Genomic DNA, 288358 nt, shown 5'->3' with positions numbered 1-288358 from the left:
TCAGTAGGACTCAAAGCATTTCAAAATAAGCACTGCCCCCACTGTATGCAAATCTCTCTCATGAATATTCATTGTCAATATCCTGACAAACCTAACTGCCTTGGGTAACTCCAGGACCAGGTTATCCTAACTACCATAAGAGGCAGGGCCTCCGAGAGACTGGGCCAGGCCTGGGGCAAGGCTGCCCCCGGGGCCCCACCCCTGAGGTCATCGTTGCCACCGCCCCCCTCCGTCCACCACCGGGCCGGGCCCCCCTGAATTAAAATCATAGCACCTCACCTCGACCTTGTTCCGTGTGAAAGAAGCGCAGCAGCAGCAATCTGCAGATCGCCTCCCTTCAGGCCTTTCCTCCCTGTGTCCTGCGCGCGCGCAAGTTATGTCAGACAAGGGCGGGACACAGGGAGGGAAGGCCCAAAGGGAGGCGATCTGCAGACTGCCTCTGCTGCGCTTCTTTCACATGGAGCAAGGTCGAGGTGAGGCGCTATGATTTGAATTCAGGGGGGCCCAGCCCGATGGTGGACGGAGGGGGGCAGGTGGAGGGGACTGTGGCGCTGGGCCCCCTTGGAGGCCCGGGCCCGGGGAATTTTGTCCCCCCTGCCCCCCCTCTCAGCGGCTCTGATAAGAGGCAGACATGGTAGTATAATTAACATTATAATTTTATTTGTATTTGGGTAATAACTGAGAAAATGCTATTAAAAATTATATTACAAAGCATGAAGTTGACTTGGTTAACTTCTCTTGTATATCAACCAGTATTAAATAATAGTAATAAACAATATTAAATGCTTTTTTATAATACACCACTCATAGGCGTAGACTGGGGGGGGGCGAAGGGGGGGCAATGCCCCCCCAAACGACGCGAGGCGCCGCCGCGCCATTAGTTAAAAAAAAAAACACATGCAGGCACGCGCTCCTCTCCATCCGCTTGGCTTCCCTGCCCTCTCTATCTGCGTCCCGCCTTCCTCTGACGTCATTTCCTTTCGGGCGGGACGCAGACAGAGAGGGCAGGGAAGCCAAGCGGACGGAGAGGAGCGTGTCCGTCTACCCCTCTCTCTTCCTCCCTCCCTCCGGCGCAGGCAGCAGTCTTTTCCAGCATTCCTGGCAGCGGTAGCGTTGTACATTCTGCCTTTGGCTCTGCCCCGAAGCCTTCTCTTCAAGTTCCTGTTCCCGCATAGGTGGGAACAGGAACTTGAAGAGAAGGCTTCCGGGGCAGACCGAAGGCAGCGTGTACATCGCTACCGCTGCCAGGAACGCTGGAAAAGACTGCTGCCTGCGCAGGAGGGAGGGAGGAAGAGAGGGGGTAAACGGAGTCACCATCTTGGACCTCGCGGGGGGGTGGGGAGCAGAGGGAAGATGGATGGGATGGAGGGATGGTGAGCAGAGGGAAGGAACAGAAGATGGATGGGACTGGGAGGGGTGGGGAGCAGAGGGAAGGAGCAAGAGATGGATGGGACTGCGAGGGGTAGGGAGCAGAGGGATGGACCAGGAGATGGATGGGATTGGGAGAGGTCAGGCACAGCAGAGGGAAGGAGCAGAAGATGGATGGGACGGAGGGATGGTGAGCAGAGGGAAGGAACAGAAGATGGATGGGACTGGGAGGGTGGGGAGCAGAGGGAAGCCTACTGGAAAGAAGACACTGCATAAAACAGAAGACACTGGGATCAAAGCGAATAGAAAAACTAAATGATCAGACAACAAAGGTAAATAAAAGTATTTTATTCATAATTTATTAATTGAAATGTGTCAGCTTTTTGAAATGTGCATCTGTGATATTTTGCCTGTAAATTTCATTTCCTTCCTCCATATTAGCATATTCATTTGCATATGTATATATGCAAATTATATGCTAATATGCTCCGCCCATTCTTTGCCCCCCCCCCCCCCAAATGAAACAGTCAAACTACGCCTATGATACCACTGCATGCTTCAAAACAGAAGAAGTAAGTTCCCACAAACCACCTTTCTCTTTTGATCTAGGCGCAGGAAAAAATAAAGCTTTCAAATGCTCCCTGGTTTCAACCTAATACATGTTAAATGTGGGATATGAATGTCATAAATAAATAGATAGAAACTCTGAATGTTGAGCACCTGATTCTCATAACATGATGCCTGTTTTAGTGGCCCATTACCAGGAGAAAAAAAAAATCTCTACAGGAATATAACACGTGTTAGGGTGTCCTTGTGACCAGCCCCTCCAACTGACCACTGATTAAGATTTATAACAAATTACTACTCTACCTATGAAAAGTTATTCCGTTATTATACTTCCTTTGTGTACATCTGTATGCTGCACAAGCTGCCATGTTTGAAAATATAAGTGAGATTAAATAAAAATGCTACCAACAATAAAAGAACGACAAGGTGGATACAGCAGCTCATAGGTTTGCTTGCTTTGTTTTGAGTGAACGGGGATGAGAGCTGCGCTGGGAAGGGGAAACTTAGACTATCCTAATTGGTTTCAGCGTTCTGACGTCACTTCATCTCCTGTCTATTAAACCTCCTTGGGTGGAACCAAGCCCTGATGCTGATTCCTCACAGAAAATGACAGCCAAGAGCAGCAGAGAGCATATTTTGCACTTTTCCCACTTTTTCCTGGCAGTGGGGAGGCAGGGAGCCACAACACAGGTCTGCCCATCAGCCGCCAAGTCACTGCACAGCCGTTAGCCAGCACTGTCTCACCCATCGCCGCCTACATGCTGCTCCATCCAAATAAAACTGGCGCTTTTGTGCTTGCAATAAAAATGACTACCTCTACTGCTTTCATACATGCAGCTTGTCTACATGTATGAGAACCGTCTGTAGCATGCACAGAGGAGCCACCCATAGTGATTGGCTGTTCTGCGAATGCTCAGCTCGCTAATTGACTTCCCCCTTATTGCATGCAAATGAGCTGGGCCACAAAAACAAAGAGCAGCTCATGTGCGTGTGATTCTCTTTGGGAATCCCTCTGTATTTCCAAATTAGTAATTTTCACCAATTTGGAAATAGAGATGGATTCTTAACGGGACCTTTGTGCATCTGGGCTTGAGTCCTTCAATAGAAAAGGCTACAACCCCAAAATAATCTCCAAGAATGTTGCCTCTGCTCTTAAACTACCCAGGGAAAACCTATTGCAGTACAAGGAAAAGAAAGCCAGAGAGAATCCTCCCTCATAGTGACATACAACCCAGAGCTAGAAAAATTGAGAAGAATCATAAAAGATCTACAGCCTCTATTCCAGGAGGATGAACTACTTAAAGAGATATTCCCAGCCCCAGCAGTGCTGGCCTTCTGACAGCCACTCAACTTAAAACACAAACTAGTGAAAAGCAAGCTCCTGATAGAAACTCAAAAAGAAGACAGTGGCAAACATCCTTGCAATATATCTAGCTGCAAACTGTGCCAACACATTTTACAGGATACCACAATCATTCAGAAAGGAAAAACATTCAGCATACAGAAATGTGGCATATATTATTCAATGTAAAAAGTGTGAAGAAGGGTGCTATATTGGAGAAACAAGCCAGATGATGAAGATGAGATTTAATCTGCATAGACATCATATGAAAAATGCCAATGCCAACCCAGGATGTCACCTCAGTGGGATAGAACTTTATAAAACCAGAACACTGCATCAATGATTTTATGGTGATAATAGTAAAAGGAAACTTTAAGACAATCCAGGAACGTAAGACCTTTGAAGTCAAAATGATTAAATATTTTGACACCTACCAGACAGGACTTAACAAAGATCTGGGTTTTCTAGCTCATTATAAATCATAAAATTCTATTGCTTTCTTACCCTCTTATCTGCCATCCATCTCTCCCTGTTTCTCATTCATTCAGTTCCCCCTGTTTCTTACCTAACCCATCCCACCTTCTTCTTACAAGACTATCATTGAAATGCCTTTCCTGCTTATAATCGAATGAGAAAAACGCCCAAGTTCCGACCTAAATCGGGAGATGGACGTTTATCTCACAAAAACGAATAAAGCGGTATAATCGAAAGCCGATTTTTGGACGTTTTCAACTGCAATCCGTCGCGGATGCGGACAAAGTTGATGGGGGCGTGTCAGAGGTGTGGCGAAGGCGGAACTGGGGCGTGGTTATCTGCCGAACAGAGATGGGCGCATTTCACCGATAATGGGAAAAAAGTATGCGTTTTTAGCTAGAATTTAGGACACTTTTCCTGGACCCTGTTTTTTCACGAATAAGGCCCCAAAAAGTGCCCTAAATGACCAGATGACCACTGGAGGGAATCGGGGATGACCTCCCCTGACTCCCCCAGTGGTCACTAACCCCCTCCCACCACAAAAAATGAAGTTTCTCAACTTTTTATTTTCACCCTAAAATGTCATACCCAGCTCCCTGACAGCAGTATGCAGGTCACTGTAGCAGTTGTTAGGGGGTGCAGTGGACTTCAGGCAGGTGGACCCAGGCCCATCCCCCCTACCTGTTACAATTGTGCTGCTTAATGCTTATTAGTCGTCCAACCCCCCCAAACCCACTGTACCCACATGTAGGTGCCCCCCTTCACCCCTTAGGGCTATAATAATGGTGTAGACTTGTGGGCAGTGGGTTTTGAGGGGGATTTGGGGGGCTCAACACACAAGGGAAGGGTGCTATGCACCTGGGAGCTCTTGTACCTTTTTGTTTGGTTTTGTAAAAGTGCCCCCTAGGGTGCCCGGTTGATGTCCTGGCATGTGAGGGGGACCAGTGCACTACGAATCCTGGCCCCTCCCACGAACAAATGCCTTGGATTTATTCGTTTTTGAGCTGGGCGCTTTCATTTTCCATTATCGCTGAAAAACAAAAATGCCCAGCTCACACATTGTTGAATAAAACATGGGCGTCTATTTTTTCCCAAAATACGGTTCGGTCCGCCCCTTCACGGACCCGTTCTTGGAGATAACGCCCATGGAGATAGGCGTTTTCGTTCAATTATGCCCCTCTTTGTGTTTCACTTATATATACTGATGTTTGCCAACATTTGCTTATTTTGAAGGAGAAAGGTTACCTTCAAAAGCTAATCAAAAATGTATTGTTAGTCCAATAAAAAAGATATCATCTTATTTTCTTTTCTATGTTTTGTTTTATTTCTACTATAATTATGAGGAAACTGGGGGTCTGTGCCCAGATTGTGGCTGGACAGATTCAGCTTCAGAAGTTGGAGAACAAGGCCAGTGCTGGGCAGATTTCTACGGTCTGTGCCCTGATCAAGACTGAATAGATTTGGATGGGTTGGAGTGGAGCTTTTCAGGGGCTTCAATGACAAAACGTCTGAAGTTTTAAAACAAGGACCATGCCGGACAGACTTCTACGGTCTATGCCCTAAAAATGGCAAGGACAAATCAAGATCAGGTATGTATATAAAGTATGACATTATACCTTATGTAATGAGTTTATCTTGTTGGGCAGACTGGATGGCCGGTATAGGTCTTTACCTGACGTCTTCTACTATGTTACTAAGTTCCTGGGGTTTTTCTAGAACAATAATTACATCCTCTACAAAAATACTCCTGAAACCCTTGTAATAAAAAATTATACTAAGCCCTTGATTGCTTGGTAGACATCCACCCCAGATCCATCCAATCCAGGAACTTTCTGAGGATCTGACAGTATGACAGAGAAAACCTTATCTAGTATGATATCCATATCCAAGCTAAACGTCTCTTCCAGAGATAGTTCTACATTCTGTGGCTCATCAAAGGTGATCCTTGTGCTATATAAGTTTAAATAGCAATTCTTGAATTGCTTCAACAATTCTTTATTATTGTGCAAGTCATTCCCCTGTTTATCTCTAATCACATTAACTCTCCCCTTCTTTTTATCCATCCGGTAATTATTTTAGCAACCACCTACTCTTATTATTCTTTACATAATAACATGCCTTCAACATGAAGATAATAGTGCCTGCCTGTCGGCTGCTAGTATTATTCTTTTGTTCTGAAGCCTTAACAGCAGAACATTGTCACGCCTACATGCATGTTGCTTTTCTAACTGTTGTATCTCAATATTTAATCTATCTAGTTCCATTTTTTTGCCTTGTAACCTATAATTTCTCCTCTCAGTATTGCTTTCATTGAATTTCACTTCACCATTATAGAATTTTCAGAATCCCTAGTATTAGTAAAGTATTCTTTTATATCTATTTCAAATAACATCTCTAAATGCCTTCTCTTCTAGTAAGCTAAGGATTCAATCTCCAAGTTGCACTTTTAGCCTTAAGGGCTCTCCATTCTAAGGACCATCAAGTATCTATGAGCAGACCCAAATATATTGTGATTCTTAACAGAGAAGAAGACATTAAGGAAAAGCAGTTTTGAAATAATCAATTCTTAAATAATTTTGTGGTAAAGAGGTGAAAGAGTATATTCCTGTCCACAAAAATTGAGTACCAAAGATCTACTGTATCAGTCCCTCTAACAAAGGCACATTCATGCTTTTAACACATAACCATAGACCTAGTTCAATCATAGTTGTAGTTTACCTGCTTTGTTTTGGGGACAAAGGCTAAGGAGCTCAGATTAGTGGTGGTGGTGGTAGTGGGGTGAGCTTTCTCCACTTCCACACACAAACACACATATACTTGTTCCCACCTCCTCCTTCCAGGCCTGCCTCTACCAGCCTCAAACCTTCTAACCAGTTTAGTTGTAGCTGCAGTAGGGTGATATAATAAAATACTTTCAAAACTTTGTGTTTCATTTTAAAAAATCTTTTCCTTAGATCTATTTTTATTTCTCTTGCCTTCCTTTATTAATTCCATTTTCCTCTTTCCATGTTTTCTCTCTTCCTTTTTTCTTCTTACCCATTTTATTTTCTCAGCATTTCCTTTAGATTATCCCTTTCTATTGTCAACTTTCTTTTGCTTATGTTATAGATTCCATTTCTTTTATTTTCACTTTTTCCTTTTATTTCCAGTTATCCCTATATTATCCTCTCCCCTCCTACTCTCAAACCCTTCACTCTTTGCCTCTTTACGCACATTTTTTCTTCCCACCTCTCCATAATTCCTTTATCCTTTGCCTATTTACCTTATCTCTTCCTCCACTCCTCCCTTTTTGCTTCTTTCCCGAACACCACACTTTCCTCCTCTCCTTCTCTCCATTTCTTTCCCTTCCCACTCATCTGTCCTCCTCACCCTTTCCTCAAACCTGATAATGGAGGCACCCCAGCTAGTCAGGTTTTTGGGATATCCACAATGAATATTCATGAGAGAGATTTGCTTGCAGTGGAGGCAGTGCATGCAAATATCTCTCATGAATGTTCATTGTGGATATCCCAAAACATTGACTGGCAGGGGTGCCTCCAGGATCAGTTTTGGGAATCACTGACCTATGAGATCCTGTTTATTGATGTAAAGATATGTTAAGTTTGAAAGGAAAGGATCATATCTGGGAACGTTAATCTGTATAAAGGGTTGTAGAAACATCTGCTGCTAAGAAAGCAATACTATCTTAATATAAGTGTCTTCTGTCACGAGAATTTAAAAAAAACTGATTGTTTTTTTGTAATGGTGGCTGGTGGACAGTGAGCAACAGTTCGTTCCCTCCCTCATTTCTTTCCATGTCATCTCATAGTTTGGGGATTCGGTGCAACACATATGGGGGGTTGTAGACACGCTCTAAGGAGAGTAGCTGCATCCTCAGCCGTTGATATGGAACAGAGGTGGTATAGGGGTGCTCTGTTTGTGGTACTTACATTGGACCTGGAGGTGCTCCCACATGCACCGGATCAGCTTGGGGTTCCTCCTCTAGATGCGGCAGTACCAGCGCCGGAGCGGCTCCAGATCCTGGTGGACGTCAAACCGCCTGCAAAACACAAATTGGTAGAGATGGGGTTCAGGTGACATTATTCTTTTTTAAAGAAAAGTTGTGCAATGATCCTCACATAGACTGTGACAGATGGCAACAGGGAGATGGGGAGGGGGCTGAAGGGGTGGTGCTGTGTGAGCTGAGGTGGTCATGGGGACAGAGAGTGGCATGGTGACCTTTCCGTGCAGCATGTGCAGTATTGTAGAGGGGTGGGGTGGACAGTAGGGTAAAGCTGGTGTTCCTTTGGGCATCTGTATATATTCTAGGGAGCTACTGCCAATGTTCCAATCACTATGTAGACGTGGGCCAGGATAAGGGGGGGGGGGAAGGGGTGCAGGTCTGTGTCTAAGTCTATCAATTTTTGATATACCACTTTCTATTGAAGCACAAATCAAGGCAATTTATATATACAACTATTCAGGTACTTGCACTGTCCCAGATGGGCTCACAATCTAAGTATATTGTACCTGGGACAATGGAAGGCTAACAGGCTTATTTTCGAAAGAGAAGGACGCCCATCTTTCGACACAAATCAGAAGATGGGCGTCCTTCTCACAGGGTCGCCCAAATCGTCATAATCGAAAGCCGATTTTGGGCGTCCCCAACTGCTTTCCGTCGTGGGGATGACCAAAATTCACAGGGGCGTGTTGGAGGCGTAGCAAAGGCGGGACTTGAGCGTGCCTAACACATGGGCATCCTCGACCCATAATGGAAAAAAAGGGCGTCCCTGACGAGCATTTGGACGACTTTACCTTGTCCCGTCTTTCTTATGACCAAGGCACGAAAAGGTGCCCGAACTGACCAGATGACCACTGGAGGGAATTGGGGATGACCTCCCCTTACTCACGCAGTGATCACTAACCCCCTCCCACCCTCAAAAAAAATCTTCAAAAATATTTCATGCCAGCCTCCATGCCAGCCTCAAATGTCATACTCAGGTCCATCGCAGCAGTATGCAGGTCCATGGAACAGTTTTAGTGGGTGCAGTGCACTTCAGACAGGCAGACCCAGGCCATACCCCCCTACCTGTTACACTTGTAGTGGTAAATGGGAGCCCTCCAAAACCCACCACAAACCCACTGTACCCACATCTAGGTGCCCCCCTTCACCCATAAGGGCTATGGTAGTGGTGTACTGTGGTGGGTAGTGGGTTTTGGGGGGCTCAGCACACAAGGTAAGGGAGTTATGTACCTGGGAGCAATTTATGAAGTCCACTGCAGTGCCCCCTAGGGTGCCCGGTTGGTGTCCTGGCATGTCAGGGGGACCAGTGCACTACGAATGCTGGCTCCTCCCATGACCAAAGGGCTTGCATTTGAGCGTTTCTGAGATGGGCGTCCTTGGTTTCCATTATCGCCGAAAATCAGAAACGACCAAGTCTAGGGATGACTATCTCTAAGGACGACCAAATGTCAAGATTTGGGTGTTCCCGACCGTATTATCGACAGGAAAGATGGACGCCCATCTTATTTCGATAATACAGGTTCCCCCACCCCTTTGCTGGGACATTTTGCGAGGACGTCCTGAGCAAAACTTGGGCGTCCCTTTCGATTATGCGCCTCTAAGTGACTTGCCCAGGGCCACATGGAGCTGCAGACAGAATTGAACCTGGTTCCCCACCTGACACAGTCTGTGTTTTGCTCCTAAGTGCATCATTAAGCATTCGGAGATCTTATCATTCTATAACAGGTCACAGGTGAGAGGAAACTCTACTCCAAGTCCAACATGCCGCATGGCGGATCCACCATGGACACCTGCACATGTGCAAGGGTTTTGCCAGAAGTTCAGCCAAAAATGTTTTGTCCCTTGTGCATGTGCAAGCGTCCATGATAAGAGGTCCAACCCTTGATGACGCATTTAGGAGCGAAACACAGACTGTGTTGGGTTTGGAGGTGGTATGTAACAAGCTCCTGCATTTGGTGACCGGGAATTATAACAGTATATTCTTTGATTTATGGTGCATTATGCATGCACCTTGAAATTGTGAAGAACATGAGATTTATCCACTGAAACATGAGATTTATCTACTGGACATTCTGAAGTTATGATGTTTGATGGAGTTATGAAAAATGTGCAATGAAGATTTGACGAGTGGACTGAGTTGATCTGGTATCAGGCTCAGGATGTTATAAAAATCTGATGCTGGCAGTGTTGAAATAGTTCTATGGTGTATGGTAGGCTGAGCATCATAATAGAATGTTATTAGTGTGGTATGAATGAAATATGAAAGAGTGTGAGTGGGTAATGTTTTAGTGAAGAAGTGCGCTATAACAATATTTTTTCATAAATTATTAAATTTTAAGAGATTGTATATAATAAAGGTATTGAAAGTGAAACATAGTTGTGAATATATTGTATATGACTATTCATTAGGGATATCTTGCAAATTTGACCTGTTGGTAGCCCTTGTGAACTGGAAGGGAAGACCAGTGTAATAGACTGTCTATGGATCTTCTTCCTGCAAGTCAGGAATATCTTTCTTTTTAAGCTCTGCCAAATATCTCCTAAATATTATTTTCTACAGGGGCGGACTGACCATTTGGGCAACTGGGCAGTGCCTGAGGGCCCAGAGGCTCTAGGGGGCTCAGAGACTCTGTCCGGATGCCTGCCATACACTACAGCCCTCCCTGGTCCTATCTTTAAAGACGTGCCACTGGTGCACTGGTGATCTAGTGGCCTCTGTGGGGGAGGGGGGGAACATGTTCTTTCCTGCCCATTGTGCTGTTGCTATTCTCTCTGCCCAGTACCACCGTACTTTAAAAATGTTGGCTGAGACTCCCAAGACCCGTGAGACTACCGCGGGAAGTCTCGAATGCCATTTTGAAAGCATGGCAGTGCTGACAGGTGGGGGAATAGCGGCAGCGCAGTGGGCAGGAAAGAGCATGCTCCATCTCTCCCCCCCTGCGGAGACCACTAGACCACAAGGGCCCTTCAGGTAGGACCAGGGCAGTGGGTGTATCGGCAGGGGGGGGCAGTGTGGTGGTAGGGGGTGTGTCAGGCAGCAACTAGGTGGGGGGCCCAGATCACCTTCAGTCTACCCCTGATTTTCTATAGCAGTTGCTATTCAGGAAAATCTGAATATGCATGCATATTTTTTCTCTGGATTCCAGCAGGGATGAATAAACCTTGAGTTATCAATGGAATATGTATGCCTTAAATTGGGTAACTATTTGCTGATGTGGGAATGTTTTCCTACATAGCCATCTATACATCAGAATGAAACTTACTACAAAAGCCTCACCTCTAGAATTAAATTCTTCATAATATCTCTGTAGACCAGAGTTGCTCATTACCATTTTTCATTTAAATCTCAAGTTCTCAGTGTGACACCAAGAGACAAAAAATACTGCTTTAATTATCTTTCATTTTTTCAGTGCTATTGCCTTCTACTTCAAGCATTTACCCTTTCACCCATTAAAATAACTATCGAATAGAAGCATTTCTTTTTGAAATATATTGAAGATCGGCTAAGTGGAGTGTGACAAATGAATCCTATAATTTGAAAAGCTACTAGCTACCAGATATTCAACAATGACTTTCAAGAGTTATATTGGCCATTAAAGCAACATTTACTGCACATACAGTTAAGCTACCTGACTCTCATCCATAAAAAGCCTTATTTTTCAGCTTTTGCAAGTAGCAGCCTAGCATGCGTCTCTTTTGGTAGAAAATAGGTTATGTCTCCTGATTTAAAATATGTGCAAATTCCTAACAGTAGTACAGAAAGGTAATTAAAGCACTGGCATTTTTTAGTAAAAAAAAAAAAATCAAATAATACTATTACAGTTCACAGGTCCATATACCCTACAGAGGCATAAAACATTTACCATCACAGCAAAATAGCATCAGTGGGATTTAGACATTGTGAGGAGCATGAGGCTTTGCACAGAGATGAAAAGGTTTTGGTCATTTGCAGTGTGGGACATGGACTTATCTTGGAGTTTGCTGGGGAGGGGAAGGGTCTACCTTTTGGATCAGGCCCCCTTCAAAACCTGAGATGAAAATACTATGGATAGTAGGGATCTCCAGGCCTTGCCAGCTGAAGATACCTCAGTTCTACCACAACCATAAAAGAAATAGGTCCTCCCCACTTTACTACACATACTGATCTATTGCCTCCCAAAATACCTCTAACTGTGTGCATATTGAAATCTCCAGTCACATGTCCCATTGATGATCTTGTGAGATTATCAATGGAACCTGCTGCCTGCAAGTTTTCAACATACATATGGTTAGAGGAATACTAGTTAGGATTGGAGTAGCATGTAGAGTAGATGATCTGCTTTTTATCACTTACACCCTAGTAGGTTACTGTGGCAAATGACAGGGTGAATGGGAAGCAAGGCATATACTTGGGGGGAGAAGGAGAAAGGCAGGGACAGGTGCTGGTGGAACATGAGGGGAAGAGAAGAGAGCACATGTTGTTGAGGGAGAGAGGAACAGAGGGAGAGATGGAAAGGGAGAGGAACAGGGGGCCAGATTCTGGAGGCAGTAAAGAATGAGGTAAGAAAATGGATGCTGGGAAAATATTGGTGGCAGGGGGAGAGGCAGGTATAGAGAAAGAGGGAGATACAGAAAGAATGGATGTTGGCAAAGAAGGCAGACAGGTGGATGAATGCTTGAACAGGGGATAAGGAAGAAGGAGGATGGGTATGTGAAGACGAGGTGAAAGTCAGGAACTTCAGTGCTAGGTATATGGAAATAGGAGAGCTTACAGAGCTAATTAGGGAATTTATGACCATGTGGGAGAAGAGCACAGACTCAGGATTTGATTTTGGAGAGGACTGGGTACATAAGGCTTGGGTGGAGGAAAATTAGAGATTGAGGTTGAGCAGGGACTTGGAGATTAGGAGAATAGTGAAGATAAAGACATTAGGTCTGGACAGTAAGAATAGGGGACGTTAGATGGTTGTGACTTAGGGTGAAGAAAGTAGGGAAACGGTTGAAAGTCAGACGAAAAGGACAGGAGGCTGTGGTGGGGTGCAACAGAGGAGGGGAAGAGGTCTTTGATAATGGTGAAAGAGAGTAGAAATGGAAGCAGTATAAGGACACATGGAAGGCTGGGTAGGAGATAATAGAAGAAATGGCCTAGCAACAGGGAAGGAGATGAGTGACAGAGGAGGAGCCAGGGATGGGAGGCAGAGGAACGTAGATGAGAGCTAGAGAAGGAGTAAATACAGAGGATGGACATGAAGACTGAAGAATGGTGAAAGAAGGAATAGACTTGGAAAGGAATGAAATAGAGCGAGCAATGAGAAGACTGGACAGGTGAGAGTGGGAGACAGAAAGCAGGCTAGGTAAAAGAAAAGTGAAAGAGGAGGATTGAAGGCTGAAGGGTGAGAGATGATTAGGAGCAATAAAGCTGAATATATATAGAGAGGCATAATCCATTTGATCTATGCGGAGTTTGAACTTCCAGATGCCTTTGCCATGTGCTTGGTTTTATCCCAAAAGAAATGTTTTAGTACATCGATTTCGAGCTTGTGGATTTTTATAGTGTCTGAAATTAGATGTGAGAAGAACTATCTTAAATTTCAGAACCTATTGAAGACTTAACTGTTTACCAAATATCTTAGCTATCATTGAAGTTGTAGCTTACAATATAAGTACATAAGTACATAAGTACATAAGTAGTGCCATACTGGGAAAGACCAAAGGTCCATCTAGCCCAGCATCCTGTCACCGACAGTGGCCAATCCAGGTCAAGGGCACCTGGCATGCTCCCCAAACGTAAAAACATTCCAGACAAGTTATACCTAAAAATGCGGAATTTTTCCAAGTCCATTTAATAGTCTATGGACTTGTTCTTTAGGAATCTATCTAACCCCTTTTTAAACTCCGTCAAGCTAACCGCCCGTACCACGTTCTCCGGCAACGAATTCCAGAGTCTAATTACACGTTGGGTGAAGAAAAATTTTCTCCGATTCGTTTTAAATTTACCACACTGTAGCTTCAACTCATGCCCTCTAGTCCTAGTATTTTTGGATAGCGTGAACAGTCGCTTCACATCCACCCGATCCATTCCACTCATTATTTTATACACTTCTATCATATCTCCCCTCAGCCGTCTCTTCTCCAAGCTGAAAAGCCCTAGCCTTCTCAGCCTCTCTTCATAGGAAAGTCGTCCCATCCCCACTATCATTTTCGTCGCCCTTCGCTGTACCTTTTCCAATTCTACTATATCTTTTTTGAGATACGGAGACCAGTACTGAACACAATACTCCAGGTGCGGTCGCACCATGGAGCGATACAACGGCATTATAACATCCGCACACCTGGACTCCATACCCTTCCTAATAACACCCAACATTCTATTCGCTTTCCTAGCCGCAGCAGCACACTGAGCAGAAGGTTTCAGCGTATCATCGACGACGACACCCAGATCCCTTTCTTGATCCTTAACTCCTAACGCGGAACCTTGCAAGACGTAGCTATAATTCGGGTTCCTCTTACCCACATGCATCACTTTGTACTTGTCAACATTGAACTTCATCTGCCACTTGCACGCCCATTCTCCCAGTCTCGCAAGGTCCTCCTGTAATCGTTCACATTCCTCCTGCGACTTGACGACCCTGAATAATTTTGTGTCATCGGCGAATTTAATTACCTCACTAGTTATTCCCATCTCTAGGTCATTTATAAATACATTAAAAAGCAACGGACCCAGCACAGACCCCTGCGGGACCCCACTAACTACCCTCCTCCACTGAGAATACTGGCCACGCAATCCTACTCTCTGCTTCCTATCTTTCAACCAGTTCTTAATCCATAATAATACCCTACCTTTTACTAAGGCGCATAGGCGCCTACGCATGTACAACATGCGTCAAATTAGAACTACTGCCTGGTTACCACGTGCCCTGGGCGGTAATTCTAATTTTTATACTCTCCAATACGCATGGCAGAAAATATTTTTTTTCTACCTCGTGGCGCTAACTGGCCGGTAATCGGCAGTGTACGCGCGCTGACTATTACTGCCCGGCTAATGCGTGAGACCTCACTACTAAGTGAATGGGTGGCAGTAAGGTCTCAGACTCAAAATGGATGCATGCCAATTTTTATTTTGCCTCATGTCTTTTTTCTGCAAAAAAAAGGGCCGTTTTTGCTGGCATGCTGAAAAATGGCTGCTTTATAGAAAATCTGACGTCAGACGCTGTCAAGGCAAATTGCCAATAGGAAAGCTCTAAAAAAAGTGGCTCCACTCAACACGGTGATTCAAACCCGTCGGGTGCAGGGAACGTAATCTAAATATCCATTTCTGCTCACATTGTAACAAGAATTTCTAATGGTCACCACCTCTTTTGGTGTGATAAATAGATTGTAAAACCACGCAACGCAAATCTTCAAAAGGATGTTGATACGTATTGCAATGCATCGCTAACGGAAACCCAATGCGATTAGTGCGAATAGAGCTCTTATGCTCGCTAAGTCTTGCTGTTAACATTCTCATCGGTTGCCCCACATATATCTTATTGCAGGGACATCGCAAAGCATACACTACACCACTCGATCTACAATTGGTGTATTGTTTTAGTGTGTAGATCTTATCATCCACTGGATTCATAAAAACTTGGGTCTCTTCCATAATCGAAGGCCCTGAAGCAGCTTTGCGAAATGCTGGCCATCGTCGGCCCCGCACCAGCACCGAAGAGAGAAGTTTTCAGCGAACTCAGAGATTTACGCTGTCCATGAAGCACCCGCTATTAAGATAAGTGTGGTGTTCACTTTAACATGGATAGTACCATGAGTAAAGCATAATTGATAAGTTAAATTTTGAAGATAAAGTAAATTTAATAAAATTTTAAACATTTTTACGCAATAGCGGTTTTTTGTGCCTATGATGAAAGTAGGGTCTTTTGACCCCATGTAGCTTCGACAGATCAAGACCTGGAAGCTTTTTGAGGCTTTTTTCCGCTATTTCTACATTTAAGTCATTTTGTGACAGCAGTTCTTTTTGGTTTTTGTTCATTGATGAAGTCGATCTGCAACCGGACATAGATTTAGAGATTATGCTGAAAAATGGACCTGCCTACGTCCAATACACACGCCTATACCAGCACCGGCCATTTTTTGGCACATCTTAGTAAAAGGATCCCTGTGTTATGATGACTGTCCAAACTAAGAGATGTAGAGTGGCATTTTAGAAAAGACATTCAAACCAGAATATGAACATCCAGGTCTGTACATCAACATGTTTGTCCATTTCTCACGTATTTTAGAACAGAATCTGCCAACATATAGCTTGCTTTAAAATACATGAGAAATTGCCATCCATGTGCTGTTGATGTCCAGCATGAACATCCATTTTACACATGTCCAAATTATGAACAAGGAAAAACAAGGTACATGGATGTCTTTTGGAAGCATGGGAACATGCATATTATAAAAAAAGACCACATAGATATTCATGTAGAATTGATGGTAGCTTAGTGGTTACAGCAGTTAGCTGAGCCAGGGGGTCCAGGTTCAAATCCCATCTCTTCTGTTTGTATTTTTAAAAATTATTATTGTGAGTCCTTCCTGGACAGAAAAATACCTACTGCATTAGCCTTCAGGCTTGCAGGTTTCCTGTACATTCAGGTACAGTAGGTACTTTTTTTTTTTATCCTTGGAAGGCTCACAATTTAATAATAACAATAATAAAAACAAAACAAGAGTTGAAGTGGGATTTGAACCTGAGTCCCTTGATTATCAGGCTGCTTCTCACTTCTGCAAGAAGGTCTAGTTCCTACAGCTTAGTAGCTCTTGACAGTTTCACATTCAGGGAAGGAAAGAGGACAGCAAGCACTGGGTGATTAGAGAGGTGGCTTGTTTTAATCTTTCCAGTGGATAGCTGCCTAATCAAAGCAACTTTCTATAAACTGGACATGCCAAGAATCGGGCCTAAATAACAGTGTCCATCCTTTTGGATTTAGATGTCCCTTCCTGTAGGGGTCTTTTCCTTCTGTCTCAAATTTGCTGGTTAGATCTGAAGCATCTTTTCCTGAACCAAATATGGATTCTGCATCCAGAGGACTGAATACACCATTTACCAGCTTTTTAGAAAGGAAAACTACTTCTTGGTATAGCTGTGCTAGTGACTTCATCAAGGACATGTGCACATGCACTAGCCTTCCAGTTATCTCCTGGGAAGGTGCGTAAGAGCATGCCTTACAGAGACAAAGTCTCTGGTACATCTGTGAACCATGGAGGGGTGTTTGCTACCATCAAACTTGTGACTGTTAACATTCTTTCTGGAATCACAAGCCCTCATTGTCATGACTGTGAATGCTGCTGGATAGAGATACATGGTGTGATTGATCCATATGTGTCACTTGATGCAAAGCAAAGTCAGTGCTGGACCATGAGAAGTTGGAGAAGAGAAGAGGATGGCCTGGTGAATGGATTTCTCTCAGAGGAGATATAGAGATTGATTTACCTCAAACACCTGTTAACTGTTCTGAGCACTGCACAAAATACAGTTTAGAAGCAGCTCTGTGGTTTTCTATGAACTGAGTAACCAGCTGCACAGAGCAGGGACCATGGACTTTTCCTGGTCTACAAGGGCTGACAAATGCACTCTGCTAGAGCCAGAAGAATTCTGATTCTGTATATCACCTGAACTCTGGGACCTACAGGGCCACAAGGGTAAGAGAAGCAGGAATTTTCTTCTTATTGCTCAGGTGTTAGTTAGATTTGGTTTGCCTGTAACTGATTGGTTGCCTCAGGACTGGTGGTTAGTAGCCTAATACTGCTGCTGTTGGTCTTTTGGTAATCTTTTCTCAGGATCTATCTATCTATCTATCTATCTATCTATCTATAGAGAGATATTTATATCTATTGGTATAATAATCAATATATTTTGGGTAGTGTACAGAGTTTTGTAATTTGCTATGCATTTTGCCATATTGTTATTTATATATATATATATATATATATAATAAATAATTTATTTCCACTTTGGCATTATTCCTTTCATTGGGAATCAACTTGACAAGAACCTAAGGGCCAATTAGGTACTCTCATATCCTTAGCAAACGAGAAAAGAATAATTGCTATTTAGTAATTCTCTGCCCACCTAAGTACCTCTACATAATGGAGTTCTAGTCTCATGCTTGTGGGTGTTCTATCCTTTGAAAGGAATTTATTGCACTGCTTCTGTTTATATATGGAACCTTGTTTATGGTGTCTGTCTCCTTTGCAGGGATTTCTGCTGTTCTGTTACTGTGTACAGTGTTTACCTTAATGGGTAGCTCATCTTAGTGTTTTGCATTCTGTCTCCTTGGAAAGGTTTGCTTCTTGCAGTGCACATTAGTGGGCACATCCTAATTGACAAGATTTTACGGTGTGCTACTGTGTACATACTGGTATAACAGTTTGCTAGAATTTTGCTGTGTGCTTTATTTGCAGTTTGTCCTCTCCTCCACATTTGTTGTCAGATATGCAGCATTCTGCTTTTGACCAGCTAGTTTGCTTGGTTTTAGGTCTGTTTAAACCTGAGGATTCTCTCTCTAAATTGTGTTCATCTGAGCCAGCTGCTGGCTCTGCTTCACATAGGGATTTGAGATACATTGTGTAGTTTACCTTGAGATGTGTACTGTTAGCTTCCTTCAGCTTGGCAGTGGGAGTGCCTGTGAGTCTTCATTCAGGGCTACTTTGTGTTCCAGCGCTATCTTCTGCAAAGCCTACCAGCTTTGCTGTCCTGGGGTGTAAATCACAGCTTATCCTTGCATTGTCTCTGTAGTCACCAGTGACTGCACAGCTCCTTTCTTTTTTATTGGAGTGGCAGGCTCATTCCGCTTGACAAGTGTGGCTCTGAAATCCCTGGGTCACACCCTTTCCTTGGATCTCCAAACTTTTGGGGAACTGCAGGGGATCTTTACCACTCTGTGTGTTTTTCTCCCACTGTCAGGGACCTTTTTCTCTCTGCCTCATTGCCTGCTTTGGGCTCTGAGCTTACAGTTGTGTCCTGTGCACGTCTGACTGTGTGTGTGTGTGTGTCAGGGGCGTAGCCAGACTTCGGCGGGAGGGGGGTCCAGAGCCCAAGGTGAGGGAGCACATTTTAGCCCCCCCATGCGCCACTGACCCCCCTGCCATTTTTACCCCCCCCCGCCGCCACCACCACCACCAACAACAACTTTGACCCCCCCTCCCGCCGCCAACCCTCCCCCGCCGTCGCCTACCTTTGCTGGTGGGGGACCCCAACCCCCGCCAGCTGAGGTCCTCTTCTTCTGGTGCAAGGCTTCTTTCTGTTTCTGTGAGTCTGACGTCCTGCACGTACACGCCACTGGTGTGTGTGTGTGTGTGTGTGGGGGGGGGGGGGGGGGGGGGTTGACACTCTACTTCTGCATTCTGCTTGTGGTCCTCATTCTCAATCTGCCTGCCCTGATTTTTCTGCTCAGGCTAAGTCAGTCTCTTCTAGGGGGCTGTCTATTCAGCAGTCTCCCTGTCCCAGTCCTACATTCTGAGATTTCTAGTTTCAACTGACTTTTGGTTGCTTCATTGGAGGGGGGAGATGGTATATGGACACAAAGGTTTTGCCTTAACCTGACCGGATAGGACTACTACATCATACCTCAAACCACACCCTTCAAAGTCCAGTTTTGCATTTCCTGATCTTTGCTGTAAATCTGATGATGAGCTGAGTTCCCGCAAGCCACCACAAGAGAGTAGCTCCTGCCTTGTTCACAAAGGAACCAAAACAACATAGTTTGGAAACACTTCTTATGCAAACAGTGAACAGCAGACTGGACTGTCAGCAGAGCATGATATTATGTATGACGCTCAGGATTTCCCACTTGGCCACTACAGACCTTTTTGTGTGCCAGGTTACCAGACCCTGTAAAAATGTCTTATCAGGAAAGCAGACAGCCTTTTGCCAGTCTTCTTAGGCAAGAAAAGGATATATTTGATGTGTGTTCAAGGTCTTAGGAAAACCAACAGACTATCTCTGCTATTTAATCCTTATTGACTCTTGAGCCTGATGTCTCTGTTTCTCCTTTACAGGTCTCTTCAGGAACTACTCAGACAGAAGGGGAAGGCGTGAGCCAGTCTGACCTGAAGGGCGACAACAGGAGAAAATGGGCTGCAGAAAAGGTCCAGTCTCTTATTCCTAGTACTCAGCAGCAGCCACCCTCTTTACAGAAGGGGGGAGGGAAATTCCAGAAGTCAGAGGATAAATCTTCTGGGCCCAAACCTGCTGCAGAGCCCAGGTCTTCCAGTCTTCTTCAGTGGAGGACAAGGAATGACTAACTGCTGTCCCTTTTTCTTCACAGACTGTTGTCTCTACTGTGCAAGTGAATGCTCCATCTGCTGCCATTCAGGAGATTATTGCTGCATTCTCAGGTAACCTATCTACAGACCAGGAGTGTCTTCCTTCATGGGACACCGTCAGGGAACATAAGTACTTTTTGGGTAAACTTATACCTATGGGCCCTAGATATGCATTGCCTTTGTTGGTCCAACATGTGTTCTCATGTCAGAGTCTGTTTGATACAGCCTCAGAGGTGACTTTTGTTACTCAGAACATTTGTCTGAAGTTTGAGACTTTCCAGGGAAGACCAGGATGACCTGTGTATTATGCTCTGTGATATGTCATGTGTGTTTTTTGCTGATAAGATCATTGAAACAGCAGATCAGGTTTGGCTTTCTTTACAGCTTGAGACAATATTGGTCACACCCCCTGTCATTATCTCTACAAATGCAAGTGAGGATTTTTTCAGTGGAAATGATCATTTAAAGAGGCTGCAGCCTATTTTGGATTATGTCCAGGAAGTGGTCTGGTCACAAGTTAACTGCCTAATTCCTTATGGGAGAGTTAAGTGCTTGAGCAGAGCCGAATGTACTGGCTCCATAGAGTTTAAGGATATTTCCATTCAAATACATTTTCAGCATTCAGCAAACCCACACCTTTTGGAGCTCCGATTGGAGACAGCTCTCGAAGGGGGGGGGGGGGGCAGGAGCATAGTGAAGTAATCAGAGTAAAGAATGATTTGATGGCCTAGAGATGACTACTTCTTTGCACTAGTTGGTCATCAATCGGCAGCCTGAAGTTTCTGCTTCTGCGGGAGAACCTCTTGAATTTCTGGTAGGAGAGTCCTTACCTGTTGTAGGGGTGAATTTGTCTATCATTAACAGACTGCCTTCCTCTTGGGACTCCTTCGGGGGGGGGGGGGGGGGGGGAAGACACCTAACTGTGTTTGTTTTGATTTGAAAGTGCCACTTGATGATGACTTCATGAGTTTTTCCTGTGTAATTCCATTGCAACTTCTTCTCTTCAGGAGAACATTGAAGATCAAGTGGCGCTTCTATTCAACCAGCCTTTCTCCAACTTTGCTGCCATGGTGAATGATCAGTTGGAACAGGCTGATGCTTGTATTACTGATGAAGAACAGATTACACAGTTGACTGAGTTGTTATACCAGTACAAGGATATCTTTGCTGGAGATTCCTATGATTGTAGGTTTACTGACCTGCATGTTACCAATAAGTACCAACTGTACCATCATTACCATCCTGACGAAGAATGTGTTACCTTCTGACAATGATTGGGTTATGAAGTTACAGTTTGTCCTCATGGCCATTTGTGCTACTCCTCAATTGTTCCACAGGAGTGTTTTATTTTTCAAATAACGATCAGTAAGTAGATGTTGTTACTTATTCATTTGTTGTACAAAATAAATGATATGAATTTATTCAGTGCTACTACCACCCATGAATTTGTCACTCATTTATGCCAACCTTTGCGGAGTGCATTTGCCTTTTCCCAAAAGAACTTGGAAAGTAGTGCTAGAGGTAGAAGAGCCTACTATGATAAAGGGACTACCTCATAGGAATACCCAAATCAATGACAAGGTATTCGTCTTCAAAGTTTGATAGGCTAAAGAAAAGAAATTTTTGCACAGTTGGCATGGTCCATTCCCTATTGTGGAAAAGGTTTCACCTGTGGCTTACCAAATTCACCTCCTATAAAATTCTTAAGCTAAAGATTCCCTTAAATGGGTCCATATCCATCAGCTGAGACTATGCCATCCCAGTCACTTTGTCCCTGATATCCGACTTGTTGACATGCCCCAAACTAATCATGAAGCAGTATAGTTTCTTCTTTGTTTGTTTTTCAGCTACAGAAATGAATGTTGAAGATTCTGTTCCTGGTTTTCATGCTGATTGGAGCTGTTGCCTAAGTGAATGAACCTGTTCCCATAACTGGTGTCATTCTTCAAGATCAGTGGTGTGCTGGAGCCGGCTCGCACCGGCTCACAAGAGCCGGTTGTTAAATTTTTTTACTGACTTGCGAGCCGGTTGTTCTTGAGGGTGAGCCAGCTCTCCTTCCGCCCTCCCTCCCTCCCAGCTACAGAGTCTGGTCCCTCCCCTCCCTTGTCCAGCGAATTCTTCGGGGCAGGCAGTCTTGCCTCCCCCGCTGCCGGATCACTCTTTAAAAATGGCCACCGAGACTTCCAGCAGCGGCCTCGCGAGACTTCTGCTGAAGTCTTGGAGGCCACCCTTGTAAGTCTTAGCCAAAAAGGAGGGATAGAAAGAACAAGAGAAAGAGAAAGTGCAATAAAGGAGGGAAAGAATGAACAAGGGAATGAGAGAGCCAAATAGGAGGGATAGAAACAATGATGGGAATGAAAAAGTGCCAAAAAGGAGATATATAAAGAACAATGGAATGAGAAAGCAGCAAAAAGGAGGGAAAGAATGAGTTAACAAGAAAGTGCAAAAAGAAGGAATAGAAAGAATGAGAGAATGAGAAAGTGCCAAAAAGGAGGGATAGATACAACAAGGGAAAGAGAGGCAAAAAGTAAGTATAGAAAGAATGATGGAATGAGAAACAGCAATAAAGTTATGGATATAAAGAATGAGGGAACAAGAAAGAGCCAAAAAGGAGGAATAGAAAGAATGAGGGAAAAAGAAAGAGCCAAAAATGAGGGATAGAAAGAACAAGGGAATGAGAAAGTGCCAAAAAGGAGGAACAGAAATAATGAGGGTATGAGAGAGCAAAAAAGGAGGAATAGAATGAGGGAATAAGAAAGAGCCAAAAAGGAGAATGGAAAAAATGTGTGCATGAGAAAGTGCCAAAAAAGAGGGATAGAAAGAATGATGGAATGAAAAAAGTGCCAAAAAGGAGGGAAAAGGATGATCGAATGAGACAAAAAAGGAGGGATGGAAAGAACAAGGGAATGAGAATGTGCCAGAAAGGAGGGCTATAAAGAATGAGGGAATGAGAGCCATAAAGGAGGGTAAGAATGAGGAAACAAGAAAGAGCCAAAAAGGAGGGATAGAAAGAATGAGAAAGTGCCAAGAAGGAATGATAGAAAATACAACAGAATGAGAAAAAGGCAAAAAGTAAGTAAAGAGAGAATGAGGGGGATCCAAGATGGCCGCTGTCTCCATCTGACACTCACGCCAGCTCTCTGTGACCTCTGGAACTAGACCGCGATGTCGAAAAGAAGGGGCCGATGCGCTCCCGCTGCCTCTCAGTGGCAAACCTTTCCTTCTGGTACCGGCATACTTGACTCTTATTTTCAAAGGGCTGGGATTCCTGCAACACCTGAGGGCAGCTTGCTGGAGCACTTTGGGGCGGATGGAGACCCTGGGATGCTCCCTGGCTACAGCTATTGCTCAGCCCGACATGAGAGAACCTCCCCCACAACCATGAGGCAGAAGCTCCCCGTTGTCGGCGTCTCAAACCCTGCTAACCGAGGGTGGGGCAGGGGAAGAGAGACGAGAGGCACTTCATCAACCCGAGGGAGCTCGGAGGAACCTGGAGTTATTAGCTTCACCAGGAGACATAGTGGGGGAGGTAGTAGCTGAAAGTATGGAGAAAGATTCTTCTACTAACAAGGAACCCAAGGTACTGATAACTTTATTTCCTTTATCCATATCTAAACCTACTGGTCACCCTTGATAGTTTATGGAGTTTCATTGTGGACTTGGGTAAAGCATTGTGCCCTCATATTTGAGAAGAAAGACTGAATCTCTTGAGAAATTTTCTAGACGTAATAATCTCCAATTCCTTAATTTTCCTAAACAATTTACAGTCTCCCCCGAAATATGTTGAAAAATTATATTAAAGAAATATTAGGAGTGGCTGAAGAAAGTATCCTGCCTTTCTCACAAGTATATTATTTACCTATTAAATCAATAGTCAATCAGCAAGATCATAATAATCAAGAGTTGGATGTTTCTGCTTTACTGGTGTCTTCAGATACTGATTTAGTTATGGCTTTAACTTTGATTGCCACTGTACTGTATGAAAATGAGGCGTCTCCTCCCACTCTCCAGCAGGCCTCACTAGCCCTTGGTCCTGAGTAGAACTCCAGCAGGTCTCTTCCCAGCCTCCTGAACACTCCAACTTCAAGATCCTGGGCCCTTTTTTCACTCAGGGTGAGCTTGCAGGAAATATGTAGGTTAGATGCAAATCACTCAAGTTCAACACAGCATATTCACCAAGCAGCTCTTTATTCCAGCCCCCTAGGGCACACTTCTTCCAGCTTAAAACACTTCCCTTCTTCCAGCTTTAAAACATTACCACAAGCTTACAACTCTTTCACAGATCTTTCCACTGAGCCTCACATCCATAGACACCTGGGCTCAGTGCTAACAGCCTTCTGTCCTCCAGCCCCTGGCTGCTAGTTCCTTGGTCTTCTTACACAGTTCTATATACAACGGATTAACACAACAGTCTCTCTAGAGCCCAGTCAGTACCTTCAGGGAATCCTCTTTCCTCAGCTGCCAGCTCTCCAGTTCCTTTCTCTTCTCCTTCTCCTTTCCAAACTCAGGCAGGTATAAAATGGGTGACTAGCCTCTACACCCCTTTAGGCTCTTCCCCCTAATTCCAGGCAGGACCCAGCCCATAACAACCTTCACCTGTTTCCAACCCAGGACTCTCCCAGGTCCTAGCGACCTCCATCTGGACCTTCCCCCTACTGGCTCCCTCTAGTGACTCATCCTAAGCATAAGCATTTCCCCCCATTCCTATGGGAACAGCACCACCTAGTGGCCTACCCAGGATAGGACAGCCCCTTATTCTTCACAACTGTTGACACCTGATAAGAATTGGTTGTTGAAAATGTTCTTTAAAAATGAAGATAAGACTTTCCTGCGATTGAAAATTAAAATCTTTTCAGACGTTTCCAAGGACACCCAAAAGAGACTTCAACAATTCTTGTTAATGAAACCAGGTGCTCTTCAGTTAGGAGCTACTTTTTTTTTTTGCGATATCCATGCAAATGTGTCATCAGATACCAATTGGTAAAATATGTCTTCTATGAGCCTTCCCATCTTATAGCTTTTTTGTCAACTTCCTGCTCCAGGGGCAGCGAGAGGAGGGAGGAGTGGCAGAGCCGACAGCGCATGCTTGAAGGCTGCTGCAGCCCTGCGCTTGCTTTTTTTTTTTGCGGCCGCTGCTGCCCAACAGGAGAAGCAGCAGTGGCCAGGAAATTAATACTGAGTGGAAGGGGGAGCCAAGCGGGAGGAAGGAGTTGTTTTACCGCTGCGACGTCTCAGCGGGAGACTTTCCCGCTTTGGTGGGAGTGCGGGAGATGACCCGCTAAAGCGGGAGTCTCCAGCTGAATGCGGGAGACTTGGCAGGTCTGGTACTGTGTATAAGGGACTAAGGGGCCATTTTACTAAGCAGCACTGTAAAGTGGCCAGCACTATCTCCAGCACGGGTCCCACATGATGAGGCCACTTTTAGCTTGGTAGTAAAATGGCCATGTTTTCCATTATTCCTATTAATGGCCACATACTAATTCCCCCATTAGTGTGTGACATTACTGCATGAGCACTTACTGACACCTATTTTCTAGGGGGTAAGGGCTCCTATGCTAACCATGTGCTAATTGGTTAGCATGTGAAAATGTAGCTGTACTAAACAGTTACAGCAGAATTTGCCCAATCCCTACCCCCAGTCCCGCCCCCAGTGCTAAAAATTACATTTTATTGTTTATCAAGTAGAAAATGTGCACTGATCCGAAAACCACTGTGGGACTCCTGAGCATGTCCCACGGAAGTGTTTTTTAACCTGCGGTAAGCATGTGCTAGTGCTTACCGCAGCTTAGTAAAAGGGCCTCTAAATATAATAAGCATTTTTAAACTACAAAAGTACTGAAGAGAACAAAATACATTTTATCATGTTGCAAAAGCATTTTCAAAATGTAGGTGTTTTTTTTTCCCCAAAGGGGTTTTTTATATGAAAGGAAATTTGAATTGAAATTGTTATTGATTTTATGAATTACAGTGTTTAACTGTCCAAATAATATGCCATAATAATTTATTGCCACTTCTAATGCATTTCCTACTAAAGTATAGATAAGCATATTGCATATGAATGTACCTTATGGGTGGCATTTCTCCAAAATTAATTAGTTATCTTCCAGGCAGTTTTGAAGTGAGAACTTCAGAGTATGGCGGTGAACTTTTCGGAAAATCTAATTGAACAAAATTCATTACTAGGGAATAGATCGTCTTTTTTTCATTTTCAGAGTTATATATCTTATGTTTCTATTAAATCCCAAGCTTCATTTCCAAGTAATCATCCTGTATTAGCAATTAAGGTAGATCACTGCTCTATTTAAAAAGCATTCGACTTTAGAGGAATGTATTTTAGAAGTACATGAACCTATATAAAATTTGTTCAGTATTTCAGCAGTAAAAATAGTAAATCATGAATCAGTACTATCATAATTGAACTAGTTATTTATACCAGTATAAGGGTGATTCCGTAACAGTAACTGAGTATATATGCACCTAAAAGTTAAGCATGAGAACTTACACCAACCACAGAGCTCACCCCTAAGTGCTGCTGTTACACATTTTACTTGCATTATAAAAGTAAAGCATTTACCGCTGGATTCTATATAGTGCACCTAGAGATCCGCACCAAAATCCAGGCATATTCTATAACAATGCACGTAACTTAATTGACTTAACAAGCTAATCGGCATTGATAACAGCACTTAAGTACATAAGTATTGCCATACTGGGAAAGACCAAAGGTCCATCAAGCCCAGCTGTTTCCAACAGCAGCCAATCCAGATCACAAATACCTGGCAAGATCCCAAAAAAGTACAAAACATTTTATACTGCTTATCCCAGAAATAGTGGATTTTCCGCAAGTCCATTTAATAACGGTCTATGAACTTTTCCTTTAGGAAGCCGTCCAAACCTTTTTTAAACTCCGCTAAGCTAACCGTCTTTACCACATTCTCTGGCAATGATTAGAATTTGCACACACAACTTGCTAAGCATATTCTGTAATGCAGTGTGCCTAATTTCTAATGAACGCAGTGATAATGGGCAGGGAAATGGGCGTTTTGTGTGCATTCTGAAGTTTACATGCACTGTTATAGAATATGGTCCTCTGCACCTTAATCTATGTGCTGAGATTTATACCATGTTTTCATTGGTGTACATGGAGCCGTGTAGTTTTAGGTGCTAATAAATCAACTAAGCATATTGTATATACCGCACTTAAATCTAGGCACTGCTTATAGAATTAACTTAAGCGGAAATGTTTTCCATACGGATTTTTTTAGGTGCCATATGTAGAATTTGGCCCTTAATTTTGAGCTCCACCCATATTCTGCCCAAGCTCCACCCACATATACATCCCCACCTCTTGCAAATATGCACTATGTATGTTAAGTGAGTATTTGCAGAATACAGTTTAGGCAGACTTTTGGTACTTATGCATGTAGGCACAGACATAAGCACATAAATGTCTTGGGGCAATTCAGTAAAGGATACTTAGTAGGATGTCACAAAATTAGCACCAAAAATTGTGGTGCCAAGTGATATTCGTTAAGAGTACTTACTTGGGTAAGTGCCATTATACATTATGGGAATAAGATGACACTTACCCGTCAACATGTAGCCAGAATCTTGCACCATGGCAAATAGCTGGCATAAGTGTTCATGGCTATGTGGCACTGTATTTGTACATAACTTAAAGTATTCTGTACATCTCACATATATCCGGTAGAGCTGCCCTTGCTTTACCCAGTTGAACCACCCACTTTCACATACATGCTAACGTAAATGCGCACATATTTTATAGAATCATGGCTATTTATTTAGAATCCACTACACAAAAAACAAAAGGGAAGGAGCATCACAAAATATGAACCATTTCAAAATATATAAAGGATTCTTCTAAAACAGTAAACATATTATTTAACTATTTAATGCAGCCCTGTTGTTTCAGTGCCAGAACATTGAATTAAAAAGGGGGCCTGTGCTGGCGTCTCATGTGTTGTGGACGTATGCTGAGGCCCCCTTTTACCTCAGTAGGTAAAAGGCTGTCTTTGTTTTTTTTAAAAAGAAATGGCAGTGCAGCAAGTGAACCACTCATCGCATGGCCATTTCAGGGGAGGAACTTGCCACCACCCATTGAGGTGAAAGTAAGGGCTCCCACGCTAACCCAGTGGTAATCGGGTAGTTCGCAGTGCTGCTCAATTACCTTCAGATAACCCCTTGCAGAAATATAGTTTTGAATATTTCCGCTAGTGCCGGAAATGCTGCATGCTGGGTGTGGAACTACCGCCAGTGCCTGTGTTGGGCTGGCGGTGGATACAGATTGGCGTTTGGTAAACCTGCTGGGGAGCTTACTGCCGCTTAGTAAAAAGGCCCCTTAGTGAGAAATTTAGTAGGGGTGTCTACAAGCAAAAAAACATGAATCTAATATTCAGAAAATGCTGAGCTCCTAAATGAAGCTCATAAATGTGTGCCTTATTTTCAACCAAAAGTAGGAACATACGTTTTCAGCTGGAAATTCATCTTTACTTAGGAGTTTAAAAGTTTTGCTCATAAATTTAAGCCTGTCATTTGTTTGCCTGGATTTAAGAGCCTAATTTATGAGCCTAGTGCTGATAATCAGTGCTAAGCTCCTACCTTCTTTTACCCATCATAAATCCGTCCTTGTTGCCACCCACTTTTGCTCCTAAATTATAAATTATAATTATTTTAATTATAAAGTTTTTCTGAGAATTCCAGGAATCTCTGTTGAACCTGCTCATCTTTGAAAGTATAGCACCCCTTCTTTCCTGTGATTTTCATAATACTATAGTTTGTTTTCTGTTTTTTTTTAAGTTTCCTGGCATTGTCTCCCCAGTTTATCACCCAGTTCATATTATTGCTGCTGAACCGATCTGAATTGATACTCTATTAGCTCCAGTTCTAATATTTGTAGTTCCCTTGCAATTCTAGCCTTAAATCCTTTTGCCTAGGGGCCCTTTTTTCAAAGTGGCAGTAAGCCCAATGCAGGCTTACCTCACACTGTCCCAGAAGTACCACTGGTCCAGCGTGGCTGCTGGCAGTAGCTCAGGCTTGAGCGCTCACCATTTCCAGTGCACAGGGAAAAAGGTTTTGTAGCACGGCACTAACCCGGCGGTAATCGTCCGTTGCCACACACTGCCTGGTTACTGCCAGGTTAACTCGGGAGCCCTTACCACCGCCTCAACGGGTGGTGGTAGGTGCTCCCTGCTGCATGGCCACATAGTAAGTGTTACCTTACTGCATGGCCATTTTTCTAAGGGGCATTTTACCCGCTGTGGTAAAAAGGGCCCTGGTGCATGGGGAAAATGGCTCCCAGCGCTACTAAAGGGCCCATTTAGGTGCAGCTTAGTAAAAGGACTCCCTAGTTTGTTGCAACCATTGCTGTAACCCTTTTAATTCTATAAAGAAGTGACTCCTTTAATTTAATTCAATTTTTTTATATTACACTCAATCAGCCAGTTCATAGCAGATTACAGAGAAAAAAGAAGTATCAGTATACAGAGAATTAATACATACAAAATAACATAGAACCAGTAAATCAGAACAATCAAAGAAAGCAAAAAAATAAAAAAGAAAAGAAAAATGAAGCAGCTGTTATAAATCATAACATTCCATAGAATGAGGAGTTAATGATTCGGTAGGCTTAACCAGATATTTGTTAAACAACTATGTCTTTAAACTGAGCCAAAAAGTCATATAATTCTTAATGTTGCTCTCCACTTAATAACCACCCCACATACTACAACCTTGAGACCTTCACAAAGTATAGGATCCCCTTCCCCTACCCCTTCTCCAGTGTTATTTAATTGTAAATATTCATCTATGACCCTTTTGGTTTCATCTCTTACTTTGTTGTCCTTAAGCAGTCAGTCATTTAAACTCCAAAAGCTATGCCCCATTCTTTCCCAGTTCAAAAAGCCCTCACACCAACATATGACCAGACCAGGTGACTGGGTCAGTATTTTTATCTTGGAGTATTTGTAACCAATGCCTGTCTCCTAAACTGATGTCAATCCTAGAATAACTATCATGTACTAGTGAATAGATCCTTGTGGGACACCACACGAAATTGGTTTAGGTGAGAATTCAGCTGAAGAGGTAATGACTCTGAATGGACATCACTTTTAATAGACGACTTCCTAAAGGAAAAGTCCATAGACCATTATTAAATGGACTTGGGGAAAATCTACTATTTCTGGGATAAGCAGTATAAAATGTTTTGTACTTTTTTGGGATCTTGCCAGATATTTGTGACCTGGATTGGCCACTGTTGGAAACAGGATGCTGAGCTTGATGGACTTTTGGTCTGTCCCAGTATGGCAACACTTATGTACTTAGGAAAGAATGGAACCAACGCAGAACAGTGGATGTTAGGCCTAAGGATGAAAGGTGGGACAAAAGAAAGGAGTGATAAATGAGGTCAAATGTGGCAAATAGGTCAAGAGAGACCACAAGAGCAATTTAACCCTTGTCCAGTTGTGAATGGACATCACTTTTAATAGACTTTCCATGGCTGCTGTTACAGCTCTGAGCGTCTCGAAGTATTTCCAAGTCATTATCGCTCATGTGCATTATTTGTACCTATTCTACTAGTTTTTATGGAGGAACGAGGAGTATTTGCTGAATATAAAGTTTAGCCTGAGCTGAGATTCAGCCCTAGGATGCCATCCTGGGTGTGATGTCACTTCCACATATTTTGTGTTTGTACTTAGGATTATCTGATGTTTCCTTGCTCTGCATCAACAGATCACTTCTGTAGGGTGCTATATTTAAGCTTCATATTCCCTGTAAATATGTGGAAATTTTGAGAACAGAACCTATTATTTTATGATCCAGCTCAACTGAGTATAGTTTTGGACACATAAGAGCTTCATGATTGGCCTATTATTAAGGTCTTAGGGTATTAGCTGGGGGTAAGGATTTTCCTACTCTCTTTCTTTTGTCTTCTTCTTCTTTGGCATAAATCTCAATGCCTATATTAGGCACAGAACAGGTGTATTCTATAATAATGCACATAGATTTTAGAAGCACCCATTCTATGCATATAACTATGCCCTCTTTTCAACTGTGCGACTGGAATTTATGTGCACCATGTTACAGAATATGCTTAGTGAGTTGTGTGTATAAATTGTAATTAATGCCAGTTAGTGCTAATAATTGCTTGTTAATATCCAATTGACAGCACTGATTAGCTAGCTAACCAATTAAGTTAGACACATTGTTATAGAATATGCTTTGATTTCAGCACAGAAATTAAGATGCAATATACAGAATTTGGGGGAAAGTGTACATTTCAATCAGAATCTATTCATGCCAGAGTGGATATACATAAATACCAAATAAAAGAAGAACTACTACTACTACTTATCATTTCTGTAGCGCTACTAGACGTACGCAGCGCTGTACACTTGAACATGAAGTGACAGAGCTTACAATCTAATTAGGACAGACAAACAGGACAAACAAGAGATAAGGGAATATTAAAGTGAGGATGATAACATAACAAGAAGAGAGAAAGACTCCTTCAGAACATCAAATATTACTTCCAAGGCTTTCAAGGACTCACCAGCCATATTAAACCACTGTAACTTTTCTTATAGACAAAAGTCAAATTATGCCCTCACCCTGCCACCAACACCAAAAGATTTAAAAAATTGTACACAATATTATGACTTTGTGTCAAAAGCAAAAGAGAGATTGTGTGCATTATAACCACAGAATCCTTGCTATGGTCTACACTTTGATGCAATTCACTAGTCAAATCCAACAGCAATGTTTCAGTCCCAAAATGAGGATGAAACCCTGATTGCTATAGATGGAAAAGAGTTTTTCTCCATATTTCCATAACTGCAAAACCATCATTCATTCTATCAATGTACCCAGATATCATAAGTTATTTATTGGTTAATAATTCAATAGTATCTAAGGATCTAGATGATCTTTTTTTAGGACTGGTCTGAAGATGGTCCTTTTCAATGGGAAAATTCTTGAGCTTATAGAAGCATTAGTAATCATTTTTGTGGATTGTGGAATACCATGAACAGAATCTCGAAGAGGCAATGCAGGGCAGGCATGTAGAATAATAGTTCCAGTGACTGCTCCTTTCTCAGAATCATATCATCATCATCATCACATTGTAAGATTTTAAATATGTGGCTGTTTCAGCAATATTTTCATTAAGAATCTGTATTACTCTGATTCTTTTTTTAAATGATATGTTGGCTAGGTTAGATTGAAATTGTTAATATTAATATTGAAATTTTTAGTATTAATTGATAGTCTTTGTAAACCTCTGTAAGACATTGTACAAAGTGGTATATAAGGTTGATGAATCCAATCCAATCTTAAATCTAAATTGGGTAGCAGAGAAAAACAAATAAGTTAGATATTAAATATACCCTGCAACATGTCACCTGGAAATGCAGCAAAGCATGCATTTTGCAGTCATACTATTTTGGACATTTTTACATTTTAAAATGAGCACAAAGACAAGTGACATGCTGCTGAGTTCATATGACAAGCAGCAGGTATCGTGCATGGGCTATGTATGTAAAACATCAGATCCTGTCAAGTTTGTAATGCATGCCATAGCAACTGTCTATTCCAACTTTACCAGTGCCAAAGGGCTAAAAGGAGATCTATCACAAGGGTACTGATTCATATGTCGAATCTCACCTCTACTCTGTGCCAGCTGGCAACACAGCAAGAACTGCTTTTGGCATGTACAACACAGCTTGTTTTACCGTGTTGAGTAAACTGCATGTCACAGGACACTTATAATGTTTCCCTTTTTGTTTTCAATTTACAAACTTGGAAAAGGCATGTGATAGAGTGAAGACAATGACCTGACAGCAAAGAACCACAAGAATGAAAATGTCCTTATTCAAATGATCCATTTAATTGAGATACTGCCATTTCATGTAATAACAGGACTCGTATACTAGAAAAAGATTTTCATGTGTTTCCCTTACTAGCTTTTCAGCTGTAAAAGCAGTGGTTATATACAATGAGGTGAAAGAAATACAAACCTGTTAGAGACTTACGGACACACTCAATGAAATCAAAGAAAATCTATTGGTTCACTGGATTTGTTCAACCAATCTCTTTTAAAGACACACTGGTTGCAAAAGTAGAATATCCATAGAAATCCAAGCAAACTCCAGAGCAGTCTTTTGTGGGTCATAGGATTTGCCTTGGCTTTTGATGGATCAGTATCGGATAGAAGAGATCCACAAACACATTTTTTCAAAGGGACCTTACGGAAATCTACACATTTTGGTGTGGGCAAATCAGTTCATAATCCATCTAGTTTTAGGTTAGCTTCAAAGGTGTCATATGTCCCTAGCCAAGTACTCTTCTACAAAATTCCCGGGATTTTTTGAGCTATACATATTTGACGTATTTCATCAGATATGTGATAAATCAATAAATCTGCCGATGAGGTGCCCCGTTAGTGGCTTTAAAATTTAGCAGCCCCAATATCTAAAAAAACAGTAGCCAGTATAAGTACCCCAAGCCAGTTCTTTCTGTGTATTTTCTATGGCATGATCCCCCTATTCTATATAATTGGATATTCAATTTAGCACGCAATGATGCACATGCAATTTATAGAATGAGGCCAGTTGAACATGCAACTTAATTTAATAATTGGAGTTAACAGACAATTAGAGGATTAAATTGGTATTAATTGGCAGCTGTGCATGCAACTGACTTTAGTCGCTATTTTAGAAGCTACACTGCAATATCTATAGTGTGCAACTTGGGCATATGGGTCAGGGGCAATCTTATGAGTTACACACAGGTTATAGAATACTAGGGGTTATCCCCCAAATTCTATATAGTGTGACCTCAGTTTTGCACACAAATCTGATTGTATTCTGTATTGTGCGCACAACTTAATTGGCTTAACAAGCCAATCACCGCTGATAATTGCCACTTAAGCAATTATTGACACTAATTGGCTTTAATTAGAAATTACACACACAACTTCCTAGGAGTATCCTATAAAGCGATATGCAAAAATTCTAACATGCAGATCTGAAAAGGGCGTGTGGCCATGGGAGGGGTATGCATGGGTGTTCCTTGAATTCATGCACAGTGTTAAAGAATATGCCTGTTGTGTGCCTAACTTAGGTGCCGGCATTTACACCAGGTAAATGGCCATGACTAAATATAGCCACTCGAAATAGGCATTGGGCGTATTCTATAAACTATGCCTAGGGCTACAGTTAAGCACAAGCACTTACACTAACCTTTGACATGGCATAAGTGCTTGCACCTAAAGTTAAATCATTCACACTATACTCAACTTCACAAAAAGCATATCCTTGTTATATCACGGCGGTCTAAATGATGAAAGCGCTTTAATAGGATCCTCAGATCAGCGTACCTGCCTCTATAATGGCTAATGGTTTTTATGAGCCAAGCATATTTCAAGAGGCAGTGCCGCAATCCTCATCAATCCAAATTTTCGATTTTTACTTATTTCTTCATTATAATAGTCACTTATATTATTTATCTTAATTTTTCTACATGTATTTTTATCTTTAAACTTCAAGTTAGTACTTAGCTTTTCAGCCACAGTTGACGATACATGGTGGAGACTTGTATGCCATTTTAAACATTCCTTAGAATGACAGTACAACCGGCAGTTAGGACACCTCCCTCTACTACCCTCCCGAACTGCGCATATGTCGGATAGACACAGATGACAGCGTGATTTGAACGTGTGGTTGCAGCTAAAAGGCATTTCACAGTGTTTACAGAAATGTTTCTTACCATAGAGCTGTTTGATATCTAAGATACCATAAAAGTGATCATGATGGAGTAACAGATACACTGTCTTATGGAACAGCTGACAATCGCTTGTTTTAAAAAGATACCAGCTGTGCCTGTCTATATGATGTAGGACTATTATGTTTACCCCAGATGTTGTTCAAAAACAACTACGTCACTCAACATAACTTTTTTGTTTTCTGCCTATCCTAGCTTGGCATGTAGATTTTTGGTCTCATGTAACAATTTCTACATCTTTTAGCTTCACAGTGGTGGTGAGTGCCTTGAGACTCCCTGCAAAGCACAAGTTATTACCTACGTTGTTTAGATCTACTAAATCTCTTCTTTTTTTGCCCAATAATGTGGCTATCGAGAATACTTTGTAAAGATATGTTACAACCCCGACCACCACCACCTTTATTTCTGATAACCGTCACAATGAGATACATGTTCTCAATGATGTGTATTTCTCTGAAATTCTGCAGAAAGTTAGTGACCTGTTCTAAGAAATGCTCCACCTCGGTCCCACCCGGTCTGTGGAATTATATAAACCACCAGGCATAAATCTTAATTGTAATTAATCATTGGGTGATGCTCTACTGTTTATGATATCTAAAGCTTGTTGGATACCCTGTAGTATGGCGTTTTGAACATCGCTGAATGATCTTGTAGTGTCTATATTAACAACATAAAAATGGTCTGAGTAGCTTGTGCCATTAAACCTGGGTGAGGGCCTAGTCCACCTATTCACAAACTCTATATATCTCACCGGTTCAGGGTCTGCTGTGACATTTTCAGACACATTGTCTATAATAGAACCACTCACAGTTTCAGAATCGTTACCGGTCACCTATCCAATGCGCAACCTTGACAGTCTTTTGCCACAGCCTTGGACCAGTAGTGATGTATATAATGCAGTAAACTGCTATTTGTATGAGCAAATTGAAGACGTTTTTCCAGTAAAGAGGGTGGATCCTAGGTTGCTTAATAAGACCTATATGGTACCACCATCTCAATCCTTTCAGTATCCTCAGGTCTGGAGGCCCATTTGCAAAGTCTCTGTATGCCTTGCACATTTTCAGGGGCATCCTGTCAGCTGCACAAGCAACACACACATGATGTTAACTGGCAATGGCTCTGCAGCATCTCTATACCTTTCGTTGTTCACCTACAACAGAATATGGACAGTCTGTTAAAGGTTGAAGAACAACCATTCACAAGGTATACCCCACCCAGATCATATTTTTGAAAGAAAAAAGAAAAGAAAACTACATGCATGAAACGGGAGGAGACAACTCCTCCATCTGATTTAGAAGATCCAGGAGCTCAGTATCTTCAGCCACATTGTACATTTCTGTGTCATTGATGGCATCTCCGAATGTGTCTTCTGCCAAGTTGTCTCATTGCCTTGGGTGATGAAGTGTGAGCCCTTGTACCACCCCACCAAGGGAGTGGCAATCATTCAGCCTATTAGGAGCTTCACCTATACCAGTCATGGTTCCCCGAGGGTTGAGCCATAGGGTTCAGATGACTGGCAGGACTTGAAGAGCTTGGAATGGGAAACCCCATCAGGGGGAGAGTCCTGCCCCAGGGGCGACAACAGGTCTGACCCAGATGGGGGGCTGGTGACGAATAGGCATTGTCAGGTCCAATCCGAGGTCAAGTCCAGTCCGGGTCTTGGCTGGCAGCAAACAAGTAGAGTCCGGTCTGGGTCTTAGGCAGGCAGCAATCAGGCAGGGTCAGGTCTGGTCCGGGTCTAGCAGGCAGGCAGAAAATCAACAGGAGAAGAACAAACACAGAGGCACCAACACACGGGCATAGACTCTAGCTGAAGTGCTGAAGGAAGGAAGAGGCCGGTAGAGATAGGCATGCACGTCTGATGTCAGTGCTCCGACTGGTTGATGACAGCCTGACATTTCTTGTTTCCCGCATTTCCGTCCGTTGCTATTCCCCGCCACTAGGTGCTGTATCGCTGCCTGGAGGAGGCTCTGGTACTGTGCAGACACTGTATTTTAGTTCGGCTGGTATCTGTTCGAGGATGCTGTTCTACTAACCAGGAATGACTCCTACATGGCACGAGTTGCAGTGCTGCGGTAAGTCACAAAACAAATCCATTACATTTTCTTTCAGGGTTATGCTCTGTTCGCAATCTAGGTCTTCTATTAGTGAGATGTTGACATCTTTAGAATCAAGCAGCTTTTGTCCACATGACAGTTAACAGAAATTAGGGAAGCTAACAAATTTGGCAACAATAGTATGTGATTTCAATTACCCGACTAAAACACCGGAGAATGAACTACACTAAAAACTGAAAATCATAAGAATTGAGCTGTTCAAAGGATTGTATAGTAAAGATAACTATCAAAACGTTTGTGCAATTATCACAAATGTTGCCACTAAATAAACAGTGGAGAAAAGAAAACCCTCAAAGCTAACATGACTGCCAACTTTATAACAGTCCTCCATTATGCTCTGGAACATTTATTATCATCATTGGTCAGAAAAAAACTCCACTGGAGAAAAGGATATTGCACATTATCACGATATAAGTTAAGCAGGTATTTGCAAAATAATGCTTAGGCACCATACTAACTTTTACACATGTAAGTACACATATACAGTGTGGGGCCAATATTCAGACTGCGGGAGGTAGCTGGGCTGCCTTCTGCGGACAGCACTGAGCCTGGATAATCAATGCTGGGCCATTTCCAGTAACTGACATTGAATATCCAGTTTAGTTTTGGCCAGTATGACCTTAACCGGCCAAGCTGATATTCAGTCTGGCCTACCAAGTTCAAACCAGCCAAAGATATGCCAGGTTTTCATGTGACCAAGCATGGCCGTCAAACTCACACTGAAAATTGGGTGATATAACTGACTATCTGCTAGCCACCAACCGTGAATTTTCAGCTGTTCATGGCTGGCCACGTCCTGCTGAAAATTTGTGGATAGCTGGTTATGTGGCATTTAACCGGCCAGGTGCCAATCCTTGCCAGTTAAATGCTTTTGAACATTGGGTGGGTATGCACATAAATGTTATTTTTCTAAATATTTACATGCATAAAATAAATGTAAAAGTAGGTGCTTTGGTTATAGAATTGTCATTCACATGCAGAAATCCCTGGTGGGGGGGGGGGGGGGGGGGGGGAGTATAGCCAGGGAAAGAGCAAAGACTGCACCTTTCAGTTAACATAAGGTCATTACTGTGTGTTAACTGTTATTGCAGGAGATAATGTATTACAATTATGTATATATCCAGACATGTAGCTAATCAGCCATACCATTATTCACAAGACTAGTGATTGTTGCTCTGCATTAATTGGTGGAAATGCTCTTAACTGTTAAAACAATGGGTTTTCACCTAGCATACACTACTATGTATACTCAGAGTCTTTTGACGTACTTGAGTACATATAATTTGTTAGCCTAGACAAAATTATCCTGGAAAGCAGTTTGGTATTTGGGAGTTAAGAGGGGCAACAGTTTTGTTCTCTATATAGAGTGGAAAGAAGAAGATCCCAAGATACAGCAAATGAGCACAAAATGTTCAAATAAGACAGTGGAGGATGACTAGTATCTAAGTACAAAGACACTGATTGAAGAGGAGGTAACCCGATGGGCTAATTGGTAGCATCAAGATAGTGGATCACTTGGGTGATGTCTTAACAATATAAGGAAGAAACTTTAATGTCAGAGAATGGAAAAGAATACAGTAAATGTTTCATGTCAGGAATAAGTATATAAGTATTGCCACACTGGGACAGACCAAAGGTCCGTCAAGCCCAGCATCCTGTTTCCAACGGTGGCCAATCCAGGTCACAAATACCTTTCAAGGTCCCAAAAAAGTTCAATACATTTTATGCTGCTTATCCTAGAAATAAGCAGTGTGTTTTCCCCAAGTCCATTTTAATAATGGTCTATGGACTTTTCCTTTAGGAAGCAGTCCAAACCTTTTTAAAACCCTGCTAAGCTAACTGCCTTTACCACATTCTCTGGCAACGAATTTCAGAGTTTAATTACACGTTGAGTTCTCTTACCGCAAGGCCATGTGTGCCTGGGGTCTTTTTACCTGCTGCGGTAAAAAGAGCCCTGGCAAGCAGGAAAAACAGTTCCCGCCGCCAGCGCAGTGCCCTTTTTCCCACAGCTTGGTAAAAGGGCCCCTAAGTGAATTGTGCATGTTGTTTATAGAATAGTGCTGAACACTCACCTAGCACTTAACATACACAAGCATTGAAGCACACAATTGCTCCCCTGATTCTATAAATTCAGTGGCGTAGGAAGGGGGGGGGGCGGGGGGGGCGGTCCGCCCTGGGTGCATGCTGCTGGGGGGGGGGGGGGGTGTCGGCTCCGCTGGTTCCCTGCTCCCTCTGTCCCGGAACAGGTTACTTCCTGTTCCGGGGCAGAGAGAGCAGGGAACCAGCGGAGCCGACGCAGCTCCCAGCGACGTGCACTCGGGGCGGACTAGCCCTCCCGCCCCCTTTCCTACGCGCGCGACTGGTAAGAATGCACTCTGGGGGGGGGTGCGCAGCGGTGAACTGCCCTGGGTGGCAGCCGCCCTCGCTATGGCACTGTATAAATGACAACTAAAGTTGCATGTGCAAATTGGCACACATAGCCGATTTGCGTGTGCAACTTAATTGCTTAACAAGCCAATCAGCACCAATAATTGGCTGCTAACAATCAATTATTCCAATATTCAATAGAATATATCTCCTACTTCACAAACTTGATGGTATATATCAATCACAATAAAGAAAATGGCTTGTGTATATAATACTATAAACTAATTTTTTTGCGGACCTCAGTGTGGGGATCAAACAGCTATTAAACTTGTTAAACTATCGAGAGCAATTTTGGATTTACACATTACAGATGGTTAGCCCAAAAGGGATGAATGCAGAATTAGAATGGACTACCTTAATTTAATTCCAGGTCACTGATTGGTGGGTTTCAGTATCAGCTGTTCATTAAAGTCCATGAACAAACATGCAGCCGCCATCTTGAAGACAGTGAAAACTTAGTTGGCATGTATGGCTAGGCATTAAACTTGGTAAGTTAGAAACCTTTTGAGTTATATTTGTTCTAAATTATCCTGTGGATTCTAATCAAAAATTTGTTTGTACATAGAGGGTGTTTCCTTGATACAACCGCTAGTCGGCGAAACATGATTCATGTCGGATTGAAGAGACCATCCATAGCTGACACTGCTACAAAGCTAAGTTGAGTAGCATGAAGCAATAATAATTGCCATTTTTTGAACAGTGAAGATTCAAAAGAAGGAAGATCCTTCCAATATGATCAATATGAAAAATGGTTTCAATGTAAAATTATATAAAAATTACTAATAAGAACCAGTGATGACATTGGGTGGTTAGATGTGGCATCAAAGTTTAATAGTTTGATCCCCATACTGAGGTCCACAAAAAAAAATTAGTTTACTGTATTATATTTATTTTGAACAATCAGTTATTGGCATTAATTGACCTTAATTAAGATTTACACAAATATCATATTCTATAATGTTCCATGCATACATTTTAATGTGTGTACATTTTGGGGGGCATTTCGGAAGCATTCCAGGGATGTTCCAAAATTTTGTGTGTGTAAATATAGAATTCAGCCAAACTGTGCCTAATTTAGGTGGCAGCATTTACACCTGCTTATAGCAGGCTTAATTGCCAGCGCCTAAAGTAAGATGCAGTTTATGCTGTAAATGCTATTCTATAAAAGATACATACCTTTTATAGAATAGCGCTCAGTGTGTAAAATATTTGGTGCTGATTTTTAGATGCCACTTATAGAATTTACCCCTTGCTGTTTAATGTTAATCACCAATTTTTAGAATGAGGAGGTATATACTTAGCATGATGACCTAGCCAACCATGCAACTACATTTAGATGACACTGTTCAACCGTTAGCTTATCATACTGCTTAAATTAAAAAAAAAATCAATTTATGTAATTATATGCAGTTAAGAGGTTCTATAATTATGAGCCAGCTGTTCAACTGATGTTCTGTCAAATAATTTTAAGAAAGAATTAAAGGGCCTAATGCCTGTGAGATCTCCCCCCCACCCATAATCATTGTAGGAATCATAATCATTACTGAAAAGAGCTCTAAAGAATAAATGTAACTTCATTTGTTACATTAGCTGTTTTATCAGTCCTCTTTGTAATCAATACCACTTTAGAAATTAAACTGGTGAACTGAATGAATGTGCTTTAATAGACACTCAAATCGGAATTAGAGCTGATAGCCAGTTGAACAATGTTATTTCTAGAGCAATTTGATTAAAGAGAGTAATTATTTTGTTGTCCCAGCCAAAGAAAGTGTAAACAGTCATAAGGAGTTATGACTATAGCAATTAAATACTACATTTTGTTCTACATAAATCTGCCAGTGGCCATAAAGGGGGTACTCTTATTTATAGTTTGTGTACAAGAGTTGGAAAAACATGTTTTTAGTTAAGTGTATAATCAAATAGAACGAACGAATGAATAAATAATTTCAGTCAAATTTAAAACCAAAGAAGAAACATTGCTCACTTTCAAGAAATGCTGGGAGGCAATCGAGGCAGAGTCTCCATTCTCTTCAATCTCCTGTTCAAAGAGCAGTGGGAGGAGGAGGTTTCCTTCATTCCATAGGACTTAAAGTTGTTTTAATGGCCTAGGAATCCACTGCCCCTCCAGTCTGTTGTGTTCCTCCCAGTGTCCGCCATCAAACTCAGGAGACGGAGAACATAGCTACCCATCGGGCCACGCAAGAGTAGCTCCTAATATAATACAAGAGTGTCCTTTTCTTTAACCATGTTGATATAGGACTCAAGACTCAAAGGAAACAACCCCAAAAGATAAGGAATTTCCAAAGTACTTTACTCTGGAAGGGTTCATAATCTAAGGGGCCCTTGTACTAAAACTTAGAGTGCGCTAATGGATATTAGTGTATGCTAAGTCCCATGTGGCCTATGGGTATAAAATAGGATGTGTAGTATTTAGTGCATGCTAATTTCATTAGCACACACTAAGGTTTAGTAAAAGGGCCCCTAAGATTGTACCTGAGGAAATTTCCACAACACCTTACTCTGGAACAACTTATTCCTGGAGAGTTCACAATCTTAAGGCAGTGTTTTTTCAACCGCCATTCTGCAGCACATTGGTGTGCCATGGCTGCTCCCCAAGTGCAGAGTCTGGGAATCCCCTCCAGGTCATAGACATTGCTAAAGGGTGGCATATACTGCTCAAATAAGAATCCATGTGATTTGCCTCACTATGTTCCTCCTCCCACCCTTCAGGTCCCTAGTTTCTCTGCTGCAATTCTATTTATTTTGCTGTTGCCGGTAGCTATTAGAACAGACCTTCCTCAAGCCATTGGTCCTTGCTTCTGATGCAACTTACTTTTGCCATGCTGGAGGGTCATGGCTGAGGGAAAGACTCGGGATGGCCAGAGGAAGGCCTGTTCTAATAGCTGCCAGCAACTGCAAAGTTTGTAGAATCAGAGCAGAGAGAAGAGAGAGAGAGGGCCGAAGGCTGGGAGGAGGAAGGTAGGGAAAGATATTAGACCTGTGGGAGAGAAAAGCAATGCTGCACATACAGAGAAAGGAAGAGGGGAGACATGGTACACATAAAGGGAAGGGAAGAGGGGAAGCAGGCAGCACATGAAGTGGGTGATAGGGGAGACAGGCTGCACAAGAAGGGAAGAGAGAGGGAAAACAAAATAGATTTGAAAAAGAAGCAGAGAAACTGAAGAAAGCTGAATGTGAAAGATCAGTACCAAACAGACATATGGTAGGAGGTGAGAAAAGGAGCAAATGGAAAGGAGGCCCTGGAAACAGAGTTAAGAGTACAGACAGAGAAAAGTGGAACCCAAGATCAGGAACAAGATGATTACAGAGATACCAAGGGTGGCCCATTCCAATGCGGAAGATTTACCACCACAATGCTTGACACTGAAGACCAATGAGTGAGATTTTTCTGACGGGCCACAGCCATGTCTAAAATTAGTTTGGGCAGACGCACATTCTAAAAACTGACTTTTTCCAATCAATAAATAGAAAATAAATTCATCTGGTCAGTTTGGGCACCTTTTTGCGCCTTGGTCATAAGAAAAACAGGACCAGGTAAAGTCGTCCAAGTGCTCGTCAGGGACGCCCTTTTTTTTTCCATTATGGGTCGAGGACATCCATGTGTTAGGCATGCCCAAGTTCCGCCTTCGCTATGCCTCCGATACGCTCCCTTGAACTTTGGCCATCCCTGCGACGGAAAGCAGTTGGGGACGTCCAAAATTGACTTTTGATTATACCAATTTGGATGACCCTGTGAGAAGGACGCCCATCTTCCGATTTGTGTCGAAAGATGGGCATCCTTCTCTTTCGAAAATGAGCCTGATAGTGTTATATATGGGATCCTTCTCCCCAACTGGGTGTACATATTTCAGATTCTCCCACCTTTTATTAAAGTATAGTGATGAAAGGTGGCTGCAAAAGACTTTGTCCGCCTATTTGTGGCAGGGGTGATGCTTCCTCAAAATAAAGGGAAAGGGGGGAAAGGGAAATTGGACTTGATATACTGCCTTTCTGAGGTTTTTGCAACTTCATTCAAAGTGGTTTACATATATTCATGTACTTATTTTGTACCAGGGGCAATGGAGGGTTAAGTGACTTGCCCAGAGTCACAAGGAGCTGCAGTGGGAATTGAACTCAGTTCCCCAGGATGAAAATCCACTGCACTAAACACTAGGCTACTCCTCCCTAGCTGTATGTGTCACCTTTCTGATTGGTTTCAGTCCTCACACTTTTTCTCTCATACCTGCACAGAGATACAGTTGCTTGGTCCTCAGCATTTTGCATACTGGTTACAGGCCCCGGCTGGTGGAGTAAGGCTTTTAGAAGTTTTGCTCCTATTTTTTGACCTCTATGTCAGGCCTGGCACTGGCTATGCAAATTCCATGGGCTTAATTGTGAGGTTTCCCCCCTACTACCATTACGAGGGAATGCTGCTTTCCCAGTGAGTGGAACCTCCCCAGACTTCCAACGCTGGTCTGCACTGGGTATCTATTACCTATACCATGCCCTATCAGAAGATGGTCGATGTATACACAGAAGAAGCAAATCCTCGCAGAGTAGAAAAAGAATGGCACAACAACGAAGATGACTCAAAAATATGCAGACGATGTTTCAGATGGTCAAAATGTTTATTGTAAAGCAAGCGAGATGCGACACAGCTGTGTTTTGGTCAACAAGGCCTGCATCAGGAGTCTCTTAAATTGCACTGAAACATCTACTTGGAGTGATGTAAACAAACAAAGTGCTCAGTGTGCCAAAACAGGTGAAGCTCACACGAGCTTCTGGACTATGACAAACAAGCTTCTTTGATGACGAAGGTTTGCGAATGCTTTAATTCAATGCTGGGTTTGGATGTGCAGCTGTCTATTCCTCTAAAGTTCTATCATACTCACTTATGGGACACCATGTGGGATTATGATTATTCAGCTATTACTCAACAATGGTCCGGGGAACTGCGGGTGGAATTACGGGTAGAGCAGCTGCAATCATTTCGATTAAAGTTTATCGATTGACAGAGAATGCTGTATGGTGGGAAGTACAATTTAAATATATACTTAGGCTGCATGTGTCCCCACACAGAGCCTCTTGTGCCATTCCCTGAGACGACGATAAATGCCCAAAGAGTTTCTGTATGGGAGCGCACTTGGGACATGTGTTCTGGTCATGTCCCTTGGTGTACACTTTATGGAGAGATCTCAGTGCTCATGTGTCCCGCTTTTGGAAGACCTCTTGGGACCCTTCTGCGAGTCAGCTTTTTTGATATTTTCAGAATCCACGGGAACACGCCAGTTGGTCTGAAAGCCTTTTTTGAAGCATTCCGTGCTAATGGCAAAAAGATTGATTTTACAGTTGTGGCCGAGTACAGAAAGGCCATCTTTAGCTCATTGGAGATTGATCATGATTCAGCTTTGCTCTTTGGAAAGAAAAGGAATTCCAGATTTGGCCTCGACGAAAGGGGACCTTTTTTGCAAGTCCTCGGCACCTTTCTAGGACATGCTTACTCCAATTGCATGTAGTAGAATATTGAATGCTTGAAGTGTATTGGGGTTTGGGGGATAGGAGAGAAGGGGGATATTGGCTAGTTTTATTGAAGGAAGCAGGACACAGATACAACTGTACTTACGTCTTTCATATATGTTTGGTGCTTATCACTGATTGCTTGAGTTCCAAGTTTGTTTGATGAATGGTGTCAATAAAATAAGATTTTTGAAAAAAAAAATCTGGAATGTTTAGTAAAAACTAGAGCTACACTGCATACACAAAAAATGAATATAAATTTGTTCAGTGTCTATAGAGGCGTATTTTCAAAGCATTTATAGTAACAAAATTACGGGCTAGTGAATTTTATAATAAAACAACAACTTTGGCATGAAATAACAACTGGGAAGCTAAAATACTGCAATACCTATTCATTCTCTGTTACAACCATGTGCAAAATCTGTGGACACTTTATCCTCATGGTCCTTGTATATAATTACTTTCCCATTAAAAATTACCCTAAGTTCAAAGTACTTGCTCAGAACTGCACCCGCTTTTTCTGCAAATTGTATGGCAAATATCACATGCATAGCTTTTTTAATATGCAATATTTGCATGCTACTTTCTGATCTCACCTAAAACATATCCCAGCATATTTTTAGCCCTGTGGAGGGCAATTTTGAGGCAAATAATTTACCCCGGTATAAATGGCTTTGAAAATTTGTCTTTTCAGTGACGATGTTTTTAGAGCTATATTTTTCAACTCATCAAAGAAATAAATTGTTCACAGTGCATGATTAAGTTTAGATATGTATGACAGCTGTGATCTCTGAACTGATATATGATACTATTCACTGTTCCAGATAATGCAAGACAGTGCAGCTGTACCAGAAACTGTTGAAAAAGCAAGACTTGTTTAAAAGGCTTTGGCAGGAAAGAAACATGGCTTTAGGGTCAGTGAGGGGGGGAAGGAATTTTGAATTTCGCTCACACCTTTTTCGGACTTACAATCTAATTTTGGAACTGAGGCAATAAAGGGTAAGTGACTTGTTTTAAGCTCACTATGAGTGGCAGTGGGATCTTTAATCATTAGGCTATGAGATTTCCTAATGATAGATCTCTGGCAGACAACTTTTTGTTTAAAATTCTCTGCTTAGTGTAGGTTAGCAAGATCAAATTCATTTCAAGGTTGGGTTACACTGGAAAATTATTTTAAATGGACTGACTGGAAGAGGAGAAGGAGGGGAAAGATTTGTATAATTATCTATGTATTTGCATATTAAATTATATAAAATGTCAATAAAAATAGTCCTTTTCTACTAACATTTTTGTGTCTCCAGTTAATTAGATTGGGGTGAAGGGGAGGGGAGGGGCCAATATTCAGAGTGATTCAGGGCTGGAGACAGGGGCGTAGCCAGACTTAGGTGGGAGGGGGGGTCCAGAGCCCGAGGTGAGGGGGCACATTTTAGCCCCCCCCCTGCCATTGCCGACCCCGCCGCCGCCGCCACCACCACCAGCAACTTTGACCCCTCTACCGACGACCACCTCGACCCCCCTCCCGCCGCCAACCCTCCCCCACCGTCGCCTACCTTTGCTGGCAGGGGACCCCAACCCCTGCCAGCCAAGGTCCTCTTCTTCCTTTGTTATTTTTCTGAGTCTGACGTCCTGCACGTTGTATGTGCAGGACGTCAGACTCAGAAACAGAACAGAAACAGAATGAAGCCTTGCAATCTGCAAGGCTTCGTTCTGTTTCTGTGAGTCTGACATCAGACTCAGAAACAGAACGAAGGAAGAAGAGGACCTCGGCTGGCGGGGGTTGGGGTCCCCCGCCAGCAAAGGTAGGCGACGGTGACGGTGGGTTGGCGGCAGGTGGGGGGTTGAGAGGGTCATCAGCAGGGGGGTCCAGGGCCAAATCTACGGGGGACCAGGCCCCCATGGCCCCACGTAGCTACGCCCCTGGCTGGAGAGAATCTGGACCACTTAAACTACCTGTCATCACCCAACTGCTGATTTTTCAGCAACACTAAACTGAACAGTATCATTGAATATTGCCTATGACCAGCCCCACCAAAAAAATGGGGTGGACCAATGGATGGTATTGGGGAGAAGCTGGGGTTTATGTGGGCCCGGCTGTATATTGGGCTGGACCTGCATTAGCTTTTTTTTTTTTAATTTGAGCCTCTCTAATGCATCCTTCTCTCCCTTCCCCCTTCTCCCAGCCCACAGCCACAAGCCACTCACCCCTCTCCCCACGAAATGCTCCCCTGCCCCAACTCCTCAGTAGATCCGGTAGGCCCCACTGGTGGTCCAGTGGTGGTCGTTGGGGACAAGAACAGAGCCCCCTCACGCCTGCCTCTTGTGGCACCTTTGCAAAATAGCTAGCACAACCTCACACAGCAGCTCCCGGTATTTCATGTAACACAGCGAGCTGCCGTGAGAGGTCAAGGCATCCAATTTTGGAAGGTGCCGCAAGAAGCAGGAGCGAGAGGGCTGTGCTCTTTTCTCCCAACGACCACCAGTGGACCAGCAGAGATCAAGGTAGACCCTGGGGGGTGGCCTACCTGAACAACTGAAGGGTTGGCGATGGGAGGCATTTAGGGAGTGGCCACTGGCTGGGGAGGTGTTAGGGGCACAGAAGGAGAGGGGGATGCATTACATTTTTTTAAAAAAGCTTATTTGTGTCCTAGTCTGATATTCAACTGGATCCGCATAACTCTTACGCGGGCCTTGGTTGAATAATGGCTGGGCCCACCTAAGCTCCACTGCCTAGCTCGCCCACATAAGCATTTAAAAAAATGCTGACCATGGTCAGCTGAACATGGGGGGGGGGGGGGGGGGTAGTGTCCAGTGTCACCTCAGAAGCAAAGTAGTGGTCCTATCTTTCTGTGCCCTTTTTTTCTGAAGCAGTACTGGATTGTGCTAGAGCTGTTGTCAGTGCTGCTGCCACTGTCCTTCTTTTGACATAGGGGCATAATCGAACGGGGCCGGCCATCTATAAGGGCGGCCCCGTCAAGCGGCGTACCCGACTGTATTATCGAAACAAGATGGCCGGCCATCTTTCGTTTTGATAATACGGTCGGGGCTGGCCAAATTTCAACATTTGGGCTGCCCTTAGAGATCGCCGGTGTTAGAGATGGACACCATTGGTTTTTGCCGATAATGGAAACTAATGCCGGCCATCTCAAACCCGGCCAAATCCAAGCCATTTGGTTGTAGGAGGAGCCAGCATTTGTAGTGCACTGGTCCCCCTCACATGCCAGGACACCAACCGGGCACCCTAGGGGGCACTGCAGTAGACTTCACAAATTGATCCCAGGTGCATAGCTCCCTTACCTTGGGTGCTGAGCCCCCCCAAAACCCACTACCCAAAACTGTACAACACAACCATAGCCCTTAAAGGGTAACGGGGGGCACCTACATGTGGGTACAGTGGGTTTCGGGTGGGTTTTGGAGGGCTCCCATTTACCACCACAAGTGTAACAGGTGGGGGGGGGGGGGGTGGACCTGGGTCCACCTGCCTGAAGTACATTGCAGTGCCCACTAAAAACAGCAATTTCACAAAAACATGTTTTCACCTATTGAAAATCCACTTTTTATGTCCATATCTAGCTACACCTAACTTGTTTACTTAAATGTCCAAATCAGTATTTTCAAAACCTATTTTTAGACGTTTTTCTCTGAACTCTGTCAGAAGTGTGTCCAAATCTCAAGGGGGCGTTTCAGGGGCGGGTTCAGGGCAGGACTTGGGCGTTCCTAAGACTTAGACATTTTTTAGCCATAATGGAACAAAGCAAAACTGTCCAGGACTAAAACTAAGAGGTTTTCAGCTACATCTGTTTTTTTTTAATCATTTATTTATAATTTTTTCATTTTACAAGCATCACTTGCAAAACAGTAAAACAGAGATGATTGTACATTAAAACAATATTAGAAGAAAACAATCTCAACAAGATAAATGGATTTTATACAATCTTTCTCTTTCTTAGACCACAAAATAAATAGGGAGAGTGAAACAAGCCAAGGAGATCAATTTAAGCAACAGCAAACAAAGAAAACGTGGTATTAACCCGATTATCCCCAGTTATTATTTATCTAAATCATTATTCCACATTGATCATCTGGTTGGTTTCTTCAAGACCATAACGGTGCATAGTCCATCAATTTCATTGGTAAGATACTTATTGTCCAATATTAGTGAAAGTAATACACCTAATTTCATTTTTTTCCCTTTTAAAACCAGAAATTGTTTAACAATACAAACCCTTGAATCTCCAATCCAATTTCCGCTGATTAAAGTAATCCCAGTTTCACAGGCTCCACTCCTTTTGAATTAATATATTAAGAGGAATCATTTCAGAGGAAAAAAAAACATTAGGAGTCATACCCGGAATTCTGGGAAAACAACAATCTCGATATTAATCATCTGCAACAATATTCATTTTGTTCAAAATTTTTCTGGTCTTTTATCATTTTCAAATCTTAACCGTTTCCTACTTCAGTAGAACTTCATTTGCTGTATATTCTCAAAGGATTTGATTAGATTATCCATGTGGCTCATTAACAAGACTATATCTGAAGCAAAGTCATTCTCTACCACCGGCAGGTCCTGGAGTACCCTCCAGATGACATTCAATGCAACCTCCACGGGAGCCAAAAACTCCAAGCTGATAACTCTTAAGGGTTTAGGAGTAGCACCGCCGACACGGGTTCAGCTGTAAATGACTTCCGTTTCAGCATACACTCCTGACTCACTCCTCCACTCCTTTGGGCATGGTGGTTAAATGATTTTTGAGCGATGAAGTTGTTTCCAGGTCCAAGAGCATCGACGCTCCTTCGTCGGCGCTAATCAAAGGGCTCATCAACCCAGTCATCTATGGGCAGCTCGTCACACAGCGGTCCCACACTTGCTGCACAGGGGACAAAACGCTGGTCATCGGCGGCTGACCCCCCATTGTCCCCTTCCTCTGTTAAGGCAACTGCAATGCAGAGAGGAAATTTCAAGTGAACAAAAACTGAACTTCAGAGGACAGCTGGGCCATTGAGTGTACGAGCTTCAGGTCACCATCTTTCCCCTCTCCCTAATTTGGGACAGTCTTTGTCTGGTTTCTCCTCAGAGGCCTGTCTGATATGGGTAACCCTTCAGCATAGCCCTCTGAGTCATTGAAACACGGAAGCCCCTCCACCACTTACAAGGTGGTGTCCCTTCGGAGGGGGCTACATCTGTTTTTATAACGAATAAGGCACAAAAGGTGCCCTAATTAACCAGATGACCACTGGAGGGAATCAGGGATGACCTCCCCTTATTCCCCCCAGTGGTCACTAACCCACTCTCACCCCCCAAAAATGTGATGAAAAACATTACTTGCCAGCCTCAGATGTTATACTCAGGTCCATTAGAACAGCAAACAGGTCCCTGAAGTAGTCTAGTGTTGAGTGCAGTGCACTATAAACAGGTGAACCCAGGCCCCTACTTCCCCCTACCTGTTACAGTTGTAGAGGAAACTGTGAGCCCTCCAAAACTCACCAGAAACCCACTGTACCCACATATAGGTGCTCCCTTCACCCATAAGGGCTATGGTAGTAGTGTACAGTTGGGGGTAGTGGGTTTTGGGGGGCTCAGCAGACAAGATAAGGGAGCGATGGTGTGGATGTGTACCTGGGAGCATTTTATGAAGTCCACTGCAGTGCCCCCTAGGGTGCCCTATTGCTTTCCTGGGATGTCAGGGGGACCAGTCTACTAAAAATGCTGGCTCCTCCTACATCCCAATGGCTTGATTTTGTGGGTTTTGCACTTGGACGTTTTTTGTTTGAAAATGGACCAAAAAACAAAACATCCAAATCACAAAACCTTGTATTTTTGAAAACAAAAGATAGACGTTTTTCTTTTTTGAAAATGACCTTCTTTCCTGTTCAGATTTTGGATGTTTTTTACAAAACATCCAAAGTCGGACTTAGATATCATATCGAAAATGCCCCTCTCAGTCACATTTTGGGCAGCTGTGAAAGCAGTCCTTAGAGGGCACATCTTAGCATACACTGCTAAAGAAACAGAGGGACAAAAAACTATTGGCAATCTAAAAAGAAGTAGATATCGCGCCAAACACCAGAATTACAGAAAAGGATGGGCGAACTGAAAACTCAAATAAATGAGCTATTACATTATAGAGCAGAGTGTAGTATATACCTACAAAAATATAACTTTTACAAGTGGGAAAATAAGATGAGAAAATTACAGGCTCGCCTGGTCCACCCTCATAAAACCAAACATGCCATCAAACATATAAAAGACAAGTGACCGACTCACCCGCAAATGCGCAGTAGAGACATCCCTCTCTGTCCCGCCCTCGCGTCAAGACATGATGATGTCAGAGGGTGGAACAGAGAGGGAAACGGCCGCTGCCGGCCTGCCGCTGCCGCTGGAGAGCCTGGAGACGAAGGAAAGGAACATCGCCGGCGCACCTGTTATGGTATAAGCCAATCATCAGAATTAAATGTGTAGCATGATGTTGTGTTGGATCAGATACATATATATACACAAATATATTTGTGCAGCTTTTAAATATATATATTTGACACTGCAGCAGAGAGAATAGTTTCATTTCAAGCCCCTCTCTCTCCATCCCTTTTTCTGGGAACTTCTGATAGCAGGGATAGTTAATTACAAACACTTAACAAAGACAAAAGAGATATATAACTCTTTCTGCCCTCCCACCTAAAAAGACTGAACAAAAGCTTGACTAAGGTGGGTACCTGGACGCTCATCAGGACATCTCTGAAAACCAAAGACCCAAGAGACAGAAAGTCTGGAGAAGCCATTGAAGACAAAGAACTCAGAGGAAAAGCATAAACAGGACATTTGCTTGTCAAAGGTATACCTGCCCTTCCCATCAGCTTTCAGACATGTGCAGAAAGGAAGGACTTATAATGTGGTCATGTGAACAGACTACATTAACCATAATGCCTTGCAAAATATCCAGGACATGCACACACCATGCTTCTCTGCTAACATTATAAAAGGCCTGGAAACAGCCCAGCTCGCTCTCTTGGAACCTGCCTCCTCTTGGAACCTGCTGCTCTCTTTGGGGTCTGCTGATGCCTTGCTCCTCAACATGTGCTCATCAATCAGCTGGACCACAGCATGCTTGTAACAAGGACTTGTAAGTTAACCTACCTGCTACTTTGTTCTATTTTATGCACAAATTCTGTGTTCTAAGATCCTTTTAAAAACCTACCTCTCGTGTGCAATTGTATATTAAATCAACCTTTTTGAAGCTAAAAATACGGTCTCTTTGTGTTCTGAGTGTATGGTATCTTTTATATATACTTAATTTATTTAATTTATTGCAATTATCACCTTTGGTGATTGGTGGAGAAATTAATATCCTAAAACTTATAAATACAGCACCTGCTCTTAAATTATAAACAGTAGCGAGTGCTCTAGAGCTCTTCCCCAAGATAAATCATTTCTTGTAACACACCAACCTCCACCCTCCCCCCATCCTCGACGTTGTCGCCACCGCCACTCCCTCCCCCCTCCGTATCAGGCCCCCTGCACTGACATGACAGCGCCTCTCACCTCCGTGTGGAAGTGCTGCAGGCAGCAGCAGAGCGATCTGCTGCTGCCTGCAGCGCTTTCACACGGAGGTGAGAGGCGCTTTCATGTCAGTGCAGGGAGCCCGGCACGGAGGGGGGAGGGAGTGGCGGCGAGGAAGGTAGCTGGACATGGGGGGAGGGCAGGGGGGAGAGAGGAGGGTTGCTGGACATGGGGAGAGAGCAGGGCAGAGAGGAGGGTTGCTGGACATGGAGGTGAGAATTACAAATCTCGCCCGTTTTAACAGGCTTAACGGCTAGTACCCTATATAAAAGATAAGGAGGGCAAAACTCATGCTAGTCATGATGATATTGTAGCTTGGTTTGTTAAATTTCATACCAACCTTTTGTTATTTATGTAACCACACCATGGACAACAAATAGGTGTCAAGGATGTTTACTTGAAAGGATGATAATTAATGACTGTCAGTGTGAATGGGGACATATGAATGGATGATTGAATGAGATTACTAGTGGTTTATATTTTATATTTACAAAACGGTGTTAAATCTCAAGAACTTGATCTTACAAATGAAAAGAAGTCACATCACTCTTATTACCAAAATTTTGTTACTTGAATGTTGCTGGTTTTAATACATTAATGTATATTAATGTATATGCCTTTTTGTTTCTATTTGACACTGATATAATAAACATGATATTATCATTTATTGTTTCTTTCATTAAATTAAATCAGAGGGATATAACAAAATAAAAATAGTTAGAAAAGGAAAACCAGAATCATAGGATAGATCAACATACACCCAAGAGTTTCATACATTAAACACTCTGTGATGGACAGCTATAGGCATGTCTCCTATACAAGAAGCTCTGTGGAAGCAGGTAACCTTAAACTGCCAGGCTGAAAAAGTAGGTTTTAGGTCTGATCTTAAATTGTCAAAAAGAGGTTTCTGATCTAAGAGAATTTGTCAATGAGTTCCATAAAAAATGGGTAGTGAAATAGAAGGTGTCCAATAAGCTTTGGATGGATTTGGCAGAATCATCTTATGATCATTAAGTGAATGGAGGGCAAGTGTAGGCACATATGGAATTGTTAATGAAGCCAAGTAATTGGGGGTACCAGTATGATATGCTTTAAATGCTAAGGACAAAATTTTGAATTTCACATGGTATTGTACGGGCAACCAATGAAGAGTGGGGATACATGCTCTCGTTGATGGGTGTGGCATGGAGGCATATTTTCAAAGCAGTTAGGCTTACATAGAAACCTATGGAATTTTGTTAGTCTAATTTCTTTGAAAATAAACCCCGTGGAGGGACATAATCGAAACGGGGCTCCCAAGTTTTCATGAGGGCGTCCTCGCAGGATGGCCCCGTAAAGGGGAGGGGCAATCCGTATTATCGAAACAAGATGGGCGTCCATCTTTCGTTTCGATAATACGGTCGGGAACGCCCAAATCATGAAATTTAGGTCGACCTTAGAGATGGTCGTCCTTAGGTCATTTTTGAGATGGTTGTCCCCGGTTTTCGGCGATAATAGAAACCGAGGATGCCCATCTCAAAAGCGACCAAATCCAGGCCATTTGGTTGTGGGAGGAGCCAGCATATGTAGTGCACTGGTCCCCCCTCACATGCCAGGACACCAACCGGGCACTCTAAGGGGCACTGCAGTGGACTTCAAAAAAAAGGTCCCAGGTGCATAGCTCCCTTACTTTGGTTGCTGAGCCCCCAAACCTCAAAACCTACAACTGTACACCACTACCATAGCCCTTAGGGATGAAGGGGGGCACCTACATGTGGGTAAAGTGGGTTTGTGGTAGGTTTTGGAGGGATCACATTTACCACCACAAGTGTAACAGGTGGGGGGGGGGATGGGCCTGGGTCCGCCTGCCTGAAGTACACTGCACCAACTACAACTGCTCCAGGTACCTGCATACTGCTGCGATGGACCTGAGTATGGAATTTGAGGCTGGCATAAAAGTATTTTTAAACTTTTTTTTTTTATGGTGGGAGGGGGTTAGTGGCCACTGGGGGAGTAAGGAGAGGTGATCCCTGATTCCCTCCGGTGGTCATCTGGTCAGTTTGAGCAGCTTTTTGATGCTTGATCGTGAAAACAAATGGACCAAGTAAAGTCGCCCAAGTGTTCGTCAGGGACGGCCTTCTTTTTTCCATTATCGGCCGAGGACATCCATCTCCTAAGCTCGCCCCAGTCCCGCCTTCGTTACACTGCCGGCACGCCCCCGTGAACTTTAGTCATCCCCACGATGGAAAGCAGTTGAGGGCGCCTAAAATCGGCTTTCGATTATGCCGATTTGCACAACATTGCGTGAAGGACGCCCATCTCCTGATTTGTGTCGGAAGATGGGCGCCCTTCTCTTTCGAAAATTCACCTGATAGTAACCTTGCCACACTGTACTGTAACATTTGCAATCGCTTAAATTCAGCTTCCGTAACTCCAGAATAGACTATATTGTAGTAGTATTGAGTGAGCCTATAAAGACATGAAATAAAGTGTGAAGGGAGTTGAAATTAAGGTAGATACGGATTGATCTCAGTTTCCGAAGAACCAGGAAACCGGATCTAATCACTGATGAATTTGTAGGAAGTAAAGTCTAGCCAGACACCTAGATACTTACATTTGTTGACATGGAAAACAGAAACATCTACAAGTACAAGAGAAATGGTAGGTGGAGTAGTATGACCTGTTAGCCAGCATGCTGCTGTTTTTTTCTGGATTAAAATCAGCTGATGATCTTTCAGCCAGTTGGCAACTGGTTGCAGGCAATTTTGTAAAGGACGTATATCGGGATTGTTGGAGGTTTTACAATGGTTAAGAAAAATATCATCTGCATAATAGTAATGACTGATTCCAGAGGTCTCTACCAGTGTAGCAAAAGGACTGAGAAAAAGGTTAAAAAGAATAGAGGACAAAATTGAACCTTGTGGAACTCCACAAGAAAGTAGGTAAGAATCACAAGAACATTCAGAAGTGACTGCAGAGAATAATCTATCCTGAAGAAAAGAAGAAAAAAACATTTATGAACTGTGCCTGAAATACCTATATCTGAGAGACGAGATAACAGGAGAGAATGGTCGATTACATCAAAAGCAGCTGAAAGGTCCAAAGAAACAGCTAATGTAATATATCTGCCATCAAGTTTATTGTAAACTTCACTCAATAATTCTGTCAAGATAGTTTCTGTGCTATTGAAAAAAAAAAGAATGTGCACTGCTTCAGTAGCTTTTGGCCTTGTAGGCAGTATATAAGAGAAATGTTTTTGTTTTGTTTTTTAATGTGAATGTGTGGAGTGAATACATCATTCTTTCACTACTATCCTGTCTGTGTAAGGGTTCTTATTGGTTTTGGTTTTCTCAGCTTCTCAATCTCAACACAGCCCACAAGGCACTAACTGCCATGACATGCTTTCCCTCACTGGTCATGTCCCCTTAATGCTCTAATATAGAAGGCATTGTGTACAGTACAGACATACTTCACATCTGTTGCTCAATGCCAAAACCATATAGAATTAAGATATTCATTACTGTTTGGTTCAGAAAACTACAGAGGATAATTGATGTATTTTATATATTAGAAAAGTCATTTTGCATTTGGCATGCACAGATAACAATGGAATTCAGTACACTTCATTTCAAACTTCTTTCTGGCCTTGGAATTTCAGTGGACAGCTTGTCACCTTGGAAAAACAAGATAAAGGAAGTAAGGAGAGCGTGCTAGTTGAAATGCTGGTGCAGCACTTCATCAAGGCATATCGCACAATAGCAGTTATATATAGCCTGGGACCAGACAGTCATTGTTTTCAGTTTAGCGAAATAAGACAGTGTTCTAAAAATGGAATTCTAGTTGACCTTTCTGTTGCCAGGAGTCCAAGCTTATATATAAGCTGTAGCCAGGGGCACTTTTCCTCTCTGGGAAGTACTTAGCATTGACATGAGAGTACCTGCTGCTTAGTCACAATGCTTGCAAAGTCCAAACCCTACGAATCTATGCAGCACAATGAGTTGAAGTCTTTTTACACTTTGTCACAGATTGTGCTCTCTGCTGGTCAGTTCCATTCACCTCCTGTCCTCAGGCATTCTAAAATCCCATACTATGAAGTGGAGATTCTAGATGCTAAAACCAAAAAGCAGATCTGTGTGGTAGACAAGGTAAGTTTGCTTTAAATATCTGATCTTATATAGGTTTGTTGATAAATGGCAAGATGGCGATAATAACATTAATTTTTAACAATGCAATTAAAATATATTATCTTTCATTTGTTTGTTGTAATATAACATCAGTATTACAGTGGTGTTTTATAGATTTTTATTTTCTTGATGTTGAGTTGTTTTTGTTTGACATAACTACTCAGAATGCATGCACACCCCAAAAGCACAATAACCCCCCTGTTTACGAAGCTGCGTGGCAATGCCAACCCAGCCCATTCAAAGTGAATGGACTACGTTGCCATTAGTACACCTGCAGCCGCTAGCACGGCTTTGTTAATTGGGGGGGGGGGGGTATAAAACTATAGTTTGTCCTGAAATTTGTCTGAGGTTTACAAAAATCTACATGCAAAATCTGAAATTGGCCTTTACTTAATCTCTGTACAATACTAAGTGTTTTTGTTATCGTGAAATGACTATACCATAACAAACTATGTAAGTCACATTGAGCCTGCAAATAGGTGGGAAAATGTGGGATACAAATGCAATAAATAAATAAAATAAATATCATTTTGCAGAACTGAATAAAGAGGTGTTTAAAAACATATTTAGCAATTCATGCAAAATATAGAAACAATAATTTCAGATATTATTTGTTGTATTAATCTTGCACAGAGAAAGGTTATTAAGTGTATAATAAGTGTATTACTTATTTGAGGGCACTAGTTACGTGTCATGCAAATATTCCTTTTTTTATTTGTTTTTATTTTTGTAGTGGCTTTTGCGAGACACAGTGACTTTATTTGGCCTCTATCTTTCAAATAGTCCGATGCGTGCATAAAGGTATGCACACATCAGGGGTAATCTGGGAAATTACAGACCAGTAAGGCTGACGTCAGTGATGGGCAAAATGAAACTATTAGAACAAACTTACCGAACATATAAACAAACATGGTTTACTAGGACATAGTCAACATGGATTCAGCCAATTTGCTACATTTTATGAAGGCATGAATAAACATGTACATAAAGGTATACCTAGATTTTCAGAAAGATTTTGACAAAGTCCCATATGAAAGACTCCAAAAAGCCACATGATAGGATATAATTTTCTGTTGTGAATTGGGGACTGGTTAAAAATAGAAAAAGAGAGAGTACAGTTAAATAGCCAGTTTTCTCAATGGGGGAAAGTGAATAGTGGAATGACATGGGAATCTGTACTGGGACTAGTGCTTTTTAACATATTTATAAATGATCTGGAATTGGGAATAATGAGTGAGTAGTTAAATTTACAGATGGTTCTAAACTATTCCAAGTTATTAAATCGCATGCAGACTATAAGAAATTGCAGGAGAACATTAGGGGATTGGAAGAATAGGTATCCAAATGTCAGATGAAATGTAATGAGAAGTGCAAAGTGATGCGCATTGGGAAGAATAATCAAAGTCATAGCTACAGGATGCTAGATTCCACATTATATAGCAATCAGCACCCAAGAAAAAGATCTAGCTGTCTTCATGAACAGTACATTGAAATCTTGTGTTCAGTGTGTGGTGGCAGCAAAAAAAAAAAAAAGCAAACAATGTTAGGAATTATTAGAAAAGGAATCCTATATAATAAAACGCACCTTCAACATTCTGAAGCTGACTGCATGGCTAAGGCATTCCTGCTCTCTGTATCCATCTCCTGAATTGACATCATGTACTTCCGGGTTCGTCACAAGCAGAAGTGACCAACCACACGAGGTTTCTCGGCTTCAGAATGTTGGAGGTGCATTCTATTAAATAGGATTGGTCAGGTCCTTGAAGCACAGCCAGAGCTCAGCGTCCTGCACAGTAACGCTCAGACACCAGAGAGAGGGGGGGGGGGGGCTGACACCAGAGAGAGGAAGGGAGGGGGGCCTGACACCAGAGAGGGGGGGAGGTATCTCTGTCACACACACACACTCTCTCTCTCTCTCACAGTCAATGTCTTTCTCTCTCTCACTCTCACACACTCTATGTCTCACACTGTATCACATTCACTCTCTATGTGTCACACAGTCACTCACACACTCTCTTGGTCTCATACATTCAGTCTCACAGAGAGTCTGGGTCTCACACACACTCTCTCTCTCTCGCACACATTGTATTTGTGTGAAACACACACTCTCTCACACTGTGTCTCACATACTACTACTACTTATCATTTCTATAGCGCTACTAGACGTACGCAGCGCTGTACACTTGAACATGAAGAGACAGTCCCTGCTCGACAGAGCTTACAATCTAATTAGGACAGACAAACAGGACAAACAAGATATAAGGGAATATTAAATTGAGGATGATAAAATAAGGGTTCTGAACAAGTGAACAAGGATTAGGAGTTAAAAGCACTTGCACACACTCTCTCTCTCGCACACACTGTATCTGTGTGAAACACACACTCTCTCACACTGTGTCTCACATACGTACTTGCACACACTCTCATTCTCACACACACACACTCTCTCTCACACAGACACACTCGCACCCAGACTCACTCTCTCACAAACACACACTCGCACATTCACTCTCTCTCTCACACACAGTCACTCTCACATACACTCTCTCAAACATACACACTCTAAGGAAAACCTTGCTAGCGCCCGTTTCATTTGTGTCAGAAACGGGCCTTTTTTACTAGTAGAAAATAAAACTAAGATATTATAATGTCTCTATATCATTCTATGGTACAACCTCACCTTGAATATTGTGTGCAATTCTAGTTGCCATATCTCAAAAACAATATAGCAGAATTAAAAAAGGTACAAGAAGGGTGAGTAAAGTGGTTAAGGGGATGGAACTCCTCTCATATGAGGAGAAAATGTAAGAGGTTAGAGCTCTTCAGGCTGAAGAAGAGATGGCTGAGGGGGGAATAGGATTGAGGTCTACAAAATCTTGAGTGGAGTAGAATGGGTAAATGTGAATCAATTGTTTACACTTTCAAAAAGTACAAAGACTAGGGGACACTCCATAATGTTACACGGTAATACTTTTAAACAATAGGCGAACTATTTTTTTCACTCAACAAATAACTAAGCTCTGGAACTCATTGTTAGAGGAGATGATAAAAGTAGTTAGTGTACCTAGGTTTAAAAAAAATGTTTAGACAGGTTCATGGAAGAAAAATCCATAATTAGCTATTACGGTAGCCCTGGGGAAAGCCATTACTTATCCCTGGAATTGGTAGCATGGAATCTTGCTACTCTTTGGGATTCTGCCAAGTACTTGTGACCTGGATTGGCTGCTGTTGGAAGCAGGATACTGGGCTAGATGAACCTTATATAACCAAGTATGGCAATTTTTATGTTCCTATACCAATCAGTCCTCCTAGTGAGTACATGAAGTAAAGTGTCACAGATCCAAAATTTTCTTCCATTTGCACTGAATCAGTAATTTTGTATTCAACTATCTCATTTTCCTGCATATTATTTTATCCACTCTTATTTTTTACAGGACTTTAAGATTTCTGGTATATTTAAATCAGCAGATGTTTATGATCTTTGACAGTTCATAGTGTCTGGCCTTAGTAAAAGTGTTATGAGAGTGCTTTATTCATTGTTTTGTAAATGGTTATCCAATGATTCATAACATTTGCTGGTCATAGAATTTAATGCTTCATTTTTTAAAACTGGTCATTACAGCTGTGCTAATACAGTTTGGGCCTAAATCAAACTTTTCATGTAGCTGCCTAAGAATTATGCAAACCAAATAGTCCAAGTTGTTTTTGCAACACATGAAGAAATGTTTTATAGCTGACACTATGGCATACATGATTTAGACCGATAAGCACGGGAAAATTCTATTTAAAAGTCGCTTGCAAAATAAATGTTTGGCAGGGAAGCATGAAGATTTAGAGGCTAGACATCTGTGTTTGTAGAAACAGATTCTGTGTGAAGTGATATTTACAGCATCAGAACAATCAAGACATTTATAATACAATGTCACATATTATTACAGTAGAATAAGGCTTTCCCCGGATTCTATATAGTGCACCTAGTTATGCACAATTCCGTGCTTAAATCTATGTGCATTCTATAACTATGCATATAGATTAATTGTTTAATAAGCTGTTAAGCGTTAACAGCTCTTAATAAGCAATAGTGAGCACTAATTGGCAAAAATTAGAATTTACGCACATACATTTCTAAGTGTATTCTGTAAAATACTGTGCCTAAAATCTAATGCGTTCAGGCAAAAATGGACGTGCTTAGGGGCATGGAAACATGCATTGTTATAAAATATGGGCCAGTGCATGTAAATCTACGTGCAGAGATTTACACCAGCTTTTCGTTGGCATAAATGGATGCACATAGGTTTAGTCGCATGAACTACACCTAAGTGTGTTCTAAATACCGCATGTAGATTTATGTGCAGTATTTAGAATATGCTTAGGCGTGATTGTCTAACACTTTAATTTTAGGTGCCGTATATAGAAGTGGGCCCATTGTGCACTGAAACTCAGGATTGAGTTGAGTCTTGAAATCAATTGTTAATAGATTTTAAAGATCCCTATGGACTGTATGGTTTTTAGTTGACTTAACTTTGTATAATTTTAATAAATATCCCTTGGTTGGCATTTCATTGGTCGGTCCCCTTTTTGTTCTGTTTACTCTCTTTGTTTGGTTTGGCAAAGGGGTCACTTTGGGTTTTTATTTTGTCTTTTTGAGGGACTCTGAACTATTCACATTGTGCAGGGGCACCCAATAGGGCTGTCCTATGTCACCGTTCAATCTGGGTTTGAAACCCTTACTTGCTGTGGTCTGACAAAACTCACATATTAAAAATATAACTATAGTGAGTCTGGAATTTAAACTTTCAGTGCATATCAATGCCATTTTATTAAATCTTTCTGACTCTCAAAATTCTTTGACTGAACTAATTAATGTGATTTCTACGTTTTCAACTTTGTCCAGTTATAAAGTAAATTGGGACAAAACAGGATTAATGCCAATGAATGATGTTAGTACCCCCCTTCACCATTCCTAAGTTCCTTTAAAATAGGTTTCCTCCTCAATTAAATATCTGGGGGCTTATTTTGATATTGATTTGCTCTCTTCCTCCAAGATTAACATTGATAAAGTAAGTACTAAATTTCAAAAGGCAGTGACTTGGCCACCACTAAATTTATCTTGGTGGGAGAGACTGGGTTCTCTAAAAATAATGATTGTTCCTATAATTACCTTTGATCTAAGTATGTTTGCTCTTTTATTTCCTACATTGCTCTACACTTTTCTAGAACATGTTATTAATTCAATTCAAATTCATTCATGTATATCGCTAATATTCCTTTCCAGGAGTCAGTGCGGTATACGTTCTAGGTGAGACAAAAGCAAATAGTGTTAGTGGTACGAGAAACATTAGAGACCATTGATGTAATGCATGAGACAAAAAACATTAAGGACTGTGTCCTTTGGACTGATAAACCTTTCAAAAATTTTCCTCGCTGAACTGAAAGCCACTAAAGAACATGGAGGAGTTAAACTTTCCTGACCTGTTGATATATCATAAACCCTTTTTACTGTGTTAAGGTGTGGAATGGTTCAATCCAGTTGAAACCTCCTCTCCCCCATGAAGTCTGCAATTGGAAATAACTCTTAAACTACCCATTCCGCTCTCTACAAAAAAACAAGACCCCTTACATAATTTCAAAATACGTTGGAAATGTTTTAAACATTTAGTATGACCTTTGAAATACATTAGCATATTGAGGTTTTTTCCTTAGTTAATTCAAAATTTGTGTTCAGTGTCCTCCTACAACCTTGACACAATCATGCTTTGACATCAGTTTCTGAATGACATCATTTTGAAAATAGGGATCATCCAGTTTTAACAGCATCTTGCAGTAACACCTGTCAATAATAGCAATCATGTTTAATAATTGTACATATGTTTTTGGGTTATTTGGAAAAATGTTGGGGGTCCCATTTTTTCTAGACATCATCCAGGTATGTGTCTTCCCAGATCGGATTCTACCAATCCTATTCTTCAAACTATTCATAAAATTCTCAAAGCATTAGAATGTAATCTTGAGGTCCCTTGGAAAACTACTTCTTGTTATTCTCTTTGAGATAATCCTTGAATATTTATTGATTAAAAGGTGATTTTATGACCTTTTTAGGAAGGCTCAAGAATGTTAGCGTCCTTCTTATTACTCACTCTTGGATGATTTTTGCTGAAGTGCAATCGAAATTCTGTGTCTCAATTCTTTAGGTGGCTCCACCTTATGCCTGCTTTGTGTAAGCCAAGATTATCGCTGAAAACCATGAAAACCACTCTTGACCTAATATCTTACTGCAAACAGTTTGTTACTTTGGGGCATTCAGCTTTATACTTTTACAAATGCCTGAAAAGTTGGATAGCAAATAAATATCTGGGTCTGTGGAAAGTCTGGGAAGATACTCTAATTATGTGTTCCAAGATAATAAGTGGGATCTATTTTGGCGTATTGCTTTCATATCTTCTAGGTCATCTTCCTTAACCTAATCCATGCTCTTCTTGGCACATAGGTCATATTGAACACTTTGAGGTCCCTCCATATTAACCCTTCCAATTCTAATTCCTGCAGGTCTTGTAAGGGAGGGGGGGGGGGGGCTTGGTTCCTTTAAACACTTATTATTTGATTGTATATTTGTGTGTTCTTATTGGGACTCAATTTGGTGAACTATATGCTCTATTTTTGATATTCTCTGTGAGCTTTCTTATGTCTCTTATATTAAGATCATTATATTGCTATTCTATGCTTACTGTGCAAGATTGTTCCTTATTAGATACTTTACTCTCAATTGCTCTTAGAATTGTGCTAACCTTTCCAGAAAAAATTATCACAGGTTGCTTGCAATAAATAGTAGAACTTAGTCTGTTTAACTTATCATTTTGAAGTTTATTTAGCCAAAAAGGCTAATCTCTTGGATAGATCTTGAAGTGTTTTGTGGTGCTTAACTACTCCCAGATATTTTTCTGTTGTAGCATATAAATATTGTACTTTGCATATTCTGAACTGCAATAACTTTTCATTTGTTTAATTTATGCATATTGTATGTCTTGATTTGCATATCTTTTGTTTCTCATGCTGCTGTTGCTCTGGTTCTATTTGTTTTGTTGTTATATAAAATAATTTATTAAATAAACACAGACTTTAAAAATGCTATTTGGTATTATGACCATGCAATAACTGCAAATTATTAGAGAGGACCACATTCCCTTAAGAAAATGTAAAACCTAGACCTGCAAATCATTCACTGTTAGTTTTAGTAAGACAATTACTGGACTAGGTATAGAAAGTAGAATTGTGGGTTTGATGATATTTCATCATCTGACACTTCACTACCTGACAGTTCATGAAGGAGACACTCGATCACTTGACACTTCATCACCAAACCAGTTCATCACTATTGATATTTCATTACGTGACACTTCATTATATATTCAAGTCAAATATATTCCAATTATTTGCATGGAAAACCTGTGGCAAATGAGGGGGATGCATTCCAGCACACATCCATGCCTATTCTTTTGTGCCTAAATATGAGCGTTGCTAAAACTTATTACACACAAAGTTTTCACGAGGCTTATATTTAGGCACAGAAGAACAGCATTTTTATCACATGCAAAAAGCTTAAATATACTAAAATTATATGTGCAGAAAACTTGTGCAGCAAATTGAGCAAAGATATTTATATTTAAAATAGTATGTATCACATAACGCACAATGAATATGGGTGGAAAACATGCGCACAGAGGTGAAGAAAGATGAAAACTATAACAGTTCAACAGTCGTATATAGTTACATAGCACGTATCACAGTTTATTAGGGGAGGATAGGAATGGGTTGTGGGGAAGAAGCGTGGTAGCATCTTAGAGACCTGTGCAGCTAAAAGAGGAAAGAGAATCAGGGGCATGGCTTCAGTTGGTGTTTAGTGAAAAGAACATATGCCAGTGTATACTGGATCTTATGATTTTCTTTGGGCATGTGCACAAAGAAGGCGTAATTTCTGCCCCTCCCCCCAATTTGCTATGAGTTTTCCCCACATACATGATTTGAATGCTTTTAACTTAAATGATGAAGTGGCAGATTAAGGTTATGAAAATGCTGTTCTTTTGTACCTAAATATGAGCTTTACAAAAATTTTATTTGTAAGAGGTTTTAAGAAAGCTCATAATTAGGCACTATTCTATAAGTCTAAAGTTAGGTGCAGTTTATAGAATAGTGCTTAAGTACTGGAGGTCTCGTGTAAATTTAGACATGTCCATTTGCACCAACAAAAACGTGGTGCAAATGCCCCCATCTAAATTTACACGCTAAACCTCCTTATTCTATAATTGTGCATGCAACCCATAACCACACCCATGATCTGCCCTGAACTGCCCATGACCCTCTCATGTCTGTACCCCCTGTTTTTGGGATGGATCACATGTCTATATTTATGCACATCTTAACTGATTCTAATTAGCACCAATAATTGCTTGTTATAAAGGCAATTATCACTAATTAGCTCATTATTCAAGTAAATTGCATATGCAAATTGAGCATGTGCCCAAATTTACTTGTGCAAATTTTGGTGACTTTTATAGAATTAGGGGGTAAATGTTGAACATCCAATTTATACCTATAGGCCACATGGCACGCGCTAAGCTGTAGTAAAAGTAAAAGAGAGAGAGAGAGAGAGAGAGAGAGAGAGAGAGAGAGAGAGAGAGAGAGGAGAAATGGAGAAATGAAAGGTAGCATCCTCAGCAACCTGAAAAACTGGAAGCAGATTTGCAAGCATACACCAGCAACAGAATACCCCACTACAGATCCAGAAACCACAACACATGATTATGTCTATCTTCTCAAGGTCCTGGACTACTGCCCAGTATAGCTCAATAAAGAACTTTGGAAGAAGTCCAGAGTACTAAACAGAAAGTGGTGGCTGCCAACAGTTTGGGTATTTCCTGCCATAATGTGATTCACTGCAAGAAAAGCTACAGGCACCACAAGTTACTACTCTGGGATACGGAGCTCAATGCCATGGAAGAAAGACCAAAGGTCATCCTGGGACTGGAATAGTTCAAAAGGAAGAGAGAATTTATTTGCATAAAAGAGGAGACAGAATGAACATCAACATTCTCATGTAGCAAAGTACATACAGACCTTCAAATTGAATATCAATAAATATAGCAAACGTTTGATTCAGTAGATCATGAGTTATTGCTGTTGAAATTAAGTGAACTGGGGTTAGTGGGTTTTGTTTTGAATTGGTTTGGCAAACTTTTGGGTAATCGTACTGATAAGGTTTGGAAAAGTGGGGTTCTTTCTGAAGATTGGAGTTTGACATGTGGGGTGCCTCAGGGCTCTCCCCTATCCCCATGTTGTACAATCTTTTCATGAGCTCTTTAGGTTTAGTTACCTTTACCAACAGTATACATCTGTTATGCTGATGATATTTTGATGTTGGTACCAGTTTGTCCTTCTCTAGATGATACTTTTACTTGTGTTTCTGATTGTATTGATAAAATTCAGCACTGGGATTTAAGAAATATGCTCAAACTTAAGTACTTTGGTTTACCAACTCTTTACTAACAATTCCAGACTTAATACCATTTTCCGAGGAGAAAAGCTTAAAGGTGGAGAGAGAATCAAGAGTTTTTGGAATGATACTCGATTCTGTTCTACCTGTGATTCTCAGATTAAAAGTTTATGGAAACACACTTTTTGTTGCCTTAGACAACTGCATTTACTTTGTTCCTGCTTTTTAGAATCACAATTTGCTTTATTAGTCCAGATGTCGGTGTTGTCTCTTTTTTGGGTTTTTTTATTTTATTTTATTTATTGAATTTACAGTTTATTACAAGTACAAAACTTGAAATCGATAAAGATGATTATAGATCAATGTTCAAAGGAAAATAGAATATTACAAATTTGTTTAGAGTATTAAACTATTCACTCATCTTGAGTCCACAATCTAGGAGGCATTACTCAATGTTCAAAGGTAAATTAAAACATCAATATATGAATTAATCTTAAAAAAAAAAAAAAAAAAGAAAAAGGCGGCTGAGAGGAAGTTGTTATAGTCCTTGGCTGTATCACAGGAAGTTCAGCCAGCTTAGCTTCCAGAAAAGAGTTTAACTGTTTTGATTCAAAGAAAACATATTTAATGGAATTTAACTTAAGAACACATTTGCAGGGAAAGTTCAACCAAAATAAAGCAACTAATTGCTGTGCTTTTGGTCGCAGCTTAAGAAACTCTTGTCTTTTCTTGTGTGTTGTCTTACAGACATCCGGGTACATCCGTATTTTACAATCCAGGAAATCTTGATTTTTATGAAGAAAATATTGTTTAAGTATCCAGTCTCTGTCAGGCTGTAGTATAAAAATTACTTTAAGTGTTGCTGTTGTCAATCTCACTTTATCATCCTACAAAATTTGTGTTAAATTCATGTCTAAAGTTTCTGCAGGAACATGTCCTGAAACATCTAATCTCTCACCATGTTGCAATTCTTTCTTTACAAAAGATGGTATATAAAAGATTTTAGATACTGGGGGATGAGATTGTTCAGGAATTTGCAAGACCTCTGTTAGATATTTTTTAAAAGTTAAGAGAGGTGAGTTTGAAATTTGCTTTGGAAAGTTTATTAACCTAATGGTATTTGAACGTTGAAAATTTTCCAGAATTTCAATTTTATTTTGCAGGAATAGGTTTTCTTTTATAAGATTAACTTGAATCTGTTGGCAATATTTTATTGTCTCACAATTAGTTTCAATTTTTTACCCATGGTTTCTAATTTTTTATCCATTATTGGTATTTTTCCAGACACAGAGTTAAATTGTGAATTTAAAGATATAAACTTTTGAGAAAAGGAAGCTTCAAGACCAATCAAGGCTTCCCATATATTGTCCAAAATTATTTTTTCCGGTTTATGGGGCAAAAAAGACTTAGTTCTATAATGGAAGTCACCGCCGGCTGATTTTCTGTAGATAGAAGATCTCCCCCAAGGGCATTTTCTCCTTGTCCTGCTCCCGCCGTTTGCACCTCAGGGAAAGTCGGCATCTCTGGCCTCGAGTCCGCAACCGCGTCCGGATACCCCGTCGATTCCTGTACAACCAGGATTTCCTGAGACGCTCTCGGGGTCAGCGCTGGCATAGGAGGCCCGCTGGGGAGTGAGAGAGGTGAGAGAGCAGGGCCGGACCCATGTGAGGGAAGGTGGGAGAGAAAAGGGGAGAGAACGGACTGGGGGTGGGGTAGAAAAGGCTTAACTTGTAGATCAGGTGAGGTCAGAGGATGGGTATTTTGGTGCCCTTAATTGCTGGTGCTCTGGGCCAGAGCCTCACTTGGTTCAATGGTTAAGCTAGCCCTGTTTAGAATAATGGCTGTTCTGCAAATGCCTGTTTAACCTACTGCCCACAAGTCTACACCATTACTATAGCCCTAAGGGGTGAAGGGGGCACCTACATGTGGTACAGTGGGTTTGGGGGGGTTGGACGACTAATAAGCATTAAGCAGCACAATTGTAACAGGTAGGGGGATGGGCCTGGGTCCACCTGTCTGACGTCCACTGCACCCCCTAACAAACTGCTCCAGGGACCTGCATACTGCTGCCTGGAGGAGGGTATGACATTGAGGGTGAAAATAAAAAGTTGTGAAACATCATTTTTTTGTGGTGGGAGGGGGTTAGTGACCACTGGGGGAGTCAGGGGAGGTCATCCCCGATTCCCTCTGGGGGTAATCTGGTCATTTAGGGCACTTTTTGGGGCCTTATTCGTGAAAAAACAGGGTCCAGGAAAAGTGCCCTAAATTCTAGCTACAAACGCATCCATTATCGGCGAAGGGCGCCCATCTCTGTTCGGGTGATAACCACTGCCCCAGTTCCACCTTCGACACGCCTTCGACACGCCCCATAGTGTGTATTTACAAGGGGGAATATACAGGGGTGGTGCAAGGGAGAGACATAGGCAGGGATCCCACTTGCACACATAACTTACAGAGGGGCTGATGCAGAAATCATTACTGTAGGTTTAGCATGGTTTTATTGACCAAGCAATGAATTACTGCACACAGCATTAAAATACATGTGGTCATTATCAATTCTACAGCCATGCAATTAAAATAAATGTTTTTAATGCAGGTTGTACATGTGAAATGTTTTACCAGGTCCAGGGCAGCATAGAAGTGTTGGTTGAGAGGAACTGATGTCTGTCTCACCCCCTCTCTCCCTCCAAGCTGACCCAGATTGTTTTTTGCAGCAGTCTTTCATAGTCTAGTCCATGCCTCTGATCTGACTCAACTCGACCTAATCCAACCCCCTTTCCCCGATATTTTAAAACATGTTGCCTTGGTAGTCTAGTGGCCCTCTTCTTCCCTGCCTCCACTTCCACCTAGATTCACTTCCAAAAATCCCCCCCACCTCACCCAACCCAACTTAAAGAAAATTCTCCCCGATGTCTAGTGGACCCCCTTCCCCACCCTGAAAAACCTTGCCCAGGCCCTTCCAGCACCCACACCTTAAATGAGGCAGGAATGATGACCACCTTCAAAAATGATGAGGTCCAGTCCCGCGTGGTGAACCATGGGGTCTGCTATATAGGCATTGCACTAGTATTCTATAAAAGAACCTAGCACCCAGAATTGCCTCCTATCACACTTTCTTGGGGCACCTAAAACAAGGCGTCTCATTGTAGAATAACCCCTAGTGCACAAATGAGATCACTGTTACTATACTGTCATGACACTTAGCACCTGCTAATCCATGCATTTACTAAATAGTTTGTTATGGGGCAGGAATAGGTATGGATTTGGCACTGCAGTTAGCACAGTTAGGATGTGGTAATTGAATACAAGCTAGTTGTCAGTACACTTACCATGTGGTAAAGTAATTTTCTGTTTAATAACTGTTTGGGAACATACTGGGAATACCCCCCTCCCCCCAAAAAAAGATAGTACACATCTTTGCACATCAATGATAATTTTTTGCATTTAACAAGTGGTGAGGATAAAACTTTCCTAGACTTTAGTACATAGAGGGGTATAATTGAATTAAAACGTCTATCTCCATGGGCGTTTATCTCCGAGAACGGGTCCGTGAAGGGGCGGACCGAACCGTATTTTCGAAAAAAATAGACGTCCATGTTTTATTCGACAATTTGTGAGCTGGGCGTTTTTGTTTTTCAGTGATAATGGAAAATGAAAGCGCCCAGCTCAAAAATGAATAAATCCAAGGCATTTGTTCGTGGGAGGGGCCAGGATTCGTAGTGCACTGGTCCCCCTCACATGCCAGGACACCAACCGGGCACCCTAGGGGGCACTTTTACAAAAAAAAAAAAAAAGATAAAAGAGCTCCCAGGTGCATAGCACCCTTCCCTTGTGTGTTGAGCCCCCCAAATCCCCCTCAAAACCCACTGCCCACAAGTCTACACCATTACTATAGCCCTAAGGGGTGAAGGGGGGCACCTACATGTGGGTACAGTGGGTTTGGGGGGGTTGGACGACTAAGCATTAAGCATCACAATTGTAACTGGTAGGGTGGGATGGGCTTGGGTCCACCTGCCTGAAGTCCACTGCACCCCCTAACAACTGCTCCAGGGACCTGCATACTGCTGCCAGGGAGGTGGGTATGACATTTGAGGGTGAAAATAAAAAGTTGTGAAACATCATTTTTTGTGGTGGGAGGGGGTTAGTGACCACTGGGGGAGTCAGGGGAGGTTATCCCCGATTCCCTGCGGTGGTAATCTGGTCATTTAGGGCACTTTTTGGGGCCTTATTCGTGAAAAAACAGGGTCCAGGAAAAGTGCCCTAAATTCTAGCTACAAACGCATACTTTTTTCCATTATTGGCGAAAGGCGCCCATCTCTCCTCGGCCGATAACCACGCCCCAGTTCCACCTTCGCCACGCCTCCGACACGCCCCCGTCAACTTTGTACGCTTCCGCGATGGAGTGCAGTTGAAAACGTCCAAAATCGGCTTTCCATTATACCGATTTATTCGTTTTTGTGAGATAAACGTCTATCTCCCGATTTGGGTCGAAATCTAGGCGTTTTTCTCTTTCAATTATAAGGTGGATAGGCTCCTAAAATTCTCATGAGCATCATGAAATGCATTGAAAAAACGAATTTCTTCAGACAGAGCACTACTTTACTTCGGAACATAGCTCCAGAAATTAACTTAATAGGAGTTTATTTTAAAAAGTGTTTTTATGAGGGAACAAGATGGCGGTCAGAGAGGAAGTGGATCTCTGAGCTCCCGATCTCTGCTAAAGTCGGTGGTGAAGTGAACTTTCTACCCAATAACATCATGGGGAAAAGAAAGGGGAAAGCGGCGAAACCAACCTCCTCTGGTCCCGTTAATTCCACTCCCCGCCAGCAGACGCTTGAGAACTACGGAATTCGGAGACTGGAGTTGCAGGCGCCCACGATGGTCAGTCTTGATGTTTCTTCGTCGAACTACAGCATGGAAGGTGTCTCGCTGAGTTCGCCTTCATTCACTGCCCCTCCTCGACCCGGAACTTCTTTTGCAGTCGGAGAACAGCTAGAAGAGTGGACCGAAGTGCCTAGCTCCCAAGCTGTGTCAGGAGGTCCCGCTGCAAGTGTGCCTCTAGAAGCGACTTCCATCGTGAAGGATGGGGGAAACCCCATCTCTCCTAAGGCTTCGAGGGACGTATCCGGAGAAGTTCGGGGAGTAGTTAAACCAGCAGTGATAACCTTAGAGAATCTCTGGGACGTCATGCAGAGCATGAACAAGAACCTGATCCAGGTAATTGATATTTTAAGAGAAGATTTATCATCAGTTAAATCTATGCAAGTCCTGACAGCTTCTCAAGCTCAAAAAAATAAGGAGAATATTGAAACTTTGGACGGGGAATTGAAATCTCTACAAATTCTTACGAGTTTAATAATTAAAGATAAAGAGATTCTGGTAAAAAGAGTTGAGTATCTTGATAATCAGACCAGGAAGAACAACCTGAGATTTCTCAATTTTCCCAAAGCACCTTTAATACCACCTATAGATATGCTTAAGAAATATTTTGAAGAAATCTTGAAAATTCCTAAAGAAAGTTTCCCTCCTGTCGTTAAGACTCAATATATATTTGGGAAATCTTCTAAACCAGAACGTTTACCTGAATTGAATGTAACAGCTTTTCTAGAAGACTCTCTTGAGACAATTACACAAAGATTGACTTTATTAGTTACTTTTGCTTTTGAAGTTGACAGGAATAATATATTCCGCTTATATTTCAAGAATATGCAAGCCAATTTTTTGGGGGGTAAAATTCAGATTTACCCGGATCTTAATAGAGATACGCATTGGAGAAGGCGAGAGTTTTTGGCTCTTAAACCGAGGACCCTCGCCTTAGGAGGGACTTACATCTTGAAGTATCCATGTAGATGCCTGGTAATATTTAGTAATGTTACTTATGTTTTTCTTGACCCCCCCAAAAATGGCTGAATTTATAATTGCTAAGGAAAAGGGAATTGTTCAGCCCTGAATGGCCCCAATGGCATGCTGGTTGTACCATCTAGTGGATGTCTAATGCTCATCTCTCTGAGTGATTGTAAGAAGGAAATGTATATTTTTTCCTTGTTTTTCCTTAAGGTTTTGTTTTCTTATATCTTGCTCCTCCAAATTATGGTGGTCAATATGTATATGTTTTTGTTTCCTGTTTATTAATCCTAATAATGGAGAGATTTATCTCTGTTTGTAATAATATCTCTAATCCTGCATTTATATTAGTATGAATGTAATTTGTTGAAAAGCATAAATAAAATTTTTAAAAAAAGTGTTTTTATACATGTAAGGGAGGTAATTCTGTACAGGTTGCCTAAAGTTCAGTGCTATTCTATAAGCCATGCCTAAAGTTAGGCACTGTTTATAGAATAGTGCTTAAGTTCCAGGAGCCACGTTTAAATTTAGGTGTGTCCAAATGCACCAACAAAAATGTGGTGCCTAAATTTAGGTGCAAAGCCCCCTTATTCTATAATTCTGCTTGTAATCAAAAACCACACCCTGAACTGTCCACGACCCTTCCATTTTCGCGTCCTGTTTTTCAGGACACATGTATATTTTAGGCATGGATCACGCACCTAAAATTACATGGGTATATCTTAATTGATTCCAATTAGCACAAAAAAATAGCTTGTTAAAAAAACAGTTGGTGGTGCTGACTAGCTAATTGTTCAATTAAGATGCACGCCCAATTTGAGCTCGAGTCTAAATTTGCACATGCATCTCAAAGCACCCTATATACAATTAGGGGGTAAGTGTGAATTCTATCATGGCAATTAAGTGCTTAATTGTCATTATAAAATTCTTGCAAATCTCTCTCATGAATATTCATTGAAGGTATCTTGAAAATCTGACTGGCTGGGGTACCTCCAGGACCAGATTTGGGAACCACTGTTGTAGCCTATAGGTGGGACTACAAACAGCATTAGTTTCTGTATTTGATATTTTTCCGTGAACTGAGACAAAGTAGTACTATTTTTGTGTGTTTTGTTTGTTATTGTAATTTTAAATTTTTTGTTTATGATTGAAAGTTATGTTTGTATTTTGTGAACCATTTAGGTTTAGGTGATTTACAAGTTTTTAATAAATACATTACTCCACATTCACATATTTGTTGGTATAATGCCTTGGCATTTCAATGCATCTTTCAGATGATGTAAAATTGACAATAATTATAATCATTTTCCACCGGATAGTTGTACTTTAGAGATGGAGCAGTTTTCAGTCCAAAAAAGTTATTTATTTAGTTGCAAAACTTTCTATACTGCTCTAGCTGATGGGCAGAACAGAAAGGTGTACAGGCTTAGAATAGAAAATGAGAAAAGCAAAGCAGTCAAACTAAGGGGTCCTTTTACAAAGCCGCAGTAAAAAGTGGCCTGCAGTAGTGTGGGTGCATCTTTTCAGGATGCGCTGGGCCATTTTTTACCGCAGCTGGGGAAAAGGCTATTTTTTAATGGGCTGTAAAATGGGTCTGCTATGTCTACACTTGTTTGTATGTAATTAATTGTGTATCTACTCTTGAATGACGCTTGACATGATGTAATATTGTAAGCCACATTGAGCCTGCAAATAGGTGGAAAAATGTGGGATACAAATGCAATAAATAAATAAATAAATAAATAAATATTAAAACTAGCGTGCACCTATTTATGGCCTGAGCCCTTACTGCCACCAATTGACCTAGCAGTAAGGGCTCACGCACTACCCACGTGTTAACCATGCAGAGCGCACCAATGTAGGCACACTGTCATAGTAGAAAATAGAAAATGATTTTCTACTGCGGGATTGGGCATGCCTGGTGGTAGTACCCTGGTGGTAGTACCGATTGGGTGAGCGCTATCAGCACGTTAGCCCTCACGCACCTTTGTAAAAGGACCCCTAAGAGACAGGTAAAGCAAAGGAAAATGTATTTAAAATGTATTTAAGTGAGATATATTCCACAAGTCAGGCCCCGGTACCCCTTCAGCTGAAATATTTTGTTGTGTTTTGTTTTTGTGCAGTATAACTAAAATGTTGAAAGCCACATTTCTCCAGATCTTCAGTCATTTATGCAGCTTGGGGATATTGGAATAAAGAGGACTATATGTTGCTATTTTTATCTCATGTATAATAGCTGGCACACTATCTGAAGCTCTGCCGTGATTTACTATGCTCCAGAGACTCTGAAAATGTCAAGCAGACACAGTTTGATAGGCAGATAAATAGATACTGGCTCAAGTGAATTAAATCATCCTTATCTTTGTAATGAAGAGAGACCCGCTGAGTGATGAGTCAGTAGTGTTAATGCTTAATTACAGTATCAGGGTCATGTTCTCTTTGTATGTCTCCTGTAAGCATGCACCAGGTTGTGAATAGCTTATTGGAGGGGGGGGGGGGGGGAGGGCTACCACAGCCTTGATGTTTTCCCTGGCAGGCCCTAAGTGGGGTGAGGTTGCTACTATACCCCTAGTTATCCCATGGAGGGTTAGGTGGCTTGCCAAGGGCCACAAGGGGCTGATATTGGACTTCACCTGGGCCTGCAGGTTCCTAGCCCACTGTTTTAACCTTTAAGTCACTCATCCACCCCTTCAGAGTCAAGAAAGGGAATACATTTTTCCAGTATATTTTCCCTGTGTATCTATTGCCAGAATATTAACCTCTGCCTTCATTTTTAGGTGTTTGTTTAGAAATTTAAAAAGAACACGCAATGAGGAGATCATGCTTAACACAGCACAATGTGTCCAGCAACTCTGTAGCCCCTCCTCTTCTACCCCTCCACTTTTCCTAGTGGTTAGTGCAGCGGACTTTGATCCTGGGGAACTGGGTTTCCACTGCAGCTCCATGTGACTCTGGGCAAGTCACTTAACCCTCCATTGCCCCATGTATGAATAAGTACCTGTATATACTATGTAAACCGCTTTGAATGTAGTTGCAAAAACCACAGAAAGGCAGTATATCAAGCCCCATTCCCTTTTCCCTTTCCCTCTCTCTGCCCCCTTGCAGGTCTGATATTCCCCTCTTGGGGCCCTTGAAATCCACAGCCGGTAGAGGCAGAGAAGTAAAGAGACTGCTTCTGGCCATTGTCGTCAGTGCCCTACCACAGTGGCTGCACCCCACCCATAGGAAATGACATCAGAAAGGCAGGACATGGCAGTGGAAAGACCTTGGAAGTGCCAGCCAGAGGAAGTCTGTTTACCTAGCTGCCTCTGCCAGCTGTGGATTTTGAGGGCTTCTGGGGGAGAGGGAGGGGAATACTGCTAGGGAGGCAGAGAGAGGGGGAGAAATGCTAGGACCTGTGGGAGGGTGGAGAAGAGGAGGGGTTAGAAAGGTGCTGGACAAATGGAAATGGAAGAGGGGGCAGAGGAAGAGAAGGATAGTGGACCTGCTAGTGAAGGGGAGAGAGAGGGAAAGATGAAAGGACCTGTGTGGTGGTAGATGGAAGGAGGTGAGGCAGAAGGAAGAGAGTGAGACCTGGAAGAGAAGGGGGTGAGGAGAGAGAGAGAGAGAGAGAGAGAGAGAGAGAGAGAGAGAGAGAGAGAGAGTAGGGGTGGGATGGGGGTGGCGAGCTATTGGACCCTGGGGTATGTGATGGGAAAACAAAGAGTCTGGACCCTGAGGGGGAATACTGACATAACCAGTCATGTGCTATCCAGCATTGAAAAAAATGGATATTCAATGTCAGTTGCCGGAAATGGCCTGGCATTGAATATTCTGGTTTAATGCCAGTAGCAGATGGTCAAAGTTCTGGTGCCACTGGCTGAATATTGGGCAGATTATGAATGTGAAATATAAGGGGGTAATTCCTTTTACAAAGCTTCAGTAGAAAATGTCCTTAGCATGCCCTTACACGGGTCTTATGCGCTAAGGCCACTTTTACCACTGCCAGAAAATGGCCAATTTTCCATTTTCTAAACTAACAACCATGTGCTAATGTTTCCATTAGCACACAACCATTACCAAAAATTAGCACATGAATGTTTACGGACACCTATTTTGTAAGTAGTAAGGTCTCTCGTGCTAATCCAGTGCAAATCAGTTAGCACATGGCAGTGTAGAAATGCCCCCTCTCCTCCGCCAGACACGTCCCTCTCAGAAAAATTTTAAAATATTTTTTAGAGCATGGTTTGCACATGCACATTAGGCCTCAGCGTGCCCCATGGTAAGTCCTTGAAAGCTGCAGTAAGCACATGCTAGTGCTTACCGCAGCTTAGTAAGTGAAGCCCTAATATAGGCTCCAACATTTACATGCCAAATACATGCATAAATGAATATAATATCAGCATATACACACATTTTTGTGTATATATGCATGTAAGTGCCAAAAATCTGCCTAAGGACTATTCTGTACATATGCATGTATGTTACCTAGTGTGTATTTGACAGATAGGAATACACGTGCAGCATCTGGGCAGAACGTGGGTGAGACTCACACTAACATTGACAGTTGTACACTTCCAGTCAGTCATCAATACAACCAGAACTGATTAAGAGCAAAACACAACAAAAACTGTCTTTTTTTGGCAAATGATTTGGCCACAGTTATATCAAACACAAATAACACATTGACATAAATTTAATTATTAGACAATAATGAACTTCAATTGCAATAAAATACTGGCACCCCGAATGGTGGCTTCTCCTTACCTCTCTACCCTCATATCCCCTTACGTTCCTACCTGTAACCTCCGCTCTCAAGACAAATCCCTCCTCTCAGTACCCTTCTCCACCACCGCCAACTCCAGGCTCCGCCCTTTCTGCCTCGCCTCACCCCATGCTTGGAATAAACTCCCTGAGCCCATACGCCAGGCCCCCTCCCTGCCCATCTTCAAATCCTTGCTCAAAGCCCACCTCTTCAATGTCACCTTCGGCACCTAACCACTACACCTCTATTCAGGAAATCTTGACTACCCCAACTTGACATTTCATCCTTTAGATTATAAGCTCCTTCGAGCAGGGACTGTCCTTCTTTGTTAAACTGTACAGCGCTGCGTAACCCTAGTAGCGCTCTAGAAATGTTAAGTAGTAGTAGTAATAACACAAAGCCATTCGGTGTTGAAACTAGCTCCCTTTTTTCAACTTTTCCTCCTCCCATACTGACCACGTGACTCACCATGCCTACTCGTGGCTCACACATGACCTGTTTGTGTCCTACATGCCTACAAGTGACCATTTTCCTTTAATCAGTTCTCCTCAAAACTTATTACATAGCCTCATTTGGTACCCCTTTTCCCCTACCTAACCAGGCCCCAACACCCCAAGCCACGACCAACTCCCGTGTCTCTCCCCATCCCACATAACACCATCAATTAAAAAGCCCTCCCCATGAAATACAAGACACAGGACAAATGACATATAAGACACATCACCAAACAGAATAACTTTGCTAAGGGTCATGCACAGAACTATTGTTATAGAATTCATCTTTAGTGCTCTTTCTTGAATCTACCCCACAGTGACATGGACTACAAAATAACACACCACTTTGGCATTTGGTTTAAAATCAGGACTGTCCAAGAAGTCTTCCTTTGGGTAATTTGGCAGCTCTGGGTCTGGTTATTAGTTATCTTTATAAGCAGATAGGGTATCCTCAAGACTCAAGGCTTTATGCATACAAAGGATACCAGCAATTATAAAAAAAATAAACAAACAAGCAAAAAAAAAAAAACCCTAGGCATTCATTAGATAATAAAGAAAGAAACAATGAATTTTACCAGCTTCTAGGTCATTGGCTTATGTCTATATTCATCTATTCATAACCCCTAGCTTTTGGCTATTGTCATTGATGAGAACAGGCACAGGCTGCTCCTTGTGATGCACTTAGGGAGTAGAAATCCAAGAGAGGCGTATGTGTTAGGCGGTGAGAGTCTGCTAGGTACGGATGGGGAGAGGGATCTTGGGGTGATAGTATCTGAGGATCTGAAGGCGATGAAACAGTGTGACAAGGCAGTGGCCGTAGCTAGAAGGTTACTAGGCTGTATAGAGAGAGAGGTGTGACCAGCAGAAGAAAAGAGGTGTTGATGCCCCTGTACAAGTCGTTGGTGAGGCCCCACCTGGAGTATTGTGTTCAATTTTGGAGGCCAGACTTATACGGTCTGTGCACTGAAGAGGACAGTACAAATAAAAAAAGTAGCACATATGAATTTATCTTCTTGGGCAGACTGGATGGACCGTGCAGGTCTTTTTCTGCCGTCATCTACTATGTTACTATGTTAGTATGTTGTGACTCTGGGCAAGTCACTTAACCCTCCATTGCCTGCCGCATACAGCCTGCCATGAGTGGGAAAGCACGGGATACAAATGTAACAAAAAAAACAAAAACAGCTATTCTATTCTAATTCTATTATGAATCTATGTATAATAACATGCTGATATACAAACTGAGACATTTCAATAACATTATTTCATACAATGGCACTTATTCTTTCTCCACAATGACGTTTGCTTTTTCTCTCTCCTCTCTCAAAAATTGAGAGGACTGTAGAGATTATCAGCATGATATATATGAGAAGCTTTTGAAAATTTTAAAATCATTTGTTAGGAAAAAGAAACAAGATACAAAGATAAATTAACTGAAATACCATCTTGAAGGGTTTCAGAACTATAGAATTATTTGTTCTCTGTAGGCCAAACTATTGTACAATCTCTACACTGCAACCCATATCAAATTGCTATTTACATTACCTCTATTCAATCAGTAATTGCTGATCAAATTTGGGATGAGTTTCAGCCAATGACTGTGAAAGAGGTTTATTCTCTTTTGATGATGTGTTCAAGATCACAATGTTGTTTGGATAAGTGTTCTATTTCATTGTTTTCTACCATCTCTCATGCTGCTCTGTTGTGTCTTGCTTCCAGAATTAAGGATTTGATATTATCTGATTCTTTACCTTTAGATATGGGTTGTATAGTTCTTTTCCCTTTACCCAAAGGTTCTAATTTAGATTTGCCTCTACCTCATAGTTTTCAGAAATGTATAAGCCCCGTGGGATTCCTATAACATGAGCTACTGAAGCTTGTTTCTCTAATACCATACAGAAGGTGGATCAGTCAATAACCAATGATTGAGAATTCATTTCTTCCCTAGGATACATGACTTTTCCATAAACAATTTTTCACCAGATGTTCCCACTCCCATAGCAGCCACAGAACCAAATAATGCCACCTCAAAGGTGACCCCAGGATGCCAGCCCAGAACAGATTGGAGAAAAGTGAAGAGCGCAACACAAAAAGATTATCCCAGTTCCCGTTCCCACTTCACTACCACTCCTTGGAAACCCAAGTCCAGAGAATGTCTAGATAACTCCTTATGAAACCAGGAAATTGAGACCTGGCCTAATGTGTCCCCCTCCAAAAACTCCTTTAATTGAGCCCTGAATTGTAAAGTCAAACCCTGTTTTGGCAGAGAGGACAAATGGTGCGACATTTGAATGTATTTAAAAATATCTGCTGGACCAAAGTCATATCTTTGCTGTAAATCCATCAAAGTAAGACATGTCCCAAGGTTTCCAATAAAATGATACCCCACTGCTCCCATCGCCTAAAGACCACATTATCCATACCAGGCGGGAAATCCATGCTACCTCCTAGGGGCAATAGAACACTACATGATGACTCCTAGTTCCACGACAGGAGCACTTCTCTCTACATTGCTTAAAGAGGCCGAAATAAAGTGCTCTTGCAAACCTGAGGCAGCAGCTTTGCCAACCAGGCATGGAGGAGGTAATTTAAATGCCAAGGATGAAAATGGGCTCTCTCCAACGTGATATCTGTAAATATAGAGATAATGAGGATCCAGTCCCGTAAATGACATAGAAGACAAGCCTAGTTATACTGTCTTAAATTTGGGACTCCTAGACCCCCCCCCCCCCCGACCCCAGAAACCCAGGAGATAGTTCCATTGAACTTTAGGCTTTGTCCTTCCCCAGAAAAACTTCACTAAAAGTCTTTGTAAAGCCCTAAGATCCCGAAGTAATATATGAAGTGGTAAAATTGGATAACATATAACCACTGAGAAAAGATCATTATGTGTATACAAATTAATTCTACCCAATAAAGATAAAGGTAAGTTACCCCACTTATCTAAGTGCACTTTTGTGTTCTGAAGCAGTTTGTCCCATTTAGTTTGTACAAGGAAGCAGTATCTGTGTTTAACTATATATCCAAATATCGAAATGACCCACATGTCCACTACAAAGGAAAAGAATGCTCCTCATGCTCTTCACAAGGAATTGGAACTCACTAAAACCTCTGATTTAGTCAAATTTAGCTGAAATGTGGAGAAATAGATCCACCATGAGAACAGGAAGAGAGAAACAAGGTTCCATAATAAGGACTCACAGATCATCAGCAAATGCCGCTGTTTAGAAACGTATCCTACCAAATCCAAGCAGTATTATATGCAAATCTCTTACTGGGAACTTTAGTATATCACACTTCAATTTCATCAATCCCAGTTCTTATTCTTCCAACACAATTTCTTCACACATCACTATTTTCAATAACTCTTCAAAACCATTACATTCTTGCCTCAGTAGTGCAAAATTGCCCAAACATAATTTTATGGCATAATTTTGTGTTGGAAGAATAAGAACTGGGATTGATGAAATTGAAGGGCTGTTTGGAAACGGGCATCTCCAATCTGGACACAGCGGACTTCTGGGTTACCCTGGAGTTCTCTAAGCAATGGATTGAGCATCAGAACAAAAAGTAGGGGAAAGAGGGCATCCCTGACGTATGCCCCTTCCAATTTGAAAAGAATCAGATAGAATAACATTGGCGCACACCCCTGCCAAAAGAGTAGCATATAACGTTTTGATAGTACGAGTAAAGAACACCTCAATACCATAAGCCTTCAGAATGCCATAGAGAAATCCCCACTCCACCCTGTTAAAAGCCTTTTTAGCGTCAAAGCTGATCAGCAGAGCAGGGGTCTCTCCAGTGCACACCACCTCCAAGGCCACCATGATTCGTCTCATATTCTATGAGATCATATGACCACAGGTAAATCCCACCTGTGGTTCTGCTGTCATCAAGGGGAGTACCCTTGCCAACCAATTGGCCATGATTTTTACCAAGACTTTGGTTTCATAGTTTAATAAAGAAATGGGATGATACAACTCTGGTCTGTTCTGGGGCTTACCAGGCTTCAATAATACTATAATCTGCATCATGTTAATGTGACTAGGCAGCTGACCTTGAATGATCATGGTGTTAAAGATCAACATCAAGACTGAGCTTATTTCTGGCTTTAAAAGTTTGTAGAATTCACTGCGAAACCCATCTGGTCCTAGTGCCTTCCACAATGGGCTCTGCTGGATCGCCCACTCTACCTATTCCACTTGGAGTGGTACATTCAACATAGTCATATCTAACACTGAAACCTGAGGCAAATCCATGCTGTATAAATAGACCTCACAATCTAGTGCAGAGTTTGAAGGAGAACAAAGGGAATTTAGGAAGAAAATGTCTTTAAAATATTATTAATGATTTGATCACTGTGTACCAAATGCCCCCTAGAGTCCCTCAATGTGGTCCTTTACTCCTTCTGACCAATTTGGCCATTAAGCTTCATTGGTAAGTTATTTGTTGGGAAATTGCTTGTAAACTTGGGAAAGGTAGATTTAGAGTTAAATAGATTATCTCAGTGTCTTTATTTTTAAGTTACTCTACTTATTTAGCAAAGGCAGTTTAAGGAATTTAAGGTTTTCTTTGATGCATTTAAAGTCTCTATTACAGTTTCAAGGCTAGCAGTTAAGGGACTATTCTAAAGTTTACCATAGCATCAGTGCAGAGCAGAACTGATAGCCATAGGAAACCCCAGCCTACAACATTAATAGCCTCTAGAAGGCACAGCAGAGCCTAGTTTATACTTCAATCCCACCCACCCCTAGCTCAATTCTTCATTTATAGTCAGTTATCTAATTAGGATAACAAGGGAGGCGTCCTCTTACAAAGTTTTAATTACATTTCATTATTTTCTAAGAAGAAAACACTAAATAAATCACACAATATATCATATAAGTTATATTAGACTAATATCCTTAGTACCTTAGCAAGTTTTAAATTATTGAAAAACTCAAAAATACTAAGATGGAGACAGCAGTCCAGCAGCCAGAGGGATGCTATCCAGTCTTTTCATTGACTGTCACATATATGATTATCTCCCAGTTGGTGAGAGGTTATATGTGTGTGCCCAATGCAAAGAGCTCCTAGCTCTCAGAGAACAGGTCCGTTCTGTTGAGGCTAGAGTAGCAGAGTTGGAGGAGCTGAGGGAGACAGAGAGGTACATAGAGGAGACCTACAGGGATGTTGTAGAGAAGTCCCACCTCCAGTCTGGTAGCCACTGTGCTACCTTGGAGGAGGGAGGTCTCCTAGAAGGAGACCACCACTCTGGTGAAGTAGGAAGTACGCCTGTAGCCAGGACCTGCCCACCAGGGGATGTACTATCCTCTCGCACTGAGGATATGTCTCCAAGTGCTGACCGGGAAGGAAAGGTTAGGACAGCTGTTGTAGTTGGTGATTCGATCATTAGGCATATAGATAGTTGGGTGGCTGGTGGACATGAGGATCGCCAGGTGACTTGCCTGCCTATTGCGAAGGGGTGGACGTCACGCGTCACTTAGATAGGATTTTAGATAGTGCAGGGGAGGAGCTGGCTGTCTTGGTACATGTGGGTACCCTTTTTTGGGCCCCTGGTGATGTGCCCATTCTACCCAAAATGGGTCTGCAGAATCTGTGAGAGATAATGCCGCAGGGAGCCAGGTTTCTAGAAATTTGCATAAGTCACGCTCAAGTATGGATTCCAGTAAGCCAATTAGCTTGTTTATGCTGGACTGGTTTTCCATATCGCCCAGTTTATCCTCCAGCTCACTGATGGACACTGGCCTCCAAGGCCCCCACATGTTGTTGCAAGGCTTGTATCTCCGCTGATATGGTGGTGAATTGTTGCTCCATACTATCCAGCATATCCAGGATTAGTTGCAGCTGTCTGCAGCCTGCACCTCCGTGGTAATCTCTGTTGTCTATTGAGAACTGAGTGTTGGAGAGGGTGGCATGCTTTTATCTGCTCTCCTTGATTCCTCAGCATGGCTCTTCTTCTTCTCACGCTTTGCTGTTTTGGTTGCCATCTGCTTACAGGGGAAGCCGTTTTGCACAGTATACGTGTGACCCTCAGGCTCTGCCCAACAATAAATGTAAAAAGAGTAGGGGAGCAAAGTCGCTACTGAGTGATGAGTTTACGGGGTCTTGAGAGCAGCAAACCACTGCTGCCTCATTGCTCCATGGCCCAACCGGAAGTCCTACTACTACTTATCATGCTTCTAGTCATACGCAGTGCTGTACACTAAACATTTAAGATAAAAACAGTGACAGAACTCAAAAAGGTATGGTATAGAGGCAACACTGGAGGCAAGCAGACTCAACAAGCCTCCTCACAGTACCATGCAGTGCTGTACAGCACAATACAAAAGGAAAGGAAGAGCAAGAATCCATTAGTGCTGCAGCCTGCAGGACCTGTCATCTTCGGGCTTTTGCACTGCCGCATCCCCCCCCCCCCCCAACTCTCACACAATGTAGCGGTCGGCACTCTAACGATTGTGGCAGGCCTGCCTCTGGGACTTGGCCTTCCCCCCCATGATGCGTCCCGCCTCCTCTGATGCAGCTTCCTGCATTCATGAGGGTGGAACGCATCATAGGAAGAAGACTTAGTCCTTGAGAATGGTTTGCTGCAATCATTAGAGTGCAGACTGCTACCAGTAGCACTGCACGTTGCAGTAGGAAGACAGTCCCCAAAGAAGCAATCCCATACTTGCCTTGGAGGGGGAAGGGAAGAGTGGAACTAGGGAGAGACTGGAACTGGGAGGACCGGGGAGACTTGGGGGGGGACAAGAGAGGAGACAGGGAAAGATGCTGGATAAAATGGACACTGACCTTGGAGGGGGAGGGAGAGGGAGAGAGAGAAATGCAAGCTCTGCTCTGATGGACTGGTGTGGGGAAGAGATAGGAAAAAAGGCTGGCCTTGGGGAGAAGACACTGGCCCTAGAGTAGGGGAGAGGGACAGTTGGGATGAGGTGCTGAACTTAGGAGGGAGAGTGGAATCAGGTGGACCAGAGGGGAAGGGGGGGAGAGAGAGAAACAACTGGACTGGGGGAGGGGAAAAGATGCTGGATGGAAAAGAGGTGGAGAGACACTGGATGTAAGAGGGTGAAATACTGGACTGTGAAGGGGTGGTGGGAATTGAGAGGGAAAGATACTGGCCCCAGAGTAGGGGATGCAGGAGAAAGAGTAGAGTCACAGAGATATAGAAGAGATGCTGGGCATGGAGGGAGCATAGGAACAGGGACACAGAAGGACAATGCTGGTCAGAGATGGGATAGGGACACAGGGGCAATGCTGGAAGTGGGGGGGGGGAGGGGAAATAAAGACACAGGAGCAAATTTCTGATCACAGGGTGAGGGTTAGGGACATGGGGCAAATGCAAGACAAGTCAGTATTTCCCCTCTATGTGCCTACCTTGAACATAGGAGAGGATAGGGACACTAAGAGGGCAGATTCTAAACAAAGAGGGAGGGATAGGGACACAGACAGAAGATACTGGGCAGGACAGATAGGAATGCAGAGGGAAGGTGAATGGTTGACATGGAGAGAAAGGAAATGTCAAGTGGACAGAAGACCCTGCAAAGACAGGAAAAAACAGAGAAAAGAAAGAAAGAGACACTGGGACTAAAGCAAATAGAAGAAAATTAAATGCTCAGACAAGAAAAGTAGAAAAAAGTATTTTATTTAGAATTTATTAATTGGAATATGTTAGCTTTTGGAAATATAGATAAAACAAAAAGAACAAAGTCCTCACAAAGTAGTCAATATAAAAACAGGGAGGATGACTTACCTGCTTATAATCGAAAGAGAAAAACGCCTATATTGCGACCCAAATCGGGAGATGGGCGTCTTTCTCCCGTGGGCGCCCAAATCGGTATAATCGAAAGTCGATTTTGGGCGTTTCCAACTGCAATCCATCGCGAAAACAGGTAAAGTTGACTGGAGCGTGTTGGAGGCGTGGTGAAGGCAGAACTGGGGCGTGGTTATCGGCCGAGGAGAAATGGGCTTCTTTAGCTGATAATCGAAAAAAAAAGGTGTTTTTACCGTGATTTTGGGTCACTTTTTTGGACCTTTTTTTTCACTAACAAGTCCCAAAAAAGTGCCCCAACTGACCAGATGACCACTGGAGGGAATCGGGGATGACCTCCCTGGACTCCCCCAGTGGTCACTAACCCCCTCCCACAAAAAAAAAAACAGTTTAAAAACTTTTTTTCCAGCCTTTATGCCAGCCTCAAATGCCGTACCCACCTCCATGACAGCAGAATGTGTTCTATCCTCTGACAGCCTTTCCCTGGTTCTGATGTGGCTCTCGGGTGAGTGTGACACCTTTTCTGTTATGCGCACTGCAGAGTCACATCAGCAATGCATTGTGGTGGGTGTAGGGTATTGGGCTCCGTGATTCCACTAGCTTGTGCCACATGCTCACGATGTTGGTAGTTGGTAGGCTCTACTCCCATGGTGCTTTTCCCCCTGCTTACTGGGTCAGAGTGTGCCCTGTTTTGTTTCCGGTAGTCCATGAGGTAGTGGCCATTTTTGTAAGCCAGTTTTAGATCCCTTTCATGTGTTAGCCACGTTAGAGAACTTAGTTCTTACCTTGAATGTGGCTGAAAGAGGGCATTGTACAGCATTCTGCCAGCTCTGACCTACTGCTAATCTCAGTACCAGCGATACTCGTTGCCAGTGGGGCACAACCTCTGATCTGCAGTTAACTGTGAGTAAGCGTGCTTATTCCAATAAAGGACGTTTTCGGAGAGATTAGTCTTCAGGTGTCAACTGGTGTGCCAATGTTATATAGCAGCAACAAGTCCTAGAGGCCTGCGTGTATGCAGGCCCCTGGAGCACTTTTAGTGGGTACCGCAGTGCACTTCAGCCAGGTGGACCTAGGCCCATCCCCCCCTACCTGTAACACTTGTGCTGGTAAATGGGAGCCCTCCAAAACCCACTGTACCCACATGTAGGTGCCCCCTTCACCCCTAAGAGCTATGGTAGTGTTGTACATTTGTGGGTAGTGGGTTTTGGGGGAGGGGGGTTGGGGGCTCAGCACCCATGGTAAGGGAGCTATGCATGTGGGAGCGTTGTCTGAAGTCCACCGCACTGACCTCTAGGGTGCCCAGTTGGTGTCCTGGCATGTCAGGGGGGCGAGTGTACTACGAATCGTGGCCCCTCCCACGACCAAATGGCTCGGATTAGAACGTTTTTGAGCTGGGCGTTTTTAGTTTCCATTATCGCTAAAAAAAACAAACGCCCAGCTGAAAAACGTCCATTTTTTTGAAAATACGGTCTGTCCCGCCTCTTCACGTACCCGTTTTCGGACATAGACGCCCATGGAGATAGGCGTTCGCGTTCGATTATGCCCCTCCACGTGTAATCCAAGGATGAGTTAACAAAAACCTCTACTTGAAAAAAATGTGCTTTATTAATGTCCACTACACGTTTTTTGCACTCATCCTTGGGCTAATCTGACTCCTTCTATGTCATCCTTGCTGTTTTGTTATTAGCTTTTGGAAATGTGCATTCTAATCTTTTGGATTTCAGTTTCTATATCTGTAGCATTGCTGTATACAGAGTGTGATTTCATGAAGTTTCGAGTTCAGTGTTTTTTGCTGATATATCTCTGTTATTGATCTGTGATCCCTTGTTTCATCTTGTTGAGGGTCTATCTGTGTTTTGCGTATGTCACCAAGGAGCGGTTCTGTTTGTTCTGTTTCCTCATTGGGTGATGCATTTTGGTGGTATATTATGGCCTGCCCAGTGTAATATTTACAGTGCTGCCTTTTCATGCATAAGGTTGTTGTTCTTTGAGTCCTGGGAGTTACAGCTGTTATGGTACAGTAAAGTTCTGAGTGTGTATTTTGCACAATTTTGTGCATAGTGTTTTGCAGTGGAGGGAATGTATGTTGGCCTTACTGAGGTGACATCAACACTAATTTAATTTTAGTTTGTCATAGCAGGATCTGATGTTGAATTGTTTCATAGATGCGTATGTGGTTTAGTGTTGGTAAGTGCTTGAAATAACTGAGTTTAAAATATATGTAATTTATAATTTATAAATCCATTTTTACATGCCCATGAAGGCATTACTTGCCAATAAGTAGTAGCCCTTCCTTAGGACTCAGTCAAATTGTATATACCAAATGCACTGCGAGAACCCTCATTCACTAGCCTTCAGTCTCACTGATTTGGGATGGACCACCCTTAGCATCTCTGCACTCTGGTCCAGCATCTTCCTTTGCTCCCCTTTTAATTACTCTTTTTTTTCCTGTGTGTTGTCAGACAATTATGGATTTAGGCCTGCCCCTGACCCCACCCACTTTAGTCCCTCCCAAACAGCTGGGCCACCGACCGCCTATGAGTGGAGGAAGGAATTGGGGAAAACATAAATGACATTCATACCTCAAAAATGATATAGAGGGTAGCCTGCATGTTATGGCAGGTATAACTCAAGCTATTAACTAGGTATGATAAGGTGGGAAGGTTGGCTACCATTAAGACAGGTTATTTTAATGCAAGTTATGCTATTTTAGCATAGGGCGCACTTTATGCAACGAAACCCTGTGCTAGAATAGCATGATTTGTGTTAAAATAACTTATTTTTATGGTAGCCAACCTTAATAACTTCACCTTAAATGAACAGGCAAGTCTTTTATTTGTCATTATTTACTATGGGGCCCTTTTACTAAGCCTTGTAGGTGCATATGCACATTCTACATGTGTAAATTTTGAACTACTGCCCGGCTACCGCGTGGCCTGGCCAGTAATTTCATTTTCTATGTGTGCCCACCAGGGGCATCGCTGCTATGGGGCCATAGGGGCCAGGGCCCCTGTAGATTTGGCCCTGGACCCCCCTACCGTCGACCCGCCTGCCCGCTCGCCTGCCCGCTCGCTCGCTGTTGCCTACCTGGGCTGGCAGGGACCCCATCCCCCACCAGCCAAAGTCTTCTTTCTTCCTTTCATGTTTCTGAGTCTGACGTCCTGCAGTCCAGCCCAGGTAGGCGATGGTGACGACGAGCGAGTGGGCGGGGGGGGGGTCGGCGGCGGCGGAGGGGTGTCAGCGATGATGATGGCGGCAGCAGCGGCAGTGGGGGGTGGCGGCGGCACCGGGGGGGGGGGGGGCTAAAATGTGTCCCCTCACCTCGGCTCTGGCCCCCCTACCGCTGAAGATCAGATACACCGCTGGTGCCCACTATGCACCCTTGAAATTTTCTGGTGCGCAGCGCTAACCTGGCAGTAATCAGCATTGCACGCGCTCTGATGATTACCACCCAGTTAACGCGTGAGACTTTACCGCTAGGTCAATGGGTGGCAATAAGGTCTCAGGCTCAAAATGTATGCGCACCAATTTTTATTTTGCCGCACATCCATTTTCAGCTAAAAAAACCAGAGGCCTTTTTTGCAGATGCACTGAAAAATGGACCTGCGTGCGTTCAATACACGTGTCTATACCAGCGCAGGCCACTTTTGGCGCACCTTAGTAAAAGGACCCTTATGATACTATGTAAAAACAGTGTCTTGTCATTTCATGAGTCTGCACCTGGAAGGCTGATATTGCACTGAACCTGTAAGATTGATAGAAAGGGAGGGGGGTCTGTTATGTCTTAGGAAAAGTTAATATTGTATATATATCATGAAATATACTTCACTTTTTCCTTTATGTTTTCCTTTCATCCATTCTTCACCTTAAATTTCAGAAGGCAAAAAAAACTGAACTGATATGAACAAAGAAATTATATTGAACCTTTTGGATTCAATCATTTTTACAAGATATGTGGTATCCTAGCTATCCACTCAATGAAGGGGGAAAAAACCCCTTCCAATCTGAAAACACCTTTGCAAATGCAAATTTAAATGAGTCAGGATTGCATAACTTACCACAGTGTGCCATCTTGAGAAAGCACTGCATTCCCTTCACCTCATTTCTGATAAGACTGCAAAGATTTCATTTGGCACTTTATCTCACACTTTACATTCAGTCATTAGCTTCCCCAGACTGATTTGCTCTCCCAAGACAGCATTTGTCATTCCATGGAGATGAGAGAGTGCATTGTTTAGACAAGATATTATTAATGTGGAATCATTGCAGGCATAGTTGGAACACTTTTCTTGCTGATATGTCCTACAGTACTGTTACTGGTATCAAAGTAATTTATATACAGGTAAGAAAGAAAAACAAATCTATGAATCTATATTATATTGCAAGAACATGAACTGAATCAGAATAGATATTCATAAGAGAGGTTTTTAAATACTGTCCTTAATTATACAAGTCTCCATGTAATACTTATAGATGCCTTGCACTGCTGTGAAATAGTGAAAAGTGTTTTTAAGAGTGTATGAATTTCACTACTTCTACTGAATTGGGTTCACCTACTTTCAGTATTTAGATACATTTCTGTGGTGAGGGCGTCACATAATAATTCATAGAAGACAAACCAGAGGGAACCACAACACAAAGGAACACCAGAGAAAGAAAAGTGCATAAGGCCACAGGTGAAACAAACATGCAGACGATGAAGTCACAGAAAAAAATCCTTTATTAGAAGATCTGACACAGCCTGTATTTCAGGGAAAACCTGCATCAGGATCTGTCCTATAAACATTATATGTATAACAATTAGAGATAAACCTCTAAAGTTTAAATTATATATATATATATATATATATATATATATATATATATATATATATATATATATATATATATATATATATATATATTACTATATCTATATCTATGTATCTATCGCTATATATATATATATATATATGTAAAATATAATACCATACCAGTCGATGATCAAACACTAGCCCCCCCCCCCCGTTTAGTAAGTTGCATGTGATGTCAACGCAACCCCTTGAAAGTAAATGGGCTGTGCCAGTATTAGCGCACAGCAGTCGCTAGCGCAGCTTAGTAAACAGGGGTGGTAGGTATCTTGCAAGTGATCCTCAATGCTAAACGTGCAAGAAAACATTGCAAAGATAAGAGACAGAAAAAGAAAATCACACAATAAAACAATAATATGAATTAGAATAAAACAATGTATCTTAAAAACATACATAATTCAAATAAATCTCAGTAAAAGAAGTTCCATACATTTAAGGAAGGTATATAATAATAATCATACGCATGCCTACATACTAGATTCCTGAATAAAAAATGCTGTCATGAAAAAACTGCTGTGGAATAGTGAAAAGTGTTTGTGAGATGTATGAATTTCACTATTCCTACTGAATGTTCTGTAAATCATTTACGGCGAAGCCCTGGGATACATGACAAACCTCATAGACCTACAAACCAGAAACGCTACAAGATCAGCACGATCATACCTTAATCTCCACTACCCAAACAGCAAAGGACTGAAATACAAATCAACTTATGCATCCAGCGTCTCTTATTTAAGCACACAACTATGGAACGCACTACCAAAAGAAATAAAAACTACGCTCGACCACCTACATTTCTGAAAAGTACTAAAAACAAACCTGTTTAGAAAGACATACCCCACTGACCCACAATAAAAATCTGGGCACCTGCGACATAATGAAACCAAAGACCGTAATGGACATATCCTAACTCTTCCTCTTCCTTTCTAAGATCCACCAATCTATTTACCATACATGAACGTTATTCTACCACAATATCACCTTGTATTTGTTCATACCGGAACTGGCAAACGCCGTTATGGTAATATGTAAGCCACATTGAGCCTTCAAATAGGTGGGAAAATGTGGGTACAAATGTAACAAATAAATTAGGTTCACTTACATTCAGTATTTAGATGCATTTCTGTGTTGAAGGCGTCATATAATAATTCATGCCAGGTTGAGCAATTCCACTAGCATTGTTACTAATTATTAACAGAAATACTCAGATTTATCTAAGGAAAAATAAATAATAATTTTAAAAAAAGTATGAAAGGAGGAGATATGTTGCAAAGAGTTTCTTGTCTGTACAAGTGAAATTTCTGCATGGGTGTGTGTGTGTGTAGGGTGGGGGGGGGGGGGGGGGGGGGGGGGGGGAGGGAGTTGAAGCCCTCCAAAAAATGCCCCAGCTCATTTTTATGGGATAGCTGAAGCATACGTATACTGATTCACAATAATTTATAATTCAAGAATTGCAACTTTCTAAACAGCCCTTCCTTCTCATCCTCTCCCAATCACTGATACTCAGGGGCATTTCTACAATGACAGCTCCATTTAAGCATCCTGAAGATATGTGGTAGGAGTTTATCTTATAATGGCATCTGAGCACCCAAGTTCCATTACAGAATACTAGTGTAACTCAGTATCAGCCCACCTAACATTTAGGTACCTGCAATTTGACCAGCCATAAATCTGGCATAACTGCAGGTGCCTAAATGCAGCAGAAATATGTGTACCTCTCAGTATTCTGGAAGTTACATATGCAACTGGGAGGCTCACCCATTTCCTGCCATGCTCCGCCCATATGTACGTCCTCTTGCATGTACATGCTATAAGTTAGACACACCATTACAGAATGCTGCTTAGGACCCCTGCTGCTCCTTAACCCCGGATTCTATATAGCAGGACCGAAATTATGGATGCAAATCTGGTCATATTCTGGATTTGTGCCTGCAATTTAATTAACAAGCCAATCAGTGCTGATAATTGCCACTTAACAAGCAATTATTGATACTAATTGGCATTAATTAGAATTTATGTGCACAACTTGCTAGACGTGTTCTGTAAAGTGGTGCGTGTAAATTCTAATGCATGCTGCCAAAAAGGGGGCATGGAATGTGTAGACTGTGGGCATTCCAAAAATCTATGTGCACTGTTATAAAATACACCTACTTCACACCTAACTTAGTTGCCGGTATTTACAGCAAGTGTTACTTGGCGTAAATGGATGCACCTAGAGTTGGGCACAGGCATGGCCGCTAGGCATATTCTATAAACCGTGTCTAAATATAGGCGCTGTTTACAGAATATGCCTAGGCAGAAATATTTTTGGTGCCGACTTTTCAGGCGCCATATATAGATTTTAGTCCTACATGGGTAAGTGCACATTTACATGTGAAAGTGTTAGTATTCCAGACATTTACACATGCAGGACTAGGTTCTATAAATGTCACATTGCGTGTATTACCAAGACTAATGAATATCACTTCACCTCAAAATGGTAGGGGGAAGAGAAAAGTAACACCACCCCAGATTTAAACAGGCTGAGCAGCCAATCACCAGCCAGCATGAAAAACGTCACTCTTACAAACACACACCATATTAAAAGTAGGCATTGCACTCAATGCTTTTATTTAAGCCCTTTGGATTCACTGTATCCAGGCTATAAATCCAACGTTCTTTATGCCATAGCAGTGTTTTGGCATCACCTTCTCTCTTGTTCAAAATCAGCTGATCAATTACCATGCACTTCATTTGCTCAAAATGATGGCTGAATTGCTGACAATGCTTGACCATCAGAGCCTCCAATTTCAATTGAGATATACAGTGGCGATGTTCTATAACACGCGTCTTGAATTTGCATGTAGTGTGTTCAATGTATATCAGGTCACAAGGACATCGAAAAATGTAAATAGCATTCACTGAGTCACATGATGTATTATGACATAAGACAATTTGTGTACCATTCTGCAGTGTTAAATCAGAACCTTCTATGGTTATAGAACAGTATACTACTTACAATGTCAATACAATACGTAATAGAACATTTTAATTGACAGTGTAGGGTATAAGCAAAGATGGAACATACAGATAGGTAAGAGAGTAAGAGGAGTTAGAGAGTAAGGTGACTAATTTACAGATGGTTAAATGTTATGTCAGCTAGGATAGGATTGGATAAACATGTACTACAATATGTGTATGTTAGAATGTAATGTTAGAATACCACACATGCCTCATATACATATCAACATACCCTCTCCATTTGTATATATACCCCCTATTCACGTGACACATACTTTCCAAAGGGTTCAAATTTGCAAATGTTCTGGCAAAAACAGGGCAGCATTGCAAAATATGTACCATTCTAAAATGTTGCAATTTTGGAGGTTTTTTTTTTTTTTTTTTGGGGGGGGGGGGGGAGGGGTGGAATATTTTTGTGCATTGCCTGTTTTTCAAAAAACCATAATCAAATCCACTTTAGAGCATAGGCGTCGCTACAGGGTTGCAAGTGCCACGCAAAACATTGCCACCCCAACTTAAATCAGTACTTCCTCCATTCCTCTCAGCACTTCTCCTTTCTCTCTTTTCCCCTCCTACCTCTCACTCAGGCTTTTGCTGTTTTCTTGGTTGGGTGGTATCATTTTTACAAGCAAAGACTTATGGGACAATGTTCCTGCATGTGCCGCCACTAACTCAGTTACTTCTGCCTCTCTGATACAGGAAGTTTACATGTGGGTACAGTGGGTTTTGGAGGGCCTCCATTACCAGCACAAGTATTATAGGTAGGGGGGATGGGTCTGGGTCCGTCTGCCTTAAGTGCACTGCGGTACCCACTAAACATGCTCCAGGGACCTGCATACACGCAGGCCTCTAGGACTTGTTGCTGCTGTATAACCTTGGCACACCAGTTGACACCTGAAGACTAATCTCTTTGAAAAAGTCCTTTATTTGAATAAGCACGTTTACTCACAGTTAACTACAGATCAGAGGTTGTGCTCCACTGGCAAAGAGTCTCCCTGGTACTGAGATTAGCAGTAGGTCAGAGCTGGCACAATGGTGTACAATGCCCTCTTTCAGCCACGTTCTCTAACGTGGGTAACACATGAAAGGGATCTAAAACTGGCTTACAAAAATGGCCATTACCTCATGGACTACCGGAAACAAAACAGGGCACACTCTGACCCAGTTAGCAGGGGGGAAAAGCACCATGGAAGTAGAGCCCAGTATCCTACACCCACCACAATGCATTGCTAATGTGACTCTGCAGGGCACCTAACAGAAAAGGTGTCACACTCACCCGAGAACCACATCGCAACCAGGGAAAGGCTGTCGGAAGATACAACGCATTCTGCTGTCATGGAGGTGGGTACGGCATTTGAGGCTGGCATACAGGCTGGCAAAAAATGTTTTTAGTTTTATTTTTTTAGTATGGGAGGGGGTTGGTGACCACTGGGGGAGTATGAGGAGGTCATCCCCCATTCCCTCCAGTGGTCATCTGGTCATTTGGTGCACCTTTTTGAGGCTTGGTCGTGAAAATAAAAGGACCAAGTAAACCCGGCGATATACTGCTTATCACCGTTTTTTTTTTCATTATCGTCAAAAGCCGACCATCTGGTAGCCACGCCCATGCCCGCCCATGTCCCGCCTTCGCTTCGTCGCCGACATGCCCCTTTGAACTTTGGCCGGCGATGTGACGGGAAAGCGGCTATGTTGCCAAAAAAGCGGCTTTTGATTATACCGATTTGGCCGCTTTTCCCGAGATCGCTGGCCATCTCCCGATTTATGTCGGAAAATGGCCGGCGATCACTTTCGAAAATGAGCTGGATGGTGACCTACCAAAAACATTGATAGGCAATTCATGTTAAGGTTGCCAGTAACCACAGGATTTCTGTTACAGTGCTGCTGAAAATCATGGTTAACATGGCCAACAGGAAAATGCTGGACTGGGGGGGCTAGGGTAGACTGGGAGCCAAATGCATATAATCCAGAATATTGTAATATTTTTCTGTTTAATATGTTGTACTGTTTTGGTGCATTGTTTTCATTTTTTTTTGACACATAATTCCCTGGAGTGTATTCAATGTGCCTATTATCATCAATAGTAGAGGTATTAGCAAGGGAGGCAGCTGGTGCAGCTGGAGCACAGGGACACAGTGGAGGGATTCTTCCCTGCTGTGTTCAAAAGTGACCCATTTACTGCCAATATAGGTTCACCCCTCCCATTCCGCCCCATCCCACCTCTTCCTAGCCCCACTCACTTCACCCTAGACCTACCTAGTCCCGGCCCTTTTTAGCTTTCTCAAACGTCTGAGTCGCCAGCCACCTATGTTGTAGCTATTGCCAGCAAGAATTACATCAGGCCTTCCTCTGACCAGCCCCGTGGTCCTTCCCTCAGACACAACTTCCTTTTGCTGCATGGGTGGGGCGCATCAGAGGGAAAGGATCGGGGTGACTAGAGGAAAGCCTGATACAATTGCTGCTGGCAACAAATATGTTAGTAAACTCATAGCTGACAGGAAAGAAACTGGATCCCAGGAGTGAGGAAGAAGCAGGTAGGGAAAATAAATCTGCAGGAAAGCATGGAGATGGGAAGGATGCAAGACTGCATAAAGAGAGGCATATGCAGTAGAAGAAAGGAAGTGTTAATGCCTTTGTCCAAGTCATTGGGGAGGCCGGTTTGTAGTATTGTGTTCAGTTTTGGAAGCTGCTTCTCACTAAAATGAGGAAAGAAGAGATGGGGGGGGGGGGGGGGATATGATACAGATGCTTTATACTTAAATGATATTAATATTTAAAGTAATCAGAAACGGGAAAGCAGTAGAACTAGAGGTCATGTGTTGAGATTACAGGGTGGGAGACTTAGGAGCAATGTCAGGGAATACTGTTTTCATTGAAAGGATGGTGGATACCTGGAATGCCCTCCTATGGGAGTTTGGGAAGACAAAATTGGTGATGGAATTCAAGAATGTTTGGAATTAACACAGAGAGAGGATCACTATATCGAAAAAGAATGGAATCCAATTGAAGCAAAACTTAAATAACCTCGTAACTGGAGTGAGCTTTGATGGCAGCTTCAGAGGTTTGGAAGTAAGACCAATGCTGGGGCAAACTTTTATAGTCTGAGTCCCATAAATTGCAAAAACAGATCAGGATTGAGGCTAGAATGGACTTTATGGGAACTCCAGTAGTTGTGAAGTAGGACCAGTGCCAGGCAGACGTCTACAATTTGTGCCCCAAAATTGGCAGGGAGAGATAGCGATTAAGAATACCAGTGTTCAATCATGAAGAAGTGGAAACCCAGAGTGTCAGATTCAACCCTGGCCTCCTTTTTTGGACAGACTGGATGGACCGTGCAGGTCTTTATCTGCCAACATTTACTATGTTACTATAGATGAGCTGAAAGATAAAGTGAATATGCAAGAAAGCCAACAAACAGTATAGATTATCATATACCATACTTCCAATTTAAAATAGATGGTTTTTGAAACATTTTGTGCTGTAATACTTCTTAATATCTTCTCTTACTGAAACTGTATTGTTATAATTTTCGAGCACTTGTGGGGAAGCTAGTTGAATAATGTCAAAATAATGGTTTCAGATAAAATATTTAATAGTTGTAGGATATTATGGCTTCTCATACAGAACGTACTTCCAAAATTACATAATTTGTAGCTGTAAAAAAATATGCAGTATGAAATGAACTCTAGCATACACATTAAAACCCTTGGGGGTACGATAAATAGTGCGCTAGGCAGAAGGTCTTAATGGGGCCCAAAAATATTAACATGTGCATGCTAAAAATTGCCTGTCCATGCACACAAATAAATGAATGTAATATACAAATAAGGAGTTATTGAAGTAACACTAAACATGGTGGTATGCTCAACCTATATATTATTTAGCAAACATTTGTCAAATGAATGTGTCTTAATTCTTGCGAGGATCTAGTGCTAACTTGCAAATATGACCCTCTCTCATCTGAAAGCCTAAATACATTTAAAGGCTTATTTCTGAGGTTGTGGGGGGGGGGGGGGGGGGGGGAGGGAGGGAGGGGGTGGCATGGCAAAAAAAGTCCATCTCCATCCCTGGCTGGTCACATACAAATGAGATCCCCCTGTCTTTTGTTTTTTTCCATGGAGTAGTGACTTTAGCTGATAGCTTTCTATGCATTCCACCCCCCAACACATGCGTACACGTACGCGCGCGCACACACACACACACACACACACACACACACACACACATATCAGGGTTGGATGACACAAAAGGAAGATGGAAAATGCAATAAAGACACAAGGAGATGACAGAGAAGGTATACACATACACACTTTTCAAATAAATCTACAATCATTTGTACAACAGAAGCTTATTTACAAGAAAGAAGTTAAGAGAGACAATGCCACCCTCCATAGGGCTCTGCATTTACAAATGTATCTACAGTAGAAAAAAAACAAAAAGGCACCTTCACAAGTCTTTAGCCATAATGCACAGAAATATTTATTTATATGTCTTCTAAGTTCGACACGCTGTGAAAGCATAGACAGGGACTGAATAGTATCTGCTTGTCATACTACTATCATGTCTTATCATTATCATGTTGCCAAATATTTTCTGTAACACTAAATGCTTATTTTTCTATTATATTTCCACTATGCATGATGTATTGTAAGCCATATTGAGCCTGCAAAGAGGTGGGAAAATGTGGGATACAAATGCAATAAAATAAATAAATAGGTCAGGGAAAAACTCCCTCACAGAAGGCAATCAGAAGAAACTAGAAGTTACCATACAGTACCTTCCCACCAAAGAATGTGTCTTTTGTTCTAAAGCATAGGGGATGTTAAAGAGGTTGAAATAACTTTGCTGAATGAGGCTTATTGTTGTTGTTGTTGCTTCCACGGTTTCCACTCATGGTTCATAGGACGCTGCTGATGTTTGCCTGATCTACAGTGTTGATCAGTTCTATCAGTGCACTGTTTGAATCTGCAATGACCACATCTGGCATTCAGACTCTTGATGATGTATTTATTTATTTTATTTTTATTGCATTTGTATCCCACATTTTCCCACCTATTTGCAGGCTCAATGTGATGTCATCATGATTTAGTTCACCTCCACAATGATGCCTAATCTGTGGTTCAGAGCACACTATGTTTATGTATTTATCTGGACATAAGAACATAAGAATAGACACACTGGGTCAGACCAATGCTCCATCTAGCCCAGTATCCTGCTTCCAACAGTGGCCAATCCAGGTCACAAGTACCTTGCAGAAACCAAATTAGTAGCAACATTCATGCTACCAATCCCTGGGAAAGCAGTGGCTTCCCCCATGTCTATCTCAATAACAGACTATGGACTTTTCCTCCAGGAACTTGTCCAATCCTTTTTTAAGCCCAGATACAATAACCACTGTTACCACATCCTCTAACAATGAGTTCCAGAGCTTAACTAAACTTTGAGTGAAAAAATATTTCCTCCTATTTAAGTATTTCCACTGTTTAGGAGGCCTCACATATGCATTATGCTATTGATGCTTCAGCATCACAGGATGATCATACAAACATGATGTTTGGTTGGCATTATCCTCCATACAGGTCTCGAATATTGTATGTAGGAATCACAAGAGCAGATCTGGCAGGGCTTCAGTCAACAGCTTGTCATTCCAAACTATCCAAGGTGGATTGCATGTGACAGTCTGAATCATACATGCACGCTATACTCCCAAACATTAACTGCTACCTCAGACTCGTTTCCTGTTGTGGCATATCATTCACTCTGAGGGCACCTAAGCAGGGAAGGAACATAGCAGGGCTGGTACAAAGATAGGTGCCCTAGTCAAACCTTCATGCTTGCAACATTTCCAATTAATTTTAGATCCCTTGCCCCCTCCCAACAATTAAGATCACCCCAACACCACCTCTCCCAGAATAATCTGTGTAAATGGGCTGACAACTGATCACAATGCTCACCCTCCCTACTAGTAAAAAAGTGCTTCCTGTTATGCCTTTGATATTGTCTAGCTATTGGAACCTATTATTTTGCTTTGACTTCAGATTCTCTTTGATGCCCCCCAGAAGCTGCTACTTTTAGATGACTGCCTAGTCTTGTGTAATGGTTGGGCTGACTCATTGTGATTATTTTTTTATAGGCAACAAATGCACCAGAGTGCCTTAACATCGCTTCCCCGAAAGCTGTCATACAAAATTACATCTACTGTGAGGCAGGAGTAATTTTCATATGTATGTGCAATACAAATGCATATATTCTACAATAAACCTGTAAATGACTAACTCCACTGTTCACAAGTCACAATATCAGTATATAAAACCTTTTTTTTTTTCAGGAAGGAAAAACCTCAGAATATTATCGGCACAAACTTGTTGTCATCATCTTCTATAATCAGCAAACACCTTCCATTGAATCTCTACAATAAATAGCAATTTAATTCATGCAATAAATAATATTTAAATCTTCAGTGCTCATATTACCCTGGCTTTCCCTCCTTGATGACCAGCATTTCACAGTCAATTTCTTCTGCTGCATCAGGGAGCTCTTTAGACCTTACACATTTTCCTTTCTTCCCTTCATGTAATAGTGGAGTTAGACATTTAGGGCTCTATTTATAAAGGTGCACAAGTGTTTTTAGCTCACCTTAACTGTATATCCAATCTACTTTATAATTTACTTTTAACATTTATGAACTTTATTGTAACATTACTTTGCATTTCTCACTCCGGAAATGGTGATCACCATTACGGAATAATGTAAGCCACACTGAGCCAGCAAAAAGGTGGGTTAATGTGGGATACAAAAGTAACAAATAAATGAATAAATAAATAGCAATATTATGGGCATCTACATGGTTAGCACACGTCTTTGTAAACAGGGCCCTTATTGGTTTATTATTTGTGACTTTAATAACGGATACAGTTTATTCAATGAAAAACAAACAAACCTTATATACCAAGTATAACTAGGTGGTTTCCATAAAAAGCACTCATTATCAATAAAACAATACTACAAAAAAATAAAACATAATGACATATCCAGCATTAAGTAACATGTCCATGTACAGTTATAAGAACGCAGTCACAAATAATTGTATTTTCAAAGTTTTCTGAACTACATAAAATTAGAGCAATGACGAAACTGGTCAGGTAGCTCATTCCATAAAGATACACTCATAAGTACTGATCCTGCCTTCACTTCACCTGTACATACTATGGGGCCCTTTTACTAAGCTGTGTTAAAAAGTGGCCTGTGCCCTTTTTGGCATGTGGGTTTTCAACATGCTGAGGACACTTTTAGAGCTTCAATAACATGCCACAATTTCTATTTTTCCCTTAACGATCATGTGCTAATTTCCCAATTAGCACATGGCCATTAGTGCATGAGCCCTTACCACTACATATTTACTAGGCGATAAGGGCGCCCATTCTAACTCTGCGCTAATTGGACAGTGCACAGCAATTTACTTGCTCTATTCGATTAGTTCAGGGCATGCTGACTCTTTGCCTCCAAACACGTCCATGTGCTAAACAATTTTATATTTTTTAGCGCAGGATTGGCACATGCTGATCCCAGAACTACCATGGGACGTCTGAGCATGCCATGCAGTATTGCCTTTTTAGCACGCAGCTTACCACTGCTTTGTAAAAGGACCCCTAAGTTTTCTGAGTCTGTTCTTTTATATAACGACACGTTGTAAGCCACATTGAGCCTGCAAAGAGGTGGGAAAATGTGGGATACAAATGCAATAAATAAAATAAATAAATTATATGTGTACATGCTGGTGCAATTTTATAAATTCCTACTGTTCTACATGCTCAGGTTGTTGAGCTCTTTGTCGATGATTTTGGAGTGCTCTTGACAAAGGTCCTAGGCATAAGAGAGATATCGAAGGAATCATATGGTATACCTGAAGTACATAACTCTTATTTATTATCATCTGAAAAATGAGGCTTCACTACTACAAGCACTTTATTCTTCCCCTCTCCTGCCTCACATTCTGTTAGTGACTCACTGAATCTCTCACCTTTCCCAAAACTAAGTCCACACTGTAACATCTTAATGGTTTATTACAGGGCTGCTGGTTTCTAGGGCAACCCTAGTAAAGTACATCTTTAGATATCCAACTTAGTTAAGTTTAGTTTACAAAAGGTAGCTTACAAAGCTATGATCAACAAAAATAATGCAAAAAAAAAAAAAACCTCACCAGATGTTTTCCTATGGATTCTGGTGGTTGTATCCAGGGATTTGTAGGTCAGTGATCAGAACTGTGTCCCTAACATTTCCACAATATGTTGCTTCAGTGGTATGATGCAAATGCTATGCCCATGCCTAGGGTTACCATTTGTCCTCTTTTCTAGGGCACTTGTTTATCTTTCAGTCCCTTCACCCCAAATTCAGCAATCATCTGCCTTTCTATCCTGTTGCTATCTCTACCTACTTTCTCCCTTTAGCTGTTTCTCACTCGCACAAAACTCACTGACCTCCTCCCAATCACACTTCACCCTCCCCCACCCCCAAACTCCTTATAGGCCCTTTTACCCCCAATCTGCTGCCTGGCTGTCTCAGTCAATGTTATTAACCCCCCAGCCTACCCTGGAGGGTGTCCGTATGTCAGCAGATACCATTCTTAAAAGACATGAAAAAAGAAAATCCCCCGAAATGTACACACACTTGGACCTAAATTGTTTTTTTTGGCCAATCGGATTGTGATATGGTAGCTCATAGTTTTCAGAATAGCTCCACAAGGCTTCCAGTCATAGGTCCAGTTTTTTAAAAAATATAATAATATTACTAATAAACCCCTAATAATCAATATTATTTATGAAACTAAGTGCTCTGTTTTTTGAAGCAGGCAGCTCCCATATTTATGTGCCTATTCTAAGTTGGACATCCTTTCCAAAATGCCCTTCCATGTGTCTGACATACAGAATACAACTAATCAAAATGGTCCCTATATTCTGCAGATATTTCTCTAGGTCAGGGGAAGTCAGCCTCGGTCCTCGAGTGTCGCAACCCAGTTGGGGTTTCAGGATTCTCTCAATGAATGTGCATGATATTTATTTGCACACAATGGAGGCAGTGAATGCAACTAGATCTCATGCATATTCATTGGGTGAATCTTTTTTTTGTTACATTTGTACCCTGCGCTTTCCCACTCATAGCAGGTTCAATGCGACTTACATATTATATACAGGTACTTATTTGTACCTGGGGCAATGGAGGGTTAAGTGATTTGCCCAGAGTCACAAGGAGCTGCCTGTGCCTGCAGTGGGAATCGAACCTAGTTCCCCAGGACCAAAGTCCACCACACTAACCACTAGGCCACTCCTCCATTCATTGGGTGAATCTTGAAAACCCAACTGGGTTACAGCCCTCGAGGAATGAGGTTGCCCACCCCTGCCCTAGGTGATTAATAAGGCTATTGCCATTCAAAAAGTGAAGTCTATATAACAAATACACGTTAGCACTTTCTGATCTTTCATAGTAAAATATATCTTGTTGGATTTGGTACATAAAACACTAGTTAGTGGTCAACAGGCATTAGACATTGAAGAACAGAACAGCTGGTTAAATCTCTCTGTGCAAAATGTGTGCTTCTTGCCAAGTGCAATCCCTGCCCGATGAGGTCAAGAATAACATTGTGGTCAGACCTAGCAGATGGGGATTGGAATGTAGCAGAGAAGGCAATAGAATTAGTCCTTAATCATGTGTTGTTGGGTTTTTTTTTTACCATTGAAAGGGAATTCAAATTTCTACAGTGAGGTCTTCATCTGTCCTCACTTGATAAAGTCTTCACTGGCTCATAGTTTTATTTCTCTGGCAACTATTCACTTCAGAATTTAAAACCTTGCTCTGGTTTAGAAACCTCTCAGCTGACACGCTACAGAGAAGATTCGCTCAGCTGAATGAAAGCTTTAATAAAAAGTGTCCCCCTGAGTAAGATGCAAGTTAAAATTCTAATAGTTTCTATGTGTTTGTTCCGGGTAAACAATGCAGCCTTAGTACAGTTTCATAAGTATCTGAAATGTGCAGTAGTAGTGAAAATATTTTTTCCACTGGATTCTACAAATGGTGCTTTAAATTGCACATGCAAATTTGAGCATTCGCCCAATATGTGTCCACAATTTAATTGAATAATGAGCCAAATAGTGTCAATAATTGGACCCTAGCAATATAGGTGCTAATTGACATTCATTAAGATCTATGTGGGTAAATTTACCTGCTGCTCCAAAAAGGGAGCACAGCCATTGGAGGGTCATGGGCGAATCAGGGGTGTTCCTGCAATTTATGCGCATTTGTATAGAATAAAGGGGATTCACACCTAATTTAGATATGAGGATTTACACCAGGGTTCAGTTGGTGTAAATGTGGTCATGCCTAAAAGTAGCCATGAATCGTGGCGCTATTCTGTAAATGGTGCCCAATTGGGGCACATTTATAGAATAGTGCTTAGCGCTATTCTTTTTAGCACCGTAGGCTAGATTCTACATATGGCGTCTGAAAAATCCACATAGTAAAAAAAGACGCCTAGGTGTAGTTTCTAAAGTGCACCTACATTTTATAGAATAGGCTTAAATTTCCACGTGGTATGTAGCATAATGCCAAGTGCCTTTCCATGCGACCAAATTTGGTCATGATCTTTTAGGCAAAGTTTTATGTGGCATAAATCCTGACACCTAAATTAAGCGCAGAGCAGGTGTGTTCTGTAATCGCATAGATTTTAGAAATGCTCATGCCCCACCCATGGCCATGCCCCCCTTTACAACTATGCGACTTAGAATTTAGGCACACCATGTTACAGAATACACTTACCAGCTCATTTTCAAAAGAGAAGGGCGCCCATCTTCCGACACAAATCGGGAGATGGGCATCCTTCTCTCAGGGGCGCCAGAATCGGTATAATCGAAAGCCGATTTTGGGCGTCCCCAACTGCTTTCCATTGCCGGGACAGCCGAAGTTCCCGGGGGCATGTCGGAAGGGTAGTGAAGGCGGGACAGGGGTGTGCCAGGGCATGGTTAAGAGATGGGCACCCTCGGCTGATCATGGGAAAAAAGAAGGGTGTCCGTGACGAGAATTTGGTCCGCTTTATTTGGTCCCTTTTTTTTCAGGTCCAACTCCCAAACAAGTGCCCAAACTGACCAGATGACCACCGGAGGGAATCGGGGATTACCTCCCCTGACTCCCCCAGTGGTCACTAACCTCCTCCCACCCTCAAAAAACACTTTAATAACTTTTTTGGCCAGCCGCTAAGCCAGCCTCAAATGTCATACTCAGGTCCATCGCAGCAGTATGCAGGTCCCTGGAGCAGTTTTTAGTGGGTGCAGTGGACTTCAGGCAGGCGGACCTAGGCCCATCTCCCCCACCTGTTGCACTTGTGGTGGAAAATGTGTGCCCTTCAAAACCCACCCGAAACCCACTGTACCCACATGTAGGTGCCCCCCTTCACCCCTTAGGGCTATGGTAGTGGTGTACAGTTGTTGGGAGTGGGTTTGGGGTGGCTTTGTGGGGCTTAGCACCCAAGGTAAGGGAGGTATGCACCTGGGATAAATTTCCAAAGTCCACTGTAGTGCCTCCTAGGGTGTCCAGTTGGTGCCCTGGCATGTGAGGGGGACCAGTGCACTATGAATCTTGGCCCCTCCCATGACCAAATGCCTTGGATATGTTCGTTTTTGAGATGGGCGCCAGAAAACCGATGATGCCCATCTCTAATGTTGACCCAAATGTTGAGATTTGGGCGCCCCCAACTGTATTATCGAAACAAAAGATGGACGCCCATCTCATTTCGAAAATATGGTTGGCCCCACCCCTTTGTGGCGGCGTGCTCGGAGATGGGCGCCCTTAGAGATGGGTGTCTCAGTTCAATTATGCCCCTCTTAGTGAGTTGTGTGTGTAAATCTTAATTAATACCAATTAGTGCTAACTGCTTGTGAAAATCCAATTAACAGCAATTAGCTAGTTAAACAATTAAGGTATGCATATTGTTATAGAATAGCTCTGATTTCCATGTGAAAATTAAGGCATGGTATATAGAATTTGGGGGCATATACAGAATGTAGCTCTATACAGAATATTGGTCCTTAAAGTTTATATTTAGTATCGTAAAGAAATGTGTAACTTAAATAACATAAAAAGAATTATTGGTGACTGTGTAGTTAACAGTGGGCAGTAACGCATTTTTGATATCTTAAAAGTCACTGTTACTGAAGAAAAATATTTTATTTCTTATAAGAAGAAGCACACATAATTGTCAAGAAATGTATGTTGGTTAAGTATTAAGAAACAGCGCTGCATAATGAAATATTATGGAAGATCCAGATCCAGAATTTAGAAGGATTCTTATCTTTATTATGTCTTAATAGACTCTGAGGGGCATAATTGAACAAAAACGTCTATCTCCATGGGCGTTTATCTCCGAGAACGGGTCCGTGAAGGGGCGGACCGAACCGTATTTTTGGAAAAAATAGACGTCCATGTGTTATTCGACAATTTGTGAGCTGGGCGTTTTTGTTTTTCAGTGATAATGGAAAATGAAAGCGCCCAGCTCAAAAACGAATAAATCCAAGGCATTTGTTCATGGGAGGGGCCAGGAGTCGTAGTGCACTGGTCCCCCTCACATGCCAGGACACCAACCGGGCACCCTAGGGGGCACTTTTACAAAAACAAAAAAAAAGGTACAAGAGCTCCCAGGTGCATAGCACCCTTCCCTTGTGTGTTGAGCCCCCCAAATCCCCCTCAAAACCCACCGCCCACAAGTCTACACCATTACTATAGCCCTAAGGGGTGAAGGGGGGCACCTACATGTGGGTACAGTGGGTTTGGGGGGCGGTTCAGAGGGCTCCCATTTACCAGCACAAGTGTAACAGGTGGGGGGGGGGGGGGGGATGGGCCTGGGTCCACTTGCCTGAAGTCCACTGCACCCCCTAATAACTGCTCCAGTGACCTGCATACTGTTGCCAGGGAGGTGGGTATGACATTTGAGGGTGAAAATAAAAAGTTGTGAAACATCATTTTTTGTGGTGGGAGGGGGTTTGTGACCACTGGGGGAGTCAGGGGAGGTCACCCCCGATTCCCTCCAGTGGTCATCTGGTCATTTAGGGCACCTTTTGGGGCCTTATTCATGGAAAAACAGGGTCCAGGAAAAGTGCCCTAAATTCTCGCTAAAAACGCATATTTTTTTCCCATTATCGGCGAAAGGCGCCCATCTCTGATCAGCCAATAACCACGCCCCAGTTCCACCTTCACCACACCTTCGACATGCCCCCATCAACTTTGTCCGCATCCGCGACGGAGTGCAGTTGAAAACGTCCAAAATCGGCTTTCGATTATACCGCTTTATTCGTTTTTGTGAGATACAAGTCTATCTCCCGATTTGGGTCGCAATATAGGCGTTTTTCTTTTTCAATTATAAGCTGGTCTGTGTACTAAAGGATACCAAATTTTACATACAGTAACAAAAACAGAGCAAAGCAAAACAAAAACTTCTCATTAACTGTTGGGAACTCTCCAAAATTTGGGGGGAGGGCTGCCATGCAGGTAATGCAGAGAAAATGTCATGGGTTAACTGAATGGCAGACCATGTGTAATGCAGTTTGGCACAACTCTTTAGGTGATAATGCAACAGATTAATGCAGAGCAGGTACTAACAGTTAAAATGACCTCCACATTAACTAATGTGCACCATCCCCCACCCTTCCCACGAACTCCATACCCTAAATAGCATTTTCCCTGTTAATTGGGTGCTAGTAATCAATTATTGGCAATAATTGACATTAAATGAAATTTACATGCACATTTTTAGTCACAAAGATCTGTGCATAATTTTTACATGTGGCTCCGAAAAGCTGGCTTGGCCATGGGAGGGTCATGGACAGATCAGGGGCATACCTAGAATTTATTTGCACTCTTATACAATAAGGGTGATCCACACCTAATTTAGATATAAAGATTTACACTAGGGTTTACTTGGTGTAAATCCTCACATCTAAAGTTAGATGTTAACCCCTCTCCCCAAATTCTATATATGGCACCTTAAGTTATGTGTGCTAATTTGGCTCCATGGCCAAATTGCATGCAACTTAATTGAGTAACAAGCCAATTAGAACCAATAGTTGGCACTTAATCCCCAATTATCTACATTAATTAGCAGTAATTAGAACTTATGCAAACAACTTGTAGCATGAAATTTTGCTACTATTTGGGTTTCTGCCAGGTACTAGTGACCTAGATTGGCCACTGTTGGAAACAGAAGACTGGGCTAGATGGACCATTGGTCTGACCTAGAATGGATTCTCTTATGTTCTTAACTTTTAAGGCGTATTCTATAAAGTGCTGTGTGACAATTCTAATATGTGCAGTGGAAAAGGAGGAGTGGAATGGGTGTAAAATGGATGTTTCTAAAAAGTATATACAACTGTTATAGAATACACCCTATCTGTGCCTAACTTAGGTGCAGGTATTTAGGCCTAGTTTTAGGTGGCCTAAATTGCTGCACCTAAATTTTAGGCACAAGAACGGCCGCTAAGCGTATTCTATAAACTACACCTAACTTTAGGCACAGTTTATAGAATCATGTTAAGCGTGTGGTTTTTTGGTTTCAATTTTTGAGGCACCATATATAGAATTTGGCCCTAAGCATGTTCTATAAACAGTGCCTAGCTTTCAGTGCCATTTATAGAATAGAGTTTACCATGTCATTTTTTTGGCATAGATTTTTTTGGTGCTGTTTATAGAATTTGGTCCCTAATGTATATGCAAGCTGTACAGTGGAGTATTTGCCAAATGCCAAGTCTTCTTACAGTTCTAGGTGCAAGGATGCTAGAAATGTTTTGTTGTTGTTGTTCTTAAAACTGAAACTTGTATTCTCTAGCTAAGTACCAAAACTGTTTCTGTGCTTGTGTTGGAGAGACTGGGAATACATTTATAACTAAACTGGAATAAAGTTGAAGCAAGCCCCTCAATGACCCAAATCATTTGTGATGTTGAACACATTTGTAACGTTCTTTCTGTCTTCTCTGTGTTTATATGTTGGAGCAGCTGTTGGATAATAATAAGAAGGATTAGACATATTGAATGGACAGTCCAAAAAGTTTTGTTTTGTTTCCCATGTAGTTTCTGACATTGTTCTTTTAGTGTCATTTCAGTTTTCAGTCTTGCAGGGCCAATGTTGTTACGACTGTGCAGTGCTGTAGAGAAATGTGCACTCTTCAGAAAGTGTGCACTGTCCACTCATGCACACTTTCCTTGCATGCGGGGATAGTGCACATTTGTGACAGAAGTTTGTGGAACTTTGCCAGTGCCACAGTGATTGCTCAAGTGCCCTGCCTGCTGCGTCCAGTACCAAGTGCCCAGCTTGCTGCCAATGGTGCCTACTCAATGCTCAAGCTATTGCTGCTGGTGCCCTCCAAGTGCCTTGTGTGCCACCAGTACTCACCCAGTGAAAAGAGTGGGGATCGTATATCAACTAACTGTTCTCCTGTTGGGCACTTTGCATTTTGGAGCCGACAGACAGAGCAGCCGCTTAAACACCACATTCTCCACAAATTGCAGGGGCTGGTTATCCAAAGCAATAATTTCATCTATGTACCGTATAACCATTTTGGATGCAGTCTGTCTCTTAGTATAAGGCAGGGCAGCAGGACACCATCTTATTCGCCCCATTGTATCCTGCCTCCGTATCTGAGGAAGGGACTGTACTGTAACTGCTGCAAGGGACTGGGAAGTGGATTAATAACAGACACTGCTACTAGACCCTCCCCTTGTTTGGTCTTCCTTTCCTGCTCCTATTGCTTCAATCCTCTGACTTAAGGACTTCCAGCCTCCCCTGAAAGCAACAAAGAAAAAGCCTTATGTTTCATTTCTAAGTGTACTTCATAGAAGTGTTGTCAAGATGGCCAGTTATTTTTTTTCCCCAGGTTGCATGCACATGAAGGGTGCCTCCAAACATCTGATTTTTAACTTGAACCCCCTAATCCCTGAATACTTCACTGATCCTATGATGTCGCTGGGGAACTGGTAGTTATTGTGTAAGAAGATACTGGCATACTAGTAGCAGCTCAAGTAATGCTATGGCTAGCATTTCCATTTAAACTAATAGGAATCTCCTCCTCATCAGACACTGGGCCACTAATCTCGTCAGTAACTACAGAATTCACCAGAATTTTCCATTTCTACTTCTTCCATATCATCATCTGATTAAAATATTTTATATAATGCAGACTGAATATCAAAGAAAAGAGAGCATTGCACTGGCTTTGCCTGCTGCTCTTTCTCTATTCTTCTACTACTGCCAGGCTCCAACTCCAACCTTAGTGGTCACAGCAGTGGACCTCCAATGGGCAGGAGCGAGTGGACATTGCTTCTGCCAGTATGACCCCCCTCTAGACCACTAGGGACGTTCAAGCTAGGCCCAGGGGCCTATGGGGATGGTGGTGTGTGTGGGAACTTGGTTCAGGGCTGCTTCTGCCTTTGGGGGTTGGAAGGGAGGGGGATTGGGATGGGGGAGAGGGAACCAGAGCACCAGTATCTTTTTATGTGGATCCAGGCCAATATTTAGCCAGGCAGCCAGTGCAATTTCAAGTAGCCCAGGATATTCAATGCCAGTACCTGGACATGGCCCAACAAAGAATATCTGGACTAGTTCTGCCTGTTGCAGTCAATGTTAAAAAACAAACAAACAAAAAACACTGAATGCCACAGGCTGAATATTGATTGATGTATCGATATGTAACAGAAAATCAATGGCGTTCCTTGGGAATACAAATGAGACAGCAGTATTATGAATCAATTGAAAATACAAGTACATTTATTTAGCAGACCCATTAAAATAATAAAATGATGAAGTACTATGGAGCCTTTTTATTAAGCTGTGCTAAAATGCGGCCGGCGCTGTGGCCACTTTTAATGCAGCAGTAAAAATGGTCACGTTTGTTTTCTTTTAATGGTCACAGGCTAATTTCCTCATTAGCACATGACCATCACTGCCAGGAGCTCTTACCGCCATCTCTTAAGAGGCAGTAAGGGCTCCTGTGCTAATCGGGTAGTGTGAAGTAATGTGCCTGCGCTACCCGATTAGCGCAGGCACACCTACTCTCCGCCCCAGACACGTCTCCTGTGGGAAAAAATAAAAAAATATTTTTTACTGTGGGAGCTGTGCACGCTAATGGCCAAACTACCATGGGACACCTTAGCGCATTGAACAGTAGGGCCCTTTTACTATGCAGTAGGTCTGTGTTAGACCTAACACACCTTAGTAAAAGGGCCCCAATATGAAGCCAAGATATTTAAAAAAGAAAAGAAAAAAGGGGAAAGGGAAATGATATATTGCCTTTCTGAGGTTTTTGCAACTACATTCAAAGCGGTTTATATATATTCAGGTACTTATTTTATACCAGGGGCAATGGAGGGTTAAGTGACTTGCCCAGAGTCACAAGGAGCTGCAGTGAGAATTGAACTCAGTTCCCCAGGATCAAAGTCCACTGCACTAACCACTAGGCTACTCCTCCACTAGCAATATTCCGTCTAGAAGCCTGCCCTTGGAGAACAGCAATACAGCCGCGCAGGCTTCTGTTTCTGTGAGTCTGACGTCCTGCACGTATGTGCAGGATGTCAGATTCACAGAAACAGAAGCCTGCGCAGCCGCATTGCTGATCTGCAAGGGCAGGCTTCAACATGGAATGTTGCTTCTGGAATAGCAACATTCCATGTAGAATCTCAAATAGTAGCAACAGAATCTCAATAGTAGCAACATTCCATGTAGAATCTCAAAATAGGGAAAGGGAAATGGGACTTGATATACCGCCGTTCTGAGGTTTTTGCAACTACATTCAAAGCAGTTTACATAATATTCAGGTACTTATTTTGTACCAGGGGCAATGGAGGGTTAAGTGACTTGTCCAGAGTCACAAGGAGCTGCAGTGGGAATTGAACTCAGGTCCCCAGGATCAAAGTCCATTGCACTAACCACTAGGTTACTCCTCAACTCTATATCATCATCAATTTGCAAGCAGGGCCGGTCAAACCCAATAAGCGGGGTAAGCACTGCAGGGGGGCACCTGCCTTCAAGGGCGCCACTGCAGTGCCATACCGCAATGCCCTTGGGGGTTTAAATCTTTAATTTACCTCCGTCCCAGCAGCCACGTCATTTCAAAGCCCGTCTCTAGCCTTCCCTCCCTTCGTGAGTTCGTTCCCGCAGAGTCCTGCCTTCTGACGTAATTTCCTCGAGGGTGGGACTCTGAGGGAACGAACTCATGAAGGGAGGGAATGCTAGAGACGGGCAGGGCTTTGAAATGAAGCGGCCGCTGGGACGGAGGTAAATTAAAAAAGACTTAAACCATGCAGGGTGGCAAGAAGAAAACGGGGGATGTTGGGGGAGAAGAGGGCGGGCAGGTGGCCATAAATGGGGGTGGGGGGTGGGGGCGAAGGAGAATCGCTGGACAGGGGCAGGGTGGGAGAAGAGAGAAAGGAGATGCTGGGGGGGGGCGCCAACTCATAGTCTGCAGGGGGGCACCAAAGACCCTAGGATCCGCCCTGTTTGCAAGTTCATTCATTGTGGAATGACTTGCCTACTTCCAACTGCATTTAGTGGAGGTATTCCTAGGAACGTGTTTTGGGTCAGATCAGAAAATAGCACATGTAGACTGAATTGTCAAGTCTACTTGCCCTATTTACCTTAGAAAATCTAATTTCATAAAAGGAAACTGTAAATGTCTTTGGTTATTTTGTGCTCTTGGCCAGTTTTAAAATGAAAGTATGCATATGCTCCCTAATTCTATTTGTTATTTACATGGTTGCTACTGTATCCACTTGTAGGGCCCTGTTTACTAATCCGCGCTATATCCGCGCTAGTGTTTTTAGCACGCGCTAACACTAGAAACACCCATAGGAATATATAGGTGTCTTAGCGTTAGCACACACTAATTTTTAGCATGTGCTAAAAACGCTAGTGCACCTTAGTAAACAGGGACTGTAGTTTGTTATATAAGTTTCAATAACAAAGATTTATCCATGAACTTACATGCACAATTTGACATTCAACCCACAAAATTGAATGTGCATGTTATGCAATAGTGCCATTATCCCCCTGATTCTATAAACGTTGCCAAAAATTGTGTGGCCAGATTTAAGCAGACATTTGATTTGCACACACAGTTTAATAGAATAACAAGAAAATTAGTGCCAATAATTGTTTTTTTAACAAACAATTATTGGTACTAATTAGATTTAATTGGGATATATGCATGTACATTTGGGCACGGGATCCATACCTAAACTTTACATGCAGTCTGAAAAAGGGGGCACGAAATGGGAGGGCCATGAGCATTTCAGGGTGGATCGGGGGCTTGGTTTTGAGTTACATGCATAATTATACAATATCGGTACTCCACACACACAGTCAGGTGTAGGCCTTTTCACCATATTTTCGTTGGTGCAAATGGTGGTGCCTAAATTTACACGTGACCTCTCTGCATGTGTTATTCTATAAACCGCGTTGAACTTTAGGAGAAGCTTATAGAACACAGCTTAAGCGGGGGGGGGGGGGGGGGGGGGGGGGGTTGTGCTGATTTTTTAGGTGCCATCTATAAAATCCCTATGTGTGTAACTTAATTGGCTTTAACAAGCAATAATAAGCTAAACTTGGAGTTAATTGCTGCTAACTTGCAGTTGTGTGTTTAATTGCCCTTAGTTGGAGTTCTACAACTTGAGCGCACAAAATCCATAGCTTGCAACTGCAAGGAGGTGTGTGGATCTGGGAGGAGACTAGGTAGGTCAGGGCATGCTTAGCATTGTATAACCTGAGAGCAGTTAGGCATGAGCATTTGTATCAGCCATTGAACTAGCGTAAGTGCTTACACTTAAACTCAGGTGTATAACTGTGGATTTATTCCTATATTTTATATCAGCAGTTAGGTGCATAATTGCTGATATACTGCCCGATATTCAGCGCTATTTAACTGGCCAGAATGTCGGGAGGCGGAGTTAGCTCTGTAGAACACAGGAACAGGAAGGGAGGGGGACCGGGGCAGCTAGCATTTTGCTTTTTCGGGGGGGAGGGGAGCGGCGGAAAGTGGGGAGCAGCGGGGGGGGGGGGGCAAGGCCGTCCATACAGGACGCTCCTGATGAGCGCCCTTGCCCCCTCCCGATCCTTTTTTATTTTTTTTATTTGATGTGTTTGCTGACGTCCTTTGGACCAATCACAGCGCTTTTAGCTCTGCTAATGCGCTGGGATTGGCTCAAAGTTTGTTTATTTTTTCACTTAATGATTTTTCCTGGCACAGAGCTGTCCTAACGAGAGGTCCAGACCTCTCGTTAGTTTTCCTGCCTTTTTCCTGCGTAAAGGCAATCGGAAAAGGTTAGTGCATGTCGTTTCAATGGGGTTTTCACACTAATTGCTCATCTCCATTCCGTTTTCGTTAGCTGCTGGCTTCCTCGGTAAAAGCCCTTTGATGCATGCAACGGATCAAATTTTCCTCGTTGGAGGGTCATTAAAGGCTCATTTAGCTTTAGTGCATCTGCCTCTTAGCCAGTTAGCTGTCTGATTATCACTGCTAATCGGCTAAGTAGTGTCTTCACACAAACTCCACCCCTCCTAACCTAACCACAGATCCCTCTAAGCTGAGTGGGAGTCCTTCAATTACATTGCTACCAGTGGGGGTGTTGCTTCAATATTGTGTTTTCAATCGCTAGGGACAGGCAGGTTCTCTAGTCCTGCAGAGCTTGCCTGTCCCCTCACTGTTGAAAATGTGATAGTGAAACAGCACCCCCTACTGGCAGGATGTAGGTGGAGGACTCCTGCTCAGTTTAGAGTAAACAGTGAAGCTACCTAATTAGGGAATGGTCAGTTAGAGCTAATATCCAGTGGCTCTACCCAGTTGTGCTGCTGAATATCAGCAGCTGGCCAGCTCAGCAGAGTTTAACCAGAAAGAAGTCCTCTTGCTCAGTTAAAACCCTTTATTATTATTATTATTTATTGCACTTGTATCCCACATTTTCCCACCTGTTTTCAGGCTCAGTGTGGCTTACAAAGTCCTGTCATGGCATGACCATTTCAGGGTACAGAGATACAATTGGTGTTACAAAGATATTGGTAATAACAAGGCCAACAAGTCGGTCTAGTCAAGCAATTGTAGAAAGAAGATGATCATAGTAAGGAAGGAGTGGTGATGTGTTGTTGTTAGTTATGGATTCTCATGGTAGGCTTTGGTGAAGAGATAAGTTTTCAACGATTTGCGGAAGTTTATTATTTCCTTAATCGTTTTCAAGTGATTTGGGAGAGCGTTCCACAACTGCGTGCTCGTGTAGGAAAAGCTGGACGCATGTGTTAGTTTGTATTTTAATCTTTTGCAGCTGGGGAAATGTAGATTAAGGAAAATGTGGGCAGATCTTTTGGCATTTCTGGGTGGGAGGTCCACTAGGTCAAGCATATAAGACGGGGCGTCTCCGTGAATGATTTTATGACCAATCGTGCAGATTTTGAATGTGATTCGCTATCCAAGTTCATAGAAACAACTTTCAACATATTTTTCCCTCTAAATATGACCGATCACAAACATTAAAAAGTTAATCATCTTTTCTTGTTCTTTCAGGTTCACCCATCATCTACTCTCCTTGACATAAAACACAAGTTTCATAAAGCTTGTAAGTATTTAGCACTGCAAACCTTTTGCATTTGCTTATTTGATGTCATTGTACTTTAAAAACTTTAATCTTCTTTTTCATATAATATTTAGCAGAATAGATTTTGACCTTTACCCTTGCATGTCTAGCTTACATTAAAAACAACACGAGTTCAAGTGTAGCAGACATTCTGGAGGCAATGTTCAAAGAGCTAGCATTGCTATAAATTATGCGGGTGATTTTAGCTTGTGTATGTTAGCCACATTCTCCATGAAAACCATTTGAAAACTTACACAGAGGATGCACATTAAAACCACCTGCCTACTTTGAAGTCAATTTCTTTTTGGGTGGGTGAAAAAAATGGAGAGATTAGAATATTTAATTTGGAAAATGTCATCTATGAGAGTTTTTTTCTTCCCCTGATATAAACATGCTCAACTGAGGGGTGTAGTTATCAACATGGGCTACTGTTAACCCACACATCATTTTACCATTAACTTGTGCGATTTTAGCACAGGTCCCATGTTATGCAATGAGACTTAGTTATTAATAAATGGGGTTAACAGTAAAATAACATGTCTTAACAGTAGCCATTGTTGATAGCTTCCCCTCCCCCAAATGGGACCTTTGCTAAGCATGAGTTAGTGATAAGATAACACCTCTTAATTATAGCCTTCATTGATAACTATACCCCTAAATGCAACTAAAAATATAGATATAGCTAATCTCATGCCTCCTCTTTACCTATTCTGAGATGTGCATTTTTTAGACAGGTCAATTTAACCAAATAGGGCTAGATTCTATATATCATACCTAAAAAATCCACGTGAAAAAAAATGCCTAGCAATATTTTATAAAGTACACCTAGATTTATGTATACTTTATAAAATATGCCTAAATTTTGGTGTGGCTTACAGAATACACTGAGCGGCCGTCCACACGACTAAATTTAATCATGGGCATTTACACCAAGTAAAACTTGGTGTAAATGCCCGTGATTAAATTAGGCATGGACCGGGTGTATTCTATAACAACATGCATAGATTTTAGAAATGCCCATTTCACTCCTAATATCATGTCCCTTTTTCAACTGTGCAATTTAGAATTTATGCGAATCATGTTACAGAATATATTTAGACAGTTGAGTGTGAAAATTAGTGTCAATAATTGCTTATTTAGCAATTCTTGGCACTGATTGTCTTGTTAACTAATTAAGTTATGCACGCAAATCCAGAATATGACTGAATTTGAACGCACAACTTAAGTCGTGCTATATAGAAACCAGGGGAATAAAGGGTTTTTAAAGTTTCCCTTCCTATTTTTTAAATATTTCTCAGTGTTACAATATTAACCGCAAGTACAGCACTTGCAGGCCAAAATTTAGGCATAGGCAACAATAGACAACTATTCCCAGAGCAAATTTTGGTATGTACTCGAGCATGCTGCCATTGCTTGCCTTGTTTCTGGCCTAGTGCAGCTGTACCGTAGATTCCCTGCAACAGCTAGCCATGTGTCTCTGTTAAGTACCACTCTAGTGCAGGGCTTTTCAATATTTGGGTGCTGACAGGCCCTATGTTGCCTATCTCTTGCATGGGTTTTATGATGATAGAAAGCTCATTGGAAGGGAACATAGGAACTGTTAGTATGTGAGTACTACTTAACAGTGACACATTGCTGGATGCTGAGGGGATCTACTGGATAGAGGTAAGAGGGCAGCATAAAAGAAGGGAGGATCTAATCAAGGGCAATGGAGAGCCCTCCTCTGGTGATTTTGGGAGGGGACCTGCCCTTTGCTTATAGGCACCCACAACCTTACACCAGTCCTGAGCATGTTACTGAAAAAGAGAGAATCAAAGAAACAATCAAACATTTCTAACCAGTTTATAATGAGTGATCCCTGTGCATACATGATAATGCCATGGGCCACTTATAGTTCATTTGCAGTTGGATAACTATTTTTTTTTGTTACATTTGTACCCCGCGCTTTCCCACTCATGGCAGGCTCAATGTGGCTTACATGGGGCAATGGAGAGTTAAGTGACTTGCCCAAAGACTTGCCTGTGCCTGAAGTGGGAATCAAACTCAGTTCCTCAGGACCAAAGTCCACCACCCTAACCACTAGGCCACTCCTTCACTCCAAATGAGGGTCTTGACACTGCCAGAGTCTACCAGCTCCTGACAGGGGTTCCTATTCATTTCAACTTTCATTACACAGTTCCTGCTCTCGGGTTGAGAGTTGCAAGTGTGGAGTGACCATGTTCACATCCACGGCCTCTTGTCTAGCTCTTGGCAATCTCTGGCTTTGTGGTCTCTCTTCTCATATCTGAAACAAGTGAGCAATAGTGGCGTACTTAGGGTGGGGAATGCAAGGGGAACAGTTGTTCCCACAAATGGATTTTTAAAAATAGTGCCTATGCACATGCGCCTTCCCCCTTGAATGTGGTGCCATGCTTGCTACAGCCAGTGTAGCAGGATCATCATGGTGCTGTCACCCTAACTTGGCTGCCAAGGTGAGCTGCCAGCCCAATTCCCACTCCCATAGCATATCATTGTAACTGTGTGAAACAAACCACTGGTAGTTCAGCCCTCAGACATTGCCTGGTGCAACCCCTCTGTTTTGGTGCTGTGTGCTGGCTGTCTGTGGATATTCCTGGCCTCAAAGTTGGGGGGAGGAGGCAGGGTGCATGGTGGTCAAAGTCAGCCTTCTTCCTGCCTTCTGCTAGGCCATGCAGCATGGAAACCGGTATCACAAAATGCCTAGCTACCTACCTGGGGTTACCCCGTGGCCACTCAGTGGGTCTATCCCCAGCACAGCTCAGATCTGCCTGCACCCGCTGCTTGTGGTCTACACTAGCACCCTCCTCCCACCGACTGGGTCACAACTGCCTCTGGGTGAATCTCAAGCTCTCCAATTATCCCCAGTGATTTCTAGGTTACTGGAGTCACACTCCCAGTGGTCCCACAGTTCCCAGAAAGCACTCACAGGCCCAACACACAAACCACTAGGAGTTTTTATCAGTCCAGACAGAGAGGCAATAAACTAAATTGTTTGTCTTAAAATTGAACAGTGAATAAAAAAAATGCACAATCAGCAAACAATAACAGGTAACTGAAATATGGATCAATTATAACACTAACTAAACATTTGTTACTTCCTAAAAAATTACCTGGGAAGATCAGGACATATATTTCACCGAGCCTCAGCAAAGAGATCTGTCTCTCTTTTCTGCTGGGCTAAGACTGAAGCAACAGCCAGCAGCTGCTGAGTAATTTCAAACTCCAGGCCAATCAGAGCCCAGTCAACAAATTTTAAAAGTATACTGTTCACAGTACTGTTGATTCACTTCTTCACTAAGTGAAACTAAAAGATGGCATGCACTTTTCTATAACAGCTTTAACATAAAACATGCATCACCTGCTGGCCAAACTAGAGAAATGCACTTCAAGAGTTAATAAAGGCAATTTTACAGGTTTAAAACACACTGTTCTGTCATAGGGGGCACACACACGGTGCTAAAAAAATTTGAGTGCATCTTTATAGAATAGTGCTTAGCACAGTTCATTGTTAGCCCCCAATTATTAGCGCTAATAGGCTCATTACTCAATTAAATTGCACGGTTAAATTGGGCACACACTCAAATTTGAGCGAGCAATTTTCATCACCATTTATTAAATTTCCTCCTAATGTATAAGTCCCTATGACAATTAATTTACCCCTAGAATCAGAAACCGTAAATGTATAGGGTTCAAGTGAGATATCAGTGATGAAGCATTATTGGTTGTTTTAGCAGTGGTGAGTCTAGAAACTGAGAAATTATTGCTTGAAGATTTTAATCTGTATGGTGATGAGGTACTCGATACTTGCACAAAGTTTTTTGTGAAAAACAGGATACAATTGGACTTTGAGCAGCTGGTGAAATCCATATATCCCCCTTCCCTCCCATATATCAGACTACTATCTATATTTAATTTTCTGGCTGGAAGATTTAAGAGGAAGTCTGATGATCATTGATTTGATTGTATTCCCAATTCCATGCTCAAAACATTATGGGATTTGGTAGCAAAGGCAGGGTGTTATCATCAATAGCTGAGAATGACATAGAAGCTATATAGGTACACACTGAAATTTAATAGCTTTTTTTCTTGTTTTATAAAAGCACATAACCATTCTGTCAGGGGACTAAAGAGTAATAAGATAGAATTTGGAGTTTTAGTTAAAATTGTTCCAGTAGAAGTTATTATAGTAAAGGATGGTAAGAACCCAGTTCCATGGTTCAGTGATTCTCTTAGGAAATTGAAAAAGGAAAAACATAGTTTAGAAAAGAGCTGGGTAAAACCTCCTCTAAGATCTGGCAGGATTTTGTATAAAAGAGCTGCACTGATGAATGATAAGTCAATATGATTGGTACAGCAAATATTTTCATTTGGAGAGGATTTTATTAGCAAAGAGCTGAAGTAAAAGATGTTTCAAATGGTTGAGAAGCTAACCTAGACCCTTGGTAATTTACACCTTTTAGAAATATTACAATGACCACAAAATTCCTCACATTGGCCTTCAGTAATAAAATCCTAATTTGAAAGAAGCACTGAATAGGGAAAATGTTAAGGATAAGGTGTGGTGGCTTGACCCACAGTGGTAGTACCACAAAAATACTACTAGAGGTGTAGTATCTGGGGGATCAGTCATGCTCCCCCACTAGAACACTAAAAAGCCCCCAGCTGGGGGGAAGGATTAGGAAAATGGTGATGCTGGTATTAGGGGCACTCCAGGGAGTGGATATTTCCTGATACCTGCACTGATCACGGTGAGTGAGTGTATCACCAATAACACAGATGTACTCATACACCCTCTTTACAGGAGGCATAAGGTTTAAATTCAATAAATGGCACCCAAAGTTAGGCGCCAGGATGATATGTGTCAAGCTAGTTTTAAGGGCGCTTTGCACAGAGCATCCTTTATAGAATACTATATATATACTATAGTTTAGCGCGTATTTTGCACCTAACGTTAGGTGCAAACACGCCTGTCAAAGGCTGGTGTAAATGCTGATGCACAAATGAGGGTAGTTAGGTGTGCAGATGCAGGCATTCTATAATATCTTACCTAAGTTCCGGAAATGCCCTGACTCATCTATGTATCTCCCAAGGCCACGCCCCCTTTGGATTTGCATGCTATAAAATTTAGACAAATGTCCAAAGAACCAGAGAGTCGTAAAATGGAGTAAGATATAGATAGAAGAGAAGATCAACCCGACACTCTCAATCTTAGAAAGTAAATTTTTAAACAAATGAAATTTTTTTGTGTGGATGGAGAGTTCTCAGAGTATAAACTCACCCAAACGAGACTACACCGAAGCGATTTATGTCTCTAAGGGTGGACAAGCTTCTCAATCGTAGAACTTCTTCGTGGTTTATATTTTTTGTGTAAACAAAACCACATACATGTGCTCTCATCACCAAAAAGTGAATAACTTAATTTGAAAATACTAAAAATTATCCAAAAATGTCTGAGTTAATCAATTCTGTCTATAACTCCATTTATCCTAGTACATATATTTCAAAAATTTGAGGCCACTTTTAAGCCTTCAATGCTTGTAATAGCAATAGGGCACTTATTGTTTTGTAGCAAACTGTTCCCCTATGCATGTTATAGAATTGGGCATAGGGCATATCCACACATAACTCCTAACCACTGTCAATTAAGTGCTTGTTAACTCCAATAATTGATAGCAGAATAATTGATGCTTGGATCTGGGATCTGTGCCCAAATTTGGGTGACCTATACATAATCCAGGGGTAATTACATTTGTATTATTTACACTGTTGACAGTGCAGAGTACTATGCACTAACTGCAAGACATTGCCCAGTGCCATAACCTGCCTATCTATTATTGTCCCCTTCCAATGCAAGTAGTTTCCATACAAATAAGCATGTGGTGTTGCTACTATGTGAAAACAAAAACCAATAAAGAGTGGAGAAACAGGATCCGCTACGTGGATAAAAATAGAAGAACAGCAAAAAAGTGGCGAGATCAACATGACACTTCCAAGACACCGAGGGTACAAGTAATAAAATGTTTAATTAGATGAAAATTAAAAAGACTCGACATGGGGCTGTGCTTCGGCGAAAAACGCCTTCTTTAGGAGTCTGTTTGTTGTGTAAACCAATGAATGGAACACCATAAATGAGGTAGTCAAATCAAGCCTTTAAAAAGGCTAATGACAGATGAATGCGCTTAAAAAAACAATCATTCAAAACTGGAGCTGAAAACAGCTGCCTCCACGCTGCTAGTTTAGCGACACTGCAGCTGTTTTCAGTCTTTTTTAATTTTCATCTAATTAAACATTTCATTACTTGTACCCACGGTGTCTTGGGAGTGTCGTGTTGATCTCGCTACTTTTTTGCTGTTGCTACTATGTGAAAAATGTTATTGTGGCCATGCACTAATAACCGTGGTAATTGCCAACAACACTTTAGTAAACAGGTATCCCGCCTCCTGATGTAACACACAGAGGCAGCCTGTGCTAAATCATTGCCACAGCCACTCCACCTGAGCAACAACAGCGGCACTACAGCCTAGCTGACACCAACCGGTGCCTACTTTACAAAAGTCTGCTCCCCCTGACATCAAAACATGGCTACACCTCTGGGTTCCCCCCTGGTTAAGTTGGAGCCCATCTTTCTGGAATAGGCTCCCCCTTCCCCAGAAAGTTGCCCAATTGCTAACAAATCTGACACTTTCCTCCCTGCACCATCTCCTCATCCATGCATTAAGACTCTGGAGCTGTGCCTGTCTCTTGGGTCCTGCAGTAAATACCTTGGATCCTTTCCCCTAATCATTTGGAATGACATAAAGAATATTCATAAAGAAATTTAAAAAATCTAAAATAAAATATGTAGATGTAATGTAAAACTGTTAGAAGTTATACTAATAGATACAATGTCACCTCTACCACTTTTTACTATCCTACCCCCATCCCCCTAAAAAAAATCTTCCATCACCAAATAAAGTCTAGATAATGCATCAATAACACTTTCACCACCATGATTAGACAGGATACAAACAGGAAGAACTTGATAAAAAGGAAAATAAATGAGGAAAGTGAGTTGGATAGGCAGATTAAATAAATGAATTAATTATGAAAGCAATCAAATCATGCGCATAAACCTTAATATGACTTTCTAATAACTGCCCTCTTCAGACTTCCTGCATTATATGTGTGCTTTAGCAATGCATGCATTGTTAGAATTCCTGGAGGAGTATTAGGTCAGTGAGGAAAAGAGCACAGCCATAGATTATTTTCAAAAGCGTAGTTGCTGGTTAACCCTCCTCAGTTATAGGCATTAAACAGCAGGTAGGAAAAAAGAGAAAGAAGATGGGTAGGGTTCTTGTTGCTGCCACTAGGGGCCCTTTTACTAAGCCACGTAGGTGCCTATGCGTGCCGAACACGCGCCAAATTGGAGTTACCACCCTGTTATTGCGTGGCCCTTATGGTAATTTCAATTTTGGTACGCGTCTGCTAAGTGCATCCGAAAATGTTTTTTATTTTCAGATGCACGGCAGCTACACGCGTCAAGTGGCATTTGATGCGCGTAGACCATTACCGCCCGGTTACCGCATGAGACCTTACCACTACGTCAATGGCTTGCGGTAAGGTCTCAGACCCAAAATGGATGCTTGGCAATTTTCATTTTGCCGCATGTCCATTTTTGGCAAAAATAAAAAAAGGCATATTTTGTAGGTACACTGAAAAATAATTCTGTGCGTGCCCAAAACACAGGTCTACACTACCGCAGGCCATTTTTCAGCGCACCTTAGTAAAAGGACCCCTTATTGTTTTAGAGTCAAATGTATGTACTAAATCACTGACCTACTTTGCAACAGCACAGGCAATCTGAAAATTATCCTGAAATTCTTCAAAGACATGGTGTTAACATCAGTTGTGTTCCTGAGTTTAACATCCACCAACTAATAAAAGCACTTCTCACATGTAAAATGTGGGTAAATGTACATTTGCTTTTCAAAAATGAATGTTATTTTTAAGTTGTGATTTTTTAAAAACCAAATGGTCTCTTCTATACTCTGTTTTTTTTCACATTTAATAGAAACAAACTGTTATTGGTATATTGAGAAATTGTGGGGTCCTTTTACTAAGGCACGCTGAAAAATGGCCTGCGCTAGTGTAGACACATGTATTGGATGCTTGCAGGTTCATTTTTCAGTGCACCTGCAAAAAAGGCCTTTTTTGGGGGTCCAAAAATGGACGTGCGGCAAAATGAAAATTGGCGCATGTCCATTTTGGGCCTGAGACCTTACCATCACCCATTGACTTTACTGTGAGGTCTCACGTATTAACTGGGTGGTAATCATCAGCGTGTGTACAGTGAAGATTACCGCCTGGTTAGTGCCGCATGCCGGAAAATTTCGGGCACTTGTAGTGGGCATGCATTAAAAAATTAAATTACTGCCTGGGCCATGCAGCAGTTCTGAATTGGTGCACGTTGAGTGCGCATAGGCGCCTACGTGGCTTAGAAAAGGACACCTCCGAAATTAAGGTATTTAACCTCCCATATATTTCTATACCTCATATATACCTCAATTTATTGATTGCAGTAACATTATATATGATAGAGCAATTTTATAGCAGGGTACCTGGTTTAAGAGGGCAAGTAGAGGTCCACTTGGGAGTTATTTTATAAAGGCAAATGGACACCTACGTGTCTTTATGTAATATTTCATAAGCAGCAGAGATTGTGCCTACATTGCATGCAGATTATTCAAGTACATGTGTAGATTAGTATATTATCCTGCTTATAATCGAATGAGAAAAACGCCCAAGTTCCGACCTAAATCGGGAGATGGACGTTTATCTCACAAAAACGAATAAAGCGGTATAATCGAAAGCCGATTTTTGGACGTTTTCAACTGCAATCCGTCGCGGATGCGGACAAAGTTGATGGGGGCGTGTCAGAGGTGTGGCGAAGGCGGAACTGGGGCGTGGTTATCTGCCGAACAGAGATGGGCGCATTTCACCGATAATGGGAAAAAAGTATGCGTTTTTAGCTAGAATTTAGGACACTTTTCCTGGACCCTGTTTTTTCACGAATAAGGCCCCAAAAAGTGCCCTAAATGACCAGATGACCACTGGAGGGAATCGGGGATGACCTCCCCTGACTCCCCCAGTGGTCACTAACCCTCTCCCAGCACAAAAAATGATGTTTCACAACTTTTTATTTTCACCCTCAAATGTCATACCCAGCTCCCTGACAGCAGTATGCAGGTCACTGGAGGAGTTGTTAGGGGGTGCAGTGGACTTCAGGCAGGTGGACCCAGGCCCATCCCCCCTACCTGTTACAATTGTGCTGCTTAATGCTTATTAGTCGTCCAACCCCCCCAAACCCACTGTACCCACATGTAGGTGCCCCCCTTCACCCCTTAGGGCTATAGTAATGGTGTAGACTTGTGGGCAGTGGGTTTTGAGGGGGATTTGGGGGGCTCAACACACAAGGGAAGGGTGCTATGCACCTGGGAGCTCTTTTACCTTTTTTTTGGTTTTGTAAAAGTGCCCCCTAGGGTGCCCGGTTGGTGTCCTGGCATGTGAGGGGGACCAGTGCACTACGAATCCTGGCCCCTCCCACGAACAAATGCCTTGGATTTATTCGTTTTTGAGCTGGGCGCTTTCATTTTCCATTATCGCTGAAAAACAAAAACGCCCAGCTCACACATTGTTGAATAAAACATGGGCGTCTATTTTTTTCGAAAATACGGTTCGGTCCGCCCCTTCACGGACCCGTTCTTGGAGATAAACGCCCATGGAGATAGGCATTTTCGTTCAATTATACCCCTCCATGTAATCTACATAATGTTCTTATGAACTCTGCCTGTGGTCTGGTAAACTCTATTCCTGTACATTCATACTTGAAAAGTAAGCAGCCATATGTCATTCTGCATACTTTTATGCCAGCTGGTATTTTATAAGATCTCATTTATATGCTTATGTAGACACATATGTGCTAAGATGGCTTTATATAAATTGCTCTCAAAAAGCACCATGAGAATTTTAACTTCCAGATGGGAGGTCTATAATGATATGATATGATAAGAATCAGAAAATGTTTGCTGTTGTACAATGTATAGAACAATCTTGTCAGTGGTAGGCCCCTGTTTGTGGAATTCCCTTCTTTCTTTTCTTGGGATCCTTTTACTAAGGTGCGCTGAAACATGGCCTGGGGTATTGTAGGCATATGTTTTGGGTGCACGCAGAATCATTTTTCAGTGCACCTGCAAAAAATGCTTTTTAAAAATGTTTTGCCAAAAATGGACGTGCGGCAAAATGAAAATTGCCCCGAGTCCATTTTGGGTCTGAGACCTTACTGCCAGCCATTGACCTAGCAGTAAAGTCTCACACGGTAACTGGGTGGTAATGACCTATGTGCATCAAATGCCACTTGATGTGCGTCCGATAATAAAAATTATTTTTTGGACGCGAGTATTGGACACGCGCCAAAAATGAAATTACAGAAAGAGTCATGTGGTAGCTGGGCGGTAACTCCATTTTGGAGCATGTTGAGCTGGTGTAGACACTTACGCAGCTTAGTTAATGGGCCTTTTAAAATGGAAGTTAATGTGATACCATTTCTGAAGCAATTGAATGCATTCTTATTTCAGTGGGGCTAGATTCTATTCATGGCGCCCCCCCTCAAAAAAAGAACTATTCTATAAGCCATGTTTAAAGTTAGGCACAGTTTATAGAATAACACTTACACCCAGGAATCAAGCAAATTTTAGGCACAGCCATCTGCACTAACTGAAACATGGTGCAAATGTAATCCCCATTATTCTATAAGGGGCATAATCGAACGGGGACGACCATCTCTAAGGACGTCCCGGCGAAGGAGCGGGGAAACCGCTATTATCGAAACAAGATGGGCGTCCATCTTTCGTTTTGATAATACGGTCGGGAACGCCCAAATCTCAACATTTAGGTCGACCTTAGAAATGGTTGACCTAAATGTTGAGATGGGCAACCTTAGAGATGGTAGTCCCCGGTTTTCGTCAATAATGGAAACTGAGGACGCCCATCTCAAAAATGACCAAATCCAAGGCATTTGGACATGGGAAGAGCCAGCATTCGTAGTGCACTGGTCCCCCTCATATGCCAGAACACCAACCGGGCACCCTAGGGGGCACTGTAATGGGCTTCACAAATTGCTTCCAGGTGCATAGCTCCCTTACCTTCGGTACTGAGCCCCCCAAACCCTACAACTGTACCACACTACCAGAGCCCTAAGGGGTGAAGGGGGGCACCTACATGTGGGTACAGTGGGTTTTGGGTGGGTTTTGAAGGGTTCACATTTACAAGCACAAGTGTAACAGTTGGGGGGGATGGGCCTGGGTCCGCCTGCCTGAAGTGCGCTGTATCCACTAAAACTGCTCCAGGGACCTGCATACTGCTGTCATGGAGCTGGGTATGACATTTGAGGCTGGCAAAAACATTTATTGAATTTTATTTTTTTTAGGGTGGGAGGGGGTTGGTGACCACTGGTGGAGAAAGGGGAGGTCATCCCCAATTCCCTCCGGTAGTCATCTGGTCAGTTCGGGCACCTTTTTGGGGCTTGGTCATGAAAAAAAAAATGGACCAAAAATGGACCAAGTAAAGTCAACCAAATGCTCATCAGGGACGCCCTTCTTTTTTCCATTATCGGCCGAGGACGCCCATCTCTTAAGCACGCCCCAGTCCCGCCTTTGCTACGCTCCCGACATGCCCCCATGAACTTTGGTCGTCCCCGGGATGGACTGCAGTTGAGGACGCCCAAAATCAGCTTTCGATTATGCCGATTTGGGCGACCCTGAGAGAAGGACGCCCATCTCCTGATTTGTGTCAGAAGATGGGCATCCTTCTCTTTCGAAAATGCCCCTGCAAGTGTTAATATTAGGAACACCCCTGTTATGTTTATGATCCACCTATTTTTGTGCCCCTGTTTTCAGATCATGCATAAATGCCAATTAAATCTAATTAGTACCAATGATTGCTTGTTAAAAAGACAATTATTGGCGATAATTAGCTCATTATCCAACTAAGTTACACATGCATTTGTGCACACAATTTTTGGTGACTTTTATAGAATGAGGGGGATGGTGTGAATGATGTGGTCTGGATTTGATTTGGAAGATAATGGGCCTTTTTTACCAAACCAAGGTAGCGATTCCAGTACGATGATGCCAAAGTGAATGTTTGTTAGCATTGCTGCACCAGGAATCCATAGAGCGGTTTTGTAAAAGGGTCTAATGTTTTTATTATTTTATAAATTTTTATGGTTATTATTTTTTATATTTTATTTTTTGATGTTTTGTTTTTGCTGTACTCCACTGAAATTAATATTTCTTATTTATTCATTTATTTGCATATTTATAGTCTGCCTAGACTAAGCAGATTACAAAATAACATCCATAATTAAAAAAAAACACAATACATAAAAACCTACAAAGCAGCATACAAACAATAAATAGATAAGCAATAATATTGTTTAGATCAAGCAGAGTTAAAATTGGAACAAAAAAACAATGTAAGACAGTTTATCTTATGTCATATTGTTAAGACAAAGAGAAAGGGTTACATTTGTGCAACCATGTCACCATGAGCTAAGATGCTTGTCATAAATTATTTACTACACATCTCATTTTATAAAATAGGACTTATTTATTAATAATGCATGCATGTCAATGTAATAGCCCACTTCAACAAAACTATAGCCCAGAGGGCGACAGAGACATTGAAAGATGAAAATGCATGTTGTTTTCTGACTCCAACAGGTCCTGAGTGGTATCCTTCTCGAGTGGGCTTTCGACAAGAACGTAGTCCCTGTAAGTATTTGGTTGCAATTGAAATTGCACTCAAACAGGAGAAGGCCAATATATTTAAGCATATTTGTGGGGTCAGCTGTGATGCTAACTGCATAAAAGCATGAACAAAAATCTGGATCAATTAGGGGTGACATTATCAAGGTGGGCTACTGGTAAGATATTATTTTATGACTGACTGATGCTAATTTAGCACAGGTCCTATTTTATGCAGTCTGGAATTAACAGTAAAGCAACATATCTTAACAGTAGTCTACATTGATTACTTTCCCTTCCATTTCTCCTGTCTAATAAAATGGAACCCGCTAGCCCACGTTGTTAACTCCACCCCTCCCCTTCGTGTTAATAACATGTCTTAACAATAGCCCACATTGATATCTATGCCCTTCTGCAATGAAATTCAGGGGAGTAGTCATCAACATGGGCTACCATTAAGATGCTTTATTTTACCAGTAAGGGGGTAGGGGAGATATCAAGCTGCATTAGGGCTCTAAACTGGGACTGTCCTTCTTTGTTAAATTGTACAGCGCTGCGTAACCCTAGCAGCGCTTTAGAAATGTTAAATAGTAGTAGTAGTAGTAGTAGTAGTAAACTGTTACTAAATTACTGTGACTTAAATTACCATAACATAGTGATAACTAAGTCACTGCAGGGTACATAGTAATGAGATGCAAAACATGCAAATGCATGTAAAGGAGCTCTTTACTATGTAAACTTCCACCTCTTTACCGCTGCTTTTGACTCCTAACTACTACTCACTTGCCCTGTCCTTTTATCCTCACATCTTTATTCCCTTACCCTTAATTGTTCTGTCTTATCTAGATTGTAAACTCTTTGAGCACTGTCTTTTTGTGTATGGTGTACAGTGCTGTGTATGCCTTGTAGCGCTTTAGAAATTATAAGTAGTAGTAAACTCTCTGATATGACTGGAGGTAAACACAAGTTGCATTGTAGCTAGAAAATAACTCCTGTTTTACCATCCTGGGAGCACTGAGCCTCAAAGCTTGTGCATATGCTCCCAGGCTGCATCTTAAAGGAGCCATGGAGCTGTCCCCGCCGCTTCCCCAATGATCACTCCAATACCTGATCTCAAGGCCCCCTTGATCTTAAGCCCCTCATTTCAGGAGCCTCCCCACAAAAGGTCCCCCCTCCCTCCAGGTTTGGTGACATTTCATCACTTGACACTCGAGGAAATATTTTTTCACTCAACGAATAGTTAAGCTCTGGAACTCTTTGCCGGAGGAGGTGGTAACAGTGGTTAGCGTATCTGGGTTTAAAAAAGGTTTGGACAAATTCCTGGAGGAAAAGTCCATAGTCTGCTATTGAGACAGATATGGGAAGCAACTGCTTGCCCTGGGATTTGTATGTAAGCATTAATCTGCCAGTGTGTTTGCATTTGCATGCGCTAACTAGCTAATGCTGAGTCAACACGGGAGAATTTAACATCTCCTAAATAGAGGTAGTAAGTGCTCTTGCATTAATGTTTTGCAAGTCCATGGGCTAATAGAAAAATTAGTGCAGAACTTGCAAAAATAAATAAAAAGCCCTAAGTACTGCTGCATTGAATCTGGGCTTAGCATGCAGGAAAGTCCCATGGGCCAACCATATGCTAAAAGAGCACTACCACAGGACAAGCTGAGGAGTCCCGTGATAGTTTTCCATAGTGCATGGTAATCCCGTGCGGGAATTTTTTTTTTTTTTTTTCAGCATGGGAGGCATACCCATGGGCAGAGAGAAGGCATGCCTATGCTAATCAAGTAGTGTGGGTATATTACCATGCGATTAGCACAGGAGTTGTGCAGGAGCCCTTACCGCCTCCTAAATAGGTGGTAGAGTTAACATTGGGTAAGCTCGATCTCAAAATGCAAAACCAAAGTGCTTAAAAAATATCTTGAGATGTTTACCATTCCCATGGTAATGGCCATGCGCTAATGGGAAAGGAACAAGGCAAACCATCCACCAAATCCAACGTGCAGGATAAAAGCAAGAGGCAGACATTAAAAGAGTGCAGAAAGTCTTTATTTAAAATCCAAAGGATCTCAGAGATTTAAACTTCTGTGCCCGAAATGGCATGTTTTGCCTGGAAATGGCTGTGTCAGGGGCTGAGTTATTAAAAAAAAAAAAATCAAACAAAGACACATATATAAATATATGTAAAACCAAAGAGTTACGTACAAAAGATAAAAACCATATCTCATTTGGAAATGACTCTATAACTGTATAAATAAATTTATTTATTTGTAACATTTGTAGCCCACATTTTCCCACCCATAAGCACGCTCAATGTGGCTTATATAATACCATAAAGGCGATCAATAAATGATCACTTGAATGAATAAATAAATAAGAACTATTCATAAATAAAAACAACAGTTAAAAAACAGCTTAAAATGAAAAGGGACAAAGGCTTACCTAGCTGGTGGAAGATTACACACTTCACCATGTCTGATCCAGTGAATAAAAAGGTTAAAAGCATTATAGATAAAAAAGAAAATTCACCACACATAGGGGTATGTTTACCAAGGTGCGTTAGCATGTTTAATGCGCCTGTAAATTTAAGGCGTGTTAAACGCTAACACACCTATACATTTCTATGGGCGCATTAGCGTTTAGTGCGTCTAAACCATTTACGTGTGTTAAAAATGTTAACACACCCATAGCACTGCTTATTATACAAAGGTGATAGAACAGAAAACAACTATAAAACACTCTTAAAACTTTGAAGCAAAAGCAACTACTTACGTGCTCCTTCCTCTGGGTGTATTTGGGTAATTGAGAAAAAAGCACTTGCTGGGACGCCTTAGCCTATACATGATGAACATGTCATGCATGCATAATTAATGTAAGGAGCATAAAAACAAATTAAAAACTCTTTTAGAATAAATACTACTAAAACCAACTGGTATTTACCGGTCAAAACATATAATACTGTTCAAAAAATGTTTCAAAAGAGTGTTGTATGCAGTAAAAAAAATATTCTGTGGTGGTTAAAAAATGGTAGAGTTGACATCGGGTAAGAACGATCTCAAAATCGAAAACCAAAGTACTTAAAAACATCTTGAGATGTTTACAACTCTATAATTACTAAAAATATAACTAAAAAAAATCTCTAAAGTTCTCAGATCATATTTAGAAGATTAAAAATATGGTGAACACATTGAAAGAGATTCTATGCATTTCAGTGATGTAAGTGTGTTCCACTGATATCATCAACCACAGAACTTTCAAAATATCAAAAACCCTTTGAAACCTTTGAGAAACATCTTAAAAACATCTTGGAACATCTAAAATCTTACTGAGAACATAAAATATGGCACCTTTATGATCATAAAAAGTAAAATGAGGTGGTGAAAATTCCATTGTAAAAACTAGGTTGGTCTTTTAGAAAGGTGCGCTTGCATTTTTAGCATCCGCTAAAAATTCACCTGCACTAATTTCTAAGATGCCCATAGGAATATAATAGGTGTCTTAGCGCTTAGAGTATGCTAATTTTTAGCATTCACTAAAAATGCTAGAGCTCCTTTGTAAAAGGGGCCATAGGGAAGCCAGCCCTTAAAGGAACATGTGAACCAATTGTCTTTCAGTAAAAATCAACTACACATTACTACAACTAATTATATATCCTTAAACTTATCATGATGTATATATTTTCAATATTTATTTAATAACCACATCCTTATTCAAACACATCAAATCTCACATGTTTCTTCATAAACATCAATCATCTGAACTTGATAAAGTAGAAAATGTCTTAGGATAAAATTAGTCCAAAATAGTCCTCTGTGGGTGCCGCACACTGGTCACTCCACTTCTTTCTCCTTAGATGTATCCCAGGTACATAATCCACTGTTCAATCAGTAAAAGTTCAAAAGATTCTGTTTCAATCTCAACACCATCAGATGTGAAATCTTCACGGCTCACAGTTTTACACAGAGATTTTTCATGGTCTGAATCTCTCCTTTCATACACATTCCACCTCAATCGTGTCTCAATACAGGCCGTGCTTCATTTTTACTTCTTCAGGAGACCTTTTACAAATAATATCAACAATTACATTCACTTCAAAACAGCACACATACAGTCTATATTCAAACAGTGCATTAAAATAAACTCAAACAGAAACTGTGCTGAAAAATCATCTGAAGCTGCTATAAAAAACAAATTATTGGAACTGGAATAAAAATCACAGGAACACAGAAAAACTATGTCTTGATTTAATCCACGTGGTGTCATTGTATTGACTGATAGATGAACCTCTGTTCAGTCTGTAAAAATAAGTTGTCAAGGTCACCCCCCCCCCCCCCCCCAATGAGGGACATAACATACTGAGCACAAAGAAACCGTAGTCCTCAAAAATATGATTCTTCTCAACTGAATGTTGAACAAGAGGCTTTTCCACCACAGATCTTTTAAGTGCACTCTTGTGCACTAAATCTGTTTGTTAAAAGGTTGTATTGTCTTCCCCAGGTACAGTAATCCACATGGGCACTGTGATGGGCCCCTTGGGGACAACGGCCTGCTCCATCTAATCTCTCCTGGCACAAGTATGAAGAAGTCACTTTTCTCAGTGCTCAACATAAATTTTATTGCATTGTTCCATAATAAAACACAGTTTTCTCATGAACCGCTAAGATAACTCTGCAGTATCCTACCCAAGACTTCCAACAAATTGTCCATGTAAACCCCTTCCCCAGCTCTACCCTCCCCCAACACAATCCTGTAGCTTCTCACTGCCCTGGTAGTGAATTAATGTTCTAACAAAACTCAGGCACAGCTTTCCAGAGCAGATTCACCCGGCAGTACTCAGATCTTAACAGGTCCCCCCACCCGGCTCCTTAAGGGTTTATATAGTCCATCAGCATCTAGCACAAATATGCCTTAGCACTGTTAAAGTCCCCAAGCTATCTTTCCACTCTTTGGAAACAAAAATTAGCAAGAGAAAAATATCCAGCTCTGGAACTTTTCTACCTCTGCCACCAGAGCTGGGGCAACCACCTCCCTTGCAATGTTCCATGGACACTGCCCATCCACAGCTACCACAGGAGAAAAATAGTACACAGTGACTAGCCCTAAGTGCTGCAATCTCAAAACAATCCAATACAGAGCTGCCAGTGGTCCTGAATTTTGAGAGGGAGATTTTAATACACGTCCCTAGCCCTGCCCCACTCTGCATTCGCCCGCCAACTCTACCTCAAAATTACAAGAGGACCTTACGAGACTGGGAGACTGGGCGTCTAAATGGCAGATGACGTTTAATGTGAACAAGTGCAAAGTGATGCATGTGGGAAAGAGGAACCCGAATTATAGCTATGTCATGCAAGGTTCCATGTTAGGAGTCATAGACCAAGAAAGGGATCTAGGTGTCGTCGTTGATGATACGTTGAAACCTTCTGCTCAGTGTGCTGCTGCGGCTAAGAAAGCAAATAGAATGTTAGGTATTATTAGGAGAGGAATGGAAAACAAAAATGAGGATGTTATAATGCCTTTGTATCACACCATGGTGCGACCACACCTTGAATATTGCGTTCAATTCTGGTCGCCGTGTCTCAGGAAAGATATAGTGGAATTAGAAAAGGTGCAGAGAAGGGCGACGAAAATGATAAACGGGATGGGACGACTTCCCTGTGAGGAGAGGCTAAAGCGGCTAAGGCTCTTCAGCTTGGAGAAAAGGCGGCTGAGGGGAGATACGATAGAGGTCTATAAAATAATGAGTGGAGTAGAAGGGGTAGATGTGAAGCGTCTGTTTACGCTTTCCAGAAATACTAGGAATAGGGGGCATGCGATGAAGCTGCAATGTAGTAAATTTAAAAGGAATTGGAGAAAATCTTTCTTCACTCAACGTGTAATTAAACTCTGGAATTCGTTGCCAGAGAATGTGGTAAAAGCAGTTAGCTTTGCGGAGTTTAAAAAAGGTTTGGACGGCTTCCTAAAGAAAAAGTCCATAGATCATTATTAAATGGACTTGGGGATAAAGAAGCCCTCACAGACTAAGGTGTGAGGGTAATAACATTGACTGAGGCAGTCAGGCAGCAGTAAGAGGGGAAGAAGTGGGTGGGGGAGGGGGAATAGGGGGAGGGATAGGGAGTGATAGGTGAAGGTAAAGTGAGGTAGGATAGCAACTAAAGGAAGGAAGAGGATTGGTGAATGAAGCAAGATAGTGATTGGTGGAAAAGAGAAAAGGGGAGATAGGGTAAGGAGTTTCTGGCGCGAAAAAGTATTGGGTGGGTAGGTAGGAAAGGGTGAGGGTGGTTAGGAGGTAGTTTTTGATGACCCTTCCCAGCCCACCCGACGGGTAGGGTTGGTTAGTGAAGGAGGGGTTTAAAGAGGGGTGGTAGAGTTGGGGGTGACTGGTAGCAGCTTTTAAGGGGGTGCCTGTAGGAGGGGTAGAGAGGCACCAGAGACGGTTACATGAATATTTGAAATGAATATTGTGAAATATATGGAAGTAAAGGAACTCGTGTGCGGAACCGCCACGGGTAAGATGTGGCTTGACGGCACCGTAAGTCACAGGGTAGAAGGGGATAATACGGAGAAAGGGAGAGCCAGTTTCGTTACCGAATGGCTTAGCTCTATTTAAAAAAACCAATCTGGGCACTTTACCTTATGATGAAAGATTTTGTGGCTAAGAAGATGTTAAGTGTTGAAGTTGAATTATTTATTAATGTTGGTGAATAAAGCTGCAGCTAAATTTTATTCCACGAGAATGTGTTATGGTGTTTATTATATCTATAAGGAGTGTGGTATTAAATGGTCTGACTGAGGTGCGAATGTCAATGTTATGCACTATATCTGGGATAAGCAGTATAGAATGTTTTGTACTTTTTTGAGATCTTGCCGGGTATTTGTGACCTGGATTGGCCACTGTTGGAAACAGGATGCTGGGCTTGATGGACCTTTGGTCTTTCCCACTATGGCAATACTTATGTACTTATTCACCCCCTGGCAGACCTCAATCCCATGGCCATTGCACAAAATATTTTATTTATACCAATGACTGCAGGGATGGGTAAGAGGAAGTGTTTCAGTTCACTCTATTATACGCCCTTTCCAGCATTTATTCCCCCCAGGGGCATAAACGCAAGGGGTCATCATCCCCCCCCCCCCCACTTTGAGCTTAAGCCCACTCCAAAATTGTGGCACTGGTTGAATCGCTGGCAGAGATGCCCAAGCTGAAGAGGTCCATTGCAGGAGCCCTCTACTCTGATGTTTGAGCAGTGCAGCAGTCAGCAGCGTGCTTCAGCAGCTGATGCCACACCTCTTGAATAAGCTCATAGTAACATAGTAACATAGTAGATGACGGCAGAAAAAGACCTGCACGGTCCATCCAGTCTGCCCAACAAGATAACTCATATTTGCTGCTTTTTGTGTATACCCTACTTTGATTTGTACCTATGCTCTTCAGGGCACAGACCGTATAAGTCTGCTCCGCACTATCCCCGCCTCCCAACCACCAGCCCCACCTCCCAACCACCGGCTCTGGCACAGGCACAGACCGTATAAGTCTGCCCAGCACTATCCTCACCTCCCAACCACCGGCTCTGGCACAGACCGTACAAGTCTGTCCAGCACTATCCCCGCCTCCCAACCACCAGTCCCGCTTCCCACCACCGGCTCTGGCACAGACCGTATAAGTCTGCCCAGCCCGATCCCCGCCTCCCAACCACCAGCCCCGCCTCCCGATCCTGACTAAGCTCCTGAGGATCCATTCCTTTGGCACAGGATTCCTTTATGCTTATCCCACGCATGTTTGAATTCCGTTACCGTTTTCATTTCCACCACCTCCCGCGGGAGGGCATTCCAAGCATCCACTACTCTCTCCGTGAAAAAATACTTCCTGACATTTTTCTTGAGTCTGCCCCCCTTCAATCTCATTTCATGTCCTCTCGTTCTACCACCTTCCCATCTCCGGAAAAGATTCGTTTGCGGATTAATACCTTTCAAATATTTGAACGTCTGTATCATATCACCCCTGTTTCTCCTTTCCTCCAGAGTATACATGTTTAGTTCAGCAAGTCTCTCCTCATACGTCTTGTAACGCAAATCCCATACCATTCTCGTAGCTTTTCTTTGCACCGCTTCAATTCTTTTTACATCCTTAACAAGATACGGCCTCCAAAACGGAACACAATACTCCAGGTGGGGCCTCACCAACGACTTATACAGGGGCATCAACACCCCCTTTCTTCTGCTGGTCACACCTCTCTTTATACAGCCTAACAACCTTCTAGCTACTGCCACCGCCTTGTCACTCAGCTCAATTCAGGCACTTGAAAATGGAAAATAAGATGATACCTTTTAATTGGACTAGTCTAATACCTTTTTCCATTAGCTTTCAGAGGCCCAAGCCTCCTGCCTCAGGTCAGGTCACTGCTGTTATGGCATCCTCTCCTGACTTGAAAGAAGTGTTGGTCTCTGAATACTAGTCAAAAATGTATTAAAAATTAGTCCAATATAAAGGTATCATCTTATTTTCTATTTTATGTTTTATTTGTATTTACTAACCTTTATTAACACAGCTACCACATTACTTTATCCTAAATTAATAATAAAATTATTTACTCTACCTTTGTTGTCTGGCAATATACTTTTTCCAGTTGTGTTGGCCTAGTGGTTAGTGCAGTGGACTTTGATCCTGGGGAACTAAGTTTGAATCCCACTGCAGCTCCTTGTGACTCTGGGCAAGTTACTTAACCCTCCATTGCCCCTGGTACAAAATAAGTACTTGAATATATGTAAACCGCTTTGAATGTAGTTGCAAAAACCTCAGAAAGGCGGTATATCAAGTCCCATTTCCCTTCCCTTCCCTTAATTCTCTTGCCAGAGTTTCCTGTCCATTTGTCATTTTCTCCCTCCTGTTTCTTTCAGTTTTCTTCAGTGTATTTTTCTGCCTCTTTGCCCAGATTTAATTCATTCTTACTATCCAGTCTTTAATTTCCCTCTTTTACTTCATCTACCTATGACGTTTCATCTTTCCCTCACCCTTGATTTCCCCTATGCCCCTTCCTTTTATTCTCCAGTCTGCTGCTAACTTTATCCTCTCTCCCTTTCCATCCAGCATCTCCCCTCTTTCTCTCCTTACCCTTCCATCCAGCTTCATCCTTCTTTCTTTCCCTACCCTTCCATCGAGCATCTTCCCTCTTTTTCTCCCCATTCTTCCACCCATCTACTCTCTCTCCCCCAATCCTTCCATCCAGTGTATCTCACTCTCTCTCCTCTTCCTTCCATCCAGTCTCTCTCTCTCTAACCTTTTGCATTCAGCATTTCCTCTCTCTCCCCATCCTTCCAGTGTCTCCCCTCTTTCTCACTGCATCCTTCCATCCAGTGTCTCCCCACTTTCTCTTCCTATTGTTCCATCCAGTGTTTTCCCTCTTTCTCTCCCCATTCTTTCAGTGTCTCCCCCATTTTTGCATCCTTCCATCCAGCATATTTTCTCCTTCTCTCCTTAACCTTCCATCTCTCTCTCGCTACCTTTTCATCCAGTGTCTTCTTCCTTCTTTGTCTCCCTACCCATCCTTTCAGCACCTTCCCCCTTTCTTTCCCATTCTTCCAGTGTCTTCATTCATTTTCTCATCCAATGTCTCCCCCTTTCTGTCCCTTTTCTTCCAAAATCTTCCCTCCTTCCTTCCATCCAGCACCTTCCATCTTTCTCTCTCCATCCTTCCAGTCATGGTCTCCCCCTTTCTCCCCATCTTTCTATCCAGCATCTTCTCTCTCTCCAGCCCTTTCCCATCCACTGTCTCCTCTTACTCTCCCCATCTTTTTTCCACTCATCTCTCTCTCTTTCCCTCTCACTATCCCTCCAGCATCTCCACTTTTCTATCTATAATTTTTCCTCTCCCTCATTATTTAGCATCTCCTGCCTCTCTGTCTGCACACCCCCTTCCCTTCCATTCTCCTTCCCCTTGGTATGTTCTGTTTCGTGCCACCACTGCAGCTTCTCCCAATGAGCACCAGCGATGGCAAAACAAAAGAAAGCAAGCAAGCAAGCACTGATTCGCAGCCTTCAGGCATGCACTGTTGGCTCTGCCGGTCCTCTGCTCTGCCCCAGAACAGGAATTTGATGTCTGCAGGGGCAGAGGACCGGCCAAGCTGACAGCGCATGCCTGACGGCAGCAGCTCTGTGCTTGCTTTCTGTTGTTTTGCCGCTGTTGTTGCTCATGGGGAGAAGCAACAGTGGCAGTGTGGTGGTGTCAGTCTGTATCAGTGCCAGCGGGAGAATTTCCTGCTTTGGTGGGAGTGCAGGAGATGACTTTCCAAAGCGGAAGTATCCCGCTCAATGTGGGAGACTTGCAGGTCTGCCAATATTATTTATGGTCTTATCACAGTGCCTTTCAGTATTAGTATAAAAAAGGGAGTTTCCTCTTCATTCAAGCTTACCGGCCTCTATTGGTTCCATGTGCTCAAACCACATTGCTTTTCAGATTACCCTAGCACAGCCCTTACTTTGGGTCCTTTCTTGCCCTGGGTTGGGTAGCCCGTCTACTCCTAGCTGGCCTTTCTCCCTGTGTGAGGGCTTCTTTCTCTCTGGGGTTCTCCACCTCTCTGGGCTGGGGCTCTTCTGTTTTACTTGTCCCCGCACTTCCTCATGCTCTCTGGCTGCTGGAGTCCTCCAACTCCTCCCTTCCAGACAATGCCTCTCTCTGATGGACTGCTAGGGAGTGAGGGATCCTAGAAACTCCTCCCCTCAGATAGATCCCCCGTTTCCTACAGAACCCCATGCTCCACCTCTGCCAAACCTCCCAGCAGGTTCTAGAACTTCCAGGTATTGCTGCTGGGTAGGGAAATTCCCTTCCACTTGACTGGATTCCATTCTGGGTTTCTCTGTCTCCACCCAAAACTCCAAAACCCTCCTGAAGCTATTTACCAAAACTAAAGGGAAGGAAGACCACTTCTGGGGCAGCATGTTCACATACACTACAGTATGTAGCAATGCATATCACACCAGAGCTCTTGCAATTAGTAAAACCTTTGTTTTAATGTTGATCTTCACCTTGCACAATGAGCATACACCACACTTGTGGTGTCCTGTGGGTCTCCAGTTGTGAATTACAGTAACTCCTGGAAGAGCAGAGTAAACTATTATATCTTTCAAATTTTTCCTTCTCTTGTGAGCAATCATGATATCCTTCATCTGAAAATGCTCAATACCCTTGATAATATGCCAGTGTTTCCATAATATCTTGGTAATGTTCCCACCCCCAGTGTGCCGTCATATCCAGCACTACAAAAATATATTTATTTTTTGTAGCGCTAGTGTACCCGGCGGTAATCGGGCAGTACCGAGTGCTGCCCGAATACCACCGGGTTATCAAGGGAGCCCTTACTGTCACCTCAATAGGTGGCGGTAAGGGCTCCCCCCTGAAATGGCTATGCAGCAAGTGCTTCAGTTGCTGCATGGTCATTTCCTCAAAAAAAAGAAAGACCTACCTTTTACCTGCTGTGGTAGAATGGGGCCTCAGCGTCCATCAAAAACACGCACCAGCGCAGGCTCCCTTTTGCTGCAGCTTGGTAAAAGGGGTCCTATATAAATAAATTATTATTCATAATCAGGAGAGATATGTTTAACCTATAAATACTCTACCCTTTACATTTATATACGATTTGAAGAATACCAAAACAATATTAGACTGAAAATTACAAAAAGCTAACAAATGAAATGACAGTATATAAAATAGACAGTATACACACACTAAGTTACAGTAACCAAAAATATATATGCAGAAAAAAAGAGTAATAATAATCACTGACCAATTGATTGCAGCAGATGATATAAAAATATGAAAGTACAAGAGATCAGTTCTGGATCTGGTGCATATAGCTCAGTATGTGGTTACCATGCTAAAACCTGTATGACAAATAAGGCCATAAACAATAAGCAACATAAAATTAAGGGATCCTTTAGCCACATGCTAATTTTGTCATTAACATCTAGCCATTAAAAAGATTAGCACATGAGCCCTTTCCATCAACTATTTTGTAGGAGGTAAGGGCTCATGAAGTAATCACATGCTAATCAGTGTTTAGCACAGAAATGCCCAATCTCTGCCCTCTAGACATGCCCTCTCAGCAAAAAAATAAATAAATTCTTGTGCACAGTTTGCACACACACTTTGTAAAATTATTGCAGTACACCTCGGTGCATCCCACAAGTAAGCCTTTTTCAGTTGAGGTAAGCATGTCTGGTGCTTAACGTAACTTTGTAAAAGGACCCCTAAGAATGCTATGTAAACAAATCAACAGAGCTGATGTTACAGTTTAAACATGCTAGATATGGTCTTATGAATTTCATTAACTATTAACATGTTACTGAAACTGGAGCAAAGAAACATAGAAACCAGTAAAGATAAATGCCAAACTGGTGTGTTTTAATGCAAAATGGCAAAGCTATACCCACAAATATCATCTGAAGAACAAAGTTCTTCAACACGAAAATCATTGAAAGACTGCCACAAGTACTCTGGCTGTGGTTTTTGAAATTGCATAAAAAATTTTGTGGTAGGATCTTGAAAGCACGCAGCATTTGGAATATGAATACATCATAAGCATCAAGTGGAAGCTTAGAAGAGTGAAACCTTTTTTCCCAAGGGAGGTATTCCGTAGGCTGGTGCAATCATTGGTACTGAGCCATCTGGACTATTGCAATTCCATTTCCACAGGATGCAAAGTGCTAACCATTAAGAAACTCCAGACTGCCCAGTATACTGCAGCCAGACTCATATTTGGAAAGGCGAAATATGATAGTGCCAAACCCCTTAGAGAAAAATTACATTGGCTTCCATTAAAAGATTGAATTGAATTCAAAATCTGCACCTTAACTCATAAAATCATTCGTGGAGAGGCCCCATCATATATGTCAGACTTAATTGACTTACCAGCATGAAATACCAAAAGCTCATCACTTACTTTCTTAAACCTCCACTACCCGAATTGCAGAGGACTTAAATACAAATCAATACATGCATGCATCTAGCTTCGCCTACCTCTGTACACAATCATGGAATAAACTACCGAATACTATAAAAACAACGCATGACTTGACAACCTTTCGGAAATTACTGAAGACGTACCTGTTCAGAGAGATTTACAAAAAGAATCCTCCTTAATGACTTGATTCTAATCTATACCAGAACCAACCAATACTGATCCCTTCCAATTTGATTACTTTATCATATTATCATCATTGAACAGTATATCTTATCTTGCTCTCATTTATATGTTATGTATTATCTTATTATTTACCCTATTTACCTGATATTATTGCACATTAATTGTAACAATATGCTGAATCTCTTACTCTGTTATTGATGATGCCAGTGCAACATAATGTAAACCACATTGTGCCTATAAATAGGTGGGAAAATGTGGGATACAAATGCAGCAAAATAAATAAATAAAATAAATAAGGAATAAACAAGAAAATGCCAGTCAAATCTCTACCAATAAACTGTGAAATAAATAATTGCTCCTTAGAGTATTGCATAGTACCAAGTGCAAATGCTTTGTTGTTACTTGTCATTTTAACATCTTCACTACAGTAATCCAATTAACTGGGTCGCAAATAATATATTAATCATATATAAAGGTTTTAACAAGTGCAATGAAATTCTTACTTATTACATTGTCATCCTTAGTTTCCTGATGCTCATGATTTCCAGTGGATAGTTTTACTACTATAAAGCCTATAGTTTTTATTATGATGATTATGATTATTATTATTATTATAAGAACATAGGGGTCCTTTTACAAAGGAGTGCTGAAAAATGGCTTGCGGTAGTGTAGGCATGGGTTTTGGGTGCGCATCGATCCATTTTTTAGTGCGCCTGTAAAAAAGGCTGAAAATGTATGTGTGGCAAAATGAAAATTGCCGCACGTCCATTTTGGGTCTGACAGCTTACCGCCATCCATTGACCTGACAGTAAAGACTCACGCAGTAACTGGGCAGTAATGACCTACGCATGCCAAATGCCACTTGGTGCACGTCCGTTACACGCACCCGAAAATAAAAAATATTTTTCAGATGCGCGTATTGGACATGCACCAAAAAGAAATTAATCGCAAGAGCCACACGGTAGTCTGGTGGTAACTCCATTTTGGCGTGCATTGGGTGTGCGTAGACTCTTACGTGGCTTAGTAAAAGGGCCCCATAATTTGTTATTTCTTGCCTTCAAATATTGTGGTATAAAAGGAGAAACAGGAAAGTGTATGGGTACTGTGACCTGTTAAGAAAATATCCTTCACTGGACAGCTATATATTGGCTGGAATTGGCCAATGCCATGAAGGAATTAGAAACTCCTGGAGTACTGCCCTTTCTTTCCCAATTATGAACCTAAAGCCAGTGCTCTGAAAAATGGATTACTGCTAATTGCTGATTATTTGCAAAGTACCCATTTTTGTAAGGTTTAGTTCAAACTGATTAAGCTGTCTCTGTACAAAAAACTTACTAATGTATGCTGAAGCGTGTTGTTAGTGAAAAGGCTCCGCTGAGATTAATGGGCCTATTTATTAATCACATTCATTAATATGTGACAGTGCACATTAGTACTTTTTCAGAAAAAAGGTCCCTGATTGGTTTGGCACCGGCTACTCTGGCATGCAAAGTACCCCTACAATTCAATTGGACACTATATCAAAGGTTTGAATTTGATATATTGTGTCTTAAATCAGTGTGGGGTCATAGCTTAGCTGTGACACTTTTTTGTTTTCCCTCAAACTATTATTTCATTGCACATTTGTCTGAATTCCAGATAACTGAGCTCCCAAGAAGCTCAGAATTAGACAGACACCCTAACAGTATCAGAAAGAGAAAGGCTTTACTAGTGAAATCCATTGGCAAAGTTTAATCTATAATGAATATACTGTAAACTGCATTTATCACTTATTGTTTATCGATATCAAAATCTTGCCCGTGTGCCTTCCACTTTGTTGTACAAAGATGATCATCTTATATTAGGATGCCTAACAAAAGAGCTGTTTAGGGGGGAAGTTATGAAAGGGTGTTAAAAGGCAGGCTGTATCCACACTTTCATTTACCAGAGTCAACAATCTGCGGGTTCTCAGTACTGCAAGTGGCTGACTCCCATGGAATACTACTAATTGCGAACCACCTCACAAGGGCTAGTACCTTTATTCAAAGTAGTGGGCAGAGTGCTCTCCCCCCAAAACAAATTTAAAGCCCCTCATGGGGTACCCCCATTTAAGCCCCCCTCCCCATAGAACTAGCCCAACCATACCCCTCCCAACCCAAAGGTCCTCTCCAATGGTATCCCGACTCTTGGAACTTCCCGTCCTCCAAGACAGGACCCCTCAGCAAAACTCCCCCTCCCAAAGGTCTCTTGGGCCTACCTTAGTTGAACCAAACTCCTTATCCAATTGAGGCCTTAACCCATTCATCTATGCAGATGATGTTACAATCTACATTCCCTTCAGACATGCCTTGACTGAAATAACCAATGAAATCAATGATGGCCTGAACATCATGGACTCTTGGGCAAACTCATTCCAATTGAAACTGAACACTGAAAAAACACACTGCTTTATCCTCTCATCTCAACACAACAACTACAAACCTGCAATCATAAACGCACCAGGACACACACTCCCTATTTCAGACAACATAAAAATACTTGGAGTCACAATCGACCGCAACCTCACTCTCGAGAGCCAAGTAAAAACTGTAATAAAGAAAATGTTCTACTCAATGTGGAAACTCAAACAAATAAAACCTTTCTTCCCGACAGATACCTTTCGTAAGCTAATACAATCAATGGTCCTAAGCCATGCAGATTACTGCAATGGAATCTACATGGGATGTAAAGAACAACTCAGAAAAAAACTGCAGACCACCCAAAACACAGCAGCCAGACTGATATATGGTAAAACACGATTCAAAAGCACTAACCCCCTACGAGAAAAGCTACACTGGCTCCCAATCAAAGAACGGATCATCTTCAAAATCTGCACTTTGGTCCACAAAATCATCTACGGCGTAGTCCCAGGATACATGACAGACCTCTTAGATCTACCAACTAGAAACAGACTCAGATCAGCACGATCATACCTAAACCTACATTACCCAAACTGCTTCTCCTACATAAGCGCACAACTATGGAATGGACTCCCATATGCAGTGAAAACATTACATGACCACCTAAACTTCAGGAAATCATTAAAAACCCACCTCTTCAAAAAATCTTATCCCACCAATCCAACATAAATCCTCACATCCAGCAACACACCATAATCAATGATCGCACTGGACAATTTACTTTCCTCTTTCTCCTCGACCTCATGACGCTTGATTCAATTCTACCTCATTTGACCACAATACAATCTTGAGCTTACGGCAGGACAGGACAATGCCACTTGCCTCCTGAGCATTATTCTACAGCAGAGTGTCTTTCCCCTGACGAAGCCTTGATTGGCAAAATGGACCGTTGGGGATGCCCGAGTTTGATGCTGCCATAAGTGGCTTTTTTTGCTTCTCATGTCCTGAATGAGAGTATTGATATTTTTTGCATTATAAAATAATAAAAAAACGGACATTGTTGAACATCTAGGGAGGTGGTTGGTTGAAGACCAGTGATTGAAGTACGGTGACTATGTACAAATGTATTAATTCCATTAATTTGGATAAGTGTCACCAGTCTGAGGTCTTTCTTCCCCCCTTCCGTTTTTTTCACTATGGTGCAATTTGCCTGATTAGACCCCGCCTTTGTTGTTGTTGTATTTTTACAAGTTAAGCGGTGTCTGTTCCCATTTTGTGTGTTACTTGGGTATAAATGTAACAAATTCTGAGTTACGCACACATTGAGGGGCATAATCGAAAGGGACGGCCAAGATTTTCTGAGGATGTCCTTGCAGGTCGTCCCTGTGAAGGGGTGGAGAAACCAGGGCCGTGCCGATGCGGTAAGCGAGGTAAGCGCCGCAGGGGGGCGCCCACCTCTGGAGGGCGCCGCCGCGGTGCTTACCCTCGCCCCGCGCCGCCGAGGACTTTAAATTACCTTGGTCGCAGGCTGCAGCAGCGTCGGTGAAAGCCCTGCCGACGTCTCCCTTCCCTTGCACTCATTAGTTCCCTCAGTGTCCCGCCTTCTTCTGACGTCAGAAGAAGGCGGACACTGAGGGAACCAAGAGCGCGGTGGGGGCGGTCCGCCCCGGGTGTCAGCGGGTGGGAGGTGCTCCGCTCCCGCTGCTCCCACCCTACCTTCTTAAAAAAAAAAAAATCAGTAAAGCGGCGTGCCAGGCAGTGCAGCTTCGCGTCTGCCCTGCTTGTAAAACAAGTAGATCTCCTTGTCGGGCCTTCGCTCACTGGGTCCCGCCCTCGAGGAAATAGGAAGTTACCTCAGAGGAGGGCGGGACCCAGTGAGCGAAGGCCCGACGAGGAGATCTACTTGTTTTACAAGCAGGGCAGACGCGAAGCTGCGCTACCTGCCACGCCGCTTTACTGATTTTTTTTTTAAAGAAGGTAGGGTGGGAGCAGCGGGAGCGGAGCACCCCCCCCCACCCGCTGTCATCTCGACAGAGCTGGTAGTGGGGTCGGATCAGGGGTGCCCAGATGGCAGAAGGGGATGGGGATGGGGAGGGGAGCCCAGATGACAGAAGCCCAGATGACAGAAGGGGATGGGAGCCCAGATGACAGAAGGGGATGGGGAGGGGTGCCCAGATGACAGAAGGGGATGGGGTGGGGTGCCCAGATGGCAGAAGGGGATGGGGTGCCCAGATGGCAGAAGGGGATGGGGAGGGGAGCCCAGATGACAGGAGGGGAGCCCAGATGACAGAAGGGGATGGGGAGGGGTGCCAAGATGACAGAAGGGGATGGGGTGGGGTGCCCAGATGACAGAAGGGGATGGGGAGGGGAGCCCAGATGGCAGAAGGGGATGGGGTGGGGTGCCCAGATGGCAGAAGGGGATGGGGAGGGGGAGGGGAGCCCAGATGACAGAAGCCCAGATGACAGAAGGGGATGGGAGCCCAGATGACAGAAGGGGATGGGGAGGGGTGCCCAGATGACAGAAGGGGATGGGGTGGGGTGCCCAGATGGCAGAAGGGGATGGGGAGGGGAGCCCAGATGACAGGAGGGGAGCCCAGATGACAGAAGGGGATGGGGAGGGGTGCCCAGATGACAGAAGGGGATGGGGTGGGGTGCCCAGATGACAGAAGGGGATGGGGAGGGGAGCCCAGATGGCAGAAGGGGATGGGGAGGGGTGCCCAGATGGCAGAAGGGGATGGGGATGGGGAGGGGAGCCCAGATGACAGAAGCCCAGATGACAGAAGGGGATGGGAGCCCAGATGACAGAAGGGGATGGGGAGGGGAGCCCAGATGACAGAAGGGGATGGGGTGGGGTGCCCAGATGGCAGAAGGGGATGGGGAGGGGAGGGGAGCCCAGATGACAGGAGGGGAGCCCAGATGACAGAAGGGGATGGGGAGGGATGCCCAGATGACAGAAGGGGATGGGGTGGGGTGGGGTGCCCAGATGACAGAAGGGGATGGGGTGCCCAGATGACAGAAGGGGATGGGGAGGGGAGCCCAGATGGCAGAAGGGGATGGGGTGGGGTGCCCAGATGGCAGAAGGGGATGGGGAGGGGAGCCCAGATGGCAGAAGGGGATGGGGTGGGGTGCCCAGATGGCAGAAGGGGATGGGGAGGGGAGCCCAGATGGCAGAAGGGGATGGGGAGGGGAGCCCAGATGGGGTCTGGGGCTGAAAGGGGAGGCCCTAATGCAAGGCATGTGGATGAAGGGAGCTGGAACTGGGGGCTGAAAAGGAGGGTAGGTGGGATAAGGGGGCTAGTACTGGGACTGGGGGCTGAAAAGGGACAAGAGCTGAAACTGTGGGGACTGGGGGCTGAAAAGAAGACAGGGAGAAGTGGCTGGGGCTGAAGCTCGGGACTAGTGAGAGAAAAGGGCTGCATTTGAAACTGGGGGCTGAAAAGGGGACAGGGAGAAGTGGCTGGGGGCCGAAGCTCAAGACTGGTGGGAGAAAAGGGCTAGGGCTGAAACTGGGGACTGGTGGGATAGTGGGGCTGGAACTGGGGGCTGAAAAAAAGGGGCAGAGAGAGGGGACAGATCCTAGATGGAAGGGGGAGTGAGAGGGACCTTGATGGATGGGAGAGGGAGGGCAAATGGTGGATTGAGCGGACAGAGAGAAAGGGCAGACAGTGGATGGAAGCGATAGAAAGGGCAGACAGTGAATGGAAGGGGGAGAGAGAGAGGGCAGACAGGGGCAGATGGTGGATGGAAGGAGGCAGAGATAGAGGGCAGATGTAGATGGAAGGAGCAGGGAGAGAGGGCAGACATTGGATGAAGGGGATAGCAGAGAGGGCAGACACTAGATGGCAGAGAGAGAACAAAGACAGATGCTGGATGGAAGGAAGGAAGACAGTGAAAAGAAGATGAGGAAAGCAGAAACCAGAGACAACAAACTGTAAATAAAATATTTACTTTTATTTTTTTGCTTTAGGATACAGTAGTATTGTAGCTGTGTTAATAAATGTTTATAATAGGTAATCTTTTTATTGGACTAATTTTAATACATTTTGACTAACTTTCGGAGAACAAAACCCCCTTCCTCAGTCAGGATAGGATACTGTAACAGCACTATACTGTATTGACCTGAGGAAGGATGTTTTGGCCTCTGAAAGCTAAATGTATTAGTCCAATAAAATGGTATTATTTTATTTTCTATATTTGTTTTATTTCTATTTGTTAATTTGTAAAGTGGTGATTGGTTCTTGTTAGTTTTTTTTCAAATTTACATCTGCAGTCTTTATATTTTGCACAGTACTAGGGGACATTTTCTGTTTCTGTGGTGTTGCATTGTATGCAGAGTCTGGCATCTTGGGGGTTCAGTTTAATTTTTGTCTAAATAGCGTTTGGAATATGTCCACTTTGAGAATTTACATCTGCTATCTTATTTTGCAATGTATAGCAATTTGTTTCTAAGAATATTGCTGACAATTCCTGTCAGTGTGGCAAGTGGTGAGCGATCATTTTCACCGGGGGGGGGGGGGGGGGCGGGATCATTTTCACGGGGGGTAGGGGCGCCAACTGATAGTCTGCAGGGGGGCGCCAGAGACCCTAGGCACGGCCCTGGGAGAAACCCATATTATCGAAACAAGATGGACGTCCATCTTTCATTTTCATAACACGGTCGGTGATGCCCAAATCTGGAAATTTAGGTCGACCTTAGAGATGGTCGTCTTTAGACTTGGTCGTTTCTGATTTTTGGCGATAATGGAAACTGAGGATGCCCATCTCAGAAACGACCAAATCCAAGCCCTTTGGTCATGGGAGGAGCCAGCATTCGTAGTGCACTGGTCCCCCTGACATGCCAGGACACCAATCGAGCACCCTAGGGGGCACTGCAGTGGACTTCAGAAATTGCTCCCAGGTGCATAGCTCCCTTACAGTGTGTGCTGAGCCCCCCAAAACCCACTACCCACAACTGTACACCACTACAATAGCCCTTACGGGTGAAGGGGGGAACCTAGATGTGGGTACAGTGGGTTTCTGGTGGGTTTTGGAGGGCTCACATTTACCACCACAAGTGTAACAGGTAGGGGGAAGATGGGCCTGGGTCCGCCTGTCTGAAGTGCACTGGACCCACTAAAACTGCTCCAGGGACCTGCATACTGCTGCGATGGACGTGAGTATGACATTTGAAACTGGTATAGAGGCTGGCAAAAAATATTTTAAAGAATTTTTTTGAGGGTGGGAGTTGGTTAGTGACCACTGGGAGAGTAAGGGGAGGTCATCCCTGATTCCCTCCAGTGGTCATCTGGTCAGTTCGGGCACCTTTTCGTGGCTTGGTTGTAACAAAAAAAGAACCAAGTAAAGTCGTCCAAGTGCTCGTCAGGGACGCCCTTCTTTTTTCAATTATGGGTCAAGGACACCCATGTGTTAGGCACGCCCAAGTCCCGCCTTCACTATGCCTCTGACACCCCCCCAGAAACTTTGGTCATCCCCGCGACGGAAAGCAGTTGGGGACGCCCAAAATCGGCTGTCGATTATGCCGATTTGGGCGACCCTGTGAGAAGGATGCCCATCTTGCGATTTATGTCGAAAGATGTGCGTCCTTCTCTTTCGAAAATAAGCCTGATTGTATTCTATAACACTGTATGCGGAATTCCTATAGCGAGTAATTACAAGGGTGCATGGACAGGAGTGTTTTAGGGGGCATTCCAGGGGTGTTCCCAGAATTTACATGCATTGTTACAGAATAGACTTGATTGGCGCCTAACTTAAGTACCAGCATCTACACCTGTTTCAGCAAACATAATTGCCAGTGTCTAAAGTTAGGTGTTGTTTATGCAGTTGGGGCCCAATTCTACATATGGCGCCTAAAATTAATGCGCATTAGGCAGTCACGCCTAAGTGTATTCTAAATACCACATGTAAATCTATGCAAAGTATTTAGAACACAGGTGTAGTTCAGGTGACTAAATCTACGTGTGTCCATTTATGCCTAAGAAAAACTGGTGTAAATCCCTGTGCATAGATTTACGTGCACTGGCCCATATTTTATAACAATGCGTGTAGATTTTAGAACACCCATGAAAAGCCCATTTCCATATCCCTAAACACGCCCCTTTTTTTCTGCGCACACTAGAATTTAGGTTCAATACATTACAGAATACGCTTAGCAATGTATGCATGTAAATTCTAATTTTTGCTAATTAGTGCTCGTTATTGCTTGTTAAGAGCTGTTAACAATGCTTAACAGCTTGTTAAAACAATTACTCTAAGCGCATAGTTATAGAATATGCATAGATTTACACGCAGAACTGTAACTCTAGGCACGCTATATAGAATTTGGGTGTTAGTGCTATTCTACAAAGGATGAAAATTCTTTTTTTAAAGAATAGCGCTCAGTGCTTAAATATTTTAGCACCGATTTCTCGGCGCCATTTATAGAATCTAGTCCTATATGTGGAAAAAGATCATAAAATTACCACAAATATGTCCCTGTAGATCACTAAGTACAACTGGTATGCACCATACAAATCACGATAATAATAATAATATGTACATGACATATGACTGACCTTTTGTGCTCTTTTCTTTTTTAGCTTTAGATGGACCCTATTTGCATGATTCCATTATTATACAAAACCTTGCTGTCTCTTCCATAATTACTCTATATTTTACAGACCTGGGGCAACAGGTCAGTTGGACTACAGTAAGTAATACTGTTAATATTCTAATCCAATTAAACTGTTTAATATTGTTTGGCTAATTTTGATTTAGTCCTGATACTCAGGAATACAATCATTCACAATGAAAAAAGGTAACTAGAGATTAGATTCATTATTGATTTCATAGGTTAACAAAATGTTGATCTTATTCCTTTTATTAAACTAAAAGGGAAGTTATCAAGGTGTATGGTAAAAGTAGAGCTTTTACTGCACCTTGGTTTACCATGGGAGTTAGCAACCTGCAGTCTTACTGTCCTACAGGTTGCTAACTACTGTGATAAAGGAAGTGATTGTTGGGGGGTGGGGAGGAAAGTGATTGATTAAGGGAGTGGAGGGCTTGACTGGGGGGGGGGGGAGGGAAGGGGCATGGGGGTTAAGGGCTTTTTGGGGGATGGGGGACAGCACAGGCCCTGAAGACTCCAGCCCAGATTTTGGCTTGGGTTATTTTACTGTGATTTATGGCCATAACATGACCAGCAGTGTGAAACCGAGTGCACAGTGCAAGTTGGGTTATGGTTTTTACATAGCAATCATCTACTTTGCATGCATTTGAATATTCTGCATCTCATTATTATATAACCTGTGGAAATCTTAATTTGACTGCCCTAAGCCACATTAGAGCCCTTTAAGGGAGAAGTTATCAATGTGGGCTACCATTATTTTACCACAGCCCATGCTGTTTTAGTACAGGTCTCATTTTATCGCAAGGAGACCTAGGTACTAATAACCTGGGTTAATAGTAAAATTATTCATCTTAACAGTTGCCCGCGTTGATAACTTCTCCCCTAAGGGGCATAGTTTTCAATGTGGGCTATTGTTAAGATGTGTTATTTTATCTCTGTGCTGTTAGCATAGGTCATATTTTCTGCAATGAAACCTAATTACTAATAGGGGTTAACAGTAAAATAACACATATTAATGGTAGTCCATGTTGATAACGTCCCCTCTTAGAAGGTCATTTTAGAAGTATCTACATAAGTAAATAGCAGCACTTACACATATAACCACGGATTCTATGTAGCATGCCTAGAGATTCACACCATAATCGGTGCAGATTCTATAAAAATGCACACAATTTAATTGGCTTAACAAGCAATAACGAGCACTAATTGGCACTAATTAAAATTTAGGCATACAACTCGCTAAGCATATTCTGTAACAAAGTGTGCCAAACTTCTAACGCGCAAAGGCAAAAAAGGAGCATGGTTATGGATGTTTCATGGGTGTTCCAAAATTTACATACGTAGTTATAGAATATGGCTCAGTGCGTGTAAGTCCATGCACTAGGATTTATGCCACATTTTCCTGGGTGTAAATGGATGCGCGTAGATTTAGGCGCTGAGATATCAACTAAGCGTATTCTATGATTGGTGTGTAAATCAGGTTGTTCGTTAGACATTTTATACATTACAGTTAATTAGATCCATACGACCACTACTTGAACATTTAGCTCTCAATATATTGGTCCACTCCCTTGTGATTTCTAAATTAGATTATTGTAATTCTCTTTATAAAGGGATTAGAGTAAAGGACCTCAAACACTCACAGTTATTTCAAAATACTGCTTTACGACTGATATTCAGGATAGGTAAATTTGACCACATTACTTCTCATATGAAAACAGCCCATTGGCTGCCTGCACAAAAATGGATCATTTACAAACGTCTTCTTTTGGTTTTTAAAACCTTACAAACCGAAGAACCCCCTTATCTTAATCGCCATTTAATTCGCTAGGTCCCTACCCGCACACTTAGATCCCTTAATCAAAATCGATTACATACACCTAGTCATAAAGAAATACTTCATGAACATATCAAGGCCCACTTTTGTGGAATTCAGTTCTGTCTCATTTGTGTCTCTAGACATCCAAAACTCAGTTTAAGATAGACTTGAAGACTCTTCTTTTTCTAGATGCATATAGACAAGGCATTGACCTGTGTGAGTCCTGCAGAGAAAAGAGCTCCCCTATGTGTATTCCTTCCTTTCTTTTCGATTAAACATTGTAGTTCTGCCCCTTTTTCCTCACTGTGTAGTATCCTCTTTTCCTCTGTTTGTATATTTTATTTTAGAATTTAAACCGCCTAGATGGCAATGCTGTAGAGCAGGGTAAAAAGTGTGAATTAAACTTGGAAACTTGGAATACGCTTAGTTGGCAGTAATTTCAGTTCCAATTGTTTTTGTAGGCACCATATATAGAATCTTCTCCATAGTGTCCCTTTTACAAAGGTGCACTAACATTTTAGCATGTGCTAAAAATAAGTATGTGCTAAACTTTGAGACACCCATTTAGAGCATACTAATCATTACCGCATGCTAAAAACGCTACCGTGCCTTTATAAAAGACCCCCCATAGATAAGTACATAAGTACATAAGTAATGCCACACTGGGAAAAGACCAAGGGTCCATTGAGCCCAGCATCCTGTCCACGACAGCGGCCAATCCAGGCCAAGGGCACCTGGCAAGCTTCCCAAACGTACAAACATTCTATACATGTTATTCCTGGAATTGTGGATTTTTCCCAATTCCATTTAGCAGTGGTTTATGGACTTGTCCTTTAGGAAACCGTCTAACCCCTTTTTAAACTCTGCTAAGCTAACCGCCTTCACCACGTTCTCTGGCAACGAATTCCAGAGTTTAATTATGCGTTGGGTGAAGAAACATTTTCTCTGATTTGTTTTAAATTTACTACACTGTAGTTTCATCGCATGCCCCCTAAACCTAGTATTTTTGGAAAGCGTGAACAGACGCTTCACATCCACCTGTTCCACTCCACTCATTATTTTATATACCTCTATCATGTCTCCCCTCAGCCGTCTCTTCTCCAAGCTGAAAAGCCCTAGCCTCCTTAGTCTTTCTTCATAGGGAAGTCATCCCATCCCCGCTATCATTTTAGTCGCCCTTCGCTGCACCTTTTCCAATTCTACTATATCTTTCTTGAGATGCGGCGACCAGAATTGAACACAATACTCAAGGTGTGGTCGCACCATGGAGCGATACAACGGCATTATAACATCCTCACACCTGTTTTCCATATCTTTCCTATTAATACCCAACATTCTATTCGCTTTCCTAGCCGCAGCAGCACACTGAGCAGAAGGTTTCAGTGTATTATCGACGACGACACCTAGATCCCTTTCTTGGTTCTGAACTCCTAACGTGAAACCTTGCATGACGTAGCTATAATTCGGGTTCTTTTTTCCCACATGCATCACCTTGCACTTGCTCACATTAAACGTCATCTGCCATTTAGCCGCCCAGTCTCCCAGTCTCGTAAGGTCCTTCTGTAATTTTTCACAATCCTGTCGCGAGTTAACGACTTAGAATAACTTTGTGTCATCAGCAAATTTAATTACCTCGCTAGTTACTTCCATTGGCTATATGTTTAAATAGTGATCTCAGAAGTGACACGCAGTCAGGGCTTTCAAGGGTTCAGTAAATCCCCAGTCCTGCTGCTACACGTTTTAAAAATGTTGTTTGTTTTTGTAAAGTTTGCAGTGCTTCTCTCTCTCTCTCTCTCATTCCCCCCAATAGGTACAGCAATTTTCTTTCTTTCTCACTTCCCCCTAAACCCCTCCATGGATCCAGCATCTCTTCCCTTTCTTTCCTTTCCACACCACCCTCAGCCATGATCCTTCAAACCTGACTTTGCTGGCAGCAGCAATAGCAATTAACACATGCTGCCTGCAGTCAGCCACAGTGCCTTCCCTCCAGTGCTTTCCAACCCCATCTGATATAGGGCTCCTTTTACTAAGCGGCAGTAAGCCTAATGCGGGCTTACCGCTCGCTATACAGGAAGTACCGCCGGGCTACCGCAGCAGCTGTAATTTCTGGCGCTACATCAATGTATTTATTTTTGTAGTGCTGGAGTGTACTCAGTGGTAATCAGGCAGTGCTGTGCACTGCATGGTTACCACCAGGTTAACACGAGAGACCTTACTGCCACCTGAGTAGGTAGCGGTAAGGGCTCCCCCCACCAAGGCCGCGCGGCAAGTGCTTTACTTGCTTTCCAACCATTTCCTGTAGAAAAGCGAGACTTCCCTATTACCAAGCTGAGCACCAGCCCCCTTTTGCCGCAGCTTGGTAAAAGGAGTCCATAATTTCCTGTTTTGCACTGATGGCACACTGCAGAGGAAAGGCACCAGGGCCAGCTGCAATGTGGTTTACAAAGTTACATTAAAAGGAAGAAGCAGAGAAAAAGAAACGGTGAGCCATATATGTCCAGCAAATTTTTCTTGCTAATACAGCCTGCTTCTTGGACACCTCCTCCTATCTCTGTGGTTGCCTTTCTCTCCTCCATTTCTCCTCTGTCTTGCAATCTATGTGAATATCTCTTAACCTCCTAATGTTGCAGCAGCTCCATATCATCTCTCAGAACACCCCCATATATCCTGTTAGCTGAGGCTCTTTCAAGTGTGCACCTGATCTGAAGTAGATGTTAAACATTTTACATCAGCAAGGGCATGATCATGGCAGAGTGCACGTGGAGGCTAAAATATAGATGAAAGCATTCCATGGTATTTCATACATACCCCCTACCCCATCTCAAAAAAAACAACCCCTATTTGTATGTGCTTAAATACAAATGTTAGCACTTAAGCACTGTCTTTTCATACTGATTTAGTGTGCATAATGTCATATTTTTAGCATACACTCAATGGCCCTAGCATACGTGCTAGGCTTCCATGCATAGGTCCCATAGTTCTCTTTAACCAGCAGATGTGGTTTATAATGATTTAGGACTTAATGCACCCACTGTTCTTTTCTTTTCCCCAGCTCAAATATCTCTAGGTATCCAGGTTTAGAAAAATAGCAACTGTCAAAAGGAGATATATGGAAGCTACGCAATATTGTGAAAAAATAATTCAACATAGCTCAAAAAAGATATTTGTCTTGCAAAATTAAATGCCATGACTTTTAAGTAAAATGCAAGTTTTATGTCAAAATTTATGTTGATACATCCCTCAATAAAATATGAATGCCAAAGTTTTATTTGTCCTATACGGTTATATAAATCTTTGGGAGATATATAGACTCAAGACTAGATGAAAGTGTTCTGTGTGTTAGCTGCAGGTTTTAATTTACTGCCTGCATTATATTTTAAATACTTTCAGTTGTGTAGTTGTATATGTAAATGAATACCCACTGCTGTGATAACAAATGCTACCCAGAAATACTATTCCCTTGTACAACCGTAGTCAGAATGTAGAACTTAGGCTTTCATTACTGTGAAGCAGGGGTTTTCAATCCAGTCCTCAGGACACACCTAGTTTTCAGGATACCCACAATGAATATGCATAAGATAAAAGCTGCATGCCCTATATGCAAATTTATCTCATGCATATTCATTGCAGGTATCCTGAAAACCTGACTGGCTAAGTGTATCCAGAGGACTGGGATGAGAACCTCTGCTATAAAGGGATAGTTTATTTGGGAACTTGATAGGCCTCTAAAGCAACAAAATTGGTCAAAGCGGTTAACAAAATACAAATCTCACAATAAAAGGAAAGGAATGTAGAGGGTAGGGGGACCAGGGTGCTTGGTCTGGTGACCACAGGTCCAGGCCCTTTAGGCAAGGGGGGCTGGGTGCCCAAAGGCCAGATGAGTTTTCAAGAGTTGCTTAAATTTGGGGATACGCACGTGGACAGTAATTTTATGTCTCATTTTCGTGTAAAAGGCTGTCTTATACAAATTGACCTTTTACAATTAGATCACACCTAAAAGAATGCTTGGTGCAAACCAACATGTACTCGTACAGCAGGTGTGCCCAAGGGTGGAATTTTGGTAAGGTGTGGGTGAAGATGCTGTTACATGTATATTTTGTAAAATATACATGTAAAATATGTATGTAAAATATACATGGTGCTCATTTTCAAACAGATGGATGCCTTAGAATGGCTAAAAAAAAAAAAAAATCCATCTGCTAAAAATATCCAAATCCTAATTTTGGAAAGTCAGAATTTGGGCATTTCACATTGTAGTTCACTGTGGAAACATACAACAGTTCTCTTCTAAAGTGTGGTCCAAAATACAGATGATTCAATGCTTTAATTAAGATGACCCCTTAATCTGGAGAAAACCATTGCTTGTTGAATTTCTGGCCATTCTAGCAATCCCATTGTCAACCCTACTCTGTTTGGATGACAGTTTCCAATCATTGATTCTTTTATGTATTTAGGGTTTATGATCAACTATGAGCTATCTTTCACTATACAGTTTTCCATAGTGGTGAAGAAAGGTTTTGCAATTTTACATCTATAAGTGACAATTTGCACAGATCTCAGTGACACAATATCATAGATAGTCTATTGAGGCCATGATCGCAGATCCATAAGCATACTGGGCACACAAGTTAGCAGTCTGGCCAGGTCTGGCCTCTTCCACTTACTGCCACTGCCCTTGGGGCTTTCACCATTGAACTTTTTCCGCTGCTTCCCAGTGTCTGATCCCAAACCATCCATGAACTCTACCTCAAACCCAGGGCGATATTCCTCTGTACTTCAGGTTCCTATGCTAGGGTCAAAGTCCACAGTGCCATAATTATAAACTCAAAAGCTCACAGCTTAGATGGACTCATTCCGCTCCTACTGCCTGAGCTTATATGGTCCATCTTGCTGCTACATTGGCCCTAACTCTTGTATTCTTTGCTCTAGCATCTATTGCTATCCACCCTTCCACTCACTGTGCATCCTCTGATCTTTATCTAAATCCCTCAGAATCTCATTCCAAGCAGTCAATGAAGTCTTTCATAGTAACATAGTAGATGGCAGCAGATAAAGACCAGTATGGGCCATCCAGTCTGCCTAACAAGATAAACTCATTACATATGGTACGACATGATACATCAGATGTATACCTGATCTTGATTTATCCTTGCCTTTTTTAGGGCATAGACCGTAGAAGTCTGCCCAGCACTGGCCTTGTTCTAAAATTTCTGAAGTTGTTGTCAAAACCCCTGAAAAGCTCCACTCCAACCCATCCAAGTCTATTGAGCCTCGATCAGGGCACAGATAGTAGAAGTCTGCCCAGCATTGCCTTTCCTACCTAATTCCTTTGAGTTTGTTTCACGCGTTTTTGAACTCTGTTACAGTTTTCATCTCTATCACTTCCTGTGGGAGGGCATTCCAGGTATCTACCACCCTCTCAGTGAAAAAATACTTCCTGACATTATTCCTGAGTTGGCCCCCTTTCAACTTAAATTCATGCTCTCTAGTTCTACCTTCCCCTATCTGGAAAAGGTTAGTTTGTGGATTAATACCTTTCAAATATTTGAATGTCTTTATCATATCACCCCTGTTTCTCCTTTCTTCCAGAGTATACATGTTTAGATCAGCAAGACTCTCCATATACCTCTTGCTACGTAAACCCCCTACCATTTTCGTTGCTTTTCTCTGATCTGCTTCAAGTCTTTTTACATCCTTAGTAAGATAAGGCTTCCAAAACTGAACACAATTCTCAAGTGGGGCCTCACCAATGACTTATACAGGGGCATCAATACCTCTTTTCTTCTGCTGGTTATACCTCTCTCTATGCAGCCTAGCATCCTTCTGGCTGAGGCCACCACCTTGTCGCCCTGTTTTGTTACCTTGAGATCTTCGGACACCATCACCCCAAGGTTCCTCTCCTGAGTTGAGCTTACCAATCTCTCCCTACCTATCCGGTATGTCTCTCTTGTATTTCTGCAACCCCAGTGCATCATTCTGCACTTCTTGGCATTTAATTTTAACTATTCTATACCAAACACAGTGAATAACTTTAAATCAACAAAATACAAAAGAATAATACAAAAAAATATATCTTTATAGATTATTCAACTTCAAATGCAGGAAGTGCTTTACATGCATTACAAGTCATAATTAGAAAATACACCTAACAATACTTATCTATCAAATATATCTTTAAAATGTCCGCGTTGTCCATATCATGATCATTATTATCATATGTTGAAAAAAATCAGTGGAAAGTTCTCTCAATTATCTCAACAGAGTGATGATAAATTCAATCTTTCAATGATAAAGATATGTGTCCAATCCAAGGCAATGTTGACCATTCTTCTAGTGTTTGGAGTTCTCTTCTCATGGTTTCTGCTCCCTTCAGGGTATCCACTCTATTGGCTAGCTTTGTGTCATTTGCAAAAAGGCAAATTTTTCCTTCTAACCCTTCAGCAATGTCTCACACAAATATATTAAACAGACTTGGCCCTAGCACAGACCCCTGAGGCACTCCACTACTCACCTTCCTTTCCTCCGAGCGGATTCCATTTACCATCACCCTCTGCCACCTGTCGGTCAACCAGTTTCTATCCAGTTCACCACTTTCGGTCCTACGTTCAGCCCTTTCAGCTTATTCACGAGTCTTCTGTGGGGGACTGTATCAAAGGCTTTGCTGAAATCCAAGTAGATTACATCTAGCGCACATCCTTCATCCAGTTCTTTGGTCACCCAGTCAAAGAAGTGAAGTGGATTCATTTGGCAGGGTTTTCCTTTTTTTAAAGCCATGTTGCCTCGGATTTTGTAACCCATTGGCTTCTATAAAGTCAACTATGCTTTCCTTTAGCAGCGATTCCATTATTTTTCCTAATACCTACATGAGGCTTACCGACCTATAGTTTCCTACTTCTCCGCTGTCTCCACTTTTGTGAAGAGGGACCACATCAGCTTAATCCCTCGGAACTTCTGAAGAACTATTATATAAATCCATAAGAGCTCTCTGAGCTCTCTCAGAGATACATCCTGGGATGTATCCTATCTGGCCTCATAGCTTTATCCACTTTCAGATTTTCAAGCCTTTTATAAATGCTTTCTTTTGTGAACGGTGCAATATCTACTCCATTCCCAGATATTCAATTGGCAACCAACTATGGTCCTTCATCGGGATTTTCTTCCATTAACACCAAAGAGAAGTATTTTTTTTAGCATGTTTGCCTTATCCTCATCACTCTCCATTTAGCTACTCTCAGTATCTTTCAGCCTTGAAATTCCATTCCTATTTTTTCTCCTTTCCCCAATATACCTGAAAAAGGTCTTGTCACCTCTCTTTACATCTTTAGCCATTTTTTTCTTCTGCCCGTGCTTTTGCTAGCCATATTTCCCTCTTCGCTTCTTTGAGCTTAATCCAGTAATCTTTTCCATGATCCTCTCATTGTGTTATTCTGTATTTCTTGAACAAAGCCTCTTTTGCCCTTATTTTTTCAGTCACTTGCTTGAGGAACCATATAGGCTTCCCGTTTCTTTTGTTTTTATTTACTTTCCTTGCATAAAAATCAGTTGCCAGGGCTTTACACAGCTGTCTTGGTTACCCCTCAGGAAACTAAAATCATCCTAACAGCAGCACATTAACAACATTAAAAATATAAATAAGGAAGAAAAAAACCTGAAAAGTCAAAACATGACACTTTCGTGACAACACAGTGTCAGCGTGCATCTGACTCCATTCATATCACTGGTCATAAGAAACCTCCTTAATATTTTTAATAATTTATGTGCAACAAAACTGTTATACATTTAATTTTTTTATGATTTCGGTGTGTCAAAATTACGAACAACCAAGCAAGCACTTAGCTTGAAAAATGCAGTCTCAACAGGGATCTTTGCCAAGCTTCCTTAGGGGAACTAAGTGTAATGCTCTCAAAAACTTGTAAATCAGCCAAACAGACTCATATCAAGTCTTAACGACTTCATTGCAAAAATGGCATCATTTGAATGTAGGCTGCCCCGTACCCCTCAGGATGACCACGAAGAATATACATCAAATAAAATTGTGTATGCTGTATTTCCAGAATATAGAAATGTATCCCATGCGTATTAATGGCAGATATTCTGAAAACCTGACTGGCTATGGGACCACCAGCACAGCTTTAGAAAACTCTGTTCTTTATAATTTAGAACAATTAATTTGCTAACAGTTAGCAATGGACTACTACATGGCACAATAAAGTCACAGTTGCACAGCTTTTTTCTAAGTTCTGCAACAAAACTACACACAGTGGTGCTATACTGTTAGGAAAGGGATTTTTATACAAATAGCACACAGTGCCACTTTATAAAGGGCATGTCTCCAATAAAGTGCTCATGAAACTACTTAGTAAATTCATTGGGGTGCTGGTATTTAAACTGCAAATTCACTGACCTTTGAATAATCAAGTCCATCGTGCATTGTTTGCTTTCATTATTTTATTTTTAATTTGGTTATATTTACAGAGGAAAACGAATATGTGTAATGATATGATAATGAACCAGTGAGCCTGTTTTAAAAGATACTTTGCCAACTGTTATACTGTGTATGAGAAAATGAAGCTTTAAATTTGATTTTGACAGGCTACCTGTGTCATAGGATTAAAATGATCTGTAATTTATGAACAGAAACAGCCAACAGAGTTGAAGAATATAGGAGCTGGAAACTTAGGTCCCCTTTTATTAAAGCATGGTAAATGTTGCAGTTGTCAAATGTTAATGGACAAAATTATCACGTGGTAACTGCAAAGCTCTTATATCTTCCTATATATCTAACACAGGGTCCTAAAAACACAGATTGCTGGAGAAAACCACCAACAACTCACTCTAATTGGCTGACATAAAGGAAGGCTACCAGCCATCAGCTAGACACAGGCACTGATGTACTATTAGGGACAGCAAGGGAAAATTACATACAGCTATATACTGTGTATGTTTCCCTTTCTGTTATATGTGTATTGCCAGAATTTAGGCACACACACATAGTAACATAGTAGATGACAGCAGAAAAAGACCTGCACGGTCCATCCAGTCTGCCCATCAAGATAAACTCATATCTGCTGCTTCATGTGTATACCTTACCTTGATTTGTATTTGCAATTTTCAGGGCACAGACCGTAGAAGTCTGCCCAGCACTAGCCCCACCTCCCACCACCGGCTCTGCCACCCAATCTCGGCTAAGCTTCTGAGGATCCATTCCTTCTGAACAGGATTCCTTTATGTTTATCCCACACGTTTGAATTCCGCACACACACACATACACTTCTTCTAAGGCTGGTGTAAGAGCTCACCCTAAATAAATATGTGCATATCTATCCTTGACTTAAAAAAGACAGTGACGATGACAACGGACAACTAAGTGCTTAAAAGTCTTTAATGATCAATCTTTTTATGACTCGATATGGGCCGTGCATCAGGAGTCTGATAGGTTTCTTCTAAGAAGTATGATTGAGCGGAGGTGCTAGCAGATATACCAAACACCTCACAACTGCAATTTGAATAATTCACTGATGTGAAGCAACATATAAATCACATAGCACTATCTCTTAAATCTGGGCTTAGAATGCAGTAAAGTCCCACATTATAATGTATTAAGCTCAGATTTTACTGAACTTTAGTACAAGGTCTCCTAAATTAATAATCTATTTGATACACATTGGAGAAATAAAGATGTTGATTGTGTTAAGCATGTGCTTTGTTTGAGGAGTATGTACTGTTTTTTATGTAGTCCAAATAGTCCAAGAGGGGTGCCCTCAGCTGGAAGGGAAGATAATATTAGCCTGGAAGAAGTTGTAAGGGGGAAAGGGGAGATGGGGATAATGATTAGAAAGCAGGGAAAGAGGATAGATAGCAACACAGGTTGGGGTGGATGTGATTGGTGAGGTTTAGAGGATTGGAGGAGTTGCTAGAGTAGATGGAAGCAGGCAGGAATTTGTGTGAGGTTTTGGTGGGTGGAAGGTGATTAGGTTGGTGAGGGACTGGGTGGGTGATTAGGGTGGTCAAAGAGGGCTGAAAGTCAGTTCCACCTACCCTCCCTGTCTTTGGGTTAGTTGATGTTTTTTAGGATGTGCCAGTAGGGGTTGGAGAGGGTACTGGTGTCAGAGTTTTAGGGTATGGGATTGGGACGCAGTTAGAAGCCCCTGAGGTAGCTAGGGAAACAATGGGGATATGAAAAAAGAATATTGTGAAATTAGGTTCGAACACTCATGGGTGACACCGCAACAAGTGTTGGCATGACTCCAACATCCCCAGATATCCCTGACCTCCACCCTGGATTTCCACCTATGGACAGTCATCTAATCCTCCCCTCAGATATCCCCTTCACCCCACATCAGACATTCTTCCAATCCTTCAAACCCCAACCACCTTTAAAGGTAGAAGTGATGCCCAATTGCTTCTGCCTCTGGTGCTGCCATCTTTCAAAATGGTGGCCCCAAGTGGTGCAAGACATCAGTCTACCAAATAAGGCAATGCTCCAAACATTGCCTTATGTTGCAGACTGACTCTTAGTGGTGCATTGGAACACACTGTAGGGGTTCAGGCATCACCATTTTGAAAAATGGTAGCACTGGAGGCACATCAGATTGGACATCACTCCTACCTTTAGAGTTGGGTAGGGAGTAGGGAAGTCTGGTTGGTGTTAGGGATGTGTCCAGTGAGGAATCTGTTGAGGGAGAGATCCTGAAACTGTTGGGTGGTGAGTAAGAGGAGGGAGAAGGAGAGATCCTGGAACTAGGGAGGAAGGGAAGGGGGGGGGGGGGAAAGATGCTTGTGGCAAAAGCCTAGGTATGAGGGCATTCAGGAGAGACACAGATTGGTGGAGATGGATGTCATTATCACATACTGGTTGGTAGTTTGGTTCTGCATGAGAAAATGGGAAGATATTTGCTAACTCTTTTAGCCCTTTTTGAACCAAACTAGCCCTGAGTTAAAAAATAGCAAAGACCACTGTTTTAAGCAGTAATTTATAAAATATATATTCATATAAAACAGCTTTTGACACTTACAAATACCCAATTATAAAACTGTCCAGGGTTACACACACATAAAGGTATGAGCTATGGACCAATAATCTGGGATCAATAATTTGTATTTGTGGGTTAATATAATTACACACCATTTATAAAGTCTTTTCCAAAACCAAATCAATTTCTTTCTCTCATTCTGATTTCTTTATTCTGGTACTTTAGAGTGATTGACTATTAGCAGTACAAAGAGAGGATGGGTCCCACCTTTCAGAGTGACCTTCTTGAACAAGGCTCAGCAAATTTCACTGGCAGTGAATGTGGAAATATATCTTCCATTCTTACCCTACTGCTCTACCTGTTGTCTCTGCTTACTTTTTTTTGTGTTATTTCCCTTGCTTTTCTAATCATGGTCCTTTTTCACTCTGAGGTAATTCTAGGACAGTGATAGACTCTTTCTTGTTTCAGTGTTTGGATTTTAAGTTATGCAGTGTCTGACTTTAAATACTTCCTTTAATTATAGGTTTTCTTGACAGAATACTCTGGTCCACTGATAATCTACCTGCTCTTCTATGTTCGTCTTGCAAGTATTTATGACATAGAAGAAAGTAACAAAAGCATTCGCCATCCGGTGGTGCAGTAAGTAATAATCAAGCTCTGTATTTCATTTGACAAAGTATTAAAAGAATTATTCTCAAAAACAACGATGTTTTTAAAATATATGAGAAAAAGATTGATAGATCCCTCAACCAACTTTAGCATTTTGATCCTTACCATCAAGTGTCCTAGAGAACTGCAAAACAAACATCCATATAGAAAAAATCCTGGAAGGAATACACAGTACCTAACTAGTGGTGTGTTATTGTTCCTCAGAATTACAGAGAGAAAAATGGAAAATGTCCCAGAAAAGTCCATAAGATCTAAACCCTATTCAAGCCAAGATGTTCACAATTTGCAATGTATTTTGCAAAAGGCTCACGGAACATGAAGCTTTGGTAAAATACCTCTAAGGCCATGGGGGAAACAAGTGTATTGGTGACACGTATAGTAGCAACAGGTATTTTAAAAGGAAGCATGCTAATAAAAAACCCACAAGCATTATTTGGGGACTTTTATAAATGTAAATGCAGTACTTAAGGGCCAGATTCTATATTTGTTGCCGAAAAACATCAGCGCCGATAGAAAGTGCACCTATGTGTATTCTATAAACCATGTCTAAAATTAGGCGTGGTTTACAGAATACATATAGCGCCTTCCACGTGACTAAAATTTAGGTGCATTTATTTACACCAATGAAAAGCTGGTGTAAATGCCCATGTCTAACTTTAGGCACAGAACAAGTCATTCTATAACACTATGTGTAAATGTTAGGAATGCCCACGACCCACACATGACCCTCCCATGGCCATACCCCCTTTTGAGATCCGCACGGTAGAAATTATGCAAACTACTTTATAGAATATGCTTAGCGAGTAGAGAACATAAATTCTAATTAGTGCCAATTAGTGCTGATAATTGCTTGTTAACGTCCAATTATTGATGCCGATTGGCTTGTTGACCAATTGAGTTGTGCGTGCGACTAAAGTCGCAGTATATAGAATTTGGGAGTATATGTGTAAATGGCAGATTTTACAAAACTGCATTTCCAGTGGAAGCTAATTAAAGAAATCATACTCCAAAACAAATTTTTGGATTTTTAAAAAGTTTTAAATGCCAGAAAGGTAAACTAAGGGGTTCTTTTACTAAGGTGCGCTGAAAAATGGCTTGCGGTAGTGTAGGCGTGGGTTTTGGGTGTGCGCCGATCCATTTTTCAGTGCGCCTGTAAAAAAGACCTTTTTAAAATTTTTGCCTAAAATGGATGTGCAACAAAATCAAAATTGCCGAGCATTCATTTTGGGTCTGAGACCTTACCGCCAGCCATTGACTTAGTGGTAAAATCTCACATGGTAACCGGGCGGTAATGACCTATGCCTGTCAAATGCCACTTGGAGCACGTCCGATACATACATCCGAAAATAAAAATGATTTTTCGGCCACGTGTATCAGATGCACGCCAAAAATGAAATTACCACAAGAGCCACATGGTAACCAGGCAGTAACTCCATTTTGGTGCACGTTGGGCACACGTAGATGCTTATGCAGTTTAGTAAAATGGCCCCTAAGCTAATATTCTATAAAGGCCATTCCCGCATAGAAAGGCCTTTATTTATTTATTTACTTACAGCATTTATATCCCACATTTTCCCACCCAAGGGTAGGCCCAATGTGGCTTACAGTAATTTACAAAAGCATACATGAAATCTTCAAACAAACAGTCAACAGCATTGTAGGGAAAGGAACAAGTGAATAATAGCAGAGCTTTGAAGTAAGTATACATAGGAAATCAAATACGTTAGCGTTTAACTTTAAAAAAGGAGACTATGATAAAATGAGAAGTACGGTGAAAAAAAAAAGAGATGCGGCTGCGAGGGTCTAAAATTTACATTAGGCGTGGATGCTGTTCAAAAACACCATCCTGGAAGCCCAGGCCAAATATATTCCATGGATTAAAAAAGGGGACGAAAGACCAAACGACAGCCTGCGTGGTTAAAAAGTGAGGTGAAGGAAGCTATTTGAGCTAAAAGAAAATCCTTCAAAAAATGGAAGAAGGAACTGACTGAAAATAATAAAAAACAGAATAAGGAATGTCAAGTCAAATGCAAAGCGCTGATAAGGAAGGCTAAGAGGGACTTTGAAAAAAAGGTTGCGTTGGATGCAAAAACACATAGTAAAATTTTTTTTAGGTATATTAAAAGCAGGAAGCCGGCAAAAGAATCGGTTGGACTGCTAGATGACTGAGGAGTAATCAGGGAAGAATTCTTTGCTTTGGTCTTCACTGAGGAAGATTTGGGTGGGGTACTGGTGCCAGAAGCTGATGAGTTGGAGAAACTGAATGAATTCAGGTACACTGGATATTTCTCAGTCCCAGAGGGCTAACAATCTAAGTTTGTACCTGAGATAACAGAGGGTTAAGTGACTTGCCCAAGATCACAAGGAACAGCAGTGGGATTTGAACCAGCCACCTCTGGATTACAAGACTGCTGCTCTAACCACTAGGCCACTCCTGCATTGGCATCTAACGTTTAGCATGCACCTAATTTTAGCACACAGTAAAAACATGAGCGTGCTTTAGTAAAAGGGGGTCTTATTTACCCCTCCCCCTTTTCAGCATTACTCCTGTGTCCCTGTCCCTATCCTTCCCCTGTGTTCCCCATCTGCTGTCTCAGGGCCCAATGATCAATTCCCCGCGCTGTTCAAAAATAGCATCTTAAAAATAGCACTGGAAGAGCACGGGGGAATTAACACCTCAATGATCAACGCTGATAACATGCAAATGTATGTGTGTTATTAGCGTTGATCTTCCTGCAATAGTGTGGGAGGATTGTGCCTGAGCATGTGTTCAATAAGGCAGACCTTGTAAAAAAACCAATGTCTTTATTAGTAGATTAAAAGCTCCCAGATATTCAGCATAAAATGCCAGATATGGCCATGTTTCACTAGTATAAAAATGGCTGTGGCAGGGGCAGTACAATATTGGGTGCACAATTTTTGGCAACTTTTATAAAATTAGGGGGTTAATGTGCAAAGTTGCACATGGATGTTATAGAATAAGGTCGGTTATGCACATAACTTAATATAATAATGAGCTGATAATAAATTTTTAAATAAGATGAGTATTATTGAAAATCTGTACAGCCATTGCATACATACAGTGCATGGAAGGTAACCTAAGAATATTTCTAATTTAGAAAAGTTCTGCAAGAAAGAGTGAGAAAAAAAATCCCAAAAGCAAGAATAAAAAGACTCCTAATGAACTGCAGGAAATGTTTGGAAACTGTGATTTTGCCAAAGGAGGTGTTATTGACTGAAAGGGTAACCAAATGTTTGCACCTGTCATATTCACCACTTTCTAATTTTGAATCTGTTATATATTTCAAATAAACAATAATTATTCACTAAACATTGCAGAAAATATGTTTAACTTTGCTGTTCACTTAGAGATTCATTAAAAGGAACGGTTGACCAGGGACAGTGGCGTAGGAAGGGGGGGGGGGCAGGAGGGGTGGTCCGCCCTGGGTGCACGCGCTCGGGGGGTGCCTGCCCCACTGGTTCCTTGCTCTCTCTGCCCCGGAACAGGTTACTTCCTGTTCCGGGGCAGAGAGAGCAGGGAACCAGCGGGGCCGACACAGCTCCGAGTGACGTGCACTCGGGGCGGATCGACCCTCCTGCAGGTAAGAATGTGGTCTGGGGGGGGAGGGTTGCGCTCCGGGGGGGGGGGGGGGTGCACTGCAGAGGGGGGGTCGCGCCATGCTGCACCCGGGGGGGGGGGGGGGGTGTGCAGCGGCGACCCACCCCGGGTGCCATTAGCCCTCGCTACGGCACTGACCAGGGGTCTCTTAATTCTTAAACACAACTGTAGATGAGAGGTTATTATTTACAGAAAGAGCTGCTTGTCTCTTATCATTGTATGATGATTGAATAATATGTGTATATTAAAGAGAATGAGAAAGAGAGAGATGGAAGGAGGGATTTCAAGAATTAATGGAAGAGAGTATTCTGTGTGCTTATGATTATAGCAGAGAAGGTGTGCATATTGAAAGGACCCCTCTTATAGGTGTTATAGTCAGGGACAAAACATTTCTGAAAGGCTAGCACTACTATCCTCTGTAGGAAGACGTCAATGCATTTAAAGTGGCTAACACAAGGAAAACACAGGCAATACATGATTTAGGTTGTTGCAGATTTCTTTCTCATGGCATGTCCTAGGATAACAAGGTTAGGTTTGTTGTTTTCCCAATATTAAAAAAAAGAAGAAAGAATGCAATTTCACTACCATTTTTTTATATTATTCTTATTAAAGTCTGAAGCAGGGATAGATAATTGAAGGCAATTCTATAACTGGGTATGTGCAGTTACACGTATCTTGCGCATATCATCGCACTATGCATTATTCCATAAGAGAGTATGTAAATGCTGTAGCAAGTAACTGCAAGAGGGTGAACACAGGGGTGAAGCATAAGAGGACATGGTGTAGGGGAGGTAGCCACAGTATAATGCTTTGTAAGCACTATAAGAGGGGGGGGGGGAGGAGACAGTATTATGTAAAGGTAGCTTATTTATAACTCTAAGATCCCTCCCCGACTCAATTATAAACCTGATTTCTATTGATCTGGGAACTGACAAGCAAGGAAACGAGCACATTATTATAAAATTAAAGGCTATTTATTTACAAGAAACTATCTACTACTTAGCACTCACTATGCTATAATTGCAACTTGAGCATTCAGAATAGACTTAAATAATTTAAAAAATCGCCTCATAGGCCATAGGTACCTTCTTATTAGGACTCCTATATTCTGGCCAACATCATAGGCTCCATCTCCTTCCGTAAAAACAACCACAGAGTAAAAACTTCCCAAAAACTTTTAATCATGGAAGACAAAAAAGTCTGTGGCTTGTATTTATTTACAAGCAAATGAAACTGACAAAGGTGAAACACTAGTAACTAAGAATCATTTGCAATTATGTGTGAATGCAAGACAAATCTTATCATAAAAGGGGTCAAAGTGAATACACAGCAAACCCTAAGGCAGGCCTGGAAACTGGCCTCCTAACGTAACCCATTAGCAATAGCATAGAGCTGGTACACAATCTGGAATATAGATGAGGGCACACTAGATTAGTAGCTGGGTGCAGACCATCTCCAGCAGATCTCAGCAGTGCAGAGTGGGGTGGTTGGTAGAGAACCTGAATGATAGTAGTTCAGGTCAGATGGAAAAATCGGCTTTCCATCTTTGGTTTCCAGCACCTCTTTATGCAGTTCTGGTGGAGGCAGAAGTTCTTGAAGACAGGCAATCCCCTCCTCGTGTTCTGGATCTTCAGAATTATTGCAAAGTCATGTAGTATCATCAAATTGCAACTCCTGAGTCCCAGGCTCAAAACAGTTCTGTGACGTATAATCTGTGACCTTGATTCCATCTCTAGGCCCAGCTGAGTCACCGTGGCTTGAGGTGCATGTCACTATGCAGTGACTGAATTGGGTTAGCAGTTCATAAACAATCCTGTTTTGGTAGAAATCAGGGAAAGTTCATGATGCTGGCCCTTGATAGAACTGAGAAATAGACCATGCTAGATTAGGCATGATTTGTAGTTTCTGGTGCCAAGGTTGTTACCAAGCTCTCATTATAGTTATATAGGCAGGGGTCTTGCTCCAACAATGGGCATATCTCCAACATACACATGAAACTTATGGAATATTATGTTATGCACATTGTATGGCACATTTAGGCAACCCATTTACACCTGCCATTTAGATATGCTAATTTGAGTTTATACTAGAATTCTATAAAAGCATCTTGGTGCACAGATGCCAATATAGAATTGGCATGTAGCACAGGGCATCGGTGCACCTAACTGGAGTCACCAAGTTATAAAATTACCTCTTTACAGTTTGAGGGCTTGGATGGCCAAGCTAAAGTAACATGTATTTGTGTGAATCCATAGGCAGTTGGTGGCTGAGCTGTTTGAGGAGGCCAAAATGGGTGGGGCTAAGGCATTGTGGGGCATAGCCAGGGTGAGGCCCGAGTCCTTAATTTTCTGACAACATGCATAAACAAAGGTCAGCAAAATAGCTGTAGACTTCAGTAAATATATATAGGTTTTTTAGGCAACTGAATTAGTGTCAGTAGATGATGCCTACATCTCTATAGAGGCCTGTAGCCAGTCTGCCTCCTCCTCTCTCAACTCTCACTTTCCCACAGCCCATCTGCCCCTCTCTCTCTCTTTCACATCTCACTTGTCCGCAGCCCGTCTGCTCCTCTCTCACACACACAGATATTTCTCCCACTCTCAAAGACCTTATTAATTTTGCTGTCACGAGATTGGGAGCTGAAAGGTCACAGGTTCTTCATGAACCTCATGTTGCTCAAACTGTCTGAGAGCTCCGTGGCTGAACAGTGCAGTTGGAAAGCATGTGGAGGAGGGTAAGGAAATTGCTGGATGTGGAGGTGGTGGAGGGAAGGAATACACTGGGCCAGAATGCAGAGAAGCCAAGGGTGGCCCATCCAGAAGAGTGACATGTACTACCCCAAGAAGTGATATTGAAGGTCAATGAGTAAGGTTTTTCTCACAATGCATTCAATGTATAAATTTGGCATTGTGGTGAAGGGACTGAAGCCCAAGGAAGGGCTGGTGGCAGCTCTTACTGACAAGTATTGCCTTCATGTTGCCAAAAAAATGGATTTCTGTATTATTGATAACATGTTACATATTTTAAACTCAGTTATTTCAAACACTTAACACTAGCCCATATGCAAATCCATAGAAACAGTTACACTGAATTTAAAGATCCCTCATCTGGTAGTATCTCATAATTTAAACCTGATTACATACACAGCAGCTTTAAAAACAACCAGCTCAACATACAACAGATTCTGCAAAATTTTTCTAAAATCCTGTCTGATGTTATGACAAACTAATATTAACTTAGGGCTCTGTTTACAAAGCAGCACTAGCGGCTGTCCATGAGTTAGTGCCGACACGCCCCATTCAAAGTGAATGGGCCGTATCAGCACTAGACCATGAACAGCCGTTAGCGCTGGTTAGTAAACCGGAGTATTAAAGTTTTGATGTCACCTCAGTAAGGCCACACTATACTTCTGGATACGCTGTCCTCGCTTGGATTCCAGGGCCCGGTTCTTTCCTGGTTCTTTTCTTACCTCTCACTTCGTTCTTTCAGTGTGCACTCTAGTGGATCCTCTTCAACTTCCATGCCGCTTTCTGTTGGTGTGCCTCAGGGTTCTGTTCTTGGACCCCCTCCTTTTCTCCATCTATACCTCTTCCCTTGGTACCCTGATTTCATCCCATGGCTTTCAATACCATCTTTACGCTGATGACTCTCAGATCTACATCTCCACCCCTGAAATCTCAACCTCGATCCAGGACAAACTCTCAGCCTGCTTGTCCAACATTGCTGCTTGGATGTCTCAACGCCATCTAAAGCTCAACATGTCCAAAACTGAACTTCTTGTTTTTCCACCTAAACCTACCTCCCCTCTTCCCCCTTTCTCTATCTCTGTTAATGGCTCTCACATCCTCCCTGACTCCTCAGCTTATAACCTTGGAGTCATCTTTGATTCCTCTCTCTCCTTCTCTACGCATATTCAACAGATTGCCAAAACCTGTCGTTTATCTACAATATTAGCATAATTTGCCCCTTCCTTTCTGAATACAGTACCAGAACCCTTATCCACACCCTTGTCACCTCTTGCTTGGACTATTGCAATTTACTTCTCACTGGTCTTCCGCTCAGCCCTCTCCTCTCCAATCTGTCCAAAATTCTGTGGCATGACTTATTTTCCGCCAGAACCGTTATACCCACACTAGCCCACTCCTCAAGTCACTTCACTGGCTCCCTGTCCACTTCCGCATACAGTTTAAACTTCTCGTCTGACCTTTAAATGCATCCACTCTGCTGCCCCCCATTACCTCTCCACTCTCATCTCTCCCTACATTCCTCCCCATGAACTCCGCTCGCTGGACAAATCTCTCTTGTCGTCCCCCTTCTCCTCCACTGCTAACTCCAGGCTTTGCTCCTTTTCTCTCGCGGCACCTTATGCCTGGAATAGACTTCCTGGACCTATATGTCTAGCTCCATCTCTACCTGTTTTCAAATCTATGCTGAGGAGTGTGGTAGCCGTGTTAGTCCACTCTTAAGGTTATCAATAGAAATCAAACAAAATAAAACATGGAAAAGAAAATAAGATGATACCTTTTTTATTGGACATAACTTAATACATTTCTTGATTAGCTTTCGAAGGTTGCCCTTCTTCGTCAGATCGGAAATAAGCAAATGTGCTAGCTGACAGTGTATATAAGTGAGAACATTCAAGCATTGCTATGACAGTCTGACAGGGTGGGAGGATGGGGGTGGGTAGGAAGTATGCATGGGGACATCAAAGCATATCATTGGTATTCTAACAGGGTGGGTGTGGATAGGTGAGGGGAGGGTGATCAACAGAGACATACAGCTTTATGGTTTATAATGGGCTAGGAACCCCAGGTCCTTGTTAAGTCCTTTCTGTTGGGTGTTAAAATATTCAATCATTCTGACTTCAAAGGTCTTACGTTCTTGTATGGTTTTAAAGTTACCTCTAAGGTAACTTTAAAACCATACAAGAACGTAAGACCTTTGAAGTCAGAATGATTGAATATTTTAACACCCAACAGAAAGGACTTAACAAGGACCTGGGGTTCCTAGCCCATTATAAACCATAAAGCTGTATGTCTCTGTTGATCACCCTCCCCTCACCTATCCACACCCACCCTGTTAGAATACCAATGATATGCTTTGATGTCCCCATGCATACTTCCTACCCACCCCCATCCTCCCACCCTGTCAGACTGTCATAGCAATGCTTGAATGTTCTCACTTATATACACTGTCAGCTAGCACATTTGCTTATTTCCGATCTGACGAAGAAGGGCAACCTTCGAAAGCTAATCAAGAAATGTATTAAGTTATGTCCAATAAAAAAGGTATCATCTTATTTTCTTTTCCATGTTTTATTTTGTTTGATTTCTATTGATAACCAAATCTATGCTGAAAACCCACCTTTTCACTGCTGCTTTTTAGCTCCCATTAATTCCCTCACCCGTAACTGTCTTGTCTGTCTGTATTTTTTAGATTGTAAGCTCTTTTGAGCAGGGACTGTCTCTTTGTATTAGGTGTTCAGCGCTGCGTGCGTCTGGTAGTGCTATACAAATGCTAATAATAATAAGGCCAACACACAATCCTTTCACCACAAAACACTATAGACAAACGTTTGCAAAAACATACTCAGAACCTTATCATACCTTAACAGTGCTAACTCCCAGGCGTTGAAGAGCAACAACTTTATGCATGAGAAGGCAGCACTATAAATATTAGATCATACTCTAAAAACCTAATATACCACCTAGTGAAAAACACACAAAACAAACACAACTGCAACAAGGTCTCTACACAGGCACTACATGCTAGCAGAATACCACACTTTAGTCACCCATGCAAAACACAGACAGACCCTCAACAAACAAGAAACAAGGGACCACACATCTGTAAAGAGTTATGAAGGCAAGACACTGAACTGGAAACCTCAGGAAGTCTGCACACAGCAATAATAGAGAATTAGAAACAAATGCAAAACATCAGAGTAATACATTTCCAAAAGCGGACATATTTGAATTAATAAATTCAGAATAAAATACTTTTTCTACCTTTGTTGTAAGAGCATTTTATTTTTCTATTCACGGTGGTCCCAAAGTCTCTTTTTTGCTTTTTTGTTTATCTCCTGTCTTTGCAGGGTCTCCTATTTGATACTTCTTCTCTCTCTGTGTTCAATATCTATCTTCCCTCTGTGTCCCTTTCTTTCCTGTCTAGCATCTCCCCTCTATGTCCCTGTCCCTTCTTATGTCCCGTTCAGCATCTGCCTTCTCAATGTCCATATTCTCCCCTATATTTAGCATCTCTTCTCTGTCCCTCTCTTGTTATGTTATGTTATCAAAGTCTTATAACCCGCCAAATCTCCCAAAGGAATTCAAGGTGATGTAACAAAAGAATTAAACTGAAACATAAATCAGAATGTAACAAAAAACAATTATACATTATTTAAAAAAAATAAAATATATGTATCAATTATTTAAATTAGAAAAAATATGGTTTTAAGGCTTTCCAAAATGCAAAATGATTTATTATAGAATGTAACTGTACTGGTAAACCATTCCACAGATGAGTAGTAGAAAACAAGAAAGAGTTAGAGAATAATGCTTTAAAGCAAATAAATTTTACAGATGAAAGTGTCAAAAGCAAGAAATGACATAATCTCGATGAAGTAAAGGTTTTTAAGATCTTAAAACCATCCAAAAAATCTGCAGAACAGGTACCATATAAAAAATTTAAAACAAGACCTAATACTTTGAAGTGAATTCTAGCTCAAACTGGTAACCAATGTAACTTGGCCAACAGAGGAGAAACACTCTCAAATTATGACCAACAAAAAATCTGTACAGTACAGTAACAAGGACATGTTTCGCGCAGAACTGCCAAAAGATGTCCATCATACTAGGCCCACCAAAGGACGGCGGGTCTGTAAGAGGGACGTTCTTCGGCAGTTCTGTGAGAAACACGTCCTTGTTACTGTACTTTACACTTATGAATGTTCCTTATATTTCCTGTACCTGGATGTCCGCAACTACATACACTGTACTTGCAGAACATGCAGCTATGGGAAATATAAGGAACATACATATTTTATTGTGTATATATGAAGAGGTTCGCACACTTGATAATGATCTATATAAGGAAGGTTCTGCACGTATGAACACGAACTCATCCAAATAAGGCCCCGCACGCGTGATGACAGTCCATGCGTCATGGTCGTTCACGTGCCAACCCATCATATATGGGGCAGGACATCCACGTGCTGACTCGTCCATACATGGAACTGTGCAGATAAGGACATCCATCATGCGTGGGCGTCCATATAAGGCGATGCACGCTTTCCAACGGTTATTCCCTGACAAACATGTTTACGGCGAGAGCCCAATTTCAGCAATGCTGAAAGCTTGTACCTGGTGTACAATTGCCTCAAACACCAGCGCTTGTTTACTCTTTCCAAAAAATACTAGGACTAGGAGGCACACAATGAAGCTACAAAGTAGTAAATTCAGTGGCGTACCAAGGGGGGGGGGGGCGGTGGGGGCGGTCCGCCCCGGGTGCACGCCCCTGGGGGGGGGGTGCCACGGCACGTGCCTGTGGGCTCTGACTTCGCTAACTTTGCTCGTTCGCTGCAGTTCCCTCTGCCCCGGAACAGGTTACTTCCTGTTCCGGGGCAAAGGGAGCTGAAGCGAACGAGCGAAGTTAGCGAAGTTGGAGCCCACAGGCGCGCGCCGTGGCACCCCCCCCAGTGGCATGCACCCGGGGGGGTGTCATTTCACCTGGAGGGGGAGGTGTCATTTCGCAGGCAGGGGGGGCGCTGCACCCAGGGGGTGCATCGGCGATCCGCCCCGGGTGCCATCCAGGCTAGGAACGCCACTGAGTAAATTTAAAACAAATCTGAGAAAATAGTAATTAAACTCTGGAATTTGTTACCAGAAAATGTAGTAAAAGCCGTTAACTTAGCAGGGCTTAAAAAGGTTTGGATAGCTTCTTAAAGGAAAAATCCATAGATCATTATTAAAATGGACTTGGGGAAAATACACTGCATATTTCTAGACAAAGCAGCATAAAATGTATTGTACAGCTTTAGGATCTTGCCAGGTACTTGTTACTTGGATTGGCCACTGTTGGAAACAGGATTCTGTTCTTGATGGACCTTCGGTCTGTCCTAGTATGGCAATACTTATGTAGTGATAAGAAGTGACAAAACAAGGGAATGAAAAGTTGGTTGATCAAAGTAACGTTGAAAGGTGGAATAGAAGCTCTGGTGTAACACAGCATAACATAAATGAGACAAATGGAGGTGATCATTAAAAACGGTAAATCCATATACTTTGTGCTGAAATCTTTTCTTCCTGCTATGATGGATAACTTGAATGGTCCTAGCTATTTATGAGAAGCTGGATTTCTATAGATGTCTGCCATCCAGAGGCTAAAGATATGATGAGTGAATCAACCCTTTATTTTGCTTCGAAAAGCTGAGAGATAATTAAGGGGTTATGTTATTAAACTACACTGAAATCTGGGTTTAACACGTTCTAATATGGAGTTTCCTGCATGCTGAACCCAGATTTAACGTGGCACAATTTAAGGCAGCTTAAAATATTTTTTCAGGTTGTGCACTAATGTTTGCACTAGCAAGCTCTACCTGTAAAAAATAATTTAAAAAACCTATTTAATGTGCAATTAGTGTGCAGAAAACAGGAAAATACCACAAAACTCTTTAATGCATTTCCTAGTAGGCCGTTTTCCTGCTCTAAATACACATTGAGGTCCTAATTTGGTTTTGTAAAAGGTCTCCTAAATCATGTAGTTATAGAAGTCGAGTGGTACTGCAAAAGAACAGCAGGCAATAATTGAAATGCTTTTTATCTTCCTGAGCACTGTCATTCTTTCACTAAGGGGTCCTTAAACTATGCTGCGGTAAAAGGGGCCCTGTGCTAGTGACGTTGACCGTTTTTGCCACGCACAAGGGCCCCTTTTACCACAGCGGGTGAAAATTGGAAAAATTGAAATGGACATGTGGTAAGTTTGCACTTGCCAAGTGGTCATTTCAGAAGCAGCACTTACCTCCACCCACTGAGGTGTCTGTAAGGACTCCCGCACTAACCTGGCATTAACCAGGCAGTGCATGGCACTACTTGGTTACTGCCAGGTAACCCTCTGCGGTAATATTTTTCCATAATTACCGGTAGCACCAGGAATGGAGCACACTGGGGGCAGAGCTACCGCCAGTACTCTCTTTGGACTGGCAATAGTTTCGGATTGGCACGTGGCAAGCGCATTGTTGCTCGCCAGCCCTTTAGTATAAGGGCCCCTTAGTTATCACCAAAAGTTTCCAAGTTCATTCTTTCCTCTTCATCAGTAGGGAACACAATTTGCAATTTGCCTTTTAAAAGCTGAACAGTGGAATAATGTGTTCCTCAGACCTTGTATATATCAGAGTGTGTAGAATGCCGTGTGATAACATTTTCAGCTTTGGTAACATGAGTAGGAAAGTTAATGAGGCTTTTAAAGTAGTGTTTTCCCTTTCCATTGCTTTTTCAGCTTGGCCTGTTTCTGCCACTGCTTACACTATGCCAAATGTCTTCTGGAAACGCTCTTTGTGCACAAATTGTCTGGAGGGCACACACCTTTGAAAAATATGCTAAAGGTGAGCTCTCATTTCATCTTTATGTTCCATACAAAGTTAGTCTTCATGCTAGAGTTTTGCCTTTGGGTTGAAAGTAGTCCAAATAATATATTAAATGAGCACACTTTGAAGTCTCTGATCATTTGTTTTTGCCAAAGGGTGTCTATGGACACTCAAATATATACATTTTTTGAAGTTTTTTTTGTACATTTTGGATACCATTTGAGTAAATACAATCAAACATAGCAGGGTATATATTTTAATAAAAAGGAAGGTTATGGGCTACTTTTTTGACCCAAAACATAAAAACATAAAGTCTTCAGAGAATTTAGACCGAGACTCACACTTGCTTCTTCTCTCTCTTTCAGAAACCCACATACATGCTCTCTCTGTCCCAACTCTATGAGAAAGATATACACACTCACTGATTCTCGCTCTGAGAGATATACACTCTGGACTAGATTCTATAAATGCTTCCAAAATTCAGCACTGAAAAATTTAAGTGCTGAATTATTCTATAAAGGATTCTATAAAGGATTTATGTGCTAAGCACATAAATGATGCCTAATTTTAGGAGTCTATTCTGAAACAATGAATATACATTTCCTCTGCAATGCCCCCTGAAGCACCCCTGTCCATGCACCCTTGAAATTACACGCTATAGGAGTTGTACAAACAGGGTTATAGAATAAAGTGTGCGTGTAACTTCCAATTATGGCCAATTAACACCAATAATTGGTTATTAGCAGTCAATTATTGGTGCCGATTGGCTCATTACTCAACTAAGTTGCATATGCAAATCAGCAATGCGTGCTGATTTGCATACATAATTTTAGTCATCACATATATTATCTGGGGAGTCTGTCTGTCTGTCTCTCTTTGAGGAGTAGAGAGAAGATCACTCTCTGAGAACATACTTTCTGATTTTCCATCAATAAAGCTCAGGGACAGTCATTGAAGGTAGTAGGCATTAACCTAGAGATTCTTTGCTTTTTTCCTTGTTAAATTAATGCAGAATTCTCAAAAACTGGAATTGGAAAATTTTTGAATGTGTTCATCTTACTGCTAAAAAAAAAAAGAAAAGAAAAAAAATGTAGTATGTAAAAAAATTCAGTTTGCAATATCAATACTTTTTTGAACCTCCTAAAACATGTCCAAATCATGCACTCTTAAAATTTATGCATCTTACAATCACTTGTAAAATTAATAATTACACATATGGAATTTACACATGCAAATGCCATTATTTCTAGCTGTAGATGTTGCAGAAGGTCTGTCTACAGTAGTATATATAGCATATACACAACTTTATGTCTGAAAACACAATACATTGGTTGCCAACACACTATGATAATAATTTTATAAGTGAGTTGGCCATGAAGAACAATGCTTAAACATGCTCAAGTGGATGCTTGTAATATTATCCTGGTGTATATACATAAATATATTTGCTAAGAAAACATGGGGATATTCAGCCAGCTGGGGATATTCAGCCAGCTGTGGGCAGCAAATTTGTTGTCCTTCGTCAGCATTAAACACAGATATTCAATACTGGGTGATTTCTGGTGACCGGCATTGAATATCTGGGTTATTTTGGATGCTAAAACGTTAGGGGTCCTTTCACTAAGATGTGTTGAAAAATGGCCTGCGCTGTTGTAGGCTCATGAGCATCCCAATAAAACTAACATGTGGTCATGAGTTCAATTCATAGGTATTCTTACCCTTTTGTACCTCCTATTGGCTGCTATAGCCCAAATTATAGGACATAGTTCATGGGGTGGTGGAACCAGTGTACAAGTTCAAGGTCTTAGTATTTTCCTTTCTCATGTATTTAATTACATATCTATATACAATGCTTCCCAATAGTCTGGCTAGAGATCAGATGCACAACATTGAATTATACTATCTTCAGGAGAGATATTGAAAATAGAAAACAGATCCAAAGTTTTAGGGATTCTGTTAGACTCCAATTTGTCAACAGAATATCAGACTAATGAGCTAACCAAAAAAAATAATAATAATAAAAAAATATATATGTAATTGTACATACTCCTTCTACTTGCCCCCTTGTGATCTAGACATATTGCTGACAAACTGCATATCAAAACATTTCAAAAAATGAGTTTGAAAAAAACAATTTGACTGTCTGGCAAGAAAAACATCCAAATATGGCTTTGTGATACTTTTTGGTTTGAAAATGAGTCCCAAAGCCTTTAGAATCTCATCCACGGCTATTAGATGTGCCTGTTTTTTTTTTTTTAATATTATTATAATGATTAATTGGTCTTTTTGAACTCTAGGATCCTGAAGCATAAGATCATATAGGCATATTCCACCTGTTCAAAAGCTGATGGAGACATGGGAGAAGAGAAAAGAATGAAAATACGTGAAAACCCCCCCCTAACAACACATAAAAGCACATTCTTCTGACTGGGGTCCATTCTATTATGCGCTGGTCTGCATCTATGCAACTCCCTGTTTTTCTCTGCAGATATTAGGGGATTATAAGCTATATGAGACATCTTTATATGACTCAACAATGATGAAGCTCTTAGGAAAAATGGTGGGCAACCAATCAGTGACTTAGAAAACAGATTATAATTTCTGGATTTTATCCACAGTCAACTGCCCTTAGGACATGAGGTCCCACAATTGTCTCTTTTGAGGAGTAGAGGTTTTTTTTTGTTACATTTGTACCCCGCACTTTCCCTCTCATGGCAGGCTCAATGCAGCTTACATATTGTATACAGGCACTTATTTGTACCTGGGACAATGGAGGGTTAAGTGACTTGCCCAGAGTCACAAGGAGCTGCCTGTGCCTGAAGTGGGAATCAAACTCAGTTCCTCAGGACCAAAGTCCACCACCCTAACCACTAGGCCACTCCTCCACTTTCAACACTATGAAAAAGCCCCTTAGTCTCTGACATCTGTTGAAGGTTTTGTCATCATGGTTTGCTGATACCATCTATCACAGAACCCAGGATGGTAAGCTCTTGGGCTGCAGCAGACAAGTCCTCTGGGGAGGCGCAGAGCAGAGGCGAACCAGGCACTGAATACACACAGGATACCAGACATGGCAAATAGACAGCACACTCAAGACAAGCAATAAGCATCACCAGAAAAGGGAGATAGACCACTCAGGCGGTCCTCACGGCCGAACCGGAACCCACTTGTACAGAATCCAAGCATACAGGCCTCACGGCCGAACTGGAACTGAATCATACCAGAGGGAAGGGAAAAGAAACAGAATGGAATCTCTTGAGCAAGTACTACTCAAGCAGTGTACACACTGCACTAAACAGAACCACAAACAAGGGGTCAAAAGACCCTACACACAGGTACAAAGAAACTGAAGGGGAAAAGACAACCCCACTTAGACTCACATGGAGGAAACCACAAGCAAAAGATAAGAAAACCTCACAGGACCGGGGTTAGAACCTTAGCTATAAATGAAAGGTCCTAACCAAGTCAAACAGGCATCACACAGAAAGGTAGCACAAGGCTGGGCTAGTAGTCCCAGCTAAACAGAAGAACCACCCACTCAAGCACAAACAGAACCAAACAGGGAGGACACTCAGGGCTGTGCTAGATCCACAGCTATAAACGAATAATCCTAACCAAGTCAAACAGAAATCACACAGAGAGGCAGCTCAAGGCTGAGCTAGTAGTCACAGCAAACAGAAGAACAACCCACTCAAACTTAATCAAACAGAGAAGATGCCAGGACTGTGCTAGAAGACAGCTAAATGGAAGAATGGCCCACTCGTGCCACACAGAGAGACCACTCAAGGCTGCGCTAGTAGTCATAGCTAAACGAAAAAGCAATCCATTCAAACACAACCAGAAACCTCACAAAGAGAACTCGAACAGAAAGCACACAGGAAAAACTCAAGACAAGGCCACACAGAGGAACACTCATGGCTATGCCATACAGAACTCAAGGATAAGGGAAGCCACTCATGAGGGAACACTCTAAGCTGTACCATAAAGCACTCAGGGAAAAGAGAAGCCACTCAAAGGAATACTCAAGGGCGTGCCACAAGGCACTCGAGGAAAAAAGGGAAGCCACTCATAGGAATACACTAGGTTGTGCAACACAGCACTCAAGAGAAAAGGGAAGCCACTCATAAAAATACACAAGGCTGGCCACGCAGCACTCAAGGGTAGTGACGATCCTAGGTCAGCTGTCACCCGGGGCGGATCACCGATGTGCACTCCCCCAGGTGCAGCATGACACCCCCCCCCCCGGGTGCATTCTTGACTGCTGGGAGCAGCTGCACGGCTCTCAGCTCCGCTGGCTCCCTGCTCCCTCTGACCCGGAACAGGAAGTAACCTGTTCCAGGGCAGAGAGAGAAGGGAACCAGCGGAGCCAACAGGCACGTAGCTGCTCTCTGCACCCCTCCAGCGGCGTGCACCCAGGGTGGACTACCCCCACCGCCCCGCCCTTGGTACACCGCTGCTCAAGGGTAAAGGGGAGCCAGCTATAAGAATACATTCTAGGCTATACCATACAGCACTCAGGGAAAAGGGAAGCCACTCATAGGAATACACAAGGCTGGCCACGCAGCACTCAAGGGTAAAGGGGAAGCCGCTTATAGGAATATACAAGGCTATGCCACAGAGTTAAATAACAAACACTAGAGACAAAGGGAAAAGCAAGAAAACAGGGAAAGCTGCCTTTACATACACAAATAAGGAGGAATGAACACAAAAATCAGGAGACAGACACAGCAGACAAAGAGTTAAAGCAGGCTAACGGGAAGGACTACTTCTAAAACACATCAGGAAGAAGCAGGGTTTACACTGCAGTCAAAGGTTTAAAGCAAACAAAGGGAAAACAATGTTCCTACCAGAACTCAGCCAGGAAGGGAAAGGAAAGACAGGCAGAGACAGAGCACACCCAGCTGTAATCAAGGAAAACAGCTAGGCTGTGGAAGCAAAGTAATCAAGGAAAGCAGCTGGGCTGGCAACAACCAGCTCTCTGAACAGTGAAAGGTAACACGGGAAACCACACAAGGAAACAGAACAAGTTTAATCTGGAGAGCCTAGACAACAAGAAAAGAATCTATTCTGGTTCAAAGCAGAACCACACACAGAAAAACAGAACAGGCCTTTGCTTGGAAGCAAAGTTAACAAGCTAGTAATCCATACAGGTTTAAAGCAGAACAACACACACAGAGAAACAGAAGAGGGCTTTGTTTGAGAGCAAACCTTAACAGGGAAGTAATCCATACAGATTCAAACCAAAACCACTCACACAGGGCTCAGGGCTGTGCCCAAAGGCACAGCATAACAAGAAGACCAGTTCCCTCTGAATCACACAACAGTACAACAAGAACAAGGAAAATAGACCTGTTGCAAAGGCAACGCAGGAAAGCTCCCTGGGTCCTTATAAAGGAGTAGGCTGATGATGTCACAAGTAGGAAATGAAGCAGAAGCAGGGAGACCAAAGCCAGGCTTGGCTTCAGGGACAGCAAAGCAAGGCTTGGCTAACAGGAAGAAGAAGAAGAACAACAACAACAGGAAAAAAGGCAGACTGGAGAGGTCACAGAGCTAGATACAGAGAAACAGTAGGTCTGGACATAAGGGCACAGCCACAGCTGTGACACTACCAAGTATGCACCAGTTGTGTGGCTGCATATCTAGCTCCAAGTACCCTAAGACAACGATGGCCACAGGAACCAAATGATCTTCTACAAATTCTCCTGACACCCATCCACTGAAGGCATCTTGATCCTTTTATTCTCAATGTATATAGATACTAAGGCAGTTTAAACACAGCTTTACTATCCCAAGGACCATCCCAACTCACTGACTTCTTGTTCTGTCTGCAGCCTTGTGGTTGTAACCCATTAAAATGCAAGAAAGAGCTGGTCCCTTTTTTCACAAGTTGTTTACAGAATTAATAGAAATAATAGTTTCTGCTGTGGCATTAGTGCAAAGCAAGTCTCTCTCTCTCTCTCTCTCTATGTATATATATAGATAGCTAGATAGAGAGAGAGAGAGAGAGAGAGAGAGAGAGAGAGAGAGAGAGAGAGCACACTTCTATCCACAATGAATATTCATGACAGAGATCTGCATGCATTGCCTCCACTACATGCAAATCTCTCATGAATATTAATATTAAAGAACAATCTAAAAAAATAGTTAATATGGTGGTGAATATATATAATATATAGAGAGTATAGCTATTAGAAAATTTGTTACCCAGTAAAGAATTTTATGAATATTAATTGGGGATATCCTGAAAATCTGACTGGCTGGGGTGCCTCCAGGACCAGGTTTAGGAACCACTGAGCTGTTCTATATGTGAGTGCCTAAGTGCTTTAGTACATAACTGCAAAGGAGGAGTGCATGTGGGTGGGGAATGGGCAGGTCACACACATAGGTGCCAAACTTATAGAAAACTGCAAGTTGCGTGCCTAGGTGCCAGCATTTAGGTGATAACTTTTACACCTGTCTTTTACTTGATTTAAGTGTTGGCACCTAAGGTTAGGCGCCCAAACACTCACTTACATTCTATTCTATAACAGAATCCGGGACAGAGAAGCTGTTATAGAATACTTCCTTAGCACACAGATTTTGGATGTCTAACTTTGGCACCCTTTATACAATTATCCCCATTCCAGTCATTTAAGGCTAAAACAACATGAAACCAGTAACATTTCCCATGTTATTTCAAAAGAATATACATCTCTAGTTTATACCAATATATGTAAGCACTATCCCCCCATTATTCAGTGCTATTTAACAGGACAGGAATGGCTCCTGACTGATTAAATAGCACTTAATTGGCTTTCTGCGAATATTCAGCAGGATATAGCTGTTCATCTAATGCTGAATAATTGCGGTAAGATACGGCCTCCAAAACTGAACACAATACTCCAGGTGGGGCCTCACCAATGACTTATACAGGGGCATCAACACCTCCTTTCTTCTGCTGGTCACACCTCTCTCTATACAGCCTAGCAACCTTCTAGCTATGGTCACCGCCTTGTCACACTGTTTTGTCACCTTTAGATCCTCAGATACTATCACCCCAAGATCCCTCTCCCCGTCTGTACATATCAGACTCTTACCGCCTAACACATACATCTCCCGTGGATTTCTACTCCCTAAGTGCATCACTTTGCATTTCTTCACATTGAATTTTAATTGCCAAACCTTAGACCATTCTTCTAGCTTCTGCAGATCCCTTTTCATGTTTTCCACTCCCTCCTGGGTGTTCACTCTGTTACAAATCTTAGCATCATCCGCAAAAAGGCACACTTTACATTCTAACCCTTCGGCATTGTCACTCACAAATATATTGAACAGAATCGGCCCCAGCACCGATCCCTGAGGCACTCCACTACTCACCTTTCCCTCATCTGAGCGAATTCCATTAACTACCACCCTCTAGCGTCTGTCCGTCAACCAGTTCCTAATCCAGTTCACCACGTCGGGTCCTATCTTCAGCCTGTCAAGTTTATTCAAGAGCCTCCTGTGGGGAACCGTGTCAAAAGCTTTGCTGTAATCTAATTAGATTACATCTATAGCACGTCCATGATTCAGTTCTCCAGTCACCCAGTCAAAGAATTCAATGAGATTCGTTTGACACAATTTACCTTTGGTAAAACCATGTTGTCTCGGATCTTGTAACTTATTGGCTTCCTGGAAATTCACTATCCTTTCCTTCAGCATCGCTTCCATTACTTTTCCAATAACTAAAGTGAGGCTTACCGGCCTGTAGTTTCCAGTTTCTTCCCTATCACCATTTTTGTGAAGAGGGACCACATGCGCTGTTCTCCAACCCACGGAACCTCTCCCGTCTCCAAGGATTTATTAAACAAATCTTTAAGAGGATCTACCAGAACCTCTCTGAGCTCCCTCAATATCCTGGGGTGGATCCCGTCCGGTCCCATAGCTTTGTCCACCTTTAGATTTTCAAATTGTTCATACACACTCTCTTCCATGAACGGTGCTATATCCACTCCATTCTCATATGTACTTTTGCCAGTCAATTGTGATCCTTCTCCAGGATTTTCTTCTGTGAAAACAGAACAAAGTATCTATTTAGCATATTTGCTTTTTCTTCATCATTATCTACATAGCGGTTCGCAGCATCTTTCAGTCTCACAATTTCCTTTTTAGTATTCCTCCTTTCACTAATATACGTGAAGAAATTTTTGTCACCCCTCCATACATTTCTAGCCATTTGTTCTTCCGCTTGCGCTTTTGCCATACGTATCTCTCTCTTGGCTTCTTTCAGTTTCATCCAGTATTCCTCTCCTTGTTCCTCTTCTTGAGTTTTTCTGTATTTCACGAACACCAACTCTTTAGCCTTTATTTTCTCAGCCAATTGCTTGGAGAACCATATCGGTTTCCTTTTTCTCTTGCTTTTATTTATTCTCCTTACATAAAGGTTTGTGGCCATATTTATAGCTTCTTTCAGCCTGGACCACTGTCCTTCCACTTCTCGTACGTCCTCCCAGCCCATCAGCTCCTTCCTCAGGTATTCCCCCATTTTACTAAAGTCAGCATGCTTGAAATCCAGGACTTTGAGTTTTGAGTGGCCGCCCTCCACTTCAGCTGTCATATCAAACCAGACTGATGGTCACTGCTGCCCAGGTGGGCACCCACTCGGACATTTGACACACTATCCCCATTTGTGAGCACCAGATCCAGTGTCGCTCCCTGCCTCGTGGGTTCTGTCACCATTTGTCTGAGCAGAGCACTTTGAAAAGCATCCACGATCTCTCTACTTCTTTCCGATTCCGCAGATGGTACCTTCCAATCTACATCCGGCAGATTGAAATATCCCAGCAACAGCACTTCTCTCTTCTTTCCCAACTTTTGAATATCTGCAATTAGATCTTTATCTAGTTCCTCCAATTGTGTCAGAGGTCTGTAGACAACACCCATGTGGACAGAGTTTCTATCATCTCTTTTTAAGGTGATCCATATCGCTTCTTTCTTTCTTTCCCCAGGTCCCTGTCATTTCAGTCGCTGTGATATCATTTCTCACATACAGAGCTACTCCTCCACCTTTATGACCATCTCTATCCTTCCTAAATAGATTATAGCCTGGTATGTTTGCATCCCATTCATGGGAAACATTGAGCCATGTTTCCATGATTGCAACAATGTCTAAGTCTGCCTCCAACATCAGGGCTTGAAGGTCATGAACTTTATTGCTTAAACTGTGAGCATTTGTGGTCATCGCTTTCCATCTATATTTCAGTGGAATTTTTATCATCTGTTTAGTTTCTTGTTTAGTCTCACTTCTTGCTGTGTTGGTAAGAAGTGATTTGCTAAGATTGTTGTTTTCATTGCTTTCTTTTCTACTAACACATCTTGTCTTTAGCTTTAGCAGGGGGTGATCACTTGAAGTGAACTGCCTCCATATGCCACACCCACCTTCTAGTTTAAATGCCTAGAAATATATTGTCTGAATTTCTCCCCAAGGATTTTTATTCCTGCCACAGTGAGATGCAGCCCATCGTTACAGTATAGTCTTTTGTTTTTCCATGTATTGCCCCATCCTCCTATGTACCTAAACCCTTCTTGGTGACACCACAAAGAGATGAATGCCCGCATCATGTGGTGATTTCTCAGACCATAACCCTTTGCCATATGGATGCATTGAAGTGTTAGACATTCATATTATGCCTTTGTAAAATTGGGATTTGGGTGTCCATGCAATATGGACATCTAAATGCCAGTTTTCAGACATCTAAAGCAAAAATAGAGCTACTAAAATAACCATTTCACAGTGTGATCACATACACCAGCCCTGTTATGTTGCACCTAGATGTTAGCCAAAAGACACAAAAATTTTAGAATACCATAATTTATGCACATATTTGAGCACTCTGCCCATGGTCTACCCAAACTCTGCCCATGCACATGCCCATAGGCAAAGTATACACTACAGAATGTCACAGGGACAAAGTTTGCTTCCATCATCACTCTGCCCATGCAAACTCCACATAAATAGTTCCATCATTGCAGAGATTGGTTGGGGTTGGGATGGAGATGGGGGCAAAACTTTGTCCTTGTGTCATTCGTATACACCATTAAAGGGGGATCCATCAAGTGGCATTAAAGCCTTAACATGTGTTATTTGGCCTACATTCAGGCTCATTTTCAAAAGAGAAGGACGCCCATCTTTTGACACAAATCGGAAGATGGGCATCCTTTTCCCAGGGTCATCCAAATCGGTACAATTGAAAGTGGATTTTGGGCATCCCCAACTGCTTTCCGTCGCAGGGATGGCCAAAGTTCAAGGGGGCGTATCAGAGGCATAGTGAAGGCGGGACTTGGGCGTGCCTAACACATGGACATCCTCGATCCATAATGGAAAAATAAAGGGCGTCCCTGATAAGCATGGATGACTTTACCTGGTCCAGACCACCTACGATCCCCTGGGCCCCGAGAACCTTCCCCCCTGGACTACCAATGAGATAAAGTAGCCCTTTGGGGTGTGGTGGGATGGCTGACCTTGTTATGGGGGTTAAGGCAGGGGGGCATATACTTGAGGGGACCCTGCACTATTGGCCCGGGATCATTGGGCCGTGGTTTTATCGCCTGATGCTCCCGGGTGTGAGAATAATGCTGCTTGTGAGCTGGCTGACAAGCAGCATTATTCTCCTGACCAGGGATTCAGCAACCTGTGGCACCAGGATCCTGCATGTTGCTGAATCCCATGGGGCATCAAGGTGTGGTAAAAGGTGATCTTTTACTGCACCTTGATGAATTTCCTCTAAACACTTTTTGGTTACTTGGTATTATTTTATGCGTGTAAGTAGTCATGCACATACATGACTAGTATACCACCATTTATGTGTGTTCCTGCTGCCTAAAGCTAGGTGGCTCATTATGCAATTACCCTCTTGGTGTGGTCATCAAGGTAATATTCTTCAGTATCAGCAAATGACATTATTGTCAGCTACCCCTACTTATCCATAAGTTTTCTTGAAATGCCTATTAATGGATTAGTTGAATATAAGACTATTTTTTTACCATTATTTTTCTAATTAAAATGATTGTTGTTTTTGCAGGGCTGTACATTCTACTGGGGATTTACTTCCTGGATAGCTTATTACATCAATCATCCTCGATATACACCTCCATGTATGTATATCTAATAATGATTATTCTTAACATGGTAAGCATCATTGACTTTTGAGTTATACGAGTTATATTAACATGCATTATATTACAGATTTAAGTAAAGTTTCTACTAAATCTTTACATGAAACTACTTTTAAACCAGCTTTAAATACTTACTGTGAAGACTGGAGACTGTTCTTTTTCAAAGTTTGAAATAACTTATCAGGTTGAGACTAGAATAGTAATAAAAAAGGAAGCTGAGGATGTTATTAAATATCCTGAACAAAAATATATTCATAGCAAAAGCTTTATACTGTTGCCTTAAAATATTATAAAAACAAAATTAATGTCTAAAAAATATAATTTTTATGAAGAACACTAATTTGTATACTCTACTGTTTTGTTAGTGTTGGGGCTGCATTTACATGTGCAGTGAGATGCTTGAGAACTACCAATATGGTTGAGCAATTGATTCAACCAACCTTAGAATCATAAGCAGAGAATTTATTATGACTATATTTAAGGTATACAAAACAGCATTATTCGAGGCAAAGCATGATGGATGGATAGGATACATGGGGGTGAGAGCAGAAAAGAGAATGTAATAGGTATCATACATCAAGGGCAAATGGGAAAATCCCTTGATGTACAACATCTTCCATGACTTCAAATGCATGCCTAGGCTATAAATATCCACATTTGTGCTCTCTCAATATTGAACCATGCAAATGAAGCTAGAAAGAGATTTATTTATGAGTTACCTGTTCACTAAAAAAATAGTTACCCTCCACCAAAACATCCCATAATCTTTTAGCTGGTAGTACAACACCAGCCTGCTATCTTCTCTCTCAGTTAGCTGGAAATTCACTTTTCTCCAAAAAGATAGGATGCTACTTCTGGAGGATCCTAACTATGGTGAACTTGAAGATAGTCGGATATGACTCTGTATGGGAAAATAATAGGCAAAGAACAAAATACTAGAAAAATTCAACTACTCTGTCACAAGCACTGGCAGAAGCGAACAGTCACAAACTGAAACAGTGCTTTCTGAAATGCATCTCTCTATTTTAGCTTCCAGCATCTCATCAAAGGCAGGTGGGAGAAGCAGCTCAAAGATCAAGGCTGTCAAGTGCCTTCTTTCCCATTCTGAAGCAAGGGGATTATGTGAGACTGTTCTCTGTTGTGTTTCTTCCCTCTCATTTAACATGAGAAATCTGAGCTACTGGATGTCAGCATACATCCTTCACCTCATTACTGAAACATGTCTGAAACCTAACTACAGTTTCACACTACTCACTTACAAATTAGTCTGTTTCTCTACAAAACCCACAGCTATAGCTACAGGATGGATCTGAGGGAGGAATGCTTCTGCACACAAGGGTAAATCTCTTGCAGCTAAAATCAAATTCAAAATACAGTGCAAATGCTGGTACTGTTCAGTAAGGATGGGCTGTCTTTTGCAACAAAATGTCTTTGACGGACAATAGGGCACAGTAGAGTATGTGTAAAGAGTGCATACTTTTTCCCCGATAATGCATGCTTGCGTGCAGTATTGGGAGACAAGGAGCACACTTTTAAAGACGAGTGTGCACTCTTTCTACATAGTGTACACTCTAGGAAACGTGTGCCCTCTTAAGTTCAAACTGCTTTGGTTGACCACAGAGAGAACATGCCATACTGGGTCAGACCAATGGTCCATCTAGCTCAGTATCCTGTTTCCAACAGTGGCCAGTCCAGGTCTCAGTGGCTTCCCCATATCTGTCTTAATAGCAGACTATGGACTTTTCCTCCATGAACTTACGCAAACCTTTTTAAATTCAAATATGCTAACCACTGTTACCACATCCTCCACCAACAGTTCCAGAGCTTAACTATTCACTGAGTGAAAAAAATATTTCTTCTTTGTTTTAAAAGTGTTTCCATATAACTTCCTTGAGTGTCCCCTGGTCTTTGAACGTTTTGAATGTTAAAAAAAAAATTGATTCACTTCTACTCGTTCTACAGCACTCAGAATTTGTAGACCTCAATCATATCTCCACTTAGCTGTCTCTTTTCCAAGCTGGAGAACACTAACCTCCTTAGCCTTTCCTCATATGAGAGGAGTTCCATCCCATTATCATTTTGGTTGCTCTTCTTTGAACCTTTCCTAATTCCACTAAATCTTTTTTGAGATACAGCGACTACAACTGAATGCAATAGCAATACTCAAAGTCAGGTCGCACCAAGGAGCGATACAGAGGCATTATAGCATTCTCGGTCTTATTTACCATCTTTTTCCTAATAATTCCTAGCATCCTGTTTGCTTTTCTGGCTGCCTCCACACACTGGGCAGAAGATTCCAGCATATTATCTACAATGACACTTAGATATTTTTCTTGGGTGTTGACCACCAAGGTGGTCCCTACCATCAGGTAACTATAGCTGAACTGACCTTTCTCCAAATATCACTGATGTCCTCCTGTTCTGAATGTTCATTCTGAAATACATCTGAGCCTATCTACATATTTAAATTTTGCCATTTCCATATGTTTGTGTGTGTGGGGGGGGGGGGGGGGGGAGGGGGTTACTTCTAATAAGAGCCTTAGTGGCAGCTGCTAACTGTATGTATTTTGAATAGTGAAGCATATACATGTAATATGTTTGGTTTGAAGAACTGGAAATGGTAGCTATTTCTTGCTTTCAGGTGAAGTGTGCATACTGGTTTTAAATTATTTTGCTATTTATAAAACCACCACAAGATGCAATATTTCCTTATTGCAGACAGAGGGGTATGTTGGTTTCTGCTAGTGAGAGAGAGACATTAGCTTCGGGCAGCAGCTGGAACTGAAGATGAATAGCTGCAGGTGACAGGGGGAACTAATTTGCTGTAGAAAAGGTACTAAAGAAACAAAGGAGGAGAGGGGAGGTGAGACAGATACAATTCTGGTTGCAAGAGAAGGAAGGAAGGAAGGAAGGAAGGGAGAGAGAGAGAGAGTGAGCGAGAGAGGGGGAATAATGAGTGTTCCTTAGGAGAGGGGAGGAGAAAGGAGAAATGAGGAGCAAAAGACAGAGAAAAGTGCCTTGTTGGGAAATAAAAGAAAGAGCCAAAGTGATTTGGGGGGATGGGGGGAATAAGGAAGGGGAAGAGATAGGAAGGGGGAATTACTTATTACGAGCCACCCCTGACCTTTTATTGATCTACTTATGTCTCACATCTTTCATGCTGTTGCACGGGCTTTTCCCTGAAAAGAAAGGCTCTATAATGCTTACTCCAATTCCTAAAAACCCCTATGCTACCAGGTGACATGTCACTAACTATAGGCCATTGGCTTCTATTCCCATTTTGGTGAAGGTAATGGAGGGTTTAATTGGGCATCAGTTCATGGAACATCTCTTCTCCTTCTCCCTTTTGCATAGCTTGCAATCGGGATTCAGACCATGCTACACAGCACAGAAATGGTGTTAACCACTCTTGTGGCAAATTTAAGGGCTGAGAGTCACTTGGGTAGAAGGGTTCTTGTATTGCAATTTGATATATCAAGTGCATTTCACATGGTCAATCATGATATACTACTTCATTTGCTAGCCCACTTTGGAATTTGTGGTGATGTTCTGAAGTAGTTCCAACTTTTCCAACTCATGAACAAATTACTAGATACTACACCAGCGACTTCTAACAGCACAGACACACCAACAGCAGACAACCTTGCGAAATACTTTAATGAGAAAATAGTAAAAATACGACTCATGATACCTGTCAATACCATCGAATATGCAAAACTCCTTGACTGTCTAGACCCAAACCCTGGTGAGCACCCAGCAGATAGAACCTGGACCATCTTCGACACACTGTCAGATGATACCATCTCCCAAATGCTCAAAAGGTTCACCAAGTCTCAATGCAAATTAGACATATGCCCTAACAACCTTATAAAGTCTGCCCCTCAACAATTCATATCAGACCTCACGAAGCACCTGAACTATATGCTACAAAATGGACTCTTCCCTAAGGATAAAGGAAATATTCTACTCACCCCTATACCTAAAGACGCAAAGAAAAGTACAAGCGACGTAACCAACTATCGCCCAGTAGCATCTATTCCTCTGATAGCCAAATTAACGGAAGGTATGGTGACCAAACAAATCACCAACTACTTAAATAAATTTTCAATACTTCACGACTCCCAATCAGGATTTCGGTCTAACCACAGCACTGAAACAGTACTAGTTACCCTCCTGACTAAATTTAAACAAGCGATCGCAACTGGCAATAACATACTTCTTCTACAATTCGACATGTCCAGTGCTTTCGACATGGTTGATCATGGAATATTACTACACATCCTAGAATACTTCGGAATTGGAGGTAACATTCTCAATTGGTTTAAAGGCTTCCTGACCACAAGATCATACCAAGGGGTATCTAACTCGACTACATCAGCCACATGGATACCTGAATGTGGAGTCCCTCAAGGATCCCCCCTCCCACCAACACTCTTCAACCTAATGATGACATCCTTGGCCAAATTATTATCCAATCAAAACCTCAATCCATACATATACACAGATGACGTAACGATTTACATCCCGTTCAAACATGATTTAAAGGAAATCACCAATGACATCAACCAAAGCTTCCATATTATGCACTCATGGGCGGATGCATTTCAGTTGAAACTTAATGCAGAAAAAACACAATGTCTTATAATCACCTCACAACATAACACGAGCAAATTCACCACCATAAACACACCAAACCTGTCCCTCCCCGTTTCAGACACCCTGAAAATTCTTGGAGTCACCATTGATCGAAATCTTACACTGGAAAGTCATGTGAAAAATACAACCAAGAAGATATTCCATTCAATGTGGAAACTAAAAGAATAAGGCCTTTCTTCCCAAGGACCATCTTTCGCAACCTGGTACAGTCAATAGCACTTAGAGGCATATTTTCAAAGCACTTTGGGAGGCTAAGTTCCATAGGTTTCTATGGAACTTTGGGAGGCTAAGTGCTTTGAAAATGAGCCTCATAGTCACCTAGATTACTGCAATGCACTTTATGCTGGCTGTAAAGAGCAAATCATCAAGAAACTTCAAACTGCCCAGAGCACTGCAGCCAGACTCATATTTGGAAAAACAAAAAATGAAAGTGCTAAACCCTTAAGGGAAAAGTTACACTGGCTTCCACTTAAAGAACGTATCGCGTTCAAGATATGCTCTCTAGTTGATAAAATTATTCACGGAGATGCCCCAGCCTACATGACTGACCTGATAGACTTGCCACCCAGAAACGCTAAAAGATCATCCCGCACATTCCTTAATCTTCACTTCCCCAGCTGTAAAGGTCTAAAATACAAACTAACGCATGCGTCAAACTTTTCTTACCTGAGCACACAGTTATGGAACGCATTGCCGCTCAAGTTAAAAACTATTTATGAACTAACAAACTTTCGTAAATCTCTGAAGACCCACCTCTTCAACAAGGCATACCACAAAGATCAGTAATTGTAAATGTAACACATCTCCACTTTACCTATAATCAGAATTGTTTTTTCTTATATCTGCTTGTTTGACTTCTATTATGTCATCCATGTTCTCTATGTAACACGAATTGTTATCTTCCAATCTATTATCTACAAATAACGATACATTGTAAGCCACATTGAGCCTGCAAATAGGTGAGAAAATGTGGGATACAAATGCAATAAATAAATAAATAAATGGTTTCCTAAAGGTCAGATCCTACCTAGTGAAATTAGTTGGTTCCGTATCTTCCACTTGGCCATCTGATTGTGGGGTACCTCAGGGCTCTCCCCTGTCTCCCTTTTTGTTTAATGTTATGATGGCACCTTTATGCAGTCTTTTAGAGGACCACGGGTTTCATTTCATTATCTATGCAGATGATGTCACGATTTATATCCCTATCAAGATATTCTGCTATTGGTTAAATCTTAGATCTGATGGAATCTTGGGCATCTGCTTTCAAATTAAAACTAAATAAAGACAAAACCAAATTCTTGGGTCTCACTAATCCTTTTGATTGTACCTCTTTAGAGAGTTTGACTAGGTATCTTACCCTTTAGAGTCAACATTGAAACTGCTAGTGGTGATGGTGGTAGATCAGCACCTATCTTTTGAGCCCCAGGCCTCCTCTGTTGTGGCCAAGTCCTTTCAGGCTTATTTTCTAAAGAGAAGGGCGCCCATCTTTCGACACAAATCGGGCGATGTGCGTCCTTCTCTCAGGGTCACACAAATCGGCATAATCAAAAGCTGATTTTGGGCATTCCCAACTGCTTCCCGTCGTGGGGACGACCAAAGTTCCCAGGGGCATGTTGGAGGCTTAGCGAAGGCGGGACTGGGGCGTGCCTAACAGATGGGCGTCCTTGAGTGATAATGGAAAAAAGAAGGGCGTCCCCGGCGAGCACTTGGCCGACTTTACTTGGTTCGTTTTTTCTTACAACCAAGCCTCAAAAAGGTGCCCGAACTGACCAGATGACCAGCGGAGGGAACCAGGGATGACCTCTTGTGACTCCCCCAGTGGTAACTAACCCCTTCCCACCCTGAAAAAAAGAACTTTAAAAACTTTTTTTGCCAGCCTGAAATGTCATACCAGGTCCATCGCAGCAGTATGCAGGTCCCTGTGGGGGAGGTATGTGTGTGTCAGCGGAGGCATAGCGAAGGCATGGATGTCCTTCTTTCAAACATTTTTGACGTCCTGAACTGCCCCCCCCCCCACACAGGGACAGCCAAATTTCAAGGGAGAGGAGTGGCCTAGTGGTTAGAACACTGGCCTTGCAATCCAGAGATGGCCAGTTCAAATTTCACTGCTGCTACTTGTGATCCAAAATCCAAGTAAATAAAGGGGGTATCAGAGCCTTAGCAAAAGCATGGACATCCTCACAGAAACAGCCACATTTTAGACATCCTTAACTGCCCAGATGCATAGCAAAAGCGCATATGCATAGTGAAGGCACCTAACACTTGGACGTCCTTCACCTATACTCAAAAAAAAAAAAAGACATCCCTGACGAGCACTTGGACATTTTCACCTGGACTTGTGTTTTTTAAAGGTTGTAGACAGCAATTTATTTAAGGTTGTAGACGGCTATTATATACGGAGCTTGTCTGCATGTATGAAGTTGTCTTTGGCATGCGCAGAGCAGCCACGCATAACGCTGAGCTGCTCTGCACTGGCTTCCCCTCCTTAGGAAGGAAATTGTGTGCAAATGAGCTAACAGCGAGCAGCTCATTTGCATGCGATTTCCTTCATGCATGCCCATTCCTTTCTGAATCGCTAAGGGATTGGTAAGGGAAGGGCTTTTTCCGTTCAGTTAGTGCATCAGTTAGTCCACTGCAGTGCACCCTAGGGTGCCCGATTGGTGTCCTGGTATGTCAGGGGGACCAGTGCACTATGAACGCTGGCTCCTCCCATGACCAAATGAGTTGGATTTAGTTGTTTTTGAGATGGGCGGCCTTGGTTTCCATTATTGCCAAAAACCAAGGACAACCATCTCTAAGGACGACCATCTCTAAGTTCAACCTAAATGTTGAGATTTGGGCGTCCCCAACTGTATTATCGAAATGAAAGATGGCCGCCCATCTTGTTTCAATAATACGGGTTTCCCCGCCCTTTTGCGGGGATGTCCAGCGAGGAAGCCCTCAGGAAAACTTGGGCGCCCCATTCGATTATGCCACTCTTTGGCAGTTAGGGAGGTTATGATCCTTCTTCTCTGCTGCAACTTTCAGATTCCTGGTCCAGATGCTTATTTTGTCTCAGTTTGACTATTGCAATGCGATCTATGCTGAAGAAATTACAAACTGCCCAAAGCACTGCAGCTAGGCTTGTCTGTAATGTTTACCGTTTTGATAGGGCATCACCAATGTTATTTAAGCTGCATTGGCTCCCAGTTAAACTAGGGTCACTTTCAAAATTTGTGTTCTTATCTACCAGATATTGTTTGGTATGTCCCCTGACAATATGCAACCTCTTGTTGACCTTCCACCATGTAATGCTGTTCTAGGGGCTAAGAATTATTTACAGTTACAATATCCGAGCAGTATGAGAATTGCATATGTCGGTTCTTGAAGCAGGCGCTGGTCCGTGTTCAATGTGATTACATGACATTTCGAAAAATGCTAAAGACCTTCCTCTTAGCAGATTTCAGGAAGCAGTCTCTGATCTTCCTGTTTAGGCTCATTTGATCGCTCTTACCTTTCTGTTTCCCTGTCTGATCCAGGCATTGTAGTTACTGTAGTTACATCCAGGTTGGCACTGGCATTTTGCATATGATATCTATGCAAATTAAATCTCTTCTTTAGCATCTGGCTTGTTTCTCCAATAAAGTGTGACAAACCTGCTTATAATCGAATGAGAAAAACGCCCAAGTTCCGACCTAAATCGGGAGATGGACGTTTATCTCACAAAAACGAATAAAGCGGTATAATCGAAAGCCGATTTTTGGACGTTTTCAACTGCAATCCGTCGCGGATGCGGACAAAGTTGATGGGGGCGTGTCAGAGGTGTGGCGAAGGCAGAACTGGGGCGTGGTTATCTGCCGAACAGAGATGGGCGCATTTCACCGATAATGGGAAAAAAGTATGCGTTTTTAGCTAGAATTTAGGGCACTTTTCCTGGACCCTGTTTTTTCACAAATAAGGCCCCAAAAAGTGCCCTAAATGACCAGATGACCACTGGAGGGAATCGGGGATGACCTCCCCTGACTCCCCCATTGGTCACTAACCCCCTCCCAGCACAAAAAATGAAGTTTCTCAACTTATTATTTTCACCCTCAAATGTCATACCCAGCTCCCTGACAGCAGTATGCAGGTCACTGGAGGAGTTGTTAGGGGGTGCAGTGGACTTCAGGCAGGTGGACCCAGGCCCATCCCCCCTACCTGTTACAATTGTGCTGCTTAATGCTTATTAGTCGTCCAACCCCCCCCAAACCCACTGTACCCACATGTAGGTGCCCCCCTTCACCCCTTAGGGCTATAGTAATGGTGTAGACTTGTGGGCAGTGGGTTTTGAGGGGGATTTGGGGGGCTCAACACACAAGGGAAGGGTGCTATGCACCTGGGAGCTCTTTTACCTGTTTTTTTGTTTTTGTAAAAGTGCCCCCTAGGGTGCCCGGTTGGTGTCCTGGCATGTGAGGGGGACCAGTGCACTACGAATCCTGGCCCCTCCCACGAACAAATGCCTTGGATTTATTCGTTTTTGAGCTGGGCGCTTTCATTTTCCATTATCGCTGAAAAACAAAAACGCCCAGCTCACACATTGTTGAATAAAACATGGGCGTCTATTTTTTCCCAAAATACGGTTCGGTCCGCCCCTTCACGGACCCGTTCTTGGAGATAAACGCCCATGGAGATAGGCGAATTCGTTCAATTATGCCCCTCAAAGGGTGCTATATTGGAGAAACAAGCCAGATGCTAAAGAAGAGATTTAATTTACATAGCCATCATATGAAAAATGTCAGTGCCAAACAGGATGCCACCTCTGTGGGGCAACACTTTACAAAACCAGAACACGGTATCAATGATTTTATGGTGAGAATACTAAAAGGAAACTTTAAGACAATACAGGAATGTAAGACCTTTGAAGTCAGAATGATTAAATATTTTGATACCCACCAGGCAGGACTTAACAAAGATCTGGGTTATTTAGCCCATTATAAACCATAAAATTCTACTGCTTTGTCACCCTCTTATCACCATGCATATCTCCCTGTCCCTCAACCACCAGCTCTACCTGTCTCTCACCTAACCCACCCCACTCTCACCCTGTGAGACTGTCACTGAAATGCTTTGATGTTTCTCTTACATATACTGTTATTTATCAACATTTGCATATTTCTGATCTGATGAAGAAGGGCTGCCTTCGAAAGCTAATCAAAAAATTTATTGTTAGTCTAATTATAAAGGTATCATCTTATTTTCTTTCCTATGCTTTATTTTATTTTTAATGATTACTAATATAATCCTGTGAAATCTTTAGCAACCATATTTTCAAGGCATCATCTACTATCTGTGTTTTCTTCCTCCTCCCTCTCCCCCTCCCCACACATTAACAATGCCATAGTTACCATCAATCCAATAAATATAGTATCACTTCTTCAGTAGAGGGGGTTCCAAAGATATATCTCATATAATACCCAGCTCTCATAACTATTCAACACATTTTCAACAGTGGTAAAGGGTATTCATATATTGTATAGGATCCCTCAGGTGTCACCACCACACAGGCTTAATAATGTGAGCCAGGCACTTTTATGGTGGGCAGATATTCCTCATTTGATCCATTTTACTATCAAAACACTCTTTAATATCTTAAATATATATCCTTTTCACTTTTTATTCTTTCTCTATTTTTTTAAATATATTCAAAACAGAAGCACTTAGCTTTTAAAATGTGGTCTCAATATATACTCCTTCATCTTCATTTCAAAACTGGTCATTCATCTCGGAGAACATATTACCGACATGAATTCACGTTTCGCAACTAGTGCTGTATCAAGGTCTAGCTCCTCAATCGAGCCTGGAAACAACTTCCTGCTTTCTTTTTCATGTTTCCATCAGACACTCTTCAGGTTCTAGAACTCCACTGTGAGCATCAGTTAATATTTGAACTTTAGGGGGGTCTTTTACTAAAGCTTAGCTCAAGATATCTGCAGCAGGGCCTATTTTATTCCTATGGGCCCTGCTGCAGATAACTCAAGCTAAGCTTTAGTAAAAGACACCCTATATTTCTAATGTAGTATCGAGTGCCTTGTTAGCTCTTATGTTGATCCATTTTTTTTATTCTGCCTTAAAAGTATTAATGCATTAATTTCCAGCAGAGTGGATTATTGTAATTCCATCTATCATGGTGTTCTACAAACTCAAATCAGATGGATTGAAATGATACAAATATCAGCTATCAGATTTCTTTATAGAGCTAGTAGACTTGCTTGCGTGACTCTGTTTTTTAGAGAGTAACATTAGGTACCTATTTCATAGCAGTCCCAATTTAAGATCTTAATCATAATGAATGGAGTTCATCTCGCATTGCCGATTTTTCCATCCAATCTTATTTTGCTTTATATACTGGTTGATAACCTAAAATCCTCACAGAACAACTTGCTCTTTATTCTGCCTCCTTCCAGAAAAAGTTTAGGGAAAAATAGTCACAATGTATTGTTTTTTAATTGGAGGCGGGACTTTTTTTCTGGAATGCCATGCTACTTTTCTTAAGTTTTGAATAATCTACTTATTTTCAGATGAATCTTAAAACATGGCTGTTCACCCTTGCATTTGTAGATGAGGGTTAAGCTGAGGCTTGTGTGGCAGTGATGTTTTTGGAAAAAACAAATATTGGGACCCTTTTACTAAGCTGCGGTAAGCACTAATACATGCTTACTGCAAGTTAAAAAGCAGTACTGTGGGCATGCTCAGACATCCCATGCTAGTTTTTGGATCAGCACGAGTTAAAAAAACATATTTATTATTTAGCGCTGGTGGCGTGCTTGGGACAGACAGTAAGGCGTATGTTGGTTAGTGCAGCCACATCCCTGCATGCTAACTGATTACTACCTGGTTAGCACGTGAGCAGTGGCGTAGCAAGGGGGGGCAGAGGGGGCGGTCAGCCCCGGGTGTCAGCACAAGGGGGTGCTCTGCCACTCCCGCTGCTTCTAGGTACCCCCCGCACCCAAAATCCCCCCTCCCGCCATAGGCGCCTCGACGGTATAACCCTCCTCCTCCTTCCTTCCCGCCCTCGGCAGCCCTCCTCCTCCTCTCCACCCCCTGTGTCATAACCCTCTACTTCCCGTGGTGGCAGCGGCGTCAGTTCCGTTACGAAGAAGGCACTGCAGGCTCCCCTCCGGCTTCAGCTTCTCCCTTCGCTCTTCACACAGTGAGTGTCCCGCCTTCGCGGAAACAGGAAATGCGTCATCACAAAGGCGGGACACTCACTGTGTGAAGAGCGAAGGGAGAAGCTGAAGCTGGAGGGGAGCCTGCAGTGCCGCCTTCGTAATGGAACTGATGCCACTGCCACCACGGGAAGTAAAGGGTTATGATATGGGGGTGGGGGTGGGGCGGAGAGGAGGAGGAGGGCTGCCGTGGGCGGGAAGGAAGGACTCAGAGGCATAGGGAGTGGGACTGTTAAAGAGAGCCCCCTGTGTTTGTGGGGGCAGCAGTCAGGTGAAGGAAGGAAGGAACGGAGAGGGCAGGGGAGAGTGGAGAATGCTGGACATGGATGGGAGGGGAGAGCAGGGGGAGAGAACAGATTGCTGAACATGGAAAGAAGGGGAGGACATGGAGAGAAGGGGAGGGCGTGGAGGAGAGAAGAGATCGCTGTAGAGGAGGGGAGGGCAGGGGAGAGAGGAGAATTGCTGGACATGGATGAATGAATGGGGGCAGGGGAGAGAGGAAATTTGCAGGATATGGGTGGATGGAGGAGACAGCAGGGGAGAATGGAGAGTTCCTGGACATATTTGGAGAATTGCTGGACATGGATGAATGAATGGGGGCAGGGGAGAGAGGAAATTTGCAGGATATGGGTGGATGGAGGAGACGGCAGGGGAGAATGGAGAGTTCCTGGACATATTTGGAGAATTGCTGGACATGGATGAATGAATGGGGCAGGGGAGAGAGGAAATTTGCAGGATATGGGTGGATGGAGGAGACGGCAGGGGAGAATGGAGAGTTCCTGGACATATTTGGAGAATTGCTGGACATGGATGAATGAATGGGGGCAGGGGAGAGAGGAAATTTGAAGGATATGGGTGGATGGAGGAGAGTGCAGGGGAGAATGGAGAGTTGTTGGACATGGATGGATGAAGGGGAGGAAAGTCAGGAAGCAAATGCACATGGATGGAAGAGAGAAGAGAGGAGAAATGTTGGACAAGGATGGAGGGAAGGAAAGACAAAGGAAGGAGATGCACATGGAGAGAGGGCAGATCCTAGATGGAAGGGGCAGGGAGAGAGGGCAGACTTTGGATGGAGGGGACAGGAGATAGAGGGCAGACACTGGATGGCAGGGAGAGAGAGAGAGAGAGAAGGCAGATGCTGGATGGAAGGAAGACAGTGAAAAGAAGATGAGGAAAGCAGAAACCAGAGACAACAAGCTAAGTAAAATATATATTTTTATTTTTTTGCTTTAGGATAAAGTAGTATTGTAGCTGTGTTAATAAATGCTTATAAATAGAACATGGAAATAAGGTAATCTTTATTGGACTAATTTTAATATATTTTAACTAACTTTCAGAGAACAAAACCCCCTTCCTCAGGTCAGGATAGGATATTGTAAAATCACTATACTGTACTGATCTGAGGAAGGAGGTTTTGGCCTCTGAAAGCTAAATGTATTAGTCCAATAAAATGGTGGTATTTTATTTTCTGTTTCTGTGGTGTTGCATTGTATGCTCAGTCTGGCCTCTTGGGGGTTCAGTTTAATTTTTGTCTAAATAGAAAGTTTGATTACTTATTCTATAGTGGTTTAGGGTTTATCTGTGTTTGTGAAAAAGACGGCTTTCAGTTGGCATTGACTGTGCAGGATCGATGATCTGTACTATTCTGTCAGGTTACGTTTTACAATAGGTGAATTGATGTTCTAGTGCTCACTGTAGTGTTTAAGATGCTTTCCTTTATGTGACTTGTAGAAATTACTGCTTATGGTATGGTAAAATTGTTCTAGAGATCCTGAGTGTTTTGTATTCTCGGTATGCCTAGTACTGGATTTGGGGGGGGGGGGGGGGGGGGGGGTTAAAAAATGACCGGCCCCGGGTGTCAGCTACCCTAGCTACGCCACTGCACGTGAGTTCTTACTGCCTAGAATGTAGGTGTCAGTAAGTGCTCATGCGCTAATGGGGAAATGAATGGGTGGCCATTAATGAAAATAATGGAGCATGGGGCCATTTTACCACCACATTATAAGTGGTCTGAGTGTGCAGGAAAGAACCCTGTTTGGGACTGCACTGGCCACTTTTTAGCACAACTTAGTAAAAGGGTTTCCTACCAGCTATATTATTTCATTTTTTTAATGTAATCTCTTCCATTCTTTTTTTTAACCTTGTATTTGTTTTTATTCAATGTATATTGTTGGTTATTTGATGGTTAACCATTTGATATGTCTTGTGTAGGTGCTATAACAAATTTTAATGAACTAAACTAAACTTATAGCTCTATTTTGGAAGCCAGGATCTTCATACATTCTTGGAAATGTGTGAAAGTTTTTAAAAAAGAAAGTCTGATGTCATTTGGCAGCAGCAGACCTTAAATAGGATTATGACACAAAGGTTTACTACAGTAACTTGCTAATTTTGCAAAAACTTTGAAAAATAAATTCCAGTATTAAACAGTGAAAAAACTAAAACAATAATTTTGGCTTTCATGTGTACCTGCTGGCATTTTTTGTTCTGTTTAATGCATGAAAACCTGTTTGTAAAAATAAACAAAAAGAACTTAAAAACACAAAGAACTTTGTACTTTCGTCTATGAGGCCCAGTGGGAACTTTTGGATGAAGACATTTTGGCTATAAGGCCTTCCACTGTATCATATGCAAATATAATTATATCTGGGTACCTGTGTAATATGTGTCTTATTATTCTATGTTCTAGCATTTGGAAGCAGACAGGTTCTTCTGTCTCTCTTCACTTTTCTGGTATGTATAAAAAAAGTATTATTTTATTAATTAAGTAATGAGTTATACTTGAGTACTTATTATTTTTAATTGTGTTCATTTTTTGTTACATTTGTACCCTGTGCTTTCCCACTCATGGCAGGCTCCATGTGGCTTACATGGGGCAATGGAGGGTTAAGTGACTTGCCCAGAGTCACAAGGAGCTCCCTGTGCCTGAAGTGGGAATTGAACTCAGTTTCTTAGCTCCCCAGAACCAAAGTCCACCACCCTAACCACTATGCCGCTCCTCCAGTTTGAATTTGATTTGAAATTATTAGCTTGCCTAATATGCTTATTTTAATCTCAATATTTCTTAGGGCTGGGCTGTCATTTTGTTGTTTGCCAATAATAGTGAGCACTTTTCTTAAAGAGTGCGCACTATCCCTCTAATTCTATAAACTTGTGCTTAGCACACAAATTTACATATGCAATTCATAGAACAAGGTCATTTGTGCTTGCAATGTAAATTGATAATTGTTTGTTAATTGGAGTTAACGATTATTGGCTTAAATTGGTATTAATCGGCGCTAGAAGTTTCACATGCAAATTCTATCATGCATAACATCCGGGGGGGGGGGGGGGTGCATGTGGGAGGAGTGTAGGCAGGTCAGGGATGTGCCTAGAAGTTAACTACAGATGTTGTGGAATACTAGGAGTTATGCACCTAACTGCCAGTGCCAACAGTTAGGTGCAGACACTTAGACATGGCATAAATGCTCAAACCTGCAGTTAAGTATGAAACTGTGGACTTAGGCTAATATTCTATAATGGCAGTTCAGTGTGGAGCTGCCGTTATAGCATTTGCGCTTAGCGCACATCATTATTATGCCTTAATTTTGGCTCTCTTTCTTGAAACTACCCCTATGTGTAAAGAGTGAGCATTGCTCTTAAAGAGTGCACACTAGCTCCCTAAGTCTATAAAAGTCACTAAAAATTGTGTGTGTGCCCAATTTAAGCACTCAGTTTAACTGAATAATGAGCTAATTAGTGCCAATAATCGGCTTTTAACAAGCAATTATTTGTACTAATTAGATTTAAATGGCATTTACATTCATCAATTTAGGCACTGGATCTGTGTCTAAAATTTACGCGCAATCTGAAAAAGGGGCACAGACATTGGAGGGTCATGGGTGTAACAAGGGTGTTCCTAAAATCAATGCACATTGTTATAGATTAATGAGGATATGCACCTAATTTAGGCATGTACATTTGCACCACTAATTGTGACACTGCTAATGATATTTATGCTTTAGTTTGTCCTTGTGATAAAATCTACATAAGACAGTCTATAAGACCAATTAAATTCAGGCTTAATGAGCATGAATCCCAAATTAAGAATAAGATTTTGACAGCTCTGATTGCGCAGCGTTGGGTAGAGCATGAACACACACACTATTTATTTTGCGCTGGCATGTGACTGATAAATTTAGTTGGGGTGGGAGGGTGGTAATGTGGTGAAATTGTTAAATTACAAAGAACAGCACTGGATTTATGTTTTGGACATTGTGTCCCCTAGGGGTTTAAATAATGAACTGGATTGGGTTTCTCTAGTTTGAATTAAAGCTTTATTAATGTATGTTTAGAGTCTTGAGTTAATTGATTAGCTTCAGAGACTGTGATGGGATTACATTATAGTTTGTCACCATTTTTGATGTTAACATACTATCCAGCTTATTTTCGAAAGAGAAAAACGCCTATATTTCGACCCAAATCGGGAGATGGGCGTTTTTCTCGCAAAGGCGCCCAAATCGGTATAATCAAAAGCCGATTGTGAGCGTTTCCAACTGCACTCCGTCGCAGAAATGAATTAAAGTTGACGGAGGCTTGGCGGCGTGGTGGAGGTGGAACTGGGGCGTGGTTATCAGCCGAGGAGAGATGGGCGTCTTTAGCTGATAATAAAAAAAAAAGGCGTTTTTACCGCGATTTTGGGTCACTTTTTTTGGACCCTTTTTTTCACAAACAAGTCCCAAAAAAGTGCCCGAACTGCACAGATGACCACTGGAGGGAATCGAGGATGACCTCCCCGGACTCCCCCAGTGGTCACTAACCCCCTCCCACCAAAAAAAAATCCACTTTAAAAACTTTTTTTCCAGCCTCTATGCCAGCCTCAAATGCCATACCCACCTCCATGACAGCAGAATATGTTCGATCCTGTCACAGCCTTTTCCTGGGTCAGATGTGGCTCTCGGGTGCAGTACAGGGTCACATCAGCATTGCATTGTTGTGGGTGTAGGGTATTGGGCTCCGTGATTTCATTAGCTTGTGTTACAGTCTCACGATGTTGGTAGTTGGTAGGCTCTTCTCCCATGGTGCTTTTCCCCCTGCCTACTGGGTCAGAGTGTGCCCTGTTGTGTTTCCGGTAGTCCATGAGGTAGTGACCATTTTTGTAAGCCAGTTTTAGATCCCCTCCATGTGTTAGCCACGTTAGAGAACTTAGTTCTTACCTTGAATGTGGCTGAAAGAGGGCATTGTACAACATTCTGCCAGCTCTGACCTGCTAATCTCACTACCAGGGAGACTCGTTGCCAGTGGGGCACAACCTCTGATCTGCAGTTAACTGTGAGTAAACGCGGTTATTCCAATAAAGGACGTTTTCGGAGAGATTAGTCTTCAGGTGTCAACTGGTGTGCCAATGTTATACAGCAGTAACAAGTCCTAGAGGCCTGCGTGTGTGCAGGTCCCTGGAGCACTTTTAGTGGGTACCGCAGTGCACTTCAGTCAGGTGGACCCAGGCCCATCCCCCCCCACCTGTAACACTTATGCTGGTAAATGGGAGGCCTCCAAAACCCACTGTACCCACATGTAGATGCCCCTTCACCCCTAAGAGCTATGGTAGTGTTGTACATTTGTGGGTAGTGGGTTTTGGGGGAGGGGGGTTGGGAGCTCAGCACCCGTGGTAAGGGAGCTATGCATGTGGGAGCTTTTTCTGAAGTCCACCGCACTGACCTAGGGTGCCCAGTTGGTGTCCTGGCATATCAGGGGGGCCAGTGTACTACCAATCCTGGCTCCTCCCACGACCAAATGGCTCGGATTAGGAAGTTTTTGAGCTGGACGTTTTTAGTTTCCATTATCGCTAAAAAAAACAAACGCCCAACTCAAAAACGTCCATTTTTTTCGAAAATACGGTGCGGCCCGCCCCTTCACGGACCCGTTCTCAGAGATAAACAGCCATGGAGATAGGCGTTTCCGTTCAATTATGCCCCTCTATGTGGCCCTTTTACCAAGCTGCAGGAAAAAGGGTCCTGTGCTGGCAGCAGGGGCTGTTTTTCCCACGTGCCAGGGCCCTTTTTATCATAGCAGGTAAAAAAGCCCCCAGCACACATGGGCATGTGGTATGAGAACTTTTACCACATGGCTATACGATGGGGAGCCCTTATTGCCACCCATTGAAGTGCTAACTCAGCGGTAACCGGGCAGTGTATGGCAATGCTCAATTACTGCCAGGTTACTGCCGTGCAAGCCATTTCTGGTGGTTTTCCTCCATCGGAAATGGTGCATGCTTGGGGCAGTCCCAAAAGAGCGAGAAGTAAGCCTGCGTTGGGCTTACCTCCGCTCTGTAAAACAACCCCTATGTTGTGAGTCATTGGCATGTGACTAGGTTCAGTAATCTAGGAATAATATATTATAGTAATAATATATCATAAAATATTTATTAACAACTCTAACATGGAGTTATTGTTAGTAATATGTATCCTTAAAATCGAGCGTGGTACCGTAAGATTGGAGGGTGGCCAATGTAATGCCAATTTTTTAAAAAGGTTCCAGAGGAGATCCAGGAAATTATAGACCGGTGAGTCTGACATCGGTGCTGGGCAAAATGGTAGAGACTATTATAAAGAACAAAATTACAGAGCATATTCAAAAGCATGAATTAATGAGACATGGAGGGGCATTTTCGAAAGAAACGTCCAAGTTACAATTTGGACGTCTTTGCAAAACGTCCAAATCCAGGGGTGGGGAAACCCGTATTTTCGAAAAAAGATGGACATCCATCTTTCGTTTCGAAAATACAGTCAGAGACGTCCAAATCCAGGGTTTGGACATCCCTAGATTTGGACATCCTTGGATCTGGATGTTTCTGATTTTCGGCGATTTTCGAAACCAAAGACGTCCTCTTTCAGAAGAGCCACACTCAAAGACTTTGCTCCTGTAATGAGAAAATTACCAAATGAAAATGAATCAAATGAACATTTCTGGAAACCACACAAGAAATGACACAAAACAAAAATGTTCTGGCTGCCCATCTATAACTAACATAATTGAAAATGTAAAGATGTTACATTTCCTCTGGGTATATATTTGTGATTTATGGGATACATATGATTCATGTGGGAGTGGGTGGAAGAAGGAGATATTGGTTTATTTGAGAAGATGGTGAGATAAGAGGTGTTTGTGTGTGTCTGTGTGTGTGTGTGTGTGTGAGAGAGAGAGAGAGAGAGAGAGAGAGAGTACTTGTTACACAAACTCAGGGTGTACATCTAGTCTGGCAGGGCTCATTAGTTTGATCCCTTGTATTCTGCACAATTAGCTGCCAAATGGCCTTGGCTGTATAGCTACTGGTACTAACTTATATTTGCTATGGCAACCACATAGCATGTGTAACAGTGAAAACACTGGAACAAGGGGGGAAATGGAAGCACTTTCTGAGCACATAAACAGAAGAGACGATAGAGGACTATCAGCAGGAGGACGAGGTTATTTTTAATACTGTATTGCAGGCTTCCGTGTTTTTTTTTTATCTTTCTGGAGAGGGCATTAAGTCATATTTTCAATATGTGTGAGAAGATCTGCAATGATGGCAGTTCTAGCAGTAGATTTGTTCACCTGCCCTCTGCTGCTCCCCAGTGAGACAAACAAGATGGAGAGACATAAAAAATGAACACATAAGCACTTCTTTATTGCATAAAAAATGGGCTAATCACTGATCGAGATCTATACTTATGCAATCTGCCTAGAACCTTTGGTGATAGAGCGGAATATATATTTTAAATAAACCTGAGTTTAGAGGAAAGGATTAGATCAAAGGGAGTTATGAGGTTTGATGTGGCATGTAAATTTAGGAGAAGAACTTCTGTTTTCTGTTTATTGATTTTGTAGCCAGAAAAAGTGGAGGATTTATCAATTAACAGAAAGAAAGCAGACAGTGAATTGCTTGTGTTAGTTAAAAATAGAATAATATCATCAGCATAGGCTGAAGCTTACATTTCCAGTTGTTTAAATTGGATACCGTTTAAGTTGGGTTTGTTATATATAGAGATTAATAAAGGGTCAAGGGCTAAATTTTAAAAAGAAAAATAGGTCCCAAAAGATGATACGCTGAAACCTTCTGCTCAGTGTGCTGCTGCGGCTAGGAAAGCGAATAGAATGTTGGGTGTTATTAGGAAGGGTATGGAGTCCAGGTGTGCGGATGTTATAATGCCGTTGTATCGCTCCATGGTGCGACCGCACCTGGAGTATTGTGTTCAGTACTGGTCTCCGTATCTCAAAAAAGATATAGTAGAATTGGAAAAGGTACAGCGAAGGGTGACGAAAATGATAGTGGGGATGGGACGACTTTCCTATGAAGAGAGGCTGAGAAGGCTAGGGCTTTTCAGCTTGGAGAAGAGACGGCTGAGGGGAGATATGATAGAAGTGTATAAAATAACGAGTGGAATGGATCGGGTGGATGTGAAGCGACTGTTCACGCTATCCAAAAATACTAGGACTAGAGGGCATGAGTTGAAGCTACAGTGTGGTAAATTTAAAACGAATCGGAGAAAATTTTTCTTCACCCAACGTGTAATTAGACTCTGGAATTCGTTGCCGGAGAACGTGGTACGGGCGGTTAGCTTGACGGAGTTTAAAAAGGGGTTAGATAGATTCCTAAAGGACAAGTCCATAGACCGCTATTAAATGGACTTGGAAAAATTCCGCATTTTTAGGTATAACTTGTCTGGAATGTTTTTACGTTTGGGGAGCGTGCCAGGTGCCCTTGACCTGGATTGGCCACTGTCGGTGACAGGATGCTGGGCTAGATGGACCTTTGGTCTTTCCCAGTATGGCACTACTTATGTACTTATGTACTTATGAGTGTTGTTAATCAAGATATTTGCTGAGGGGTTGTTGTATAATACTTTACCATGGATTAGAAAAGTCTGGTTAACTCCAAACCATTCAATTGTTTTAAAGAAATAATTCCATTCTACTCTATCAAAGGCCTTTTTGGCGCCTGATGATAGAGGTATGATAGGATGGAATTTTAGCTATTTCAGAAAGTTGAAAAAAGGCATGAATTATCAATTATGAGTCTGCTGAGCATGAATCGTACCTGATTAGGATGAATTACCGTGCCAATTAGTTGGAGGAGTTGTACATAGATCTTACAATCAACATTTAGCAAAGAGATAGGTCTGCAATTTTGGATTTGTGTAGGATCTTTGTTGAGTTTAAGTATGACTGCATTTTTGATGTACGTCCAAAACACATGGTAGAAATTATCTACCGTGTTGTGCTTACCCAGCAGTAATCGGCAGTGTATGTGTGCTGACGATTACCGCCTAGTTAATGTGTGAGACCTTACTGCTAAATCAATGGGTGGTGGTAAGGTCTCAGGCCCAAAATGGACACACACTGGTTTCAATTTTGCCACACATTCATTTTTGGTCCCCCCCCCCCCCAAAAAAAAAAAAGGCCAAAACACACGCCTACACCAGCGCAGGCCATTTTTCGGCACACCTTAGTAAAAGGGCCACATAGTAAATGGGCTTTCAAATGACATTTAAATTTCAGTATATGAGCCTCGTTTTTCAGTTGGTCCAGTAATCAAAAAGGTCCCATTTCTAGTCACATCCAAACATAGTCGATTCAGAGTGGGTACAACCAAATTACCAGCCACCACTGAACACAACTGTCATGATGGTTCATATCTTGTTACTGTATGCCTCAAATACTCGGAAGAATTTTAATACAATGCACCATGGGCACCAATAGCAATTTAAACTCCTGTTCTACCTGGCGTATATCCCTTTGCACTGCTTGCACCCCTGGAGGTAGCCAAGAAGCAACCTTTCCTCCCCCAGATCTCATTACCACCTGCTTTTTTGCAGCTACCAAATCTAATGGCATTGTATAATCCTAATGTTTATCCACATCTGAGAAGTTAGTTCTTGTTGAAAATATTTGTAAAATTCACTAGTGATGCCATCAGGGCCTAGGATTTTCCTGTTTTTTAAGGGGTTTTTTTCTGAGTGAAGGGTGATTGTAGACTACTGTGGTTTAAAAATTTGTCTAAACCATTAGAGTCAGAAGAGCATTCTTAGGAGTACAAGTTAGAGTAGATTTTGTGGAAGACCTGAAGTATAGTTATAGTAGAGGTTATGTGGAGGGGCATAATTGAACGGGGCGCCCAAGTTTTCCTGAGAACGTTCTCGCAGGGGGTCCCCGTGAAGGGGCGGGAAACCCGTATTATCGAAACAAGATGTGCGGCCATCTTTCATTTCGATAATACGGTCGGGGACGCACAAATCTCAACATTTAGGTCAACCTTAGAGATGGTCGTCCTTAGAGATGGTCGTCCCCGATTTTCGCCAATAATGGAAACCGAGGACGCCCATCTCAGAAATGACCAAATCCAAGCCATTTGATCATGGGCGGAGCCGGCATTCGTAGTGCACTGGTCCCCCTCACATGCCAGGACACCAACCAACACCCTAGGGGGCACTGCAGTGGACCTCAGAAATTGCTCCCAGGTGCATAGCTCCCTTACCTTGTGTGCTGAGCCCCAAACCTCCTCAAAACCCACTCCCCACAACTGTACACCACCACCAAAGCCCTTAGGGATGAAGGGGGCACCTACATGTGGGTACAGTGGGTTTGTGGTGGGTTTTGGAGGGCTCACATTTACCACCACAAGTGTAACAGGTAGGGGGGATGGGCCTGGGTCTGCCTGCCTGAAGTGCACTGCAGTACCCACTAAAACTGCTCCAGGGACCTGCATACTGCTGTCATGGAGCTGGGTATGATATTTGAGGCTGGCATAGAGGCTACAAAAATTTTTTAAAAGTTTTTGTTTTTAGAGTGGGAGGGGGTTAGTGACCACTGGGGGAGTAAGGGGAGGTCATCCCCGATTCCCTCCGGTGGCCATCTGGTCAGTTCGGGCAACTTTTTGAGGCTTGGTCATAACAAAAAATGGACCAAGTAAAGTCGCCCAAGTACTCAACAGGGACGCCCTTCTTTTTTCCATTATCAGTCGAGGACACCCATGTGTTAGGCATGCCCCAGTCCCGCCTTCGCTATGCTTCCGAAACGCCCCCGTGAACTTTGGTCGTCCCCGCGATGGAAAGCAGTTGAGGATGCCCAAAATTGGCTTTCCATTATGCCGATTTGGGCGACCCTGGGAGAAGGACATCCATCTTCCGATTTGTGTCGAAAGATGGGCGCCCTTCTCTTTCGAAAATAAGCCTGAAAGTGTCTTTAGATTTATTTACAACTGTAATTTGTGCTTTCAATTTTTTTCTTCTTAAGTAATTTACTAACATTCTGTTGTATTTATTATCCTCTACATAATGACATGTTTTATGCATAAATATTTTGTGACCCGCTTGTGCACCCAGGAGTTTGCTACAATTATTATTTTTTTGCTGATATCATTGGTTGAGAAATGTTTTATCATCAGATATGATATATAGATTTTCTAATTGTTTAATCTGTTTATCTAAACCATTTAATTAAGAATTCCTTTCTTTATTGTAGTGGCTGGCAGTAGGGATTAACTCTCCTTGGGGTGAGGTTTTGAAGGCTTCCCAGAAAGTAATTGATTCGTGTTTTCAGTTTGATTAATTCAAAAAGAGTCTTTAACAAAATTATGAATCTGTAAAAAGTAGGTTCATCAGATAAGAAATGAGTATTAATTCTCCAAAGTGGGCCACGTGGGAGTGAGGGTAACTCCCATTTTATTTTGACACAGTGATTTCTGCACGATCCAAGATTCTTATGAGATGGATAGAGGTGAAAGTGATTAAGTCTAAAAGAGAATCAGAAACATTCTATTCTAGAAAAACTTTGATGAGATGAAGAAAAGTAGCTATACTCCCTAGTGTCAGGGTGTTGGAGTCTCCATAATTCTATTAAATGATATTGAGTCATGAATGATTTTAATGTGCTATGTGATTTGTTGGTATTTGTATCAGGGGCGTAGCCAGACAACAGATTTTGGGTGGGCCTAGGCAAGAAGTGGGTGGGCACCAAGTGTTCGCCACACCACTATCACCAAAAAAATATCTAAGCTGGCAGGAAAACGCTTCTTTCCACCTTGGCAGTCTGCAGAAGGCATGCACTGAAAACTGAGCATGCGCAGGTTCCGATATCGTTGAGAGTAGCATTTTTGTTACCATTAGGCAGAAGTCTTCAGCTGACGGAGCTTTGGATCCCCACCAGCTACCGCTAAATGTGTGCTATTGTTGGGTGGGCCTGAACCCTAAGTGGGTGGGCCATGGCCCACCCAGGCCCACCTGTGGCTACGCCACAGATTTAGATATCCATAGGCATATTAAAATCACCTTCTACTATAATTGGTAATGGATCACAGTCTAGTATTTTTCAAATAAAGAAGAGGCTCCAGAGATTCCAAGATGTCTGCTGCACTGAGGGCTTGTTAAGATGCACTTACCTGTTTTTCTTATTATACTGTTATGCTGAAATGGAAGGGCAAGGTGAAGGTTTACCCCTCAGAGCAACAATGGATCATTTCATGCAGCTCTTGACCGACATGAAGTTACCTCTGCTACAGTCACGCAGGAGGGACAGCTAGGAAGTTCAGGGACAGAGCATTCTCTGAACCCAGAGCACAGAGATCCTCCACTGTACCATTTCGTGAAGAGCTGTACCGCCATGACACATTGGAGGCTCCTGAAGGAGAAGCTCTTGGTGTGCCCTGAAGAGGAGCACACACTCTACAAATGTAAAGGATACTCTCCCCACAGAGATCAGCAATGTGGAGTGTGTCTGCAGCTGGAGTAACACTGCATGTGGTGTTGGGGTTAGAAGCTCCCTTTCATACCCCCATGGAAGAGAGTAGGCAGCAGGACTACAATTTTACAACAGCCTTCGATTTTTTTTAATTACCTCTCACATTTGAACTCTCTCGACCTGAATCTTTTACTTTAGAATCTGTCTGGAAAGCAATTTCAGATTTAGGTAAGACTTTAACTTCACAGTATATTAATATGGGCACTGCCTTTCAGAATCTTGAGAAGAAAGTAATTAATAACGAAACAGAAGTTATTCAATTTATTAGTAGAGTGGGGATATTGGAAGAGACTGCAATTAGTGTGAAAATGCTGGAAAGTGCTTTGGTGAAGGATAACTCTTGGTTAAAATCAAAGTGGAGACTCTAGAAAATGCTGTTAGAAGTTGCAATTTAGGAGTTTTGAATTCTCCATGACTAACCGCAATTTTAGTGAGAGTTGTTTTTTAGATATTTAAAGAAAATATTGCATATTCCATCTGAAAATATCAAATTCTTGCTGACCTCCAGTCTGCTCTTTCACTTGTCAAACAGGCCTACTACATCCAGTTGACAAATTCTCTTGGCTCAAAACCTCGACATCTCTTTGCCACACTGAGCTCTCTCTCCTCAAAGTGCCTTCACCTCCAACTCCCCTTTCACTTTCTCCCCAGACTCTGGCTGAGTACTTTCATGATAAGGTTCACAAGATTAATCTTGAATTCTCAACCAGGTCATCTCCACCTCTCCTTCCCCCAGTCCATTTACTCAACCCTCCTTCAACCCCTGCCTCCTTTTCTTCCTTTTTTTCAAATCACTGAAGAGGAAACCGCACATTTTCTTTCCTCCTCAAAACTAACTACCTGTTCCTATGATCCTATTTTCATCCATCTACTTAGCACTATCTCTCCTACTCTCATCCCTTCTATGTGTCATATCCTCATTCTTTCACTTTCCATTGCGACTGTTCCTGATGCCTTCAAACATACTGTAGTTACAGCACTCCTCAAAAAACTTCATTGGACCCTACCTATCCTTTCAACCTTTTACAAAGGTGCGCTGAAAAATGGCCTGCGGTAGTGTAGATGCATGTTTTGGGTGTGCAGAATTCATTTTCAGTGCACCTGTAAAAAAATGCCTTTTAAAAATTTTGTCGAAAATGGACGTGCATCCATTTTGGGTCTAAGACCTTACTGCCAGCCATTGACCTAGTGGTAAGGTCTCATGCAGTAACTGGGTGGTAATGGTCTATGTGCATAAAATGCTGATTACCGCCAGCGCCCCAGAAAATAAAAATACTTTCTGGCACACTTAGCAGACACAGGTCAAAAATGAAATTACCGCAAGGGCCACGCGCTAGCTGAGCGGTAACTCAAAATTGACATGTGTTGAGCATGCATAGGTGCCTCACGGCTTAGTAAATCTTCTGGGGTGTCAAACGAGTGCATTGAGTTGTTCAGTGTGATAGTCATACGAACTAGGAATTGTAGACTATAGCAGACTCAAAGAGATTTTAAGCATGATCTCATTTCTAGAAATTTCTTTCTTTCAGTGGCAGTAGATTTGGTGAGATTGGGAACAATTAGGATCTTACAGCTTTCAAACTGGAGACTAGGTGTTGTACGTGTAGAAGTGAGGATTTTAAACATGTGTGGAAATCTCAGAAGTTTTGCAATTAATGGATGTGGATATTTCATGTCCAATCTGAGATGTGAGGATGAGTGGTGTGTTCGTTCATACTCAAATGGAAGATCAGGCTTTATATTGAGAAATTGCGGCAGCCAGGATTGAAGAAATTTGGTAACTTCTTAGCCTTTGGATCCTTCTTTCAGACCAAGGATTCAAATGTTATTACTTCAGTTTTTACTGGAAAGATCTATATCTCGTTCCAATTTTTTTGAGCTGTTTCTACATTTGAGGTTGCTGTTGCATAAGAGATTGTGATTTGCAGAGAATGGGTTTCAAGATTTTCTAGCTGAAATTAGATCTCTGACATTGAGGAGGTAAGTGCTGCTAATTCAGTTTTAAGCTCACATGTTGTTTTGAAGTGGTGGCTGCTGCATAGAAGTCTGGGATGACTTTTATCAAAGATAGTCTTGCTTTACAGTTGAAGATGGATGCTGTAGAGAATGTATCAAGAAATGACTGTTAAACTGTCTGAAGACAAGGCTTCTGGCACTGGAAACATTGTGAAGCATATATTTGAGGGATGCATTGAAGTTTAAAAATCCTGATCATGGTGTCCAGCATGTAACATATACCAACTGGGAAAAGAGCTATAGTAGAAGGGGGTCAGCAGATAGTATGGATCTAACGGACTTTTTAAAATCCTCACATGGTGATATTGCTAGTAAGGATATCTTGGTAGTCAGAGAAGGATAAATTGTTGTTGTTTTAAAATTACCTTAAATTTAAGGAAGTTTCTTTTTGCGTTTAGAGGATTGATTATGTTCCTTGATATGATGGAGGCCACTCAAGCGAGAAGGGAGTTGCTTCTTCAACTTACATCTACATTAGCTGCTATAGGGAACATTTTTTTTTTTTTAACGTTCCCCTGAAAACGCCTGGTACAGTATCAGGGACTTCGTATACTTTTGACCAAATGCAGTTAGAATTGTTTCTTCAAGATGATAATCCTCTTTATTATGGATGTTGTTCTCAACCTATGGGAGGTGGGGGCAAAATTTAGTTGGGTGGCCAATGCTGCTAATTTTTGTTACTGTGTAATTTGGTCTGGGCTTTATGATAGTAGAACCTGCTCCAGTATATTATCTGATTGTTTTATGTATTGATTTTCTCCCCACTGATGTGAACTATAGGAGAATTTCATGATTATTTTTCTTGGTGTTTATTTCTTGTGAAAGTGGATTCTGTAATGAACCGTTCTTTTTTTATTCCTTTGTGACTTGCCATGAAAAACATTTGCATTAAAAAATATACTCTAAGTCCCACCATTTTGGTAACATAATCCAAATAGTGACACCTCATTACACCTTCCCATTTTCCATTCCTAACACTTGCCCTGAAGCCCATATCACATCCCTGATCTGGAATTGGAGTGGCCACTGTTAGAAGCTAGATGGACCATCAGTCTGACCCAGTATGGCTGTTCTTTTGGTCTTATGAAATGCTTACACTGGGCAGAAGTAATCCCCAGATACTTTTGCTCCGGCAGCACCATCCTTCAAAATGGTGCCACCCGACTTCTAGAAGTACATTAGAGCATATTGCTAAGGGTAATTTTGAGAAATGATACTACCAAGGTAGGGCACCTGTCCATCACCCCTACCCCCACTACATCTTTTTTAAATGAACAGGATAGAACTTGGGGAATTTCTTATGCTTTATTCAAGTCCTCACCAGGTTTAGAATGGAGGGTCACATTTAACACTAGGCCACAATAGGGCAGAAGAATTACTCTGCAGACCACTTTAAGCTTATTCCTGGGAACATTAATTCATGCACTTTGTTCCCGAGAGAAAGTTAACTACATCTCCAGAGATATAAGTAACTTTCATGCAATAAGGTGGCTTGCCAATGTTAGAGCAAGCTATATTATTGCATTTGCATAAAAAGTAGCTTCTTTGCATGTATTTGTGCATGACACAGCTCAATGAATTTGCCACAAGTTGGGCCTGAGATGTTTGCTGATAAAGCTGCAGTATCATTGCATATTATGCGTTATTACAAAGCAACTTGTGTTAATTAGCCCATAATATGCAGTAATGCAATAATGCAGATTAGTTAATTAGAAGCCACAGTATTTTGGGGTATAGGACAAATTACCTATCTTTTGAACAATTCATAAATTCAGCTTAGTGCACTATAAATTTCTTGGACAGAAGCTTTTAAAATGTGCTGACTTGAACATTTAGAGAAAGACGGCATTGATTCTGTCTTTTTGGCATAGAAAGCAGAAGTGATAGTCCTCAGACCATCTAGAGCATCAGTGCGAACTGGAGACCCATAGCACCGAGGGGGAAGTTCTGGGTACCAAGGCAGGAGAAATTTGCAAGTGTGGTGTTTGGAAGTCTCTGCACAAGGTTCCCAACTTGAGAACAAAGTAGGAGTGCCTGAGGATAATTGCCCCAGTTAGGAGAAGTGGGAGCGGGCATGCCTTGCTTCTGGTAGGACTTGCATTGCAAAAATGAATGGACCCTGTTCCAGGATGGGACAGAGGGCAATGAAAATCATATAAGTGGCTTATAGGCTGTAAAAGTCAATGCAGTTCTCACACACATGTTATTCTCATTGCTTGAAAATCCAATAGACTAAGCAACAGAAGAGATTATATGGAGATGATTAAGGACTGATGGGGATCTGTGCAGCAGTTACCACATGCAAATGCCCTGGCTGCAAGTTAATAAGTAGTTGATCTGGATGCAAATAGGAGATTTAAGATAGAACTGAATTGTGAGTTTGAGCCCTGATATCATGTGTAGACTGTTTTGCACTGTGCTGACCATCTGAAGAAAAACACCCTGAATTGTAAAGACCAAGTTGACAAGTTATGAACAAGTTTTTTTTCAAGTTTTCTGTTAGTAAAGCAAGTTGACATCTTTGCAACTGAGACTGCTGACTATTCTTTTGAGTGAAAGTGCCCAGAGGTCTACCCCTGGTCTACTGGTCTGCGCCCACCTCATGAGATCCAATGGGAGCAGTGTGTGTGTGTGGAAGAAGTGTTTTTTTTGTGTGACCCCAGCTTCCTGGGTGAGGTGTGTGACCAACTACAGGGTAAGGAGCTGAGCTGGAGATGTGCCAGGGGTCACATCACTTAACCCTCCATTGCTTCAGGTATACAAATTTGATTGTGAGCCCTCCAGGGACAGAGGAATACGTTAGTGTACTTGAATGCAACTCACTTTGAGCTACTCCAGACAAAGTTTGAGCAAATTCCAAATAAATAAATCCCACACTGCTTTGAGATTTAAGTTCAAGAGCAGGACTGGCCAAAACTCTCCAGCCTGGTACTGGATAACTTGGCATCCAAGCACACTCTGCTAGTATTCACCAAGACTCATGAATGAATTCAAATGTAACAAACAGGAGAACAATGTGCTAGACTAAGGATGGACTTGTATAGATAATGCAGGTTGTACATGATACTATAGTAATCTCTAATGCTGTACATACAAGAAACCATAAGTTCAATCATGTGAATCAGTTTCTTGCTGTAACACACATTTGGAGAAGGTGTTTGTATTCATAGCTGGTGCTGTAAAGGTAATTCAATGAATACATCAGAACGTGAGGCAGAAATGAGTGTGTGTTATACCATTAGGATGATAAAGCATAGCCTACGGTCATTGTGACTATAATAGTCTGTAGCTCAAGGTTAATCAGTGTAGTCATGGAAACAGAACATTTCATTCTAGCTGTGACAGCATAACTTCCTCAATGCATACTTTAAGAAAAGCATACAACACAGTGGAAATACCGAGATTCAGAAGCTTATTTTAGACTAATCCTATTACTTTCCTTTTTTTTTTTTTTGGCAGTAATATACTGTCCATCTGCTGTTTTCTCTGGATATGTGGACTATTTTTCCTGTAAACTTCCAAATTAAAATTGAAAACATACTGACATTCTCTAACTCTCCATGAAGTTACATAATAGCACATTTAAAACAAATAGGTGAACATTTACCCCCCTGTTTACAAAGCCACACGGCAATGCCAACACAGCCCCTTCATAATGAATGGGCTGTGCCAGCAGTACTACACTGCCAGCTGCTAGCGTGGCTTTGTAAATAGGGGCCTTAGTTAAGCTCTGTAACTCATTCCTACAGCAAATAGTAAAAGCATTTCATACAGCTTGGTTTAAAAAAATTGGACAAATTCCTGGAGGAAAAGTCCATAAACAGTTATTAAGGTAGACCTAGGAAAAGCAACAGCTTATACCTGGGGTTAATCAGTATGGAACCTTGCTATTTTTTGGAACTTTTCCAGGTACTTGTGACTTGGACTAGTTTCTGTGGGAAACAGGATACTGGGCTAGATGGACCATTGGTATGACCCAGTAGGATGACTATTATGATTTTTATGTTCTAACAATTTGCAAATTTTCAGCCTATTTAACCAGTCATTATCCTATAGCATTTCCAAAAAGTTTACTGTGATGCTATAGAACAGGAGAAAAATGCTGAGACCAGAACGTACATTGCACTTGAATTATGGATACTGTTATGGTTTATTTACAATCTTCTATACCTCCCCAATCTGTGATACAGGTCTAGGGAGTTTAAAAATGAAACATACATTAGGAAAGGAACACCATTTTAGATAGGAAAGACATTCATGTAAGACCAAACTCCCACAGAACAATAAGAAATGTAAATGCACTAAATGTAACAATAAACGAAAAAAGCTGGTGACCATTCACAGAAGGAGAACTGCCTGTATGACCTCAAGATACACCTCATACGCCATATCAAATAAATGTGTTTTGATTAATGTTCTGAATTTTTTATAAGACAGTTCCATAATGATGGACCAACAAGGAAAAAAAGCACATTGATGAGTAGACTCAAAATTTGCAACTTTCAAGCCTGGCAACACTAATCGATTGTCATTTATAGAACAAAAAAGATGAGGAGATGCGTAGGAATAATTAAGCTCGATAAATAAGATGGGGACTCCATCATGCAATGCTTTGAAAGCTAAAACTAAGGGTCCCCATTTACTAAGCACGCTATAGATGTGCTAGCGTTTTTAGCATGTGCTGAAATCAGCGCAAGCTAATGCTAAAGACACCCATAGGAATATATTTTATTTATTTTATTTTTTATTTGTTACATTTGTATCCCACATTTTCCCACCTATTTGCAGGCTCAATGTGGCTTACATAGTACCGGAGAGGCGTTTGCAGACTCTGGTGTGAACAGATACAATGTGATGTTGTGGTATGATAAAGTTCAAGTAGCATTGCCATATTAAGGAATTGTGCAACGATAGAGTTGAGTTATGTTCATAGGTACTTTAGTTTTGTTGTGTTGCAGAGATCAGGTATTTAAGTTGGATCGGTAGGGTATGCTTTTTTAAACAGGTTGGTCTTCAGTGATTTCCGGAAGTTTAGGTGATCGAACGTCATTTTCAAGGCTTTTGGTAGAGCATTCCACAGTTGCATGCTTATGTAGTAGAAACTGGATGCGTAGGTTGATTTGTATCTAAGTCCTTTGCAGCTTGGGTAGTGTAAATTGAGAAATGTACGTGCTGATTCAGATGAGTTTCTGGTTGGTAGGTTAATCAAGTCTGTCATGTATCCCGGGGCTTCGCCGTAGATGATTTTGTGAACCAGGGTGCAGATTTTGAAAGCAATGCGTTCTTTGATTGGGAGCCAGTGTAGCTTTTCGCGGAGGGGTTTTGCGCTTTCAAATTTCGTTTTTCCAAATATAAGCCTAGCTGCCATGTTTAGTGCGGTCTGAAGTTTCTTTAAGGTTTGTTCTTTGCATCCTGCATAGATTTCATTGCAGTAATCTACATAGCTTAGTACCATTGATTGTATCAGGTTGCGAAATGTTTTCCTCGGGAAAAGTTGCCTCAAGCGTTTGAGTTTCCACATTGAATGGAACATTTTTTTTTGTTGTGGATGCCACTTGGCCCTCTAGCGTTAGATTACGGTCCAGCATGACGCCGAGGATTTTCAGGCTGTCTGAAATAGGAAGGGTGTTGTCTGGGGTGTTGATACTTGTGGGGTTGTCTGAGCTGTGTTGGATTGAGAGGATGAGACAGTGTGTTTTTTCTTTATTGAATTTTAGTTGAAATGCATTTGCCCATGTGTCCATGATGTTTAGGCTGAGATTAATTACGTTAGTGATTTCTGTCAGTTTGGTTTTGTAGGGAATGTATATTATGACATCGTCTGCATATATGAAAAGGTTGAGGCCTTGGTTGGATAAGGTCATGGCTAGTGGGGTCATCATGAGGTGACATGTCGAATTGGAGGAGAAGGATGTTTTTGCCTATTGCTATTTCCCGTTTGAATTTGGCTAGTAGGGTGAGTAGTACTCTTTCAGTGCTGTGGAGGGGGCGGAAACCTGACTGGGATTCGTGTAGTATTGAGAATTTATTTATATAATCTGTAAGTTGTTTGGTTACCATGCTTTCCGTCAGTTTGACTACCAACAGGATCGATGCTACTGGACGGAGATGCATTAGAGACCATTACAGGTCAACAGTCACAATAATCATATTAATGGTCAGCATCAACTACAAAAGTCTGGAGAACATCTGATGCACATTGCTGTTGCACACCGAGCTGATGGCGCAGGTGTGAAGACAATAATCCAAAACAGCGAAGATGACACAGATAAACAGTGGGATGTAAAGAATGGTAAAAAAGGAACCCAAAAATTGTAAAGAACGGAAAACAAAAAAATGAAGAAATGCAAAAATATATACAAAAAAATGAAAAACTAAAAAAATGAAAATATGACTAAAACAAAAATCAGAAAAAGACGACACAAGATAAAAAATATGAATTTATTAAGGTGATATGACTCGACACAGCTGTGTTTCGGCCCAACCGGCCTGCGTCAGGAGTCTGTTACACCATATATGTATTCTCTGGCAATATGAGTTCTTGTAGAATATTCAATAAAGCTTAATTCAATAACACTCTGCCTTTAAAAAGGCTATGTGCGTGATTTAACAACAATCGTTATGGAGAAAACTGTTGTGGAAAATGTGTCTATATCTTGTTGAACAAAGTTCCGAAGCTACGAGATATAGACACATTTTCCACAACAGTTTTCTCCATAACGATTGTTGTTAAATCACGCACATAGCCTTTTTAAAGGCAGAGTGTTATTGAATTAAGCTTTATTGAATATTCTACAAGAACTCATATTGCCAGAGAATACATATATGGTGTAACAGACTCCTGACGCAGGCCGGTTGGGCCGAAACACAGCTGTGTCGAGTCATATCACCTTAATAAATTCATATTTTTTATCTTACTTGTGTCGTCTTTTTCTGATTTTTGTTTTTAGTCATATTTTCATTTTTTTAGTTTTTCATTTTTTTGTATATATTTTTGCATTTCTTCATTTTTTTGTTTTCCGTTCTTTACAATTTTTGGGTTCCTTTTTTACCATTCTTTACATCCCACTGTTTATCTGTGTCATCTTCGCTGTTTTGTATTATTGTTGTTTTTTGCGAAGACAGGTTTCTTCTGTATTTATTACGCAGGTGTGAAGACAGCCATGAAACAACCTCCAGCAAACGGTAATGACGAGCCTGCCCAAATTGTTCAATCCACACATGCAATGATGGATCCTGCTGCGTGACCATACCTGCTGAATACAGCATCTTTGAAGCAAACTGTCATACTTCCAGTTGTAAATCGCATCACACACTCATGTACCTCAGATTCATCCAAAGGCATCTTCCTAGGTTGCACCAAGAACTCCTAATGGCTGTACTTATCTTTAGTGTAAGCATCTTTCAGCACTTTTTTAGGGTAGCCACGCTTGGATAATTTTGACAGAAGGGACTCAGGGGTCCTTTTACAAAGGAACGCTGAAAAATGGCTTGTGGTAGTGTAGGCACGGGTTTTGGGCACGCACAGATCCACTTTTCAGCACGCCTGCAAAAAATGCATCTTTTTTTTTTGCCAAAAATGGATGTGCGGCAAAATCAAAATTGCCACACGTCCATTTTGGGTCTGAGACCTTACCACCAGCCATAGACCTAGTGGTAAAGAATTTGGGCGGTAATGACTTATGCGTGTCAGATGCCACTTGGCGTGCATCCATTAGGTGTGCCAGAAAATAAAAAATATTTTTCAGGCGCGCGTAGTGGACGTGCGCCAAAATTGAAATTACTGTAAGGACCACACGGTAATCAGGTGGTAACTCCAATTTCGCATGCGTTGGGTGCACGTAGGTGCCTATGCGGCTTACTAAAAAGGGCCCTCAGATTTCTGCTCAAAATCTGAGCAATCTGAACAAATCCAATGATATCTCAAAAACTGAGAATACAGTAGGCTCGTCTTCAAAGAAAATGGATGAATACTTCAAACTGCAACAACGCATTCCTATCGGTAAGTTAAGTGAAAATAGTAGTTTTAAAAGTCTGTTGCTGTTGAATAACATTAACATCCAAAACAGTAATAGATTTAACAAAAAATGGAAAAGTAAACTGAATGGGGGGGGGGGGGGGGGGCTGGCAAGAATTAAGCCAATCTGCAAACTCTGTCAATTGATCTTTCTTCAGCTCAAGCAACCTTGGATTTTTAAGCTCAAGAGTTTCGGAACCGATGGGTTTAAATGCTCAGTTTGAATGGAAAGCATTTTTATGATTAATCTCCATTCTTTGTCTCTGATTGGTCTTTTAAGCAATTTTTTGTGAGGCTTTCATTTGATTGGTTCAGAGGCTGACAGAGTTATTCTTAAATAACAGCCACCATTTTCAATTTGTTTTCAGCGGTTTTTAAAAAAAAAAAATGCTTATACTGCCTTGAATCTTGGCAGTAAAATAATATTTTTGACAGAGACTGCACCAGGTCCTTATTAAAACTTTTACGTAGGAAATGTTACATTTTAATTTTTTGGTCTTGTTTTACAGGTGACAGTGATTATGCTTTAATAGTGCAGCACATTCTGAATGGCAGCTCCTAAATGGTTATAGAATAATAGCACTTTGGTGCATTATTGGCACCAAAAATTGGCATTTATGTATATAATTTTATAAAATATGCACCAAAATTGCGCGTGTGTGTCACGTAGCACCTGACCACCAGTGGCGTAGCTAGGTAGGGCACCAGGGGAGCGGCCGCTCCCCCAAACGGAGTTCTGCCGGTGCCTATTTTTTTCTCGTTGTGTTGCATTGAAAATGTGCGCAGTGCAAGTCCACTCTTGTGCCGCTTTCGCTCCCCTCCGTGCCGTCAACCTGGATCCGCTTCTGCTGACCACTACCCCTAGCACCCACCTGGAATTAACACTGTGGTCACCTGTCCTACCCAGCACTGCCCAGGCCCACCTGCCAACATGTGCCTACACTGGCATACCCTCTACCCACATGCTGTGTCCCGCTTGCCTCTGGACAAATTCTCTCACCTGCAAGTTATTTCTCTGGTGGCTTCTAGGGACACTGGGAGCTGCAATCCTGGAGCCCCACAGTTCCTAGAAAACACTCACAGACTGAGAACACAAACTGCTAGGATTCTTAGACAGTCCAGGACAATAGAGCTAACAAACTGGTTTATTATTAAAAAAAAAAAAAAGTAGAACAGTGAACAGTAAAAGTTTTAAAACAGGAACAGGTAAAGTAGCAAGGATTTAGTGTTAAATCTAACTGAACACTTGTTACTAGCTTAGTAGTACCTGGGGAAATCAGGAAAAGAAACCACTCACAGGAATTGAACAAGGTTTCATTGCAGAGGTCTACTCCCTCCCAGGGCCGCCGAGAAACTGAGCCGGGGCAAGGCCATTCCCCCTGGAGCCGCCGCTGCCACCCCACCGGCACCAGGGTCTCTCTTCTCCTGCTACCAGACCGCCGGTGCTGCAGTCCCCGGTCTCACCTGCCCACCCTCGGCTCCGTCAACAGCCCCCTTCCGTCTGCCACCGGGCCCCCTGCATTCAAATTGGCAGCACCTCACCGGGTGAAAGCGGCAGATCGCCTCCCTTCGGGCCCTCCCTCACTGTGCCCTGTGCGGAAACAGGAAATTACAACAGACGAGGGCGGGACACAGTGAGGGAAGGCCCAAAGGGAGGCGATCTGCCACTTTCACACGGAGGTGAGACGCTGCCGATTTGAATGCAGGGGGCTCGGTGGCGGACGGAGGTGGGCTGTCGATGGAGCCCAGGGTGGGCAGATGAGACCAGGGACTGCAGTGCCGGCGGCCTGGGAGCAGGAGAAGGAGAGAAACCCTGGCGCTGGGCCCCCCTTGGAGGCCCGGGCCCGGGGAATCTTGCCCCCCTGCTCCCCCTCTCGGCGGCCCTGCTCCCTCCACACTCCCAACTAAGACTGAGGAGTTCTAGCATATCTCGGGCTAGGTCTTCGGCCTTAGGGCTAATCAGGGCACAGAGCATTAGCACTAAGGATGTGTGACCAATGATACTGCAAGTTACTTTTCCCTTTTGGGGTATGTAGCTAAAAAGAAAACAGACCTCGGTTACAGCTATAATGCAGAGGTCAGACACCACCTGCTGGTCAACCAAGGGAAATACATTGAAGGGAAAAAGTGTCAAAGGTCAGCAATAGAAATCACAAAGCTTGGGACCCCTCCCCCCGTTCTGTCACAGTGTGTAACTGCAAGGGGGTGTACATATGGGTGGAGCATGGTGGGCCATGAACATGCCACCACGTGACATGCTCAATTTACAAAATACTATCAGTTGTAGACATTGCATGACACACTTGATGTGTCAACTTGCACCAGCCACTGATGTGCCATAAGTGGGTGCCCCAATGAGTCTTTCTACTAGTTTTCTATGATGACTAGATGCCACTGAAGCCGTTATAGTATTGGCACTAAGCCAGCCACATTGTGTTGCCTAAAATGACCCCCATAATGTTCTTGCATCACTAGACTTACCTAAGAGTAGTAGGGATGGACAGCTTGGAAATTTTCATTTTGTGTCACTTCCCATGTTGTTTTAAAAATTTTAAAACCATTTTGTTGTCATGGGAGCAATATTGTTAAGATCGCACCCTCTTTAAAAATAGTATATGCTATTTGCAAAGAAAGCACACTCTTTCAAAAAGAGTGCATACTATTTTTTGACAGTGCACATATGCAGGATGGTTCACTCATGTGTGCACTATCAGGAAAGAGTGTGCCCTCTTTGCTAATAATGCACACTATTTGCAAAGATTTCACATTATTATCCACAAATGAAAACACACACACACACACACACAATGTTGTGTATTGTTTGTTAACGATATGCCATAACGTGGGATGTCATAGGCATTTCCAATGTCTCTGCAAATGACAGTCCATCCCTAAAGAATAGTAGCTGAATATTGCCTGCTTTTACATTTTTCTTCTAATTTCCTGCTGCATTCCTTGCTTCAATAGTATCAAATTTCTAGTTGGTTTCTCTGTAGAAATGAACTGATTTAAATTTGCATTCTAGTCAAATGAAGTGCCTTTGAGGTGCACATTTGTCTTAGGCCTTCCTTGGTTATGTTTTCTCACATACATTATTTCTAGACAAAGATTGTATCTCATACTTATTCACCAATTTGTTTAAGCAGTTTCAAGTTTAAGTTTATTAAAATCTTGAAATACCTCCTATTGGGATTCCAGCTAAGCAGTTTATAATAATTAGTTGCTAAATTAAAGCTGCTCCCTACCTCAATGAATTCTATTCACCTTACTGCACATCTTCTTACTCTGTCATGGCCTCACTGTCTTAATGAAAATCTTTTGTTTGTTTTTCATTGTGTAACCTGTCTGTCTCCTCTAGTTTGTAAGATGCAAGAAATACTGACATTTTATAAACTTTTTTTTCAGGCATAAAACTTTGGATTATGGGTATAAAAAGGTTTTTTTTTTAACACATACTTTATATGCTAACATTTGCACCTGCTCCCAAGCAGGGATAAATGTCCATAAAGTCATTCTGTGTGCAATGTCTGCCAGTTTATCAGGATAAAAGACAAGGATACCTATGGCCTATATCAGTGATGGCGAACCTTTCAGAGACCGAGTGCCCAAACAGCAACCCAAAATCTAATTATTTATCGCAAAGTGCCATTCCCCCTCCCCCTCTCTCTCCCCTTCCCCCTCATCCCCCCTCCACCTCTCCCCAAGTTCCAGGGTCTCCCTCCCTCCCAGTTCAACAGGATCCCCCCTCCCTCTGAGTTCCACAGGGTCCCCTCTCCCTCCCAGTTCCAGGATCCTCCCTCCCCTCTCCCTCCCTCCCACCCAGTTCCAGGGTTGTTGTGGGAGGAACCAGAATGCTGCTCATTCAATGACTCTCTCCTATCAGCATTTTCCTGCTACTTTGGTAGCCAATCTTTGTGCCCCACAAACGGAACGGTGTTTTATTTAATCCTGCAGTGCTGTCATAGTGAAAACACACCAGCAACCCTACATGGAGGCTGGTCTGACAAGGAAAACCAATCGCGTCAAAGACAAAAGCTTTTCCTGAGCAGCCCGCCCTTCCTCCGTCTGAGTACCAGGGCCCCCCTCCGAAATTTAAAAGTCATACATGGTTGGGGTTAAGGCGACGTTGGTGACAGCAGCAGCAGCAGTGAAAAGTGTGCCGACTCGGCGTGCCTTCAGCCTTCCCTTCTGTCTCTCAAGCTCTGTGGTCCTGCCCTTGCAGAAACAGGAAATGAGGGTGGGACCACAGAGCTTGAGAGACAGAAGGGAAGGCTGAAGGCGTGCCGAGTCAGCACGCTTTTCACTGCTGCTGCCGCCGACGCCGCCTTAACCCCGACCAGGTATGACTTTTAAATTTCGGAGGTGGGCCCTGGTGCTTGGAGGGCGGGGCGGGGGTCTGGAACTGGCTGAGGCAACGGCGCGCGTGCCAACAGAGAGGGCTCTGCGTGTCCTCTCTGGCATGCGTGCCATAGGTTCGCCATCACTGGCCTATATTTTAGAAGCTCTATTCATGGACAAGATGGCGCCTAGAGAGGTCGTGCGATCCTGAGCTCCCGACTTCCAGCCGGTTTACCCGAGGAAGCAGCACCCTCTCCCTGCAGTTTGTATGGGAAAAAGGAAGGGAAAGACCAGGGTTTTACCCTCCTCTGACTCTGGAAATCCGGCTCCTCAGCAGAGGACGCTGGAACAGTTTGGCGTTCAGGTGCTGAAAGCACAGACACCCACGCTGACGGGACCCGATGCTGGTCAGACGGACTGCAGCATGGAGGCGGCTTCGCTTAGTCCACCTCAAACCACAGCTCCCCCACGACCCGGAAGCAATTTGTTACTGACAGAGACGCAGCTAGAGTTATCTTCCGAAGTGGAGTTTACTCAGGTAGCTGGAGGAGGCTCTGCCACTACCTGGACCCCAGAAATGTGTGACATAATAGAGTTTGCAATAGAGATATTGGATGTTTGAATTCTTTTAGCAAACACAGGGTTATTTGAACATATAGATGTATGCAAAATAGGTTTTGAAAATGCCAATTTGGACGTTTTGAGACAAAATCCATCTAAATGGTGCTTTATGACACTTTTTGGTCATTTTTCTCTTTTGAAAATGAGCCCCATTGTCTTTTTAGACTCCAGTTATCCCAACTGTGTTGTGGACTTTAATCTCAATATAACATAAATAAAAAATCCAAAACATCTGCCCATATATCAATGTTCACACAGCTGCAATTATATATTTTGTGATGCAATTAGCCCATTTTCTTCTCTGCTCAGTAAAAATGAATGTGATAAACATTAGCTTTCACACATATGCCAAGAAATGCTTATTACAGTAAAAAGGAAATTTAAGTAGCTTAGCAAACCAAAAGGCAGAACAACATTGTAGTAAAAAAACATGTTCCATTTACACAAACTTTAGTCTACACTCTTCTCTCACAACTACCTTGTGCATTAAGAGGCCCTTTTACAAAGGCACACTGAAAAATGGCCTGCGGTAGTGTAGACATGTGTTTGGGTGCGTATAGAATCATTTTCAGTGCACCTGTAAAAAATGTCTTTTTTAAAATTTTTGCGAACATGGATGTGCCGCAAAATATTTCTGCGCCTCCATTTTGGTTCCGAGACCTTATTGCCAGAAATTGACCTAGTGGTAAGGTCTCACACAGTAATGGTCTATGTACGTAGAATGACGATTACCGCCCGATTACCACTCGTACGCCAGAAAATAAAAACATTTTCTGGCACACATAGCAGACGCGCATCAAAACTGAAATTACCGCAAGGGCCAGTAACTCAAAATTGATGCACGTTGGGTGCACGTAGGTGCCTATCCAGCTTATTTTCGAAGGAGAAGAGCACCCATCTTACAATACAAATTGGGAGATGGGCGCCCTTCTCCTAAGGGCGGCCAAATCGGTATAATCGAAAGCCAGTTTTGGCCATCCTCAACTGCTTTCCATCGCAGGGATGGCCAAAGTTCAAGGGGGCATGTCGGCAGTGTACTGAAGGCGGGACGGGGGCATGGTTAGTAGATGGCCATCCTCGGCCGATAATGGAAAAAAAGAAGGGCAGCCCTGATGAGCATTTTGCCGACTTTACTTGGTCCCTTTTTGTTCACGACCAAGCCTTGAAAAGGTGACCGAACTGACCAGATGACCACCATAGGGAATCTGGGATGACCTCTCCTTACTCCCCCCAGTGGTCACCAACCCCCTCCCACCCTAAAAAAAAAATTAAGAACATTTTTTGCCAGCCTCAATTGCCATACACAGCTCCATCATAACACTATGCAGGTCCCTGGAGCTGTTCTTAGTGGGTAGTGGTAGTAGTACTGCAGTACACTTCAGGCAGGCAGGCAGGCGGACCAAGACCCATCCCTCCCTACCTGTTACACTTGTGGTGGTAAATGGGAGCCCTACAAAACCCACCAGAAACCCACTGTACCCACATGTAGGTGCCCCCCTTTACCCTTTAAGGGCTGTGGGTAGTGGGTTTTGGGGGAGGTTTGGAGGGCTCAGCACACAAGGTAAGGGAGCTATGCACCTGGGAGCAATTTGTGAAGTCCACTGCAGTGCCCCCTAGGGTGCCCGGTTGGTGACCAGACATGTGAGGGGGGACCAGTGCACTAGGAATGCTGGCTCCTCCCATGACCAAATGGCTTGAATTTGGTCATTTTTGAAATGGCTGGCCTCGGTTTCCATTATCGGCGAAAACCGAGGTCGGCCATCTCTAAGTCCGGCGATCTCAACATTTAGGTCAACCATCTCTAAGGTTGACCTAAATGTTGAGATTTGTCCGGCCCCGACCGTATTATCGAAATGAAAGATGGATGCCCATCTTGTTCAATAATACGGTTGGCTCTGCCCCTTCCTGGGCTGTCCCTGGAGATGGGCGCTCTTAGAGATGGGCGCCCTCATTCGATTATGCCCCTCCATATTGCTTAGTAAAAGGGCCCCTAAGAGACAAGGAAGTATACCTGGTGATCAGTACATACACCTTTACCTTATAAACCAGATATAGGCAAGTTTAACCCTTGTGAGCCAACAAATCCTATAGAAAAGAACACAGAAATCTAATTGAATCATATTTAATCAATTTATTTACCAAAAGAGTGAGTTGTCCTTTATGAACACCTTTATAGACCAAAGAGTTTTGAACTTTTCCCCTAGAATACACCAAAAGACAGGTGAAATATGACCATACTTCCGTTTCCTATTCATCAACCTTGTTAGCATGTTTTGAACCTCTTCTTTGGTAAATTCTTGATATATTCTTATAATACTCTAACTTCGGTAATTGGAAAAGTAATGGAGGCGATGCTGAAGGAAAGGATAGTGAATTTCCTGGAAGCCAATAAGTTGCAAGATCCGAGACAACATGGTTTTACCAAAGGGAAATCGTGCCAAACGAATCTCATTGAATTCTTTGATTGGGTGACAGGAGAATTGAATCAGGGACGAGCTATGGACGTAATCTACTAAGATTTCAGCAAAGCTTTTGACACGGTTCCCCACAGGAGGCTCTTAAATAAACTGGATGGGCTTAAGATAGGACCCGAAGTGGTGAACTGGATTAGGAACTGGTTGACGGACAGACGCCAGAGGTGAATGGAATTCGCTCGGAGGAGGGAAAGGTGAGTAGTGGAGTGCCTCAAGGATCGGTGCTGGGGCCGATTCTGTTCAATATGTTTGTGAGTGACATTGCCGAAGAGTTAGAAGGTAAAGTTTGTCTATTTGCGGATGATACTAAGATCTGTAACAGAGTGGACACCCCGGAGGGAGTGGAAAACATGAAAAAGGACCTATGGAAGCTAGAAGAATGGTCTCAGGTTTGGCAATTAAAATTCAATGCGAAGAAATGCAAAGTGATGCACTTAGGGAGTAGAAATCCACGGGAGACGTATGTGTTAGGTGGGGAGAGTCTGATAGGTACTGATGGGGAAAGGGATCTTGGGGTGATAGTATCTGAGGATTTGAAGGCGACGAAACAGTGTGACAAGGCGGTGGCCCTAGCTAGAAGGTTGTTAGGCTGTATAGAGAGCGTTGTGACCAGCAGAAGAAAGGGGGTGTTGATGCCCCTGTATAAGTCGTTGGTGAGGCCCCACCTGGAGTATTGTGTTCAGTTCTGGAGGCCGTATCTTGTTAAGGATGTAAAAAGAATTGAAGCGGTGCAAAGAAAAGCTACGAGAATGGTATGGGATTTGCGTTACAAGACATATGAGGAGAGACCTGCGGACCTGAACATGTATACTCTGGAGGAAAGGAGAAACAGGGGTGATATGATACAGACGTTCAAATATTTGAAAGGTATTAATCTGCAAACTAACCTTTTCCGTAGATGCGAAGGCAGTAGAATGAGAGGACATGAAATGAGATTGAAGGGGGGCTGACTCAAGAAAAATGTCAGGAAGTATTTTTTCACGGAGAGAGTAGTGGATGCTTGGAATGCCCTCCCGCGGGAGGTGGTGGAAACGAAAACGGTAACAGAATTCAAATATGCGTGGGATAAACATAAAGGAATCCTGCTCAGAAGGAATGGATCCTAAAGAGCTTAGACGAGATTGGGTGGCAAAGCCGGTGGCGGGAGACGGAGATGGTGCTGGGCAGACTTATACGGTCTGTGCCAGAGCCGGTGGTGGGAGGCGGGACTGGTGGTTTGGAGGCGGGGATAGTGCTGGGCAGACTTATATGGTCTGTGCCAGAACCGGTGGTGGGAGGCGGGGCTGGTGGTTGCGAGGCGGGGATAGTGCTGGGCAGACTTATACGGTTTGTGCCCTGAAAAGGACAGGTACAAATCAAGGTAAGGTATACACAAAAAGTAGCACATGTGAGTTTATCTTGTTGGGCAGACTGGATGGACCGTGAAGGTCTTTTTCTGCCGTCATCTACTATGTTACTATGTAACTACCTGATTACCAGAGAATGAACAAAGGTGAACAGATCCTGTTTCTTCAAGTGTAAACACTTTTTACAAATTAACTTTAGATTGTTAAAATAGGTACATGCAGGGGGTAATTCTATATAGGATGCCCTAAGGAGCTCTATTACTAAGCAGCAATATGCCCAGTTCCAATATGGAAATACCACCGGGCAGTAGTTCCCTCACCTAGCATGCACCATTTGCAGCACTACAAAAATATGATCTATTTTTGTAGCACCGGGACTGAACCAGCAGTAATCGGAGCTGTCCGGTTACTGCCAGGTTAGCGCTTGAGCCCTTACCACCATCTCAATGGGTGGCGGTAAGGGCTCCCTCTCCCCAAATGGCCATGCATGGCCTTTTACCCACTGCGGTAAAAGGGGGCCTCAGCATGTGTCAAAAACATGCACTGACGCCAACACAGGCCCCCTTTTACCGCAGCTTAGTAAATGGAACCTTAAGTTAGGTGCCAATTTGGTGCCCAACTGTAGGCATGCAAACAAAAGATATCAATAGTTGAGCATCAATATAGGGTTAAAATGGCAGGTATGTCCATAAGTGCACTTAGATACCATTCTGTAACTGGGAACCTAAGTGTTCTCATGTGTAACTTTAATGGGGGCGTACCCATGGTAGCAGCATGGGAAGGTACATAAGCACGTAAGTATTGCAACACTGGGACAGACCAAAGGTCCATCAAGCCCAGCATCCTGTTTCCAACAGTGGCCAATCCAGGTCACAAATACCTGGCAAGATCCCATAAAAGTTCAATACATTTTATGCTGCTTATCCCATAAATAAGCAGTGGATTTTCCCCAAGTCATCTTAATAATGGTCTACAGACTTTTTTTTAGGAAGCTACCCAAACCTTTTTAAAACCCCGCCAAGCTAACCACCTTTACCACATTCTCTGGCAACGAATTCCAGAGTTTAATTACACGTTGTGAAGAAAAAGTTTCTCTGATTTGTCGTAAATTTACTACTTTGTAGCTTCATCTCATGCCCCCCTAGTCCTAGTATTTTTGGAAAGAGTAAAACAAACTATTCACGTCTACCCTTTCCACTGCACTCATTATTTTATAGACCTCTATCATATATCCCCTCAGCCGTCTTTTCTCCAAGCTGAAGAGCCCTAGCCGCTTCAGCCTTTCCTCATAGGGAAGTCGTCCGTCGTTCTATCCGCTTTATCATTTTCGTTGCCCTTCTCTGAACCTTTTTTAATTCCACTATATCTTTTTTGAGATGCAATGATTAGAATTTTATAGAATTCTCATTTGCAAGCACAACTGCATCATTTACATAGTGTGACAGGGCTCTCGTAGCCAAAGGTTCTCACCATCCAATCTCCTCCCGCCCTGAGGTTTATGTTTGGGATTTGATCATCTGAGACAATGCAGGCCTTGATAGAAATTCTCTTGTTCACTATAAACTTGACTGTAGCTTATGTGGTGAGTATTTTGTACAGACTCTCTCCAGCTGGGGGTACACTTGTAATGCCTTCTCTTGCAAATCAGTGGAAGTGTTCCGAAATCAACTTCTACAGAAACCTCAGTGAACCTGAAACTTCCACTATTCAATCAAAGCCTCTAAAATCATGCAAGATGTTCATAAAAGCATCACCAAGCTTTGCTGCCAAGAAAAATCCCAGAAACAGCTTATAATGATGTCTGCTCATACCCTCAATCTTAGGTATAGGGGTCCTCATTCCACTCAGAGTGACTGTTCCTCAGTTATCAGCCATCCTGTTCCTGACCCTCTCCTTTTGACTTAGAAACAGATTGCAGTCTCAGTATGCTTGTGCCACGCCCGCATGGTGCCTTTTCTAGGGGACAGAACCTTGTACTAGCAGGCTTCATCAAATATGTAAATTAGCAACTTCTGAGGCAAATTATACTTCCTTTAGTATTCTTTAATCATGCAAGCAGGGAATTCTTTCAACAAACAGTTCAGCAAATCCTTCTTCAACTGAGCCCACTTTATAGGGGACCTGGGTCTCAGTTTAGACAGCCACCACCCCTTGGACAGGACTTTTATTTTCAGTTTCACACAGTGACGGTCCTGTCCTCCACCCCCAGCTGTTAGTTCAGTTCTTAATTTACATCCTCCAATGTTGCCTCACACTGGATTCTACAACTGTTATTTGCTTCATAATGACAATATCAAGGTAAGTACCTCCTTGGTCCTTTAAGGATCCTTTTCCTTTGTGGACTGTGCCCCGGGGTTTTCAGCCCATCCTGATGCTCTCTTTTTCTCTCTCTGGCGTCCTCCGTCTCACTCCTTATGGACCTTCTCTTTGGGGTCAGATCCCTGGGGTTGTCAACCCTCCTTGGTCCAGCTCCTGGGCATCTGCTTACAAGTCACTTGGTATCCTTCTTTCTATCTGGAGATTCCCTTTCCTCCCTCTCCCTCTCAAAGATGCTCTTTATATAGGGCTGCTACCACCCCTCCACACCCCTTCTGGTCTCCTCCCCCCTGGCTCTGGAAAGGTCCATAACCTTCTCCCGGGTGCCTTTTCTCTTAAAGGGGAATCTCCTTTTATGGGTCCTCCCCGACCTCTATATGCCTGGCCTTTGCTGGAGCTCCCTTTAGTGACTCCTTCCCAGTATTCCACTGGTGTCCTCCTTGAAGCTCCCTCTAGGGACCTGTTCCTGGCTTTTTGCAGGGTTTTCCCTACGAGAGCACCCTCTGGTGGCCTCTTCAGGGCAGGACAGGTCCTGTGATTATCACAATAGACATTGCATAAGTGGTCAAACCTAAGGTTGGGTGCCTAAATGTTGACTCACACTAGTATCCTATAATATATTAGGCATACTAATGTACCATTATTGAATACTATCTGAACACCCTAACTTTAGGCACCTAAGTTTGAACAACCTTTATTGAAATGGCCTCACAGCAGTGGCGTAGCCAGACCTGACATTTTGGCTGGGCCCAGAGCTAATATGGGTGGGCACTATATATATATATATATATATTGTGAAGATGAAGCGCCCACCTCAGGATCCCAGGTCCCTCTTTCACTCAGGGTGAGCTGGTTCTCAGTATGCAGATTTTATGCAAATTAGTATACTACCCCTTTCTGCTCAGGGTGACCTGCTTCTCAAAAGGCAAACATAGTCAGGTCTCACCACAGGATATTTCTCATACAAATCTTTTATTCCCGCTTCCTAGGGCACACTTTTACCAGCTTAAACAGTTCTTCCAGCTTAAACATTTCTTCCTACTCAGTTCAATCTTCCAGCTTAAACACCTGGACACACAGTCCTTCCTTGTAACATGAACACCCCAGTCCTTCCTTGTAACTCGGACACCCCAGTCCATCCTTGTAACACACAGTTCTTATACCTGGCACTCTAGGCCTTCTTACCCCAGCCAGCTTCCTTGCTTTGCACACAGTTCACCACCAGTCCAAAGGGCTCAGCCAGTACTTCACAGGGGGACCTCCTGCTTCAGCTACCAGCTCTCTTCTTCCGCTGCTAACTCTCCTCTCCCCCTCACCACTCAGGTGGGGTATTAAGTGTTTAATGGCCAAACAGGACCCAGCCCATAACCTGCTACACCTGTTTCCACCTCAAGGACTCTCCCCGGTCCTAGCGACCTCCAGCTATACCTCCCCTTACTGGCTCCCTTCAGCGACTCACCCAGCCCTTCTCCCTGGACATTTTAGGGGAACAGCGCCCTCTAGGGGCCTAACCAGGGTAAGACAGCCTCTCCCTTCTCACAATATATATATATATATATATATATATATATATATATATATATATATATATATATATATATATATATATATAGGCATGAGTAGTGTGCCTTACTTCTAGCATTTTTCCTCTCTCTCCCTCCTTTCATCCAGCATTTCTCCTGCTTCTCTCTCCATCTGACCAACCAGGGTCTCCCCCTTGCTCCCCTTCCTTCTCCCCAACAGCTTGTCTCTCCCCTGCCCTTTTCCCTGCCCCCTCTTTCTCCCACCATCTTTCCATTCATCTTTCTCTCTGTACCCCTCTTCTATCCAGCATTCCAACTCTTCTTTCTTTCCATCTAGCTTCTCCCCTCTCACCTCCATCCAGCATGTCCCCTTTCTCTCTCTCTCCCTGGTTCTCTGGATGCACAAGGCATCCACGTCAACTTTATTCATTCAATTGCATTCTTGAAAAGTGAATAGATGGAACTCTGGGTTGCTGCACTGGCTAGTTTTTGTCTTTGCCTTGTGATTTATTTTTCGCATTTGTATAGGCTGTGCGCGGTTACCTGCATATCCCCCGGACACAGGGCTCTAGTCAGATCCTGTAGGCCATCTCGATGTGCTCCTGCTCCACATCCTCAGGCTTCACGGTCTCCGTTCAACGCCAGGCCGCCTTCTCAAGCTGCAGCCGCGGAGACATCTTCTGGTAACGCCACTACCGCCCGCCCCGAGAGCGTAACGCCAGGCTGGGGCCGAGGCCTACGCGACACCTGCTGAAAAGTGGTCGCGTGCGCCAGCCCACTTCAACAGAAGGCGACAAAGACTGCGCGAGGCAACTGAACTCCAAAGGGGCATGAGACACACACACACACAGAAGCGCGGGGCTGCCACCGCAGCAGCCTTCTGGCATGCGCTGTTGGTCTGCCGGTCCTCAGCCCTCAGAACAGGAAATTGACATCAGTGGGGGCAGAGGACGGCAGAGCCGACAGCACATGCCTGGGCCCCGCGCTTCATTTTCTTCTTTTGCTGAGTGCTCACAGAGATGTAGCGGCGGAGGATCATCTCAGCGGGACACTTTCCCGCTTTGGTGGGAGTGCAGGAGATGACCCGCCAAAGCGGAAGACTCCCGCTGAATGTGGAAGACAGACTTGGCAGGTGGGTGGGCGGGCCTGAGCCAAGATTGGGTGGGCCTGGGCCCACCCAGGCCCACCCATAGCTACGCCCCTGCCTCACAGTGACTGACATTTGCAACTATATAGTCAATTCTGCATCAATCATAACCCCCCATTATGATAACATAAGAACAGCCATACTGGGTAAGACCAATGGTCCATTCAGCCCAGTATCTTGTTTCCGACAGTGGCCAATCCAAGTCACGAGTACCTGGCAGGAATCCAAATCATGGCAACATTCCATGCTACCAGTCCCAGGACAACCAGTAACTTCCCTGTGTCTGTCTCAATAACAGACTATGGACTTTTCCTCCAGGAACTTGTCCAAACTTTTTTAAAACCCAGATACACTAACTGATGTTACTTCATCCTCTGGCAAAGAGTTCTACCGCTTAACTATTCGTTGAATGAAAACATTATTTCTTGCCACTTCTCTCAAGCCTGCTACTTTAACTCATATGAGGCTTCATACTATACCAGTAACACAAATAGCCCTAACCTCTTTGACAGTTGAAAAGGTAATTGTCCAGCTGTGGTTCTGAATACTATAAAAAAGGACAGAGATGATGTTATCAGGCCAACTGCATGAATAAGTGGCTGTGGAATTTATTTTGCCCCTTGCCAATGCCAATTAGTATATTTAAAGAAGATCAACCAAGATCAGTGCCGGGCTCAAAGTTACTAACTCTGTTGAATCTACTTACTGATTTCAGTAAGTCAAGCATGTCTTCTGTCCAATTATTCTGTGTGAGAAGGGGATGCTGCACAAACAATTTTGATAGGTCTAATATGTGCTTCCAGGACACAGACCGTAGAAGTCTGCCTTGGCACTTGCCTTGTTCTCCAGCTACTGCAGGTGAATCTGTCCAGCCACGATCAGGGCACAGACCGTAGAAGTCTGCCCAGCACTGACTTTGCTTCTCAAATTACTGGTATTGACACCTAATCACCGCTAGATCCCTTTAAAAGGTCAGATTCTAAATCTTTAACAAGTGGGAGCTTCAATTACAAATATACTCAAACGCTCAACACTCATTACTAATGACCTCAGTGGCGACTCGTTTCACAACCTTATCAGTCACAATAACAATTTTCATCCTTTCTCCTTGCTTGTAATAGCTTAAATGAGCAACTCTGCAATCACATAATACTCATGTAAAAATATAACCTAGCTTTTATAAGCATGCATTATTTAGATCTGCTGCCTACACGGATCATGTTTCGCTGGGCTGTAAGCCCCAGCTGCTTCAGGTGGTGGACCTAGAATAAAGAAGTTAAGAATTAAAATAGTATAACTACTATCCTACTACCCACCACACACACAATTACCAAATGTACCTGACCCGCTAACTGCATTCCACTTGTCTCAACATATTTCTTTAAAATGGTGGCACCTACCAAAGCTACTTAAATACCACTGGATAGGCTGACTGAAGGACCAATCATACAACTGCTTCACATTAAGGAAGTCCAGTCTAGTTCAAGATTTAAACCCTTAGGGCTGATCGTATCTAAGGAAAATACCCAACTTTGTTACTTGTAATTAAGCAAAGGCAAAGGATCACCTCCGTCCACTCCCAGCTCACTACTATCAATGACTCTCCATCATATATCATTCAAAGAGTAATTTCCTTAATGTGAAGTAGCCCAGCGAAACATGGTCCATTTAGGCAGCGGATCTAAATAATGGAGGTTTGTAAAAGCTAAGTTATATGTTTACATGAGCATTAATTGATTGCAGAGTTGCACATTTAAGCTATTATATGCAAGAAATAAAGGGTAAAAATTATTTTTGTGACCGATGAGGAGCAAGGTGAGTCACGAGATGCATGCTCATGTGAAATGAGTTGTCACTGAGGTCACTAGTAATGAGTGTTGAGCTTATGAGTATATACCTGAACACCGCTAGGCTTGTTTGGTTCCATGCCTTCCATACAGAATTAATTTGTGTTTATCCCATGCATTTTTGAACTTTGATATTATTTTTATCTTCACCACCTCCTGTGGGAGGGCATTCCAGGCATCTACCACCCTCTCAGTGAAAAAGTACTTCCTGATGTTATTCCTGACTCAGCCAAAAGTCCCCTCTCCCGGTATGATGATGCATGCAGGGACCCTGCGCATGGAATGAAAGTGTGGTGGCAAACTCCTTCTCTTTCAGTACCTTCTCCTGCCAGCAGGAATGGCCGCCATGTTTAAGCGTATTTTCTCACATCCATCTCTGTCCCAGATGTTACTCACAGTTCTTCGGATGTTACTCACAGTTCCTCGGAATTGGCTGCGCCATGGTCTTCCCACGTGGCTCATCCTCGAAGCGGGTACGCTTTGTAAAAATTTGTGCTTTTATATTTAGTCTCTGTATCAATGCCATACTGTCCAAATGTTTTCCCAAATGTACTTTAAATGCAGCTCTTTGTCCCAGACAATTTTCCACCTTCAGCCCCAAGGTAGGGCGTCAGTTTACATAATCCACCCAGGGTGTGCACACACCTCCTGCTCAGTTCCACCCCAGGGTTTCACTCTACATTCTACCTGGGTAGGGTTACAATATGGCTCCAGAAAAAGGAGCACACATTGATCCAGTCCGGATTTTGCTTCCATTGAAAGCAATGGAAGTAAAACCCAAACTGGCTCAATCTGTCCTCCTTTTTCTGGAGCCATATGGTAACCCTATCCTGGGGTCTCGGAGAGCACACAAATGAATTCCAAGATTCTCTTTTCTCTCTGCCATACACACAACACCACTGGCAGGATCACACAAGCTGGGTGTGGGCCAGGGCCGGACTTACTCTGGCAGGCCAAGGGTACTCTTTCTCTGGGCACTCTTTTGTTCTCTTTCACAAGACTGGTCAGCAGTCCCAGTTGCATAAAACTTTAACTTGGTTTACTAACAGTAACTTGAAAACAGTTCAGTGTTTTTTAGGAGGTCAGCACAGTGCAAATCAAGTTTTCCAATGATGTCAGGGCATACAAATCACACATCTTCCAACACCCACACTTGCAAAACTTTCCTGCTTTGGTACCCAGGACTTCCCCCTCAGAGCTATGAATCTCGGCGGGGATGGACTACCAAAGACCAGAATTTTCTCCATATAATCCCTTTTATTAATTTTCATGTCCTGCTCCTGCCCCCTAGGGCTGGGTTTCACTCTGATTTCCCTACCAGGCTATCAATAGCAGCTTTGTCTTCTTAGTGGCCACCCTGAAAATCCTTCCTCCCCATAGGTGCCCGGTATAAGAGGCTCGGAGAGGCTAAGCCTCCCCCCTGCTGCAGCAGAATGGATCAGCTGTGGAGTCCAGCTGCTCTGAGGGGATTAAATTGTTGATTTACCTCCATCCTCACAGCAGGAGCTGCAGTGAAAGCCCTCTAGCAGTTGTAGAAATTGGTTTATGGTTTGTTTACCTTACTGCTGGGAAAGCAGGGGGGGGGGGGGGGGGTTGGCTGGAGGTGTCCTGGGTTGCCAGGGACATATTTAATGAGGATGACTTCCTGACCTGCACTGAGGACAGATAGCAGCAGAACGGATACTGGGCCAGCATGATCAGAAAAAGTCACCAGACAACAAAGGTAGAAAAGATAATTTTATTTTCATTATAGTGTTTGGAATATGTCCACTTTGAGAATCAGGTGCTCAACATTAAAAGTTTATATTTATTTACTTATTTATGGCATTTTATCCCACATTAAACATGAATTAGGGTGTTTTGTGGCTCTACATGAGAATTGTGATGATATGATCCCTTGTTTCATATTGTTGATGGTCTGCATTTTCCATATGGGTGGTATATTGGTGTATTAGGTCTGCCCAGTTTAATATTTATGGTACAGTAAGGTTCTGAGTGTGTTTTTGGACAAAGTTGTGCATAGTGTTTTGCAGTTGAGTGATTGTGCTTAGAATATGCATTGAGCAACCACTTTATTCTTTGACATATGATACATATCTAATATCTAAATTTAATAGAAGGTATTAATTGTGACTTTAATAAAAGGTATTAATTGTGACTGCGTGTTATCAGACAATTATGGATTTAAGCTCCACCCCTGGCCCCACCCCTAACCCCACCCCCTTTAGCCTCCCCAAACAGTTGGGCCACCGACCACCTATGTTCCTCCCATCCTTCAGGCATGGGCATTTTTGGGGGTGCGGGGTGGAAAACTAGTAGGTAGTGTGTGCAGAGTTTGGAGGGGAAACCCACTGCATAGATCACTGCCAGTCACCATCCCTTTTCAATGAACGACAAGAACCCTCCTTTTCCAAGTTTAACCTCAATGAGTTGCAATTAGGTGCACAAATTATTTCCCATCCCCAGTAGGTTACGATCTGTCGTATCTGAGGCAGTGGAAAGTAAAGTGACTTGCCCAATGTCACAAGGACAATTATATGTGTGTGTGTTTTTTCACATTGCATCATGGGTGACTGTGCAGACATTCTGCTGTTGTCCCTTAAGGAGCCATGGGAGGATCAGGAAACTCTATTTCTTTCCCCAGAGGAAAAACACAGATCTTTACCATCCCCTCTCTTGCCCTGTTCCCAGACAATCCCTAGGTTTTTTTTTTTTTCAAATCAAAAGCTTAACTTTTATACTGTGCCTTTGTGGGTTTTAAGGGTAGGCATAAAAATTTGATTCATTTTTATACTTGTTTTTCCTGATTTTCAGACATTTCTTCAGTTCATTACAAATTCATTTGTTAATTAAAAATTTTAATGCCTAATAATACATGGGAATAGGCTGTACATACATTAATGAAAAAGTGTTAATTTGATTTGTCTGGTGTTTTTTTAATCATCTAAACTGCTAATCAAATAAGTGCTAATGAATTCACATCCCTGGTGAATTTGTGGTGTGCATGTCCTTGACTGCTGGGTATGAATATGGAAATGTAAGTTTCTGTGTAAAACTTATACCCCTTGAGTGTGTACTTCTGAAAGTGACTGTGACCAAGAAACATAAATATATAGGGAGGAAGTTATTAGGAAGGGAGAGTGTGCACTAAGCAGGAACCAACCATATGACTATGTTTTCAAAAGCATCAAGAAACAACAGTTAAATATAATTAAAAAGAATAAAAAACTGGACTATTTTTGGTTCCCATTCCATTATGATTATGGTGGTGATGATGGTGGGGATATTTATGAATGTGTGTTAAGAGAACAATACATTGGTTCGAAAAAAATAGTGCTTAGTGTTATTCTATAAACGGCGCTTATAGTTAAGTGCCATTTATAGAATAACGCTTAGCCCTGGGAACCTCAACTACATTTAGGCGTGACCATTTACACCAACAAAACCTTGGTGTGAATCCCCACATCTAAATTAGGTGCAGATCCCCTTTATTCTGTAGCAATGTGTGTAAATTAAAGGAATGCCCTGATCTGCCCATGACCCTACCATGGCTGTACCCCCTTTTTGGACCCGTGGGTAAATTTTACATGTGGACCCTGAACCTAGATTTATGCATGCAAAATTTAATTAAATCCAATTAGCACTAATAAATCTCAATTATTAGTGCTAATTGGCTATTCAATTAAATTTCTGCATGCGATTTTTAGTGACTTTTATGGAATTTGGGGGATTATCCAGCTTATTTTTGAAAGAGATTGTCGGCCATCTTCCGACACAAATCGGGAGATGGCCGGCCATCTCCTGAACCCGGCCAAATCGGTATAATCAAAAGCCGATTTTGGCCGGCTTCAACTGTGTTCCGTCGCGGAGCCGGCCAAACTTCGAGGGGGCGTTTCGGCAGGGTAGCGAAGGCGGGACGGGGTGTGATTTCGAGATGGCCGGCTTTGCCTGATAATGGAAAAAAGATGGCCGGCTCTGACGAGCATTTCACCGGCTTTACTTGGTCCATTTATTTTCAGGACCAAGTCTCAAAAAAGTGTCCCAATTGACCAGATGACCACCGGAGGGAATCGGGGATCACCTCTCCTTACTCCCCCAGTGGTCACCAACCCCCTCTGCACCCACGGGGGCGTGGTTAACACATGGCCACCCTCACCAGATGACCACTGGAGGGAATCGGGGATGACCTCCCTGTACTCCTCCAGTGGTCACCAACCCCCTCCCACCCTAAAGATAAAAAAAAAACACATTTTTGCCAGCCTCTATGCCAGCCTCAAATGTCATACCCAGCTCCCTGACAGCAGTATGCAAGTCCCTGGAGCAGTTTTTAGTGGGTGCAGTGCACTTCAGGCAGGTGGACCCAGACCCATCCCCCCCCCCACCTGTTACACTTGTGGTGGTAAATGGGAGCCCTCCAACCCCCCGAACACCCATTGTACCCACATCTAGGTGCCCCCCTTCACCCATAAGGGCTAAAGGGCTATGGTAATGGTGTAGAGTTGTGGGGAGTGGGTTTTGGGAGGGATTTGGGGGGGCTCAGCACCCAAGGTAAGGGAGCTATGCACCTGGGAGCTATTTTAATTTTTAGAAGTGCCCCCTAGGGTGCCCGGTTGGTGTCCTGGAATGACAGGGGGACCTGTGCACTACAAATACTGGCTCCTCCCATGGCCAAATGCCTTGGATTTGGCCGGGTTTGAGATCGCCGGCATTAGTTTCCATTATATGCGAAAACCGATGCCGGCCATCTCAAACCCGGTCATCTTTGACATTTGGCCGGCCCCAACCGTATTATCAAAATGAAAGATGGCCGGCCATCTTTTTCGATAATATGGTTCAGGGCTGCTTTTTGCAGCGCCGGCCATCTAGATGGCCGGCGCCGTTCGATTATGCCCCTCCACGTGTCTTAAATGGAAAAAGGATATGTTTTTTGTCCCTTATATACATTTCCTTACAATGCAAGCTAAATAATAATTAGATGCAACATTCAAATATATACAAAACATATTTTTGTTCTAATTGAATAATTCAGCTTGCATTTAACTACTACTACTTTCTATAGCACTACTAGACATACGCAGTACTGTACACATTATATACGGGTACTTTCTCTGTCCCTAGGGGGCTCAAAATCTAAGTTTTTTGTACCTGAGGCAATGGAGGGTTAAGTGACTTGCCCAAGGAGCTCCAGTGGGAATCAAACCCAGATTGCTTAGATCAAAGCCCACTGCACTAACCATTAAGCTACTCCTCCACATTAATGTTGCAATCTGTATTATTCATGGAAAGATAATACCAGCTGCCATTATTATTCATCCCTTTGAGTTTCAGACAATAGCATGCACCCCAATGCTCCCAGAGACCATCTTAAAGGAGCAACTGAACTACATATGATCTCACCCATGCTGATCACCTGCAATAAAGCCTTCTATCTGAACAGGCTTGCTCCAATAGGAACATGCTTTTACTGACAGCTTGACCCCTAGCAGTATTAATATGAGAGTACTGTTAGGGGTCGAGAGGTACTACTTTGAAACAAGCAGCCTACAGGGCAGGATCAAATGAGAATTTCTGCTGCTTCCATGCTATACACCAAGGAAGGGAAGGCTTCAGTGGGTGCTAGGTTTGGGAAAGTGTGTAGGAAGGGTCTAATTTGGGGAAATGGGAGTTTGATTTAGAGCCAAATTTAGGGGGTTTTGATCTAAGGATTTCTGATCAGGATGAGAGTCTGGATTGGAAGATCTAGATCGAGGTGGGAGGTCTGAACAGAAGCATTTGTTGGGGGGAGGGAATCAAAGGGTAGGTGGGATCAGTTATATACCACTTGTTCCTTTTGAAGATAGTGAGCCCACTGTCTGCAGCCAGGAAGATTCCTGGCTTCAACAAGACAACAAATAGATTTACAGTGCAAGTTACAAACCTGCAATGCTGAAGTATCACAGGTTAATGACGTGTGTGGTAAATTGAGGTGTGTAATGTGCAATATTTTATTGGGATGGGCTACCGTTTGCAACAGCATGGGAAATGTCCCATGTCATTGTATGTCATTAACAAATGAAAACAAGGAGAAAACCACATTTTGTGGTTTTGTTTTCATTTGACAATAATAGTATGCACACTTTAAAAACAGTGCACACTATTTGCAAAAATGCGGCTCTTCAGAAAGTGTGTGTGAAATCATAAAGTACCACATACGGGCACATTATCACAAAAAGTGTATCCTCTTTCTGAAAGAGTGTGAACTTAGAGAATGACATGGTTACCATTATCATGGATGCACTGTGGTAAACTGTAGTAATGACAGCACTCTAAAAAGAAAATTACCACGAATGCAGGAACAAAATCTTTTACTATCCTGGAGGAACAGTAAAAAGCCTTGTTCCCCTGGTTTAAAAAATAAAATCTTCTCCCCATGGGTGTCACTTACACTGCAGCTGGCAGCAATTCACATAGGCGAGCTCTGTGACCTTCCTTCTGCCATGTCCCACCCTCTCTACTGCAACTTCCTGTTTATTGTCAAAACAGGAAGTTGCAGAAGAAAGGGTAGGATGCAGCAGGAGGAAGGCCACAGAGATGGCCTGTGTAAATCCCTGTTGGCTGCAGGAAAGTGTAAGTGATATCCGTAATGGGGTGGGGGGAGGGAGGAGGACGGGAAGGGAGAAAAGTGCTACCTGGAGCAGAGAGGTTCTGGCTGGACTCGTGAGGGAGAAGGGGGCTGGAGGGAAAGGTGAGAGGTGCTGACTGGACACATGGGTGGAGTCGGGGTTTGGACCCATGGGAGGATGGCTGGAGGGAAAGGATAGAGGTGCTGACTGGATCCATGGGAGGAGGGGGGCTGGAAGGAAAGGAGAGAGGTGCTGGCTGGACCCGTGGAAGATTGGGGATGGAGGGAAAGGAAAGAAGTGCTGGCTGGACCCAAGGGACGAGGAGGGGGGCTGGAGGGAAAAGAGAGAGGTGCTGGCTGCACACATGGGAGGAGAAGGGGTTAGAGGGAAAGGAAGACATGCTGGACCAAGGGAATGAAGGAAGAGGGAGTCAAATACTGAATCCACAGTGGGAAGAAGAAAGGGAAAGAGGGCAGGCAGGTGAGCCAGATGCTGGACTGGGTGGGGGAAGAGAGGGAGTGAAGCTGGGTTGGGTTGGAGAGGACAGAGACACATTGGTGTGGAAGAGGAGGAGAGAGAAGAAGAACTGGTGATTTTTTAAAACCATTGACAGTTGAGGATGTAAGATCGCTGCTGTTGAAATTTTCAAGATCCCACTGCTCCTTGGATCATTGCCCAAAATCCTTGCTCCAATCCATCCCTACTGAGGCAGTTCATTGGTTACTAGATGGTCTCAATGAACTGTTACAATCTGACTCTTTTCCTTTAGATATGGGAAAAAATTGTTCTCACTCCTCTGTTGAAAGGATCTGGGCTAGACGTAACATTGTCTGCAAACTACCATCCAGTGGCCAACATATCCTATGCTGATGACATCCTGCTTCTCCTACCAGTGACTGCTACAAATAAAGTCCCAAGTCAGTCTGTAACGACTGGCATGAATGCTGTTAGTACCTGGGCCCTGACCAACAAACTGAAATTGAATGCACAGAAAACCAAGATTTTGTGGTTACGGAATCAGGGAGTTGTAGTCCCAACCTCAATATCTTTGTCTAATGGTCAAATTTTTGCAGTCAAGTGCTAGGGGTCCTGCTTGACTTCTCACTCACTTTTTCCTCCCATATTAACCAGCTATGGAAGAAAACACTATTCAAAATGACACAGCTATGTCTTGTCAGATCATACTTCAACCAAAAAGCCTTTACATTATTAGTTGAAATGTTAGTCCTACCACACCTGGTTTCCTGTAATATCTTATTTTCCTGATATTAAGTGCCAATATCAGAAAAAATTGCAAATTATATAGAACACAGCTGCCAGACTAATATTCAAATTAAATAGATATACTAGTGCTTCATCTTATCAAACTGCACTGGCTTCCCATATCAGAAAGAATCAAGTTCAAAACTGCTTGTTTGTTTTTTTCAAATCTTACATGGTTTCACATCTGAACTGCTGACTAAGGCTGCCTCACTATGCTTGGCCTGGTCCAACAGACTGAAAAACAATTGAAGCTAGCGACACCGCTTCAAAAGATAATACTATTTCAGAAGATCTTTGGCTCTCTGTTTCCTGTACTTGGAGTTACAACATGGAACTCTTTACCTATTGCTGTTAGAACAGATAATAACTACCTTAGCTTCTGGCAGAGGCTAAAAACCTTTCTGTTCCCAAAGACTACTTCATAACAATCCTTTACGACTTCTGCCTCCTCATGTCATCCATTAGACTTTCCTATAATGCTCTTTGGTCTCTAGCATTACTCTAACAGTCTTTGACTTTGTCTTATACTTTACTGCAACAGTTTCTGCCTTTATCACACCTAGAATGTAAACCATACCAAACCCTAGAAAGGGGATATTAGCAGTATACAAGAATTGATTTGATTTGAATTCATTGCCACTGTTGACCATTGTAATTCTCTTAGGAGGTCTTTTACAAAGGTACACTAGTGTTTTTAGCTTGCGCCAAATGCTAGAGATGCCGATAGGAATGTATGGATGTCTCTAGCATTTAGCGCATGATTATTTAACGCACTTGCTAAAATCGCCAGTGCACCTTTGTAAAAGGGGCTTTTGGCTAGTTTGTTATTTTCAAATGAATCATTCTGCTGCTATGATGTTATACCTCTTATTGTCTTTTACTTTTGTCTAATCCTTATTGTACTTTACTTTAAAATTTGATGCAAGCCACATTGAACCCAAAGTGTTTGTGATGATGTGAGTTATAAATGCTTGAAATAATAATAATAATAATATGTGGCTCATTTACCTGCTTATATTTATGTCCAACATTCATCTGCCCTGTACATTTCAGTATGACTTATGAATATGTGATCTTAAACATAAAAGCATTTCTGTTTAAAGTTAGGGCTGCCCTTTCCGTGGACCCCTAAATGGATACATTTATATGGATAGCGGTTGAATATTATTATTTGGATGAATTTATACCCTGCCCCTGGAATGTCTTTGGTCCCTCCTGTACTTAAATGGATACATTTTGGCCATCTATCAACATATAATTTACAAAAAATGTACTCGTTCACTAGTGAGAAGTTTTCAAATCAAAACATCTAAGTGGTTAGCGCCTAATACTAACCACATATCAGTCCATCATTGTTAAAGCATATAGGAACCAGTGAAGCTATTCTGGAAAAAGGGAGGCGTCATGAATTTATTTTTGTCCTAAACGGGAATAAATTTATTCAGGGTAGTGAACTAAGGGGCCCTTTTAAGCACTTACCCCCAGATTCTATATATGGCGCCTGAAAATCCACATGGAAACCGAAGCATATTTTATAACAATGAGCATCCAATTAACAGCACTGATTAGAATTGGATGTTAACAAGCAATTATCAGCATTAATTGGCATTAATTGAGATTTATGTGCACAACTCGCTAAGTGTATTCTATAACGTGGGGCGTCTAAATTCTGTCACATAGTTTAAAAGGGGGCGTGGTCATGGGCAGGGCATGGGCGTTTCTAAAACCTATGCGCATTATTGTAGATGGGCTTGATGGACCTTTGGTCTGTCCCAGTATGGCAATACTTATGTACATCTGCTCGGCGCCTAATTTAGGCATCAGGATTTACCCCAAGTAAGACATGGCCTTAATGGACACAACCAAATTTGATTGCATGGCAAGCCACTCGGTGTATTCTATATACTGTGTGGAAATTTAAGCCTATTCTATAAAATTTAGGCATACTTTAGAGAACACACATAGGCATATTTTTTTTTCCACGTGGATTTTCCAGGCACCATATATAGAATCTAGCCCCTAATGCACTGTTAATAAATGGAAACAGGCTACTCTGCAATCATGTTAATGAGTTTTGCGGTAGTTTGCCTGTTACTGTATGTTAAAGTGTACGTTACTAAATTTTTCAGAATTTTTCGGTAGGGGGCAAGGCATAGGCAGAGAGTGGGCACGGAAGTGTTGGCCAGCTAGTGCTTTAAACTTACCGGTTTACTGACTAACACAAAGTTAATGCAGGAGTAGTTAATGCCTCCTCAATAGGAGGCACTAAATGGTAATGTATGCTAATAGGAACATTAACACATAACCTGCAATAAAGAATACTGGAAATGTCCCTTCTTGATGCAGCATTAGATATTGACCACATGTTCAAATTCTGTGGTACATTGGGTTAAGCTCAAGCCTTATCACACTGTAATAAAAGGTCCCCTTAAGAAGGTAAATGTGTAGTTGGATTTGCAAGTAGGGTGGAGGGATGGAGGTGGAATTAAGCATAATGATAGCAAATATATGTAAAATTAATCACCTTTGTGTAATAAATATATTTCTTAGGCTTTTCTGAATATATTATTGTAGGTTTTAAACGTATGACAGTAGGCATTCAGAAAAAGCTAGTATACACCAAAAGAGATATAACCTTCAGGGATGGATTGTCCCCAAATATATTAACAATCCAATATCACAGATCTGTCAACTTGTTGTCTTATCTACTATGCAATTTTGCTGAGACATAGAAGATAGGAAAATGCAGTTCTTTTGTACAGAAATAGGAACTCATATCAATGGAAATCAAAATTTTCCTCTTAGGCAGTGCGTTTGTTTCTAGTGAAAAAGGTGCCGGTACTCAAATGCCAGGCCACCCTTCAGGGGTGGGGTGATCACTGAGGGACCCACCCCACAATAGCCAGGCCCCCTGCAACCAGTCACAGAATCTATGACAAGGCAGAATTGGTGTGTACAGCCTGAGCTCTTTCATTAAAACTTGGGGTCCATGGGTCAATTTTAGCAGACAATGGAAAAGGTGCCGGTACTCAGTACCCCAAGTACCCCCTCAAAAAAAGCCCTGCTCTTAGGCAATATATGAAGCCAAATAAGTTGCACATTTGTATAAAAGCAATGTGAATTTTTTCTGTATTTTCAGGTGTGTGAAGCAGGAAATCATTTCATCAATGTTTCCTTAGCGCATCAAAGCAGTCCAGGTTTGTCCTTTGCTTACCTACTACTACTACTACTATTTAGCATTTCTATAGCGCTACAAAGTGTGCGCAGCGCTGCACAAACATAGAAGAAAGACAGTCCCTGCTCAAAGAGCTTACAATCTAGTAGACAAAAAATAAAGCAAACAAATCAATTAATGTGTAGAGGAAAGAGAAGAGGAGGGTAGGTGGAGGCGAGTGGATACAAGTGGTTACGAGTCAAAAGCTTACCTCTCAACATCTTCTATAATAAACCAATAAACTCTAGGTAATTGTAATATGATGGGCACTGTGTCATTAGAAGGAGCTCCTGAGGACATAAAGACTGTGAAAAACTGAGTTCAAAGGAATACTAGAAGTTGAAGTCCCTGGGAGTCCTGAACTGACATGAGGTGAGCTCATGTTGGAGACAAACATTTTGCAAGTTGTAGTAAGAAAGCAATTTAAATAGCTGCACAATTACAGTTCTGCTGGGTAACAACTACAGGCGGCAGACAAATACTCCCAGACCGCTCAAGGTCCTGCTGATGTAATCACAGCAGAATCCTTTTGGCGCACAAAAGACAGCATGTCATGCGGTAATTTGAAGGAGAGGAGAATACCTAGAGCTGCACAATCGGAGTTCTGCTGGGTATCAAATACAGATGGCAGATAGACACTCCTGGGTCATCCAGGGTCGTGCTGATGTCATCATAGGGTCCCCTACTGATGCCCGGCATTTATGCTTCTCAGAATCAAGGCACTTAATTGCATGTTTGAGGTGCTTTAAGAACTTCCTGTCACACAAGTGCTGGCCCAACGATTGCATGCATTCCACCAACAACACAAAAAGGGTTGGACAAGTTCCTGGAGGAAAAGTCTATAATCTGCTGTTAAGATAGACATAAGGTAAGCCATTACTTATCCCTGGGATTGGTAGCATGGAATCTTGATACTGTTTGGGATTCTGCCAGGTACTTGGCCACTGTTGGAAGCAGAATATTGGACTAAGATGGACCATCGTCTGGCCTAGTATGGCTATTCGTATGTTATGTTCTATTTTAGATAGAACAGATGGAACTTGTTTATTTTTTTAATATTTTTGTTTCCCTCATGTAAGTCATCAGCAAATGATTTTTGTTTGTCTGCTTGCTTGTTTCTCTGATAAACAGTCAAGACTCTATTATATGCCAATGCATCTTTACAACTGTCTTAATTCTATTGGCTAAATGGACAAACTATTTTTCCATTTGTTTCTTTCTCATTATCTCAAGGAGAGACTTGCTGTTTCATTCTGTAGCTCTAATTTAACCCTCATACATACTGTTTTGGATAATCCCTCTCACAAAATCTTTTGAACATTTTTATTTATTTGTTAGAATTTATTTACCTCCTTTTTGAAGGAATTCACTCAAGGCGTATCCTGAGATTGTATTTTAAAGTATTCTAGAGTAAAACATGACCTCCTTAAATGTGCCTATGGTGCTCATTTTCAAAGCATTTTATATTTACAAAGTTGCATAGATTACTATCCTGCTTATTTTCGAAAGAGAAGGCCGGCCATCTTCCGACACAAATCAGGAGATGACCGGCCGTCTCTCAAGTCTGGTGAAATCGGCATAATCGAAAGCCGATTTTGGCCGGCCTCAACTGCAGTCCATCACAGGAGCAGCTAAAGTTTAAGGGGGTGTGTTGGAGGCGTAGCGAAGGTGGGATGGGGGCGTGGTTAACACATGGCCCTCGGCCGATAATGGAAAAAAGAAGGCTGGCCCTGACAAGCATTTGGCCGGTTTTACTTGGTCCATTTATTTTTAGGACCAAGCCTTAAAAAGGTGCCCCAACTCACCAGATGACCACCGGAGGGAATCGGGGATGACCTCCCTGTACTCCCCCAGTGGTCACCAACCCCCTCCCACCCTAAAAATAAAAAAAACACATTTTTTGCCAGCCTCTATGCCAGCCTCAAATATCATACCCAGCTACATGACAGCAGTATGCAGGTCCCTGGAACAGTTTTTAGTGGGTACTGCAGTGCACTTCAGGCAGGCGGACCCAGGTCCATCCCCCCCTACCTGTTACACTTGTGGTGGTAAATGGGAGCCCTCCAAAACCCACCCAAAACCCACTGTACCCACATATAGGTGCCCCCCTTCACCCATATAAGCTATGGTAGTGGTGTACAGTTGTGGGGAATGGGTTTTGGGGGGCTCAGCACCCAAGGTAAGGGAGCTATGTACCTGGGAGCTATTAATGAAGTCCACTGCAGTGTCCCCTAGGGTGCCAGGTTGGTGTCCTGGCATGTGAGGGGGACCAGTGCACTACAAATGCTGGCTCCTCCCACAACCAAATGGCTTGGATTTGGCTGAGTTTGAGATGGCCGGCATCGGTTTCCATTATCGGCGAAAACAGATGCCGGCCATCTGAAACCCGGCCATCTCTGACATTTGGCTGGCCCCAACCGTATTATCGAAACAAAAGATGGCCGCCATCTTGTTTTGATAATATGTTTTGGGACACCTCTTTATGGCGCCGGCCTTAGAGATGGCCGGCGCCATTCGATTATGCCCCTCAACAGGACTCATTTTCAAAATAGAAAAACATCCAAAAAGTGTTATAAAGCCAGCCCAGCACTGGGAACACATATGCAACCCTTTAAGTTTTGTTTTTTATATCATTCATTTTCTAATTTGAGATCTTTGTGTTCATCCCATACCTTTTTGAATTTCACCACAGTTTTTTTCCCCCCACCTCCCTCAGGAGGACATTCTAGGCATCCACCACCCTCTCCGTGAAAAAGAAATTTCTGACATTACTACCACCCTTCAACCTCAATTCATGTCATCTATTTTTACCACTTTTTCTTTTCTGGAAAATATTTGTTTCTATATTAATACCTTTCAAGTATTTAAACATCTGTATCATATCTCCCCTGTCCCTCCTCTGACATATTCAGGCCTTCCAGTCTCTTCTCATATGTCATTTGGTGCAAGCCCCATATCATTCTTGTCACCTTCCTATGGACCACTTCAAGTCTTCTTACATCTTTAGCAAGATATGGCCTCTGAAACTGAACACAATACTCAAGGTGGAGCCTCACCAGTGACTTGAATAGGGGCATCAATACCTCCTTTCCTCTGCTGGTTACACATCTCTCTATTCAGCCTAGCATCCTTATGGCTATGACCACCACCTTGTTACATTGTTTTGTCACCTTCAAATCCTCAGATACTATCACCCTAAGATCCAGCTCCCTGTCTGTGCATATCAACCTCTCATTGCCTAGCACATATATCATCTCCCATGGATTTCTACTCCCTAAGTGCATCACTTTGCACTTCTTTGCATTGAATTTTAATTACCAAACATTAGACTATTCTTCTAACTTCTGAAGATCCTTTTACATGTTTTCCACTCCCTTGAGTGTCCACTCTGTTACAAATCTTAGTATCATCTGCAAAAAGGCAGACCTTGTCTTCTAAACCTTTGGCAATGTGTCTCACAAATATATTAAATAGAATCAGCTTCAGCACTGATCCTTGAGGCACTCCACTACTCACTTTTCCTTAATACTAGTCAATTTCATTAAACACCACCCTCTGGCATCTGTCCATCAACTAGTTCCTATTCCAGTTCACCACTTTGGGTCCTTTCTTCATCCTGTCAAGTTTATTCAAGAGCCTCCTATGAGGCTCCTATGAGGCTATGTTAAAGGCTTTGCTGAAATCTAAGTAGATTACATCTAGCACACGTCCTCGATCCAATTCTATGGTCACCCAGTCAAAGAATTCAATCAGATTTGTTTGGCATGATTCACCTTTGGTAAAACCATGTTGTCTTGGATCTTGTAACCTATTAGATTCCAGGAAGTTCACTATCCTTTCCTTCAGCATCGCTTCCATTACTTTTCCAATAACCAAAGTTAGACTTACCGGCCTGTAGTTTCCAAGTTATTCTCTGTCACCACGTGAAGAGGGACCATATCTATTCTTCTCCAATCCCAAGGAAGTTCTCCCGTCTCCAAGAATTTATTAAACAAACCTTTAAGAGGACATGCCAGAACCTCTCTGTGCTTCCTCAATATCCTGGGATGGATCCCATTTGGTCCCATGGGTTTATTAACCTTCAATTTTTGAAATTGTTCGTAAACAATTTCTTCCATGAACAGTGCCATATCCACTCCAATTCATATATATCTTTGCCAGTTAATCATCTCTAGGGACGACCTAAATCTCAAGATTTGGACGTCACTGACAGTATTATTGAAACAAAAGATGGACGTCCATCTTGTTTTGATAATACGGGTTTCCACGCCCCTCCATTGGGACATTTTGCGAGGACGTCCTCAACAAAACTTGGATGTCCCTTTCAATTATGCCCCTCCAAATCTTTCAGTCTCACAGTTCTATTTTTATTCTTCCTCCTTTCACTAATATATCTGAAATAATTCTTGTGGCCCCTCCTAACATTTCTAGCCATTTGTTCTTTTGTTTTCACTTTTGCCAGATGTATCTCTCTTTTGACTTCTTTCAGTTTCATCTGATAGTCTTCTCTGTGTTCTTCTTGTTGAGTTTTCTGTATTTCATGAACACCAACTCTTTAGCCTTTATTTTCTCAGCCACTTGCTTGGAGAACCATATTGGTTTCCTTTTTCTCTTCCTTTTATTTACTCTCATTGCACAAAGATTAGTAGCCATATTTATAGTTCCTTTCAGCCTGGACCACTGCCTTTCCACTTCTCGTATGTTTTCCCAGCCCGTCAGCTGTTTCTTCAGGTATTCTCCCATTTTACTAAAATCAGCATGTTTGAAATCAAGAACTTTGAGTTTTGAGTGGCTGCACTCCACTTTAGCTGTTATATCAAACCAAACTGTTTGATGATCACTGCTGCCCAGGTGGGCACCCACTCAGATATTAGACACACTGTTTGTAAGCACTGCATCCAGTGTCACTCCTTCATGGGTTCTGTCACCATTTGTCTGAGCAGAGCACTTTATAAGGTCCACAATCTCTCTACTTCTTTCTGATTCCACAGATGGAACTTTCTAATCTGCATCCGTCAGGTTGAAAACTCCCAGCAACAGCATCTCCCTTTTCTTTCCCGACTTTTAGATATCTGTAACCAGATCTTTATCTATTTCCTCTGATTGTGTCAGAGAAAAACACCCATGTGGACATAGGTTCCATCAATTCTTTTCAGGGTAATCCCTGTGTATAAATTTTACCTGTAGGGTTTCATAACAACAAAAGCTAAAACAATGCAGAAAAATGTGTTTTATTATTGATCCTCTTAAAAGTACCTGCACAAATTTGCTTCTCCTTTTGTATGGGTACTATTTTAGGGTAACACAATTCATGTAGATGAAAACCTAAACCTATATGTGCTGCTTCTTGGTGTAACTGGCCCAGGAAACGAGGGAGAGCTATCAGATCTAATCCTTAGTGGAATGTGGGACACAGTACGAGAAGTAACGGTGTTAGATCCAAGGAAAATAGTGATTATAACATAATCAAATTTGCGCTGATATCTGGAACAAAGCCAGTAAGGAAATCTACTGTAACAATTTTTAATTTTCAAAAGGGTGACTATAAGAAAAGGAGGAAAATGGTTAAAAAGAAGCTGAAAGGGTCGGCCACATTAGGCATGGATGTTGTTTAAAAATATCATTGTGGAAGCCCAGACTAGATGTATTCCATGTATTAACAATGGTGGTAAAAAGAGCAAACAGCAGCCAGCCTGGTTAAAAAGTGAGGTGAAATAAGCTATTAGAGCCAAAAGAACATCCTTCAAAAAGTGGAAAAAGGATCAGAATGAAGAAAATAAGAAGCAACATAAGCACTGTCAAGCCAGATGCAATGCATTGATAAAGAAGGCTAAAAGAAAATATGAAGAAAAACTTGCCTCGGAGATGAAAATTCATAGTAACATTTTTTTCAGGTATATCAGAAGCAGGAAGACTATGAAGGAATCTGTGGGACTGTTAAATCAAGAAGGAGCAAAAGGAGCATTCAGGGAGGACAAGGCCATAGAGGAGAGATTGAATGAATTCTTTGCTTTGGTCTTTCTGGAAGAAGATGTAAGAGATCTAACTATACTGGAAATGCTTTTAAGGGATGATGATGTGGAAGAACTGAAAGAAATTTCAGTGAACTTGGAAGATGTAATGAGCCAAATTGACAAGTTAAAGAGTGATAAATCACCTAGACTGGATGGTATACACCCTAGGATATTGAAAGAATTCAAACATGAAATTGTTGATCTGCTGCTAGTGATCTGTAACTTATTGTTAAAATCGTCCATAGTACCTGAAGACTGGAGGGTGGCCAATGTGATGCCAATTTTTAAAAAAGGGTTCCAGGGGTGATCTGGAAAATTACAGACCAGTAAGCATGACTTTAGGGCAAAATAGTGGAACCTATTATAAAGAATAAAATTACAGAACATATAGACAAACATGGTTTAATGGAACAGAGTCAGCATGGATTCAGCCAAGGGAGGTCTTGCCGCACCAATTTGCTTCATTTCTTTGAAGGCATGAATAAAAGGTTCAAACAAGAAAGACCAAAATGATAAAGGGGATGGAACTGTTCCCATATGAGGAAAGGCTAAAGAGGTTAGCGCTCTTCAGCTTGGAAAAGAGATGGTTGAGGGGTGATATGATTGAGGTCTACAAGATCCTGAGTGGTGTGGAGCGGGTGGAGGTGAATTGATTTTTCACGCATTCAAAAAGTATTAAGATTAGTGAAATTGCATGGAAATACTTTTAAAACAAATTGGAGGAAATATTTTTTCACTCAAAGAATAGTTAAGCTATGGAACTCGTTGGTGGTGGATGTCGTAAAAGCAGTTGCTGGAGGATGTCATAACAGTGGTTAGCGCATCTGAGTTTAAAAATGGTTTTGGACAAGTTCCTGGAGGAAAAGTTCATAATCTGTTATTGAGTTGGGGGAAGCCACTGCTTGTCTTGGGATTGGTAGCATGGAATGGTGCTCCTAATTGGGTTTCTGCCAGGTACTTGTGACCTGAATTGGCCACTGCTGGAAACAGGCTTCGGGAATAGATGGATCATTAGTCTGACCCAGTATGACTATTCTTACATTTTTATGTATCCTCCACTGCTTTAACTTTTCCCATGGAAATATTTTTAAAGTAAATGGATAAGAACATATAGTATATTGTTGCTTTATATGTACTCTATAATCAGGGCAGAGTGAGGAATAATCAAGCAGTCCATTTCAGAATATAAGACAGTGCTTCACTCACTGAAATACATTTGATCATTTCCCTTACTATATACTTTTTATATTGAATATCTTCCCCAAGTGGATAAATGGTAGGTTTCTGCAATATCTGCCTGCTAGACATCTGCATTCATTAACTTGCATTCATTTCATCAGTGTGCCTTAAAAGCTGTAGTGCACACTAACACAGTACAATACATTTTATGCTGCTTATCCTAAAAATAAGCAGTGGATTATCCCAAGTCCATCTTAATAATGGCTTATGGACCTTTCTTTTAGGAAGATATCCAAACATTTTTAAACCCTGCTAAGCTAACCGCTTTTACCGCATTCTCTAGCAACGAATTCCAGAGTTTAATTACACTTTGAGTGAAGAAATATTTTCTCTGATTTATTTTAAATTTACTAGTTTGTAGCTTCATTGCATGCCCCCTAGTTCTAGTATTTTTGAAAAGAATAAACAAGCCATTCACATCTACCCATTCCACTCTACTAATTATTTCATAGACCTCTATCATATCTCCCCTCAGCCATCTTTTCTCCAAGCTAAAGAGCTGTAGACGCTTTAGCCTTTTCTCATAAGGAAGTCATCCCATCTCCTTTATCATTTTCATTATCCTTCTCTGTACCTCTTCTAATTCCACTAACTTTTTTGAGATGTGGTGACCAGAATTGCACACAATATTCGAGGTGCAGTCACACCATAGAACGATACAAGTGCATTATAACCAGTGGTGTGCTGGAGCCGGCTCGCACCGGCTCGCAAGAGCCAGTTGTTAATCTTTGTACCGACTTGCGAGCCGGTTGTTAAATATCGGGAGCCGGCTCTGGCTCTCCTCCCTCCCTCCTCCCTCCGTCCAGATCCGGTCCCGCTCACCGATTCCTTGTTCTTCTAATTCTTCAGGGCAGGCAATCTTGCCTGCCCGCTGCCAGCTGACTCTCCCCCGCTGCCAATTCGCGTTTTAAAAATGGCTGCCGAGACTTCCAGAGGCAGCCTTGCAAGACTTTTGCTGAAGTCTCGGCGGCCATTTTGAAACGCGAATCGGCAGCGGGGGAGAGTCAGCTGGCAGCGGGCAGGCAAGACTGCTGCCCCCAAGAATTAGAAGAACAAGTAGTTGGTGAGGGACTGGATCCGGAGGGAGGGAGGGAGGAGAATTTGCTGACAACTCAGGAGGGGGTGGCAGGGGAGAGAAGGGAGTCGCTGGGCATGGGTGGAGAGAGGGGAGAGAACTAAGGGTCGCTCTGGGTATGGGTGCATGCAGGGCAGGGGAGAGGAGAGGAGGGTCACTGCTGGACATGGGTGGATGGAGGGCAGGGGAGAGGAGGGTCACTGGGTATGGGTGCTTGCAGGGCAGGGGAGAGGAGGGACACTGCTGGACATGGGTGGATGGAAGGCAGGGGAGAGGAGGGTCACTGGGTATGGGTACATGCAGGGCAGGGGAGAGAGAAGAAATGCTGGACATGGATGGAGGGGAGGGAAGAGTGAGGAAGGAGATGAGTTGAGGGGAAAGGAAGAGAGGAGAAAAACTGCACATGGATGAAGAAAATAGGCAGAAGCTGAGGACCAGAAATGAAGAAGAAAGGAGGAAAGGAAAGAAATAAATGGAAAGGAAGCCCTGGAAACGGAGTTAAGAGGACAGATAGCAGCAGAATTGGATACTGGGCCAGCATGATCAGAAAAACAGTCACCAGAAAACAAAGGTAGAAAAAAATCATTTTATTTTCATTATAGTGTTTGGAATATGTTCACTTTGAGAATCAGGTGCTCAACATTAAAAGTTTATATTTATTTACTTATTTATGGCATTTTATCACACATTAAACATGAATTCGATTGGAACCTGGGATCATTTAATTTTTTCCTGGAGGAATGCATTGCCACCCCCCCAGGCTCTTTCCCCGGCTATAGCCAGCTCTGCAATTTGGGGGTGGGTGCAGAGGGGGACGGGGCGCAGAGGGGGATGGGGGGCACAGAGGGGGACCGGGGAGACAGCCTGTTGTTAAACATTTACCAGCACACCACTGATTATAACATCCTAATTTTTGTCTTCCATTCCTTTCCTAATAATACATAACATTCTATTAGCTTTCTTCGCCGCCGCTGCACATTGAGCAGAGGGTTTCAACGTGTCATCAACAATGACACATAGATCCTTTTCTTGGTCAGTGACTCCTAACATAGAACATAACTATAGTTCGGGTTCCTCTTTCCCACATGCATCACTTTGTAGTTGCTCACATTAAACGTCATCTGTAATTTGGTTGCTCAGTCTCCCAGTCTCGTAAGGTCATCTTCTTCTTTTTCACAATTACTGCCAGGTAAACACCGGCACTGCAAGAATAAAAAATATTTTTGTAGCCCTGGAAATGGTGCATTGGGGTGGGAACTACTGCAGGTTGTTGTGGTAGCCTGACAGTACTTCCGGTTTAGCGAGCAGTAAGCCCACATTAGGCTTACTTCCGCTTAGTAAAACACCCTCTCTTTTCTATCTTTTAACCAGTTTTTAATCCACAAGAGAACACTACCTCCTATCCCATGACTGCGATTTCCTCTGGAGTCTTTCATGAGGTACTTTGTCAAATGCCTTCTGAAAATCCAGATACACAATTTCAACTGTGTCACTTTTCTCCACATGTTTGTTTACCCCTTCAAAAGAAATGTAGTAGATTGGTGAGGCAAGATTTCCCTTCACCAAATCCATGTTGGCTTTGTCTCATTAATTCATGCTTTTGAATATGTTCTGTAATTTTGTTCTTTATAATAGTCTCTACCATTTTGCCCGGCACTGTCATCAGACTCACTGGTCTATAATTTCCCGGATCTACTCTGGAACCTTTTTTTAAAAATTGGCGTTACGTTGGCCACCCTCCAATCTTCTACAACACCTAGATCCCTTTCTTGGTCTGTGACTCTTAATGTGGAATCTTGCATGACGTAGCTATAATTCGGATTCCTCTTTTCCATATGCATCACTTTGCACTTGCTCACATTAAACATCATCTGCCATTTAGACGCTATTCTCCCAGTCTCGTAAGGTCCTCTTGTAATTTTTCACAATCCTCCCGTGATTTAAAGACTTTGAATAACTTTGTGTCATCAGCAAATTTAATTACCTCACTAGTTACTCCCATCTCTAGGTCATTTATAAATATGTTAAAAAGCCAAGCACAGGCCCCTGGGGAACCCCACTAATTGCCCTTCTCCAATGAGAATACTGACCATTTAACCCTACTCTCTGTTTTCTATCTTTTAACCAGTTTTTAATCCACAGTAGGACAGTACCTCCTATCCCATGACTCTCCAATTTCCTCTGGAGTCTTTCATGAGGTACTTTGTCAAACCTTTATCCACATGTTTGTTCACCCCTTCAAAGAAATGTAACAGAATGGTGAGGCAAGATTTCCCATCACTAAATCCATGTTGGCTTTGTCTCATTAATCCATGCTTTTGAATATGTTCTGTAATTTTGTTCTTTATAATGGTCTCTACCATTTTGTCCAGCACCAACGTCAGGCTCATCAGTCTGTAATTTCCTGTATCACCTCTGGAACCTTTTTAAAATATTGGCGTTACACTGGCCATCCTCCAATTTTCCGGTGCCATGCTTGACTTTAAAAATAAATTATATATTACTAACAATAGTTCTGCAAATTAATTTTTCGATTCTATCAGTACTCTGGGATGAATATTATCTGGTCCAGGAGATTTGCTAATCTTCAGTTTGTCAAATTGCACCATTCAATCTTCCAGGTTTGTAGAAATTTAATTCAGTTTCTCTGACACGTCAGCTTTGAATACCATTTCTGTTCTTGTTTAACGGCATATTTCTCCTTATCTGTCTCCAGTTGGGGACTTCTATTAGCCCTCCTTGAGAGGACTTCTCCTTGTTGCCTGGGAATGTCACTAATGAGAATTAGAAGTATGAACGGGAGATTCTTCTAATGGTGCTTTTTGTGGAGTGCTTGCAGCTCCTATCTTAGATGTTAAGGAGATTGTTCTATTGCCTATACTTAATACATTAGTGCTGGAGTTAGACTCTAGACCCATATTTGTACCCACTGACCTTGGCTGAGGTCTATCTTAAGGAAATTTGGACTCTTGTTTCCAAGAGCAATTATTTCTTCAGGGAATGGCAGATCAAACTTAAATTCTCCCAAGAAGATTTGGAAAAGCTTCATGATATGGACTGAAGGCTTCAAAAGACAGAAGAGGTCTGTGCTACCTTCAGTTCTCAGCACTACAATTGGTAGAGTTGCTCAAGCTAGAGACAGTCTAGGACTCCATAGGTAATTGGAGTCCCTGGAGAATGCAATCAGAACATGCAACCTTAGATTGCTGAATCTTCCTAGGACCCATCTTCTCCTTAATATTGCATTAAAACTATTTTAATGATATTTTACATTTTCCTTATTTTGACTATTTTGTAACTTCAAAATTGTATTATATTTCTTCAAAACCTAGTGACCATGTCAAAACTGTTCAAGGAGGGGAGACTCCAACAATTTTGAATTTGAAATAGTTTCTTAAACCTTTTCTGATTATAATAATCTCAAGGACAATACTAGTGGTCACTTTGTGACTAAACTGGCTAAAATTGCAGTTCATAAGGTTTATTTTTCTAAGAAAGATGTATTCTTTTGTGATCAAAAAGTAATTATATTTCAGGATGGTTCAAGAGCCACCCAAATAAGAAGGAAGCAGTGTTTGCAATTTAAATCTACAGTTTTGATAATTGGTGCAAATTGCTTTTTACATTTTCCTTGTAGATGTTTTATCTTGTACCAAGGGATGAATTATGCATATAGCAATCTTCAGTTGGAGGCTTTTTCAATAAATAAATTGGTGTACAGAATTTCTCCTTATCTGTTTGTTTTTCTTAGCCCCTCCCCCTTTTACAAAGCCGTGCTAGCGGCTGCACACGGTAATGCCGACACAGCACATTCAGTTTGAATGGGCTGTGCCAGCATTAGTTTACCGGCAGCCACCAGTGCGGCTTTGTAAAAGTGTGTGTGTGTGTGTGTGTGTGGGGGGGGGGGGGGGGGGGGGTAGATAAGGGATAGATATAGGGGAGATAAAGGAGAATTCCCGACTCTCATATTGTCATTCAGTTTTTTATGACATGACATTTTAACATATTGTGTTTCTTCCTTTTTTTTTGGTTTGATTTATTTCCTTTAAGAAATAGAGAAAATTTAATATATAAACTTTGAAAGAAGAATTCAATTATTTTGTGAAAAAAATAGATTATCTAAGTAGCTCTGTTGAAGTACAGCGAGAATTACTTTCAAAGAGATGCATTAAGTTATCTGTTTCCTTTTAGCGTTACTGAGGGATTGACATCTGTGCATCATATTAGAAAATTTAGCTTTGCATACTTACTAGTAAGAACAACTGATCATTATTTCATTTTTCTCCTCAGGAAATAGAGCCTGTTTTCCATGTCCAACTTATAACCCTTTTACGTGGCTGTCTATACTAGTATCTTGTCCGAACTACACTTATGAGGTAAGAAAATGCAAACCTCATCTGTAATGTATTAATCGGCTGCCAAACATTTTGAGAGAATTTCTGTGCAACACTAAGGAGCTTATTTTCAAAGCATATGGATTTCTTAAAATGCCCAAATGGATGTCCATGTGCTTGAAGTGTCCATATCCCAATTTTGCAAAGGCAGAAAAGGGACATCCAATGCTGCAGTATATCCAAATAGCAAGAGGGCATGATGTAGGTGTGTCTTGGACAGGACTAGGGCTTGCCCACAATCATGATGTCCAAGAGCAATTACCAAAAGGGAAGAAACATCAAAGTCAAAGTCTTAGGATGTCCTAAGTTAAACCTATTTCAATAACATCTAAGACACAAAAAGTGCTCTGATTGAGCAGCTGACCGCTAGAAGGATTTATTTATCTATTTATTTATTGCATTTGTATCCCACATTTTCCCACCTCTTTGCAGGCTCAATGTGGCTTACAATACATCATGAATAGTGGAATTACATAGAGAACAGACATTCAGTGTTACAGAAAGATCAGTTGGCAAAATGATAATGAAGAAACATGATAGTAGTATAACAATCAGATATTATAAGACAATGCTGAATATATGTGGAGGAGTTGTGTATGTTTACATTGGTTGATCTTTGTGGTATGCCTTGTTAAAGAGATAGGTGATACCTCCTTAATCCTCCAGTGGTTGCTGTCCCCTTCCCTCTCCCCTGAAATTGAAACTGGAAGGGGATACCAGGCTTTATGACAGGTTCAAGTATTTTAGGCATTCTTAACAAAGTAGGAAGTAAGTATGAGGAGTAGCCTAGTGGCTAGTGCAGTGGACTATGAACCAAGGAAATAAGGTTCAAATCCCATTTTAACTCTTTTTTTTTCACTGTGAGTCTTCTGGGAACAGAAACATACTTACTGCACCTAAATATTTAAGCCACCTGCAAGCCTGAAGGCTATTGAAGTGGTGGACATTCAGGTACAGTAGGTATTTTTCTGTTTCTGGAGAGCCCACAATTACAAAATAAAAGCATTAAAGTGAGTTTTGAACCTGAATCATTTGATTCACAGTCAACTGCACTAACCATTAGGCTGCTCTGCATAGACGTTTGTGTGGCCATTTTTTAAGAATTCTGCCATACAGACATCCATGTTCCTTGTTTTCCCGTTTATAATTTGGACATTCCAACGTGTAAAATGGCTGTTCCTGATGGACGTCTCCAGCATATGGATGTCCATCTCAATGTATTTCCTGTTTGAAAATACATATGCGATGGACGTCCGTTTAGACATTCTGACATCGACGTCCCTATTCTGAGTTGGACATCTTTTGAAAATGCTCCTCTAAGAGACCCTTTTACTAAAATGTGGTCAGTGTTGCACTTCCTGCATGTTTAAAGCAAAAAATTAATATGCGGTAATTGCAAAGCCCTTGAAGTTAATGCAGCGGACATGTCCTGCATTGACCATACAGGGTATACTATTCACACATGGCCACTGTGTTTCATTCTTTCGACAATAGTATAGGCCCTCCACACTTCAGACTCTGGCATGTAAGGCAGTGGCTGTGCATTAACATGCAGTACAGCTACCTGCCACCCTTCTGGTCCCCTTCCTCCGAGTGCCTCCAAACAGCACTCCCTTCTGAGCCTCACAACTCCCTGATCCAATCCCTGTGCAGGTCTGTTCTACCTCTCAGCCAAGTCACAGTCTTCCCTAACTCGACAATCACAATTCCAATTCTGATGTTTTTAGTGTGGGCTCATTTTAATGTTTACCACACAGTAAATCCCGCAATAGCTGATTAATTCAGTTCAGTGAAAGAAACCCCTAAAAGTAACATGCTATAATCATGTGCCCCATTACTATATATGAAGGAAAACATACAACATGAGTTTTCAATTCAAAGCATTAATTATTCTTCACCCTGCCCCGAACAAAGCCAGTATTTTGCTGTTGTACTGAGTTTTACAAAATTGTCCATTTATGAAGATCCACTGAATGTATTGTAGTTTCCAGGCAAATTGGCTAATCTCCCACAATATAAAAATCTTTAAAAAAATAATAAACATGGCTGTAACATTTCAGGAGGCCAGGCACAGTGCCATCACAATTATGCTCAATTATGTCTGCTTTAAATTTTGTCAGGTGATTAGGATTTGCACACACATTGCTGACAAAATGAATCATTTATGGGTTTTATTTTATTTTGTTTCCAGAAGTGGTTTCATTTGATCTTTCTTTCAGTGTCTTGTGAAAATATGAATATATATTAACTGGAATGTTGGCAATAACTCAGTAATGAAAAATTACCAAAGATGAAATGTATTTTCAGTAGCAAGTTACCCGTTTAAGGGGGTGTTTTACAAAGGTGCAGGGCCACCGAGAGACTGAGCCGGGCCCGGGGCAAGGCCGCACATGGGGCCGCCACCCCCCCAATCGCTACCACTGTCTTCTCCCTCTCCTGCTCTCAGGCCACCGGTGCCGCAGTCCCCAGTCTCCACCCGCCCACCCCCAACCCCGTTGACAGCCCCCCTCCATCTGCCACCGGGCCCCCTGCATTCAAATCAGCAGCACCTCACCTCCATGTGAAAGCGGCAGATCGCTTCCCTTTGGGCCCTCCCTCACTGTGCCCTGCCCTCGCAGAAACAGGAAGTTACATCAGACGAGGGCGGGACACAGTTAGGGAAGACCTGAAGGGAGACGATCTTCCGCTTTCACACGGTGGTGAGGTGCTGCCGATTTGAATGCAGGGGGCCCGGTGGTGGACAGAGGGGGGCTATCAACGGAACCGAGGGCAGGCAGGTGAGACCAGGGACTGCAGCGCCGGTGGTCTGGGAGCAGGAGGAGAGAGACCCCGGCGCCAAGCCCCCCTTGGAGGCCTGGGCCTGGGGAATTTTATACCCCCTGCCCCCCCTCCTCAGCCTCCCTGCAAAGATGTGCTAGTGTTTTAGCTCACGCTAATGATTAACATGCACGAAATGCTAGAGATGCCCACAGGACTATATGGACATCTCTAGCATTTAGCACATGCATATGTAATGCATGATCTAAAAATACTAGCACGCTGTAATAACTGTCAGGAATGGTCAGCCCTTGAACCAAAGCCGGAGCTTTGGCAGACAAATTATCTGGGCTGCCACAGGCAGGAATCAGAACAGACTGGACTAAGATAAGCTAATAGACTCAACAAGGCAGGACAGAGGTAACTAAACACAATAGACAAAACAAGGACCGGATCCAGATGAGGCAAGGAAAAGAAGGCAAAGGGGCCAGAACTGGAACCCAGACAGGACAAGGCAAGACTCAGAACTGGATTAAAACTGAGACTGGGACCCAGAAATGCAAAACAAGGCAACACACAGAAGTAGATTAAAACTGGGTCCAGAAAAGGGCAAGACAAGGACAAGGCAAGAACTGGATCCGGACAGGACTAGACTGAAAGAGACAAAACAAAGCACAACTAGACAGGCAAGACAGGGCAGGAGCTAAGCAACAGAATAACAGAAGCAAGACAATACACAAGGCAGGAACAGGATTCAGGATACTCGAACAGGATTCTCAAAGAGGCTTGGCTGGAACAGAATTCAGGATCCTCAAACAGGCTTGGCTGGAACAGAATTCTGGAACGGGCTTGGCTTGGCTTGACTGGAACAGGATGCTGGAATGGACTTGGCTTGGCTTGACTGGAGCCGGATGCTGGAACAGATTTGGCTTGACTTGACTGGAACCAGATGCTGGAACAGACTTGGCTTGGCTGGAACCAGATGCTGGAACAGACTTGGCTTGACTGGAACCGGATTCTGGAACGGTGGAACCGGATGCTGGAACGGGGTTGGCTGGAACCGGATTCTGGAACGGGCTTGGCTGGAACAGGATACTGAAAGGGACTTGGCTTAGTAGGGAACTGGGACAGAACTAGCTCAAATATAGAGCTGGAGCTGAACCTGGCTGAAACACACACAGGAACAGAACTTGGCAGAAACAGAGCTCAAGTGCCAGGAAGCAAACATGGCAGGCAAAGGATTAAGCAGACTAAGGGAAGACAAACAAACAAAGAAGCAATGTGCTTACCAGCACCCACAGCTGGATAGCAGTGAAGTAATCAGGTATGATGCTGGCTTCTACAGACTCAGAATAAACAGACAAGAACCACACACACAGGAAACAGAACAGGGAATACAGAAACAGAGCTTGGCTAAACACAGAGGTTGGCTTAAACACAGAGCTTAACTATAGCAAGAATCAAAAGCAGGGCTAGAATAAAAGCAGGAGCCAAGGGTAGAATCAAACAGATACAGACACCAAGGGCAGGGTGTGGCTCTACAGCCAGGCTTTCAGGAAACAAGATTCAAAAGCAAACTCACAGAAACAAAGGAAAGCATTGAAACACAAGAACAGAGAAACACCGCACAGACCTTCAGGAGTAAAACACTCAGGAACAAAGCCAAACATGGAAATGATCTAAACAGGTAACACAAGATTAAGAGACCTCTTGCAAAGGCCACGTAGGAAAGCTCCCTGGGTCCTTATAAAGGAGTAGGTTGATGATGTCACAAGTAGGAAATGAAGCAGAAGCAGGGAGACCAAAGCGAGGCTTGGCTAACAGGAAGAACAACAACAGGAAATGAAGCAGAAGCAGGGAGACCAAAGCGAGGCCTGGCTAACAGAAGAACAACAACAGGAAATGAATCAGAAGCAGGGAGACCAAAGTGAGGCTTGGCTTACAGGAAGAACAACAATAGAGAAAAAGGTAGACTGGAGAGGTCACAGAGCTAGATACAGAGAAACAGTAGGTCTGAACATTAGGGCACGGCCACAACCGTGGCACATGCCGTTGTAAAAGGGTCCCTAAATGCATTAAACATTAGAAGGAAAGCACAGTTTACTCCAAAACATAGGGAAGGTCATTTTCAAAGCTTTATCCATGGGTAGACAGTGGAAAACCAGTCACTGAAAGTTGTCCCTCTCCCCTATGCGAGTAAAATTACAAAGGTCAATATTCAGTGGGACTTATGAGTAGGAATGCCTCCTACCTGGATACATGCTGACCGGATCATACCTGGCTATTCAAGCACTCTTAAAAGTTCAGTCATATCAGCTTGACACAATTCAGGCACTGTGAGGATGGTCTGGGGGCAGAGTCAAGGTAGAGCTGGAAGTTACCAGTTAGGCAATATTCAATTCACTACCGTGTAACTATCCGGATCAAGTTAAGATACCAAAAAAGGATGCCTTAACTTTTTTTTTTTTTTTATTTAAATTTATTATTTCATAATACAGTAAGCAAAAACCTGCTCACAAGAAACATTACCCCTGATATTCAGCCAGCAACAGTCAGCATTTTTTAAGTGCACACTGTCCTTGGCTAGTCAAAGTCAGGCCATGTCTGAGCACTGTCATTGAATATCCAGGGCAGTATAGGCATGTGCTGACCACCAGTAGGGTTACCATATGTCCGGATTTACCCAGACATGTCCTCTTTTTGAGGACATGTCCTGGCGTCCGGACGGGTTTTGGCCAACCTGCCCATTTGTCCGGATTTCTGGAGAAATGGGCGGGCTGACATGTGTTCGGGCGGCGGACCTCCCCTCCCCTTACTCATGATCTTCCCTGGTGGTCTAGTGACTTTGGGGCGAGAATTGAAGTCTTGCAAGGCCGCTTCAATTCTCGGTGGCCATTTTGAATCTCACTGAGACAGTCACAGGCAGCATACAGGATGCAGAGCAGTGCTCCGGGCAGGAAAGAGGGGGCTCTTTCCTGCCCCAAAGAAGTCACTAGACCACCAGGGAAGATAGTGAGTAAGGAGAGAAGTGGTGACGGGGCCAGGGGGAGGGGAGATGAGGTGAGGGGTGACCAGGGGAAGGGGAAAATGCGACAGGGGGCTGGGGTGAGGTGTGATGAGGGGCGGGGCGAGGTGTGACAAGGTGTGGGGAGAGGGTGTGAAAGGGGCGGGGCGAGGGCGTGAAATGGGCGGGTATAGGCGGGGCAAGTGTCCTCTTTTTTTAAGGACAAAAAATGGTAACCCTAACCACCAGCTCCTATGCAGGTCCTGATATTGAATGGGATCCACAGACAGGGATTTCAGGACCTCTCACTCCATACCCTAATTCCAATCATCCGTCCTGTACCCCCCCCTCCCCACAACAATTTTATTTCATATCTCAGTTTATTTGATATACCGCTAAATCAAAGAAGTATCTAAGTATCTTTTTTTATATTAACGTAATATAAAAAAGAAAGGGCAGACAATGGAAGAGAAACAAAAGGTGGTCTAGGTTACGAAGGCAATATTAACAACTTAATACATCAAAATGAATAAAATGAATAATAATAATAGTAATAAGTCACACAGGCAAGACTTAGGGGCTGTTTTACAAAGTGTCAGTAGAGCTTCTACCACTTTGCCACATGCCAAATCAGGACTATTGCAGGAACCCAGCGGTAGTTCCAACCCCAACATATGCCATTTCTGTCATGATAGAAATATTTTACATTTTTGTAGCACCGGGGCTTACCTGGCAGTAATTGGGCAGCGCTGCCCAGTTACTCCTGAATAGTGCAAAAGTCCTTACAGTCACCTAAATTGGTGGTGGTAAGGGTTCCCCCCTGGAAATGGCTGTGCACCAATTCCTCACAGGGCCATTTCTTTTTTTGGGCTGAAAACACTCTTTTACCTGCTAATTAAAAGGGGGCCTTGGTGCGCGGCAAATCCATGTGCTGATGTCACCATAGGCCCCCTTTTACTGCAGCTTGGTAAAAGGGGCCCTTAGCACACAAGCTCCTTGGCCCGATGTTTAACAAATTAGTCCTGGAACGCTTGGCCAAAACAAAACGTTTTCAGGTCTGTTTTAAATTTCTTATGAGAAGTTTCGAGATGGATATTAATAAAATGCCCCCCTCCCCACCCACACAAACTTGTCCCAACCCCATCTCTTCATGACAGAACCCCATCCCAGAGCCCTCTCAACTATAGAAATCTCACCTCACACCATGACCCTACCCCTTCCTTAACATATAGGTCCCATTCCTGCCTACTTTTACTTCCATAGTGGTCCAGTGAGTAAATGTGACAGGAGCAAAGCCCACTAGCTCTTTCCCTTGGATGTTGTGGCTTAAAAATGGCAACCATGACCTCTAGCAGTAGTCTTTATAGTGTGTGTGTGTGTGTGTGTGTGTGTGTGTGTGTTTGCTCAATCCCTTGTCCCTTCTCTGTCCTCCTCCTGCTTGTTCTACCCTTCCCTCAGTGCTACTTCACTACTTGCCCATTCTTCACCACACTAACATTAAGCAGTTAGCTACTGCACTGGCTGTTTTAATGTGCATTAGACATTAGTGCTAATGCTTACCATGCAGTAAAACCCATGCCAGTTGCTTAATTCAGCTAAGTAAACATGTGCCATAGTTACTTATTACAGTAGTTTAAACATTTTATCTAAGTTCACGGTAGAACTTTTGAAGTCACTTCTTACCCTGGAATTAGTAGCATAGAATGGTGCAACTAATTGGATTTCAGCCATGTACTTGTGACCTAGATTGGCCACTGCTGGAAGCGGGATATTGTCCTAGATAGACCATTGGTCTGACCCAGTACGGCTATTCCTATGTCCTTATTCCTTTTAATCCCAATACTAAGAATAGCAGAATCAATATCTCTCTCTCTCTCTCTGGCATTAGGCCTCATGAGCATTAACTGGCAAACTGCACATCAGTTATTTCCGTTTGAGTCTAGCCTCCATCATTAGAACTGCTTGATGACTTTTACATAATTCAGGTCAAATAATCATCTCATGGAAGATAACTTCACACTTTAATCAGTTGACTCATTACAGGGGTGTGTACTACAAGATCAATTTAAAAGTTTCCAGCATTCCATCAAGGATGCAAGACATGTGAGGTTTTGCTAAAACTTGCAATGAGTCTAAAACACCAGCATGCTTAGTCCATGAACATACAAATGTCAGATAATCTCCCTACCCATAGCCTGAGCCTCTCTTATTAACTTTGATGTTATGCACCACATAAATGCTTAGAGACAAAGACTCAAGTCAGTGATTGATTTAATTCCAAGTTACTGCCCGGCTACTGCATGGCCCTTGCGATAATTTCATTTTTGGTGCGCGTTCACTACGCTCATCTGAAAAATAATTTTTATTTTCTGGCGTGCATCAGCTACGCTTACCAAGTGGCATTTGACGTGCGTAGGTCATTACCGCCCGGTTACTGCATGAGACTTTACCGCTAGGTCAATGGCTGGTGGTAAGGTCTCAGACCCAAAATGGACGTGTGGCAATTTTCAGTTTGCCACATGTCCATTTTGCAGGTGCGCTGAAAAATGGTTCTACGCACGCTCAAAACATGTATCTACAGTACTGAAGGCCATTTTTCAGCGCACCTTATTAAAAGGACCCCTAAACCTATGAAGTGAAGGATATCTGGTCTTTGCTGAACAAAAAGCAGTTGTAGTCTTCATAACTCTTCTTTCAAATATATTTTTGAATCCCAAACTTTGGGCTGTTTTGGCATTCCTGCACCACCAACCGCTAGAATGGCTTTGTAAACAAAGGGGGCTTATTCTGATTTTTTTTTAATTAAAAAATGGAATGAGCTGATAAAACAATATGATGCACCATACATTTTCTCAGTGCCACGAAAATGCAGTGGCCATTTCTGTGGAAGATAATGGATAGAATAGTTACATTTTTTCTTATGGATAACTCATAATTTTTAAGTAGGATCCCCAGTGTTAACCATCATATTGAACACTGATTTGAAAATTGAGGCTCAGAGCTTTCAGGTGATACCAGGCAGAGAAGAGAAATTTCCATTTATTAAAAACTGGGCCCAATATTCAGTGACATATATCTGATTTTCATTGCCCTTATCCAAATTATGTTGCTGAAAATCATTACTGACTCCAGAGATATTTGAATATTTCATGGGTGATCAAGGGGCAGAGCCAGAGTGGAGATAGAACTTATTCAGGTAACTGATATCACTGTTCTACAGCCAAAATGCTTATGAAATAAATGTAGTGAAACTTTGCTAATTATGGGTCACTGAGAACAAATGTTTTTCTTAAAACTGTTGATTGTCTCTAGTTTCTCAGATATGCTACTAGGTCAGAATATACAACCCTTGATTTGTGAATGGCAGAGGATAAATGAGTTGGAAAGGGAAAGGATCTCAGTTTTAACTGGAATTGACTAAAATACAACTTTTACTGCATCTGTGAATAAATCTTTGATTATGTTTGGGCAGTACAATGAATAGCATTGTGTTATTCATAGAAGTCATAGATGATGTACCCATAACTCAGCTTACATTACTCTAAGTACAAAAGTAATGCCATACTGGGAAAAGACCAAAGGTCCATTGAGCCCAGCATCCTGTCCCTGACAGCAGCCAATCCAGGTCAAGGGCACCTGGCAAGCTACGCAAACATACAAACATTTCATACATGTTATTCCCGAAATTGTGGATTTTTCCCAAATCAATTTAGTAGCGGTCTATGGACTTGCTCTTTAGGAAACCGTCCAGTGGTGTGCTGGTAAATTTTTAACAACAGGCTCTCTCCCTGGTCCACCTCTGCGCCCCCCCCCCCCCCAAATTGCAGAGCTGGCTATACCCAGGGAGAGAGCCGGGGGGGGGGGGGGGAGGGGTCACGCATTACTCTCTCTGGGAAATTTTTTTTATTTTTAAATGCTTCCAAGTTCCAATCTAATTCAAGTTTAACGTGGGATAAAATGCCATAAATAAGTGATTCCCATAACATGATGCCTGTTTTAGAAGCCCATTACCAGGAGAAAATAAATCTCTGCAGGGTCATAAATAAGTAAATAAATAAATAAATAAATAAATAGATAGAAACCTGATCCTTATAATATGACATCTGTTTTAATGGCCCTTTACCAGGAGAAAACAAGATATCTGCACAAATATAATACATGCTAGGGTGTCCCTATAACCAGCCCCTCTAAATGACATACTGAATATGATTGATAACAAATTACTACTCTATCTATGAAAAGTTATTCCATTACTATACTTCCTCTGACCTCTGTGTACATCTGTATGCTGCCAAAGCTGGCATGTTTGAAAATATAAGAGAGATTGAATTAAAATGCTACCAACAATAAATAACGACAACCTACATGCAGCAGCTCAAGTTTGCTTGATTTTGTTTTCAGTTTAACGGCGAGGACAGCCTGCACGGGAAGGGGAAACAGACTAACTTAAATAGCTTCAACTTTTTTTTTTTTTTTACTTCATGCTGTCTTCATTCAAACCCAGCATAATCTCCCTCCTGCTGCTCCTCTGTGAATCCTACCTCTCAGCTTCCATTCCCTCTGGCCATTGTTTAAACATTACTTGTTCCTGCAGCTGTAGTGGTAACACGAGACGCTGCCTGATCCATTCCACCCAGAGCCTGTCTTTGCCTGTACAGCCCCGCTGATGCAACTGCCTGTGGGTGGGATCCAGCAGAGAAAAGGCTCCGGGTTGGTCAGGCAGTGGTGAGGGGGGGGGGGGAGATGACGATGCTAAGGGACGACATGACGAGGTATGCTGGGAGCCTATGGGAGGGTGGGGGCTTGGGGAGGAGGGAGAGAGGAGGAGGAAAAAAACAGATAATTGTGTGCTTGCTGCCTGACTCCAACAACCGGCTCGTAAAAATCAATAAAATTTAACAAGGGGCTCGTGCAAGCCGGTGTGAGCCGGCTCCAGCACACCACTGAAACCGTCCAACCCCTTTTTAAACTATGTCAAGCTAACCTCTTTCACGACGTTCTCCGGCAACGAATTCCAGAGTTTAATTATGCGTTGGGTGAAGAAACTTTTTCTCCTATTTGTTTTAAATTTACTACACTGTAGTTTCATCGCATGCCCCCTAGTCCTAGTATTTTTGGAAAGCATGAATAAATTGCCTTACATCAACTCCAGAGATCATACAGGTGCTCATTATTAAAGCACATAGACTTACAAAGTTATATATGTTACTAAGGGGCTCATTTTGAAAAGACAAAAACATCCAAAAAAATGGCATAAATCTGCATTTGCATGCATTTCTCACAAAAGAAGTCCAAATTGGTATTTTCAAAACCAATTTTTTTTTATGTTTTTGCTATGAAGTCCATAAGAAGTGTGTTCAAGTCATAAGGGGACATGTCAAGAGTGTGTTAAGGAAGGGATCTGGGTGTTCCTAACATTTAGATGTTTTTTCTGCCATAATGGAACAAAACAAAAACATCCAGGGTTATAGATTGGATGTTTTGGTCTAGACCTGTTTTATTAATGAATAACAAAACACACAAACAGTGGATCCAAAAGAGTCTTCTCACAAGTGGTGTTTTCTTAAACAAGGTCTTTATTTCAAATCAATAAAAGCAACCCGACACGAATCGTGTTTCGGCCGTAAAGGCCTGCGTCATCCACTTTGGCATACCCGGTTGGACAGAGAAGGTTGTGCAGTAGCACTCTGTATGTGACTATCTCAGTTAGCAGGAAGTTAACTGTTTGTCAATTTGATCTGCAAGATTATTTTCTGTATTGGAAATCAATAGACCCCTGACACAAGCCTTTACGGCCGAAACACGATTCATGTTGGGTTGCTTTTATTGATTTGAAATAAAGACCTTGTTTACAAAAACACCACTTGAAAGAGGACTCTTTTGGATCCACTGTTTGTGTGTTTTGGCTTTCGTTTCTCCTGTGAAGAGATCACCTTCTGTAGGTGTTGGCTTTATTAATGAATAAGCCACAAAAAAGTGCCCTAAATGACCTTTGTGGGTTTTCAAATTATCCACTTTCTTCAAGATGATGCATTTGATCACACACTGCATGGCAAGGAAAAGATAGCATGGAAAGCCTTTCAGTTAGTAGCAACAAATTTTCTTAGAAAAAAATTAGCGCGCATTTACCTTCTAGATGCCCTAATGTGGGCATCTACACATTTAGCGTGTGCTAAAAACGCTAGCACGCCTTTGTAAACAGAGCCCTTAGGCCTGTTAAGTAGCATGTCTAACTTTAAACATATGAGTTCTGTTCGAGCTGGCTAAACAGAGAGTGCCACTGAATATATAAATAAAGCTTTAGACACTGGGCAGGCTGCCTAAATATCATAGGGTCCAATATTCAGCTCGTGGAGGTCATCAGTTTTATAGCTGCTAATGTCTACAGGCTGAATGATTCCCATATACTTAATGCCAAAAGCCATACCCTGACACCAGCATTGAGCACCTAGGTTTTTGGCAAACCTGGAAGTTATACGGGTGCCATCAGATATCCAGTGCGTGTATCCAGCTAACCAGGCAAAAATAGGACTGCTTTTGTGCAGTCTGATCTGCCTGGTTACATATGCTGAATATTGCAAATGCCCAAATATCGTCCAGATCCATCCCCACTCTGTCCTTGGACTGCTCTGACACTACCCAAATTGTGCCAGTTCTATCCAGTTAAGTACCACTGAATATTGTCAGATGTCTGGCTGAGTGTGATTTCACCAAGAGGAGCCTCTCCTGCCCATTAAATCCTTTTGAATAGCAGATCCATACATTTTTTTATTAATAATATTGGATGCCTACATTTTCTCCATTTTTTTTTTTTACAGGTTGGTGCATGGATTAGTTTTACAGTTATGACACAAACAATCCCAGGTAAGCTTGAATAAAAGATGCAAATAGTTTCTTTTAACATAGATTTTTCTCCTACATTATTTCCATATTCCCACTGTATATGCTGAAAGTCTGTGGATGACTGCACCAAGAAGAGGGTACATTTAAAACTTTGTAAATGTGTAAATACTAAATAATAAGTTCAGTAAAACTAGTGTAGTATGAAGGTAAATCTAAACAAAACTTGTGAAAAACAGTAGTATATAAAGCTTTCTCAAACTTTTGTATTATACAAGGAGAAAAATCTCTCAGAACCTATCAGATCATAGATCCTAGGTTTACAACGGAAATGGATTTTGCCGTTGATGAGTTTCTATCATAGGGATTTAATAAAAAACTCCTTGCATTTTTACTTGTTGCTAGTTTGGCTTTTCTGCATTTTCAGCTGACCGCCATTTTGTCTGTAGCACAAAAAACTGAAAATGCAGAAAAGCCAAACTAGCAACGTATGTTCCTGAAGAAGCCACACACGGGTGAAACGGTGGTCCTGTCGGACATAAATTGAGTGTTGCTTTCTGTAGATTCGACACTTTTCAATTGAATGTTTGCACTTTTGAATTTCAAGCTTACTTTATGTCTGCACTTTTTGAATTCAAGTCCAGTGCTCACTGAATGAAATTGCATAAAAAATGTAAAATAAAAATGCAAGGAGTTTTTTATTAAATCCCTATGATAGAAACTCATCAATGGCAAAATCCATTTCCGTTGTAAACCTAGGATCTATGATCTGATAGGTTTCTGATGGATTTTTCTCCTTGTTTAATATACAAGTTTGAAAAAGTTTTATATACTAGTGTTTTTCACAAGTTTTATATGTGTAAATACCACATGCCAATGGCTGAGCACTTGGATTCTATCATGAAATTAACTCAAAAATATACCACAAAAAATTAACTCAACAATATACCACAACAATGCTGTAATCAATGAGCATACAAATTCCTGGTGTGTTAACAAGTGTATGCTATCTGAAAAAGCAGTTCACCCTACAGCAATAATCCACAGCTCATTGTGAAATTGTTCCACTTCCTGTTAGTTTGAGTGCTAATTGGCTCATGCACTGAAAGGAAGAGGAGCACTGCCAAAACAGGCCGCCAGGTTTGCACCTCCCACCAACACCACAGAAAAAGCCATGTTAGTCTAACAATTCACATTCCTCCACCCAAACGCCAACATAAAAAACAAAATCTCTGGTAGTCTAGTGACCACTTGACACAACTCCTTTCCTTATTAATTAAAAAACAAAACAAATCACTCTGATAATTTAGCATCCGCTCCCCCCAGTTTGGTAGTCTAGTGGCCCCCTCCCTCCCTTTGACCCAATACCCTGTATTGACTAAAAAATCTTTGATAGTCTAGTGTACTCTTTCCCCTCCCAGACCCTCGTCACCCTCCTCAGGTAAAAGCAAAGGCCACTCGTTCCTGCCTCCAGCAGCACCATAATTCAAAATGGTGGCTCCTGACCCCTAGCTTTGCACTGCAACAAACCACTAAGGATCAGTCTTTCAAGTAAGTTAATAAAAAATTGCTTTATTTGGTAGGCAGCCCCTGGTGATGCATTGGGATGCCACGCTAAGGGTCATTCTAAAGGATTGCCTTATTTGGTAGACTGACCCCAGTAGTGCATTGAATGATGGTGGTGTCAGAGGGGACTACTAGACTTCCAAGGATTTATTTTCTTAAGTCGGAAGGAGGGGGCTGCTAAACTACCAGTCAGTCCTGCCCATGCTGATTCTGGGCTCAAAATGGCAACCATGATCTCTAACAGTAGTCTCATGGTACTACTGCTAAGGGTCAAGCTGCCATATATGGAGCGTATAGTGCTGCTGCTAGAAGTCATGGCTGCCATTTTGAACCCAGAGCCAGCATGAGCAGGATCAGTTGGGAATATTGTGCTGTGGCCTAGCCCAATGTTCCTGGTATGGAAATATAATGTCAAGCTAGTTTGATTCAATCTCTAGATTTTACACCGTTCTTGTTTGTCAATGGCATTCAACTATTGACTGCTGGATGGTAATCAGTTAGGATTTAAGAATTTGAAAATGAAAGAATTAAATCTCACAATTAAATACAATAATTTAACCCACTTGTAAAAAATATGTTAAAAACTAGTAAATGCCATACTAATCACATAATTGCTGCCTTCTAAATTTAATATTCAGTGACTATAAAAGACAGAATTATATAAATGCAAAACAAGTATATATAATTTGAGATTCACCTACAGTAACAATAATTTATATAATTCTAACCAATTTACATAAGTATATTCACTACTTTTCATACAATGTCCTATCTTCTTAAAACCTTAAGAGCTCAACTCAACCTCATTTGTGATTTAGAAATGTTTTGAGCCTGTATATTTTCAAGCCCCTTACAATATCCATGAGACTCATTATCACATTTTGGAGATGCAACACTACTTTCGAAATGTCAGAAATATCAGAACTAGGGTGAAAGAAGTGCCCAAAGTAATCTCATGTAATGACATTAGTGCAAATTAAGGCAGAGGTGGACTTTTATACCACTGTTCACCTTCTCTAAATTCCTAATAATTAAATTCTATTTAAATTCCAATGTGGGAAACAATATTAAAATGACAATGATAACACCTTCACTTATATCATGGGGTTTAAGTTGCACAGTCTTTCTCAAAGCACAGTCAAGTGAATGAATGAGACATGTAGATATTTTTAGACCAATCAGCAAATCCCATCACCTGGCAATCAGCAGAATGATAGAGGGGATGGAACTGCTAACTTTGAAAGTTAAACATTTAGGGTCCTGTTTACTAGCACGCGCTAATGATAGAGACACCAATTATATTGCTATGGGTATCTCTATCGTTAGTGTGCGCTAATTTTTAACATGTGCTAAAACGTTAGTATACCTACAGCACAGCTTAGTAAACAGGGTCCTTAAATTGCTCTCTAAAATATACTAGGGCTGAGGAGCCCTTTTACAAAGGCGCGTTAGGCTCTACGCGCGTGCAACATGCACCCAAATGAGACCACCGTCAGGCTACCGTGTCCCCTGGCAGTAATTTCAGATTTGGTGTGGACCCATAATGCCTGGATGATTTATTTATTTCATCACATGCACGCCACTTCCAGCGGTAATCGGCAATTGGGTCACCGCGCATGTAGCATGTGAGCCCTTACTGCTAGATCAATGGGGGACTTTAAGGGCCCAGGCCAGTTTTAGGCGCTCGCTGGTTTCAGTTTTACCACTTGCTCTTTTCCCGTCCCATTAAAAAAAGCCCTTTTTTTGCAGGCATGGTAAAACCTGGCCTGGCACGCGGCCAAAACATGCACCTACACGCTGCAGGCCACTTTTTACCGCAGTTTAGTAAAAGGATCCCCGAGTGTGTACCTAAATTTATACTCAAAAGTTTCCCTAAACTTCTAAATTTAGGAGTTGTGAATTTGGGGTGGGGAAAAATTAGGAGCCTGGCACTGATTTTAAGAACTAGGCTCATAACTTTGATCTTCCACGGGTGGAACTGTGTTAGTTGCAAATGATGCAAAATATGGTGATTCGCCTGGAAGGGGGTGTACGGCGGTATGAGCATGTAATTCTGTTACATATAGCTCATCATCGGTTGCCAATATATTAGAGGATGTGGTTTAAAAAGTGTTAGTTTTAAGTCATAACAAATATTACCCAGGAATTCCATATATGTTGTGGGATCTGTTGGTGCAGCATGTGCCAGGTCGAATGCTGCATTCTGGGACTGGATTTTGTTACAATTGCCAGCCGGGAAAAGCTCACAAAGGGGTATATTTTATTGTTTGGCACCCAACTTGTGGAATGCTTTGCCACAAGAGATTTGGGAAGTGCAATCATTGGTTAGATTCAAGAGACTGCTTAAAGCGCTTTTTTTTTTCAGGAGGCCTTTGTGGTCTCATTTCCTTAAGATTAGTCTGGTTGGTAGGGTCATGAGTTAAGATAAGTACTGTTGTCACCACGCCTCTTCCCCAAGGATAGATGAGATGCCAGGGAGCTCTGAATCCCTGGAGAGATGACTCTGCTCCGTATGTCTTTGTGTACTTTCCTTTATTAACTTGAACAAAAGTCCATCAATAAACTCAAATAGCTGACCCCTATTCACTGGTGGTGCCTTTGAAAGCCCTGAGCGTTGACTCTCACAGTTCATATAGGCCTCCACCTAGGGCATTTCTAAACCAAAAGGGATAGCTCAATAATGCCTTTCTTGTTCATGTTCCCCCCTTTTTTCAAAGTCACTAGTAAACTGAAACACGGCTCATCGGCCCAAAGTTCCTTTCCTTCGCCTTCCCCAGAATGTAGTTCAGATTGAGATTGAAGCCCCATATATTTATATACAACAGTCCCACAGCTTTCAGTTCAAACCTTGGCTTCCTCCACTCTCTCCCCCCAGAGCACAGGCCATGCTGAGGTTAAAGTCCAAACACTTATGGGTCAGTCACTCAAAGTCCATTCATCCACCCTTCCCCAGAGTGCAGTTCAAATTGATTAAAGTTCATATATTTATACTCAACAGTTCCACTGCTTTCCGCTCAAAACCTTTGCTTCTTCACATCCTTGAATGTGTAGAGGCTGAAGAGACCCCCTCCCTTTCTTACACCAGCTTTTAAACACCTGGTATCCTCCCGCATGGGTCAGGTTTTGAACATTTTATCTGGTATTCTTTTCCCCTTCAGGAAACAGCACTTGTCATGAGCCTGGAGCTGACTCCAGCACTGCACATTCTAAGGGCCTTTGCCCGGGAGTCTTTCCTCCACCCCTTCACCAAGCTGAGAGAGTAGGGACGCTATAAAACCTTTCAACCTCACCCCTTTTACCTTAGCCAGGTAAGAGACATCCATAGGCTGTAGCCCAGCAGCTTCCTCTCCCTGGGAAATCCCCTGAACTCCAAGGGCTGCCAGTCCATGGGTTCCTCCCGCTGCTCCTCCCCCAGCTGCTTCCAATCCCCTGATTAGCCCTCTTGAACCAGTCATCTCTCTCCCCTCTAGGAGCCTGGGAATCGTAGTCCCTGCTATCTTCCTTGGTAGGGTCTGGTGTTCTATCTCGGGAACGGTGGGAGCTGTAGTCTTCCTAGCTCTCAGAAGAAATGGAAGGTCCATTCCCCTGGTGAAGGGCGAGTAATCTACCTCGGGGAAGCTGGGATTTGTAGTCCTTTAAGGTTTCAGGGTAAAACTTGCCCTTCCTGCGCTTCTTCTTAGAAACTTTTTTGTCTATTTTCCTGGGCTTTTTACAATTGTACTGTTTTTATGACTGTGTGAATGGTTAAAAGGGGTGGATGATTGGTCTTCATTGATTGTGCTTTAAAGAGTTATTGTATATGCTATTATGCTATTATGTTTTTATTCTAATCCGCTTTGGTTGCTGTGGTTGGGAAATAGTATATCAAATAAGAATAAACTGTAAATGAATGGCAGCCTAAATTTATACCAAACAACAACAGAAAGGCTACTACCCTACGAGAAACATATCCGCAAAAAAAAAAAAAGGAAGTAGGGAAGGGACTATGGACGACCAAATAGAAATATAGTCCAGAGGTAGATTGCAAGGCAAATTTATTAGATATCAAAGTACATGCAGACTCTAACCGATATTTAAGTTCAATCCATGAGGTGTAATGGAATTCAATTGAAAAATGAGCATTTGTTCATCTATGTGCTTTGAAATCAGCACCTTAGGCTCCTATGTTTTTACTGAAAATAGGCCACACATTTAGAAACCTAGCTTAGAAGCATAAATTTAGGAGCTCAGCGTTTAATTTTTTGACTATCAAGACCTACATGAGTAGGCAGATAGGGCCTGATATTCAACTGGCGGTTGTCAGTGATTTTAAAGTGCTATTCACCATGGGCTGAAGTTGACCTGGATATTCTATGCCAGACCTAATATGGGCACAGGCACTGAATATCCAGGTCTTGCCTGACTTCCAGAAGTTAACTAGGTGTCAGCTGATATTTATACTGGTTCCCCAATAACTACCCAAAATTAGGAGAGCCCTTTTGTTAGCCTAACTTTATTCAGAGAGTTATCATGTATCTTACTGCTTGCCCTGGGATGGAATGTTGCTACTCTTTGGGATTCCGGAATCTTGTTACTCTTTAGGATTCTGGAATCTTTCTATTCTTTGGGGTTCTACCTGGAATGTTGCTATTAATTGGGTTTCTGCCAGATACTTGTGACCTGGGGGCATACATAGGGGTGGAGCCTGGGCAGGACTCACATTATACATGAAACTTGGAGAATACTACAAGTTACACGTGTATCTCTGGTAGTTAGGTGTTAACATGCCAGTTCCATGGCTGGTGTAAATGCTGAAGCATATATCGTATGCACGTATTTAAGCAGTTATCTTAGTATTCCATAAAGGAAAGCACAGTGATATGAAAAAGCCTCCCCCCTCCTTGATTTTCCCTTATTATTGCATGCTGTGACAAGGCGAGCCCCAGAGACTCCCCAGTGAAGCAGTTGAGCTCAGAACTACGGGTCCAAGAAGTCCTTGCAAGGATGAGTGAGGAGAGTAGTCCTAAAAAGATGGAATGGATCCCCAGTCCCAGCAGGGGGAGCAATGGCTCGAGGCAGGGTGAGCCTGTTACTCCCTTTCCCACTAGAGGGCGAGGGAAGGATGAAGCTCAGTTTCCTTGGCTTTCACCATCAGTATATAATTCCCCCCAGCTGTGAGAAGGGGAGAGCAGATTTCTTGGAGGCTCTCAGTCACCAGGGAAAAGGAGGGACGAAGGAAAAGAGAGATTCCATGGAGTGTGTGGAGGAAAGAAGTAGCCTGCCACTGGAGCTGCCCAAGGGAGAGGAGCCAGCTACCATGGAATGGGAGAATTCAAAGGTTGCCCTGCCCAGCACACGAAGGCAGTGGGGGAGGCCACACCGGGCGTGGTGCTGAGAGGTGGGAGAAACTGCCAACCATGCTCCTGACAGGGTTCTCTCTGTGCTGTGTAAAAAAGCAGGTGATTCGTGGTATTGATTTGATGTGCAAAGACTGTCAATGAAGAGTTTTTCTGAACCACTGTGCCCTATTGGAAGTATGCTGGACTGTTACTGAACCCTTCTGAAGGAGGGGTTTTGGGACCTGGACTGTACTGTTTTCTTTTGAAGATTATCTTATGAGGACTGTACCTTATGTTTTGAGGAATATATTATGATTTTTGGTATGAAATTGCCTTGCTAATAAAATACTTTGGCCCTGAGTCCCAGTATCAACAGTATTCTGTCCTGGAACCCTGGGAGCCCCGCAGGCTTGCGTGCCACCCAAGAGGAGGAAGCAGACCCCCCATTACAATGCATCACACTGAATGGTTTCTGATCTTGAACCAAAATGTAATATTAGACAAAGGGAACCTAAGTAAGCACATAACATAGTTTTTAAATTCATATACTGTATTTAAGGAACAAAGTTATTCAACACCCAAATTTTAATTGATTTTATCTGCAAATATATCCTTAGCCCAAAGAGAGGCACACACATATATATAAGACCATGTATTCCTGAACAAGACTAATCATGTCAAACTGTATCCACAACCAGTTTGATATTACATGTTGCTGTGTCAGCATTTTTTAAACACTGGTCAAGGTGTTTAAATTTATTCCATATCTTCAGTGCTACTATCCCGAGAGGCAGCGGCACTAAAAATACATGAGAAAAAGTAATTGTCCCCTAAAATTAACAGCTGGTTGCACTACCTTTAGCAGCAGTGTAAAATGACATCACTTTCCAAAATGTAGGTCCAACTTCAATAAAAATGGTATGCCAAAATATATCCATTCTAATAATTCTAAAATAAAATAGTGCTAGTGGGTTTTTGAGTACACATTCTTCATAGGAATATATGGTGTCAAAAAGTGGGCTAGGAGCCATGGTTGATTAGTGTAATAGGCCTTCCTGCTTATAATCGAAAGAGAAAAACGCCTATATTGTGACCGAAATCCGGAGATGGGCGTCTTTCTCCCGTGGGCACCCAAATCGGTATAATCGAAATCCGATTTTGGGCGTTTCCAACTGCAATCCGTCACGGAAACGGGTAAAGTTGATGGGGGCGTGTCAGAGGCGTGGTAAAGGCGGAACTGGGGTGTGGTTATCGGCCGAGGAGAGATGGGCGTCTTTAGCTGATAATCGAAAAAAAAGGCGTTTTTACCGCGATTTTGGGTCACTTTTTTTGGACCCTTTTTTTTCATGAACAGGTCCCAAAAAAGTGCCCCAACTGACCAGATGACCACTGGAGGGAATCGGGGATGACCTCCCTGGACTCCCCCAGTGGTCACTAACCCCTCCCACCAAAAAAACCCCACTTTAAAAACTTTTTTTCCAGTCTGTATGCCAGCCTCAAATGCCGTACCCACCTCCATGACAGCAGAATGTGTTCGATCCTGTCACAGCCTTTCCCTGGGTCAGATGTGGCTCTCGGGTGCAGTACAGGGTCACATCAGCATTGCATTGTGGTGGGTGTAGGGTATTGGGCTCTGTGATTTCATTAGCTTGTGTTACAGTCTCACGATGTTGGTAGTTGGTAGGCTCTTCTCCCATGGTGCTTTTCCCCCTGCCTACTGGGTCAGAGTGTGCCCTGTTGTGTTTCCTGTTGCAGTCCATGAGGTAGTGGCCATTTTTGTAAGCCAGTTTTAGATCCCTTTCATGTGTTAGCCACGCTACAGAACTTAGTTCTTACCTTGAATGTGGCTGAAAGAGGGCATTGTACAGCATTCTGCCAGCTCTGACCTACTGCTAATCTCAGTACCAGGGAGACTCGTTGCTAGTGGGGCACAACCTCTGATCTGCAGTTAACTGTGAGTAAACGCGGTTATTCCAATAAAGGACATTTTCGGAGAGATTGGTCTTCAGGTGTCAACTGCTGTGCCAAGGTTATACAGCAGCAACAAGTCCTAGAGGCCTGGAGCACTTTTAGTGGGTACCGCAGTGCACTTCAGGCAGGCGGACCCAGGCCCATCCCCCCTCACCTGTAACACTTGTGCTGGTAAATGGAAGGCCTCCAAAACCCACTGTACCCACATGTAGGTGCCCTCTTCACCCCTAAGAGCTATGGTAATGTTGTACATTTGTGGGTAGTGGGTTTTGGGGGAGGGGTGTTGGGAGCTCAGCACGCGTGGTAAGGGAGCTATACATGTGGGAGCTTTTTCTGAAGTCCACTGCACTGACCTAGGGTGCCCAGTTGGTGTCCTGGCATATCAGGGGGGCCAGTGTACTACGAATCCTGGCCCCTCCCACGACCAAATGGCTCGGATTAGGACGTTTTTGAGCTGGGCGTTTTTAGTTTCCATTATCACTAAAAAAACAAATGCCCAGTTCAAAAACGTCCATTTTTTCGAAAATACGGCTTGGCCCGCCCCTTCACGGACCCATTCTCGGAGATAAACGCCCATGGAGATAGGCGTTTGCGTTCAATTATGCCCCTCCTGATGAACCAAACTAATGGGTTCTTTTAGTAAGCTGTGTCAAAAGTGACCTTAGCACACTCTAATGCGGGTCTTTCCCATTCACAAAGACATTTTTACTACATCTGTAAAAATGTTTTTTTTTAATTTTATGCATTAAAGGCCATATGCTAATGTTGCCAGTATTACTTCAGGATTACTACTGTTTGGTAGACAATAAGGGCTCCTGCCTTATCCATGAGCTAACCAATTAGCACGTGGGAATGTAGATGTGCTAACAGGTTAGCGCAGGAATGCCCCTCTCTACCCCTGACATGCCCCGTCCAAAAAAGTTACGAAAATCTTTTTAGCACACTGTTAGTGTGTAGTCATACCAAAACTACCATGTGATGCTCTAACCCATCTCAAGGTAATCAATTTTTTGTTGCATTAGATATATGTTAGCACTTAACACAAGTTAGTAAAAAGACCCATATCAGGCTTATTTTCGAAAGAGAAGGGCGCCCATCTTCTGACCCAAATCGGGAGATGGGCATCCTTCTCTCAGGGTCGCCCAAATCAGCATAATCGAAAGCAGATTTTGGGCGTCCTCAACTGCTTCCCGTCGCGGGGACGACCAAAGTTCACAGGGGTGTGTTGGCACAGTAGCGCAGGCGGGACTGGGGCGTGATTAGGAGATGGGCGTCCTCAGCCAATAATGGAAAAAAGAAGGGCATCCCTGATGAGCACTTGGCCGACTTTATTTGGTCCATTTTTTCTTGCGACCAAGCCATGAAAAGGTGCCTGAACTGACCAGATAACCACCGGAGGAAATAGGGGATGACCTCCCCTTACTCCCCCAGTGGTCACCAGTCCCCCCACCTTAAAAATTTCATGCCCAGCTCCACGACAGCAGTATGCAGGTCCCTGGAGCAGATTTAGTGGGTGCAGTGCACTTCAGCCAGGCGGACCCAGGCCCACCTCCCAACCCCACCTGTTACACTTGTGGTGGTAAATGTGAGCCCTCCAAAACCCACCCAAAACCCACTGTACCCACATGTAGGTGCCCCCTTCACCCCTTAGGGCTATGGTAGTCGTGTACAGTTGTGGGTAGTGGGTTTTGGGGAGGAGGTTTTGGGGGGGTTCAGCACCCAACGTAAGGGAGCTATGCACCTGGGAGCAATTTTCATTGTTATTTTTTAATTTTTAGGAGAGCCCCCTAGGGTGCCCGGTTGGTGTCCTGGCATGTGAGGGGGACCAGTGCACTTTAAATGCTGGCCCCTCCCATGACCAAATGCCTTGGATTTGGCCGGGTTTGAGATTGCTGGCCTCGGTTTCCATTATGGGCAAAAACTGAGGCCGGCCATCTCAAACCCGGTCATCTTTTTCGAAAATACGGTTGGCCCCGCCCCTTCGCGGCGCCGTCCTTGGAGATGGCCGCCCTTTGAGATGGGCATCTCCGTTCAAAAATGCCCCTCCACGTGAGAACTTATAGGTGCCTACATAGTTAGCACGCGCGCTAATTGTAGGCACGTTAGAAATGCTAATGCGCCTTGGTAAACAGGGCCCCTAGAATCTAGACTGAAGGTACAAGTGATAATTGAATTCCATCAATAGAAAGGCATGGTCTAAGACTGTGAGTTCCTCATTGCTCGCAGATACCATAGGTTTTGATTTGCCTGAGTTAAAATGTAATTTGCAATTTCTTGCTTAAGTAGATGAGAAGCTGAAAGTGTCATTAAAGTATATATATATTTTCTTTCAGTTGGAATATTTACCCTCCTAATGACCATCCAGATGTCACTTTGGGCCAAAAAGAAACACAAACTCTACCTGAAGAAATGCAATACCTATATGCAAAGCAAATCAGCTTTTATTCCATTTATTCTATAAAATCATTGAGTCTATGAAAATGTTACCTTCCATACAGTTGATGTGAAGGGCAATTCTATAAATTGGCACCTAAAGATAGGTACTAATGGTGCAAGTAAGTGATAGAATAATGGTGCATACATGTGTGATTGGTGCCACTAATTGACAATAACATGCATAAGTGCTACATTTTATTCTATAACATAAGTGCCAAAATCTCTTACCCCCAAATTCTATATATGGCGTAAAAAAAAAATCTGTGTTGGACATTGTGTGTGGATTAGAGATCTGTGCCAACCTAATTGGTTAATTGTGTCAATTATTGGTCAAATGGTGCAATTATTAGTGTCAACAAGCACTTAATTGACACCAACTGGGTGCACCTAGCTGATCTCACCTAAAAAGGGAGTAGCCATGAGAGGGGCATAGGTGGGTCGGGGCATTTCTAATAGGAGCAGTTTTACAGAATTAGGCCTATCCACACCTAACTTCAGGAACAAGAGTTACTCCAGTTTTTAGGAGCACCAAAACTTAGGCATTACTCACGTACTAAGATAGTATTCTATAAAGGCAACCTTTATAGAAAATCACTTAGCATGGATCATTTCTGACGCTGATCTTTTAGGTGCCATATATAGAATCCGGCCCTTAGCGTGTAAGTGGGATGAGGGGCGCAAACATAGGCGGATCACGGGTAGGTCTCAGAGATATGCATATAACTTATAGAATACTACTATAAGTTACACACACATCAGGCCATAATTAGGCATCAACAGTTAAAACTGCCATTGACATGCCAGTGTCTACTTATGCTACTCTTCTATAATGGAACCTTGGTGCCAAGATGCCATCATAGAATTGGCTCTAAGCACACAGCACTGGAACACCTAAATCTTGCTGCCAACTTATGGAATTGCCACCAAAGTGTTCAAGTGCTATTGTAACTACATAATTATGAATGTAATATTTCCATTGCAAGAGAAATTAAATGAAAATAAATGTTATTTAATCCAAGAAGACATTTTCTTTTTATAGTGTTATAAACCTAACCGAAGAGCCTTGTTGACTTCTACTGTATTCATTACTGAAACAGGAAGAAATGGTTTATTTTTTGAAGTTTGAATTGATTTTAACTTTAGTGGAGGAGTGGCCTAGTGGTTAGAGCACCGGTCTTGCAATCCAGAACTGGTCGGTTCAAATTCCACTGCTGCTCCTTGTGATCTTGGGCAAGTCACTTAACCCTCCATTGCCTCAGGTACAAACTTAGATTGTGAGCCCTCCTGAATGCAACTCATCTTGAGCTACCCACTGAAAAAGGTGTGAGCAAAATCTAAAATAAATAAAAAATATATCCTTAGACCAAAGAGACACACACAAAGAGGGGCATTTTCAAAAGGGGCGTTCATGACGTCCTTGCAAAACAGCAAAATCCAGGGGCAGGGAAACCCATATTTTCGAAACAAGATGGACCGTGAATGAAGCGGGCTGAGCGTTTACCAAAGTTAAGTAAAAATTCTCTTGAGAAATGTATGACAGCTCGAATAAATTTAAAAATTAAAAATATTTAAAAACTTTTTTTTAAAAAAGGAGGTTTTTAACTGCCGATGATGATGAAGCCCTAGTCCTCACCTTAAAATTGAAATGGTGTTGTGCTTCTAGAGGCGTTTTCCTCCAGTAAAATTATATGTAGGCTTACATGTTTTTGACTGTGTTTCTATATATATATGCATAGTATTAATTTGAAACCAGTTCCCTAATATTATCTTTAGTTTACTTCTATAGAGGCTGGTATGACATATTTTTAAAGATGTTTTTTAAGGGTGGGAGGGGGGGTCAGTGACCACTGGGGGAGTAATGGGAGGTCATCCCCAATTCTCTCCGGTGGCCATCTTGTCATTTCGGGCACCTTTTTGTGCCTAGGTTGTAAGAAAAACAGGTCCGGGTGAAAATGGCCAAGTGTTCGTCAGGGACGTCCTTGTTTATGTCGATTATGGGTCAAGGACGTCCAAGTGTTAGGCACGGCCAAGTCCCGCCTTCGCTATGCCTCCTATACACCCCCTTGAACTTTGGCTGTCCTTGCGACGGAGTGCAGTTGGAGACGTCCTAAATCGGGTTTACATTATACCGATTTGGACGTCCCTGGGAGAAGGACGTTCATCTTCCGATTTATGTCGAAAGATGGACGTCTTTCTCTTTCGAAAATGAGCCCAATAGGCTTTATATTTCTGAACAAGTCTGATCATGTCAAACTGTATCCACAATCAGGTCAATATTAAATGCTAATGTCAGCATTTTTAAAATAATGGCCAAGGTGTTTAAATCTATTCCATATCGTCAGTGCTACTTTCCAGCTAGAGAATGGCACTAAAAATACAGTATATGGAGAATGGTGACTACTCCTAGCTCTGTGGATAGCAGTGATATTCAGGCTATTTATACAACTAATGTATGTTTTTTTTAATTTAAGACAGCCTTTTTGCTGGCCTAAATTTATCTGTATAGCCATAAGGATAGTATTTCAATATTGCCAACTATCTAAAGCAGTGGTTCCCAAACCTGCCCTGAAGAATCCTAAGCCACTCCTTCAATGTCCATAGCTCATCTACAGGCAGTGTATGGCTGTGTGTTGAATGTAGCCCTTACATGCTGGGCATTATGCCTAAAATGGCAATCAATGATGAAACAATGGAATATATGATGCTGTGACAAAAGTTGAGTGTGGTATACAATACACTTCTTTGAGTGAGTTGTAATGTCCGTGCCACAGGACCTGTAGACACTCATGCTTATGAAGTCTTTGGGTAACACATGCAGTTTATAGTCCATGGAAGAAAAGTATACTACATGAAATAACATTGAAATAAACACAAGGAAAAAAGGAAATGTATAATGTCTGTCATATAGCAGTACAGGTGCAATAAAATATCAATAGTGTATGAGTACTGCAAGCAAAGCTATTAACGATACTCCCCTGTCATTTACCCATGACATCCCGTGTACTACTACTACTACTTAACATTTCTAGAGCGCTACTAGGGTTACGCAGCGCTGTACAATTTAACAAAGAAAGACAGTCCCTGCTCAAAGAGCTTACAATCTAATAGACAAGTGAACGGTCGGTCCGATAGGGGCAGTCAAATTGGGGCAGTCTGGATTCACTGAACGGTAAGGGTTAGGTGCCGAACGCAGCATTGAAGAGGTGGGCTTTAAGCAAAGACTTGAAGACGGGCAGGGAGGGGGCTTGGCGTAAGGGTTCAGG

At 42.3% G+C, this 288358-nt stretch overlaps 1 protein-coding gene across 2 annotated transcripts; it reads left to right on the top strand.

Annotated features, from left to right (window-relative positions):
- The first annotated feature begins 56349 nt into the window (after nt 1-56349).
- TECRL (trans-2,3-enoyl-CoA reductase like) lies at nt 56350-286078 on the top strand. 2 transcript variants are annotated; one of them, XM_030192476.1, is made up of 12 exons: nt 56350-56578; nt 114383-114434; nt 127229-127279; nt 149337-149431; nt 162681-162796; nt 175941-176046; nt 187068-187140; nt 201691-201734; nt 248407-248464; nt 261100-261185; nt 273783-273828; nt 284993-286078. In XM_030192476.1, exons 1-12 carry the CDS (start codon nt 56387-56389, stop codon nt 285118-285120), a joined length of 1047 nt encoding a protein of 348 aa, XP_030048336.1. In that variant the 5' UTR covers nt 56350-56386; the 3' UTR covers nt 285121-286078. The 2 variants fall into 2 exon arrangements, with proteins under 2 accessions (XP_030048336.1, XP_030048335.1); XM_030192475.1 differs by having other exon boundaries at nt 149337-149446.
- Nucleotides 286079-288358: the final 2280 nt, after the last annotated feature.

Source organism: Microcaecilia unicolor, chromosome 2 (genome assembly GCF_901765095.1).
Source record: "Microcaecilia unicolor chromosome 2, aMicUni1.1, whole genome shotgun sequence".
Lineage (NCBI taxonomy): Eukaryota > Metazoa > Chordata > Amphibia > Gymnophiona > Siphonopidae > Microcaecilia > Microcaecilia unicolor.
This window is presented reverse-complemented; position numbering and strand designations above follow the sequence as displayed.

Excerpts from the sequence above, each read along its gene's own strand:
- TECRL (XM_030192475.1), top strand. The coding sequence starts at position 56,387 with ATGCTTGCAAAGTCCAAACCCTACGAATCTATGCAGCACAATGAGTTG. Across the intron at positions 149,447-162,680 it reads AACAGGTCAGTTGGACTACA|GTTTTCTTGACAGAATACTC; the intron begins GTAAGTAATACT and ends CTTTAATTATAG. Across the intron at positions 261,186-273,782 it reads GTCCGAACTACACTTATGAG|GTTGGTGCATGGATTAGTTT; the intron begins GTAAGAAAATGC and ends TTTTTTTTACAG.